The 288,358-nt window shown below is 40.2% G+C and overlaps 1 protein-coding gene and 1 non-coding gene across 4 annotated transcripts; both read left to right on the top strand.

Moving 5' to 3' along the window:
- The first annotated feature begins 77,988 nt into the window (after positions 1–77,988).
- Positions 77,989–204,093, top strand: LOC131230969 (probable transmembrane GTPase FZO-like, chloroplastic). Of its 3 annotated transcripts, XR_009164154.1 has the most exons (12): positions 77,989–78,662; positions 85,600–86,156; positions 86,265–86,333; positions 96,900–97,097; positions 119,384–119,515; positions 121,416–121,502; positions 121,775–122,215; positions 122,637–122,804; positions 155,521–155,751; positions 172,013–172,128; positions 172,548–172,648; positions 203,472–203,607. XR_009164154.1 is itself a non-coding variant. In XM_058227002.1 (11 exons), the coding sequence occupies exons 1-11, from the start codon at positions 78,179–78,181 to the stop codon at positions 203,752–203,754; spliced, it is 2,796 nt and encodes a 931-aa protein (XP_058082985.1). In that variant the 5' UTR covers positions 77,991–78,178; the 3' UTR covers positions 203,755–204,093. The 3 variants fall into 3 exon arrangements, 2 of the variants coding, with proteins under 2 accessions (XP_058082985.1, XP_058082986.1); XM_058227002.1 differs by lacking the exon at positions 172,548–172,648 and having other exon boundaries at positions 77,991–78,662; positions 203,442–204,093; XM_058227003.1 differs by lacking the exon at positions 172,548–172,648 and having other exon boundaries at positions 77,994–78,662; positions 203,472–204,093.
- Positions 204,094–215,174: 11,081 nt separating this feature from the next.
- Positions 215,175–215,281, top strand: LOC131232031 (small nucleolar RNA R71). The gene has a single exon (XR_009164638.1). It is a non-coding gene; the product is annotated as a small nucleolar RNA R71 (small nucleolar RNA).
- Positions 215,282–288,358: the final 73,077 nt, after the last annotated feature.

Raw genomic sequence — 288,358 nt, 5'->3', positions numbered from 1 at the left:
AATTCTATATCACTTTCAACAACTGAAGCTGCAGCTGGTAATGCATGTACACAGCTTGTTTGGATGCAACGAATGCTAAGTGATTATGGAATTAAACAGGATTCTATGTTATTATATTGTGATAATTCCAGTGCGATAAATATTTCAAAAAATCCTATTCAGCATTCTCGTACTAAGCATATTGACATTAGATTTCATTATATAAGGGAATTAGTAGAAGAAAAAGTTATATCTCTAGAATATATTCCTACTGAAGATCAACGTGCTGATATTTTCACAAAACCTCTTGATAAAAGCAGGTTCAAAAAGATGAAATTTGATCTTGGCATGTGCATTTTAAATTGATAATTTATGCCTTCTTGTATAATATTGTATATATTTGCTAGATTGAATTCCAATTTTTGTTTAAATTGCAAGAAAATTGAATTTTTGGGGTTTATTCGACCAGTCGTGAGTATACACGACCAGTCGTACTACGACCGGTCATAGATACCCACGACCAGTCGTGGAACACGGGTTTCACTTCAAATTGGAGATTTTTCACTTTCTTCCTCATATCTTCTTTCTTCTCCTTGGAGCCGAACTTCGACTCGTCGAACCCATCCTTCAATTCCTTCAAGGTTAGTGTTCCAAATTCATTTTTCTTGCATATTTGTGTCTAGATTGTTTCCTTTTCTCTCTTTAAGCTTTCTATTTTGAAAATCTTTGAGATTTGGGGTTTAGATTTTGAAAAATCTGTTTTGAGCAAACCCACTTCTCAATCCTTTGCAACTTCTTTATTCCTTTAAATCCTTGTTGCAAATGGCTTCTAGAGGTAGAAAAACTACTTCACGTGGTCCTTCTTCTTCCTCCAGATCGACCGCTATCTCTGAGCATCATCTTCTTGTTCCCAATGATGATCTATCATATGTTAGGGACATTAGATCACGTAATGTTATTGTTGAACATCCTGTTGATGTTAATCACATTGCACCTTTTTTCATCCTTCCTATGCTTGAAGCTGTAGGTTGGGTTAACTTATTGCATTGGGGTGGGCCTGCATACCGGTCCATTGCCCAATCCATGTTTACTTGTATTAGTGCATTTTCACAGGATAATTTAACTTTTCAAATTTCTACTAGAGAAGGGCCATTTGACGTTGATCGTCATTTAATTTCAGCCCTTATGGAAATTCCTGTGAATGATGAGGGTATTCCTATCCATAATTTAACCGATAAACCCTCAATGGCTGAAAAACGCATGCTCACTAGAGACTTGTGCAATATGGATGTTCAATGGACTCAAAAAGGGAATGTGCTCCCCGTAAGGTATTTGTTACCCAAATACAGAATTCTTCACAGAATCTTTGTGTCTAATCTGTATCCTCGTTCGGGTAATAAATCTGACTTGACTTCGTTTATGGTTCGTGTTATCCATGCTATCTCAAATGGTACTCAGATTTGTTTGCCATCCTTAATCTGTCATTTCATTCTTCAGTTTCGACTCCATCCTGGTCATAGTGACATTCCTTTTGCTTATTTTATGACTGTATTGGCTACTCATATGTTAGTCGATATGCCTGTTGATGAAGCACCTATCCATCATCTGATCTTCAACAATACTAATATCAATAAGATGAAGTTGGATCTGCTTCCTGAACAAGGTGGTGGTGGTGGTGGTGGTCCTGAAGAAGCTGGTGTTGACATTAATATGGATGACATTTTTGAGGAACTGGATTCTGATTCAGCTAATGATCCAGATTTTATACCATCTGATGTTGATGCACGTCTGAGTGCATTAGAGGTTAAAGTTGAGGATATTAATGTTAAGTTGGAAAACTTGTCTATTGCTCATGATTTGCAATTCAAATACATGCGCAAATATCTTAGACGCTTGAACAAAGGCATGCACCAACTTGATCCTTCTATTCCTGCTCCATCTTCAAGTTCTAGTTCTGACTAGTTTTTATGAGACTTCTGGTCTGTAATAACTTTATTACTTAGCACTTGTTTGCTTGAGTTTGAGTTGGATTTTATGCTGAATATTTGTTCTTGATGTAATGCTATCGTGAGTATCTCTATGACTCTTTTGCTATACTCTCTTTCTTCCTCATGTTTCCTCTCATGACTTCCTTTCTTTAGTTCTCCTTTGTCATATTGTGACAAAAAGGGGGAGAATGGTTTGTTCTTAATGTGATTATGGGAGGAGTAGCATTGTTTATGTTACTCAGGGAGAATGGTTTGTTCTTAATATGATTGATCTTGAGTACATGTTTGAGCTTGTTGCATGAAAATAGTTGAATGATGAAACTGGTTGAATATTGTTGAATATCTGTTTGCATATTGAATATCTGTTTGCAGGTATTAACCAGTTGTTTTACTTTTGTTTATCTTAGTTATGTGTTTTGTCACTAATTTGACAAAGGGGGAAATTGTAAGTGCTATAGTTTCTATCCCTGTTTGTTGTCAAATTTGTGGTGCCAAAATCACTATTATAATCTGTTATATATAACTTGCATAAGTGAAGCTCTCTCAAAGATCAACATTCATGAACAAGCTAAGCTCACAACAAGAACTGCTCACAAGACAAGACTCAAGCTGAATGCAAGACTCAAGCAGAAAAGAAAGTACAATGCAAGACTCAAGCTGAACTCAAGACTCTTTCAAGGTTGAGCTACATCAAGGTTTGATCTACATCAAGACTTCAAGGCTCATACTTCAAGGTCTCTTGTTCCTAATGTTTCAATATCCATACTTCATGGTTGAGGTTTGATTGACCATAGGTTGACCTTAGAAGTAGGTCATTTCGGATACATAAACCGAATGTTTATTTTACAAAGTGATTGGTCTGTTCTTCGACTAGTCCTAGACTTGCTTCGACCAGTCTAAGAAATTCCTCGACCAGTCGTGAGTTTGTTACAAATTCTGGATAAAATCTGTTAGCCTTCGACTAGTCCAGGAATCTGTTCGACCAGTCGTAGGAACAGTGTCGACTGATCTTCGACCAGTCGTACAATCTTCGACTCGAAGTCCAACGAATTTTATAGGTTCTTCGACCGATCGAAGGAAACCTACGACGATCGTAGGTACCTACGACCAATCGTAGGAGACCTTCGACCACTCGTAGAACGGTCAGAGCATATCCCGCCGAATTTTTCAAATATCTGTTGTTGCTTCGACTAGTCGAAGAGCACTCTAGACCAGTCGAAGACCCGATCTTCTCACTTATAAATAGTGCACGAATCTCAGAAGAAATTATCGAATTAATTAAAGTATTCAAGCCAATCTTCGTCGAACTTCTGAGAGATAATTCTGTGCTCCATCTAAGCTAAGTGTGCTTATTTAATATTCTCTTTCCTTAGCTTTATTTTAATTGATTTTGTTTCTGCTATTCCAATCCGATTTGATAAGAGGAATTATTATTCCCTTTCTTTGGAATCAAAATCAATTAAGGCAAGCCCTATTTGGTTTAATTTAAAATCTATTAGAATTAGAACCATTGTAATCGAGTACTGGACATTGAACTTGGACATTCAATCATCTACTTTGATTTGGTTCTACCGGGCTGCTACAATGAAGGAGATATTCAGGTATTTTACATATTGTAAATTCCTTTCTATTATTTTGGTTTCTTTCAAGATTTTCCAGAAAAATCTTGTTATATTGGTTATCTGAGGAAAGCTAGGAAAACTCAGAAGTGGGGTTTTTTTAATTGTGTAAGCCCACATACAAAGACACAATTGTAAGGGTTTTGGGTGAACCTGGGAAAACCTATTTTTAGTGAATGCTAATATCCCCTGTGTGAGGATATTAGGAGTGGAGTAGCTTTTTGTGTGGCTGTTGTTTAACAGTTGGTGAACACACAGGCGAACCACTATAAACCCTTGTGTTTGATTGATTTATTCTTCTAATTTTTAATTATTCTTTTGTGGGATGTATGTATGATGGTGAATGTTGTAATTATTTAATTCAAGCTTTGTGAGAATGTTGTAATAGCTTAGAATTTATTTTCTGCTATTCCTTTATCACTTGATTTTCAATTTCATTTGAAAGTTGTTCCAGCAAGGTTGCCCTGCCATTTTTATGGTGTATGGCTGTCCCTAGAACAATACATTTTTAATTACAAGTTATTTCAATTCAGTTTATATTTATTATTGTTTTCCTCTTCGGTTTGAGACTTGATACAAAGATCTTTCTAGAAATAAGGTTGTCCTACCATAAACTCTGTTTTTGGTGTAAGGTTGTCCTTAGAACAACGTTTGTATCAACCTCTCAAGATCTGAATTTTGAGGTTATTTTAATTTACTGCATTGTGATTTACTTTGGCTATCATATTAATTTTAATTCCGCTGTTATAAGTTTTTATTTGGCATTGTCCTATTCATCCCCCCTCTAGGACATATAGCTTGGCCTTTTCAATTCTGAGATTCGTGATCTATTTATAGGTGAGCAAATCATGCCTTCGACTGGTCTAAGAACCACTACGACTAGTCATATAACCAACAGATATTTGAAAATTTGGGTGCGATAAGATTTGGCAGTTTCATGACTGGTCGTAGGTTTCCTTCGACTGGTCGTCGGTCTCCTTCAACTGGTCGTAGGATCCCTTCGACTGGTCGTAGGTGGATGAATTTCAATGCTATTCTTTGAGTCGTAGGTCTACGACTAGTCGAAGATGCAGTCGACACTGTTCCTACGATTGGTCGAATAGTCCCCAGGACTAGTCGAAGCCTAACAGAAAATTTTTTATTTTTGTAACACACTTACGACTGATCCAGGAAATGTTTAGACAGGTCGAAGCAGTGCTAGGACTAGGCGAACAAAGTCCAAGACTAGTCTTAGAACAGACCAAACTCACTTATATAAAACATATAAATTATGTATCCAAAATGGCCTACTCTAAAGGTCAACCTAAGGTCAGTCATACATCAATAGTGAAGTACGGACATTGAAACTTTAGAGACGAGTGACCTTTGAAAGTAATGGAGCTTGAAGTCTTGATGTCGTTTAAACTTGAGAGCTTTTTGAGATCTTGAGATTGAACTTGAAAGCTTCTTGAGATCTTGAGGTTGAACTTGAAAGTTTCTTGAGATTCTTGACTTGTGAACAGTGCTTGTCAACCTAAGTTGATCTTGAGTAGAGCATTGTTCTTCACAAATGCAAGCTTCATAATAGTGTCTTTGGCACCACAAATTTGACAACACAAAGGGCTATAAACTATGGCACTTACACGTTGTTAAGACCCACCTTGATATATATGAGGCCCGTTGTTGAGGCCCACCTTGATGTGTATAAGGCCTGTTGTTGAGGCCCACCTTGATATATATGAGGCCCGTTGTTGAGGCCCACCTTGATGTGTATAAGGCTTGTTGTTGAGGCCCACCTTGATATATATGAGGCCCGTTATTGAGGCCCACCTTGATGTGTATAAGGCTCATTGTTGAGGCCCACCTTGATGTATATGAGGCCCATATGATCGGCCCATTTGATGTATCTAAGGCCCATGGGTTGAGGTCCAATGGGATGTACACAAGTCCATTGCAATGTGTGATTCTACCATGGTTTATGTAATGATGTTTATGGCGGGCCATGCCTTGGGAGCAATGATGGTTTGATGTCCACATTGTAAGAATAATGTTGGTTAAATGTCCGCATTACAACTCTCCCTAAGGCCCATTGATAGGCACATACTTATTGTGTAGGCCATCTAAGCCCATCTTCATTGTGAGGATAGTTCATCACCATATAACATGCTTAGTATAATTCCATGACTCATGCCCATGCGCATCATATGTATGCTTGATATGAGTAGTGACTGATCATAACATATGCCATTGGACAAATTATTTATGCGACTCATTAATAGGAGTTACCCACATGAGCGCGTGGTACGCGCAGGATTGTTGCATGACTGGATAGCGTAATTCATGCATCTCGCATATGTGTGACATGATCGTTGTACACTCTAGACATCAGGGCCATGGCTTCCACAAGCATGTCATGGATGGCCAGATGAGATACCGAAAATGTTTGGTTCGAGCATCTGGGCACTTTGGATGTCTGTGGGTGAAAGTTCATAAACCTCCGAGGCCAGGAGACGCTCCAACGTCTAGATCGAGTGGATACATGAGCGCCCGAGTGCCGAATACAAGTAGGTCACATCTCCTACTATGTCGTGGTTGGTTGGGAGGGGGTGTGGCCTTATCCGCCCGAGTGAGGGGGCTGTAAGCTAGGCTGAGTTTGACCAGCTCACAAATGGGTTAGCTATTGACGAGTCGGGTAGGTATTGGCAGACTACTGATCAGGCAGATAGTGTGGTTTATTCCGCTCGCTGGGCTGTACGGCTAAGGAGGCGACAGTTAATGTGAAGTGTACTAGACCCCAGTAATGATCTCAGAGAGGAACCGTACTAATATGTGGACTTATTGAGTAGGAATTGCATACTCATTCATTCATTCATTCACTATCCACTCAAGCTGGTGGTGCACAACTATTTGTTACGTGTACCTTCGCATGGTCAGGATTTTGGTTGGGTGCATGACTAACCTGAGATCAGGAGTTTACCACATTGAGTCTGACTATCCAAATTTAGGTATGGGACTGGTTTAGATAGAAGTCCCTTGTAATGGACCCCCTTAGCCTGTAATACTATGTACTGTCATCCCGACCTCACACTCCAGCTTGGTCATTTCATTCGCATCGCATATTGCATTCGCAGGCATATGGCATTTTGGGTTGTTATGTTTTCTATACTTATATGGCCTAGACGGACTTAGTAGGATTTACATATTGCAATGTACCCTCGGCATCTAGTATTTAGCTCTTTATGACTCCTCATTTGCATAGCTGATCTGTATTGCGTACTCTGATATTGTATGACTCATGGACTTGTCAGTATTTTCGCTTACTTTGTTATCGTATGATTCATTATCTTGCTAATATTTTTTACATTGTATTGCATTGAATACTTGGCACTTATCTTGTGGACACACTTTCACCACCCTCTAAGCTTTTTATAAGCTTATGCACAATAGATGCGTGCAGGTGGCGTTAGGTTGCAGCAGTATTGAGCATGGAGTGTGCAGCAGTCTTCTGGAGCTTTGATTTCGATATATGTATTTCCCTTTCAGCACTGTATTCAAATACTTATATTAGTGGACATGTGATGATGATGTTGCCTTTGTGATTTGGGTAAGCTTGTGGTTATACTTATTATGAGACAAATGTACGTTGGAAAATCCTCCTTGTAGGATCCCAGGATCGGAATCTGGCGTAAGCGCGCTGGGAACCGAGAATGGGGTACTACAGAGGCTGTCGGCATCGAATTCGATGATCGAAAATTTTGTGAGCCCGATTTTCAGGTTTGGGGCGTGACAGGAACTGCTTAGTTTCTTAGCATACCAAGAAACAGAGTTTTGTATCTCTTTCCACAGCTGAGGCTGAGTATATTCCAGCTGGTAATGCTTGTACCCAACTTGTGTGGATGAAGAGAATGTTAAGTGATTATGGATTTACGTAAGATACTATGGTTTTGTATTGTGACAATTCTAGCACAATTAACATTTCTAAAAATCCAATTCAGCATTCACGAATGAAGCATATTGACATTAGATATCATTATATTAGTGAATTAGTTGAAGAAGAGATTATTTCAGTGATTATATTTAGACTAAAAATCAACTTGCTGACATATTTACAAAGCCGCTTGACAGAAACAAGTTTGCTAAGTTGAAATTAGATATGGGTATGTGCAATATGAACTGAAATATTTATGTTTATTTGTACAATATTACATATTTTTATTTTATTTTATTTTTACAAATTTTTTAAATTTCAAAATGCGAAAATATGTTAAATTTTCGAGGTGCTCGAGTAGTCGTGGCACGACCAGTCGAGTATGTACTCGACCAGTCGACCCACTCAGGTTTGGGGGTTTTTATTACCTAAAAAGCATTTTCTTTTCATTTGCCTCATCTTTCCAACCAGCCCTAGCACGACTGGTCGAACCCACCTTCGATTCCTCTATGGTTAGTGCATCATTTTTAATTTCCTTGTAGATTTAAGTTCTTTGCACTTCCATTTCCTTGTTTGTATTATTTATTTCAAGGTTTATGGTGGTTTGGTGGGTTTTTTAGTTAAAAATCTTATTTACTTAAAACCCTTCTTTCCTCTTTTGCAATCCTTGTATTCCTTCTTTTTCTTATTGCAATAGAGAGTAGAAATAAGAAGAAAGGATCTTGTGGTCCCTCTTCTTCTCGTTCCGCTCCTATCACGGTGCGTCATCTTTGGTCACCCGAAGAAGATCCCGAGTATGTGCGGGATATTCACTTATGCAACGTGATAGTTGAATAGACAGTTAACACTGATCATTTGGCACCTTTTAGTATTATTCCACTCCTTCAATCTGTAGGATGGGATAACATTTTACATTGGGGCGGTCCTGCATACCGTTCCATTGCGCATGCCATGTATGCTTGCATTAGTGACTTCTCTACTGAGAATCTAACGTTTACCATTAAAACCAGAGAAGGTCCAATTGATGTGGACCGTCACTTAATTTCTGGATTAATGGACCTTCCAGTTAATGATGACGGTATTCCTATTTATACTCTTGTAGCAAAACCATCTGAATCTGAGAAAACAATGCTCACTAGAGTTTTATGCAACATGAATGCAGAATGGAGTTCTGGGAATGCGCTCGCTTCTAAGTTTATGTTACCCAGATATAGGGTTCTCCATCAAATTTTCATTTCTAATGTCTACCCTAGGTTTGGTAACAAGACTGAGCTCACTACTTTCATGGCTCGTATTCTTCATTCTATTGTTACTGGTGTCTCTGTTTATCTTTCATCTCTTATCTGTTACATCATTATTCAGTTCCATCTCCATCCAGGTCATAGTGATATACCTTTTGCCTATCTTATGATTGCACTAGCCACCCATAGTCTTGTGGTTATGCCTGTTGGAGAAGCTCCTATTAACCATCTACCATTCAACAACTTGAACATAAATAAGATGAATTTGAGGTTGGCTCCAGGCCAAGTTGATGTAGGTGCTGGAGGAGCAGCTGAAGCAACTGAAGAGGAGGATGTTTTGCCTCCGGATGATGTCAATATGGATGACATATTTGATGAGATTGAGTCTAACGTTGCAGCTGATCCTGATTATCAGCCTTCTGACTTTAATGCGCGTTTGCGAGCTCTTGAGGAGAAGGTAGAGGGTATGCATGTTTCCTAAGAAACTCAATTTAAATACATGCGCAAATATCTTAAGCGCATTAACAAGGGACTACATCAAATAGATCCTTCCATACCTGCTCCTTCATTTGGTTCAGATTAGTGTTGAATTTCTGATTAGTAATAACTTTTATACTTGGATTTCTCCTGACTCTATATGCTTGGACATGTTTTCTTATTTTTGTGGACATATTTTTAATGGTTATCTTAACAATGTTTATGTTATCTTGAACTTACTTCTTACTCTCATTACTCATAGCTCTTATTCTACTCTTATATTTCCATCATTTATATGCTCTTTCTTTTGTCATATTGTGACAAAAAGGGGGAGAATTTGTGTTGGTATGTCGATTTAATGATATTGGATCTATGGAGTGGAAGATGTGGAGAATATGTGGAGAAGTGGTTATTTTTTTTGGATTTGTATTTGTTTATATACAGGTACTGCAAGTAATTTCTTCCCTTCTCTTGGATTCTATGGAGTAATGTATTAAGGGGGAGTATTGATTTATGCTGACCAGTTTTTCACTGGTGCATGATTCTTTATTGATCTAACTGGTGCATGATTCTTTATTGATCTAACTGGTGCATGATTCTTTATTGATCTAACTAGTGCATGATTCTTTATTGATCCAACTGGTGCATAATTCTTTGGTCTTGGTTTGTTTTGTCACAAATTTGACAAGGGGGGAGATTGTAAATGCTATCTTATCTAGCTCCTAGGTTCGTTAAATTTTATAATGCCAAAACCTCTTGGAATCTGTATTGTGTTTAGCGGTTATTGTAAGACCAACTTCATGTCATCCTTGCCAATCTTGTCTACATTCAAGTACAAGATTAATAAGTTCAAGTACACCATCAAGAAGTTCAAGTACTAGATCAAGTCTTCAAGCTTCAACTACTTCAAGAGAATGATATGTGATGAATCAATCTCAAAAGTAACGTTTGTTCGACCCTAGATTGATCTTGGATAGGTCATACAATTTGCACTTATATCACACGTCATTTGATAATTTTATAGGTCATTTTTTGACCAGTTCTAGTCATGGTTCAACTAGTCCAGACACTGACTTGACGAGTCTAAGAATTTTCTCGACCATTCTAAGGTTTTTGTGGATTTTTTGAAATTTTCTGTTGGACCCTCAACCAGTCCTGGAGATTGCTCGACCAGTCGAGTGAATAGTGTTCGACCATTGAGCAGTCTCGACTCAAAGTCCAGCAACATTTCTGGGTCTCACTCGACCAGTCAAGTGCAGTGCTCAACCAGTCGAGTAGCGATCTTATTTTATCATGCCAGAAATTTTGAAATGTTGTTGGTCCTCCGACCAGTCGAGCTGACCACTAGGCTAGTCGAGTGAATAGTATTTTTGCCTATAAATTGAGAATGATTTTCAAAGTTTTTCAATTCATTCAAAGATATTCAAGTCACAACTCTAAGAAACTTGTCCCCACATTCGAGAAGCTAATTGGTTAGTATTTAAGATTCTTTTAATAGCTTTTTTGCATTTGATTTTGTGATCTCTATTCAATTCTATTTCTTTTGAAATGGGAATATTGATTTTACCCTTTTGATATCAAAATCAAATCAAGCTAGCCTAGGTTGATTTAATCTAAAAATCATTTAGACCTAAGAACCATTTCATATGTGAGATTGGACATTGACCATCTACTTTGAATTGGTTCTACCAAGCTTCATCAGAAGAAGAATCTTCAGATAAGTACATTTCAATTTTCTATATTTGGTTTGTAAGATTGCCAGAAAATCTTTCATTTTTTAGTTTTGACTGAGATAGCCAGAAAATCTCAGTGAGTGGGGTTTTTGACTGTGGTAGCCCTTTGAAAACACAATTGTGAGGTTTTTGGTTAACCTTGGAAAACCTATTTCATAGTGAAAGCCAATATCCCATGGGTGAGGATATTAGGAGTGGAGTAGTTGTGTGTCTGTTTTCTAACAGTTGGTGTACTCAAGAGCGAACCACTATAATTGTTGGAGTTGTAGTGAATGTTTATTATTGTGCATTGTGGTGAATAAATGTAATTTATTTTCTGCACATGTGGTGAATGTTGTAATAGCAGTAGATATTTATTTCTGTTTTGTTCTTTATTCCTCTGTATTGGTTTGGGACTTTGATACACAGACCGTTCTAGAAATCAAGTTGTTCTACCATAAGCCATTGGTTTTTGGTATAAGGTTGTCCTTAGAACAAAATCGGTATCAACCTCTCAATACTTATGCATTTGAGGTTACCAAAATTGTGGTAATGACCGCTTTAGTTGAAGTGGGAATATGCCAAGGTGTCATAGAGGGGGGTGAATAGGACTTTTTAAAATTTTATGATGATTTAAAACCTATCAACCATATCCTAAACTAATATGCAAATAGTAGGATTTTTTCAATGTAACTCTATTGGCTTCCAAGCCAAATAGAGGATCCAATCATAAGGCTATTCAAAACATAAACAAGAAGTATAACATAGTTCATGATGGATGTGGCTGTGTGAGATGTGATTCTAATTAGTTCTAGGTAATCATGTAAACATGCATTATGAGAACATTCAGAGAAATCACACAAGCAGAAAAAGTAAATAGCAATCCCAAACATAGTCATTTTTATAGTGGTTCGACTACGTGTCTACTCCACTTCTGGCAGACGCACTCAACCCTTGAGTGTACCGGATCTCACTAACGGAGGAGTTCACCTCAAACGAGTACAACCTACACTAGGCTGACTCTAGGACCTACACAAGGTACCTAACATGTTTATGCCCCACATAGGAGCAAGGGTCAACATACAGCACCCAGATTTTAGGCCACACAGACCAAGGATCCACACAAGGAACCTAAAGTTTATACCCTATACAAGAGCAAAGGTCAACACACAACACCTAGGTTTTAGGCCACACAGGTCAAGAATCCACACAAGGAGCCTAGAGTTTATGCCCTACACAAGAGCAAAGGTCAACACACAACACCTAGGTTTTAGGTCACACAGGCCAATGATTCACGCAATGAACCTCGAATTTATGCTCTCCAGGAGCAAGGGTCAACACACAGCACCCACACGTACTCTCCCGTCGGAGGCCTCCTATAAGGACTTGAAAGGGGTGGGAATCACCTGTGACCCAATCCTACATAAAGGAATGATCAGCAGGGTCTTTAAACTCTAATGACTTACAAATAAGTAGATGAGCCCCATTAAGCACGTTAATGAAGATCTCCTCCTTTGATGATGAAGAATCTTCAGCTCCCTTAAACCGCAACACAGTTGATGCTCCAATGTAAGGCTAAGGGTTGGGTCAAGGTTATGTTGGAATCCTACTCTATTAAATATTTTCCTATATTAGAGACGGAGTGATTCCAAGTATCTATACATTTAAGGTATCCTGGCTTAATGATTTGCCATTAAGGTGGTAGCTGGAGGATCCTTGAATGCGGAAGTTCATTCCCCAATCCACTCTATTGAATATCAATGATGAGGGTGGATTGGAGGATGAACTCTCATGAGAGAAAAAGGCTTAGGGTAGGTGATCTGAATTAAACACTCAAAAGCTCTATCTATTTTCTTTACTAACAACCTACGGCAAGCTCTCATTAAATAGGAAAAAAGTTTCAAAGGAAATAAAACAGTTATATTTTTTACAGAGTTCGATATCATCGAGCAGGCTTCGATATCATTGAGCGTATACTCTCGATAACGTCGAATGGCCGCTCGATGACACGAACTCAATCTATCAAACGCTTTTGAACCTTTTGACCAACTGGTCGAGGATATCGAACATGCTTCGATGTCATCGGATTTCGAACTCTAATTTTATCGACGTATGGTTCAATTCCTCGACATTTGAAAACATGATAGCAGACTTGCCTTTGAAACTTAATAGGTATTAATATGATCGAGCATCCCTCGATATCATCTGATTTTGAATGTCGATCATATCGATACCAGTTTTGATTCATTGATATTTTCAAGGAATTTTTCTATAAACTTGCTGGACAGTTTGTGTCCTATTTCGATGACATCGACCTAGTCTCGATATGATCGATATTTGAATATCGATATTATCGAGTGATCCTCGATACTTAAAAGATTTTACTTGAAAGCTTGCTGGTCAGATTTGTGTCCCAATCCGATATCATCGAAGGTCCATCGATATCATCGAACTTAGAATTTGGAAGATATCAAGACTCCCTTCGAGACATCGATAATCACATGATTTTCCTTAACTACTTTCTCGACACAAACTGACTAGATGTCGATTTTATCAAGCCTTCTCGATGGACTCTAGATTCGAAAGTCGATAATATCGATCATGTCATCGATTCATCGAGAATTCAACCCAAGATGCATTTTAGTTGTTGGACATCTGAAGTCCTTATTTGATATCATCGAGTGAGTTTCGAGGACATCGATAACAGAGTCCGATTTCATTGAAGAACTTATCAATAAATCGACAAAGGCTGAAAACTTAGAGATTTTTCTAATTTTGCAAAATAGTTTTCACACCTTAAACCCCTAAGATGTTCTATCCAATTTTAAGGGTTTTATATACCTGGTGTTTTGGGTCAAGGGATGTGAGGCTAAGTTTACCTTTAACGAGTTCGGGCACACATCCTGTTGAGGCAGACACTTAAATGATCTTCCTATGGGGCTCACTTATCTTGCTGACTCAACACACGCTAATTGACAAACTAGGGCTCCTTCAATCTCCCCCTTTGTCAATTACTGGACAAAACACCTGAAGTCCTAGAACAACATCTAGACCAACACCCTAAATTATGTGTACATAACTCTTTACACAATTTTACAATGCTACTGCAAGGTTAAACACACAAATATGCAACTGCTCCCCCTGTCTTCATGCAGCTGCTCCCCCTAACACCTGTACCACCATTCATACATAGATACATACAATTTTCTCCATGGTGGGGTTTGTTCTCCCCCTTTTTGTCAGTCATTGGCAAAGGACAATATCTCAATATTAGGTGACTGAAGTTATAGCATAAAGATATGGGAGAAACAATAGAGATCCAGATATTCCAATTCATAACACATAATGATATCGTTAAATGCATAATTAGGAAGAGACAGGAGTATAGCAGATAATGACATTTCTATACTCATGGAAACCATCAATGCATACCAGGTCAAAGGAGAGCCATGATTTCACAAAGAAATTAGCAGTATAAAGATAAGAAATCACAATCCAATTTGCAACCGTTAAGGAATATGCAGGAGAAAGCAATCACAGTTGATATCAGCATTCTATAAAGATTAGATAATCATGGCAGCAAATATATATATATGAACTAGCAAACAGCCATCAAAAATATCCCCAATAAAAACTGCCACAGCTTGGCAGTATTTCATCATCCAATCCAACAACAATCAAACCAAAATTTTGGCCCAACCATGGCCACATCAAAATACAAGTGTTTTCCTCATGTAGAGGATATCCATAAACCACACAAAAAAAATGTTAGACTTTTAATGTTAGGTAGCCATCACATACACTCATAAGATCGCAGGGCATTCAAAAAGATATTCATGCCCATACGACAGACGAGCATTTGGTGTATGTGACGGCACGAAGACTATCGATACTATGGTGGAGGGGCTGATAAAGACGGTGTTGTATCATCTCGTCGGCATGTTATCAGATCAACCAGTTGTTGCACCGACTGTTGCACCCCAGCCACCAATTTTTCTAGGACAGTGAACCGTTCATTCATCATTTCCTTTATCTGAGTGACTTCTCGTAACATCATGCTGATCCGATCTTGATGCAATTTGAATCTTTTGGCCAACATAGGGTCGGATGGAGGCGGAGCTTGCTGTGATTTGAGTGGGTCTCCTTCGGCCTGTGCTGCTCCTTCAACTTGTGTAGCTCCTTCACCCATTTCACCTTCTTCATGAATCCCCTCCTCGGGTTGATCTTTTGGATATTGAAAAAACTTTAAATCCATCTTTCTAATATTGATTTTGTTGAAATGTTGGAGAGGTAGCTCCCGATCATTTGTCAATGGAAGACCGATCTTATCACTTATCACGTGAATAATCCGAGAGAAGGGTAGATGGACGTCTCTAGAAGTGTGAATTGCGTATACCAGCTAGTGAATTATTGGAGTGGGAAGACATATCTTGATCCCAGTTGCCACACAATACACAATCATGACCATAAATCCTGTAACGTCAGCTCGATTTGTACCTCTCGGGTACACATTTATGGCGAACATGCCATGCAAAACTCGATACTTGGGTTCCATAAATTTTTCCTTTAATGCATTACCCTGGTACCAAGAAATATCCCTACCCTGGCATAGGAACGACGTGTTCATAGACCGAGTCATTGGATTTTCAAGATCCAGATCAGAGAGACCAACTAGAGATAGAGTGAGACCAAAAATACTTGCAATAGATTCAGGGGTAATTTCTACATCTATATCGCTAACAGAGACGGTGATGGAAGGAGGTTCTACGACAGGAGAATGGCTGGAAACAAAGAGGCTATAGGTTCTTTCATAATGACACGGGCCGCCAAAATCGAGCATAGGCGGCCAATTTATTACAACCAACAAAGGTTCCAGGTTGTAGGGTTTTAGGCAATCCCTGTCAATTTTTCGTTCATGGACCAACTTCCTTCCAGTATATTTCGCCAGAATAGGATCTACCGTAGCAGGAGGAGGAACAGGTGCAGAGTGTTGAGACCCACCACGTGATGTTTGTCTGGTACTTCGCTGGCGTGTTGGGGTCTTTTGATCAGACGCTTTTGCTCTTTATTTAGGTGCAAGGATTTTATGTCTGGAGGATCTTAAGGATTCCCCAGAAACAGGAGTTTTTCCTTTATCCTTCCCCATTGAACATTTACCACTTAGAATGGGATGACTAAGAGTGGGATCTGATAGAAGATTGAAGGATTTTGAAAATGAATTGATGATCTTCAAGACAGAACTTCTCTCTATAATCTAGAAATACCCAAAGACACAAGATGCAATCTTGAGAAATTAAGGGAATAGACAAGGAATTATCAGATTTTGGTGATCTTGGAAGGCTCACAGATGGAAAAACATGTAAAATGGCTGAGAAGGATGAGCAGCAGAGAGAAGAACGAGCTTCGCGTAAAGAAATGAAATTTTCCCGCTCGTTCGCCTTTTATCGGGCGATAACCTTCGATTTCATCGAACTTGGTTTCGATGATATCGATATACCCTAATCGATGTTATTAATTATGAGTTCGAGGGCAGACCAATCGACCCGACGTTTCAGATTCTTGAGAGGTCGTCGATGGGATCGATGCGGTTCCGATGATATCGACGACTCATTCGATTCAACGATTCACTTATCGAGAAGAAGGATGGGACAAGTTGTCTCCAGTTTTTGATAATCTTCCACATATATATATATATATATATATATATCTTCAAATATTTTCATGTTAGCTTCAATATACAGTCAAAATCTTTGCAAAAAGTTGTAATCATCAAACTTATAAACATTAATAATGTTTATGCACAAAAAGAAGTTCCTGAGGTATAGAAACCTCTGATATATCATGATAATCATCAAAAATGCATCATTTGCATGCATTCATCTAGACTTAGATGCTATAGCCTGAACATGTTTTCCATGCTCAATTGTTACTAAGCATATGGATCAAACTTTCCATTTCCTTTAATGACATAACAGTGGTCACTGGTGCGAAGATCCTCTATAATGGATTTTCCAGATAAGTCCAAAATCTTGCACTTTAGTTTGTCAAAGGTAACCACATATTTTTTTGTCGCATATTTGAAAGATGCTTAAGAGATTGTGAGTCAGTCCTTTTATGCAAAAAGCATTCTCATTTTCAAGCATTTCCATTCTTTCTATGGTTCCACACCCTACTACCTTAGCGGTGCTTCCATCACCATAAGTGACTATCCCATCATCAAGATTTGAGTAATTTGAGAGAAGGGATTTATCACCCGTGACATGCCTTGAGCACCCACTGTCTAGGTACCATTTAGTACTATTGCTTGTTGAATGATTTGAGTGAATAACAAGATAATTTTTCTTTTTCTTTCACTACCCATTTTGTGACTGGATTTCTTATTATGGTAGTTTTTGCTTCATTAAGAATTTTGGTAGGCATGTTGGGTAACTGAACCATGTTTCCTTGTTTCATATATTCATTTGTTTTCTAATTTAGTTCAGCCACCTGATTCAATAGCTCCTTCATTCTCTTGGTCATTCTGGGTGGAGATGGATGTGTTCCTTTTGCCATATTGTTTAGTGGACTCTTGGCATTCTGTATTGATTTTCCAGTTTGTCTGTATTTACCAGTATGATTTGGACCAAAATTAGATTAAGTCCACCTTGGAGCAATACATTCAAATTTGAAATGAGCAGAGTCTCCACATGAATGACAAATAGAAGTTGCTTTTGTTTTACTTCCTAATGCAGCTGATTTCTCAAACACTGGTACTGCATTTTTGGATTTTGATTTGAATTTGTCATATCCTAATCCACTCTTGTCTCTTCTAGGTCTTCCCATCCCTAAGAGTTTTTCTAATTTTCACTACTTTGGGAGAATTTGTAATTTAGTTCAACTGACTTCCTGGATTGTTCTACATCAAACCTAAGTGTGTGATTCTCATTCTTTAGATGCTCATTTTCATCTTTCAATAGATCAATCTGTTTAGTAAGTTTTAATGATTCAGATTTAAGAGAAGATTGATTCTTTCCAGCTTATCATTTTTAGAGTGGTATTGTTGTAGATCATTAATCAAGTGTGTATTGATTTCCAATGTTTTGTCTAGGTCAATTTGTAGCAATTTATTTTTGTTTTCATTTATCCCAAGTCTTTTTAGGATATTGATACTATGGATATAAAGTTGATTATAGGCATCTTACAGTTTATCCTTCTCTTCCTCTTCTTCTTCTTTCTCTATCTCCTCATCAACAGATGGAAATGATTCAGTGGCTTGAGGTTCTTTGATTTTCTCAGTTTCTATGGGAAAGTTGGAGGTTGTAGAGACCATAAGAATTTTCAGGGATTTTTGGTTTCCATCACTCTCTAAGACTCTACATTCTGAATTTAACTCATCAGTATCATCTCATGTGGCTGCCGTTGCCTTTTCTTTGGTTTTCCTATTTGGGCATTCAGTGGACAGGTGCCCAAACTTTCGACAAGTGTAACACTGTGGCTCTTTGGACTTTTTACCAGGTTACCTATATAATGTTTGTTGTCCAACTATTTTTCTTTAAATGGTTGGCCATGGTTTTTATGGAAGAATTTTCAGAACCATTGAGCCAACAGGGCCACTTCTTCATCTTCATTTTCCCTTTCACTTTCATCTTCCTCATTATTAGTGTTCTTTGAAGTTTTGAAGATAGTATTTTTGGGTTTAGGAGTTTACTTGAAGTGTAGTTTAAATGTTTGTAGGGAACCTACGAGTTCTTCTACTTTCATTTCATCCATTTTTCTACATTCTTCAATAGTTATAACTTTCAAGTTGAACCATTCCGGTAAGGATCTCAGAATTTTCCTATAGATTTTTGAAACCGGAACCTTTTCTCCTAATCCACCCGTGGAGTTGTAGATGATGTTTAGTTTTATGAAGAACTCCATGAAGCTCTCATGCTCTTTCATTCTGAGACTTTCAAACTGTGATATTAGGAGTTGTATCTTGGATCTTTTTACTGTGCTAGTTCCCACATGAGTTGTTTCCAACAAGTCCCATACTACTTTAGCTATTCCACACATACTAATTTGATTGAAGACTTCTTGGAACACAGCATAGTAGATAGCATTCATTGCTTTAGCTTCAGAGGTTTGTTTTTCTTTATCGAATGTTATCCACATTTCTTTAGATTTTGGTTTAATGGTAGTTGTGCCATTTTCAAGTACTATTTATTTGGTGGGTGGCACATATCCTTTTTCAATAATATCCCAAATGTCATGATCCAAAGATCTCATAAAGTAATGCATCTTACCCTTCCAGTATGCATAATTTCATCCATTAAATACTAGAGGTCTAGTTACAGATGAGCCTTCCCCTTTGGCAATATTACCAACTTCAGTCAAGATCACTCTCTAGGCAGTGAAGCACTAAAGAGAGACCCACTCTGATACCAATTGATGGTAATAACCACTTTGGTCAAAGTGGGAATATGCCAAGGTGTCATAGAGGGGGGTGAATAGGACTTTTTAAAATTTTATGATGATTTAAAACCTATCAACCGTATCCTGAACTAATATGCAAATAGCAGGATTTCTTCAATGTAACTCTATTGGCTTCCAAGCCAAATAGAGGATCCAATCATAAGGCTATTCAAAACATAAACAAGATGTATAATATAGTTCATGATGTAAGTAGCTGTGTGTGAGATGTGATTCTAATTAATTCTAGGTAATCATGTAAACATGCATTATGAGAACATTCAGAGAAATCACACAAGCAGTAAAAGTAAATAGCAATCCCAAACACAGTCATTTTTATAGTGGTCTGACTACCTGTCTACTCCACTTCCGGCGGACGCACTCAACCCTTAAGTGCATAGGATCTCACTAAGAGAGGTTTCAAATCAAGTTCACCTTAAACCAGTATAAACTACACTAGGCTGACTCTACGACCTACACAAAGTACCTAACATGTCTCCATGAGACACAAGTTTATGCCCCACACAGGAGCAAGGGTCAACACACAGCACCCAAATTTTAGGCTACACAAGCCAAGGATCCACACAAGGAACTTAGAGTTTATACCCTACACAAGAGCAAAGGTCAACACACAGCACCTAGGTTTTAGGCCACACAGGCCAAGGATCCACACAATGAACCTCGAGTTTATGCTCCCCAGGAGTAAGGGTCAACACACAGCACCCACACGTACTCTCCCGTCAGAGGCCTCCTATGAGGACTTGAAAGGGGTGGGAATCACATGTGACCCAATCCTACATAAAGGAATGATCAGCAGGGTCTCTGGACTCTAATGACTTATAGACAAGTAGATGAGCCCCATTAAGCAAGTTGATGAAGATCTCCTCCTTTGATGATGAAGAATCTTCAGCTCCCTTGAACCGCAACACGGATGATGCTCCAATGTAAGGCTACGGGTTAGGTCAAGGTTATGTTGGAGTCCTACTCTATTAAATGTTTTCATATTTGAGAGACGGAGTGATTCCAAGCATCTATACATTCAAGGTATCCCAGCTCAATGATTCGCCATTAAGGTGGTAACTGGAGGATCCTTCAATGCGGAAGTTCATTCCCCAATCCACTCTATTGAATATCAATGATGAGGGTGGATTGGAGGATGAACTCTCATGAGAGAAAAAGGCTTAGGTTAGGTGATCTAAATTAAACAGTCAAAAGCTCTATATATTTTCTCTACTAACAACCTAAGGCAAGCTCTCATTAAATAGGCAAAAAGTTCCAACGGAAATAAAACAGTTATTTTTTTTACAGAGTTCGATATCATCGAGCGGGCCTCGATATCATCGAGCGTATACTCTCAATAACATCAAATGGCCACTCGATGACACAAACTCAATCTGTCAAATGCTTTTAAACCTTATTGCCAACTGGTCGAGGATATTGAACATGTTTCGATGTCATCGGATTTCGAACTCTAATTTTATCGATGCATGGTTCGTTTCCTCGACATTTAAAAACACGAGAGCAGACTTGCCTTTAAAACTTAACTAGTATTGATATAATCCAGCATCCCTCGATATCATCTGATTTTGAATGTCGATGATATCAATACCAGTTTCGATTCATCAATATTTTTAAGGAATTTTCCTATAAACTTGCTGGACAGTTTGTGTCCTATTTCGATGACATCGACCTGGTCTCGATATGATTGATATTTGAATATCGATATCATCAAGTGATCCTCGATACCTAAAAGATTTTACCTGAAAGCTTACTGGTTAGATTCATGTCCCAATCTGATATCATCGAAGGTCCATCGATATCATCGAACTTTAAATTTTGAAGATATCGAGACTCCCTTCAAGACATCGATAATCACATGATTTTCCTTAACTGCTTTTTGGACATAATCTGACTAGATGTCAATTTTATCGAGCCTTCTCGATGGACTTGAGATTCGAAAGTCGATGATATCAATCCTGTCATCGATTCATCGAGAATTCAGCCCAAGATGCATTTTGGCTATTGGACATCTGAAGTCCTCATTCGATATCATCATGTGAGTTTCGAGGACATCGATAACAGAGTCTGATTTCATCGAAGAACTTATCGATAAATCGACAAAGGCTAAAAACTTAGAAATTTTCTTGATTTTGCAAAATAGTTTTCACACCTTAAACCCTAAGATGTTCTATCCATTTTTAAGGATTTTATATACCTGGTGTTTTGGGTCAAGGGTTGTGAGGCTAAGTTTACCTTTGACGAGTTTGGGCACACATCCTGTTGAGGCAGACACTTGAATGATCTTCCTATGGGGCTCACTTGTCTTGTTGACTCAACACTCACGCTAATGGACAAACCAGGGCACTTTCAGTTGCTATTTATTTTTGCTATTTGGGATTGAGCAGTGTTATCTTGTTCTAGTTCTTTCTTAATTCTAAATTTAAATTTTAATTTGGCATAGTCCTATTCACCCCCTCTCTAGGACTCTTAGCTCAGCCTTTTCACCCATCTAAGGTTGGATAGATTGTAATACTTTCATATTCCCATTTAAACATCCTCGCTGAAAATCCGGCAGCATCTCCCCATGCCTCTCCAAATAAGTTTATCTTACGTTACATTCCAATGCCAAATGTCTAAAATAATGTAAAGATATTTGGTATTGGATACTGAACGGAAGAAATATATCCAAAGAGAAACAAGGAGATGGACTGCGAATCAAGCATGAACATTTAAATAGATTATATAAAAGCATACTATCCATCTAATCTTGAACTGTCCAAAATGGGACAATTTGAGAGATTTCTATGCCACCAAAAACACACCAAATCTATGCATGGCTACATAGAAATCCTCAAACGGGTAACTAATTATCTAACTGACAAATCACAATCACAAGTCACAACTATAAACTAACAAGTCACAATAATAATTTTTTAAAAAAATGTAATACATATTAAGCATACTGCCCAAATTTGTATTTTCCTATTGTGACTCACGTGAGCACTGGATTTACATAAATTTTGATATGACCTTGCAATATAAGTCAACTCAATAAACATATAAAGCATACATCAAATGGTTATTATTATGATAAGTTTCACAAATCATTTGCCTCACAATATAAGTCAACTCAATAAACATACAAAGCATACATCATACGGTTTTCGAGTTTAGGTTTAGGTTTAGGTTAGGGTTATAGGTTTAAGCTTAGGTGTAGGTTTACGTTTAGGGATTTTAGTTTCGATTTAGGTTTAGGTTTAGGAATTCGGGTTCGGGTTCGAGATTAGGTTTAGGTTTAGGTTTTCAAGTTTAGGTTTAGGTTTAGGTTTAGGGATTTGAGAATATGTTTAGGTTTAGGCTTAGGCTTAGGGTTTAGGGATTCGGATTCAAGTTCAGGTTCAGGTTCGAGATCGGGTTTAGATTTAGATTTTCAAGTTTAGGTTTAGGTTTAGGTTAGGGAGTTGAGATTAGGATTAGGTGTTGGTTTAGGTTCAGGGATTTGAGTTTCAGTTTAGGTTTAGGTTTAGGAATTCGGGTTCGGGATCGGGCTTATCACCCATAAACATGGGCATGTCCAAATGGTCAGGCCACCCATATTGTTGTCCATAGGAAATGGACAGCTTCATCATGGTCATAACAGCGATTCCCACCTTCCAGGACTCCCGCTCAACATCCACATACATCCACAGAAATCAACCACGGATAGCTCCGACGCACATCCGGGTCTGCTATAACAATTCCAAATACATAAAAACATGAAAATGGAAGAATCATCAAAATCATGAATCAAGTCTAATCACTTGCCTAATTAGATGTTTGTAAACTTGAGAGACTATATTATGAACAATTAAGTGTGGGACCCACCATGATGTATTTTCCTTACATCCATGCCCGTTTCAACAGCTCATTGTAGGTCATGGTCCCAAAGAAAATGAAGCATATCTAAATCTTAGGTGGACCACACCACAGGAACTAGTGGTGATTGAAAACTCACCATTAAAAACTCCTTGGGGTCCACAAGATGTTTATTTACCATCTAACCTGTTGATACCTAGATGAAGGGACCAAACACATATCAGCTTGATCCAAAACTTTGGTGGCCCACGAGAAGTTTTTAATGGTCAATAACCTCTATTTTTTGTGGTATGGTACACTTCCTAAGATGTGGATTTGCTTAAGTTTTGGGACCATGACCTCGAATGATCTGTCAAAACGGATGGACGAATTCGGGTTGTTTTGGGCACCCCATCATGGCTCATGCCCTGTAATGAGATGGTAAAGTGGATGGAAGGTGTATAGCACATACATATTCCACTGAAGAGACAAGCAGACAATAATTTTTATTTTTATTTTGCATGTGATAATTTCTTCTGCATTTATGAAGTCTTCATGGAAATTCTTTTGATTAATGTGTAATTCTATGTTTTTTTTCTAGAGAAAATAAGTAAGAAAAATGAAGATCATCATCATTATCCCAAGCAATTGGATTCAATTACATGAATGTTGTTCAATCATTTCACTCTATCACAGATTTTATCCTCAATTAAACAAAAGGAAAAGAAAAGGAAACAATAATAATAAAGATAATTTCGATAGCATGGGAGGCTTTTGCACCCATCCTATTTGATGGCCCATTTTATTTTATTTTTGTTTTTTTTTTAACTTTTGATAACAAGGGATCACCCTTGACTTGGGTGAGGGAGTAGGGACTTGACTCAAAACCGAACGAGTTGGTCAGAGTCCCAAAGTCTTTTAACCATGATTACAATATGAGATTATTACTAGGGAAGGAAGCTGTGAATTTCATGGTTCCTTGACTTTTCTAAGCCGAATTTGATTTATTTATTTTCATATGGGTTAGGTCATTTTCTTCAATTTCGAGAGGCTTTCAGTCAATTAAGAAATTTCCATGTCATTTATATTCTACCTGCCCATCATGGCTAGGTGGAAAATGGGATAGGACATTTACATGTCAGGCCCATGGGCTAGAGAGAGAGCTATAAGGCATCTGTCTTGGGCACTAACGCACCCATACCTGCAAAGCTAGGTTCAGAGACATGAAAACGAAATCGCATTGTGTACTGACTAAGTAAACTCTATTTTGTCCACCGAGAATGCATGTGGTTTATCCATGTCATCCATTCGTTTTTCCAACTCATTTTAGGGGTTAAGCACAAAATTTAAACATATCCAAACCTCAAGTAGACCACACTGCATGAAACAGTGGGAATAAATATTTCCGTTATTAAAGCCTTCCTAGTGCCCACAATGATGTTTATTTTTCATCCAAACTGTTCCTAACATCACAAATACATGAATTAAAGAAAAAAAAACAAATATTAGCTTGATCCAAAACTTCTTTGGCCCCTAAGTATTTTTCAATGGCAGGCATTCAATTCACACTGTTTCCTCTGGGGTGGTCCATAAAATTATCTGGGAAAATGGATGGAAGGAGTGGTTAAAATATATGAATTACAGTGGGACCCGTAAAGTTACTCAAGCTGAATGGAAAACACAAATGTTGGCCTGAAATAAAATGTTTGTGCACCCCTAGAAGGTTATGGTAGTTGTTTAACCCCAACTGCTTATGGTGCCTCTCACCCTAGCATGAGCTGATCATGAAACTGATGGATAGGGCCGATGTTACTGAGAAGGCAGAGCTATATGTCCTAGAGGGGCGTGAATAGGAGAATGCCAAATTAAAAAATAACAGCAGAATTAAACAATAAGATAGCCAAACGAATTGCAAATAATCAAAGGAAGCAACAACCTCAAAATTCTAGTATTGAGAGGTTGATACAAATGTTGTTCTAAGGACAACCTTACACCATAAAAATCAAGGGTTTATGGTAGGACAACCTTACTAGAACAATTTGTGTATCAAAAACTCAAACTGAAGAGGAATATAAAGGAAATAGCAAGAAAGGAATTCTAAGCTATTATAACATTCCCCATAATGCTGAAATGTAAAGATTACAACATTCACATCCACAAATACATCCCACAATCTTGAACCAAAAAGAATAAAGAAAGGAAACTACAAAACCACAAAACACAAAGAATTATAGTGGTTCGCCTGTGTGTACACCAACTTTTAAACAACAACCACACAGCTGCTCCACTCTTAATATCCTCACACAGTGGATATCAGCGTTCACTATGAAAATAGGTTTTTTCAAGTTTACCTAAAACCCTCACAATTGTGTCTTTCAAGTGGGCTTACACAATTCAAAAAACCCCACACTCTGAGTTTTCTGGATTACCTCAGATAACCAAAATTGAGAGATTTTTCTAACTTAATCTCAAAGAAACCAAAATAAAGGAAATTACAAAACAGTAAAATACCTGGATATTCTCATTTAGATGCAGCCCGGAAGAACCAAGTCGGAGTAGAAGTTCAATGTCCAAACTCACTTATGAAATGGTTATAGGTTCTAAATTGATTTTAGATTTAAAGTACCTTGGGATAGCTTGATTTGATTTTGATTCCAAGAAATGGGAATACTTCAATTAAGATTGGAATGCGGAAATTCAAAATCAAATATAAAGAAAGCTAATAAAAGAGAATATTAAATGAGCATAATATAGCTTAAAATAATGACTAACTTATCTCTCAGAGTGACGTATTGATTTAGCTTGAATTCAATGAAAAACTCTGAAATTCATCGTCTATTTATAGGTGAAAAAATTACGTTCACGACTGGTCCTAAGGATACCACGACTGGTCGTAGGACCAACTGATTTTTGAAATTTTGAGCGCGATCGGATAAAGTGGTTCCACGACTGGTCGTAGGCCATCCACGACCAGTCGAGGGACCTCCATGATTGGTCGTGTGGAACCTGAAATAGTTGCTGGACTTTGAGTCATAACTGCAGGACTGGTCATGAAAGAGTCGAGTACTGTTCACACGACCAGTCGAGCAATCTCCAGGACTGGGCGTGGTTTAACAAAAAATTCTAAAAATCTGCAACAAACTTAGGACTGGTCGTGAAATTTCTTGGACTGGTCAAGCCAGTGCTAGGACTAGTCGAACAGAGTCCAGGACTAGTCGAGAAACAGACCATTCATTTATAAAATGAATCAATTGAATTATGTATTCAAAATGACCTACCCTAAGGTCAATCTAAGGTCATCCAAACCTTGTTAGTGATGAATGAACATTAAGTCTTCTTTATCTTCAGTTGATAGTCGATCTTTTAAAGTTCACGAAGTTTGTGATCATCACATGATGAAGCTTGAACTTGAAACCTTTTGAAGCTTTGATTTGAATCTTGAATTTATATCTTTAAGAAGCTTGAATTTGAAACCTCTTTAGTCTTGAGCTTGAGGTCTTGACTTGGAGCTTGATCTATGAATCTTGAACTTGTTGTTGTACTTGAACATGACCATGTAAACTTGCATTTCATGAAGTAATGATCCTTGTTCTAGAGTGATGCACAGTCTTCATTATATAGGAGTGCTATACAAGACACGGATTCCAAGAGAGGTTTTGGCACTACAAAATTTGACAATATAGGAGCTAGAAACCATAGCACTTACAATTACATACATTAAGGTGGGTCCACACTTGATCTTTAAATGTGGGCCAATCATACACTTATATTTGCAGTATAGTTAAAGTTATCTTGAGACATAATTTTCATGACTTTTTCTTCTTTAAACAAAAAAAAAAAAACACTTATCTCAACTGCATGTAATCTAAGTAGCCATAACCAATTTTTTCTTGACCTTCTCTTCTTATAATAAATAAATCCCCAAATCCCTAATTAAATCAGAAAAAGCCTAATACGGGGTCCACATTCAAATCTGTAAGCCCTAAAATCGCAAATCCCTAAATCAGGGTCCACATCAAATCAAAAATCCATAATTTACTAAATCCCCAAATTTCTAAATCTCCAAATCCCTAATTTGTAATATCAGAAAACCCCAATTCGGGGTCCACATTCAAATCCGTAAGCCCTAAAATTCACAAATTCCTAAATTAGGGTCCACATCAAATCAAAATTCCATAAATTACTAAATCCCCAAATTCCTAAATCGGCATTAAGATTGAGAGAGAGAGAGAGAGAAATACCTCACGTTCGACAAATAGTCTTCAACCGAGCTTCAGAGAGAGAGAGCGAGGGCATGTGTGGGTAGGCCATTCGTGGATCAAAGACACACAAGAAATCTTAGGGAGACAGAGAGAGAGAGAGAGAGAGAGAGAGAAAGAGAGACAGAGCGGGAAGAGAAATCGAGAGGAAGAGAGAGGAGGAAGTTCCTGTGCAAGGATGGGAGCTAGAGTCGGTTCGAATAAGGGCGTCGGGCGGGAGAGGGGGGTAAGGTAAGAAGAGGGAGAGAGAGAGAGAGAGAGAGAGAGAGAGAGAGAGATAGTGAGAGATGGGCGCTGGAGTCATTTCGATTTAAAACATAACATTATTACCGACAAACATTTTCGTCAGTGATAGTTTTAACAACTCGTCGGTAAAAAGATTCAAAAATATTGGGGCCCACCCATGCTCTATCAACCCCATCCACTCCATACATATATTTTTAAATATACTTATTAGCTATACCAAAAATAAAAATTACAAATCAACATCCATGATCAACCACACAAAGTGAAATAATATGTCCACCGTTCATTTTCTCCGACGATATATCTCGTTCATCACTAAAAGACCTTTTACCGACGATATTGTATAACGTTGGTAAAAATAGCCTCTCTATCATTGCAAAGGACACCAAGGGACTTTTTGCCGATGAACTATTTGGTTCGTTGGGAAAAATTACATTTATCAACGAAATAATCGTCGGGAAATATTATGTATCGTCGTTTTCACTGACGATACAAAATATCATCAGGAAAAGTTTTCAAGCCGTCATTGCAAATAGTGGCAGGAACATATTTGGTCATGGTGGTAATCTTTTTCCGATGAAATCATATTTCATCGAGGAAAGTTATGTTTACCGACGTAATTAATTTTGTCAGAAATAAGTTCGTCGGTAAAAGGCCAATTTCTTATAGTGAATTATGAAGGATAATCCAAAAATGGTAAATCATTCGGTTGTTTGCTTAGGACTTATGATTTATAAGTGGTTTGACACTTAGTTAGTTTATCCAAACTTAAGTTTTAAAAAGTGATTAGAGTGCCTGAATAGCTTAGAATGGATTGGAATTGTTTAAAATATTTGCTTAGTTAACTATTCACATGTCTTGGAGATGATTAAACTATCTAATGAGTTTATCTAGTATTTAACAAGATACTTGGTTAGTTTAATTTAAAAGCATGCCCTGGGTTTATATTATTAAAACTTGATTAGTCCGTTTGAGCATATGCGCTAGACTTGTCTAAGTTATTTAACTAGTTACTCAACATATGAACTATGTGTTTAACTTCCTTGAGTACATGCCTTAGAATTAGAAAATTTTGATTATGTGACTCTTGCACTATATGAGCACATGTATTCTATTTGGTTATTTAATCTTGTCTGGTTTCCATGCTATGCCTTTATATTATTGCATTGTTTGCAAAACACATACTATTGGAATCTCTCCATAGAAACCTCTACTTAAGGAGAGTCCGTGCTTAGGGTATAACTAGACTGGTTGTGATATAAGTAGACCCCCAACATGGAGGCTATGGTTGGTGGCATTTGATTATAGGGTTTACCATCTATGGAGAGATTACACTTACCTGACCACGAAATGAACCTTGCAACATTTATTATTATCGTTGTTTACTGGTATTTGAATCATACATATCGTCTTAATTTAATCGCCACATTTAACGATTTCAATGCTTCATTTCGAGTCAGTATATGGTGGTAGTCCCCTTACATTGAGAATTGATTAACCACGTGTTGGTGGGCTCTATACACACCCTAAGGCCTTAGTCTCATGGCCCAAGGATGGTGGTCATGGGACCCTATGCCCGAGCCATCAACCTACGTTGGGCTAGGAGCTCCCCATAGTGACCTTGAGCTTCATTAAACCTGTTGGTTATAAATGGATTAATAATGGTCTGGCAAATCATGTATACATAGCACTTGATCACATTGGTGGGTTTTGCACTACGCGCGTACTATGTACTTTCGATGGTGACCAACCATGTTGGTGAGTTCGCACTACACATGTACTATGTACTTTCACTGGTGATCGGCCATGTTGGTGAGTTCGCACTACGCATATACTATGTACTTTTGCTGGTGATTGGCCACATTGGTGAGTTTGCACTATGCATGTACTATATACTTTCGTTGGTGATCGGCCACGTTGGTGAGTTTGGCACTATGCATGTACTATGTACTTTCGCTGGTGACCGGCCGCATTACATGGGCTTTGCCTAAAAGCCAACTAGATGAGCATCCCCAGTTGATGTGCACTCATACGTTCATGCATTAATTGAGACTGCATCTTGCTCTGTTTTGTAAGCCATGTTGTTTTTATTTTACTTTTGGCCTAAGGCGGTGGTGTGAAATCTTGAGGGGAAATCATACTGAGTTGGCCACTCATTCATCAATATTCAACCGTGTAGAGGAGGCAGGTGCAGGAATGGATGACTATATCACGGACCTCGAGACTGTTACCCCCACAGTAGAGGAGGAGTCTTTTGAGGATGAGCCGTATCAAGAGGCAGCTACTTACTTTAGATTAAATTAGCAGACTATTTGCTTATGTTTATTTAAGTACACTTGAGAACTTAAGTTTTGTAATTGGGCCCTCACTGAGTGGCCCAGGATATAATTCTCATTTTGATTTCATTTATACTATGCTTGATTCCGTTAATCGCACTTTGATCTTGTTGATTATCATTTGGTTATTTGCTAACATCCGGGTTTTCAGGAAAGTGAGTTGTATACCCAGGTCCTGAAAACCGAGGTGTTACACATGTTTAGCCCTAGTTACTAGGGAGAGAAGGAAAGAAGATGAGGTAAGGAACGGGAGCCTTACAACAATCGGGTTGTAAGTAGGGGGCTATCTCGATCCAACTACATCTAAAAGGCTTGGCTAGACCTAAGTTAGGGCTGAGTTGATTTAAGCCAAATCAACTATGTGTGTTTTTCTCTCGAATCTTGCATTAGAGTTCTAATTAGAGTTTTGGTTGCCTAATATTATTTTTTATGTTTCACTTTGTTCGGGTGGAGAATGGGTCAAGTCAGGTCTATCTTGAGAAGATTTTAAGTGTGTGCATACCTCCTAGCGGCAATGTAGGCGATTCAAAACATAAGGCAATGATTTCTTCCCTTTGAGCTTTCCACTTTTCCATTAGTTTAAGTGATAGTTTCTGCTTTAATTTTAGTTGATAATTGATATCTCTATCTCATAATTATTTGTGCTAGTTGTTAGAATTGAATTCTAGATTATGTGCTCAATATTTATCTTGTGTGAATACTTCTATGTTTCACTTGTATATTTATCATGCTTGTGGATTGCTTGTAGAACTTGAATTGATACATTTATCAATGGAGAACCCCACTTACATATGTACATCCAAACTTAGGAAGTAACTTGATTGATTGTGATTATAATGGGCCTTCGACTTAGTGGTTACTTGAATAATGGGTTAAATAGAATATTAATATGGGTCTACCATCCATGGGTTGTTTTATTTACATGGTTTTTGAGGATGGTCTTTTTATTGCATCAATTTGGTGTTTGCCCTATGTGGCATTTGATTTGATATTTACCCTATGTAGCTTTGATTTGATATTTGCCCTATGTGGCTTAGTTTTGGTATTTACCCTATGTGAGTTTGATGTGTTATTTTTATACAACCATGCGATGGTAAGTTTCACATGATGAACTATGATTGGCCACTAGTCGATGAGGTTCCATTAAACATTCCAACATTAGAGTCTCATGAGTCAGAGATGGTGGTATGAGACACTATGCCTGAGCTGTCGGCCTACGCTGGGTGATGAGCCCCCTGTAGTGACCTTTGAACTTTCTTAAATTGGCTAATTGTAATCGGAATAATAATGGTTTGGCTAATCATACATTCATAGCATACAGGAGATAACGTGTGGCTAATTCTAGATGCTATAGCATATGCCCTTAGGCCTTAGTTGTGGTATCGTTTCACTAGCTCCAAGACCACCGCCTATTAACCCACTTTGATGAGTTTGGCACTATGCACGTATGGGATGTACTTTCACTGGTGACTGGCCACATATATGGGTTTCGCCCAAAAGCCAACTAGATGAGCTTCTCCAATTGATGTGCTTTAACGCATCCATGCATTTAATAAGACTTCATCGTGTATTATTTTGAATGCCTTTTTGTTTACAACTATGTTTAACTAATATAGTGGTGTGTAATCTTGAGGGAAATTCACACTGAGTTGGCCACTCATTCATCGAATATATAACCGTACAGGTAGCGCGGGTGATTTAAATAATATTCATGTCAAGATTGATGCAGAGCAGGGTACAATTATCAGGAATGCATGACTGTATCTGCCAAGAGAAGTTGTGTGATCTTGCTGCTCAAGCTTATATGCATTTTATTATTTCTCATGTATTAAATTGTATATTTCTTATATTTGTTAACATAGAGATATTGGTTTTTATAAGTCATTGTAGGTAGCTGCTCATATATTTTGAATGTGTATGAAAATTTCCTTTATGCTTGATTTGTTTCCCTTCCGCTAAACTGCTAACTTTGAAAAAGAAAAGAAAAGAAAAGAAAATATACGTGGAATTTAGCTATCTTTAAAAGTTAACACTCGAGTTTTGAGAAAATGAGTCACATACTTAGGTTTCGAAAACTCGGGGCATTACACGACCCCAACAATTCGAGCACTTCTCCTCTTCATTTTTGGCAGTTAATGGGTGAGATCCCACCGAGCATGCTAGAAAATTGTTTGTCGTTGTTTTCTACACTAGTGTGTGGGCATGCTAAAATTGGAATTATGGATCCAATTCGAAATGAACAATAATGACCCCGAGGGTTGAGGTAGGCAGACATGTAGTGCATGACTGAGGTCTGAGGAGATCGGTCACCTATTCAACCACTCGCCCGATGTGTAAATTGGATCAGGCAGTTTTCAAAGGGTGGGGTATGTCCTCTGATGATGGGTTACTCCTTTGCTTTCCGTACAAAAGGGCTTTTCAATACAGATAAAATCAAATGAGAAAGAAATCCTTATAGTCGGTCATGAAGAGAAATTACAAAACTCATTTTCGATAGATGGACTGAATCCAACACGTGGGCGTAAACTCAAATTACAGTTAAAGATTATTAGTTATTTGATTACCACTATGGATTACACTATAGAATGTAAACAACGGGCTAGAAAGTAAAAGATTATACTAAGAAATCTAATTTGCTTGACAAGAAAAGTAAAGGATTACACTATGAATATAAATTGACTGGTAATTGAAAGATAATTGAAAGATAGATTTGGTTTGGTATGAGACAAAATTTTCTTCTTAATTTTCTTTACTATTTATATCTATGATCCAAGAATTTTGAATCTTTCTCACATTCTAATGATTATAGTAACCGCTCTCCATTAATTGGATTCTAGATGCTTCCCACGTCCTACTTCCTTTACTTCTCTTTCTGCCACATGTCTTCCAACCGTGCGAACTCGATCTCTTCTCTTTGCAGCATGCAAACATTAAAATTTGGTCGTTCTTCCTCTTAACTGCTCCAGTGATTCACAACAATAACTGATAAGTTATGGCTTCACTTTCTGAGGCAACTCCATACATATATGCATGAAAATCCCTGAGCATTGTATGCATGCTCGTATAGATCACACAAAACCTACTTTGATTGATCATGACAGGACTCAGTCGAAACAGGTATGAACAATTGTATGATGAAATATGTAATAATGTCTTTTATGGATGGGTATTCTAGATATACTTAGATATGCATGGCCTCAGAAGATGAAGAAGCTACAACATTCCGAACAACTCTAGGAATATATTGTTATAAAGTCATACCATTCGGATTTAAAAATGCATGAGCAATGAACTAGAGAGCAATGCAAAACATCTTCCATGATATGGTGCATAAGCATATTGAATGTTATATTGATGATTTAATAGTGTAATCTTATGATCATGCAGAACATCAAGAACACTTGTTGTCTATCTTCCAAAGGCTCAAAAAGAAACAACTAAAAATGAATCCATTGAAATGTGCATTTGGAGTTTTGTCACGAGAGATCCTTGCATTTGTTGTTGGAACTCGGGGAATAGAAGTCGACTCGGGATCAGGTAATAAAATCCTTAAAAATGGTCTATCTTGCCCATAAACCATATTAGTAAACTCCTTGGCAAGCTTGTCTTGCAAAAATCTCAGCAGCAGATGGTCTTGAACAAATACATATAAAATCTATTGTTGTCGATGACATTGAACACGGTTCAATGGCATCAAACAATGATCGATGCAATCGAACTTTAAGTTTTGATGACATCAAATCTATGTTCGATGGCATTAGAAAATGTTTCCTCAGTCCAACAACCTGAGCCATATTTCTGAGAAATTCTCATGACATCAAACAGGGTTTGATGACATTGAACTCACAATCTCCATGACATCAAACCTATCTCGATGACATCAAAAAAGGAACATTTTTTGTCCAAGGAGTTCTAAAATATATCTCTTATAATTCTCGATGACATCGAATTTTGAATTTCAATGACATCAAACAAACATTCAATGTCATCGAAAATGTGAACCCTTCTCTCCAGCAAGCACCTTGCATTTTTTATGAAAATCCCGATGACATTGATCTAGCACTCGATGACATTAAAGGTCCTCTTTAATGACATCGAGCAGTTTAGTCCAGCACTTATTTAAAAACCTCAGTGCTAGGATTCGATGACATCGGAGGAGGTTTGATGACATTGAACGTGTGTTCAATGACATCGAATCTTGACCGTTTTCTGCCCGTTTTTTAACTGTTGGGATTTTTGTCTATATATCTGGAGTCTTTCTTATAGGGTTCTTTAGTGAGAAAACGAGAAAGTTTTGAGTGAGTTATTATAAGAGTTATTATCCACCCGAACACTGTCGCACCCCAAACCCAGAAATCAGATTCATAGGAATCCCGATTGCCGAATCCAGTGTCGACAGAAGTTGGTATCAAAGCATAACTTGTGAATACCTGAGGATAACATCACATATCCGTTGATAAATACCCTACACTCTATGATTGTTGAGAACTTAGAATGATTAGATCCTCGAGTTCGAATAACTTAGAGACTTTCTGATAAAGTTCACCATTGTGTGTATATTCGAGAGTATTTAAGGATAATAGGTGCCTTTGTTCCTTCTTATAAGACATGCCACCCAGGAGAACGACGCAAGCGACTCCCACTCCACCACTAGAGATCCCTGCCCCCCAGCCTGAGGATGATGTTCCTCCACCTGACACCGGTGTGGATCCGACCGTACTCGTGAGTGTCTCCCAGTTACAGCAGATGCTACAAGCTATGATGGCGGCCCTTCAGGAGCAGGGCAGGCACCCCGTTGTTTCGCCAACCCAGGCAGAGCAGGAGTGCGTGAGCACCCTTCTTGGGGAATTTCGACAGCTCGATCCCTCGCATTTCCAAGGCAAGCCAGATCCGATAGCAGCCGAGAAATGGTGCTCCAATGTGGAGAAGATTTTTGATACTATGGCATGTACGACCCAGCAACGAGTCCGGTTGGCAGTATTTCTTCTCTAGGGTGAGGCCGAGCACTAGTAGACCTCCGTCATCTGTGTTGCAGGTCCTGATTTTGTCTGGACATGGAAGGATTTTATTGATCGATTCGAACAACAGTACTTTCCCGACCACATTCATCATCAGAGAGCGTCAGAGTTCGAGACTCTGGTACAGGGGGACATGTCCGTGGCGCAGTAGGCGGCCTGTTTTGTAGCACAATCAATGTTCGCGCTGTATTTGGTTAATGATGAGGGGCGAAAGGCCCACTATTTCAAGAACGGCTTACATTATGGTCTCCAAGGCCGTGTTGTTGGGCATGAGCTCCTAACTTTCGAGAAGGTAGTACGGAGGGCCTAGATTTATGAGGACGAGTGGGTCAGTTTGTAGAGGGATCGTGACCAAAGAAGAGACCAGAAGAGGCAGGCCCCCTCTGGTAACTCCCAGCAACAACAGCATTAACGGCCGTAGAGGCATAGGAATCGCTCATCCATCCGAGCAACGGAAGCACCCCTAGCACCACCTCTGAGGCAGTTCACAAATGTCTGTCATGGGTGCGGCGAGACGAGACACCATTGGCAGGAGTGTCCACGCCTTCAGTACTAACAACAATGACAAAAACTCCTACCATCGGAACCCTAACAGTACCCGCGACAGTGACAACCACAGAGAAGACACACACCTCCCCAACAAGCACAGGACGGACTTTATGCGGCCCAACAGGACCCTCAATCGTCAGAAGGAGTTACCGATGATTCACGCGACCAGTTCATAGGACCGTCTTGTTATAGTAATCATTAATAAAATTCTGAGGTTGTGAGGTATCCTAGTTTCAATCATTTCTAATCCAGGATCTGAAATTCAGTAGGGGTCACCATTCGGTTGATGAGGCATCTTAGGAGCACGAGGTCGAGATTCGAAAGAGCTATCCCCATTTCTTTGATGATTGATTATATATTGTATCTTGTATACTGTCTCCGATTTTGTCACGCTCCAAACCCAGAAATCGGATTCACAGGAATCCCGATCACTGAATCCGGTGTCGACAGCCTCCACAGTGCCCCATTCTCAGCTCCCAGCGCCCATATGTCAGGTTCCGATCTTGGGATCCCACACGGAGGATTTTCCCAACATACATTTATCTCGTAAGAAGCATAACACAAGTATACCCAAATCACAAAGACAACATCGCCATCACATATCCACTAATATAAACTTGAATACAATGCTGAAAGGGAAAATACATATGTCAAAATAAAATCAAAGCTCTAGAAGTCAGCTACATGCTCCAAGCTCCACGCTGATGCAACCTAACATCACCTACATGCATCTATCATGCATAAGGGTGGTGAAAGTGTGTGCACAAGGTAAGTGCCAAGTAAGTAATATCCGAGTAATCAGAGTAAGCAGAAATACTGACAAGCCCATAAATCATACAACATTATAATTAATGTGAAAACATGCTGCTATGCCCATAAATATCATCAGTCATATCCAGGCTATGCGATGCAAAAATATAATAAAATAATATCATATACTGATGAAGCAATGTAGATCAGTTATGCAATGCGGAGACAGTAAGCTAAATATCAGATGTTGATGATGCAGTGCAATATGTGGTGCGAATGAAATGACCAAGCTGGAGTGAAGGCGGGATGACAGTACATAGTATCGTAGGCTATGGGGTCCATCACAAGGGACTTCTATCCAAACCAGTCCCATACCTAAATTTGGATAGCCAGACTCAATGTAGTAGACCCCTAATCTCTGGTTAGTCGCACGCCCAACCGAAATCCATGCCATTACGAAGGTACACAACAAATAGTTGCGCACCATCATCCCGAGTGGATAATGAATGAATGAATGAATGAGTATGCAACTCCTACTCAATAAGTCCACATATCAGTACGGTTCCTCTCTGGAAAAATCACCAGGGTCTATTACACTCCAAACCAGATTACCGCCCCATCACGCACAATAAGGTGAGTGGAAAAGACCTCACTATTCGCCTGCCAATATTGGGCCCGGCTCATTGATAGCAGACCCATTCCTCGAGCAGGTTAGACTCAACCTAGCATTGCCCCCTACTCTCAAGCAAGTAAGGTCATACCCCCTTCCAACCGACCACGATACAGTGGGAGACGTGGCCTATCGGTATGCGGCCCTCATACGCTCATGCATCAACTCGGTCTAGACGTTGGAGCAACCTCTGGAACCAAGAGGGTTCTGGGACTTTCACCTAAGGATATCTATAGCACCCCATGTAAAATAAATTTCCGGCGTCCCATCTGGCCATCCACAAAATACCTATGGAGGCTACGGCCCTGATGTCGCAAGGGCGTATGGTGGTCATGTCACACAAATACGAGATGCATGAGTCACACAGTTCAATCATGCATCAATCTTGGGCATGTCATGCTCTCATGTGGCGCAACTCCGCCTATCAGGGAATCCTATGAACAACCTGCCCTATGGCATATGCAATGGTCAATCACATCTCATAACAAACATGCAGATGATGCATATGGGCATGTATTATGATGTTATGCTATCACATACTCATAATCGGTATCAATAACCAGCATCAACAATTGGCCTCGACAATGTGGACATTTAACCAACATTGCCCCTAAGGAATGGCCACATAGAGTTAAACATATAATGGGCCCACGGCCTCACACAAAGGCCTAATATACAACACGATGGGTCTTCCTCAAGGGCCACATATATACAACAGGTGGACCCTGCTCATGGGTTTAATGCATATCACAATGGGCCTTGCCCATAGGCCATGGATACCTCACAATGGGCCTTGCCCATGTGCCATGAATACATCATAATGAGCCTTACCCATGGGCCATGAATACATCAAAATGGGCCTTGCCCATGGGCCTCAAATACATGACATGTGGGCCCTACACATGGGTCTTGAATACATCAAACAGGCCATGCATCATGGGCCTAATACGTGTCACAATGGGCCTCAACTACGGGTCGCATGTACATCATTTAGGTCACGAAAATCGACCTTGGCAATCAAAATCGGCCTCGACAATCGAGGTCGGCCTCAACAATCGAAATCGACACTCAGAATCAGCCTCAACAAAAAATCAGAATCGGCCTTGATACTCAGCCTCGACAATCGGAATCGATCAATAATCGGAATCGGCGAATCGGTCACGTTAATCGGAATGGGCAATCGGCCATGACAATTGGGATCGATCGATAATCAGAATCGACAAATCGGTCACGTCAATCGAAATCGGCAATCAATCATGATAATTGGCCTCGATCACTAATCGGCAATCAGTAAATCGGTCACGACAATCGAAATTAGCAAATCGGCCAAGGCAATCAGAATTAGCAATCGGCTTCGATCGCTAATTGACAATCGGTAAATTGGTCACGACAATCGGAATTGGCCTTGACAATCGGCACCAATGATTGGTATCGACAATCGGCACCGATAATCTGCATCGATAATCAGCACCGACAGTTAGAATCGGTAATCGACACCGACAACCAGCACATAAACAAGGCGGGGTCCACAGATGAACAGCCGATCAACCCTAATATAAAGATCGGCCCTCGGCCGTGGTTATATCAAATCGGTAGCACGGAGCCATTCGTCTATGGTGAATGGGGCCCACTGATTAGGGTTAACCCACAAGTGAATGATGAGAATGGGACTATCAAAGCCTAAGGGAAGGTCACGATGTGGACATTCAACCATCATTGCCCATCAACGTGGACGTCTAACCAACATTGCTCCCAAGGAGTGGCCCACATAGAGCCAAACGTATAGTGGACCCATGGCCTCACACAAAGGCCTAATATACATTGCAATGGGCCTCACTCAAGGGCCACATATACATCACAATGGGCCTCGCCAAATGGCCACCAAATTCATTACAACAGGTCACTAACCTGGGCTTATATATATCACAATGGGCCGCACTTATGGGCCGGGAATACATCACAATGGGCCTTGCTAATGGGCCATAAATACACAATAGATGGGCCCCATCACATAGGCCAAAAATATAACAGGTGGGCCGCATCAATGGGCCACACCAATGGGCCATCATATACATCAAGTAGGCCGCATCAATGGGTCGCACCAATGGGCTCTTAATCCATTTAGAGGTCAATCTAGTGCATTTCCAAAGGAATGAATCGTATCGAAAGATCATTTGGACCAAAACACAAATAGCAGTGGAGATAATGATTTTCACCGTTATAAAAATTCCAAGGCTCACCATCAAGTTCATTTCCCATCCAGTCTGCTAGTAAGGTCACAAAGAATTGGTTGGGAGGAAAAACAAATGTCAATTTAGTCCAAGACTGTCGTGGTCCAAAAGGACTTCAATGGTAGGCGTTCATCTCTCCACTGTTTTTTGTGGTGTGGTCCACCTGATAAATCTGCCTCATTTATAGTCTTAAGCCTAAGACTGGCTTGCCAATAGGATGGACGGTGTGGAACACCTAAAAGATGGACGGTTTGGATGGAACACAACCATCAAGTGGGGCCGTAAATGGCACCGTCCAAATGGGCGATGCAGATGAAATACATACACTGCGGTGGGTCCCACCAGAACTTGCTGACGTCAACTTCACAGCAGTGAGCTGTGTGAAGTACGCCAACTAAACCGTTCATCAGGTGGGTCCCACGTATGTGGCCCACCATATAGTATTATTAGTACAATAAATATTAGATAATATAATATTATATATTATATACTGCATAATGGCAGAAGGCTGCCCGAACTCACCATCCAGATTCATCTGGATGGTGCAAATAATATATATATATATATATTAAAGGTGGGTGCCACGTAGGAGTGGCCCACCATTCATTTATATTATATTATAAAATAATTATGTATCATATATGTATATTCATACACGTGTGTGTAAGGGAGGGTGAGAGTGATAGCATCCAGACGGACGGCTGGATTAGAATACATCCAGCAAGGTGGGCCCACCCCACACGTGCAGGGTGGGTCCCTAAAATGCCATAAAACGATCTCTTCAAGTGGCTGGACAGTATGGATGTAAGGTGGGTCCCATATGCATAAAACACGTACACATGAGGTGGGTCCACAAATGTGGACCCACAGCTTTGGAGGAGGCTGACATTTGTGGTTTCCAATGTCCAACAGCGGTGCATGTACAGCACCAGAAAATGGTGGGGCCCACCTCAATGGATGGCTTGGGTATACATACACATCACGTGGGTCCCACAGGACCTACTACATCAGTTGGCAGGTGGGACCCACCATCAAAACGGATGGTCAGCATGGTGAAACACATCCGCTAGTGGGGACCCACAGAACTTGTAAAACAAATATCATTTTGATTCAAAACTTCTCTGATCCAAGAGGGTTTCAATGGCAGATGTTAATCCTCACTATTCCCTGTGATGTGGGCCACCTTAGTACCACACACAGCTGATTTTTTTTAGGGGATGCCCCACGGCAAGGACGGGCCCATCAAATGCACGGCCTTGATGTTCACACACATCATGGTGGGGCCCACGGCTGGGACCCGTTCTCCCGTCCATGCGTAACCGCAGGATGCTGCTGCGTCCGCTTGTGTCAGTGGCAGTAGCAGGCGCTGCTGCCTAATAAACAATATAATTTTTAATTTTTTTTGGAAAAGGGGGTTTTTTCATGGTTTTTCCTATGTGGGGCCCTTATTAGGGGAATCCGACCCAGCCGTTGGTTCCCATGTCTTAATACAAACCCATCAAGCCCAATATTTGATGGGTTTTGGTGTTTAGAAATATCGGGGTGTAATTCAACGGTAAAAGTACTATTCTCCATGCTATGGCCCACCAGAAAGTTGGTTTAGCTTCATTTCTTGGCTCAATGCCTAAAATGAGCTGGGGAACGGGATAGACGATGTGGATTATATACATACATCAAGGTGGGGCCCGCATGAGCGGCCACCCCAAGCTTAGTACACCCCAACCTCAGTTCACACTTCACTGTTAGCCACACCCCATCTGAGTTCACACTTCTCTGTTGAGCCACGTCTAGCGTCTCTGGATGCTGGACGGTGTGGAATGACACAGGCATCATGGTGGGTCCCACATGGACGTGGCCCACATCTCATCAAGGTGGGTCCCACATGAACGTGGCCCACCTGCTTTGAATCAATCTGATACTTGTGTTTTTCCACCACCATAAGGTAGGGTCCACATGACTTGGATGGTTTGGATAATACATACATCAAAGTGGGGTCCATCTGAGTGGGCCACACATCACACAAAATGAGAAAGAGAGAGAGAGAGAAGCACCCACCTTCAAAACTACTCTTTCTTCCACATTAGGGTGATCTAGCTCCAAGGAGAAAGAATCAATGGTCGAGATTGGATTTTAGAGGTTGGATGATGGGATATGAAGCTTCATGGTGGGTGAAAAAATGAAAAAAAAGCTTGGACGTTAAGAGTTTTTTTTTTAGGATTGCTTGGAGAATGAGAGAGATGAGAGAGTGTGATGTAAGGGAAGTGATGGGAGAGGGAGGGATGGTGAGGTGATGGAAAGTTGACTTTTTAAGGTTGCTTTTGTACTTGGGAATGGGAAAAGTAATGGGTTGAGTGATGGATGTACTTTTGACAAGTGAGGTGAGTGATGTGATGGATTCTCTTGGGTCTAGCAACGCGCGGCGTTTTCCTCGAACTGAACGCGGGCCCACATCTCCTGGCTCGGGTATCGCCTCAAAGCGCGAGACGCGGCATCGGAACCACGGCTACAGCGCGGTCGCAAGGATACAAGTCTCAGGTCGAGCCGACTCTGGAATATGGGATTCGACTCAGGGTTACGTGCAAACGCTGATAACAGATCGCGGGTCATCGAAATTCAACTGGTAGGACCGCAGAAGCCTATAGAACGGTATGGGTTAGGATACGGGCCTTACAGATTTTATATGATGATGCTATGTTTCCTCTTCCTTATGAGTTTGTCTAATTGCGATGATTGTGTAAATTTTGCAGATGAAATTTTTATTTGGAGGGGAGAGTTGTAAGACCTGTATCCTAGTCTGTACCGTTCCTTAGGCTTCTGTGGTCCTCCCGGTCGAATTCCGGCAACCCTCGACCTGTATATGTCGTTTGCGTGCGATCCTAAGTCGAGTCCTGCATACCAAAGTCCGCTCGACCTGAAACTTGTACCCTAGCGACCACGCCGTCGCTGCTGTTCCAATGCCGCGACTCGCGCACCGATCCAATACTCGAGCCAGGAGATGTGGGCCTACGTTCATTTTGAAAAAACGTCGCGCATTGTGAATTCTGAGAGAATCTCTACGACCCGTCACATCAAATCAAGTCAAGTACACCACCACACCTCAATGCCACCTCACCTTATCCTAAGTACAAATGCCCACTCCCTCTTTTCCACAAGTCAACTCTCTCTCTCTCTCTCTCTCTCTCTCTCTCTCTCTCCCTACCCATCCCTCTTTTTCCAAATTTCAAACAAAACCTTACCTCTCCATCCCCTTCCTTACAACACCCATCCCATATCAATCCATCATTCCACTCTCTCTCTCTCATTCTCTAAGCAATTCCCAAATCCCATGAGAGCTTCCAACGTCCAAGCTCTCTCCCAAAAACTAAGTGTGGCCCACCTTCTCATCTCCCATCTCAACCACTCATTATCCATCAACCTCCATCAAAGTTGAAGGCAAGGAGCATACAGGTGCAAGGAGCTAAAGAAAGAGGTCGATAGGTGGGTGATCTACCGTCGATTTGCATTTGAGGGCCCACTTGTAGGTGGGACCCATTTTGATGTATGAGTTGTAATCATGAGGGGCCCATAGTGGCGGGGCCCCTCTCTCTCTCTCTCTCTCTCTCTCTCTCTCTCTCTCTCTCTCTCTCTCTCTCTCTCTCTCTCTTTCTATCCTCTCCAAACCACAAAAAGAAAAGAAAAGAAAAGAAAGAAAGACTGGTGATCTAACACCCATGCTCTCCGTCAATGAACACCCAGATCCATAGCTCAACTAGCAGACTGAGGGGAGATACCTCGTTTCAACACTTGAGGTCTTGGTATCGATCCTTAGCAAGGGTAACTAACATGGAGTGTGTGTACTAACGTTACCAAGCTGGTGTATGTGGGCCCCACCGTATGATGTATGTGTTACATCAAAACCGTCCATCTGTATCCAGCCGTCCGCCGTCCAGTTGTTTGGACGTGCTCTCGGGACCCACCAGGACGTCAATGTTCAACGTGTCATGTGGGGCCTACCCTGATGTATGCAATTACATCTAGACCGTCCATTAAACGGACGTCCACCCTCTGGATGCTAGATCTGTTTTTAAGAAAAAAAAGAGAAGAGAAGAAGAAGTAATGTAATACTAATATAATATAATATATATTTATATATATTTAAGGGAGAGGAATGGAGTGGGTGGCCCACCACGTAGGACCCACCCTGGGGTATGTATTGGATATCCCCTATATCCATCTATTGATCTAGACCGTTGGATGGTCTGGACATGGGGCACCACCACACGTGATGTATGGGTCTTATCCACACCCTCCAGTTGCAAGGACGGTGGGAACCCACCTTGTTGAGATTGTCCACACCGTCTGTCCATTTTGGTTGGACGTGTGGCCAACACGTAGCTGCTATACTCAGCAGTTTCGATGGCCCATCATGATATATGTGTTATGTCTTCACCGTCCATGTGATGATGGATGGTGGGGCCTGCTGCATGTGTGGCAGTCCACACCGTCCAGTCCACTGGACGTGAAACCCACCTAAATGTATATATTCTATATCCACCGTCCAAATGGGTAGGACAGTGGGGTCCACCTTAATGTATGTGTTTTAATGGGCCACACGTGTGGACCCCTTGATGTTTGTACTTTAATCCACACCGTCTAAACGGTGAGCCCTCCCAGATGTATGTGTTATATCCAAATCGTCCACCATTGAAAACCCCTTCGGTTATAGGGTTTTCGACCAATATGATATTTGTTTTTCCTCTTTATCCAGGTCCTTGTGACCTTGTGAACAGACAGGATGGAAATTAAATGTTATGGTGGGCCCACTGGAATTTGATAGTGGGAAATATTTATCACCACTATTACTTGTGGTATGGTCTAGATGATCCCTTTAGATATGATTTTTGAATAATGCTCTAAAATGATCTCTACAATGGATGAAGGGTGTAGTTGGTGCGGCCCAATAGTATGGCCATTTAACGTATTAAGGGCCCACTTGATGAGGCCCGATTTGATTTATTTGGGGACCCATTTGACTCGGCCCATTTGTATTGGCCCATTTGATCAACCCAATTGACTTGGCCCATTTGATTCAGCCCATTTGTATCGGCCCATTTGATCGATCCAATTGACTTGGCCCATTTGATTCGACACATTCACTCGACCCATTTATATCGGCCCATTTGATCGACCCAATTGACTTGGCGCATTTGATTCGGCTCATTGACTCGGCTCATTTGTATCGGCCCATTGACTCAGCCCAATTGATTTGGCCCATTTGTACTGGCCCATTTGATTCAACCTGTTGATACAGCCCGATATTATATACATCGGCCCATGAGTGAGGCCCAATGTGATGAGTATATGCCTCATAAGCGAGGCCCATGATGACGTGTATTAGACCCTTGTATGAGACTGTGGACCCATTATACGATTGACCCAATGAGTGTCATTCCATGGGAGTAATGTTGGTTAAAGGTCTACATTAATGGGCAATGATGGTTGGACACCCACATTGTGACCTTCCCTTAGGCCTTGTTAGGCCCTTCCTCATCATTCTCTCAAGGGTTAACCCTAATCTGTGGGCCCCATTCGCCTTAGATGGATGGTTTCGCGCTATCGGATTTGATATAACCATGGCCGAGGGCCAATCTTTATATTATAGTTCGATTGGCTGTTTATATATAGACCCCGCCTTGCTTATAGGCCGATTATCGGTGCCGATTATCGATGTTGATTATTGGTGCCGACTATCAAGGATGATTCTAATTATTATCAAGGCCAATTTTGATTATTGAGGCCGATTCCGATTGTCGAGGTCGATTCCGACTATCGAGGCTGATTCAGAGTATCGTGGCGAATTCCGATTGTTGAGGCCGATTCCGACTATCGAGGTCGATTTTGATTTTTGAGGCTAATTCCGATTATCGAGACCGATTCCAATTATTATTAAGGCCGATTCCGATTATTGAGGTCGATTCTGATTATCGAGGCCGACTTCGATTGTCGAGGCCGATTGTCGAGGCCGATTGCCGAGGCCCATTATGATGTATATGTGGCCCGTATTTGAGGCCCATTCTGATGAGCATTCAGCCTCGGCTTGATGCATTTGAGGCCAATGTAATGTATGTGAGGCCTATGTGATGAGACCCATTGTGGTGCATTTAAGGGCCAGGCGATGAAGCCCATTGTGATGTATGTTAGGCCCATGTGAAAGGCCCATCGTGATGTGTATTAAGCTCTTGAGTGAGGCCTATGGTGTTGTATATTTGGCCCTTGTGTGAGGCTATGGGCCCACTATATGTTTGGCTCTATGTGGGCCATTCCTTGGGGGCAATGTTAGTTAAATGTCTACATTGTCGAGGTCAATTGTCGATACCGGTTATTGATACTAATTATGAGTATGTGACAACATAGCATCATGATACATGCATATACGTATCATCTGCAGGTTTGTTATGAGATGTGGTTGACCATTGCATATGTCATTGGGCAGGTTGTTATGAGATGTAACGCCCTGAAATTCGGGGGTCGAGCATAACTCAACTCCCGAGTTTCAAAACATCACTTATGCAACATATGTAATGATGAATTTATGTTGTCTGTATTAGTGCATACAACATGAAGTAGATTAAGCAAAACTGCAAACATAATCCAGGGACAGGTGAAATATGCAAGCGAAAGACTGAAGAAATATATATATATAAGTCCCTGAGATATGTATGCTCTGCCAGGTCATAATTTCAAGTGTTTGTTTCAAAATACAAGCATCAAAATGAAATAAACCACTGCAACAATAACCCTGAATCCTCGTAGCTCAGGACACGGCTCACATGAACCCGCCTGAGAACTGCATAAGGGAGAACGCCTCCTCGTCATCCTCATACTCCTACTCTGCCTCATGGGTCACATCATTATCTGCATCTAAGATAGAGTCTGATTGGTGTTTAAACACCGTCCCATAACGTGGGAGTGAGTGATCAACTCAGTGGAACTATACAGTAAAAGTTAACATGTTATCAATTTAGTTAAGCAGTAATGATAAAGCAATACAATCAAATATATCCTAAGTACTCTTGTTAATGCAAGGATGTATGTAGAAATGATGCATGCCCTCGCCTGCACTCCCTCAGTGTCTTCATCTTACGATATGCATGACAACCTCCCGCAGTGCTCCACAACGTCAAGGCACATGCAATGCGGTGCATGAACATGATTACCAAGTTGTTATTAGTCCTTTTCAAACAGCAGGATTGGGAAGCTAAGGTACCTTCCTTATATCAAATCCCAAAAAGTGATCTATTCTAGGGTCGTCAGTCCTAGACAATCTCATACGATATTATGGTTTTAGGTCACTGCAAAGGGCTCGTCACCAATCAATGCATGCCTAATCATACCTTAGTTGCTATAATAAGGCTCGTCGCCTCAATGCAGTATCAAGGTATGCTCGAGGTCACTACAAAGGGCTCGTCACCAATCAATGTAGGCCGACACCACGAATATAGTGTCTCATACAACCATAATCGGCTCACGAGTCTGGATTACTCACTGGTCACTACGGGGAGGCTCGTCACCCCAGCGTAGGCCAATAGCTGGACCACGGTGACCCATATCACCATGCCCGGCTCATGAGTCTTAGCGGATCGAGGTACCATGGTTAACGGGATTGCACTGGTAAGTTTGGTACCCTATATTCAAACAGTAGCGTCCATACATGGTGAACATCCACCGGGACAATCGGGTTACTTGACGAGCTCGATTAGCACGAGCGCACGTTGAGTTGAACGACATGAAGTGCGCAAACACTCCATGTGGCCAAACCACTGCCGACAACCCTAATACGACTCGGGTTCGTCAAACACGTCCTACGTGACGAAAGCGACCTCAGCCACGAACTCAAAGTTTGTTGCCGATTGCCTAGACTATAACATGGCCCCATACACATTCAATCATAATAGCAAACATATTATAAAATGCAAGATAACGAGAATCCATTCATAAGTAAGGCGGTAAAATTAACAACTTGCATGAAGGAAATCAAACACATAGTTAACATGGATAGTTAGACTAAGAAATTCATGGAGAAAATAGTACATATAAGGAAGTAGTTGGGATTTTATATCTCAACTCCCTCATAATTCACACCTTAATACGAACTTATTCAGGCATTTTCACAAGCACTTAGACTACACTTGGCAACATACATCACATATGTCAGCCATATTACATAGTAGGGAAAATCCTTTTGATAAAGAGTTGTCACATAAATAACAATCATATTCCTACGACAATTAATCATGGCAATCACAACGCCAAATTCCAAATGCATACAAACATTTCAACAAACACATGAATCACACTACTTACAACATAGTATCTATATACGTAAAACGAAACAGATATCGCATTTAGCATGTGAAATGGCACCCACGTCAGTAATAAATCATTAACTGACATTGAAAGCTTTGAAAACCATAACCTATACAAATATAGTCCGCACCTTAAACCAGAAATTGCACAACGGATTCGATTTAGACGATAAGTCTTCGTCAACGGCGAATGGGTAACCTGAGGCATGAATTAGATTAGCTACATCAACACTTAAACTATTCTAAATTCCAAAACAGGTTAGGGTTTAATTGACTTACCCAAAAATGAGATTAGAATCGTCGGAATAACGATTCAGATGCAATGGATTAGGTACGCAGGGTAACTGGAAAGAATTCTAAGATGATTCACCAACTTCTCTCTCACTTTCTCTCTCTTTTCCTCTCTCTCTCTCTTAGCTAGGGTTTGAAAAATTCTTATGGAATTTGAGAGTAAGGGTTTAAGGTCTTTATATAGGCCTAAAATTGATGGAATTAGCACTAGGGCCAAGGTATACTTAGGTTATAACCAAATCGGGTCTATTTCGATTCAATGAAGCATTTCTGGAGGTCCTTTTTCTGAATGCGGTCGGACTTAAGCTCACTAATATTAGATCTTAAGCAAGTTAAGTTTTCAGTCCGATCGGGTTTCCAAATCGCTCATGGCAGACCAATTTCAATTCAACGGTCACCGAAACTCGATCAGGGCCACAAGCACTTTGACATGTGTGGGCCATCTTCCTTGATCCGAAGGTGAATTTGGGTCAGAATCCAACGGTCAGAATGCGTATAATCGACGCGCAAGCGACACGAATCAGATTACTTAAATTCATATTTAATTTCTAAATAAATTCACCTTTCTCACACTCTTCACTCCGGACTCATGCAAATTGTCTCAGGACATCATTTGGACTTGATTTTCGAGGTGATTGTCAAGCCCAACAAGGTGGTCATAATTGTCTAAGTTTATCGCTATCGGACTTTCGACGTGCAGTCCAGGTCCGATACAAAGTTTCCAAGTACTCTCGAGAGCAACTGGGTTTAGCGTTGAATACTAAATTTCAGGGTAACGTAGCACTAACGATTCTACAGGTTTTGGGTCTTACAGATCATATTTAACATGGTTGGTGCTAATTTTCACAAGTAATCAAGTTTAGCGTTAGTTAATTTACGTTTAATTTCTAAAGGATTGAGTCCTAAGAGAATTCTAGTTGAGGTGGTGCTCGGGTCTTTGTACGGAATTTTTCGGGATGTTACAATCTACCTCCCTTAAAGAAAAAATTTTGGCCCCGAAATTTATACCTTTTCATACTCCTCGAGGATCTGAGGGTAGTTCTTTCTGACCTCAACTTCAGTCTCCCAAGTAGCCTCTCCTTCATTGTGATGTGTCCACAATACTTTCACAAGTGGGATGACCTTGCTACGCAGTACTTGCTCCTTCCTATCCAGGATACATGCCGGTCGCAGTACATAGGTGGCATCCTCGCTCAACTGCACCTGCCGCCAACTGATAATATGTGAAGGATCAGGAATGTACTTCTTCAACATGGATACATGAAATACGTTATGCACGCCCGCGAGTGGTGTGGGCAATGCAAGGCGATAGGCTACTGCCCCCACTCGATTCAGTATTTGAAATTGACCAATAAATCTCGGCGTGAGCTTCCCCTTCTTACCAAACCGTAGGAATCCCTTCATGGGGAAAACCTTAAGAAATACATGGTCTCCAACCTCGAACTCAAGCGGTCGTCGCCTCGTATCAGCGTAACTCTTCTGCCTACTCTGGGGTGTCAGAAGTCGATGTCTAATAATGTCAATTTTCTCTGAAGTTGCCTGAACCAATCTGGGCCAATCAAACTACGCTCGCCAACCTCTGCCCAGCAATGCGGTGCTCTACACGGGTGACCATACAATGCCTCGTAGGGAGCCATGCCGATACTCACATAAAAGTTGTTGTTATACGCGAACTCTGCATAAGGGAGACAGTCATCCCAACTATCCTTGAAATCCAAAACACAAGCTCGCAACATGTCCTCCAAAATCTGATTCACACGTTTCGTCTGCCCGTCTATTTGCAGATGAAACACCGTACTGAACTTCAATTTCACACCCATCGCTTCCTGGATACGAGTCCAGAAAATAGATGTGAATCGTGTCTCTGTCAGACACGATCTCCAAGGAAACTTTGTGCAGACGTACATTCTCCTTAATGTACAACCTAGCCAATTCGTCTGCAGAGTTCGTAACTCAGATCGGTAAGAAATGAGCCAATTTCATCAATCGGTCGATGATCACCCACATGGAGTCATGTCCCTTCCTCATTTTCGGTAGCCCTGAAATAAAATCCATAGAGATAAAATCCCACTTCCATTCAGCTATGGGCATGGGCTGAAGCAGTCCAGGAGGTCGGCAATGCTCTACCTTGACCTGCTGGCACGTGAGACAACGGGATACGAACTCAGCAATGTGAACCTTCATGTTGTCCCACCAGTAGGATCTCCTCATTTCTTGATACATCTTCGTGCTACCTAGATCCATCGCAAGCTTCAAATTATAGGCTGACTCGAGAACCTCCCGTCTCAAGTCAGGAACGTCTGGGACACATAGGCGGCCATGATATCGTAGGCCCCCATCTGAACCAACACTCCACTCGGAGTCCTCATCTGTACGAACCCGCTCTCTCATCTTTGCCAGTAGCTCATCATCTGCCTGAGCTACAATGATCCTATCATCAATGAGGGGTTGTACTCGAATGTATGCGATAACCTCATACGGCTCTTCCACCGTGAGTTTCTGCTCAAAGTCTCGCACAAACTCTATCATGTCCCATTCTGCTATCTTTAGCGGAACCGCAAACTTTATAGTCTTCTTGCGACTCAACGCGTCTACCACAAGATTTGCCTTGCCCGGATGGTAGGAGACCTCGAACTTAAAGTCCTTCAAGATTTCCATCCATCGGCGTTGCCTCATATTCAAGTCACGCTGAGTGAATATATACTTAAGGCTCTTGTGGTCGCAAAAGAGCTCGAACTCCTCTCCGTAGAGGTAATGTCTCCAAAGCTTTAGTGCGAAAATGATAGTTGCCAACTCCAGGTCGTGTGTAGGGTAATTCTCTTCGTGTTTCCTCAACTGTCTCGAGACATATGCAATCACCCTGTCCTTCTGCATAAGGACACAACCCAGACCAATGCGAGAGGCGACAGTATTATCATATACTTAACCCCTTCCTCTGGCAATACTAGCACAGGGGCAAGACGTCAACTTGTCCTTCAGCTCCTGAAAAGCTGTTTCGGCCTTCTCATTCCAGGCAAACTTCAAGTCTTTCAGTGTCAACTGAGACAACGGTCTCGCTATCTTCGAGAAATCTCGTATGAAGCATCGATAATAGCTTGCTAGGCTTAGAAAGCTTCTCACCTCAGTAACCGAACCAGGCTGCTTCCAGTCCTGAACTGCAGCTACCTTAGCGAGGTCGACTGCTATCCCTTCCTTGGACACCACATGTCCTAGGAACTTGACTTCCTCTTTCCAGAAGTTACATTTCTTGTACTGCGTAAAAAGCTGATTATTCCTGAGTTCTTAGGTGCTCATCGTACTCTCCCCGACTCGTAGAGTATATCAAAATGTCATCAATAAAGACAATGACGAATCAGAACAAAAACGGCTGAAACACCCTGTTCATCAGATCCATGAACACGGTCGGTGCGTTCGTAAGACTGAACGACATCACAAGTAACTCGTAATGGCCGAAGCTAGTTCTGAATGCGGTCTTCTGCACGTCCTCATCCTTGACGCACAACTGATGATACCCTGACTGCAAATCTATCTTCGAAAAGTGTCATGCCCCCTTTAACTGATCAAACAGATCATCGATCCTGGGCAAGGGATACTTGTTCTTCACTGTCACCTGATTCAACCTGCGATAATCTATACATAATCGCAAGGAATCATCCTTCTTATTGGCAAATAGAACAGGTGCTCCCCAAGGGGACATACTAGGTCGAATAAAGCCCAAATTCAATAAGCCATCAATCTGCTTCCTCAATTCCTCCATTTCACTCGGAGGCATACGATAGGTGGGCAATGAAATAGGTGTCGCACGAGGCATGAGATCGATGGTAAAATCAATCTCGCGTCGAGGGGGTAATCCAGGAATCGTCTCGAATACATCCTCAAAATCCCAAACCACTGGCGTGTTTTCAAGCGCCGAACCAGCAATACTCTCCAACAGAGAAGTATAACAACCAAATCGGGAAGGGTAACTGACCTGAACAGGGAAAGTAAATGTCTCGCCCTCAAGTCCATGGGATGTCACCAGTCTAGCCTCACAATCAATCTCTGCTCGCATCTTCGTGAGCCAATCCATGCCCAAAATGACGTCGTAATGATATAGAGGTGCGACAAACAAGTCAACTAGAATCGATCTGCTCCCTAGATCTATCAAACAACCCATACAAACCCTGGTAATATTAGAAGAGATCCCTGTAGCAGTAGTGAGTGTCACTCCCTTCATAGTAACAGTGCCCAAACTCAGGCGCTTAACTGTCGTATACGATCTGATAGAGGTAGTGGACCCGGTATCCACCAACAAGAAGACGGGAATACCTTGGATGTGAGCTGAAACCTCAAAAGATCTCGGTGCTAAGTCAGCTCCATGCGCTTCAGCTGTAAGCGCGTGAACTCGAACCTACTGTGGGTGATCCGGCGGTGGTACCATAGGCCGTTGAGGTGGCCTGAAGCGAGGTACGAAAGGTTTGAAAGATAGGTGAGCTGGTGCTGAACGAAGGGGTGGAGTTGATATGACCTGAGGCATCGAACGGCTGATCCTCTGTGGCGGTGTAAATCCACTGTCCCACATTCGCGTGAAGCAATTACGATCCAAATGCTCAACTTTCCCACAGTATGTACAGCGCAAATCTGAACGCATCAGCTGAGCCGGCGACGCTGCACGTCTCGGAGGAGAATCTGCCCGTGGCCTCTTACCGAGAAATGGTCTACTCGAAAAGTCAGGTCGCGGTCTGGGAACCATAGGTGCTCGCATACGGGACAACCTGTCCCCATCCTGCTCAACTCGCAGGGACATGCTCACCAACTCAACATAAGAAGAGATGCTAGCACAGCACATATTCGATCGAATCTCAGGCCTCAACCCCTCAAAAAAACGTCACATCCGCAACGGCTGATCACCCAAAAGCAAAGGAGCATACCCACCGAGCTCCATAAACCGGTTCTCATACTCTGTCACCGACATCACTCCTTGACGGAGGTGAAGGAACTCACTCTCCTTCTCGTGTCGATAAGTGACCAGGAAATACTTTTCGTGGAAGCGAGTCTCAAACACCTCCCACGTCCACACGAAACCCTCCGCAACTGTGCGGAGAACACTGTCCCACCATAAACTGGCCTCCTTCTCAAACATGAAGGAGGCAAGTTCGACTTGCTCCACCTCAGAACAGTGAAGCGGCCTCAGCATCTTAGAGATGCGGTTAATCCCGTACTTGGCCTCCTCGGGTCTATGAGTACCCACAAATGTGGGAGGTCGTAAGCGTTGGAATCGCTCAAATGTGCCGCTAGCACTAGCGTTCCCAGATGGGTGCATAGGTGAAGCAGGTGGAGTCGCCCCCATAGACTGAGCAAAGATACCAGCCATGGTAGACAAAAACCGTTGCTGCTCGATCTGCTGCTACTGCATCAACAGCATCATCTGCTCTAGCCTATTAGGAGGCGGAGCGGACGGAGATGCATAAGGCGTCGACGCAGATGCACGATTCTGCTCAGGAACCGAAGGCGTGACTGGAGGAACCATAGATGGTGTCATAGGAGTCGACCCAGCAATGGGGCCAGTAGCTGGCTGAGAGTCCGGCCTAGCACCAAAATGAGACGGGCTCGACTGGGGGTCCTTCTGGCTATCGCCTAGTGGGGAGACCCCGTCAAGCGACTCGCCCAAAGAGAGACGGGCCGAAGTCCTCGAGCCTTTAAGAGGCATACCCTACATTTAACAGAGGGTGCAACCTATGAGATTTAACATCCACATAATCCACCCACACAGCATTCACATCACAACTTTAAAAAAATAACATGCATTTCATTTAACAAAATTGTCACAATATGTAACACCCCGACATTTCGGGACCCGAGTATACGACCCGTTTCCCAAAAACTCAAGTGTTAACTTATAAAGAGCCAAAGTCCACATATTTTATTTTATTTTTTTCCATTAGAGTAAGCAGATGAGCGTAGTATAGACAAATCAGACATAAAGAAAAATTTCATTTACATTTGGAATATATAAGAAGTTGCCCATAATGACTTATACAAACCAATGCCCACATTCTTACAATTACAAAATGAAATGATATTACATATGGAATAAAATAAATTACAACAATCTAGGGATGTGAAATCCTATAGCAATCTTGTGAACCGCATCGGCTCGCCCTATACCTGCATCAACTGTTATGGTTTGATAGCGTCAATGGCTATCGCAGTAAGGAGCACCCTCTAAGATTACGCACTCATCATTCATAATCCAATATAGATCACAAGTCATGAAGTTCGATACACTAAACAGGGCATTTCATACTCATACTCATACTTAAGAAAATCACCAATCAACGGAGTTTCGTTATAAGCAATATATAATGGCAGTCGCAATACAAGGAAACATGTCCAGATAACCAAACAATCAAACATACGATTTTCTATTGTGCCCGAAATTAAATTGTACGTGAACTCTGCAAGATGGCTAGAAAATCGAGAAGCAAACTTCGGCTCCACCCGAAAATCATGTTACAAGTGGAATTCACAAGGTGAATAGAAAAGCACCCTTTAAACCCCCACTTCATCCAGGAATTAGGTCATACGTGAACTCCGCAAGATGGCTAGAAAATTGAGAAGCGAACTTCAACTCCACCCGGAAATCATGATATGACTGATACCGCAGATGAAGAGACAAACAACATACAAACCCTAGACCACCCGAAAATCATGTCGTACGTGAACTCCACAAGATGGCTAGAAAATCGAGAAGCGAACTTCAACTCCACCCGGAAATCATGGTACGACTGAACTCCGCAAGATGGCTAGGAAACAACGGATGTGTAAATGTAACCAGTAAGCCACAAAGGGCACCAATGACACATCCAAGCCTCAAAGGGCAAATGTGGACCGCAAGATCATAAGTCCAAGGTGAGTTCCATTCAGTTCATCATTCAAGCACAAGTGGTAGCATATAAATAAATTAATACATATACAATAAAGGATAGCATGTTATCATCGAACCATTCATGCATATTGTAATTTAAAAGAAACATTTATCATCCAACACATGAATTAACTATACCACAAGTTAGCATATTCTATAGTAAAGTAAGAAACTCAGTCAAGAGAAATCATGCCATCATCTATATCTAGATTGATGAAATCAAGTGGGAATCTCAAAGGGCGAGTCCTCACCTTATGTTTGAACCGCCTGCACCCTCGCTACGAAATGCGTGCTTCCTTGGAATCAATTCCTACCATCAATTATAAGGTTGTACAATTAGACCTAAGCTTACACACTATTTAAGATTAGAGTCTTAACCTAAGGTTTTGATTTACCTAGGTTTAAGATTTTGAACCCTAGTTGGTGTGCCATTAATTATGATATAAATTTAATAATTACAAAGTAAGTATTAGTATTATTGTAATTATTTATATTGGCTAACGTAGTAATAACAATCGTTATGATGATAACTAATGTTATGACCTACTATTAATAATAACATTTGAGTGTGGCAAAACAAGGCACTAAGATTTAATAATGACATCATGATTATTATTATTATTATTATTATATTTCCATAATAACTATTATTAGGATAGATAATTGTTAATGGCCATGCACTTTATTATGAATGCTTGAGATTGTAAGGGCCCATAGACATGGAAATCGGGCCCACATCAAGGTGGTCAGGCCCATCAATTGTGGCCCAACAGGGTGGCCCGAACCGGGCCTAAAATTGCCCATTACTAAGGCCGGACTGGGCCTAGTTCGGCCCAGCCTGGTGGTCACGAGGGTGGCCCAAAGTTCGACCAGGCCCACCAGATTTATGGTGAAGCCCATAGCACCTTTAAATGAGGTGTGGCCCACATGTTTTGAGCATGGTACAGCCCACCCATTTTTGGATGTGCGGCTCACCAGATTTACATATGGTGCGGCCCATTTTTTTCGGGCTGATTCCCAGCCCAAAACACCATCCAATGCAAGGCTTATTTGAGGCCTGACCCTAGCCAACATCAAGGCCCATTATTGGCTGATTCTAGGCCCATTCCATATGTCATTTTTCTGGGTCATTTTAGGCCCTGATTCAGCCTGTTGTAGGGACAGCCGAAGGATATTTTCAACTGAGAACATGGCCCGTTTTTCACCTCGTTTCAAGGCCTATCTTAGGGCTGATTTCAGCTTAGAGTTATGGGCATTTTCAGCTTGATATTGACCCAACCAGCGGCCTGGTTTCATCCTAGTTTGGAGGCCCAACTGAAGGCCATTTTCAGCTTGAATCACCGCTCTTTTTGGAGGCCATTTTCAGTCCAAACAAAGGCCTTGCTGAGGGATGGTTTCAGCTTTGTTTGGGACCCAAGGAGATGGAGGCAAGGGATTACCTGACTCGGCCAGACTCAGGCTCAACCCGAGCTGAATCGTGTTGGTGCCGGATGACGTTAGTCGCCCCACTCTACTTCTTCCTTCTTCTTCTTTTCTTCTACTTCCTCTCTCCCTCTCCGAAGTCCAGCAACACTACTGGACTCGACCCAGTCACGACCCTACTGAGTCGGGCAGTAGCTTGGTGCGGCGTGACCCGAACTCAAACTCACGCTCCCTCCTTCTTCTCTTATTTCTCTCTTTTTCCTTCTTGTTTTCCTTCGTTGGATGGTGGTCATATGGGTTACACATTGACGGTTTCAAATCTGGAATTCACAGCCTCACAAGCACCAGTAGTGGTGCAGGTTCGACGAGGAAGATGGTCGAGCTTCAATGGCAGGTTCATATCAGGGATGCGTTTCTTGGATCCGCCTCTTCTGGGCAGTCCAGATGAACCCCATGGAGCTCCTCGATGCGTTAAAATGAATGTTGGAAATGGTTAGGTTGATGGGTTCGATGTTGGGAGAAACGACCATTTTTCTCTTTCCTTCTTGAGCGTGGCTGCAAGGAACGGAGAACCCTCTTGCTATATTGGATCCCCTTTCCTTTGAAACCCTAGACCTCTCAGCACCGTCAGATGAGGGACGGATGGTCTGGATTGAATCTATGGCAGAGAGAAACCGTTGGCGCAACAAAAACTGGCGTCGGTTTCCACTGACAGCCCTAGCCTGCGTGAAACGGACGGTCGGGACGAGCTCATTCCAATGGCTAGGATGAAGGGAGAGCTTTTGACAAGGATCCGTCTAGCTGGAAAGCAAGAAATCGGATTTCTTTCCGTTTTTGGAAATGAAACAAACACAAACAGCCTGTTTTCACCGGCATTTGTGCTCGCACGCGATCGAAATATGGGGTGAACCAAACATGGTTTTGGTCAGACCCTCAATGCACTCCAGATGGACGGATCAGATCGACTCTTTGGGTTGATCATGGTGGGCCACAACGGTTGCAAACGGTCGGTTATCCGACCGTTTCAAAAACGTATCTGGAGAGAGAAATTCCTTTTTTGGGAGATATCGGATCAACCCGATTTGACTGGGTCTCTTAGACCAGTGCAGCGTGGGTGTACACCCACTGTGTACACACACCACTCAAGGTGGGGTCCACCGTGATGCTTTATGGGAAATCTACTCCGTCCATCCTTCTAAGCAGTTCTTCCAAGGATCTTGGGTCATTGATCAGGCCGACCTAAGGTCTAGGTGGGGTCCACAACTCGATTTGGGTCATATTGGTGGATTCCCATCGATCTACTAGTCGGATCATTCCGAAATTGAATGTCAACGGTTAAAAGGGCCCTAAGAATTTATTTAGATGAATGGGACCCTGTTTTATGAATTTAGAACATTAAATACTATTTTTAGAATAATTTCGACATTTATTATTATTATTATTATTATTGTTGTTGTTGTTGTTGTTACTATTATCATTAATTTTGGATTTAAATTTGTAGGGCCTCATTTTAAGGTGGTCATGTAGACATGTGGGTTGCAAAAGGATTTAATTAAAACCCTCAATAGTTGATTTCACGTCTTTGAAATCCTATGGTCTGTTGACCCATATAAATCAAATGGTTGGATTGACCCTGATCTGACCATCAATGGTCCCAGGAGTTTCTAAATCATGTGACCACTTGGCGGATTCCATCTAATGATATGTTATGGGCCTAATGGGCAGATCGGATCTTCTTCTTGATTGATGAAAGTGTAACATGGGTGTGATGGACATGACGAACGGTGGATCTCGTGTCTTTGATCTCTAACTTACTTCATATGATTTATTTATACTAAATAGACGTATGCTGAAATATCCTCACGATCAGGGTTCTAAAATAAGATTCATATGAGTTTTCAAAATCTAAAATCGGATGTTTGAAGGGCCATTAGGGATCCAAGATAGATTGAACTTAGATCTTAGAGGTCTGGTTGTCATAGTCAAAGTCAACGGTTAAGATATATTGAGGGTGACTGTTCAAGTAAGCTAGGTTGGCTCTCATACTAAGTTAGGTTATACGGTAACACCCGAGTACAGAAAGTATGGGGTGTTACACAATACAAGAAGTGCAGCATTACATGGATCGCGACAGAGAAAGCATGCGAGCTAATACAACTTAAGCTTCAAACAACAAAACAACTTCCAAATTACTACGCCTATAACGGCTACACACAATAACAAGCAACAAAACAGGGCAAAGGACGACTACATATGCGACTACTTGTCGGAATCTGGTGATGGAGGAAGGGCACCCTTATCCTGCAGGCAACACATGATGGATTTCAGAGTGCGAGTCACCTTCTTGAACTTATGTTTCACGAGGCCCTGAAGATCCATAATGTAATGTCGTAGGACAGCCTAACCCTCCTCAAGTCGAGCTATATGGGCATCCCTGGTGGCCTGATCTGTGCCCTACTCCGATGCCGTAGGAGGAAAACTCTCACTCGTGTCCTGGGCCTCCACTTCTTCCTCGTCCTACTCTTCTTCTTCTTCTATTTCAGCTCCACCTTCTTCATTACTCTCTTCCTCTTTGCTCTTAGTCTCATCCTCACTTTCTTCAAGTAGAGCTTGTCGACGTCGTGGTCCAAGCCCGATGTCCATCTGATTAAGAGTCATCTCATTAATGTAACAGACAGGTACCGGCCTTTCCGCCCCAAGTCTGTAGCCAAACTCATATACAATCTTACATATGAGTCGGTCAAATGGGAGTGATTCAGTCCTTCTATTCGAACGTGCGATAATGACTATCTGTTGCAAGATGTACGTAGGCACACACAGCTTCTCTCCTTGCCCCACCTGATACAAGAAATCCACCATCAGGCATGTGCACTCACTGCGGTTGCTCCACCTAGAATAGACGTTGAATTGCAGATGTAGTGAAGCAAGCGGAAGTCGTCCGTTATGTTGGTCGCTAAGAGGCTTCTGTTAGGCTGTCATTCAACCAGACGACCACAAAGGAACCGCGTACGGCGATCCCTTTCACGCGCACTAAGATTTTTCTCACTTGCATGAAACTCGCCAAGCGGCACGTTCAGAAGTCGGGATATCAAAGCAACGTTGATTGTGGCCTCCCGATCTCTTCCACAAGGGATCTTGAACTGCAATGGCTCTAGCGAAGGTTCTCGAATGTGGGCATAAAAAGCTTGGACGGTACCCACATTTGCGCGGTATTCGCCCTCAAATAGCTGACCCCACCTGGCCTATTCCAAGCGCTCAAATAAGAGATATTCTCCAAATAGCAACGCATCTACATGAGCTTCAAAAAGGACCCTACGGCCCTCATAAACTCCATGAGATAGCTCCGCCAACAAAGTCCTTCCAACGAGAGCCTGGGGATCGAGTTCCCGTTTTGTCTAAAACTCTTGAGTGGCGGTTGTGCTCGCGGCGGCACCTCTTGGCCTCCTTAAACGGGTTGGGCGACTAGGCCCGACTTCATCAATGGGAGCTCTCTTCTTCCCCATGAAAGAGAGAATGGTGGAAATGAAAAATATGGCCGTAATAAGCTCGAATAGGGCCATGGAAAATGAAAGAAAAGAGGAAAATGGAAGGAATGATGGGGCTTCCATGAATTTGAGACTCAAAGTAGGGATTTAAGTGCTCAAATGGAAAGAAAAGAAAGGGAAATCCGCAATGGAGGTAGGTTTTGAGATGGGTAGAGTGAGGGTGCCCGAAAATGGAAGAAGAAAGGGTTTGGAGCGGGATTTTTTTTGTGGGGTTGTGAGAGAAATTTCAAGAAAAGGAAAGCTTAGAAGGGTGATTTGTGAAGGAAGGAGGGTTTGGGAGAGGTTATAAACATCCGACCGTAGAGGAGTGGGCCACACTAGGCCCTAGCTGCGTCGGCCCGAGCAGGCCCGCCCGGCCAGGCCTGCGGGGCGGCGAGGGCCTCGCAGGTCTCTGGAGTGTTTGGCGAGGGCTCGCCGTTTGGGCGAAGTCCTCCTGCCCCCAGGGTCAGAAAATGATGTGGGTCCCACCCTGGGTCCCCCTAGAAATGCCCCGATTGGGCCCCTAGTCCGTTTCGACTCATTTCGGGTCACTTTGAATAGAACCTGATACAGATTCAAGTTTACTGGATTTTTTAACGGTTGGGATGGGATGATACATGGTCTAAACCCGTCGATGGATGGTCTAGAAGTGATTTGGAGTCGTTGTGTGTGATCAAGAGTGTGCACGAACTCGATCTCGGCGATCGTTTTCAGTAAACTTTCGCCGATTGGTGCAACTGGGAATCCTGCATTGTTTCTAGATTTATCACGCACCCTCCTACGCTAAGGTGGTGTCAGCGTGCATTGTGTGACCATAACCCAGGTCCAGTTTAATCCAAATCATGCTCTGATATCAACTTTTAACGCCCTGAAATTCGAGGGTCGAGCATAACTCAGCTCCCGAGTTTCAAAACATCACTTATGCAACATATGTAATGATGAATGTATGTTATCTGTATTAGTGCATAAAACATGAAGTAGATTAAGCCAAACTGCAAACATAATCCAGGGACAGGTGAAATATGCAAGCGGAAGATTGAAGAAATATATATATATATATGTCCCTGAGATATGTATGCTCTGTCAGGTCACAATTTCAAGTGTTTGTTTCAAAATACAAGCATCAAAATGAAATAAACCACTGCAACAATAACCTTGAATCCCCGTAGCTCAGGACATGGCTCACATGAACCCGCCTGAGAACTGCATAAGGGAGAACGCCTCCTCGTCATCCTCATACTTCTGATCTGCCTCGTGGGTCGCATCATCATCTGCATCTAAGACAAAGTCTTGTTGGTGTTTAAACACCGTCCCAGAACGTGGGAGTGAGTGATCAACTCAGTGGAACTATACAGTAAAAGTTAACATGTTATCAATTTAGTCAAGCAGTAATGATAAAGCAATACAATCAAACATATCCTAAGTACTTTTGTTATTGCAAGGATGTATGTAGAAATGATGCATGCCCTCGCCTGCACTCCCTCAGCGTCTTCATCTTACAGTACGCATGATAACCTCCCGTAGTGCTCTACAACGCCAAGGCACATGCAATGCGGTGCATGAACATGATTACCAAGTTGTTATTGTCCTTTTCATACAGCAGGATTGGGAAGCTAAGGTACCTTCCTTATATCAATTCCCAAACGGTGATCCATTCTAGGGTCGTCAGTCCTAGACAATCTCATACGATATTATGGTTCTAGGTCGCTGCAAAGGGCTCGTCACCAGTCAATGTATGCCTAATCATACCTTAGTTGCTACAATAAGGCTCGTCGCCTCAATGCAGTATCAAGGTATGCTCGAGGTCACTACAAATGGCTCGTCACCAATCAATGTAGGCCGACAGCACGAATATAGTGTCTCATACCACCATAATCGGCTCACGAGTCTGGATTGCTCACTGGTCACTACGGAAAGGCTCGTCACCCTAGCGTAGGCCGACAACTCGACCACGGTATCCCATACCACCATGCCCGGCTCATGAGTCTTAGCGGATCGAGGTACCATGGTTAACGGGATTGCACTAGTAAGTTTGGTACCCTAGATTCAAACAGTAGCTTCCATACATGGTGAACATCCACCGGGACAATCGGGTTACTTGACGAGCTCGACTAGTACAAGTGCACATTGAGTTGAATGACATGAAGTGCGCAAACACTCCGTGTAGCCAAACCACTGCCGACAACCCTAATACGACTCGGGTTTGTCAAACACGTCCTACGTGACGTAAGCGACCTCAGCCACGAACTCAAAGCTTGTTACCAATTGCCTGGACTATAACGTGGCCCCATACACATTCAACCATAATAGCAAACATATTATAAAATGCAAGATAACGAGAATCCATTCATAAGTAAGGCGGTAAAATTAACAACTTGCATGAAGGAAATCAAACACATAGTTAACATGGATAGTTAGACTAAGAAATTCATGGAGGAAATAGTACATATAAGGAAGTAGTTGGGATTTTATATCTCAAGTCCCTCATAATTCACACCTTAATACGAACTTATTCAGGCAATTTCACAAGCACTTAGACTACACTCGGCAACATACATCACATATGTCAGCCATATTACATAGTAGGGCAAATCCTTTTGATAAAGAGTTAACGCATAAATAACAATCATATTCCTACGACAATTAATCATGGCAATTACAACGCCAAATTCCAAATGCATACAAACATTTCAACAAACACATGAATCACACTACTTACAACATAATATCTATATACGTAAAACGAAACAGATATCGCATTTGGCATGTGAAATGGCACCCACGTCAGTAATAAATCATTAACTGACATTGAAAGCTTTGAAAACCATAACCTACACGAATATAGTCCGCACCTTAAACCAGAAATTGCGCAACGAATTCGATTTAGATAATAAGTCTTCATCAACGGCAAATGGGTAACCTAAGGCATGAATTAGATTAGCTACATCAACACTTAAACTATTCTAAGTTCCAAAACAGGTTAGGGTTTAATTGACTTACCCAAAAATGAGATTAGAATCGCCGGAATAACGATTCAGATGCGATGGATTAGGTATGCAGGGTAATTGGAAAGAATTCCAAGGTGATTCACCAACTTCTCTCTCACTTTCTCTCTTTTCCTCTCTCTCTCTCTTAGCTAGGGTTTGGAAAATCCGTATGGAATTTGAGAGTGAGGGTTTAAGGTCTTTATATAGGCGTAAAATTGATGGAATTAGCACCAGGGCCAAGGTATACTTAGGTTATAACCAAATTGGGTCTATTTCGATTCAATGAAGCATTTCTGGAGGTCCTTTTTCTGAATGCGGTTGGACTTAAACTCACTAATATTGGATCTTAAGCAAGTTAAGTTTTCAGTCCGATCGGGTTTCCAGATCGCTCATGGCGGACCAATTTCAATTCAACGGTCACCGAAACTCGATCAGGGCCACAAGAACTTTGACATGTGTCGGCCATCTTCCTTGATTCGAGGGTGAATTTGGGTCAGAATCCAACGGTCAGAATGCTTATAAACGACGCACAAGCGACACGACTCAGATTACTTAAATTCATATTTAATTTCTAAATAAATTCACCTTTCTCACACTCTTCACTCCGGACTCATGCAAATTGTCTCAGGACATCATCTGGACTTGATTTTCGAGGTGATTGTCAAGCCCAACAAGGTGGTCATAATTGTCTAAGTTTTTGCTATCGGACTTTCGACGTGCGGTCCAGGTCCGATACAAAGTTTCCAAGTACTCCCGAGAGCAACTAGGTTTAGCGTTGAATACTAGATTTCAGGGTAACGTAGCACTAACGATTCTATAGGTTTTGAGTCTTACAGATCATATTTGACATGGTTGGTGCTAATTTTCACAAGTAATCGAGTTTAGCGCTAGTTAATTCACGTTTAATTTCTAAAGGATTGAGTCCTAAGAGAATTCTAGTTGAGGTGGTGCTCGGGTCTTTGTACGGAATTTTCCGGGATGTTACATGAGACTCCCTGATAGGCGGAGGATATCTCACATGAGCGTACGGTATGTGCAGGATTGATGCATATTTGAATTGTATGACTCATGCATCTTACATTGTGTTTTGTGGTTACTGTACGCCCTAGCGACATCAGGGTCGTAGCCTCCACAGGCACATCATGGATGGCTAGATGGGACATCGAAAATATATTTAGCATTGGACTGCCATAGATGGCCCTGGGTGAAAATCCTTAAACCCTCTTGGTACCAAAGGACACCCCAATGTCGAGACTGAGTGGATATATATGAGCACATGAGGGCCATATACTAGTAGGCCACGTCTCCCACTGTGTCGTGGTCAGTTGGGAGGGGATGTGGCCTTACTGGCCTGAGGGAGTAGGCATAGCTAGGCTGAGTTTAACCAGCTCGTGAATGGGTCCGCTATCAACGTGCCGTGTAGATATTGGCTGACTACTGGCCAGGTGGATAGTGAGGTCTTTTCCACTTACCCAGTTGTGCGCTTGATGGGGCGGTAAGCTGGTGTAAAGTGTACTAGACCTCGGTGATAATCCCAGAGATGAACAGTACTGATATGTGAACTTATTGGGCAGGAATTTCATATTCATTCATTCATTCACTATTCACTCGGGTTGGTGGTGTGCAACTATTTATTACGTGTGCCTTTGCAATGGCCAGGATGTGGGTTGGGGCGCGCGACTAACCTGAGATCAGGAGTTTACTACATTGAGTCTGACTATCTAAATTTAGGTATGAGACTGGTTTGAATAAAAGCCCCTTGTGATGGACCCCATAACCTGTGATACTACGTACTATAATCCTGACTTCACACGCCAGCATGGTCATTCCATTCGTACCATATATTGCATTACACCCACGGCATATGGTATTTTAGGTTACTATGTTTTTGCATTTATATGGTCTAGATACGGCATCTAATATTTAGTCTTTATGACTCCTCATTTGCATAGCTGATCTGTATTGCGTACTCTGATATTGTTTGACTCATGGACTTGTTAGTATTTTCGCTTACTCTGATGCCATATGATTCATGATCTTACCTGTATTTCCGACATTGTATGATTATGACGTTATATTTGTGTGCTTGGCACTTATCTCGTGCACACACTTTCACCACCCTCTAAGCTTTTTATAAGCTTATGCATGATAGATGCGTGCAGGTGATGTTAGGTTGCAGTAGCGTGGAGCTTAAAGCATGTAGCTGACTTCTGGAGTTTTAATTTTTAACATATGTATTTCCCTTTCAGCATTGTATTCAAATGTTTATATTAGTATATATGTGATGATGATGTTGCCTTTGTGATTTGGGTAAACTTGTGGTTATGCCTCTTACGAGATAAATGCATGTTGGAAAAATCCTCCTCGTAGGATCCCAGGATCAGAACCTGGCATATGGGCACTGGGAGCTGAGAATGGGACATTACGGAGGCTGTTGACATCGGATTCGGCAATCGGGATTCCTGTGAATCCGATTTCTGGGTTTGGGGCGTGACAAACACTATCTTTCCTCATAGGAGTTCATCATTCAATCCATTCTTAAATGCAACCATCCTGAAAGTTATTACTTGAATTGAATCATGAACTCATGCATTCATGAATGTTCCAACTACCACTTTTAATGACAAATCATTGTGCTGAGAACCTTTAATGCTAAGCCTTGGGAATCTTCTTTAAACCTTTCACATATATCATTATCTAGAGTAGATCGAACCAAACCTTAACCTAACAACCTTGTACCCTTGATTGGAATATCTGCTAGCGGTTGTAGTTCAAGGGAGCTGAAGACACTTCATAACAAGGAAGATCTTCAACAATATGTGTTGAAACGGGGCTCACTCACTTACAAGTAAGTTCTTAGAGTCCATTGAGTCTAAAGTTAGTTCCTTATGTAGGATTAGGATTCAGAGTTTGATTCTCAAACTCGCTAAGACCTTTCGTAGGCTTTTGATGGGAGAATACGTGTAGTGTCCTTATGTAGGACCTATTGCCTTGTAGGCATGTATATTTGCCTTCGGTAGGCACTTAGTTCATACCTTATGTAGGTTGCGAAGGTTTTATAGTTAACCTAATTTAAAGCATTGAATAGTGAAATCCGATTGACTCTAGGGTGGAGTGTGTCAGCCGGGAGTTAAGTAGGCATGTAGCTGAACCACTATATATTGTTGTATTTGTGATGATTGTTCTTGCTCATATGTATTTATTGTTGAAATGTTTACTTTATGCACAATACATGTTTGATAAAATGCAGCACTTATATTTCTCACTATCTTAGATTTTGAGTATGAATGGTTTCTTGATAATCCTGCTTAACTTGGTATAAATTGGTAGAATTTATCGTTTAGTAGGATTAAAGTTTTAAAAGTCCTATTCACCCATCTCTAGGATACTTAGACATACATCTGTACTTCAATAGCAGCAATCTTACCGTAATTTTAATTGTCAGCATGCTAAAGAGTTACCAGAAGGTTTTCTCAATATTGACATCAAACATGTACCTAGGCAAGAAAATGTAAAAGTCGATGCATTGGCTAGTTTAGCTGATGTGGTCCCTTACCCTTTCTGAAGCCCTCTTCGGGTAAAAATAGAAGAGTAGAGATTTTTTCCATTGTCCAAACTTGCCAGTGAGACTATCGTATCGCAACCAATATCATGCTTGGAAATCGTGAATGATGATTGGAGACAACCATTCATATATTATCTAAAATGTGGAATATTAATAGAAAAATCATCGTTAAATATGCAAATTAAGCAAGGGGAAAAAAGGTTTATGGTGCACAATGAGACGATATATAAAAAATATTATAATGAGATGTTGTTGTCATGCGTAAATGCAAAGGAGGCCAATTATGTATTATGAGAAGCCCATTCAGGAGAATGTGGAGCTCATCAGGTTGGTCGAAATCTGCTTCACTATATACATCGCATGGGGTATTATTGCCCTTTTATGTTTAAAGACACGATAGCTTTTACCAAATAGTGTCATGAATGCCAAATACATGGTGACATTATACATGTACCACCTAAAGACTTACATCAGTCGGCGGCTTCATGGCCATTTCCAGCCAGGGGATTGAATGTCATAGGCCCCATTAACCCGTCATCTTCACGAGGATGCCAATATATCTTGGCGGCAATGGATTATTTTTCTAAATGGATAGAAGTTGTTTCTTTGCGCAACATCAAAGAAAAAGATGTTACAAATTTTGTCTATCATGCAATCATATACCAACATGGGATCCCAAAGAAAAATATTACCGATAATGGTACTCCTTTCAAGAACAAGAATATGGATAATTTATACTGAAAGTTTGGAATTTAGCATTCCTTCTCGATGCCTTACTATTCGGTAGCAAACGGGTTGGCGGAAGCTTTTAACAAGACGATAGTTAAGACTTTGAAGAAAAGTGTTGTGAAAAAGAAGCGAGATAGTTATGGTAAGCCTTATGGGCCAATCAAATGACCCATCATACAACAATAAAAGATACTCCTTACTCATTGGGTTATGGAGTTGGGGTCGTTGTGCTTATGGAAGTGTAGTTCGCATCTCTGAGGGTGGTGGTACATGAATCAATCACAAAAGATGAAAATGCCATAATAAGATTGACAAAGTTAGATGCTCGGGATGGAAAGTGGCTAATAACGCAACAACATTTAGAGCTATATCAGGCCCAGATATCAATCACCTTTGACAAAAAGGTTAAACATCGTTCCTTCAAGAAATGGCACATGGTACTGATGTTGAAAAGGCACATTATGGTTATTGATAAAACCGGGGGAAAATATGATCCTAAATGTTATGGCCCATATGTTATCTCAGAGGTTTACTCTAATGGGGCTTATCGGGTCGTGAACCATAATGGACAAGGGATAAGAAAATCCGTCAACGCCTGTTGTCACGCCCCAAACTCGAAAAATCAGATTCACAGGAATCCCGATCGCCGAATCCGGTGCCGACAGCCTCCGTAGTACCCCATTCTCGGCTCCCAGCGTCCATACGCCAGATTCCGATCCTGGGATCCTACAAGGAGGATTTTTTTTTTTTAAAAAAAAAAAAAAAAAAAACTCGCAATAGGCATAGCCATAAGATTACCTAATTCACAAAGGCAACATCATCATCACATATCCACTAATATAATCAGTTAAGTACAATGCTAGAAGGAAATACATAAATAAAAACTAAGCTCCAGAAGACCGCCGCACGCTCCAAGCTCAACATTGCTACAACCTAACACACCTGCACGCATCTATCGTGCATAAGCTTATAGAAAGCTTAGAGGGTTGTGTAAGTGTGTGCACAAGATAAGTGTCAAGAATTCAATGCAATGCCATCATTATACGGTACTGGAAATACTTGTAATCCATAAATCGTACAATATCGGAGTAAACAACTATACGGACAAGATCATGAATTATCAGAGTAAGCAGAAATACTGACAAGATCATAAATCATATGATAACAGAGTAAATGAAAATACAGACAAGTCCATGAGTCAATTAATATCAGAATACGCAATATCAGACAACTATGCAAATAAGGAGTCATAAAGAGTTAAATGTCAGATGTCGAGGATGCGATGCAATATGTAATTCCTGATGAGTTCACGAATAGCATCAGCTGTACCGAGACCACATAATGCAGAAACACGGTAATCCAAAATGCTAAGTACTACAGATGCAATGTAATATGTGGTGCGAATGAAATGACCAAGCTGGAGTGAAGTCGGGATGGTAGTACGTAGTATCGCAGGCTATGGGGTCCATCACAAGGGACTTCTATCCAAACCAGTCCCATACCTAATTTGGATAGTTAGACTTAATGTGGTAAACTCCTGATCTCAGGTTAGTCGCGCGCCCCAACCGAAATCCTGGCCGTTGCGAGGGCACACGTAACAAATAGTTGCGCACCACCAACCCGAGTGGATAGTGAATGAATGAATGCATGAATGAGTATGCAACTCCTGCTCACTAAATCCACATATCGGTACAGTTCATCTCTAGGATCATCACCGGGGTTTAATACACTCCGAATGGCACTGCTGCTCTACCAGCCGCACAGTCTAAATGAGCGTAAGAAACCTCACTATCCGCCTGGCCAATACGTCGATAGGGACCCATTCACGAGCTGGTCAAACTCAGCCTAGTATTGCCCCCTACCCTCGGGCGGGTAAGGCCACACCCCCTCCTAACCGACTACGACACAGTGGGAGACGCGGCCTCCTGGTATTCGGCACTCGGGCGCTCATGTATCCACTCGGTCTCGATGTTGGAGCGTCTCCTGGTCACGGAGGTTTAGAAATTTTCACCTAGGGACATCTATGGCGCCGTATGCTAGAACCAAACATTTCTGGTGTCCCATCTAGCCATCCACGATATGTCTGTGGAGGCTACGACACTGATGTCGCTAGGGCGTACACAACACACAATGCAGGATGCATGAGCCATACAATCCAGTCATGCATCAATCTTATGCATACCGTGTGCTCATGTGAGATAACTTCCACCTATCGGGGAGTTTCATAACAACATGCTCAATGACATATGCAATGATCGACCACATCTCATAACAATCATGCGGATGATGCGTATGGGCATGTATCATGATGCTATGCTATCACATGCTCGTAACCAGTTGACAATCGGCATCGACAATCGACCTCGACAACGTGGATATTTAACCAACATTGCCCCCGAGGAATGGTCCACATAGAGCCAAATATGTAATGGGCCCACGGCCTCACACAAAGGCATGATATACATCACAGTGGGCCTTACTCAAGGGACACATATACACAACAGGCGAGCCCTGCTCATGGGCCTCAAATACATGACATGTGGGCCTTATACATGGGTCTTGAATACATCGAATGGGCCATGCATCATGGGCCATGAATACATCACAATGGGCCTTTCTCATGGGCCTAACAAGACCTAAGGGAAGGTTACAATGAGGACATCTAACCGTCATTGCCCATTAATGTGGATATTTAACCAACATTGCTCCCAAGTAGTGGCCCATGTAGAGTCAAACATAAGGTGGGTCCAAATATCCAACAGGTGGCCTCAAATAGTCATCACAGGTGGGCCTCACACATGCAGCGCGTGGGCCTACGCATCACGGTGGGTCGATACATTGGGCCGCACCATTAGCCTATTATGCACATCACGGTGGGTCGTACCATTGGGCCGCATCAATGGGCGTCACTCCAACAAGTGGGCCGTATCAATGAGCCGCACTAATGGGCCTTATACACATCAGGTGGGTTGCATCAATGAGCCGCACAAATGCGCAATAGGTGGGCCCTGCACATGCAGCAGATGGGCCCCACCAAATGGTTAGTGTGGATATAGAATGTATACATCTAGTGGGTCACACATCCCACGGACGGTGTGAATAAGACATACATCGAGGCTGGTCTTAATGACCTGAACGGTTAGGGTGGAACATATGAGGTGGGCTCTGCTCACGGGTTCCAAATACATTACAATGGGCCCTACCAAATGGGCTTAAATACATCTCAATGGGTCTCAACCCATGGTCCCTGATATATATCATAATGGGGTACCTGCCCTGGATGGCGTGGATAAAAATACATCATGGTGCATCCCATCCAAATAGTTGGACAGTATGGATATAAAAACATATATATATTATGTGGAATCCATGTGTACAACGGATGCATCAAGGTGGGCCTTACACAGATGGACTGCATGGAATGAATTCATATGTCACATGGGTTCCACATCCCACGGCCAGAGATTGGGCGGTAAGGATAAATAAATACATCATACTGGCCCACACTGCATATGGACGGTATGCTTATTCAACACATATAATAACATATAATAAGGAGGGCCCCACCGTCCAGTAGCTGTTGGACGATGTGAATATAGAGTGCATGCATCAAGGTGGGCACCTCGAATGGACCATAAAATACATCAAAGTGGGCCAGGCAAATGGGCCACAAAATACATCAAAGTGGGCCCGACAAATGGGCCACAAAATACATCAAAGTGGGCCCGACAAATGGGCCACAAAATACATCAAAGTGGGCTCGACAAATGGGCCACAAAATACATCAAAGTGGGCCCGACAAATGGGCCACAAAATACATCAAAGTGGGCCCGACAAATGGGCCACAAAATACATCAAAGTGGGCCCGACAAATGGGCCACAAAATACATCAAAGTGGGCTCGACAAATGGGCCACAAAATACATCAAAGTGGGCCTTCTCATATGGTCATTCATACATCAAATGGGCCGCACCAATGGCCCCCCATGTATATCTAATGGGCCGCACCCAAATAAAAGTGGTAATAATGATTTCCATCATTTGAGTTCCCAAGGCCCACCATAACATATGTTTCCCATCCAACATGTTCATAAATTAACGTAATGGTAGATGAAGTGGAACAAATATCAGCTTAATAGGAAACTCCCATGGCCCTTGGAAATTATGAACGGTGGGCGTCGTTGTCCACTACCTTAAATGGTGGGGTCCACTTGAACTTCAGATCTGACTTATTGTTAGTCTCAAGCCCGTTAAGACAAGCTTGCCAAATGGTTGGACGGTTTGGATGCAACACATGCATCAAGGGCGGGGTCCACATGAACTATGGATCTGACTCATTATTTATTTCACGCCATGAAATGAGCTTTCAAAATGGATGGACAGCTTAGATACGACACACGCACTATGGTGGGTCCCATGAAGGCCTACCATCATGTATATATTATATAATATAATATAAAACCTATATATATAATATATGTAATATATACAATATAATATATATATATATATATATATATATATATATATATATATATATATATATACATCAGCCCCACACGTGGGGTGGTCCCACCATCCAGGTGTGGACGGTGGCGAGAATAAACACATACGTCATTGGTGGGGTCCACTAGCCGTCACAGTCCCAGGTGGATTTCCACCATTTAGTGGAAGTAGGGACACAACTCATAGTGGGGTCCACAGAGTTGACGTCTCATAGCAGCTACAGTGATGTATGATCAAATTGGATGGCAAATAAATGCTATGGTGGACCACAGTGATGTACGTGGTATGATCCACGCCGTCCGCCTGTTGGAGTGCTGGGCAGCAACCCAGCAGCACAGAGCTGGTGTGCATGACGTCACCAAGAAGTGGGTCCCATGTGGGGCCACCATGTTGTTCATCAGCAATCCAAACCGTTGCTAAGGTCATGCAGACCCTGGATGAAGAGGAAAATAAATTTCGTAATGGTCCAAGGCTGCTGGGACACCAAAAAGGATTTCAATGGCAGACATCCCACTGCCCCATGTGGGTCTACCAAATGCACGGTGTGGATTTCCAAAACACCTCATGGTGGGGCCCCATCCTGCCGTCCGTCCGTCCGTCCATTTTTTTTGCCCGCCAGCAGTGCCTGCGCACGCTGCTGACAGCAGCAGCGCCTGCTGCAGCAGCGTGCCTTACATTTTATTTTTTTGATTTTTCGATGTTTTTCATATGTGGGGCCCGCATTAGGAAAATCCACACCAACTATTGGTCTCCCCGGATCATAACAGAACCAATGAGTCCAATATGTAATATTTTTGACACATGGAAACATCATGAGCCTTAACCATTTAAATCACTTAAAACCAGTGCTTCCTGCATTTATGGCCCGTAAGAGGTTTAGATAGGCTTCAAATTTCGGATCAACGCCTAAAATGAGATGAGAAAAAGGGTGGACGATGTGGATTGAATCCATACATTAAGGTGGGGCCTACATGAGCAACCCGTCCAAAAAGCATAAAGCAAGTATATATATTTTTTTGCTACTACACCCACTCTCTGCCCATCTCGCAACGTCCAGCGTCCAGGGTCGCTGGACATGAAAGTGTTGATCAAGGTGGGTCCCACGTGTGGGGACAAGGCTAGTGGGTCCCATAAGGACGGGGCCCACTTGATCAATAGATATTTCGTTTTCCCATCACCGTTAAATAGAGTCTACGTGGCTTGGACAATCGTGGGGTCTATTTGTTGGATGGTTTGGACATCACATACATTAAGGTGGGGTTTATTTGGGTGGGCCACACGACACATCATCATACAACAAAATGAAATAGAGAGGGAGTGAGAGAAAGAAACACCCACCTATCCTTCTTCTTCCTCCCTAGCCTTCCGATGCTCCAAAAATGCTCCTTCAACGGTGGATATGATAATCCAAGGGTGGAGATGGGAGATAGGGTGGTAGAGAGTGGGCCACACATGGTTCTTCTCATGGAGAGCTTGGACGATTCCTTTCCTTGGGAGTTGCTTGGAAGAGTGAGAAATGAGAGAGAGAGAGGAGTGGTGATGGAGTGGAAAGGGATGAGTCCTTTTGACTTTTTTGTAAGAAAAGAATGGGTTAAGCATGGGTTGCATGGACTTTGGGTAAGGAGAGGTATGGATGAGTGATGGCTTGTGATGGGATGCACTTGACTTATGATTGATGTGATTGATGGAACACATCGTAGAGATTCCATCGGAATTTGCAAAGTGCGGCGTTTTCCTCGAATTGAACACAGACGCACATCTCCTGGCTTGGGTATCGGTTCGGTGCGCGAGTCGCGACGTTAGAATCGCGGCGACGGCGCGGTCGCTAAAGTGCAAATTTCGGGTCAAGCCGACTTCGGTATACAGGACTCGGCTTAGGTACACGCGCAAACGTCGAATATAGGTCGAGAGTTGCCGGAAGCTTATCGGGTCGTGAACCATAATGGACAAGGGATAGGAAAATCCGTCAACGCCTGTTTCATAAAAAAAAAAAAGTATTATTCTTGAAAGAGGTGAAATTTTGATTGTCAAGACTATTCATGAAAATTCTACCCAATCAAAGGGGGGCAAGATGGGTACAAACACTGAAAGAACAGCCATGTAATAGCGCAAATGTAACAACACTATATGATGCCATGTAACATCATAATGTGATGCACAATGTGATGGTGAAAGAACAACCATGTATCATCAGTCTCCAATGAAGAGGGAGTGAAGGATAATTAATAAAAAGAAAATCCTATGAAAATATGATCTTCAAATGCTTCTTTAGAAAGATATGATCTCCATCTTTTTTCTTTTTTATTATAAGGATGGTAATTGTCGATCTTCCAAGACAATAATTGTTGATAATCCTTTTGTATAACGATCGGTCGAAACTATTAACTCAGTTTTTCAAAAAAATATGGACTCCAATGATTATTTGTAATAATCAAATATTACTGTCGATTATCTCCAATAATCAAAGGTTATTGCGGATTATCTCCAACTATCAAATGTTATCACCAATTATCTCCAATTATCAAAGATTATCGTCGATTACCTCCGATTGTCAAAGATGGTTCCAATCGATTCTCTTCCAAGGTCACCACAATAGAGGAATGTAGGAGCATAGACGACATGAAAATAGAAGAACTGTTAGGTTCCCTACAAACGTATGGACTACATTGCAAAACTCCTACAAAATCCAAAAACACAGTCCTAAAAGCCTCATAGAAAAGACATGAATTTGAGGATGTTAGTGATGATAACGAAGATGATAAAGATATGGCCTTATTGGCCAAAAGGTTTAGGATGTTTTTTTAATAAGAACCAAGGAAAAACCTTCTACAAAAAGGATAAGAATAATGACCCGAAACACCAAATAGGTAAATTTAGTCACCCAAACAGTCAAAAGATCCCAAATATCACAATTGTGGAGGGTATGGTCGTCTTTCTTCTGAATGCCCCACCAAAAACAAATTAAAAGGGAAGAGAATGGTTGCCACATGGGATGACTTTGAGGATTCAAACTCAGACTCATATGAATCTCAGATTGATGGAGACCAATTCTCCTTGAAAATAATCATAGCCTCCACCCACCCCAGACATTACTAGATCAAGGGACATTGGGAACAAAGATAAACATATGGAAGAAAACTCTAACTCTAAAGAAGAAAAATAAGAAGTTAGAACTGCCGGTCTACAAGAAGCCTACGACCAACTTTACACCTAAAGCTTAAAAGTTCTTTAAAAGCTTAATGAAGCTAAGGCCGAAAATAAGCAATTGAGCATGAAATTTGAAGAAACCAAGGTAAAAAATGAACAATTAGCTGATGAGATTAATGAATACATAAGAGACAATGCCAACTATGCCATGGAAAATGCCTCATATGAGAGAGACTTGGTTGACTTAATAAAGAAGAATGAAGACCTAGAAACAAAACTTAGCAAAATGAAAACAATCAACCAAGGTCTGAAATTAGAGTTAGTCAAATTCGAATCTCATGCCAACATAAGTCACGGGTTTACCCACATAAGTCATAGGTTTACCCACATAAGTCACGGGTTTACCCAAAGTGAGGAAAAACTAAAAAGATTTCTAGGAATAGGTAAGAGTTCAAGGGATAGGAGAGGGTTGGGATATGAAAGTAACAAAACAAGTCCGATTCATGTTCTCCCTGTGATTGGAAAATCAGTGACTTCAGGTAGTAAACCACAATCATTTCTATTCTATTATGCATGTGGTGACATGGGACATCTGAAATTCGAATGTCTAGCATTTAGACACTCCCAAACCACCCCAAGTATGATCTTTATAGGTAAATATATACCAATTGGGAAAATGCTGCAAACTATGAGAAGTCCACCTAGAAAGCCACCACAAAAGGAAAATAAGAGGAGGAAGTATCCCACTCCTCCTAGAATGGATAGGAAAAATGAAAGAACTGTTTATGCAAGTTGCTCAACTAAATAAAAAAACAAAGGAAACGATGATTCAAGTAAATCGTGGCAATGAATAGTCAGCTACAAAAATCCATTATCCTAAGAAAAACTCACATTTGAGAGATGAGTCCAAGAAAGACACACACACACACACACACACACACTCTCTCTCTCTCTCTCTCTCTCTCTCTCTCTCTCTCTCTCTCAAAAACCCAATACTGGCCCAAAGAAAGTTGTCTCCAAATGGGTTGTCAAAGACAAAGCAAACTACCTAGTAATACATACCGCTCTTAAAGTTGGCAATACTGTTAGATGGTATCTAGACAGCGGATGCTTGAGACACATGATGGCTGACCGGACCCACTTCTGCCATTATACCGATTTTGATGGTGGGTCAGTCACTTTTGGAGATAGGAGCACTGCTAGGGTGAGGAAAAATTGTTGGGCTAGAATTGCCCAAAAATGAGAATGTTCTCTGTGTGGAGGGATTGAAACATTACCTCTTAAGCATATCGCAAATTTGTGACAAATAATATTTAGTTAGGTTCTCCAAAGAAATGTGCGAGATCTCTAATTCAATAGGTAAACTAGTTATGAGAGGTCTTCACACTAGTGATAATTGTTATGTCATTGAAAGCAGTGGAGGATCTATATCTCCAATCATATGCCACATGGCTAGAGATAATGAGTCTGAACTTTGGCACCAAAGACTCAGCCATGTCCACTACAGAAATTTGTCTTGCCTAAGCTCTAAGAATCTGGTAAGATGGCTTCCTTAGATTGGGAAAAAGGCCAGAATTGTCTATGGCAATTGCCAAAAAGGAAAATATATTAAAGTCTCTCATAAAAAGACAATCTCTGTGGCTACTTCTAAGCCCCTTGAGCTCTTACACATGGACCTTGTCGGTCCTACCAGAGTTCGGAGTCAGGGTGAAAAAAAGATACTTTCTGATTGTAGTGGATGATTACTCCAGGTTCACTTGGGTCGCCTTCTTAAGCAAATACTTTTAATGAATTTAAAAAACTTTTAAAGTGACTCCAGAATGAAGAAAGGATATATGATAGAAAGGATTGAGAGTGATCATTGCGGAAATTTTGAGAATGACTGATTCTATATATTTTGTGATGAATTTAGAATTTTGCATGAATTCTCCACACCCAAAACCCCTCAGCAAAATGGAGTTGCTGAAAGAAAAAATAGGGTGCTACAAGAAATGTCCTCGGTAAAATAGTATTTAACTTTAGATCCAAAATCGCTTCGTATGTAGAAATCATATTTAATTAGATTGATTAAACGCTTAAATGAACGAGAAACTAATTCTTATGAGAGGATAAATATGTAATATTTAGGCATTATCATCTCTATAGTCATTGCAAAGATAGAGAGATAACAGAAAAGCAAAGATATACAAGTAATGCAAGAAGAAATGAAGGTTAAATATCCACGTAAGTTAGATTGAATAACAATGGCTGAATACCAGTCGATCATGGTTTGAATTTTAGAAGGATCGCCAATAGTTATAGCCAAAGTACGTGCGAAAGAAGGAAAATGTGGAGGATTAGGCTGATAAGATGTTAAAAAGTGGTCGAAGGGAAGGTTGTAATCATTCAACCTCTCCATTTCTAGCCATTCATGGATTAACCAATCAGGGAGTGACACGTTTTGTTGTACAAAGAAGGAATAGCATGTGGAAAGATCTCCAGAGATATTTGAAGCATTTTTTACGGAGGCATAGTTGGGGCTGAGCTGGATATTACATGTCATTTGATGATATGGCGCGCGAGAAGCCTAAAAGACAAAAGGCGGTTGACAGAAGAAGAATGGTTAGAAGAAGATCGACATGACAATGATTCAGCTGCCGTAATAGTTGAAGTAAAGAAATAAAAGTAAGTAGAATATTTGAGTAGCAAAGAAGTCTATAAATAGAAGGGGATATCAACAAAGAGAAGAGTTTTGTACCAATCAAACAAACTAATCAAAGTATCTTTCAATTATTTTGCAAGTTATCTTTCTTTATCATAGCTTAGCTCTTTCTTAAGTGTAGTCGTAATCAATTAACTGTAATGTCATTCTAGGCTCATATGCTATACAAGTAGTTCTTTATTTAGAAAGGCTTATTGTAGTTGTGACTCGACTGATTGTGAGTATTTTCTCTTTGTTGGACAACAGTTATATGCTAAAAAAGTCATTTCATACTGAAGACAAAGTAAAAACTATTTTCAGAGGATGTACCCGCCTTCTTATGAATATTCCCGTATTACTCTATAAAATAATTAGCAAGTGGCTGAATAGCCGACTGATCTACAGATATCTCAGTCATGTACAGTCGCTGTTGCTGTATCGTATTTACCTATATTGGTGATAGGGTTCAAGTTATTCGGTATAATTGATTAGGACATGCCCGCACGCACCACATGTGATAAGAACATCCAAGCCGAAAAACAACCGTGATCAGCGCAAGTGGAGTTACATGCTATACTATTCAGGTAAAAGGCCCGTAATTTCGTAGATTATAAGAATGCTCCTGGCGAGTAGGATTAAATCAGAACGGTTGCCGCGCGATTGGGCTCTCATTTCTTATCTTAAAGAAGAAAAAGGCGGGCTCCATCTAGATCGTTGCAACTTTCCAACGCTTCATATCCCACCGGCCTCTATCTTTCAGGCGTAGACCACGAGCAGATAAGGCTCTCTCTCTCTCAACAGCTCCCCATCTTCTCTTCCACTTCCTTCACATGGTCTCTCTTCTCTCTAACTCCACGGCATTCTGCCTCTCAAAATCCCCTCTTTTACCACTCCTCCAACATGTCCCGCGATCCACCCCCAGATTCCCTTCTCCGCGGTTCCACCCACCCTCTTCTATAAATGCCTCTGCCATGGACTTCTCCTCCAATTCCCAACCTCAGCAGCAGCCGCTCAGGACCCTATTTCCTGGTGGATTCAAGCGGCCCGAAATCAAGGTCCCGACTCTCGTGCTTCAGCTGGACTGCGAAGAGGTCCTCAGGAGGGATGATGTACTGGATTCCATCAATGTTGCTATCTCCAAGTGGGCTGGGATCGTCGTGCTCGGCTGCAGGGAGGAAAGCGGCGGTGGACAGTTATATGAGGCGGCATGTGTGTTGAAGTCCGTGATCAGGGACCGGGCATACCTTCTTGTTGTGGAGCGCGTTGATATTGCTGCTGCAGTTGGTGCCAGTGGCGTCGTTCTCTCGGATAAAGGTTGTTGTTTCTAGTTTCTATCTCCTATTGGGGCAATTTGGTCATACTCATTTTTCTTTTTTACTGGTTTTAATTATCTCTGTAAGGGGTTGTTTGGATGCCTGTAAATGGTTTAAGTTGTAAATGGTTTACAGGTGTAAATCATTTAGTGCCTACACTGTTTGGCTTTAAGCTGTAGGGGCCTGTTAGGATGCATGTAAGTTCTTTAAGTTGTGACTTACAGGTAGGTCAGTTACAGGTGAAAGTCACTTATAGGTCATTCTGTTTGGATGTAAGCCATAAGTCACTTATGGTAAGTTGGTTTTTGTGTTTGGATAACTTGTAAGTTACTTACAGGTAAGAAGCTATATGTGCACGCCGATCAGAGTTTAAAGTGGGGAATCATTCCAAAATGTTATTAGCACATAAGAAAGTTTAGCATAAAATATGTCATTTTATTAGGCCCATCTAGATAAATATTTAAGCCAATTCTTAGGCTAAACCAATCATTAAGTTAGCCATAAAAAGTGAGCCAACAGATTCAAAATACCTATAACGTGGAGCAATAACTCAAAATAAGCATTAGAAGGAAACTATAAGAAAATTTTAATTGGGCTCATTGAGAAATCTTTTTGTTGCAGTTAGATGATTTGGTTCTTTGCTAGATTTTCAACAAGAAAAACAACTATGAGAAAATAGTGCAATAAATTAAAGAAACATCCCACAAAGAGACTAGGAATTCTTTTGAGGCCATTAAAGACATTGGATCAGCCGGTACTCCAAATTCAGATGTGTAGATTGGTATAGATATTGAAAAAGAGAAGAGAAGAGAGAAGAGAAGAAAAGATGAAGGAAGAAATGAATAAGTTATGGTTTCACGTCCTCACCCCCTTTTCTCTTTTATTAAAGTAATAAAAAACAAATATGAAAAAATATCCCTGTACAATAAACTTTATGTCTAGTATATCCCAAGATTAAAAACACAAAGGGGCCTGTGGACCATGGCCCATACCAAAATCAAGAGGGCCACGGGCCCATACCCAACCGTTAACACTCCCCTTCAAGCTGGAGCATAGATGTCTTACATGTCCATCTTGGAAATGAGTTTGTTGAACTAGGATTTTCCAAGAGCCTTGGTGATAAAATTTGTGATTTTATTATGTGATCAAATATAAGGTGTGTGGATCTATCTCTGAGATATATTGTCTCGAATGAAATGACAATCAACTTCTATATGCTTCGTTCTCTTATGAAAAACAAGGTTATTGGCAATATTTATCGCAACTTGGTTGTCACAATGTAAAGACATCGGAATATGAACTTTGAAACTCAATTCTTCGACAAGAGTTTTTTTTTTTTTTTCAAAAGCAACGGGATGATATGTATAATAAAAAGGGGAGAGAATACAGAAAACAGAAAGGAAAAGCAAATCTGCTGAGGTAGCAGACAGCCACTAACAGCCTAAAAAACAAAGATCACAATCATTCAACCCCTTTACATTAACCGCCCATTCAAACAACAACCTTTTGGCCCCGGAACCGACTGCGTTTGCAGAAGAGGAGTTGTCATTGAAGCATTTATCATTTCTCTCTACCCATACGGACCACCAGATTGCTAATATGGCCATTCTCCAAATAAACGTTCTAATTTTTCCTAATTTGAACCCTTTCCATGTCGATAGGAGGTTGAGGGCCGAATTTGGAATGCACTAGCTAATCTTGAAACGTTGGCAGAAGTCGGCCCAGATTTGGGCAATAAAGGGACAGTGCACCAGAAGATGGTTCACTGATTCTGCTTCTTTCGTATAGCATAAGTAGACGTTGACGATCTGCATTCCCCTCTTTTTGACGTTGTCTATTGTTAAAATTCTATTACGACCCACCAACCAGCCGAAACATATGAATTTTGGGGGAGCAGGGTACCTCCAGATGAAGGGGGAAGCAGGGACAGACTGATGCGATTTTGGCATGATGTGGGAATAGAAGGACGTGACCGTGAATGAGCTAGTTTTGTCTAGCCTCCAGATAAGTTTGTCGAACGAGGATTGGAGCGGCGTAGCTTTGGAAATGCAATCGAGAAGTTCCATGTATTCAGATAGCTCCCAGTCGTGGAGGTTTCTTGAACATCTCACATCCTAAACTGTTTGGGCAGCTGAAATTGAGAAGTAGTCAGATATGAAAATGTTTTTGACTGGGGTGAGTCGGAAGATGCTTGGAAAGTGGGTTTGCAGCAATTCTTCACCCACCCATAGATCTTCCCAAAAACGGATGACAGATCCGTTGCCGAGCTCAAAACTTATATTCTAGATGACTCCCTACTTCGACCAAAGAATCCCTTTACATAAGTAGGAGGCCCTATAGGAAGAAGAATCTTTGGTCCACCAACCACCTGGGGAGGAGCCATGTTTACCTTTGATTATCGAGGTCCAAATGGCGTCGCCTTCAGCACCTAATCTCTAGGTCCACTTACCGAGAAGGGCTTGATTCATAATTTTCAGGTTTTTACATTTGCACACCTTCCATGAAGAGCTTGCAGACTTCTTTCCACTCAAGAAGATGGATCTTCCTCTGATTTTCCTTCTCGTACCACAGAGAGTCTCTTTTAAGGTTATCGATGGACTGAACACAGAAGCAGGGCATCTAAATAGGGACATGAAGTACAAAGGAAGATTGGAGAGGGCTGCCTTGATAAGAGTTAGCTGGCCTCCCAAGGATAAGTAGCGACATTTCCATCTTGCCAGGTATTTCTGGAACTTGCAGATAATCTTGTCCCACAGCGATTTAGGGGGAGGGCCTATGGAAAGAGGAAGACCTACAAACGAAGTGGGAAAAGAATCTGCTAGGCATCCAAGGGTACCGGCAAAGCTGTGGAGATCCTCTGTTTGCACGTTCACACCGAACAATTTCGACTTCGCCATATTTATTCTCAGCCCAGAAACTGCCTCGAAACATCGAAGGGCCGTGTGAAGATTTTCAATGTAGATCGCAGCTGCTTCGGAGAAGATGAGTGTATCATCGGTAAACTGAATGTGGGTAATGGGAGGAGACAACGCTGGCATAGATATTCCTCTTAGGATGCCTTCATCTTGACCTTTAGACAACATTTTGGAAAGGGCCTCTCCTATAATGAGAAAAAGGAGAGGGGATAGAGGATCCCCTTGGCGCAGCCCTCTCAAGCTCTTGAAGAAGCCCTTGGGAGAGCCGTTAAGAAGGATTGAAAAGTGAGCCGAGCCAATACAGGCTTCGATCCACCTTCTCCACTTGACCCCGAAGCCCATACGAGTGAGCATATAATGGAGAAAGTCCCAGTCGACGTGATCGTATGCCTTGTTGATGTCCAGTTTGCAGAAGATACCCTTAAGACTTGACTTCTGGCAGGAGTGGAGGACTTCGTTAGCGATCAGGGCATAGTCGATGATCTGTCTGCCCCTGATGAAGGCATTCTGGTTGGGTGAGGTTAACTTCCCGATGACTTCTGATAGACGAGTGGTGAGGACTTTGGCCAGGATTTTGTACGGACTCCCAATAAGGCTTATTGGTCTGAAGTCCAAAAAGGAGCTTGCACTGGCTACCTTGGGGATGAGGGTAATGAATGATGCTCGGAGACCTTTCGATAGTCTGCCTCTGCTGTGAAATTCATGGATGAAGAGTAATACATCCTGATGGACGACATCCCAGAAATGTTGGAAGAAGATGATTGGGAATCCGTCTGGCCCAGGGGATTTGTCTCCTCCCAGAGAGTCTACTGCCGCCTTGACCTCTTCTTCTGTGAATTGGGATTTGAGGAGCTCAGCTTCAATGGTTTCCAGTCTGTTGAAGTGGACTAAGTCAAGCCGCGGTCTGGCCCGGGTTTTAGAAGAAAGAAGGGCTTTGAAGTGATTGATGGATAGGTCCGCTATTACCTGTTTATCTTCGATGCAGGCTCCATTATCAGTGATACTGAAGATAACCTTGGATCGGGAATGCATGTTGGTAATACTGTGAAAGTATTTAGTGTTTTTGTCACCCTCGGCTATCCATTTGGCTCTTGATTTTAGCTTCCAGGTAGCTTCATCTTCCAATGCCCTGGCTGATAGGGATTGAATAATTTGGATTCGCCTGCCCAAGATATTTGTCGAAATTGGATTGCCTTCAGTCTCTGAATCAATACATTGGAGTTCCAAAAGGAGGGATTCCGATTCTGTCTCTCTCTTACGGAACTCATCCTGTAACCACTCCTTTAATTTAAGTTTGAGCTGTCTCTCTCTTCGAGAAGAGATTTTAACCACATAAGTTCACAAGTTGTATCTGCCATTAACTTATATTAAGATTCAACGCTTGATCTGACAACCACATTTTGTTTCTTACTCTTCCAAGTAGCCACATTAGCGCTTAGGAAGGTACAATAACCTATAGTTGACCTTTTATGATTATCATGTCTTGACCACCTGCATAATGCCATAATTGCATTTGAATAACCAGCTACCAGAACATGACCATGAGCTCGATATAGAATACCATTCCTAAGGGAACATTTTAAATACCTGAGGATCCTCATAAATGCTGCTAGGTGTGGTGTCCTCGGACTTTGCATGAACTGACTTATCATACTAATTGAAAAGGCAATATCAAGCGTGGTGATGGTCAAATAGATGAGTTTGCTAACAAGTCTCCTGTACATTCCAGGGTCTTCTAACAAATTAATACATAAGGGGGACCCACCGTCACGACTTCATTGAATCAAATTGGAGCCTGATTCAAAAGCAAGAAAAAAAGAAGCTTGTAACCCTACTGACCGTAGAGAGAGAGAGAGAGAGAGAGAGAGAGAGAGAGAGAGAGAGAGAGAGAGAGATTGGAGCCAGGCTCGGCCAGGTAAACAACCCAAAACTTCAGCCTTTTCTTTTTTTTCTTTTTCCGTTTTCTTCTTCTCCAACCCCCTGTAATTTCTTGGAAGATTTGCCTGTAAGTGACTTACAAGTGAATTTCACCCCCCAAACACTGCCTGTAAGTGACTTCCCTGTAAGTCACTTACATTTTACCAAACTTACAAGCATTGAAACATGCCCTGAATGATTTACAGGTAAATGATTGTCTGTGTTTGGATAGCTGTAAATTGTTAAAGTTCTATAAATGGGGAGCCAATCTTTCCATGTATAGCCATTAGGATATCTAGTGATTTATTATTATGTAGTTCTTTGATTAGTGATTATCCTTAGGATGTTTAAGATATTTTGGTGATGTGCCTAACATGAGAGTCAAGTTTACGAAGAACGTTCTGCCCATGGTGTACTGTAAAGGCCGTTACGTAAAGGTAACGGTGGCAGCCGTTACACATTACGGGGTCATAACAACCGTTGTGAAAAAAATGACCTGCAATTGCCGTTAATGGCCTGTTTCACACCCTGTAAAGGCTGTAACAACCCTGTAATGGTTTGTTACCAACGTAAATAAATGTTTTTCGGATGTTTTTTCAATGTTACAGGGCATATACATGTTTTTTGGCTTTTTTCTTTTTTTTATTTTTTATAAAAAGAAACCGTAACGGCTGTCATGGTGGCCATAATAGCCGTTACGACTCGTATCATAAAGGTGACGGTAGTGGCCGTTATGGCTACCGTTACCGTTATGGAATACCTTGGACTTCTGCTGATGCAGACATCAGTGGTGCATCATTTAGAGTGTATTAGAGGAGGAGACGTCACCGACAGAGCACTAGAGTGGAGGAGTTGATGTGGATGGACGTCGGGTCCATTGGACCCATTTTTTGACACGCTACGAGTGTAGGAGAAACATGACCGCCCATGGGGCGGATTTCACACCCTATCCCGCGGGTGTTTTAGTTTTTAGGCATTTTTTGTTATTTTCTTTGTTTTCAGAGGCTTTAGTGCACTTTTTTATTTTTTGTCTTTTTGTTATTTTTCTTGTTTTCAGGGGCTTTAGTACACTTTTACTTTTTCCATCGCTTATATATACATTGTGAGAAACCTTATTTTATTATTATTGAATGTATAGAAATTCGTATCTCTTCATCCTCTCTTATCAAGAAATTAGGGTTTCAGGATTAGCCCTTGGGTGTTGAGCATTCCACTCTGGTTTCAGGTTTCATTCTTCCCAGATCTTCGTGGTGCAGGAAAATGTAAGAAATCCACCTTCTTTTCTTTTGATGACAAAGGACCCGTAATTTCTTCATCCGAATCCTCCCTTTTTCATCCATTTCGTTCTTCTGGACATTCCCTTTTGATTTAAACAAAAAAGAGGGATGACTGGTCAGTAGAATCAGATCCTAACTTGACTGTGGATTGACTTATGCTAGATATTGGATATCGTCATATCCCTAGGTCCTCCCCATTTTACTGTTCATGTGGTTTTATACTAAGGGGCATAATCCTGACGGAATGATCTCATGTTTGTGTTATGATTTGCCTAATCCCTTTGATTAAAAAACAGTTGGTTGATTAATTTATTTACTTGAATCTCATCATCCATATGATACATGCATCTAGGGTTAGGCCATCACATGTCGCTACATCATTTGCCATCCATGGTTAAAATGAAACCCATTTCACTCGAAAGATACCTATTAAAAAAACACCAAAACTTCTCACTTCCTGTTTCTTGAACTCATTTCATACATTTGGGCAAGTACTAAGATGTTTCCTTCATTCATTTTTACATCATTTTCTAAATTTGTTTGTCTGGTTACTGTGGTTCCGACAACTGTATGTAATTTCAATTTCTGTAGGAACCTGAATTTAAGTCTAGGAATTGATCAATATAGAAAATCTTTTCACTAGTTAAACTTGAGCATGGTTGCTATGATGTTATTCTTTTCTTTTTAGAGGCATAATGGGTTTCTCCTTGAACTGTTTATGTTGAACAACTCACAAGCCCAGAAACAGCTCTACGCTTATTTGTGTTAATAAAATGGTTAACAGGAAAATTTTCCAACGCAATGGTAACATCTCTCTCTTTTAATGCAGGTCTTCCTACCATTGTTGCAAGAAATATGATGATGGAGTCCAAATCTGACTCTGTTATTCTCCCTTTAGTAGCAAGAATTGTGCAGACTGCAAACTCTGCTCTTAATGCATCTAGTTCCGAAGGTGCTGATTTTCTAATATTAGGTATTGATCGAGAAAAGCATGCTGAGGCATTGGTGAGCTCTGTATGTCAGCACGTAAAGGTACCAGTCTTCACCATGACTGACTTGATAGAAGAGGGCGTGCCTTCCGCTCTGGCATCAAAATTGCTCCAATCAGGTGCAAGTGGGATGGTTGTATGCTTGAAAGATATAAAGCTGTTAACTGATGATATTCTGAGCAAGATGTTTTCTATTGTATATGCCATGAATAGAAGAACACAAGATGAGTTTCAAAGCTCCAATGAAAGTGGCATAATGGATGTGGAGAGAGGACTTAATGGGAAAAGGGGGATGGCCGGATTTACGCAAGTTGAGGATAAAGAAAAACAATTCATAGAAGCCGAAAGGCTGGTTTTACGTGAAGCAATTTCTGTTATCTGTAAAGCTGCACCACAGGTGGATGATTTTCTAATTTTTAACATTAGGGAGTTGAAGATTCCATTAAGATAATATTTATTATTTGTAGTGGACAGTGAATATGCAAGTATTTGTGGTGACTGGCAGATGGAGGAAGTATCACTTCTTGTGGATGCAGTTTCCCGACTCGATGACCCTTTTTTGCTGGTTATAGTGGTAATTGTGTGTTGAACTTCAGCCAACTCTGGTTACGGGGATTATACATTGGTATTAGCTCTAAATTTCAAATTTGTTCTTTTGCAGATTGTATTATAAATTTTGTGCCGCGTGCTAAAGATTTTTGTTATTTGTTTGTTCTAATTGTTCTCACATCATGCAAAACACATATCATCAGTGTAAAATGCTACTTCCTGCCTGCACGGCTGCACCTACTAAATCTATGTACCACTAGTAATGTTTTATTTATTTATTTATTTTTTTTTAACGTATCTTGGCTGTCACAATTATTTCATTTACATATCAAGTGTTCCTTTTGGCTTTATTATAGTCTGCCTTGTTTTACTTATGAGGTGGCAAATGTTCTGGTTTACTTCTTGTACTCTATTTTGTATGTATGTGTGTATGAGGGTGTGCTCATGTATAGGGGAATGAGCATATTGAGTTTACTCCATGTGGAGTTGAGTTGTGTTTAGGGCCCAATGTGATGTGTGTTTGCCATCAATTGAGTTGTGTTTGGGGCCACTCTTATCTCTATATGGCGTCCAAACCATCATCAACTCTGCCCCACAATGAAGATTAGACACTCAAAAAGTCAAGACCGATCCAATCATATGCAGGACATCCACTCCAATCGTCACGTCCATCCTCCCATATTGGACTTGAAGCCCAAAAATTAGGCTGATCCAAACTTACGCTGGCTACACCATAGGGAACAGTTGGGATGGGGATGCTCACCATTAAAAAACCTTCCAGATTGCGCGTGGGGCACACTGTAGCGCGTACATGCCATCCCATCCATTCATGAAACACACCCCACCGTGATGATGGGACACCCCAAAAATCAGGCCATTGCAAAATTGAGGTTGGCCACACTAGATGAATTTAGAGGTTTTAGCCATAATTGTACATTGTTACCTATGGCGTGGCCCACCTGCATTTTGGATCGACCTGACTTTTGGTCTCTAGGGTGGACATAAGGGGGCGCACATGATGTAGAGTGGATGTTATGCACACATCACGGTCACAGCTCGGCACTATTGTATGTTATGGTAGTGTAGTGTCGACCCTATAGTATATTTCTCATATGTTTATGTATCTATGTATATGGAAAGCATGAAAATCTAATTATATTGAGTTGAATAAAATGATGAAGAGGTAATCAAAGGACGTATTCTCCTCTAGGCTAGAGCCTTGCATTTATAATGGGGTATGGAAGCACAAGTGTTGTACAACTACTACTAACTACTACTACAATACATTAGCTGTCACCACTACACTATACAATGTTCCCCAATATGGTAAAACTCACACCTTCACGAGCATTATCTCCGATGCTCCCCATCAAGCTGGCAGCTTTCTTAGAGAAGTGCATAATTTATTCCTACGAGCACATTTGTAAATATGTCAACCATTTGATTGTCAGTGGGGTGATAAGAGGTCATGATCTCCTTGACTTGCAATCTTCTTGCTTATAGAATGGCAATCTATCTCAATGTGTTTCGTTCTTTCATGTTGGATAGGATTGGAAACATATAAATGGCAATGTAGTTATCACAGAAAAGGGCCATGGTGGTGATAGGAGAGACCAATCTCTTATGAGAAGGGTCTCAAGGCCCTCAACATTATAATCTCAAATGCTGCTTGGGCATATATCCATACCGATCTTCAACACTAGAGGGTGTGACCATAGTTTGTCTCTCATCCAAGTAACAGGACCGCAGTAACATGATTTAGAATGCCCATCTGTAACTGATCTGGCCTAATTTGCATCATCATAAGCTGACATATGAGGATGGCTATGGTTGGAGAATGCAAGTTCATGTCTTGTAGATGACCTCGTGTACCTAAGAACATGATGAAAGATATTTGATTGTGGGGCTCCTGGTGCATGCATAAATTGGCAGACAATTCTAATGGCATAGGCTGTATTTGACCTTATGGTAGGAGATAAATTAATTTATTATATGATCTAGGATCATTGCAGAGATCACCTTATTTAGCATGCCAATGTTGATTTTGTTCCATACAAGTCTCGATAGATGTACACCAAGTTTTACCTGTCTCCTTAAGCAAGTCAAAGGCATACATGCAGTGAGAGATGTAGATACCACAATAAGACTGAGCTACTTCTATGTGAAATAAATACTGCATGGGCATGATATCTTTAATACCAAACTCCTGAGGCCTGACATAAATGTTGTTTGATGGTGGATATGGAATTAGCATTAAATTGCCAATGATGACCATGTCATCAATATATATACCAAAATACGAAAAGAACTATAACACTGACTTCACCCCAACTAACAAAATTGTATGATCATGATGGAAATATGTAGAATAGTAAGACTAAAGTCATTAGACTGTGTTTGTTTGTTTTCTTCTTCTTCTTCTTCTTCTTCTTCTTCTGTAAATAGCTTTCTGTAAAAAAAACAAAAAAAAAAGCTAACTAAACATTGCTCCCCTGAAGTTGAAACCATGCGGAAGGTCCGTATAAACTTCCTCTGTCAGGTCTTCATGGAGAAATGTATTCTTAACATCAAGCTGAAGCAAAGGTTAGGATCGATTTGCTGCAAGGAAGAGAAGCACCTAAATAGAGTTCAATATCGCAATTGGAGTGAATTTTTAAGTGCAATCACTCCCACACATTTGGGTAACTTCTTTTGCAATGAATCTGGCCTAGTACTGTTTGATCCAACCATCTGCCTTATTAATGTAGGAGCATTTTCACACCGGGCTCGAGTGGGGTAACCTGTGGGATGTAGGGACACACTTGGGGTGGGTGACCTGTGTGAGGTGGGCCCCACCCATTTGAGATGGTACCCACGTGATGTGGGGCCCATGAACGGGGTTTGGCCGAGGTCCTAACCCATGAGATATGGGGCTTGGGCTATGAGATAAAGGGATTAATTCGCCATGTTCTATCAGTTCAAGCTTTTAGAGCAAGTGACTAATTGTTCTGCGTCAAATTGGTATCAGAGCGGGAGGTCTCGTGTTCAAGATTCCTCACCGGGGGTGATTAATGCAGGGGCATTTTCATACCGGGCTCAAGTGGGGTAGCCCGTGGGATGCGGGGACACACTTGAGATGGGCGGCCCATGTGAGGTGGGTGGCTCGTGTGAGGCGGTACCCAGGCGGTACCCATGTGATGCGGGGCCCACAAGGGGGGTTCGGCCGAGGTCCTAACCCATGGAATGTGGGGTCTGAGCTATGAGATAAATGGATTAATTTGCTATGCTGTATCAGTTTGAGCTTTTAGAGCAAGTGGCTAATTGTTTTGCGTCACTTATGCTTCATAGGATAGGCCTACTTACATTTTACAACGCATTTCCATTTTGGTATGTTGAGAGATCCCAAGTCTTATTCTTTTCTTGAGCTTGCATCTCATCAACGATAGCCTGCTTCCACATAGGATGCCTAGGAGCTTCAGAAACATTTTTAGGGTCAAATGGGAAAGCTTTATGAGAAGATATAGGCTAAAATGAAACCAACTTTCCAATGTGTTTAATACAAAATCAGTGACGAGTGTGTCGAGCAATAGATCTAGGTCATCAACGTGAGTTGTGAGAATATATACCTAATAACAAACGCACAATTTGTGGTACAGTGCCAAGCGGCTCATCGTTCTCTTTTCTTCTGCCAAGTTTAAGTTTTTTTAGCATCTTGGATATTCCTTGACTTTCTTGAGATGTATTTTGATAGGTAACCTATACTTGAACCTGAGATGTTATGTTGGAACACAGTCTGTCTACCATTGAGCAATGGGAAAGTTTGGCATGTTTTCAAAGAATGTAACATAGATGGAGAGAGTTTTTGCGTTAGATCATAAAATCAAAGTTGTGCAAAGGAGTATGTAACAAACACATGTTTAATTTCCCATATCATCAAGTTTTTGACCGTGCAGAATCAAGTCATGAACAGAGCACAGTCCAAAACACACGAGGAAACAAAGGAAATAGAGATGTGTAGTGAAGAATCTGAAATGGAGATTTTCCATTCGAAACCTGTGAGGGAATATGATTTGTGAGATAACTAAATAGACTGATTAACGTTTTTTAGGTACATGCATTCCACAAAGTAGAGAGCAGTTGAGAAGATGACTATTCTTCCATTCAAGCACACTGTTTTTGTTTTGTTTTTTGTTTTTAATTTTTATTTTTGTTTTTGTTTTTTTGTTTTTATTTATTATTATTATTTTTTGTTTGTTTTTTTTTTTTGGGGTGGGGGTAGGGTATGGGCATTAAAACTGTGATGTCGTGAAATCATTTAATTAGTGCTATGTTGACATATTTTGAACATTTGGTAAACTTCATTATTTTTGGATTCATGATCGAAGTTATGGCATAAGTTTGACGGGAGGCTGCTAACTTGATACAACCTATATCCAGGCTTGGGACCGGCAATGAGAACACAAAATTTGGGGTGGGGGTAGGGTATGGGCATTAAAACTGTGATGTCGTGAAATCATTTAATTAGTGCTATGTTGACATATTTTGAACATTTGGTAAACTTCATTATTTTTGGATTCATGATCGAAGTTATGGCATAAGTTTGACGGGAGGCTGCTAACTTGATACAACCTATATCCAGGCTTGGGACTGGCAATGAGAACACAAAACTATCACAGGCACAATGTAATGGACTATTACATAGGTTGATGGTCTGTGGTCTAACTGAAGGTCTGGTCCTTGATAGAGTGGAATGATAGAACAAGATTCATACAGCCAAGCCCAGCTAATTGGAATAAGGCTTAGATGATGATGATGTAAACTTCATTTGTACATTTCAATTTTATTCATACAAAACCAATTGGCCTAGGAACAATTATCTGTAAAAGAAACGAAGTATTGAAAATCCAATGTGCAGTAAAAGAGGATCCCAAACATTAGAATGCTGATTGCTTTTATTCATTCATGAAGATAAACAATTCTAATATGTTTAGAAAATTGACATTTCTCACACTTCAAATGATAATTATTGGAGATAAACTAGCAACTAAAGTTTGTAATGTTGTTAAAGCGTCTTGACCCAACTAAGAGTGCCATAACAAGGCAATATCTTCATTGCATGGTAGTAGGAGAGAAACTATCAATTCTTGGTTATTCAGTAGGTACAATGCAATCCATTTTCGCAGTCCAAACTGGAAGTCTTCTTTGTCACTATGGTGTGATTAGTGGTTTAAATAGCATACGTTATATAATGTAGTGTAGTGTAGCCATTGTGCTATATAGCGTATAAAGATAGCGTAAATCCAGTGTAGTGCATGCTATTCTGGGTGTAGCTTATGTAGCATATAGTGTATATAGTGTACACTGCTTGGTATACTTGATTTTTATCTTAAAAGCTTTAGTTTAGAGGGCAGGTTATGTTACTTTAGCACCAATTTTAAAATGGTGTTTACTCATCCTCCACACATGTGGCACTGATATACAACTATCCAGACCATCAAAATGTGGGTCCCATTTTGGATGGAGCATATCTGTAAAATCTAATTGATCAAGCAATCCCAACCATCTGTACAATTACGCCAAGTGTATGGTTGAAATGCCACAATCATTTTCTAAATGGTGTAAAACTAACATAGGAGCCTAGCCTTTGTAAACATAAGGCTTTCAAAAATTTGAAGCCCTAAGACTCAACTGCATCATCGCCATCAGCCCAAAACTTGTGTCTTTTGGTTCTCTGAACCCACAAAACCATTAAAGACGAAATTTTAGCCATTTAAGTGCTTTCCATGTTTTATTCATCTCTATCACACCATTTATCGTGCCCTTGGGATATAGACATATCGGTATTGCATGGAAAATATCACATGTTTTGGTGTATGCATTGAAACATGAGGGAACATTGGGTACATGATGGAATGTTATAATGAAACTTGAGGAGATGTCAAAAACAAATGATTACACACTAAGAACTCAAAACCTTACAGAAACAACTATGCATAATAAGGTTTCTCTTGTATTGGGGTCCAAAGTATATGCTGTTAGACAAAGGTGATGCAATTATATCCAAAATGAGGTCACATCATTTTAAAGTTCTTGCCTCAAAATCCATGTCAATGCATGAAAATAATGTGTGAATATGGACTTGCAAATATTTTCTTTCTATTATGTACAAAAGACACTAATTTAAACATATTTAATCCAACTTTTCTCACCAAGTGGGTTCCAGTCCATGTCTACTTGTGAATTGTTTGTTCTTCACCATAATCATATTTTGATTGGAAATAAATCAAGTGGAGTTGTCAACAACACACACTTCCCCTAAACAATACGAAGAAACAGGGTTTCTTTCAATTTTTAAAAAACTTTTCAACGAAAAAAATCAACGTATTTCAACAAGATATACACTCATCTTACGCTTAAAAGAAATATCATAGATCCATAGCTAACTCTGGAGTTGGAGTACAAATTGGAGATCAAAGAAGAAACACTATCAAAGAAACCTAATGAAGCATTTTTTCCTGTATAAGTTTTTCTTTCTTTATTCTTTATTGTTTTTTTATGGTTGTACGAACGTGCTTTCTTGCAGATGGTTGTACGGATGTGTGGATTGTGCGTGCTTTGCTGGCTACGGCCATATGGACTGTCATCATCATCATCATCATCTTCTAAGCCTTATCCCAACTAATTGGGGTCAGCTACATGAATCTTGTTTCGCCAATCCACTCTATCACGTACTGCATCCTTAGTTGAATGATTGGTCCTTAAGTCTCTTCTTACTACTTTCACCCAAATACTTTTGGGCCTACCCCTTGCCCTTTTGGAGCTTTCAACTTGAACCGACTCACTCCTTACTAGTGATTTAAATACCGGTACCAATGCACCCTTGGGATGTGGAACATATCAGTATCTCATTGGAAATATTACAGTTATAAAGGAATGTGTCTCCATTTGAGGAAACATCGGGAAATGATGGAATTTTTCAATAAAGCTTTAGGATATGTTGAAAGAGACATGATTACACACTTAGAAGTTGTGACAGATAAGGTAATTACACTTGCACTACATGTCGTCAATGTTGTCAAAATCGTTATTGTTTCGCAAATCATAATAGGACTTGAATCATATTGAATCACAAATTGTATTGTAAATTGTAACATTTTTTCTGATTTTTTTTTTAAATATAAAAAAAATCTTGAAAATACAAATAAATAAGTAAAAAAGAACTCATCAATTGCCTATCAATGTGCACCAAGAGAAGTAATACATGTCATGATATTGGCAGTTGAGAACTTGTACAAGGTGAACATATCATGATAATGTTAAAGGATTCTTGTCTTTCATAATGTTTTGCGTTCAAGAGCTTTACCTTAGAAACTTAAAAGAGTCCTTTAATAATTTTACCTTTTTGAGTGTGAATCACTTTGGAAAAAGTGGCATTTAATTCTATTGACCAAAGAAAAAGATATTGACCAAAGAGTCGCCCACTTGTCAAATGAGCTAGTGGAGATAGTGTACTATGCGTGAGTGTGATCCAGGGTTCAATACCTAGTAGTGTTACCTTAAAAAATAGAAGAAGATAGTGTTGTCTTTGTTTTGGGTTTTTGAAAATTTTTTTCTTCGAAGATTGAGCTTATATATATATATATATATATAAAGGGAGCCAAAGGCAACCTAAGAAACAAAACAAGGCTGAAGCCAAAACAAACCAGCTATACAACATGAAACAAAAACAAAGGGAAATACAAAACAAAAGAAAACCTACAAAAGCAACTATACAACTCAAGACAGAAGAGACACCCAAAGTTAACAAAGCGAGCCAATACCACAACTAGCCATGAAGGGAAGAAATAATACAACGGTCTGAAAGCTAAGACTAAGAGACTAGTCTCCCATGTCCCCAAGAATTAAATCCAACACTCTAGATGACAGAGAGGAGATGTCTTAGAAGTATCGCCTATTCCCTTCTCTCCACAATGCCTAGAGAGTCACCAATACAACCAAACGCCAAAGAGATTTAAAATCTTTACCAATGCCACCTCCATGCTAGGCAAACAACATGCTGAAAACCGAGCTAAGCATTACCCAAGGAGAATGAAATCTGGCCAAGATAGAAGACCATACTTCATATGCAAAGGGGTAGTGAAGAAATAGATGGTTGATAGATAACACATTGCCAAGGCAGAGAAGACAAACGTTGAAGAGAATTATTCCGCGATGTTGCAAGTTGTCTACCATGAGAATTTTCCCTCTCACGAGAAGCCAAACGAAGGCTACAACTTTCTGTGGGTCTCCTAGATGAAGGAGGGGAAAACCAAATCCTGAGCTAGGGGTGGGCCACTGGGCCTCGAGCGAGTATAAGAAAGGACTTAGAAGAGAGCGGCCGGGATGAGGAATCGTCCACACACCCGGGGAAGGTCGAATCCCATTGAGCATCTTCGAGAGATTTAGGAATTCTTCTAACACGAGCTCTGACAAAGGTCTCCTGCAAGGCGGGCGCCATACCCCTAAACCATCATTTGAAAAACAATTTGCAATAGGTGAGGAGAGATTAGAGACAACCTTGGCTAGATTGGGGAAAGCAGAAGCAAGAGGATTGCCTGAAATCCATTGGTCTAGCCAGAATCTGATTTGACTCCCATCTTCAAGGCCAAAAGAGATCCATTTGAAAAAAAAGGCCTAATGCTAGTAATGGTTTTCCACATTGTTGAGGCTCTATAGAGGGAGGACTTAGAAAACCACCCTCCATCATTAGTACCATATTTGCAAGCTATAATTTCCCTCCACCATTTACCCACCTCTGTGCCAAACCTAGAGCCATTTGCTTAGGAGAGTTGAGTTAACATCTACTAGAACCCTGATACTTGCTCCCCCTTTCGAATATGGCTTGCAGACCTTAGACCAACTAAGAAGATGAAACTTGTGACTCTCAAAGTTTCCATTCCAAAGGAAATCTCTCCTAAGATTTTCAAGGCTACTTAAAATGAACTTCGTACAAAGAGAAAATAAGAGGGGAGATTAGACATACCTGTTTTGATAAGGGTAAGATGTCCCCCAAGGGACAATTAATGATTTTTCCAAGGGGATAATTCCACTTTACTCTCTCGAAGACCATATCCCAAAGATGTTTGGCTGGCTTGCGAATGCGTAGGAGAAGACCAAGATACGAAGACAAGAATGATCTGGCCTTACGACTGAACACCTTAGCTAGCCTAGAGAATTGAGAAGAGAGGTTAATGCTCAACATCACTTTTGAAGAAATTTATCTTGAGAGCTGAGATGGCATCGAAACAACGAAGAACTTTTTTCTCAAGTTTTCTTATCGACAACGACTTTAGAAGCTTCGCAGAAGAAAAGTGTATTGTCTGCAAATTGAATATGGGTGATAGGGGGGCTAGAATGAGCCACTTTAAAGTCACTAAATAGACTAATCGATTCTCCTTAACATTCAACTTAGACCTTCATAAGCAATAACGAAGAGGAAGGGTGAAAGCAGGTCTCCTTATTTGAGACCCTTGGATGAGGGAAAGAAACCTTCGGTTGAACCGTTGGCTAGCATAGAGAAGGAAGCTGAGGTGATGTAGGTCTGAATCCCACTATGCCATCTTAGACCAAAACCCAGACAACCCGAAAGATAATCTATATAATTCCAATCAAAATGATCAAAGGCTTTTTCTATGTCTAGCTTAAAGACCAAGCCACTCTTTCTTTCTCTATGAAGACAGTCAATTATTCATGAGCTAACAGAGCATAGTCGACGATGTTCCTATTAGCCAGAAGGTCCCTTGAGCTTCAGAGATAACATTAGAGAGAACTGACCTAAAGTCTGGAAGCTAGAACTTTTGTTAGAATCTTATTAGGGGCTCTTAGGAGGCTAATAGAACAAAAATCCTTGAGATCCGCTGCTCCTTCAACCTTGGCAACTAGGGCGATGAAAGAAGCTCCCATGGCATAGGAGAGAATGCTCTCAGTACAATTTTCAACTGAGAACCATAGATTTTTAACTATACAATGAGTAACAAGTACCATTGACAAACTCCTTAAAAAAAAAAAGTACCATTGACAAGCTGAGTGTCCCATGGATTGAAACACAAAGTATGGTTATATTTTGTCTTATATATATGAAATACAACATGAGGGGGCTGAAGCATATAATACATAACTATATTAACACTCACTGATCATCAATAGTTGTTCTTCTTTTCGAGTTCAGAGTTCAGTTTGTAACTATCTATAATGGGTCTCTTAGAATCATCGTTTTCTTTCTATGACAAGGTGTAACATTCTGATATGTAATTTTTTTTAAAAAAATTAATTTTCTTGAATAATCTTCTCATTTATGGAAACTATGATCGTAGCATAATATCACTTCAGTACAATTAATGTAGCTCACGGCTCAATATTAAATTGAATCCAAATATATTGCATGTTTATTTTCTGAGTTCTTTCTCATGTTCACTTTCTGCTACAATATTTCTTTTACTGACGGGTGTGTAACAGCAATAAATTTGTGACTCGTGTTGAGAGAATATGTTCATTGTTGCTAGTTTTATTTTCTTAAAATGGAGTCTGTTAGACATTTCCTTTCTTACCTAATACTTCTCTTGGATATCACTAGGGTGAATTTAATTCTGGTAAGTCTACTGTTATCAATGCCCTCCTTGGAAGAAGATACCTCAAAGAAGGAGTTATTCCGACAACCAATGAGATCACTTTCTTATGCTATTCTGAGATGGATTCTAGTGAGCAACAGCGCTGTGAGAGACATCCAGATGGTCAATTTATATGCTACTTACCTGCACCAATTCTTAAAGAAGTTAGTTCATCAGAACTTGCTGTTACGTGTATGCTTTAAGTTTCTGCTGTTGAAATATCGTTACTTATTAGTGATGACTCTATAATAACTGCACCAATTGTAATCACTACATTTCGTTTCATGGTTTGTTGAGCTGCCTTATTCCATGGTTTGTTTGCACAAGTCTTTATAGTTCTATTTCTCTTGTATTTATGTTATGCCTTTTATTGTATGTCCGGCTATTTCATTATTGGCGTTGTAATTGTATTTCATGCGAGTGCAGTTATAGGGAGCTCAGTTGTCCTTATGCTAGGGTGATAATTGATGAAAACTGTAGAGATAGGAGGAAGAACGTAGTTCTTAATTATAGATCTAGAGAAAGCATACAAGACAGTACCAAGAAAGGCTCACGGTGAGTGATTAGGAGGAAAAGGGTCCCAAGAGGGTATATGGACATCATTAAAGACATGTATGAGGATGCTGTTACAAGAGTTAAAATGGCTTACGGTGACAGTGTTGAGTTCTCAGTGGCAGATAGGTCTTATCAAGGTTTGCATTGAACCCTTTTTGCACCTTTTCATGGATGAATTAATTACTAGTGTACAGGTTGAGGTCCCTTGGAGTATGTTTCTTGCGGAAGATGCTTTGTTAGTTGTGATGACTAAAGAGGGGGCAAATGCTAAATTGGAGGTCTGGGAGAAAGCTTTGAAGGCTAGAAGCTTAAAAATTAGCATAACGAAGGTGGAGTATGTTGAATGCAACTATAGTAGTAACAATCATAGAGATGAGGTAGTTAAAATCGACGGTCAAGAGATCCATCAAACTGATCAGTTTCATTACCATGTCTCTGTTATTCAAAAGGATGGGGGACTGATGATGATACTTCCAATCAAGGATTAAATAATTGGCTTTGGGATGCGACTTATTTAGGTATTGGAATGAGTCATTTCTCCTATACTGATATGAGATGAGCTGCCTCACCATTATAGAAACAAATAAAAAAATAATTTAAAATGCAGAAAAATAATAAGAAAATAAAAAAGCAATAAAAAAAATAGAAAATGATGGAAGTACATGATGGAATGGCTTGATTTGCTAGGCACATGATCTAAATAGTGTGGCTGTCATTATTGAAAGCTCAGATCTCGCACATTTGTGCGGTCTTAGCACTGATTGTCTATGGATGTCTTTTTCTTCTTCTACCTTTTTATTCTTCCTTCTCTTCCTTTTTCTTCTTTTCGTCTTTCCTCTCTCCTCTTGGCCACCTTGTTTCTTCCCAATAAAGGTGCTTTGCCATGCATCCACGTATCATTCATCTACTTAAGTCCTATATTAGTTTAGCACCAAATAAAAAATGGTGAGACTCTTAAGTCTTAACCATCTGTTTCATAGTCATTAATTGAATGACTAGGCTTGCCTAATCAGAGTGATTTTAAAGATGTGCTCCATCCACGAAGAGAATCACAATTTGGATGTTTAGGATTCATGGAATCAGTGCCATGTGTGATGAGGATGACTTATCACCATTTCAAAATGGTGGTAAACTAACATATAGTCCTACTTTCAAGCTTTGTTATGCATTGAAATTCCACACGCGGCCTATGTATTGTTGGTTATTTTCTAAAGACATCAAAGTATAAAATTCAAAAAAGTTTTTAGAATCCCAATGTGGATCTTCCCGTGTAGATGTCATCAATTTCAAATAATACAAACCAATGATCAAGATTTTACTTTAGGTTTTTGTCTCTTGATTGTGAAAGAAGTCCAATGTCGGTTTGCTAAAGTAGGCCTCTCCTTGATCTACTCCAAATCAGGGATGCTTCAAAACCTGCCTTTAGTTCACACCTTAGGGATGTGGACTAGTGAAGATGAGTGCCGTCCAAGGGTGGACCACGCATGAAACATGTGGACAATGAGGAGAGTCAGTTAATTGTTCTCTCACTTCTCTTCCTTCTCTCCTTTCTCTTTTTTCTCTCTTGTTCTATAGCTTGGCATCCAAGGGGGTTGAAATCCAAGGCTTCCTTAGCAACGCCCTTTGGGATAGGATCTATCTATAAGGGCTTACGGTTTTAGAGGGATACACCAATCATGGTGCTCTTCACCCCCACAGGCTTTGGCATGTCCTACATTGGCAACAGCTTGCAATCTTGCCTATCCATGTACCTAAATCAACCAAATCCCTCCACTAATAGTGGCATCCATCCTTGGCCCATAAATCCCACGCAAGCCTAAGAGATGGATGCCAAGATCTCATCCATCTGATATCCATCAAGTTTAATAAAACATTTTTAATAGTGAAAACAAAAGATCAACAGTTAATAGCATTTAATGAATGTCTATAACCATTTGAGTTATGGGCCTAGCTAATAACAACTTGATGCAGAGTCTTATCAGTAAGATCTAACCCACCAAAATGTGCCGGGTGAACTAGTGGATCCTATATTGGAACATGTGAGCTTCAACCTCATTCTAAATGCATGTGCCCAACCCCACCCATATGTTAGTCACAATTGTAACCTCATAGAGGTGAGCACATAACATTAGGACCTTGAAATCGCCATATGTCATTGGGTCAAAGGATTAGTCAAGGCTAGTGCATGATCAAGTCAATACAATCTAGGCATGACGACCCTTCTGAATCAAATACTTGATTTGATTCTCCAATACAGTATCCGGTCGGGCCTAAACACAAGAACCCACAGACATGATGAACACCTTCACTCCCATGTGAGGCAGGCTGAGGCGCAAAACGCCTTAGTATCCATCATTCCTTGTCGTTTGTTCCCATCACACATGGTAACCACATAACATGATCATAGGTAGCCTAGACCTGTTAAAGTGCTCATGGATATTAGGGTCCTTGAGAACATGGACCACAACTCTCCCATGGCCAAGTTGCCATTGTGTGACTCTCTTCTTCCTCATGGATGCATAGTGGAATCCCTGTCTTTAACCCTTATGATAAGAAAATAGTTTAGTTCTCCACACATTAAATATGGCATTAGTAACATATTCCAAAGGTGGTCATAAAGATCCATGATCATGATCATCATTGGCTTTCTAAGGCACACAAGTACAATGATCTCTCATTTGCTCTAAAGCAAATTATGCTCGAGACATACACTTAAGCATATACATTTCCAATGAAGACTTCTTCTAGCAACTATATATAACGGAGGGTTTACTAGATAACCAGCGGGAGATCACAGACCTCTCATGCAAGTATTCAAGGTTCTCATATATGGTGGTGAACACTGTGTACATGAACTGCCCTTGCTACACTATTGTCACATAGAACAAGGGTGATTAGACCAATCACTAGGCAATCTTCTGATCCAAACTAATATCTGTGTCTATCAACCATGCAAAATACATGCAACTGGATAAAAAAATGATTACACAATGCATTGAAACACACTGATGAGTGATAGAACCATCAATTGAGAAAGGTACACCCGATAATCCTCTAACAAGAAAGTGTAATATACACAATGTGGATCATAGGACGTGGTATCCATGAGGCTTGTTTAACACGATTGTCCTCATACCAACGATCAGTTACATGATGGTTATGGTGCACCTTTCTTTCTCTCCACTACAGTAAGACATGCTAGGTCTTGTCTAGCATAATTTTATGGTACCTTTCACTTCCATATACACTAGTGGAGTGGACATAGAATACATAATATTTTTATCACGAGATAACATGCCTCTAAGGCGTTCTTCCCTTTTAGTGCAAATAGTAAAATGTATAGATGAGGCTACTTGATGGTAGCATCGAGAAAGATCTTTGATCCATTAATTTAATGGAAATTAGACAGATATACCAATACAAACATAATGCCCTTCACCACACTTGAAGAGTGGAAGAAAATCCCATTCTCTCATTGAACACGAACAAATATATGAATGGCATTAGGACTTACCACATAGTCTACAATCATTAACAACTACACTTGTTTTTCATAAGATCTCACTGGAAGTATAAACCAAGAACCATAGCGTTAGGAAACATACATCATATCCTATGATTCCACAGAGTGTCTTATGAAATGTTGGTGGAGTTTCTTAGATTCTATGCAATCTAGGATCATTTTATAATCAAACAAGATATATCATCATCTAGATTCCATGCTGATTTAACTAGGGTACATGACCTATATGCACAATATCATTGGTGTCTTCATCTTTAACCTAGAATAAGAATCTTTTCAAGAGAAATCCACTATTATTTCAATTTAACATCTCTAAACAACCATGAAGAGACATCCAACATATCTTTGTATCCTTATGGTCTGAGGACAGGTATCTATGATACATTTGGTAATAAATCCTAGGGGTTTTTTTATTATACCAAAATGGCCCCAACGTATGGTTAAACTACGTGTTTGGCCTCCCTTCAAAAAAGTTTTTTTTAACCTTCTGACAAAATTTCAGATTTTTTGGGATGAAAATGCCCCTCCTTGGAGCCCTGTGCCCGTTAGGAAATAAGTGCAAGAGGGAAGCGGATTGCATACTGACCCAAGCGTACTGAGTAAACCCTATGTGGCCCACCATGATTTATGGCTTTTATCCACACCATCCATCCATTTTACTAGCTCATTTTAGTGCAGCGTATCCAAAGCTCAAGCGGACCACACCACAAGAAACAGTGTGAATTGAACGCCTACCACTGAAAACTTCTTAGGGGGCTACAAAAGTTTGGATCAAGCTAATATTTGTGTTTTCCCTTCATCCATGTCTCTATGACCTTATGAACTGGTTGGATGACATATAAACATCACTATGGGCCATAGGAAGGTTTCAACGGTGGACATCATTACTTCCACTGTTTCTTGTGGTGTGGTGCACTTGAGCTTTGGATATGATTCAATTTTGCGATCATGCCCTAAAATGATATTTAAGAATAGATGTATGGAGTGGATAAGACACATACATCCATGGTGGGCCCCACAGAGTTTACTTAGTATGCTTAAGCGTACTAAGTAACACAACACACAATCTGCTTTCGTGCGGGAGAAGCTTCATTCGAAGCGGGTCACGATGCATGATGTGGCATCGCATGATGATTTAGCCCATCAGAAGGCAAATCCAATCCGTTGATTTTGTTTGTGGCCCATCATTTCTTTGGAAAAGTACTAACTCCATGCTGATACGACCTCTCTGTAGCTCACAATAATCAACAACCCCTAATGGTCGACGTTCACTACCAATTGTTTCCTAATGTTGTGGTCCATGTCATCTGCTAATTTGGTTGATTCTTCGGCCATGGCCTTTCATCAAATTTCGATTCTAATGGACGAAGTGGATTCGATACATGCCTCACAGTGGGCTCCATAGATGATGATCGAAGACCGTTTAGGTAGGGCTGAGGTTGTCATGTGTTAAGGGTCAAGGTTGTCATGTGTTAAGTGTCCTGGTTGTCATGTGTTAAGGGTCGAGGTTGTCATTTGTTGATGGTCCAGGTTGTCATGTGTTGAGGGTTGAGGTTGTCATGTGTTGAGGGGGCTAGGTTGTCATGTGTTAAGGGTTGAGGTTGTCATGCTTTAAGGGTTGAGGTTGCCATGTTTTAAGGGTTGAGGTTGCCATGTTTTAAGGGTCGAGGTTGCCACAACATGGGACTTGGATGCCGGAGAATCGAATGCCGGAAACCTACGTTGGAGATCAATGCCGGAGGGAGAGTGGTGGTGGAACCGATGGAGGAAGCTTCAAAGAAGATGAGTTATTAGACTAAACGACTTCATAAATCCTTCACTGCTTAAGGCTTGGATGTCGGAGAACCGAACGCCGGAGATCAACGTCGGAGGGAGAGTGGTGGCGGGTTTTACAAAGGAAGTTTTTAAGGAAGAAGAACTCTCCAAGAATGTGTGAAAGATTAGAATGGGGTCCTCGTATGACTTTGGACACCATCTGTGGGGCCCACCATGGGGTATGTGTTGAATCCATTCTGTCCGTTCTCATTGGAATTTCATGGAAGGCCATGGTCTGAAGAATGACCCACATATGCTGGTCATGTGAACCACACCACGAGGAAACAATTGACAATGAATGACCATTGTTACTTGTTGTTGGGTTTTGTGGGCCATAGAGAGCTCGTATCAACATATGGTTACTGCCTTTCTAAAGAAATGGTGGGGCACATGGAGGATGAATGGATTGAATCCACTTTCCAGGGCTGAATCACCAAGTGGTGGCCACAACATGCCTCGAGATCGAAGCTACAAAACTTCTCCCGCGCTCAAAAGGTTCATATGGGCACTGGGCTCCAAGCAGGGGTATTTTGGTCCACTGATTTTTCAAAAAAGTGGTTAGAAAGCTAAAAAAAAGCTTTTGTAAAGGGAGGTCAAAAACGTGGAAGGACCATAGGTTGGGGCCATTTTGGTAAAAGTCCCTAAATCCTCATGTTTCATATCTGTCTTGAATAGCTTTATCTCATAAGAGGGTAATGACTCAACCACCAGAGCTGAAGACTCACAAGCTAAGGTATCCCTGACCAAGTATTAGAAATATGATTGGTAGATATCAATGTCTGAGAATCTCAATGGGCTAGTGTGGCATAATGGTTGTCAGCTCAAGAGATAAATAAAGGAGGATTCATACGCCCTTCTCATCTCATTCTTAGAACTACATAGGGTATGAAACAAGCAGAGTAACAAAGATAGAACCATATGGAGGATTAGAAGAAACTAACTTCAACTATAATTACTCCAATAACCAATCCAAACCGTTTCAGTATATGAACAGTCAAGCACTACTAATGAAAGGGACAAAAACCCCAAACTCATCTCATAATCGCTACTCTCCACAATTGCTTTCCTCTATTGCATTCGGCATCCTCAGGTGCAACTCCTCATTTCTCCTCCAGTCATTTCTGACCTTTTGTATTAACACATGAATAGCTAAGTAGGCATCAACTCTATCATTCTAGTCAAACTGTTCATGAAATGATGTTAGAATAAGGAAGAGTCATCACATGTGGAATTGCTATTAGCTTGCTTGTTCTTGAGTGCGAAGCATTGACTGTTAAGTGACCAATTTTCTTATAGTATGATTGTATAAGCATGGTGCCTTTTTCTTCTTTTTAGGCTCACTTGCATTACCACGAGGGGTCTTGTGAATCCCTTCTTAATATAGGGGCATTTTCACACCGGGCTCGAGTGGGGTGGCCTGTGGGATGTAGGGGCACACTCGGGGTGGGCAGCTTGCGGAACCCATGGATTTGGGGCCCACGAGGGGGCGGAACCCATGGATTTGGGGCCTACGATGAGGGTTTGGCCGAGAACCTAACGCATGGATTTGGGGCCTGGACTATGAGATAAAGGGATTAATTCGCCATTCTCTATCAGTTCGAGCTCTTAGAGCAAGTGATTAATTGTCTTGCATCACTCCTGCTGCACCTTTAGGTTGTGTTTTCTAATCATATTTCTGACCACCCTTCTTATTACAATTATCTTGCACTTGGCACCAGAAGATCCTTCTGCCAAGTGAACAGCCATATCTTCTCGCTTTTATTGTTTGCCTCAAACACCACCAATTGGGTAAGCAACTTAGTCTGAAAGTAGATGAGCTTGCTCATGTTATAGTTTTATGAATGGCTTGAACGACGGTGGCAATGAAGTGAGAACTACGTTAACTATGGAGGGCTTATCTTGCTTTGCGTTAAGCGTTTCTAACTCATTAGTGAATTCAAATATTTTGAGCATGTGTTTACTAACACGAATGCTTGTCCATCTTGGCATTATACAATTGCTTTTCTAATGCTCGACTCTTGGTGATAGATTTTTTTATATCAAACATAGCCTTAAGGATCGCGAATAATGTGAACCACTTTGTGTACTAGAAGTACCAGTTCTATCTTTTGAGACCACTTTATATGGGTCTTGCCCACAAGTTTATCTGTTGAGGGATCTCGAAAAGAGGGTTAAAGTGGACATAGTTAAATGGTCTGCATGACTAGGGAATGCATGCCAATATTAATTAAAGAGTGGAAACCAGGTGCTTCATGCCTGAGCATGCATTCTGGATAATCTTGGCCCGGGGCCCATTGAATTGTACTCCCTTAAATACAATCAACTACTCCACTGCCTTATCGCAGTAAACATAAACATGATCTAAGCATACATGTGTGGTTGCATGGGATTATGTGCATCAATATGCAAGGTATTCTGTAACGGTAATGGTGGCCGTAACGGCCACCATTGTTACCTTTATGATACGGGCTGTAACGGCTGTTACGGCCCCCGCAATGGCTGTTACGGTCGCTTTTTTATTATTTATTTATTTTTTTCTATTGAAAAAAACTCGAAAAACCTGTATCGGCCCCCGTAATGGGCCGTTACGGGTCCATTACAACCTTTACGGGGGACGTAACGGGCTGTTACGAGGGCTATAACGGCCTTACGGGTCATTTTATCCGTAACGGCCGTTGCGACCCCATAACATGTAACGGTTGCCACCGTTACCTTTATGTATCAGCCTTTACGGCCCCGTAAGTCAAAATACATCATTGCATAAAATGAGGCATCACTTCATTACATGCACAGAATATGCACACTTTGGCTTATGTGCACCATCACAATCATATCCTACCAAAGCGTCATTGCATGCACAACTAATAACACACATAAGGTAATGCATATTTTGGCTTATGTGCACCATCCCATGCATTAGACCATGTAGATGCATATAATAATCTAGAACGTCCTTCAATCTCTATATACCGTTGGATGGACCCAAACATCATACGCAACATCCTAGGCACACCCCATCCAAACAAGGTCAAATTCGAAGAGTATATGGCATGGTTCTCATCATATTCACACCCATGGATAGATTGATTCAAACTCTCTGATTGAGTGATCCATCAATCCATATGAGCCGTTAGATGTGTTTAATACATTGATATTGAGCTATTGACAAAGTTTCACCCCAAGTGGATCATCAATGGTTGAGATCCATTAAAACAATCAAAGGCCCTGATCAAAACCGAACAGATCTGACAATCAAACATCAGATCCAATCCATCCATTAGTTAGATCACGTCACAAAGTACATGTACGTGAAATTTCAGGTAAATCCGAATTTTAATGGACAAGATATGACTCGGTCGAGTTTCATGCAATCACATACATAGACATGTGTTTCTTACTATCATAGTCGGTCCAGCATTTGATTGTACTCCAACTGCCTTGTTACTGCAGGATTGACCACAAAATGGTCTAAGGAGGGGCTTCCATCGATGATTGCTTTAATCGAGTGGGTCACATGTGGCTGACCCCACAAGATTTTGCATGCATTGCTGGACATGGGATGCACACACCCATGAAGAGTCCAGATGATGACATTTTTATTCAAGCACGGTGTTCCTTTAATCTCTATGCTCTTAAGAGTGATTGTCATTTAACAAGTTTTGAAAATAGCTTTTCCACATTTCATTGATCTCATTGTCCTTAACAAGCACCCTTTGATCATTGCTCTTAATGCATCTAACATGATTTAGGTCCCTACTTTTCCTCTCTCATTTTTGCAAGTTTGAAGTCATCTTTTTCACCTTCTTGTCCCCAATCTATTGTAAAGATCATTATAAATCTTATGTTTAGTCTCACTTACCAATCTTTTTGGCATTCGTATATTCTTCAAGATTTATTGGAAAACAATCATACGTGGGAAATAATTGAATTGCCCAAAAGGAGCTGCCTGGTTCGCTACAAATGGGTTTTCATTTTCAAGCATAATCCTAATAGAAGTATAGCTCACTATAAAGCTGGATTAATTGCAAAATGGTTGACCCATAGGTATTGATTATTTGGAACTTCTGCTCCCATTGCCAAAATCAACTCCACTGGAGTAGTTTTTTCATTGGCAGCCAATCTAAATCTGTTCAAACATCTCTGCTCGATCCACAAAATGTTTTCATTCATGGAGATCTATAGGAAGAAGTGTACATGTTCGGGTAGTCTTCTTCTTCTTCTTCTTCTTTTTTTTTTTTTTTTTTTTTTTTTTTTGGGAGATCTAGGTTGCAATGTATTGATACACATCTTGAGCCAAATCATAAAATTTTGCTAGAAGACTAAGATTTACTTCTGGATCCTCGATCATTGTAAGGTTGATTTATTTCTCTATAGCCAGACTTGACATTGTTCATGCTATAGTAAAAAATCAATTTATGTATGCACCTTGAACAACACATTTCAAGGCATCAAAACTGATCTTGCAATGCTCAATAGGATTGTTTTTTAGGGGTTGTTATCAATTTTGGGATATTCCGACATAGATTGGGTTGTTAATCTTGTTAATCCAAATGATAGAGGATTTACTTAAAGGTATTGTTACTCTTTTTTGTTGGGAAGTTAGATGCATGGGAAAAAAAAATGAATGTTGTTGTTTGATCTATTGTATAAGTTGAATATAGGGCCACGCCAGTTGCGAACAGTGTTTGAAGTATCAATATCGCTACAAGTTTTGCTAGGCAGCAATACAATAACAATATCGATATCGCTGATAATGTCACTGATAACTAGAAACGCGTGAAAACATGGGGAAAATGGTGGAATTTCTTAGTGAAACTTCAGGAGATGCTAAAATACACATATTTGCATATTTAGGAATAAAAAAATTGCAAAATGAATGCATACATAATAAGTTTCTATTTAATAGGGGGTGCTATTGTAAGAAACCAATCTAACCATCCCATCCATCTCATCTATCCATCCAACTATCCAACCTTCCATCCAAACATCCATTGATATTTCAGAATATCAGCAACACACTATTGTCAAGAAATGGGAAATGAAAGATTATGATCTCGATATCGCCCATGTTGTGATGACAATAACATCGCGATATGATCGATATTATTGCCGACAATTTGAATACTGCATACAACCATTTCCCCATAAAAAAATTGGAATGATTTTATTTATTTATTTATTTAATAAATAAATTTTTGGGAATATCGATGCATTGGCGATATTATTGAAATATTGCCAATACACTAGCGATACAAGCGACACTTGGAATTTACACAGTTGAAAATATTGACGAAATCTATACATTGGTGATACAAGAGACACTTGGAATTTACACAGTAAAAATTTTGTTTATACATTGGCCATACTTATCGATACGTCATCGATACCTGGAATTTTTGAGACTACTATTGTTATTGTTTTCGCTACCAGTGTTATTGGTATCATCAAGCTGGAGATATGGATAATATCGGGGATACACCGAACAATGCTTGCCAACTAATGTAGCTTAAGAAGCTATTGGGTGAATTGGGAGCTTTTGTTCAGGAAATATTGGAAATGAGATGTGGTAGTTAAGTGACGATACATATATCCCTGAATCAAGTGTTCCATGAATGGACTAAGCATGATGTAGTTGACTACCACTTCATTAAATAGAATTTGCTGCTAAATAATTATCCTTCCATACATTATATACAACGAATAGCTGACTGATGTGTTTAATATACCTCTTCTGGAAGCATAATTGATGAATATCATAGACAGGTTGGGCATGATAGACATCTAATGCTCCAGGGGAGTGTTAGTGAAATAGTATACGTGTGTACACTTGCTGAACACTGGTGGAGTACACTTTTTTGTATAACTTCTTGCAGCTCATAGTGTAAATACTAGCTTGTAAAATAGTCGAAAGAGGGATGGAATATAGAAGAAAAAAGAGAGAGGAGAATGTAGAGAGAAGAGAATGGGCTGAAGTCGAGGTTCACAGCCCTCTTCTTCTTTTATGTCATGAAAGTTTCATTATTATAGAAATGCCATTAATAATAAAAGCAAAAGTCCCCTCTATGTCCTAGATCAAAACAACCCATCTAAGTGGTCCTATGTAGGCCTATATGTAATGCCCCGAAAATTGAGGGTCGAGCAGATGCACAACTCCCGAGTTTCAACGCATCACTTATGCAACATAGATAATGATGATTAAATGTTGTCCGCATTAGTGCATTAAACATGAATGAGATTATACCAAAACAACATATCATACTCCAGATACAATTGGATTACGCAAGCGGAAGACTGTGATAAGTATATAAAGCATATAAGTGGTTGTAGGTCCCCAGAGTATGAACATGATACCAGGTTAAATAATTACATGTTTAGTTCCAAAATATACAAAATGATGAAGTGTAATGTCATCTAATCCATATCCCTGTAGCCCCGGTGACGCAACTCTAGGTCTACATAGACCCGCCAGAGAGTTGCAAGTAGGAGAACTCCTCGTTGTCGTAGAAGACCGGCTCCAACTCGTAAGCCTCGCCGTCATCTGAAACTACAACAGAGTCTGGTTGGTGTTTTAAAACACCGTCCTAGAGTGGGAGTGATCAACTTAGTGGAGCTATAAGGCAAAGGTTAACATGTTATCAATTCAGTCAAGCAGTAATGATAAAGCAGTACAACAATCATGCCCTAAGTACTCTTGTTAATGCAAGGATGGGATGCGATTATGATGTATGCTCCGCCTGCACTCCCTCTGCGACATCATCTCACGGTCACGCATGCAACATTCCCGCTGTGTTCAACTCCAACGCTAAAGGCACATGTATGCGGTGCATGTACGTGATTAGCCAAGTTCTTAATTAGACCTATTCATACAGCAAGTTTGGGAAGCTAAGGTACTTCCCTTTATAGCATTGACCCAAACAAAGATCCGTGTAGGGTCGTCAATCCTAGTTAATCACATATGGTAGGCAGTTCCAGGTCGCTACGGAGAGGCTCGTCACCTCAGCGCAGGCCTAGTTTATACTCGAGGTTACTACGGAAAGGCTCGTCACCTTAGCATATTTCTAGTGTATACTCGAGGTCACTACGAGAGGCTCGTCACCTGATCGTAGGCCGACAGCTTGAATACAGTGTTCCATGCCACCGTATTCAGCTCACGAGTTTGGTTTGCTCACTGGTCACTACGGGGAGGCTCGCCGACAGCTTGACCACGGTATCCCATACCACCATGCCCGGCTCATGAGTTTTAGCGGATCGTGGTACTAAGGTTAAATGGGCTTTGCACTGGTAAGTGGTACATTAGATTCAAGCAGTAGCGTCCATACATGGTGAACATACATTAGGCCAATCGGGTTACTTAACAAGCTCGACTGGTACGGGCGCACGTTGACTTAATCGCAATGGAGCTCGTAAGCACTCCGCGTGGCCTAACCACTGTCGACAAACAGTGTACGACTCGGATTCATCGAATGCGTCTTGTGTGGCGGAACGACCCCGGCCACTAATTCGGGAATCATTATCGATTGCCTGGACTACGCAGTGGTCCCAATCATATTCAAACACAATAGGCATTCATATGTGATAGTCAAACCGCATGTGACAGCCAATTCAAATATAAATCTCATTTGAGCATTTCCACAAACGCATAGTACACATATTGTTATACATAAGCATTTCATCCATAAAGCATATAGTAGTAAGATAGGTTATATGAAGGAAATTGTAACTATCGATAAGGGGATTGAGAATCATATCTCAACACCCTGATTAAATACATTTCAACAAGCATTTTCTCATTCAGGCATTTTATCAAACACTTAGACTACACATATCAACATACATGTAATAAAGTAGTTATAATAGGTATTATAGCAAATCCTTTCACAAAGGATTCGCCACACGTACAACAATCATGTATTCTCAATCGAAAATCATGGTAAGCACAAATCCTAATTCTATATTCATTCAAGCATTTCAACAAACACATGGAATGCATTAAAATCAACATAGTTTACATATATGTGTAATATACGGAAAACATCGTATCTAAGCACATGTGATAGCAATCAAGCCAGTCATAAATCATTAACTGACATTGAAAGCCTTGAAAACCATAACCTAAACGTTTATAGTCCACACCTTTCGTCGGTATACTCGTATCGAACTCAGTTTGAATCCTACGCCTTTGTTTACGGCACAACGACTACTTGAACCACGAAATAGGTTAGCTATTTCGCCGATTCTTCTACTTGGATACCTAAAATAGATTAGGGTTAGGATTTTTTACCCAAAAATGGATTTGGATTCGCCGGTGTAGCGATACAGGTAAGATGATTAGGCACGTGGAGTGGTGAGATCGAATCCTGGCAGCAAACCCCAACTCTCTCTCACTTCTCCTCACTTTCTCCTTCTCTTTTCTCTCTTCTCTCTCCTAGGGTTTGGTAATTCGTATGGAATGAGAGGGGTGGGTTAAGGCCCTTATATAGGCCCAGAACTGATGCCAATGGCCCCAGGGCCATGGTATACTTAGGTTATAGCCAAAGAGTGGCTGTTTCGGTCCAATGGGGCTCATCTGGAGGTCCATTTTTTGCATACAGTCCGGTGAAAGTTCCCTGACAATGGATCTATGTCAGGTTAAGGTTTCGGTCCGATCGGGTTTGTAGATCGACCGCGGAGGACCAGTTTCAGTTCAACAGTCATCGTCTCTCGATCAGGGCCACAAGTGCACTGACATGTGTATGGAAATTTACCTGATCCGAGGGTGTAGTTGGGTCAGAATCTGACGGTCTGAAACCTTAAATTTGGCTTGCAAGTGAACGACCCAATTCACTTAAGTTTGAGTTCATTTTCTAAAGATATTCACGTTTCTCACACACTTCGCTCCTGGCTTAAGTTGTGCATTTCTGGATACTATTGGGTCTTGATTTCTGAGATGGTTGTCAAGCCCAGTAAGGCGGTCACAATCGTATAGTTTCGCGGTAATCGGACTTTCGACGCGCGGCCCAGGTCCGATACGGAGTTTCAAGATGCTCCCGAGAGCAACTGTGTTTTGAGATTGACCTTAGGTTTTTAGGTAATGTAGAGTTAGCGATTCTACTGGTTTTGGGTCTTGCAGTTCGTATGGAAAGTGATTCGAGCTAATTCGCCGCTTAATTCAGTTTAGTACTTAATTAATTTTCGTCTAATTTCTAAAGAATTCAATCCTTAGTGATTTCTGTCTGAAGTGGTACTCAGGTCTTTGTACGGATTTTTCCGAGACGTTACACTATATCACATTCATCAACACACCCCCTCAAGCTAGAGCAAAGATACTATCTATGCTAAGCTTGGAATATATGTGTGTATGCATGCCTGAGTGGAACGAAGAGCCTTGGTGAGCACGTTAGTAAGTTGGTCCTGAGGTCAAACATATGGCGTAGAGATTACGCCATTGGAAATTTTCTCATGTATGAAGTGGCGGTCAACTTCTATGTGTATAGTTCTTACGTAATAGATCGGATTTGTTTGCTATATGTGAAGTAGTTTGATTGTCACAAAATAGTTGCATAGGTAGGTGCACTGTAAATCCGATTTTTTGCAACAATTTCCTGATCCACATAAACTCACATGAGGTATGAGCCATTTCTCTGTACTCTTCTTCATCACTTGATTGGGTCACCACACTACTTCTTGCTCTTTCAAGTGACTAGATTTTCCCCCACAAATGTACAATATTCAGTAGTGAATCGTGCATTTGCTGAGGAACATGCTAAAGTCGCATCTGAATATCTTATGACTCGAAAATGACCATTCCATTTATACAAAATTCCTTGACCCGGTACTCTTTTATGGTCATGCAAAATTCAAATAACCGCTTCTATGTGAGGTACTCTTGGAGAACTTATGAATTGGCTTACAATGCTCACTGCGTAGAATATGTCTGGTCGAGTAATAGTTAAGTAAAGAAGTTTTCCAACCAATATTCTATACCACCTGGATCCTCCATTGGATCTCCTTGATCACATACAAGCTTGTGATTAGGATTCATTGGAGTATCAACTGGCTTAGTTGCAAGAAGACCCGTCTCCATGAGTAAATAAGAACATATTTATGTTGAGATAGATTAACTCATTCTTTGGATCTTGCTACTTCTATACTAAAGCATGTATCGAAGATGGCCCAGATCTTTTGTGAGAAAATGTTGTTGAAGATACTTCTTTAGTTCTTCAATCCTCTTATGTTGCTTCTAGTGACAACAATATCATCTATATGTACAACAAGCAATTGAGACCTGAGATACCTTTTCGTACAAAAAACGGAATGATCAACATGACTTCAAACAAAGTCATAGTTTAATACAATCTTGTTAAACTTATAAAAAATGTTGTTGAATTGCATATGTGATAATGTGCGATCGCATATCCCTATGCGCATATGTGATCACACAATCGCATATGCGACCGTGTATATATATATATATATATTTGATTTTTTTTTTTTTTTTAAATCGAAAAATATGGTAAAATTTAAAAAAAGTAAAAAATATAAGAAATTAAGGAAAACTTTTCTAAGTTAATAGATAAGTAATTTTACATATTTAAAATAAAATCAAACAATGAATTAAACATCAAGTGCTTGAATCTTGATCTTTTAACTTCCAAGAGAGAGAGAGAGAGAGAGAGAGAGAGAGAGAGAGAGAGAGCACTTGGAAGTAGGAAATTTTAGAGAGAGAGAGATTAAGACTACTTGGAATTAAGAAATGTAAGAAAAGAAGAGAGTAAGAGAGTTTTGGGGTGAGAATATTGTAAATGGAGGAGGTTTGGAAGCCTTTTTATAGGAAAAAAGTTTTTTTTTTTTTTTTTGCAAAGAAAAAAAAATTAATGTGCCAACTGATGGCTAATATGTGATCACATATGTTGTATGCGATTGCATATTTTCACGTATGCCACATGCGATCGCATATGTGCCATGATTGCATATGCCACGATTGCGTATGGATTTGCACATATGCGGTCGCACATGACAACATCGCTTGTCAAACAATGCACATGGAGAATGTTTTAACGCATAAATTGCTTTTCACAATTTAGACTCTGTTAGACACATCTTGAGCAACAAATTTGGGAGGTTACTTCATGTAAACTTCCTCCGTAAGATCATTATGAATGAAAACATTTTTGACGTGAAGTTGGAAGAGGGGCCAACCATGATTAACAACTACAAATAGTGTGACCCGAATGGAATTCAACTTGGTCGCAAGAGAGAAGGTTTCATTGTTATCAACACCAAGTGTTTGAGTATACCCCTTATTGACTAGGCGAGCCTTCAACCGTTCAACCATACCATCAGAATGAAAGTTGATTGTGTAGGCCCATATGTAACCTACAACACATTTACCAGTTGGAAGAATGGTAAGTTCCCAGGTGTCATTCCAATGAAGTGCATCTATCTCTTCCTCCATAGCCTGCTTCCACCCCTTATGCAATAGGGACTTCCTCATATGACTTGGGAACAAAGTGAGAAGACAAGGACATGACAAAGTTGCATAAATTTGGAGATAAGCAATTAAAGGATATATATTTAGAGATGGGATGATCGGTACATGCACGCTTACTTTTTCTTAGGGTATTAGGAATATTAGATGTATTTGGAGACCTCATTGAACCACAAGTTTCTAAAGGATATATGTTGGATGGCACGTCATGATTAGCTATACCATTTGTCCTTTATTGTCGTGAGTAGACCTTTAGCTGAGGCATGGCCGAAATGGAAGAGGCAGTAGATGATGGAGGTTGAATGCTTTTGTTGACCGCAACAGGTATGGGAACAAGTTCTGTATTAAGAGATTTGCTATCTTTTGAGAAGAATGGGGTAGACTAAAAAAAAGTACTATCCGTAATGTCTTTGAAGTGTTACGTTGAGAGTTCATCTTCCGAGGGAGGAGCTTTTATCGTAGGCTAATGTATTTGGGTGTGGGGCGAGATCTTTTCCCTCCACGTACCCGGGGTTACCATTGTGCATTGGAAAGTTAGTGAAACATTTGTGGTGGAAAGGGTCGAAAGGAAGTTAGCCCGATGGTAGTGTTGGTTTTTATCCCCCACAAGCCATATTTCTATAATTAAAGCAACACTCTTAAATTTACCAATTTATTGTCTCCATTTTGTTGTTCGAAGTCGGTTTTTGAGAGGTTGGATAAATCGCTCATGATTTCCGTTGGCAAGGGGTGGAAGGGGTATTTAAATTCCATTTGCTTAAGTGGAAAAATGATGTGGACATCAGTGGTGCACCCTTTAGAGTGTATCAGAGGAGAAGGCGTCGCCGATAGAGTACCAGAGTGGAGGAGTTGATGTGGATGGACGTTGGGTCCATCGGACCCATTTTCTGATGCGCTACGAGTGCAGGAGCGGCATGACCGTACCCTGACCATAAATCCATGCGTCGGATTTCATACCCCACCACACTGGTGTTTTAGTTTTAGGCGTTTTTGTTCTTTTTTCTTGTTTCGAGGGCTTTATTGCACTTTCTTTGTTTTTTTTTCGTCTTTTTATTGTTTTTAGGGGCTTTAGTGCACTTTTCCCTTTTCCATAGCTTATATGTATGTTGTGAGAAACCCTATTTTCATTATTATTAAATGAATAGAAATTCGTCTCTTTTCTTCCTCCGTATTCAAGAGATTAGGGTTTTAGGATTGGTCCTTGGGTGTTGAGGATTCCACCCCGATTTCAAGTTCCTCATTTTTAGATTTTCGAGGTGTAGGAAAAGGTAAGAATCATCATCTTTCTTTTCTTTTGACGACAGAAGTGACTTGTACTTTCTTCATCTCGAGCCCTTCATTCTTCACCCCTTTTCGTTCCACTCTGGATACCCCCTTTCTAGTTTAAACGGAAAAGATGAATGGTTAGTCAGTAGAATTAGATCCAAACTTGACCGTGGATTGACTTATGCTAGATCTGGGATATCCTCATATTCATAGGTCCTCCCTTTTTACCGTTCACGTGATCTTATGCTAAGGGGCATGATCCTGATGGAATAACCTCATTTTTGTGTTGAGATTTACCTAAACCCTTTGATTGGAAACAGTTAGTTAATTGGTGTATTTATTTGAACATTCTTTAACCTGATTATATATGCATCTAGGGTTAGGTCATCACATGTCCCCGCATCAAAAAAGGTTTGCAAGTTGTATGATGAGGGAGGGCTAGAATCAATGATTTAGATGTTATGAATAGAATGCTTTTGAGCAAGTGGCTATGGAGGTTTGGGTCAAAAGAAGAAGCATTATTGAAGGCTATGATAGCTTCTAAATATGGTTGGGAGGTTGGAGGTTGGTGTACTAAAGAATCATCATCACATAGGGCTTTAGCAATCTTGAAAGGGATTTTTATGTCAAGGATAGTTTTTTTTTTTAAATTTATTTTTGGAAGGAGTTGGCTTTAGTTTGGGTAATTGGGAAAATATTTGATTTTGCGAGGATGTATGGGTGGGAGATGTGCCATTGCAAGAGTTGTTTCCAAATATTGCCCGGTTGTCCCCTAGTTACAATCTTATGGTTTTGCAGTATGTATTTGAAAAGGCCGAGCTTAAAGTCCGGGGGGGGGGGGGGGATAGGACTATGCCAAATTAAAAATAAATGCGGAATTACAACGATAAACAAAGATAGATAGCACAATTATAAGCAACCTCAAATGCACAAGTATTGAGAAGTTGATACAAATTGAGTTCTAAGGACAACCTTACACCAAAAACCAAGGTTTATGGTAGGACAACCTGATTTTTAGAACGTTTGTAAGTATCAAAAACTCAAACTTAGATGGAGGCAAAGGAAATAATCTAAATTATTACAACATTCACCACAAGTGCATAAAAGGAAATTACAACATTTAGCACCACGCATACAACACCATAAGCATCCACCAAACATCGAGAATTATAGTGGTTCGTGTGTGTACACCAACTGTTTGAAAAACAGCCACACAACTACTCCACTCCCAATATCCTCTCCCACGGGATATTGGCTTTCACTATCAAATAAGGTTTTCCAAGGTTCACCTTAAAACCTTCACAATTGTGTTTTTAGATGGGCTTACACAATTACAAAAACTCCACACTCTGAGATTTTCTGGCTTATCTCAGACAAAACCAAAAATGAGATTTTCATAGCAGAATCTCACAAACCACAAAAGATACACAAAATTAAATTGTACTTATCTGAAGATTCTCCTTTTGATGAAGCCCGGTAGAACCAATCCGATGTAGATGAAGATGTTCAATGTCCAGTCTCATAAATGAAAGGGTTTTAGGTCTAAACAATTTTTAGATTAAATCAACCTCGGCTAGCTTGATTTGATTTTGATCTCAAAGAGGGTAAAATCGCAATTTCCTTCTTTAATGAAATAGAGTTGAATGGAGATCACAAAATTAAATACAAAAAGCTATTTAAGAGAATCTAAAATGAACACAATATAGCTTAAGAAATGCAGGAACTTATCTCTCAGAGTGATGACTTGATTATACTTGGAATGAATGAAAAACTTTGAGATTTGTCCTCTATTTATAAGTGAAAATACTGTTCACTCGACTGGTCTAAGGGTCGGTTTGACCGGTTGAAGGACCAACCGCATTTCAAAATTTCTGGCGCGATAAGATAAGATCATTACTCGACTGGTCGAGTGGGACTAAAAAACCTTGCTGGACATTGAGTTGAGCTTGCACGACTGGTCGAGCACTGTTCACTCGACTGGTCGAGGGTCCAACAGAAAATTTCGAAAATTTACAACAAATCTTGGAGTGGTCGAGAAACTTCTTGGACTGGTCGAGCCAGTGCTTGGACTAGTCGAACAAAGACTAGGATTAGTCGAGGAAATGACCTATAAACTTATGTAATGACCTAAATAAAATATGCCATGAATATGACCTAACCTATGGTCAATCTAGGGTCATCCATTCCTTGTTTGTGAGTATGAACCATCGAAACATCAATCGCTTCGGTAATTCATTCTCTTGAAATACATGAAGCTTGTGTTCCAAATCTTGCACTTGAGCTTGAGTTAGGGCTTGAGTTCTTGATTCTTTAAAGTAGTAACAATGAGCTTTCAACTTGAACTTGAGCCTTGAACTTTTGTTCTTGCACTTGAACTTGTAATCCCTGAACTTCGACAACGTTCTTCAATTTGAATACGTAGAAAAGTTTGGCGATGACTCACAATGCATGAAGTTGATCTATCCATCTCATCAAAACAAGATACAGATTCTAAGTAGTTTGACACAACAAAATTTGACAACTCCGGGTGCTAGATTTACAAGATAGCATTTAAAGTATCGAGGTGTGGGAACACTATGGTGTGGTCCCCTTCGTGTCGATTATTTTTGTTGGATGAAGAGGTTATTGAATTGATTTCGCTTATGAATCTTATCCACTAGTTTCAGTTATCCAGTGGGGAAAAAGATCATATGATTTGGAAAAGAGATAAATCGAGAAAGTTCACAGTTCATTCCCCCCCCCCCCCCAAAGGTTGCAGCAGCTTTTGTTCGGCTAGTAGGTAGGGAAAGGGTCCTAACTGTTGATAATCTTCAAAAGAGATTTACCTACCGTTTGCTTGATGTGTGGCGTCAATCTTGAATTGGTTGACCACTTGTTCCCTGTTGCCCCTTTACCCTCAAGATGTGGTATGCGTTTCTCATGGATTTTGAGGTGCTTTAGTAATGTTGAGAGCGGCGGGGAGTTTCTTGATGGCTTGGCATGGTTTGGAGATTGGGAAGAAAAAGAAGCCTATGTGGCGGTTGTGCTTGACGGCGGGTCTTTGGTCTATCCGAGTGGAGAGAAATGGGAAATGGCTCCACAACATTAGCCATAGTCTTGAATGGGTGTTAATGCAGGCTAAGTGTCTTGTTTCGGAATGGGGAATGTGTAATGACAAGGAGAGCGAGTGATATTTTTTCTATGTATTTGTGTAGGAGGGGTGGGGAGGGGGAAGTTTGTTTGTTTTTTTGATGGTGAGGTTTTTTTGGTTGTGCTGTTGTTGTATTCTGTCACCTTTTTGGCACATAGTAAAATTTCAGTTACCTTTAAAATAAATGTCTTCGAAGTGAGGGACTATAACAACATTAACCCCTTTGTGTGCGAGAATATACAAGAAAAATGCATTTGATGAAATGAGTGTTAACGAATTACATCGGAAATAACATTGCTCTGATACAATGGAAAATAGTGGAAGGAGAGATGGAATAGAGAAGAAGAAAGAGAGAAGAGAATGGGCTGAAATTCTAGTTCACATTTGTCAGGCTTGCGATGTTTGGGTTCATATGAATGATTATTGTGAGACATTTTTGATGAAGAAAGTAGCCTCAGCTACTTGACTTGCAAGAAGTAATTGAAAAATTCCCCCTATAGCTGTGTAAAATTTCAACGTTTGCATCCATTTTCCATGGCCTTTGATAAACTTGAATTTATGCATTGGCCAATGTACTTCAGTTTACTTTTTTTTTTTTTTTCAAGTTACATTTGTTGTGCTAAAGTTTGATCTTAGCTTAAGCCTTATTTTTTATTACTTCCTTTAATGGGGTGTGGTTCTCTTGGCGAAGCAGATGAATCTTGTTGATACACCGGGAACAAATGTTATTCTTCAAAGGCAGCAGCGCCTTACTGAAGAGTTTGTGCCCCGTGCAGATTTGGTCCTTTTTGTTATTTCAGCAGATCGACCATTAACTGAAAGTGAGGTATGATGAACTGCACCCTGTACTCATTAACATTTAGTATCATGTTGCCTACTTCATACCCATTTTTGATAATGATGCTATTAACCAATGTGTTTGCTATTACTTTGAACAACAGTCCGTAAAGGCATATATTTAACATCATGATGGCTTTTCTTGACACTCCTGTTTTTGTTTTGTTACCCAGAATTTCTTTGCACCATTAGAGAATAGGAGATGAGATAATTATTTATTACATTTTCTTCTGTTAATTGTCAGCCACTCTCTCTCTCTCTCTCTCTCTCTCTCATTAGATAAGAGGAGATGAGATAATGGTTTATTACATTTTCTTCTGTTAACTCTCTCTCTCTCTCTCTCTCTCTCTCTCTCTCTCTCATTTCATATATACTATGCTAGTTAATAGAGCCTATAGTGTTGCTGCAATGCACATACATTGGCGACTATACTGTAACACTAATCTCTCTCTCTCTCTCTCTCTCTCTCTCTCTCTCTCTCTCATTTCTTGCATACTATGCTAGTTATTAGAGCCTATACTGTTACCGCAATGCACATACATTGGAGATTATACTGTAACACTACTATCTATCTCAATGTAAAATTCATTATAATGAAGGCATGATCCTCTGATATCTTTCAGGTCCAAAATCTATCAACTTTGTTGGAAAACAACGATATGCAAATGGAATTGAACGATTGTGTACCTTGTATCATATTTAATTCAAGTTCCAAGTTATTATAAATTCTTGTACTTTGCTTTTAACGCATGCAAGAAGTTCAGTGTATGAATCTCCACAATTTACGTGGCTCCAAAAACAGGCACCACATATGTCATCAGCTATATGACATGGCTAGATCTCACCAATCAGGTTGATTGGGTTTTGAAGGGAATTGATTTAAGAAGTTTTCCAATCATTGTTCTTTGGTGTTTAGAGAGGTTTTTATGGTAAAAATCAAATATTCAAAAAAAAAATAAAAATAAAAATAAAATGAAAGAAACTTCCTGATAATTTCAAAATGGTGGTTCTTTGAATTTTTATTGCCTCGGAGATTTTCTCTTGAAATGGCTTCTATAGGAGGGATCATAGGCTCATTGGAAGGGTTTAAAACAGTTCTATTTCTTTATTTTTGGCATTTTACTTTTTTTAAGCTTTTATTTTTGTTAGGATTTGATGAAAACAACAAATGCAGTGACATTTTTTTTTTTTTTTTGGGTCATGTCATCCAAGGCCACCACCAAATGAAGAATTAAAGCCAACTCTTCATGTCCCACTTATGCACTCAGTGGCCCAATTGAGTTCATAACTCGTAAACCATCTGTTTTGCCCCTCACTGGGCCATATATCGTGCGGAAGCCCCTCAATGACATAATATCATTTGAGAACATACCCCCATTCTGAACCTGAATCTGGATCAACCCAATTCCAGATCCAAACCCATAGGGAATCCTAATTCATGCTTAACTGGACCCTGTAGGACCCAATGGAATACCCAAATTTGAATGGATTTGGATCCAGTACCCCACATACGTACCCGTATCCAAACAGGACGAGAACTGAATTTTGTTATGTTAGTCGGATTCGGATGCTGATTGATCAGTGTCCAACATGAACCCGACCTGTTGATAGCTCTAATGTTCATTACTCTCAAGTAGAGGTTGCTAATAAGAGCTCAAGTTCTTCTCGCCTCATAAACGTATCTCATTCTTCCCTCCTGTTTACTTTTAAAATGTTAACTATCACTCTTTTCTTTTTATCCTTCTCCAATGCAATGAGATTTTCTTGCTAAGAGAAAGACCTCAGCCCTTGACATGATAACTTCCCAAGATTATATTATCTAGGCCTGATTATAAGGTTTATCCTTTTTCGTGGAAGTTAATTCCTGTTTCTTCTGCGGTGGGTTTCAGGTTGCTTTTCTTCGTTATATTCAGCAGTGGAAGAAGAAAGTCGTATTTGTTTTGAATAAGTCTGATCTTTATCAGAATATCAGTGAGGTTATACTCTACATTTATCACCATCGTGATTGTTTTTTATTTATTTATTTATATATATATAATTTTTATAATTTTTATAATTTTTAATTTTAATTTTAATTTTAAATTTTAAATTTTAATTTTAAATTTTTTCTTTTCTTTTCTGAGCAACTTCTCTTATTTTCAACTATTCTTTGTACTGTCATGAACATGACCAAAAAGACTCTTTTTTATGTGGCTTTCTAGCCAATTGCTATCGTTAATTCTGTTGTATTTTCCTGCCTTTGGTGTAGCTTGAGGAAGCCATTGCATTCATTAAAGAGAATACACGGAAGTTGCTGAATACAGAACATGTCACATTGTACCCAGTATCTGCACGATCTGCTCTTGAGGCAAAACTTTCAGCTTCATTAGATGTTGGAAAAGATTATGCAGAAGTTTTATCAAATGATCCTCGTTGGAAGAGTAGTAGCTTTTGTGAACTTGAAAATTTTTTGTTTAGCTTTTTAGATGGATCCACAGATACAGGCATTGAAAGAATGAGGCTTAAGCTTGAAACACCAATTGGAATCGCAGACCGACTACTCACTGCTTGTGAATCATTCGTGAAGCAAGAATGTGAATTTGCAACTCAAGATTTAATGTCAGTTGCGGAAATAATTGGCAGTGTGAAAGAGTTTTCTCTTAAGATGGAAAGCGAGAGCATTTCTTGGAGGAAACGGACCTTGTCACTGGTATCTTTCTAATCGAATCCACCTTTTTTAGGTCATGAAAATTTTCAATTTCATGAACAAGATTTTTTCCCCTCTCTGTGAACCATCATGCGCACATGCATCGGTGGATGTCTTTGCTATTTTTAGAACTCTTGGGAATCATCATAGCTATCATTGTCATAGCCTTGTCCCAACAATTTGGAGCAGCTTTCATGATTGCATGGCAATAATTTGGTGACCTGCTGCCTGCCTGACATCAATTCTCTGGTACCGAGGCTTGGAACTGTCTGGTGTGTCGCCACCAGTGGAGGTTTCTAGAATTCTTAGGGATAGATTTATTTATTTAGAAAAATAGGTTATTTAACTTATCCAGCACACACCCTTTAGTAAATAGCCTTGAACTTGTGTATGATTGAATGTCTATATTCATTATCATTTGCAGATTGAGACAACAAAAGCCCGTGCAGTGAAGCTTACAGAATCTACTCTTCAATTGTCAAATCTTGACCTTGTTGCCTCATACTTCATCATAGCGGAGAAAACCAGTTCAATGCCTGCTACCTCAAATGTTCAAAATGAAATTATTGGTCCTGCACTTTTGGATGCAGAAGTAAGTTTTTTTTTTTTTTTTTTTTCCTAACTTGACTGGGATCTGATAAATAATGCTTAAAATATAATTCTGTGAGGTTTGCTAATTCCATATGTGCAGGGAACCCTGTCAGTCTTCATGCGGGCACGCGTGCCAATATTGAACTCATGAGCAAGATCAGATCTTTCCATCATGTGGGCTATACTGCTTAAATCTTCTGCCTGAAAGTCAGGCCATTTCACAGCTTAGGTGGGCCACAGCATGCAAACTAAATGAATGGATGCAGAAGATTGTTTTAAAAGTCAGTTTACTTAGCACATTGTAGCCATCTGAGGAGCAAAACTGCCTGATTATTGAGGCTCAATATCTAAGAATTTTTTCAAACCTGATAAAGCTCAGTTCTTGCACACGTGTTCTAGATTGGCATGTGTCTACATATGAGGGGTAGGGCTCTGTAGGTGTCAAATTAGCAGACTCTACTTTACATCATGCTTTTTGATCTACCAATATTTTCTTTTTAATGGTAATTTGATGGCATGGAAAGTAACCTTGAACTTGCTTTAGAATGCAAATATCATACCCACCGAATCTACCAATATTTTCTTTTTAATGGTAATTTGATGGCATGGAAAGTAACCTTGAACTTGCTTTAGAATGCAATATCATTCCCACCGAAGCATCCATGTTGGAAATACAATGAATTGAGAATCATACCTAAACTCATAATGTTGTTGGTGAGTGTTACTTTTCATATGGAGAAGAAGAGATTTTTGAGAGAGAAGGGAGAAATGGTTGTGTAGAGAATGACATGTATCTCACACTGTCATGCATCGGAAATGGAGCCGAGGCCCCTGACTCTTCTCTTGGGTGTGACTTATGGAAGGATTTGGGTAATTAAAAAAAAAAAAAAAAATGTTTGGTAGTGTTTCCCTCAATTATGATATCTAATGAGATAAGAAAGAAACTCAGAGTTTTTATTCCATTATGTATCATTTACAATTACATCGAATACACAAGTTCGAAATACATAAATACACAGCAGGAAATCCAAAGGAATGAAACATCAAAATGTAGCCAATGTTGTCAAATCGCATATGCAATTGTGTGTGACCTATTTCAAGTGTAGGCATGCATATTCGGTAGGTGATGATTAAATGACTAGGGTGTGGAGAAACGAGGAGAAGAGTGAGAGAGAGAAGAAGAGAAAAGAAGAGAGTTTGGAAAATGTCGTGTTAACCAACATGCCCTAACATACAATGTTTTATTAGAATAAAACATATAATACACTGCAGGAGAAGAAGAAAGTATGCACATGCACTTACATTAAAAGATCCACTAAACACACACTACTAAACACCAAGGTGTCCCAAAACGGTTACGTAACGGTAACGGTGGTACCCGTTATGCGTTTCGGGGTCGTATTGGCCGAGTCCATATTCTGTACACGTAACGGCCGTTACGGGCCCGTTATGGGTGTAACGGCCGTTACTGACCCGTAACGGCCGTTACGGGCCTTTAAAAAAAAAAAAAAAAAAAAAACATACCTCTTTTCCTTCTTCTTCTTCCTCCTCTTCTTCTTCTTCTTCTTCTTCTGCGGCCCCGGCTGCGGCCTTCTTCCTCCTCTTCTTCTTCTTCTTCTTCTGCTTCTTCTCTCTCTCTCTCTCTATCTCTCTCTCTCTTCTTTCCCTCTTTCCCTCTTTTTTCTTCTCTCTTCTTTCCCTCTTTTCTTTTCGGTTTCCCTCTCTGGTTTTTTTTTTTTTTTTTAAGGCGTACCGCGCACCAGCTAGGGGTACGTGTCATGTAAAGACGAGCGCTGACACTCCCCCAGCTCCGAGTTGTACGAACGGTTCAAAGGAGATCAAAGTTATATGGGCTCCACAGTGATGTATTTATTACATCTACACCGTTCATCTATTTTCAGAGATCATTTTAGAGCAATACCCAAAAAATGAATTATATCCAAAGATCATCTGGATTGCACCAAAAATAGCAGCGGAGATAATATTTTCACCGTTAAACAATTCGTAGGGCCCATGGTAACGTTTATTTTCCATCCAATCTGATTTGATCAGACCCGAGTGGGCCCCACCATGATGTATATATTTTATCCATGTCGTCCATCCATTTTACCATGTCATTTTACGTCAGGATCTAAAAAATTAATAATATCCAAATCTCATGTGGACCACACCATAGGAAACAGTGGTTATAGAATGCTCACCATTAAAAATTTCTTAAGGTCCATTATAATGTTTATTTTCAATTTAACCTATTAATTGGGTCACACTGACGTGGATGAAGAGAAAACACACATGTCAGCTTGATCTAAAACTTTTGTAGCCCCCAATAAATTTTTAATGGTGAACGTTTAATTAGTGTTGTTTCTTATGGTGCAGTCCACCTGAGCTTTGGATGTGCCTCATTTTTGGGCTCATGCCCTAAAATTATTTGGCAAAATGGATGGACGGTGTGGATATAACACATTCATCACGGGTGGGGCCCAAAAAACTTTGACACGTGTGCTACACTTCACAATCCGAGTCCCGCCTAATTCGAGCCTTAAAAAATTGTACACGAGACATATATTAACTTAAAATTTAGCAATTAAATTATGAACTGCAATTGCTAACTCACAATGCCAAAATCAAATTGTTTGAATAGTTTTAATTGTTAATTTGTGGACTTTTATTTTTTAAAATAGGGTCTTTTGATTTTTTTCATGATTCACTATCCAATAAATGTCCACCAATTCATAAGTGGGATAATGACAATAAATTGCATGAATTTGAGGCTGATTTGGTGCATAGATTGGTCCTCCAAGTCAGCCCCAAATTGGCAACGCCATCTACCTGAATTTAATTTCATTTTTTTAAAGAACTATTGGGAGAAATGATATCAAGTTGTTAAGTATATAAATTAGATATTTAGAAAATTAAATATACAAATTTTGTAGTCAAATTCAGGTTATCTGGTTCATAAATTCATTAGACAGTCTGATAGAACTTCTCACCAAAGAGTGGACCGTTACACCACCATAAACATGTTCCAATTTATAAATGAATGCATATTTGGAATGCTCAGAATATTCCGGATTTAATCCATATTTTTTTGGCAAAAAAATATAAAATTTGCGCCGTTACGGCCCGTTACGCCCCCGTATTGCCGTTACGCCCCCATATCCGTATCGGTTTCGGAGGGCACCGTTACGCCAACCGATACCGATACGGGACACCTTGCTAAACACACGCACATGTGCGCGCACACACGCACACACACTATACACTAACAGTCTTTAAACTCCCCCTCAAGTTGCTTGGTGCTCTCATGGAAAACCAGATTATAAGCAATATGGATGACAACATGGTTGTCGCAATGAAGAGGAGTAGGTGCCGAAGGAGAATAACCAAGTTCTTTAAGAATGGTGTGAAGCCACACGAGCTCACATGTCACATGAGCCATAGCACGATATTCTTCTTTAATCGAGGACTGAGCAACAACCGGTTACTTCTTGATCTTGCATGTGACAAGATTGCCACCTAGGAAGGTACAAAAGCTGGACGTAGAGCGGTGATCATAGGTACAAGCTACATAATCGGCATCGGAATAACAAGAAATATGAGGATGACCATGAAACTGAAAGCGGAGGCCAAAGCCGGGGATTGATTTTAGATACCGAAGTATGCGGTATACAATCGTGAGATGCGAAGAATGGAGAGCTTGCATGAATTGGCTAACAACGCTCACCGCAAAGGAGAGATATGGGTGAGCAATAGTCAAGTACATGAACCGGCCTACAAGGCATTGATACATCTCAGGATCAGAAAGGAGAGCACCATCATCTGGTTGAAGCTTCTGCGAAGTATCCATGGGGGTGGTAGCAGGTTTGCATCTTAACATGCCGGTCTGCATGAGAAGATCAAGTGCATATTTTTGTTGGGACAAGACCACCCCGGATGAGAAGCGACCAACTTCAATTCCTACGAAGTAGCGAAGAGGATTAAGATCCTTGATCTCAAACTTGGTCTTTAAAAATTCTTTGACATCCCCCATTCCAACCGAATCACTGTTGGACAGAACAATATCATCCACATACACAATGAGAACCATGATGCCCGTTGATCGACTACATATAAAGAGGGAATGAAAGTTGGCATGTATAAATAACTTTGCTGCTGCCCTACCTAGCTTCTCAATGAAAGTTGTACTCCACATTTGTTTTATCTTCTTTTGTTTAGTTGATTCTTTCCTAAACGGAATTGGATCAATAGAGGGTCTCCCATGTTCATTTACTTCTTCGTCCAAATGTACAAGGGCGTCACGTGAAGATGCCTCCCATCAACTGCCAAACATATGTCGTAATCCATCAAACCTACCCCCACCCCCACTTGCAGGTGCAGTTCCCCCCTCCCCCCCCCCCCCCCCCTATCGTGTATAGACCCCCTCGCCCCAAACATGTGCCGACATTCTTCCTATTCATGAACAAAACGCAAGTTCTATCTCTTAACTATAGTTATTTCCCGATCTAAATCTTCGTCATAATCAATAATATCTTCATCACGAACGCCCATATATTTAGGACCAAACACCTTTTGTTGGGCCGCCTCCAAAATCTCATCTTTCATCTTCTACCCAGCAACACATTTACCCTTTGATTCATCCAAACTGGTTTTGCATTAATGTCACTTTAGGTGCTTTAGTACATTCCGCAACTTGAACCTTTCGATGTGCCAAATGTTGTTTAAGTCGCGTAATTCCACCAGGTATTAGTCTGTTTCAATAGTTGCACTTCATTTGGTGTTTGGTACCATCTACCCTCTGACAATATTGTCATCCAATATCCTCACTTCCTTGTTGGTCAGAGCCAAGCATTTTCTTAGGTAGATATGGCCTATGTGAGAGTCTACTCGATTCTCTAAGTTTAAATTCAGTTTTTATATGAGAATGAATTAATTAATTTAAATCTCGAAATTTAATGTAAATATATTAATAAAATAAAGTTTGAACTTTTGAATCTAATCAATAAAGAAGAAATTATGTTCTAAACCCTATGAAGCTCCAAAAGCTATCCAAAATAAGAAAATATAAACATAAAGTCACTAATTTGAATAAATAAATAAATATAAAATCAGTTGCATAATATGTTAAATGCACATTGATATGTTCTATTATGATTAACACATCATATTCAAACATTAAAATAGAAAAACATAGAAAAAAATGATTTTTTGTAATTTCTAAAAATCAGTTGAAAATAGTTCGAAAAAAATGAAATATAAAATCAATTGCATAATATGTTAAATGCACATTAATATGTTTTACTATGATTAACACATCATATTCAATCATTAAAACAGAAATACATTGAAAAAAATGTTTTTTTTTTTGTAATTTTTTAAAATTAGCCGAAAATAAAAAAAATATAAAATCAGTTGCATAATATATTAAATGCACATTGATATGTTCAACTATGATTAACACATCATATTTAACCATTAAAACAGAAAAACATTGAAAAACTGATTTTTCCTAATTTTTAAAAATTGGACGAAAATAGTATGAAAAAAAATAAAAATAAATCAGTTGCATAATCTATTAAATGCACATTGATATGTTCTACTATGATTAACACATCATATTCAACCATTAAAACAGAAATATATTGAAAAAAATGATTTTTCCAAATTTTAAAAAATTGGCCAAAAATAGTCCAAAAATAAAAAAGTAGAAAAAACATATAATCAATTGCATAATATGTTAAAATGCATATTAATATGTTCTACTATGATTAAAACATAATATTCAACCATTAAAATAGAAATACATCGAAAAAAAAAATTAGTTTTTGTAATTTTTAAAAATCGGTCGAAAGTAGTCCGAAAATAAAAAAATAAAAAAATGTAAAATCATTTGTATAATCTGTTAAATGCACATTGATATGTTCTACCATGATCAACACTTCATATTCAACAATAACAACAGAGATTAAAAAAAGGTATAAATACCTATTTTTGAAGATTTTCCAGAAAATGGTCCACGGAGCTTCGATTCATCAAAATCCTTGAAATAACTTGTTTCGATCCTCAAATTCAAGCTAAGAGTGGTCGAAATTTGCAGTAGAATGATTTAGGAAGAATTTGGAAGAGAAAAGTACCAAAAAATGAGAAAAATCGCAACCTAAAAAGGAAAAAAAGTGTCCGTTTTTTGTCCATTACGCCCTTACTATTATGGGGTAGTAACGGCCGTTACGCTCCCAAATCTAAGGGGTTCACCGTTATGGACCCGTAATGCATAACGGTACCGACCGTTACCGTTATGTATCGGCCGTTACGATCGATACATTACCGATTTTGCATACCTTGCTCCCAAGAACTCTTGTAAAGATTGCTTCCATTGAAGATAATTGTTACTATAAGGGATTCCAAGAAAGAAAAATTAACTCAAACAACACTCTCTCACTTAATCCTTTAAAGGAATGAGAAGTAAACCCCAAATAACCAACATTCCTCCAAAACAACAATAAAAGCAGTCAGATTTGGCTTAAACAAGTGAAAAACGGCTTGACCGCATGTCCATTTGGGGGTAAAAGCCACTCAAACACGAATCATAGCTAAAACATCCTCCATGCTTAGCTTGGGAGGAAGATTTTAGTCCATCTCGAGCAAAGAAACTAGAGAAAAACTTATCGATTTGAGATAGATTGAAGAAAATATGATTAGGGGGTTGGTTTTCACATCTCTATTTCAGCCAAAACACTATAAAATGTCTCAAAAATTAATAAAAATTATGAAAAATTGATGCAGACACCAGACCATTGAAAGTATATCAACGCAGGAGGTGTGTTGCCTGTGTCAATGTGGTTAGATGACGGGTACAGGTAGGGTCTCTAGAGTTTGAAGACCTTACACATGTGTTCGTGACATGTGTAAGTTGCTTAAAGGAGATGATCAGACCGTTGGATTGCGACGATGGTGTGATCAGATCGTTGGATCACCGCGGCCTACTTTCATTGTGCTATCATTGGTGCATTTGGGCATCTTGAATTTGAGTTTATATTATGAATATTTTATTTATTTGAGTTTTGAGACTGCGCACAATTTTTTTTTGCAAATTTCTTTTTTTCGAAACTTTTTTTAGTGGGGGTATTTTTGGTCATTTAGTGTAATTAAGAATTTATAAGGGTGTTTTGCCCTAAACTTAAAATGCTATGTTATGTTTGTGAAAAGAAAAAGAGCTTTTGCTTTTTCCAGACCAGACGATACCGTCATCGACTTCTAGTGATTGGGAGAGGGCGTGAGGCCCAGGGAAGTGATTTCTCATCTTTTTTTTTTTTTCTCATTCTTTCTTTTCTCAAGGTACTCTCTTCTTTAAACGTATTTTCTTCATTTTCTTCTAAATTCTCTAGATCTAGAAGCTGATTTTTTTCTTCTTCTTTTTAACCCGAATATTTAGATTTCAGAAGATTTTCACCCTTACATTTACATATTTTGATCTTCTTCAAATCTCATCACCCGAGGCCTTAGATTTGAAGAACCATCAAATTTATTTTTTGAAAATTTCAAATTTCCCAATCTAGAAAATTCTTATATCCTATATTAGAAAATCCACTTGTATCGTTAAACGGACCTATTGCAAGACGAAAGTCCTATCTTTCGCCGGATCCAACTAAATTCAAATTTTAAGGTTCAATACAACGTGTTTGTGATGGATGGCCATGATCATTGCTACGTTCTTCTTATTTCGTTGTGTTTATGATGTATAAGGCCGATTTATTTTTTATTTTTTTATTTGATTAAACTGCCACTTTCAAATACCACATTCACTTGGAGTTGGATTAGGCTGTACTACATTTTTTTTTTTTTTTGGGTATTAGAGCCAAGTTCTTGCATTGGGTCGTCTTAGATCGAGTTATCAAGAGTCTGGATTGTTATTTTGTAGGATTTCATGCATAGCATATAGAGTATAGATCTGAAAATTTCCACATTTGCATCATTCTAAAGGTTAAGATCATCGATGTCCATAGTCTTAGGTCAAAGTAGTCTCCTTGAGTCGTGTTTTAGGAAATCTAAGTTGAGTTTTATATTGTATGCCCACTCGGACTGGTAGAGGGTTTGGTCTACACCCAATCTTGAACATGGAGTGGTTGACTGAGATGATGAACACGATCAACTAACGTTTGGCCGCCATTGAGGCACAATCTAGGAACCAAGGTATCCCGTATCGGTATCGGTTGGCGTAACGGTGTCCTCCAAAACCGATACGGATACGGGGGCGTAACGGTGATACGGGGGCGTAACGGCGCAAAATTTTTTTTTTGCCAAAAAAATATGAAAAAATATGGATTAAATCCAGAATATTCTAAGCATTCCAAATATGCATTCATTTATAAATTGGAACATGTTTATGGTGGTGTAACGGTCCACTCTTTGGTGAGAAGTTGTATCGAACTGTCTGATGAATTTATGAACCAGATAACCTGAATTTGATCATATATTTAATTTTCTAACTATCTACTATCAATGATAGATATATTAGAATGAATGTAAAATGAAAATATCTTACATCAGGTGTTTGCAATTATTTTTGAGGAATTTCTCGAACATACCGGTGGTCCTGTGCAGTGTGGTGCACGTGACTGTGATAGTGTGATTCCTTTCTATGAAGTCAAGAATATTAAAAAAAAATAAAAATAAAAATTAGTAGTGTCTGATATACTCCCCTGCAACTTGATTAAGGATTACTTGATTGGTTGTCAGGGGAGCTATTTTAAATACAAGTTCGGCAGTGTCAAGTGTGTGCATGGCTTCTTGCAATAATACTGTTGTGAGCTGTCTGCTGCAACAAATACTTACCTTAACACAAATATATACTCACAAGTCACAATCACAAGTCACCACCAAAATGAAAATCTGCTTTTTTGTGGTTGCTCGACCTCCACATCATCGTCATCGTCACCATCAGGCTGAGGCTGTCCGATAGGTGTAGGTGCTACATATCCATAATATCCAGTGCCATAAGGAAATACTAGATCAACGAAACTAGAGGATGACTGATCCTGACTAGGCAACGACTCTGACCCGGAATAAGGATATCTACCAGTGCCCGTCGAATAGCCATACTGGTGCCCATACTCAGGCTGTTGAGAATCTTGAGATTGAGAGTGCGTCTGCTGTGATGAGTAACTTGGATTTGGATCTGGATATCTATAATCATATGGATATTGATCAGGAGGGCTACTCCAACATGAATGTGATGGAACAGGCTCAATATAACCATCATAATTCAATTCACCATAAGAATATCCATCATAATAAACCAAGACCATGAGCCTGCCGAGTTCCGAACCTCTCGGACCCGGTGCACCACTAGATGTACCCACCTCCTGCTGGCTGTATCGTGACTCGGTACACTCATAAGTCCGACCTCGTGTACCACCTCGTCGCTGTTCATCGACATCATGATCTGTAGACGGCTGTATAGGGCACTGAGCAACACCAGAAGTGCCAGCACCAGGGGCAGGGGGGTCATCGTCTTCATCCGACACGGTCACGCTACCACTGCTCGTACTCTTTTGTTGATCTTGAGCCGTACTCGTTCTTGGCATAAACGATGCCCCTCTTACTGGGTTCAACACATCTGCACGACTCTCTTGTTGCGCTCTATGTATTTCTGAGTCATCAATTTCCAATTCTTCACTATCCTCTTCAATTTGTTTTTCCCTTGTTTCTAGCCAAGGTAGAAGCGGGTCATCCTCATCATAAATATTGTTCAAGTTTATTGGACGGTAGTCTCCGTCATCGACAGCTGTAATGCTCCTATGATGTCGTCGCATTCTTAGTTTTATATTGTAGTGCATAAAGACAAGTCTATCTAATGTTCTAGTCTGCAATCTATTCCTATTCTTTGAATGAATAAGCGCAAAACAACTCCAATTCCTTTCGCAGCTAGATGAAGATGTTATCTGGCTTAAAACTTTTACTGCAATTTTTTGGAGAGCCTTCGTACTCTCTCCAAAATTAACCGGTTGCAACCTAGATACTGCATGCTGTGCAAGAGCATCTCCAAAGCTACCAAGGCGATTTCCAAATGTATCCAATTCATTCAACGCCTTTATTTGCATATCTAAGTCAGACTCTAATCTCTTTATCACATTTTTTAGCCCGACACGAACTTCATCATCCGCAACAAATGATTGGGCATATCTATACCTAGGATTTAGGTAGTAACTTGCTGCATGAAGATCGTGATGGAGTTGTTTTGTCCATCTCTTGTCGATCATCTTCCAATAAGTCTGCCAACTTCTACAATCACGTTGAATTGCAAGCTTTACCTTATCCATGGCATCATATATGAAGCCCATGGTAGGTGCTTCATCGGATTCAACAAGACGGAGTACCCTCATTAGTGGCTCCATCACCTTTAGGATCGCCTTGACCTTCTTCCAATATTTGTTGTCCCGTATGGTGTTCACAACTTCGACCGGTATTCCTGATGTCTTCTTCCCATGTTTTGTGTTGAGCCATTCTCGGGAAGCGAACATCTCACTCAACTCTTCTCTATGCTGGAATAAACTCTCTAATGCTATAAAGTTTGTTGCGAATCTAGTCGTCGCAGGCCTCAACAACTCTCGTCCTTTCGTGAACTTTCTCCTTATTGCGACTACTTGATTATGGTTGTAAATAAACGTTGTCACTTCTCTTGCCTTTTCGATCATTTCCTTAACATTCTTCTTCTTCCTAATATCTTCCAATATAAGATCAATACAATGAGCAGCACATGGTGACCAAAAAAGATGTTTTCTCTTATTCATCAACATATGTCCTGCAAGCTTATATGATGCTTCATTATCTGTCACAATCTACACTACATTCTCCTCTCCAATTTCATCCACAACTTTATCCATTAGTCCAGTAATATAATTAGAATTTTTGTTACCTCTAAGGTATCAATCGACTTGTGGTATCTAGTTCCTAAGTGGCAGTATACCATGATGTTGATCATGCTGTGTCTGGTTGGGCTAGTCCAACCATCACACATGATCGTGCATCCTCTGGCTTGCCATACAGGTTTAAAGGTAGTCACGTATGCTTTTACATCCGCATACTCTGCATCTGTCCATTTCCCCCTAATCTCCTTAGCCGTGGGAGCTTTTATTCCTTCACCTGCTTTTGCTGCTGCATCAATTACCACCTGCTAATATGGAGAATTGGCCGCATTAGGAGGTATGTTGGCATGTATAAATAACTTTGCTGCTGCTCTACCTAATTTCTCAACGGAAGTTCTACTCCACATTTGTTTTATCTTCTTTTGTTTAGTTGATTCTTTCCTAAACAGGATTGGATCAATAGAGGGTCTCTTAGGCTCATTTACTTTATCCAAACGTATAGGGGCATCATGTGAAGATGTCTGTCGTTGGCTCCCAAACACACGTCGTAACCCACCAAACCTACCCCCCAACCCCCACCTGCAGAAGCAGTTGCACTCCCACTCCCCCCCCCCCTCCGTATCACGCACTGACCCATGCGTGCCAAACATGCGGCGACGTTCTTCCTCTTCACGAGCTAGACGCAAGCTCTCTCTCCTAGCTATAGTAAGTTCTCGATCTGAATCTTCGTCAGAATCAATAATATCTTCATCACGAATGCCCATATATTCAGGACCAAACACTTCCTGTCGAGCTGCATCCAAAATATCATCTTTCTTCTTTTGTACAGCAGCACGTTTACCCTTCGACTCATCCAGACTAGCTTGCATTAAAAGCATTATCTCTTTCGGTACTCTACTACATGGCGCAACTTGACCCTTTCGATGTGCCAAATGTTGTTTGAGACGGGTAATTCCACCAGTCACTAGTCTCACAATACTTGCACTTCATTTGGTGCCTAGTACCACCAACCCTCTCACAATGTTGCCATCCAATATCATCACTTACTTGTTGTTGGCCAGATCCAGGCATTTCTTTAGGCTTAGGTAGACACTAGATAATTAGATTTGAGTATGAGTGTATCTGTGTATGACCTATGTTAATAAAGATGATTTTATATTCTAACTAAACCCTAAGAAGCTCCAAGGCAAAACCTGTCCAATATAAGCAAATAAAAACATAAAGTCACTAATTCGAAAATAGAAAAAAATTATAAAATGACACCCCAAATCTGTAAAATGCACATTAACATATTCTACCATGATTAACACATCATATGGCATGATTAAAACAGTAATACAACCATTAAAAATTGATTTTTCGAATTTTAAAAAAAGGGGCAAAATTCATGCGTAAATAGAAAAAAATATTTAAAAATATAAAATGTGACCCCAAATCTGTAAAATGCACATTAACATGTTCTACTATGATTAACACATCATATGGAGTGATTAAAACAGCAAAACAATCATTAAAAATTGATTTTTCGAATTTTAAAAAAAAGGGGCAAAATTCATGCGTAAATAGAAAAAAATATTTAAAAAATATAAAATGGGACCCCAAATCTGTAAAATGCATATTAACATGTTCTACTATGATTAACACATCATATGGAGTGATTAAAACAGCAAAACAATCATTAAAAATTGATTTTTCGAATTTTTAAAAAAAGGGGCAAAATTCATGCGTAAATAGAACAAAATATTTAAAAAATATAAAATGGGACCCCAAATCTGTAAAATGCACATTAACATGTTCTACTATGATTAACACATCATATGGAGTGATTAAAACAGCAAAACAATCTGTAAAAGTTGATTTTTTGAATTTAAAAAAGGGGCAAAATTCATGCGTAAATAGAAAAAAATATTTTAAAAATATAAAATGGGTCCCCAAATCTGTAAAATGCACATTAACATGTTCTACTATGATTAACACATCATATGGAGTGATTAAAACAGCAAAACAATCATTAAAAATTGATTTTTTGAATTTTAAAAAAAGGGGCAAAATTCATGCGTAAATAGAAAAAATATTAAAAAAATATTAAATGGCACCCCAAATCTGTAAAATGGATATTAACATGTTCTACTATGATTAACACATCATATGAGATAATTAAAACAGCAAAACATATTAAAAAAAGTATAAATACCTATTTTTGATAAATTTATGAAAAATGGCCCACCAAGCTTTGATTCAACAAAATCCGCCAATATAATGTGTTTTTTCCTCAAATATCCAGCCAAGGTTGGTCGAAATTAGCAGTAGAAGGAGTGAGAAGGAGTTTGGAAGCAAGAAGTTTCGAAAAAACATCGTATCGGCTGATACGGGTACAAAAATTGGTATCGGCCGATACGGCCCCGAATCGGGTAACGGTGCGTACCGTTACCGTTACGTATCGGCCGTATCGGCCGATACGTAACCGATTTGGCATTCCTTGCTAGGAACATAAATAAATACTCGTATGGATCAGATAGAAGTATCCCTAAGAGAAATCTCCAACATTGGAGGGGATGAACAATCTCATGTAGGGGGAGTAGTCGAGGAATGGGTAGGAAATTGTGGTAGAGGTCGTGGAGCACGTGGCCGAGGGGTAGGCCGTGAAGGGGCGTGAAATTCGCAGCCCGCAGTCGTGTATTAAGACTGTTATGATGCCAATGAGAGGATTTTAAAGAATGTTATGGTAGATGCTCCTAGTTTTGATGGGTGTCTTGAACCAAAGGCATTCCTTGATTGGTTTGCGACGATGTTTCAAATAGCGCCAGTAGCGTTGCATGGTCGTAGCGCTATGTAGCGTCCCAAATAGCGTAAATCCCCTGTAGTGTACGCTACAGGGGTTGTAGCGTACGCTACAGCTACGTTGCGTGTAGCGTCCGTAGCATAAGCTTCAATGTAATTTTTTTACTATTTTAGTTTTTTAGTATTTTTTTTTACGTTTTCTTTGTTTCTAATGTTGAGGAATGTGGCACTTGTATTTTTAACCTATGGGATTTTTATTTCTTTTCATAATTGTGACTTGTGATTTCAATTAGACATTATTAATTAAAGTGGTTTGCTTAGAAAGTTGTTGATGTGGTAATTATTTGATTTGGCTTATATATGTGGATTGACTTTTGATAAATGATAACTAATAACTTTTTTGAACATGCATATAATTGATAAAATGAATCATCTTTTAGGCATTTTTATATTTGTTTTTTTTTTTCACTATTTATTATATTTGTCCTATTTTTAAATTAAAAAATAGAAATATCATGTAGCTTAACACTACACGCTATAGAGGGTTGAGCGCTACGCATCACGCTACTGCTATTTAAAACATTGGTTTGCGGATAAGATCATTATTTCAAATGGTATGAGATGTTTGAGAACCGACAAGTGCGGTTTGCAAAGATGAAGCTCGTGGGTCAAGCTAAATTGTTTTGGACAAATACGTGGCGTAGGATTGAGAGATCAAGAGGTATCCCAGTCATGCATTAGGTAGAGATGGAGCTATTAAAGGAAAAATATCTTCCTCTATCTTACCGTCAAAAGCTCCTAGATCAATGACAAGCATTACGCCAAGGATATATTTCGGTTGCAGATTACGTCTCAAAATTTGAGGAGTGCATGATGCGGTGTGTTATTTAGGAGGATCCCTTAGTAACGCTGGAGCGTTTCAAGGCGGGTCTTCGTATGGATCTGCAGCGTGAGCTTTTGACCCATACAGTGGGTGACTTGGATCAGGCATACCAAGTTGTATAGGAGTTAGAGCATTACCTAAAGTCTTCTGTCACAAGATGCTTTGAGTCCCGATACTCTAATGTTAGATCTGGTTTTCAGGGAACCAAACCTAACGTTGGAAGTCAGCTTAGGGCGCAGGCTAGTGCACCGCCTAAGCCTAAGGATGATAAGGGCAAAGGTGTCCCTGGTGCCAATCCTGGTAGTGGTAGTCACTTGAGATGTTATGAGTGTCGAGGTACAGGTCATTTCGCATACCAGTGCACGGCAAAGACTCGCAGGAAAGCCTTAATCATAGGTGAGTCGAATGAAAATGCGGATGACATGGGTGATTATGAAGTTGAGGAATATCACCTAGAGATAGGTGCTAATGATTATGAAGAAGAAGAACCAGAGGTTGCACCTACACTACTAGCCGTAGTTAGATGTGCTTTAACATAGGCCAAGGAGATGATTGGCGCAGAAGCACAATTTTCTACACGTTTATCAAGAGCGGTGACAAAAAATGCAAAGTCATCGTGGATAATGATAGTTGCACTAAGGTGATCTCAGCTAGCACAGTCACTCGTTTGGGTTTGAAGCCCATCCCATACCCTCAACCCTACAAGGTTTCTTGGGTTGTAACGTCTTCAATGCTTGTGTTCCAGCAGTGTTTAATCCCCATCCAGATCGGTTCATATAAAAACATGTTGTGGTGTGATGTTTTACCTATGGATGTAGGCCACATCATTCTAGGGAGGCTGTGGTTATACGATAGAAATGTCACGATTTTTAGTCGCTCGAATGTGTGTACATTCATGCATGAGGGCAAGAAAATCAAGATTAATCCGTTGCCACCCAAGAGTCCCACGGACAAGGCTAGGGATGTGAAAACGAGTGAGTCAAGGAAAGAAGTGAGGAAATCCAATCCAAAGTCTCTACATATCATAAATGCAAAAGAATTTGAGAAAGAGACTGAGAATGATTCCATGGTGTACGCCCTAATGGCTAGAGAAGTTAACACCTGAGGTTCACGTAGATTTACCCCTTGAGGTGACCCTAGTTCTAGAGGAGTACAGTGGTGTATTCCCTGAGGATTTACCGGATTAGGTTCCACCTATGCGGGACATCCAACATGCCATTGATCTCGTCCCGGGGTCTACTTTACCGAACCTTCCTCATTACAAGATGAACCCTGCAGAGTATGCAGAGTGGAAAAAGCAGGTAGACGAGTTCCTGCGAAAGGGTTTCGTCTGGGAGAGCACGAGTCCGTGTGCCGTATAACGCTATTAACGCCTAAGAAAGATGGTACGTGGCGGATGTGTGTGGACAGTAGGGCCATTAATAAGATCACGATCAAGTATCAGTTTCCGATACTGAGGCTTGATGATATGTTAGACATGATGACTAGGTCCATTTTTTTCAAGATAGATCTCATGAGCGGGTATCACCAGATACGCATACGCCCAGGAGATGAGTGGAAGACAACCTTCAAGATGAAGGATGGGTTGTACGAGTGGTTGGTCATGCCCTTTGGCTTGACTAATGCACCCAGTACTTTTATGCGTGTGATGACCTAGGTTTTGAGACTCTTCATGGGGAAGTTCTTAGTGGTTTATTTTAATGACATACTCATATATGGTACCACCAAAGAACTGCATCTTGACCACTTAAGGCAGGTCTGTAGTGTCCTTAGGGCGGAGAGGTTATGTGCGAACCTTAAGAAATGTTTGTTAATGTCTGATAGGATTGTCTTCTTAGGATTCATTGTGTCGTCTGTAGGGATGCGAGCAGATCCAGAAAAAGTCAAGGCCATAGTTGACTGGCTTGAACCGCGGAACATACATGATGTGAGAAGCTTCATGGCTTAGCCACATTTTATCGTCGGTTCATTCGAGGATTTAACACTATTATGGCTCCCATTATTGATTGCATTAAAAAGGGGAATTCCTATGGTCTAAGGCCATAACTAAGGCATTCAAAGATATTTATTAAGGGCAAGATGATAGAGGCTCCCGTCATGCGTCTTCCATATTTTTCTAAAGTCTTTGACGTAGCGTGTGATGCTTCAGGCGTAGGTATAGGAGTACTGAGCCAAGAGGGTCAGCCAATTGCCTATTTCAGTGAGAAACTGAATGAGGCGAAACAAAGGTATTCTACCTATGACAGAATTTTATTCGGTAGTGCAGTCACTATGTCATTGGTGTCATTATCTTCTACCGCAAGAGTTTGTCTTATTTTCTAATCATGAGGCTTTGAGGTATTTAAATTCTCAAAAGAAGCTCAACCCAAGGCATGCCAAGTGGGTAGCGTTTCTTTAAGAATATTCATTTGTCCTGAAATATAAAGCTGAGATCGAGAACAAACCAGTTAATGCCCTTAGTAGGAAAGTGACATTGCTCAACTCCTTGAGTGTAGAAGTTGTCAGGTATGAGCAATTGAAAGACCAGTATCCCATGTGTCCAGATTTTGAGGGAACATACGTGTAACTCTTAAGTGACCTGCATAATTCGGGTGAGTTCATGCTCAAAGATGGCTTCCTTTTCAAAAGAGATCGACTTTGTATTCCCCACACTTCCCTTTGGGATTTCCTTGTTTGGGAGCTTCATATTGGAGGTATAGTTGGCCATTTTGGTCGAGATAAGACCATCGCCCTAGTGGAGGATAGATTTTATTGGCCAAGTCTCAAGCAAGACGTAGCCAAAATTTTAGGGCAATGTTGAACATGTCAACTAGCAAAACAGAAAAAACAGAATACTGGATTGTACACGCCATTGCCAGTGCCACATGCACTGTGGCAAGACATCATTATGGATTTTGTGCTTGGACTATTTCTAAAAAATGGCCCACTTTCTCCTGTGTTCAAAAACCTCAAATGCGTCCAACATAGCCAAGATTTTCTTTGAGGGGGTGGTTCAATTACATGGTTTTCCTAAGACCATAGTGTCTGACAGGGATATCCGGTTTACTAGTTATTTTTGGAAGATATTATGGCACATGATGGGCATGAGACTCCGGTTCTCGTCTGCCTACCATTCTCAAACTGATGGTCAAACTGAGGTTGTGAATCGAAGTCTCGAAAATCTACTACGCTGTTTAGTGAGTGAACACATTAAAACTTGGGACTTAGTCTTGCCAGTCGTCGAGTTTGCATATAACAGCTCAGTTAATAGGTCTACGGGTATAAGTCCTTTCGAGATTGTTTATGGTTACAAACCTAGACTATCCATAGATTTGTTACCTATGTTAGTCACCCAGAGGCCCTTAGAGTCAAGCCGATGCATTCTCCCATCACATTCATGAGTTACATGTAGAGATTAGGAGGCAGAAAAATGCTAGTAATGAGCAATACAAAATTTCAATTGACTTACATCATAGAATTCAAGAGTTTAATTAGGATGATTATGTAATGGTTAGAATGAAGCCAGAACGGTACCCACAAGGTACCGTTAAGAAGTTACAAGCACGCAGTGCTAGACCATTTAAGATTCTAAAAAAGATTGGGTCCAATGCATATGTGATAGATCTTCTACCTCGCATGGGGATTAGTTCAACATTCAACGTGGAGGATCTAATGCCTTGTTCAAGCCATCCCATAGACCCTAATTTTGTTCCAAACCATTGGCCAATTTCTGAATTTTCTTCCCAACCTACACATATGCCCACTATACCTGAGAAAAGAGAAGAAATTGAAGGAATTGTGGATGAGCAAATTGTTTTCACTTGAGACGGTGGATTTCAAAGGTACTTGGTGAAGTGGAAGAACAGACCATTATCTGACTGTACATGGTTGATGGAAGTGGAGTTGCAGAGGCTAGATCCAAATTTGTTAGAAAGGCACAAGAATTTATCTCGCTAGAGTTGAGCTCTTCTCAGCCGAGGGGAGTTGATGCGGACACCAGACCATTCAAAGTATATCAACGAGGAGGCGCTTGTTACCCATGTCAATGTGGTTAGATGACGGGTACGGGTCGGGTCTCTAGAGATTGAAGACCTTACATTTGTTTGTGACATATGTAAGTTGCTTAAAGGAGATGATCGGACCGTTGGATCATCGCGACCCACTTTCATTGCGCTATCATTGGGGCCCATTGGGCATCATGGATTTGAGTTTATCTTATGAATATTTTATTTATTTGAGTTTTGAGACTATGCGCACAATTTTTGTACAAAATTCTTTTTAAAAAAACCTTTTTTAGTAGGGGTATTTTGGTCATTTAGTGTAATTACAAATTTATAAGGGTGTTTTTTCCTAAACCTAATATGCCATGCTATGTTTGTGAAAAGAAAGAGAGCTTTTCCTTCTTCAAGAGCAGACGATCCCATCTTTGACTTTTAGTGATTGGGAGAGGGCGTGAGGCCTAGGGAAGTGATTTCTCATCTTCTTCTTTTTTATTATTTCTTTTCTCGAGGTACTCTCTTCTTTAAACATTTTTTTTTTTTCATTTTCTTATAAATTCTCTAGATCTAGAAGCCGATCTCTTTTCTTTTCAACCCAAATATTTAGATCTTAGAAGATTTTCATCCCCACATTTACATATTTTGACATTCTTCAAATCCCATCACCCGAGGCCTTAGATTTGAAGAACCATCAATTTTTATTTTTTATTTTTTTTAATTTTTTATTCTAAATTTTCTAGATTTCTTAATCCAGAAAATTTTTATTTCCTAGATTAGAAGATCCACTTGGATTGTCAAACGGACCTATTGCAAAACGAAAGTCCTATCTTTCGCCGGATCCGACTAAATTCAGATTTTAAGGTTCAATGCAATGTGTTTGTGATGGATGACCATGATCATTGCTGCAGTCTGCTTATTTCCATCTTGTGTTTATGATGTATAAAGCTGATTTATTTATTTATTTATTTTTTAATTTTAATTTGTTGTTAAAGATTAAATCTGCCACTCTCAAATACCGCATTCATTTAGGGTTGGATTAGGCCGTCCTACACCAAAAATCCTCTAAAATCAAGATCTATCAAACCCCTAAACTTTAAGCTCAAGTGGGGTCTATGCGTCCGTAAAACGTTGACGTCAACAAGCTGACGTGTCGCCTCTCAACTTGTATGTTGCGGAATGGCCTGATCTAGGCTCTGATACCAAGTAGGAGATGATTAGATGATTAGGGTGTGGAGAAAAGGGGAGAAGAGTTAGAGAGAGAAGAAGAGAAAAGAAGAGAAAAGAAGACAATTCGGAAAATGTTGTGTGTTAACCATCATGCCTTGACACAATGTTTTATTAGAATAGAACATAATAGTACATAGCAGGAGAAGAAGAAAGTGTGCACATGCACTTACATTAAAAGAGTCACTAAACACACACCACTAAACACACACACACACTATACACTTAACGCTCTATAGATAATCAACCTCTGCTTGAATCTTGTAGTTGTAACTTGTAGCTTATAGCCTACACTTGAAATAAAATATAAGAGAAAGATAGCGAAATGTAGATGTACGAATGATTGTTTTGAAGAGAGAGAGAGAGAGAGAGAGAGAGAGAGAGAGAGAATGCATGTAGAGAAATAATATGAATGAATGAAGAGAAATGGAATGTATGAATGTAGATTGTAGAGATGATTAGAGAAATAGAATGTAACTACTAAACTAAGTACTATGTAAGAGAGAGAAATGTAGAATGAAGAATGTATGTATGTAGATTCTAGAATCTAGAGAATGATTGTCTGAATGTAGAGAGAGAATGTAATGTAAGGGAAATAGAATGAGAGTGAATGTACAGAGAGAGAAATGTAGAATGAGAGCGCTTCTTCAATGTATTCTTGATCCTTTAATGTTGAATCCTTGATTGATCTTTGTAAACTTCTCTTCTTCATTGATCTTTGGAGAGGATTCGTAGAGAATAGGATTTAGACTTGGAAGTTGGAACTTGAAAGTAGGAAAGTAAGAGAGAGATTATAAGGATTGAGAGAGAGAGAGAGAGAGAGAGAGAGAGAGAGAGAGAGAGAGAGAGTTTGGATTTGTTCAATGTTGCAGATGGGGGATTTGAGTTCCTTTTATAAGCAAAAAGTGGAATTTTTGCAAAATTAATAATAATAATAATAATAAAAATAAAGTGGCAATGGTCAGATTTCTAATCGTTGGCAGATATACGATCGCATACATGGCATATGTGATTGCATATGCATTCTGATCTCATGGCATATGTGATCTGCTAACGCATTTGCGCACACGTGGTCACATTTGACAATAACGAATGCAACTAGTACAAAGTCCATACTAAGCTACTCTTGCTACCTGCCTTGCCTTGAAAAAATAGAATAAGGCATAAGCTAAAAACCCAGTGAGTAGATCTCTCGTGTGTGCAGTGCATCCTATGCCATGCCATGAAATTTACCAATACCTGTATATTAGAGTATGCCATGAATCCTGTATGCAATGCATTATGATGCAATGCCATATGATGCCGATAAACATGATGCAATGCAGCAAATGTAACCGCGTATGCCATGCCTCTAAGGTCAAGTATCCAACACATATAAGTACAAATAGAGTTACCATATGGAAAGCACCGAGAATAGAATTCTAATGTAGAAGAAATCTGTATAAGGGTAAGAGAGAAAGGGGAGAGACGGCTAGGGCAACTTGTGTTGTGTTGGGTTCATCTAAGACTAACCCATGCTCATATATATATATATATGTATAGGGAGCCGGTCTCCTACGAACTGTACCGCACGGAATTTATGTGAGAGCTTTCATGTACGCCGTAGGATGAGGAGAGCGGCTGGGATTCCACTTCGTTGATAGAGAGAGTCTTTCAAAAAAAGATTCTCCTCCACTCATGGACGTGAGAGACTCACGTTAAAGTCTTTCACATGAAGATCCTATGCAAGTATTCTTCGTGGAGCTTACTATGATGTTTGTGATAAATCTAACCCATTCATCCATTTTCTTAGATCATTTTAAGACATGCTATAGAAAATCAGATGGACACAAAAGTCAAGTGTGCCACACTAGAGGAAACATTTTTTATTCAGTCACCACCATTGAAATATTTTAAAGGCCATGAAAGTTTCTTATCGTGCTAATTTTTTATTGTTTTCACTTCATCCCAGTGGGAATGATCTTGTAAACCATTTGGATGGCGTAAACCGTTTGGATGGCATATAAAAATCATGGTGGAGCCTAGGAAAGTTTCAACAGTAGAAAACTCTTTCTCCAGTTTTCCCTCTTATATGGCCCACTTGACTTTTGAATCCATATAATTTTCGGTAGCATGTCATAAAATGAGCTTGGAAAACGGATGAACGGGATGGATTTATCAAAAACATCACGGTGGACCCTGCCTAGCATCCCAGCACTGGAACATCCTGTGAAGGCTTTAGCAGGAAATCCGCGTCCATCCGCGTCCCTCTTTGAAACGGAACGGAATTGGATTGGCTGGTGTAGCACACATCAGCTATATAGCTGTGGGTCCCATCATGAGGTGTGTTATATCCAAAACGTCCATCCATTTGGCAAGCTCGTCTTAATGCTTTAGCCGAAAGATAAGACAAATATAAAGATCAAGTGGACCACACTGCAAAAAGCAGTTGGGTATTGAACGTCTACCATTGAAACCCTTTTGGGGGTCACAGAAGTTTCTGATCAATATGAAATTTGTTTTTCCTCTAGATCTATGTATTTGTGATCTTATTAACAGATTAGATGGAAAATAAACGTAATAGTGGGCCCACCACAGAATACAAATTACACTTAGAATACGGATGCTCTGTTTGCATATTGTTGTAATTTAATTGGACCGTATGATTGTGTAATTGCATCTGTGATTGAGATGAACCAATCACTATTCAGCAAACTAGGAAAAAAGCATGAAAGTCGGGACGCTGTAGTGGACCCACCACAGAAAACAGTGGGGAAGTGATTCCCACGGTTGAAACTATCCTAATGCCCAACATAATGTTTATTTGAAATCTAAACCATTCAAAAGTTAAAAAATACGTGAAAGAAGGGAAAAAACAAATATCAACTTGATCTAAAACTTCTGTGGCCTTAAGAAGTTTTTAACGGTTGACATCACTGTCCCCACTCTTTTCTGTGTTGGGGTCCACTGGAGATTTGGATTTAACTTATTCTTTGAATATTACCCTAAAATGATCTCTCCAAATGGATGAAAAGTGTGGATACAAAACATACATCATGGATCATGGTGGGCCTACGGAAATTGGTGATGTCACTTAGTAGCAAGTCTCGCTTCTCAACCTTTCAGTATCTAATATGTAATTTGCGCTCGGAGAGTCGTGCTTTCGCAGACGATCCAGACTCCTGTGCTCAGCGTACTGAGTAAACTTCATGGGTCCACCATGATTTATGTATTTTTCCCTCTTCGTCCATTCATTTTACCAGGAAACAGTTGAATTGAACATCCACCTTTCGAAAAATTCTTGAGAGTAACATAAGTTTTGAATCAAGCTTATATTTGTGTTTTACCTTCATCCATGTTGTATAATCTTATGAATATGTTGGATGACAAATAAACATCACTATGGAGCCTATAAAGGGTATGATCCAATTGATCTGTGTATATGCTTCAATTATGGGCTCAACACCGTAAATTTCAATGGTGGTCACAAAATTCCCACTGTTTCCTCTCATGTGGCCCATTTAATTTTTGGAACCTCCTCATTCTTGGTCGCATAACCTAAAATGATTTCAAAAAATGGATGGACAGATTGGATTTATCACAAACATCATAATAGGCCCCACACAAAATCCTTTCGCATGATCTTCATGCAAAAGGCTTTCCCGAAAATCCTCTTGCAATTCCAAATTTCTCTCTGTGAGTGTAGGAGAGAGTCTTTTCTTCGAAGACTCTCTCTGCTAACGAAGTGGAATCCCAGCTGCTCTCCTCATCCTACGGTGTACATGAAGGCTCGCACAAAAATTCCATGCGGTACGGTTTGTAGGAGACCGGCTCCCTATATATATATATCATTGTTTTAAATAGCGGTAGCATGTTGCGTAGCGTTCAACCCTCCGTAGCGTGTAGCAAAATAGCGTAGTGTGTAGCGTAAGCTACACAATACTCCTATTTTTATATGTTAATATATATATATATATATATATATATATATATTAAATAGTAAGAAAAAAGCAAAAAATATAAATGTCACATTCTTCAAAATAAAAATCAACATACGCACACCACTTACACTCATACGCACACCACAGTGGGCCCACCGTAGAAAACAATGCAAATCCACCCCTTCACGCACCTTAGTGGGCCCCCACGTGGGCCACACCATAGAAAATAATGCACATCCACCCCTTCACGCACCTCAGTGGGCCCCCACGTGGGCCACACCATAGAAAATAATGCACATCCCACCCCTTCACGCACCTTAGTGGGGCCCACGTGCCCACATCGTAGAAAATAATGCACATCCCACCCCTTCACGCACCTCAGTGGGGCCCATGTGGGCCATACCACAGAAAAAAAGGTATAAAGAACAAAAAACCAACAGTAACCGGCATTTTAAAAGGGAAAAAATAAGGAAAAAATTGAAAATACCAAGTTATTTTCATTGTACATCGAATTTTTTTTTTTTAAAAAAGGAACGAGCATACCTATTTTTGTCTCAAGATGAGATTGAATCAGCGAAAACTGCAAATGTTGAAGCTCCAAAGCGAGCGGTTTGCGTTTGGAAGCAGTTTTTCCAACTCAAGATTGAAGAGTGGGGAGAGGAGCAATGTCAGCAGCGTCGATTTGCGCCTGACAGCAGATTTTCGACCTCAACATTGAAGGGTGGGGAGAGGAGCAGCGTTGGCAGCATCGGTTTGGGCCTGTAAGAAGATTTTCGATCTCCAGATGGAAGGGTGGGGAGAGGAGCTGCGTCGGCTGCGTCGGTTTGAGTCTGGAAGCCCTTTCGAATAGGGTTTTTTAATTTTTAATTTTTTAATTTTTTAAACTTTAATTGTGGCTTATGGTGTGAGTTCACAACTGTTTCATGTAGTGAAAAAAAATAAACACACCAGACAGGTAGCGCACGCTACCTGCGCTACACGCTATGTATTTGTAGCATATGCTATGACCCTTTTAGCGTGTGCTACAGGGGATAAACGCTATTTGCTACGCTACGAACGCTACTGAAAACACTGATATATATATATATATATATATTACAGACAAACACGCACATGCATAAAATTACATATATTTCCACACCGACGTCGATAACCAAATGCACCATGGTATATGGCTTCGCATTCCCGCCTTGTCGGTGGGGCCTAATGCACCATGGCCGATAAACTAATCCATCTGACAACCAGTAGCCAATTCTATTGCACTTCATCTTACCAGGCGGTCAACCTGAACCTATTTGACACATCCACCCGTGCCAGGCTAGTCAGACCTCTTCCGCCCGACCTCAATAGTGAGAGTCAAACACACCATGACTCATGTGTCCGCTCGGCCCAATTGTGAGGCACTCGATGGTACCAACGAGGTTTATGGAATTTCACCAACAGGGCTTAGTGTATTAATTCCCGCTATTAAACAACCATTTCGGTATTCTTGAACCACGAATACAATTGTGGTATTCAAACCATCATAAACCGTATCCATCGCATGGTGCCATGTATCATAAAGCGTCCATAATCCATGTGCATGTCACACAATGCACATCCAACAATGCAACAAACACCTCTTGATACATATGCATGCACCATGTGCCCAATCAACCAGGGCTATCATCCTCCATATAACATTTAACATAAACCGTGACCCCTCAATCCACATCTACCAATAGCAATCATGGTCCATAGGTCCATATAGATTCTACATCACAATAACCATGGCCCCTCAGTCCACGTATAGTCCACATCACAAATATTGTGACTCAAGTCCATGCAAATGATCATCCTGTGATTCATGATCATAAAGCCATGCATATGCTTTGCCACATGCTCCATATACACATGCTGTAAATTAAATCAACCGTGGTGTGTATGTATGCATGTCTAGTGTATCAAAATGCCATTGTGGAACATAAGTGTACTCGGGTAGCTCTACGGCAACTGTACAAAGTATGCATAATCATACAAGTTCATGCTCTCTACTTAGCACATCATCACATTTGGGAATCACATGATTTAATAGTTATTATATCCAAGTTAGTCCACACATTCTAGCATATTCAAGTATAGTGAAGCATCAAATATCACATGTCATGACCAGTGTTGTTGAATCACATATGCGATCATGTGCGATCGCACATACCTATGCACATATGCAATTGCACAATCGCATATGCGACCGTATATATATATATATATATATATATATATATATATATATATATTTGAAAATTTAAAAAAAAAATCAAAAAATAAAGAAAAATATAAAAAAGTAAAAAATATAAGAAACTAAGGGGAACTTTCTTAAGTTAATAAATAACTAATTTTACATATTTAAAATACATTTGAGAGAAATAAAATAAATTAAACCATGAATTAAACATCAAGTCATCAACATTCAACAATATAGTTAACAATTAAGAAGTAATAAAAAAAAATCAACAAGCTATTTATTTATTATTGTTGAAAATCAACAAGCTATCTACCTTGAAACTTGAAAGTGCTTGAATCTTGATCTTCCAACTTCCAAGAGAGGGAATGTAGGGAGAGAGAGAGAGAGAGAGAGAGAGAGAGAGAGAGAGAGAGAGAGAGAGAGCACTTGGAATTAAGAAATGTAAGAGAGTTTTGGGGTGAGAATATTGCAAATGGAGGAGGTTTGGAAGCCTTTTTATAGGATTATTATTATTATTATTATTTTTTTTTTTGCAAAAAATAAAAAATATAATGTGCCATGGCCAATATGCGATCGTATGCATTGCATATGTGATCACATATATATGCGCTTATGCGATTGCATATGTGGTCGCACATGACAACACCAGTCATGACATAGGAAATATTTATGTAAATTATGATGTACATGTTATAGAATGGGCAATTGTTGCCAGTGTTCGAATTTTCTCTGATATTATCGAATTATCTTTATTGATAACACTGGTAGCGATACCGATAACGTTGGCAGTATCGAAAATTCCAAGTATTAGCAATGTATAACTAAGTATCGCCAACGTATCAATATCGCTAATGTAATCATCAATATTTTCATCTATGTAAATTCTTAGAGTCACTTGTATTGCCAATGCATCAATATCGCCAATGTATCGTCAATATTTTTTACTATGTAAATACTAGGTAATGCTTATATCACAAGTGTATCGACGATATTTCAATAATATCACCAACGAATTGATATCATCTAAATTTTGTTTATTAGAAATTTTTTTATTTTAATATCTTTTATGGGCACATGGATGTATGTAGTATTTAATTTGTCATTAATAATATTGATAATATCTCGATATTATTGATATTGCAACATGCACGATATTGAGACCACAATCTTTCATTTCCTTTCCAATTGTTGATGATTTATTGGTGAAATATTATGTGTTGTTGATATTTTGCAATATCGATGGATGTTTGGATGGAGGGTCGGATGGCTAATTAGGTTGGATGGGATGGTTGGACTGATTTCTTACAACAACACATGCTTTTAAAGCCCCATTAAATGAAAACTTGTTATGTATGCATTCTTTTTTCAACTTTTTTATTTCTAAATATGCAAATATGTACATTTTAACATCTCCTAAAGTTTCGCTGAAAATTCCACCATTTTTCCCATGTTTCTTTGCATTTCCGATTATCAGCGATATTATTGACGATATCGATATTGTTTCCGTATCCCTGGCCAACGAAACTTGCAACGATACCAATACTTCGAATATTGATCGTTGTGAAGGTCGCAGTTCAATTTCCAATTATTTGTGCGGAGCTATAACGCTTGGGTGGTTGTATATTCTTTTCTGTTTTGTATATTCTGGCTTTGACCTCTCCTTTTTATAAAATTTAGTTATTATCATTCAAAATAAAATAAAATAAAGACACTCTCAAGCATTGCCATATTAAAAGGATTTGATTTTGGCATCATATAGGGTGAAAACCATCATGTGGAGTACCTTTATTATCATTGGAACCACCTCCTACTTCATCAGACAAACACATGTATAATGTGAATAATCATTGATAAAAGATAAAAAGAAAAATCCGTGAAACCAAATATAGAAACAATTGGGGCTTGCCCTCACACGTCAGAGTGAATGAGCTGAAATGGATGCTTGTTCTTTTTTGCTACTTAGAGGAAAGGAAGTCCCACAATGTTTTGATAGTTGACAAGTCTTACATTAAAAACTATTACAATTATTGATTTTTTCAGGAAACAATGAGATTAAATGGGTAAATTTCCTAGTTCAGTATGCCAAATAGTGACATGATCTTTATTGCTCACATCAAAATTTGAGATGAGCAGAACCATAGATTTAATTGTCAAGAAGATGAAGCCCTTGATCTTTATGACAACCACCAATCTTCTTCTTTGTTGTTGGATCTTGGATGATGAAATGAGATGGATAGAAAATGATGCAATAATTTAGTTGTTTGGTTAAGGCATAGATAAACACCAAAGTAGATGGCAAAGATGGTACATGAACAACTGAAGAAATATACGAGGAATTTGAAAGACGAAGGTCCCTTTACGAAGTGTGTTAGTGATGTAGGGCAACTAACCACTTGCTCTAAAAGCTCGGCTGAGCTCCTAACCCATGGGATGTGGGGCCTAGGCTATATGAGATAAAGGGATTGATTCGGCCGAACCGCCCTCGTGGGCCCCACATCACATGAGTTCCGCCTTACACAAGCCACCCGCATCACATGGGTGGGGCCCGCCGCCCGCCTCACATGAGCTGCCCGCCTCGAGTATGCCCCTGCATCCCACAAGCCACCCCACTCGAGCCCAGTGTGAAAATGCCGATGAGGAGTCTCAAACACGTGATCTCCCGCTCTGATACCACTTTGATGTGGGATAACTAACCACTTGCTTTAAAAGCTCGAACTGATAGAGCATGATGAATCAATCCCTCTATCTCATAGCCAAGATCCCACATCCCATGGATTTGGAGCTTGGCCAAACCCCCCTCGTGGGTCCCACATCACATGGGTTCCGCATCACACGAGCCACCCGCCTCACATGAGCCTCCTAACTCCCCTCATGGGCCCCTCATCACATGAATTCCACCTCGCGTAAGCCACTCACCTCACATGGGTGGGGCCTGCCTCACATGAGCACCCACTGCACATGGGCCGCCCACCCTAAGTGTGCCCCTGCATCCCACAGGCCACCCCACTCGAGCCTGGTGTGAAAATGCCCCTGCATTATTTAGAAAGGGACCCATTTACAAGTCTGATATCTTTAGAAGTAGGAGAGTAGAAATTGTAACTCTTATGTCATACCGTGATCTGATCCTCCTAAATCAATGCCCAATGAGGTCTGATATACATGGTTGGTGGTTGAAGATGTGCCTAATTACCATACTGGGTTAGCAATGGAAAGGGAGGCATGAATTGCTGCTACTTGTTGTTGGAGGTCTTTGAATGCTTCATCTCATGGGTTTGGGTTATTGCTAACTAAAGAGTTCCCCTCAATAATAGTTATATTGGCATGTGGTGTGATCAAAACTCTTTGTGCCGGAGACTTGGATTCAAAATCCAACAATGTTCCTCAGTATATCTTATCTTGCCACAATGGGCAGATTGAAATTTATCTTTTTTAATATTTCTTTGTCCAGTTCCTTGTCTCTTAACAAATTTGGAATTTGTTGTTAAGGCCAATTTCTTAGGATGAATGAAATTGGTAAAACTTGCAGTGGTGCTTCGAGAAGCCTCTCCTTCAAGATTCCAAAGAGGGTAAGGATTCTCTCCTAAGAATCTGTGCTGTTTGAGGTTAAAATCTAAATGAAGGTCAACAAGAACAATATTTTAAATAGTGGTAGCATGTTGCGTGGCATTCAACCCTTTGTAGCTTGTGGTGTAAATAGCGTAGCATGCAGTGTAAGCTACACGATACGTCTATTTTTTAATTTTAAAATATGATGAATACGTAAATCGAAAGGGGAATATATATATATATATATATATATAAATGCCTAAAAGATTATTCATTTTTCAAGTATAAGCATGTTTAAAAAAGTTATTAGTTATCATTTATCAAAAGCTATATATATATATAAAGTCATAAACCAAATAAAATAATTATTACATCAACCACTTTAATTAATAATGTCTAATTGAAAACCACAAGTCATAATTCACAAGTGTGAAAATAAATAAAATCCCACAGGTTAAAAGTGTTTGAAGTACAATACAAATGTTATCTATACAAAGAGGGGTTTTCGAAAACCCTTTTTCTTTTTAAGTTTAGTTTTAAATTTTTTTTAGCATTTGAGTTTCACACCAACTTTAACAAAGGACCACCACCATTTTAGGTGAAAGTAAATAAAGAAAGGTTTGGTTTAACTTTACATTTAAAGTTTTTTTTTAATTATTATTTTTTTAATTTACACAAATTTTAACAAACAAAACTTCAAAAAACAATAAAATTGTAGTGTACGCTACGAACGCTACACACTTTGTAGCTATAGCATACACACGACCCTTATTGTGTACGCTATAGGGGATTTATGCTATTTAACTACGCTATGCTATGTAGCATATGATACCACTATGCTACGAGCGCTATTTGAAACACCGAGTGAGAAATTTGAAGAGACAAAGTTGACGTATTTGTTTCTTCTTTTGTTTAGGTCCAGATTGTTGTTAACAATTATCTAATTCTTCCCACTTTTAATAAAGGCTTGCAAAATAATTTTCCATTGTTCTGTTGCCTTGTGGAGGTTAATCAAATCTTCTTTCTAGGAATACATTTTGTTAATTTTTTCCTAGACATGCTTGGGAATCATAAAGAAAGGATGACACTCTACTAATGTTAGGTTGCATTCAATTTAGGAGCTGAAACATGACGAGTTAGTGTTTGCTTATCAATCATCATAAGCATGATTGCCAACTTTGGGTGGTTTCTTAGTGCCGGTAATATGCCCTATCTTTTTTCATACACATGCATGCATCCATGCTGCTTCCGACCATTCTAAGTAATTATTTCCATAATGTTTCACAGAGGTGATGGATAACGTAGGTTTATCACTTTGTTCCTGGCAAACTTTGGGCCTTGTGATCATGCCCTAAGGGATTATCGATTGCAAAAGACCACAAGTTCTGATAATGAAGGAAAATGTCTGGATTTGGAGTTATAAATCTGAAAAATTTGAAGAAATCAAGTGTAAAAAGTGACAGAGATACTTTTGATGTCTTTAGGGCCATCAAATATGAAGTTTGACAGTTAGGGAGCGCTAAAGAGCCTTCCTTGAAGTCGTAGGATGAATAACAATGAATTTCGTCGTTATTGGAGTTGGAAGGGGCTTCTGATGGTGTTGGTGGGGTTAGAGGAAGCTTTTTGCATTGCTGGTGTTGTTAGAGGAAGCTTATGATGGTGTTGGGGCTACTAGAAGTGGATTTTGGTACTACTGGTGGTGTTAGGAGAGGCTATAATAGAAGAAGGGTATACTAGACTATGCAGAATAATACATGGAGAAGGCTATGATGGATCGGAGGTCTTTGATACCATGTGGAAAAAAAAGCGAGGAGGTAAAGAGAAGAAGAGGGGAGGGGCCTTAATACATTTTTGCACCATACACCCTAAGAGCTCTATTTATAATTCAATGTGTTTCAAGAGATAACTTAAAAATGGTATGAAGGAGATATACTTATTACTTAATCTCCCTAAAATACCTCCTAATCAACACAAAAGTATGTTATTTTGAAGTTGCACACACAATGTTATGTACACTCTCGCTATATTTCTCACATACACCAAGAGTACTTATACTCTACAATGTTTTAAATATCGTTATCGTGTAATGTATCACACCCTTGGGATATGGATACATATCGGTTATCGCATGGGTTATATCGATTGTATCGCATAATGTATCGTTGTTCTTGGGACACAAGGGAACATTGGGAAATTGGTCTTTTTCAATGAAACTTAAGGGATTGTTGAAAAAACATCAATACACTTAGAAATAAAAGCATTACAAAAAAAGGTGCACATTATAGGGGTTTACTTTGTATGGGGTCCTAATATATGCGCTCTCCAACTTAACTGATGCAAGTATATTCATATAATTTATAAACGTAAGAAGACATGTATGGAAACACAAGCAATGCATCCACAAGTATAAAAAATAATCACTAGATCAGGTTACATACATGTTTAAGTTTGTGTTTGGATACAAAGATTGCAACTGATTTGTGAGAAATTGAGAAATTTCGATTTTTCTCAATTTTCCGCAACTTGACCCATCTCCCCCAAATCTCGAAATCGAAGTTCCGAATCCATGATTTTTCATGGAAAACATAAAGATCATAGATTTGTAACCATTTGACACTAGTTTAATGTGATTTACAACAAAAACATGGATCGAAAATCGAAAATGCTCACTGGATCGAATATGTGGGATATATCGACACTATTTTTGCGTTTTGTATTGCACAGGAGGGATACAAGATATATCATGGGATATATCGGCTGATATTGTCGATATTTAGAACACTGATACTCTGACATTGTTTGCATTTGAACATTTGATACTCACGTACTTCAATTTTGATGTGATGTCTGTGTCTTGATCTTTAGTATTGTGTAGATCTCATATGTGACATGCCTATGCATTTATGAGCATCTTAAGCTGGAATGTCTCCGACCTCCAGTTTTTGCATAATACAATTTGTGATCTAGAACTGCAAATATTAGTGAGTCCCACGTGAAGAATTTGTGATGACCTGGCCCATCTATTTATGTTGACCATTTGTTTTCCGACTTTAATTAGACTATTTGCTTTGAACAAACTGTTAAATTTAAGCCTTTACATGCATTAAATAGCAAAGTTTTTTGTTTAGGTCCTCGTGAAATTTGGCAAGTTTCAGGTTTTCAATGGCTTCACTTTAGAAAATTTTTACTGTTTGATTTCAATACTTAACAAAGAATTTTTAGTGAAATCTCTTTAAAGCTAGTTTGATTTTTATTTGCAAAGATTATGTTTTTATTTTTAATGTTGATTTGGCGTTTCAGAGATTACTTGGGGAATATTTAACATGGTTACAATCTAGCAATGCACGTGAAGGGAGGCGTTACAAGGAATCTTTTGAAAAACGATGGCCTGCAGTTGTAAAGCCACAAGACTCGACACCTTCAGAAAGTTATGAATTGATGACAAAGAAAGAGGACATTAGCTTGCAAATAATAGAGAACTTCAGTCCTAGTGCTGCTGCAAAACTTCTTGATCAAGAACTACGTGAAGTGGTGAGTTTAATGTTGGTTATAAATGTGCAGTATAATTCTTTACGAACTATTCCTTTGGTGGTCTCCTCTCATTTGATGTTTTTTCTGCTCCTCTTGTTTGGTTGTTTTTATGGTTACCATAAATTTGTTGATCTACTCGTCCACTCGTCTATAATTGTCTATGGAATTCAGTATGTTAAATATATAATATAATCTCAAAGAAATTTACTCTGTAGCATTTGGTAATTGTTTGTAGGCTTTAAAAAAAATCTATACCATTAAAATAAATAAATTGAGCCTCAAAGGGGTTTCCCAAACTACAGTGATAGACCATTATTATTATGGTGCTTGCAACAGGTTATGATCACTTGACCACCGTCATCTAACTTGTGTTAGAATCATTGATGTCTCTATTTTCATTCACTAATTCTATTGTTTCTCCTACTACATAGATTTAGTTAAAGACAATCTTGTCTTTCTTGTGGACCTAGGTCATTGGCAATAAAACCTTATATCTTGAAGGAAGTGTGGACCCTACATTGGTAATGTTGAGTCTTGTGCTCTCTTCCCATTTCCTACAAATTTACTCACCTTGGTTTCCATCTTCACACCATAGGATATATTTTGACATGGACATTGTTTTGACGCTTAGCATGTGCAATGGTGTAAAGTTCCTTTTTTTTTTTTCCTGTGTTTTCATACCAAACATTTTATTATGGCCATAATTGTTAAAGACAAAACAAGATTCGTAGATCCAAACCCCAAGTATTTGGAGCAAGGCTATGATGATAATGTTGATGTTTATGGGTTTCCAAAGGCGCTAAGGTGGGTGCCTACTGATTGAAGTTGTCAATATTATGTTTACCAAACATAATGTGGTTTGAAATAACTATGTATAGTGCATGTAAATTAGTTTGTATCTATTCATTACATATGCAATACAGGTGTATAACTATACAATCAAACATTTTAATGTAAGGGATGTTAAATTCCCATGATGGGGAGGTTAGTAACATTCGCAAAGCTATAAATTGACAAGTGTGATGCCCAATCATTGATGCAAACTCTCTTTCTTCGCACTGAGAGAGAGGGAGGGAGGGCCCTTTCTCCAAGAGCTTTTTCTTTTCTTCTTCTTCTTCCGCCTCTTTCCTCTCCACTATTTGGGAGAATAAAAAAACACAAACTAGGGCTGGACGTTTAGCCCCCCTTCTTATTATTATTATTATTATTTTTTTGAATACACAGGGTGTCCCCACCTCTTTTTTGAAGTGAGACTAATCCTTGTGGATACACACAATCACCCACAACCATGTGTATCGGGTAAAGCCAAGGAGGGGAATCAAACCCTCACCTATAGGGAGCAAACCTACGGTGAAGACCATTCGCCCCCCTTCTTATTTATATTAAGCAGTGTTTTAAATAGCTATGCTACGTAGCGTAGCTTAGCCTTAACGCTACATAGTTCATGAAAATATCTTAAGTTGTGTGTAGCTTACGCTACATGATAATTCCATACTTGACACACTACATAGACTACGCTACACGCTACGTACCTCACATTACAACTCACAAGTTATTATTCATTAAAACATTAAATCAAATAATATTTTTAATGATTTGTTGCATTTTTCTATTTCCAATATTTGATGCTTTTAGTAAAAATAATATAAGTAATAGTATTAAATCCATTTTGTTGCTCTTTCTTTACCTTTATACTTAATGATTACCCTTTCCTATTACTTTAAGTTGCATTTGGTTGCACCAAATATCATGAAAATATGTTGAATTTCATTATTAATCAGTCTAATTTGGTGAATATCATGGAATTAGTGCAACCAAGCGCAACCTTGATTAAAAATCTAGAAGTAGCATGTAGCTTATGCTACACGCCATGTAGCTTACGCCTCATGCTTCAGAGGGGTGAACGTGAAATAGCATGTAGCTTTCGCTACATGCTATGTAGCTTACGCCTCATGCTTCAGAAAGGTGAACACTACGTTACTAACTATTCGCTATTTACAACGCTAATATTAAGCGTTGTCTTAAATTTCATAAAATACCCTTGGAACCAAGGATGAAGGAGGAAAAACAAAAGATAGAAAGATAATAAGAGCAATGAGAGGAAAATAAGAGACGACTCATGGTCCAGAGAGAGAGAGAAGGCCCACAGTCCAAAAATATACTTGTCTACTTGGACTAAAGGAGAAAGCCATATGTATTCTTATATGGGTCAAATCATTGCCTCCAGGAGTAGTGATGCTTTGTCGGATGGTTGTAGCCAATAAATTCCTTACTTTCAAACTTCTTCAACACTGACAGTGACTAATGGACATTTACCTTGAACGTTGATAAAAAGTGGCCCATGATTGTTTGACGTAGATCACTGACATGATGGGTTTCAATTTAGATAGAATCTCTCATATGTAAGATTCCAGCTAGTGATTAAACAAAAAAGATGATTAATGAAAAGAAAATACAATAATTGTTCACACTCGACTAAAAAGCCTGCCAAATATTCTATTGATAGGTAACAGATCATGGGATTTTTGTTGTTGGGCTGTTGAAAGTGATGCTTGCCACATCCCTAGGTTCGAACATCAAACCATGGCTCGTATTTGTACACATTGAAAAATCTAATGTACCACACAAACTCTCAACGCAAGCATTGTATAATGGAAGCATTGGTTGCTCCTTTGGTGTGCCCAATTTTCTGCACTTTCAACGGCCTTCTCCATACATTTTCTTTGTTGCATCACCTTCAATGATTTATCTTCTCCATACCAGAACATTTGATAAGATGTGTTCTCATTTGTGTTGTACTGGACTTGTTTTGTGCTAGGTGTTTTGGACCAAGCTCTTTTTGGTGCCAGTTGTTTTAGAGTGGACTCGTTTGTGTCAGGTGTATGGATTGGACCCTAATACCTCGTTGGCCTTGTGATTGTACTTGTTTTTTCTTTGTTGTCGGAACATCTAGGGCCATCATATAGTAATGGTTGAACTCCCAACCACTGAAAGTGTGTATCCATCGTAAGAGTAATCGGTGAAATCCCGATCATTGGACGTGTTGGTAGATCATTAGTCAATCGTTGGAAGCGCCAATCGTTCACTTCCTAGAAAACAAAAGTTCCTGCTCTCCTCATGCCACTCTTCGTTTCGTCGCCACATCACCATTGGAATCTTCTTTTGCTTTTGAATAAATGTAAATTGTATAGAGAGTGCAAGTGATGTATTTACAGTTATGTACTTTTATGTGCTTTTTGGTGTGTGCATGCACATTTTTGTGTACTCCTTTGGAGCATGTTTTTGTATCTCTATTATTATAATATAAGGTGCATGGGGGATTGTAACCCTAACACGCGTACAAGCGTATTCTTCAAGACTTCTCTTTTCTCTCTTTTAATCTCCTCTCCTTCATTTCTTTTATCTTCTTCCTTAAATCTTTGCAACCCGACTAATTGTACCTTTCAAACTCAAGTTACTTCTTTTATAGTACCTCGAGCTTGGGAGAGGTTGTTAGAGTAGATTAGGGTAATCTTCTTAAATTAGAAATCTTCTATATTTGTTTAGAGGTGTCTGTTGAGGTCTCTCCACAATATCAACAATTCTCCTATCTCTTTCGTATATTTCAGTTATTCTCAGTGAAATAAATAAGTTACAGTTTCCATAATGTAGTCTCTGGTAGTTTAATATTCTTCATGTGCATGGCTTCAAAGAAGGCAATTAAGCATCTTTTAGTTAATTGCAACTCGGCATGATTTGTTTCAGAATATTTTTTAAATTGTTCAAGGTCTCCTAGATGCCTCAAGGAACAATACCAGATGTATCAAAATTTGTAGTAGTTGCCTGTTCATGCTAGAGGGAAGAATCCTATGGCAATTACACCATTTGAAATGATAAACAACCAAAACTTCGTGAACGAGGATAAGATTTTTCATCAATCTCTTTGCTAAAATCAGAGGATGCCTTATTAATTGGGTTCTTGCGAATAATGAATCTAAACGTTTATTGCATTTGAGTATTTCGAATTGCCAAATGACAATTAATTTGGCTAAAGGCTGTAGGCTTTAGGCAACATAAATTTTGTTTGGTGGATCCATTGACAATTGTGTTGGAACTAATCTGTAGGGGGTACTTTGGTAATCCAGATATATCCAGGCCTAGATGTAGTCTTGAATATGTGAACTGTGTCTTCTATATCAACAACCCCCACCCCCGGGTAGAGGAGTCAATTGAAGCAAAGTTTAAAGCATTTATGGTGGTCTTTCAAGTATTTGTAGTGTCATATTCCGGTTTGCAATTAGAGGAAGACAACTCCGTGAACATCTCGTTTTGTACAACTCATGAACAAGCGGAAGGAGGTTTCCTTTTATCTTTGATGAAGAGACTTGGTCTTGAGATTCAACATATCATTATTGTTCGTTCCTAGGGATGCTATTATCGTGTTTGATGTAGGGTATCCCAAATCAGTTACATATCGGCCAATACGTAACGGTAACGGCGGTTACCGTTACACGATATGGGGATGAAACAAGGTCTAGAAAAATCGAACTGAAACGGCCGTTACGGGGTCGTAATGGCCGTTACAAGGCATACCAGCCGTTACAGGCCCGTAACAGTCATTACGAGCAGTAAACCTAAAAGAAAATAGAAAAAAAAAAGAAAGAAAAAACGAACTTGATTTTCTTCTCCTCCTTCCGCGCCTGGTGCGGCTCCCTCTCCGCTCTCTCTCTTTCTTGTTCCTTCTCGATTTCTCCTTCTCTCTTTTTCCCTCTCATTTTTTTTTTAAATTTTTCCTCCTCATTTCTCTCTCCTTCTCTCTCTATCTTGAAAAAAATGAACAGGTGGTGTGGCTGTTTTACAGCCACGCACTATATTTTGTCAAGTAGTTTGCGGAGCATGTCGCTTAGTGCACTTGCACTATTTTAGTGCATGCAGTCCACCTTGATTTATGTGTTGTACTTGTATATCCATTTTGCCCATCAGTTTTTCTTGATCATTTCAAGGCATGGTCCCTAAAATGAAGTAGATCCTCAAGTGACCACACGGTAGGATTGAATGCCCATTGTTAAAAACTTCTTATGGCCCACTATAATATTTATTTACCATTGAAACTGTTGATAAGGTCGCATGGACCTGGATCAAGGGAAAACACAAGTTGCAACTTATAAAAAAATAATAATAAATAATACTAATAATAGAAGTTTTAATTGTGGGAATTCAATCCCTACTGTGTGGTCCACCAAAGATTTGGATTTGCCTCATTTATTGGACCGTGCCCTAAAATGAGTTGACAAAAATGGCATGGATATAGAACAAATGCATCAAGGTGGGTCCTATGTTCACGGTGTCATTCACTAGTGGTCCACCTGAGGTTTAAATCTGCCTGATTTTTTGGTTCATTCCTTAAAATGAGTTGGCAAAATAGATTGACAGCATGGATATACAAATACATTAAGGTGGAGCCAATTTCAAGGCCTCACCCACTAATGGTCCACCTGAGATCTGGATCTACCTCATTTTAGGACCATGCCCTAAAATGAGTTGATGAAACAGATGGACGTCATGGTGGGCCCCATGCATATGGCCCTAAAAATTATCCATGAGGCATACATTAACTCAAAATTAATAAATTAAATAATGGCACTATTGTTGCCAAGTCACAATCCCAAAATTTAATTGTTTAAGCGATTTTCACTGTTAATTGCAAACACTTGTTTTTTTGAAATAGGATCATTTGATATTTTTCATTCTTCACTATTCAATAAATATCCACCAATCCATTAGTGAGATAAGTGCTAACAGATTCCATGATTTAATGTTGATTTGGGGTTTCGACTGGTCCACCAAATCAACTCTAAATCGACAACACTATTTACTTAAATATAATTTCAAAATTTTTTCTTAAGATTTATTGGGAAAATGATGTTAATTTGTTGGATATATAAATTACATAATTAGACACAAAAGTCCCTAGATTGTATGTTAAAATAAAATGTACACAAGTCACAAGGTATGTAATACACCAATACCTACAAATATTAGATATTTTGTTATTAGATTCATTCTAATGAATTCATATTGATATTATATAGTTAGATAATTAAATATAAAAGATCTCTAGCCAATACTAGGTTGTCAAATTCATAAATTCATCAAATAGCCCGATACTTCATTTTCACTGAAGATTGGACTGTTACTCTACCGTAAACATGCTGAAAATTATAAATGAATGCATATTTGGAATATTTATAATTTTCTGGATTTTGTGAATATTTTTTCAGAATTTTTGGAGCAAAAAAAAATTTGACCGTTATAGGCACCGTATCGGCCGTTATGGTTCCATATCAGCCGATACGGGCCGTATCTGTATCGGTAATGGTGGGGATTGTTACGCCCACCGTTACCGCAACTGTACACCTTGGTCTGATGCTCTGCTAAAGAGGGACGTTGGTGGGACATCTCATGTATCGGGAATCCATTCCCTCTAATCTAGTTCTCTTTTCTTTAATAATTTCTCATTATCCATCCAAAATAACTATTGCAATCCAGAGGTTCAAGTTTAAAAAGAGATAGGGTAGTTATTGTAGGGAGTCTAGGAGTTTCTGAAAACATATTTGAAAGGTTTTTTGACTTCCAATTTAGGAACTTAAAGTCTGGGATAATGTGCTTGAGTTTGGATTCTTTTGAAGATGGTGCAAATGCTGCATTTCACATTGTGACAGTGTGATATGTGCAAAATGGAATGTTAACACACACAAACACGTGGATGTCCATCATCAGATTTCCTCCTCTTAGAGATAGGTTTTATTCTATTTGTGGCCACCTGTGCTTCCAGTGTACATTTCATTCGAGAACATTGAAAAAAACACCTCTGGTTATCTATCAAGAGATTTCCTAGCTTAAAGATTACATGGCTGATAGCTAAAGCAAGCCATATGGTTAGGTCCAGTGTTTTAAATATCGACGATATTGGCCGATATATTCCACAATATATCTTGTATCCCACTAGTGCGATATGAAACACACAAGTAGTGTGATACATCTCACATGTTTGATCTGGCGAGCATTTTCGAATTTCAATCATTTTATTTTCTGTAAATAATGTTAAATTAGTGTCAAATTATTACAAATCCATGATTTTTCATGTTTTGCATGAACAATCATGGATTGGGAGCTTCGATTTCGAGATTTGGAGGAGATGGGCCGAGTTGCGGAAAATTGAAAAACATCTTCTTACATATATAAATTATGGTTCCATATCAGCCGAGATGGGCCGAGTTGGAGGAGATTTGGAGGAGATTTGGAGGAGATTTTTCTTTTGCTTTTGAATGTATCCCTTGTGTTTCCACACATCTTCTTACATATATAAATTATATGAATAGACATTGAATATACTTGCATTAATTCAGTTAGACAACACATAGATTAGGACCCCATACAAAGAAAACCTATTATGTGTACTTGTTTTTTTATAATGTTTTGATTTATAAGTGTGTATTGATGTCTTTTTTAACAATAACCGAAGTTTCACTTAAAAATTCAACCAATTTCCCATTGTTTCCCCATGTTTCCAACAACGACAATACATTACATGATAAACCGATATATCCCATGCGATAACGGATACGTATCCGTATCCCAAGAATGCGATGTGTAACACGATACTGATAAATGTTATGCATCATATTTGAATATAGTTGTTTTAGTTCAATTGGATAACGCATAGTTTAGGGCCCCTATACAAAGGAAACCTATTATGTGCACTTCTTTTTTGAGATTTTATGATTTAAAAGTGTATATTAAGGTCTTTTTTAATAATCCCTTAAGTTTCATTAAAAAATTCAACCATTTCCCCAATGTTTCCCCATGTTTGCCAAAAAGTGCGATAAATTACACGATACAAACGATATATCTCATTTGGTAACCGATACGTATCTCTATTCCAAGGGTGCGGTACATTGCGCGATAGCGATATTTCGAACAGTGGTCAATCTGATAGTTGATGCCCTATTTTAATGTGAAACAGCAGTAACTTTGATTTCAGTAGTCAATTCGTTCACTTTTGATGTTAGATATGAGCATCAAGAAGCGAAATAGCATCCAATGGTTGTAGCTGCAATTTCAACAATCAGATTGGGCACTTGGGAATTCATATCTGACCATCAACTGAACCAATATATGCCAAGGCCATGATTTTGATTTTAGTGTTGATATCAAAAGGTGTGTGGTCAGATCTGACAATCAGGAGGACTCGTGCGGTTAGATCTGATCACCAACATTCTGAATTGATGTTCAATGGCCATAAGTTCGATTTCAATGCCTGACATGACCATCATGAGGCTGAAAGATTTTAACAATCTAGCTTCGATTTCAGCAGTCAGATCTGGCATCAGAGTGACCAAATCTAATGATTAAGAGGCAAATAAATTTCCCACAGCTATAGCTTGGTTTCAGTGGTTAGACCGAGCACTTTTTCCATCAGCTATGACGTAAAGAGGCCAAATAGGTTCCCAGGGGCCATGACTTTGATTTTAATTGTCTGATTGAGCATTTGTGCAGTTAGATTTGTTCATCAAGATGCGGAAAAGATGTTTAACAACCATAACTTTGATTTCAACAGTCAAACTGAGCAGTTACATGTTCAGATCTGACCGTCAAGAGGGCATGATTTCCAACCGCCATAACTTTTATTTCAATTGTCAGATTGAGAACTTGTGTGTTTTGATTTGGCCTTTAAGAGACCGAATAATTTTTTAATGGCTATAAGTTCCACATTAAGGGTTGTGATAATTTGTACACCATCTCGTAGAGATGCTCTTGGGGTTCTGTCAAGCAGTGTTTTAAATAGAAAATAGAATGTAGCATAGCGTTCACCCCTCTGAAGGGCGAGGCCTAAGCTCCATAGTGTATGTACTGTAAGTTACATGTACGTTACACGCTATTCCTAAATTTTTAATAAAGGTTGCACTCAGTGTTTTAAATATCGACGATATCGACCGATATATCCCACGATATATCTTGTATCCCACCTGTGCGATACGAAACACACAAGTAGTGGGATATATGTAACGCCCTGAAAATCGGGGGTCGAGCAGAAGCTCAACTCCCGAGTTCTAACACATCACTTATGCAACATAGATGATGATGATTAAATGTTGTCCGTATTGGTGTATTAAACATGAGTGAGATTATACCAAATCAGCATATCATACTCCAAAGACAATTAGATTTCGCAAGCGGAAGACTGTGATATGTATATAAAACATATAAGTGATTGTAAGTCCCCAGAGTACGAACGTCACCAGGTTAAACAGTTACATGTGTAATTCCAAAATATGCAAAATGGTAAAGTGTAATGTCATCTATCCATATCCCTGTAGCCCTGATACGCAACTTCAGGTCTACATAGTCCCGCCAAAGAGTTGCATGTAAGAGAACTCCTCGTCATCATAGAAGACAGGCCCTATCTCGTAAGCCTCGTCATCACCTGAAACTACAACAGAGTCTGGTTGGTGTTTTAAAACACCGTCCCAGAGTGGGAGTGAGTGATCAACTCAGTGGAGCTATAAGGCAAAGGTTAACATGTTATCAATTCAGTTAAGCAGTAATGATAAAGCAATACAACAAGCATTTATAGGTACTCTGGTTAATGCAAGGATGATATGAGTTAATGATGCATGCCCTTGCCTACACTCCTTCTGCGACATCATCTCATGATCGCGGTATGCACCCCTTCCTCTGTGCTCGACTTTAACGCCAAAGGCACATGCAAATGCGGTGCATGTGCGTGATTAACCAAGTTCTTAATTAGACTCATTCATACAGCAGGTTTGAGAAGCTAAGGTATCTCTCTTTATATCATTAACCCAACAATGATCCATCTAGGGTCGTCAATCCTAGTTTATCACATACGATAGGCAAGTTCGCGAGTTTACACTATAGGTTGCTACGGGAGGCTCGTCACCTCAGCGTAGGCTTAATTCGCACTCGAGGTCACTACGAGGGGCTCATCATCTGATCGTAAGCCTATTTTATACTCGAGGTCACTAGGGGAAAGGCTCGTCACCTTAGCGTAGGCCTATTTCATACTTGAGGTCACTCCACCAATGCCCTACCAACCAGCAGTCTATTTTCGAAGGCTCGTCACCAACCCGACTGGGGACCACAGCCAGTCTGCGCCAGTTTAGGCCGACAACTCGAATACAGTGTTCCATACCACCGTATTCGGCTCACGAGTTTGGGTTGCTCACTGGTCACTACGGGGAGGCTCGTCGCCCCAGCATAGGCCGACAGTTCGACCACGGTGCCCCATACCACCATGCCCGGCTCATGAGTCTTAGCGGATCGTGGTACCAAGGTTAAACGGGCTTTACATTGATAAGTGGTACCTTAGATTCAAGCAGTAGCGTCTATACATGATAAACACACAATAGGCCAATCGGTTTATTAGACAAGTTTGACTGGTACGAGCGTACGCTGAATTAATCGACATGGTACCACTGTCGACAATCATCATACGACTCGGATTCATCGAACGCATCAAATGTGGCAAGACTAATTTAGCCACTAAACAGGAATTGTTACCGATTGCCTGGACTATGTAGTAGTCCTAATCATACTCAAACGCAGCATATGAATACACGTGATAATCATACAGTATTTAACAGTCGATTCAAACATAATTCTTATTTGAGCATTTCAACAAACATGTTGAGCATGTTATCATAAATATGCATTTCACCCATAATTCACGTAGTAGTAATATAGATTACATGAAGGGAACTATATGTATGGATAAGTTAGTTGAGAATCTTACCTAAACACCCTTATTAACTGACATTCATCAAACAATTTCTCGTTGAGACATTTTATCAAACACATAGAACATATCATTATACATAAATCACGTAGTAGCGAGATATATTACATGAAGGAGACTGTAACTATAGATACGGAAATTGAGAATCCTATCTCAAAGCCCTTATTAAGTACGTTTCAACAAGTAACTTATCATTCAGACATTTTATCAAACACTTAGACTACACATATCACATTCATGTAATAAATTAGTTAGAACACATATTATAGCAAATCCTTCCACATAGGAGATGCCACACGTACAACAATCATGTCTTCCCAACCATCAATCATAACAAGCACCAATCATAATTCCACATTCATTCAGACATTTCAACAAACACATAGAATGCATTATTTTCAACATAGTTCATATATATGTGTAATACGCGGAAACATCGTATTTAAGCATGTGTGATAGCAATCAAGTCAGTCATAAATCATTAACTGACATTGAAAGCCTTGAAAACCATAACCTAAACATTTATAGTCCGCACCTTTCGTCGGTAAACCCGCATCGAACTCGATTCGTACACGTCTCCGTCTACAAAACAATGGTTACCTAAATCACGATATAGGTTAGCTATTTCGTTTAATCCTCTATTTAGATTACTAAAACAAGATTAGGGTTAGTATTTCTTACCAAAATCGTAGTTGGAATGGTTCGTGTAGCGATGGTGGGGAGGTGAATTGAGGCGTGGAGTTGTGGGAGTGAATCCCAGCAACAATCTCCAGGAATCCCTCTTTTCTCCTCACTCTTTTTTCCTCTTTTCTCTCTTCTCTCTCCTAGGTTTAGAGAAATTCGTATGAACTTATATAGGCCCAAAACTGACGCAAATGGCCCCATGGCCATGGTATACTTAGGTTATAGCCAAAGGGCATCTGTTTCGAGCTAACGGAGCTCATCTGGGGGTCCATTACCTGCACACGGTCAGGGGCAAGTTCTCTTACAATGGATCTAAGCCAGGTTAAGATTTCGGTCCGATCGGTTTTGTGGATCGACCGTGAAGGACCCGTTTCAGTTCAACGGCTATCGTCACCCGATCAGGGCCACAAGTACACTGACCTGTGTAGGAAAATTTTCCTGATCCAAGGGTGTAGTTGGGTACGAATCTGACGGTCTGAAACCTTAAATTTAGCCCACAAGCGAACGGCCCAAATCACTTAAATCTAAGTTCATTTTCTAAAGATATTCGCATTTCCCACACACTTCACTCGGGGCTCAAGTTGTGTGTTTCTGGATACTATTTGGACTTGATTCCCACGATGCTTGTCAAGCCCTGTAAGGCGGTCATAACCGTATAGTTTCGCGGTCAGCGGACTTTCGACGCGCGGTCCAGGTCCGATACGGAGTTTCAATGTGCTCCCGAGAGCAACTAGGTTTTGAGATTGCTCATAGGTTTTTAAGTAATGTTGAGTTAGTGATTTTAAAGGTTTTGGGTCTTGTAGTTTGTATAAAAAGTGGTTCAAGCTAATTCTACTGATTATTCAGTTTAGTACTTAACTAAATTATGCCCTAATTACGACAGAATAAGGTCCTAGGGCAGTTCTACGCCCCTTTCTGGCACTTTTAATTAGTATATTATTTTAATTGTTTTTCTAGTGGTTCGTCATCAAGTCTACTTCATCTTTACCAAATTTTATTAGATTTCGTGTTGTAGAAAAATTCTAAAAATTCTAGAAGCAGCAACTGTCCAAACTAATGATTTTCGGACAGTTGTCACAACGACCTATATTTAACTATATTAAAATTTTTATTATATTTTTCACTTATTTTTATATGAAACTAGACTTATTGAGCTTCAATCTGGCTTTTGAATTACCTAAATCGGAGTTATATTGAGGGAGATATGACTTTCTGAAGTCGGGCTGAAAAACTGGAGAAAATGGGCTGCCTGGCCCGCTGGCCAACGAAGTATCCCTGATCCGGCGATGCCATCGCCGGTCCCTGTCCTGTCTGGTGGTGGTTTCGCCATCCGATATTTGAAACGGGTGTATTTTGCAAACCGGAATGAGTTATTTGACATGTAATATATGATTTTGGGGAAGGAGAAGCCGATCTATCCAAATAGCCTACTTAATTCGTGAGATTCCAAAAGGTTAATGGTCAAAAACCCATTTTATTTATTTATTTACTATTTATAGTAATTTTTAGTTTTAAGTATTGTTCTTCATCACCTAAACTTTAGGATTTGTGTTTAATATGAAAGTACTTAGAAAAATTTGAAGAATAAGGTGGTGAAATGTGAGATTTTGAAGGAAATGGGTTAAAAATGGATTTTAGACTTTGGGATTGAGTTCTGAGAAGTTAATAAGGTGTTATGATCAACCTAGTGCCTAAGGACGTCCATCGCCAAGTTGGGAAAAATCCGGGACGTTACAATATATCCCCCATGTTCGATCCGATGAGCATTTTTTTTTAAAAAAAAAAATCCTTTTTTCTATAAATCATGTTAAATCAATGTCAAATTATTACAAATCCATGAATTTTCATGTTTTGTATGAAAAATCATGGATTGAGAGCTTCAATTTCGAGATTTGGAGGAGAAGGATCGAGTTGTGGAAAATTGAAAAACAATCAAAATCAAACATGTATATAACCTAATCTAGTGATTCTTTATTTGCTTTTGAATGTATTGCTTGTGTTTCCACATGTCTTCTTACATTTATAAATTATATAAATAGACTTTTAATTTACTTGCATCAATTCAGTTAGACAACGCATAGATTAGGACCGCATACAAAGAAAACCTATCATGTGCACCTTTTTTTATTTTATTTTATTTTATTTTATTTTAATGTTTTGATTTGTAAGTGTGTATTGATGTCTTTTTTAACAATCATTGAAATTTCATTGAAAAAGTCAACCAATTTCTAATGTTTCCCCATGTTTTCAACAACAGTGATATATTACGCGATACAACCGATATATCCCATGCGATAACCGATACGTATCCGTATCCCAAGGGTGCGATATGTAACGCGATACCGATATTTCAAACACTGGTTGCACTTGGTTGCACCTATTTCATGATATTTTGCACCAAATTTATATGCATGCATGGATGGATGGATCCACCATTTTCCCCATGTTTCCCCAATGTTTCCTTGAGTCAACGATATATGCTTTTAGGCCCCATTAAAGGGAAACTTAATATTTGATTCCTAAATATACAAATATGCATCTTTTTCGGTATTATTTGATTCTTAAATATGCAAATATGTGTATTTTAGCATCTCCTAAAGTTTCATTGAGAAGTTCCACCATTTTATGTTTCCTCAATGTTTCCCTCAGTCAGCTATACATTTCTAGATATTATTGCGGGGATATTGATACATGTTTCTGACTGTACCCCAAGCCAACGTTACATAATACATGTGACGATACCGATACTAAGAAAAATACTTGAAGCACAATAAGAAGGCAATGGTATATTACCTAGCAAAAAGACAATGAAATATTGCAAACTCAACTACCAACACCTAATGAATTTGTAGATTTGGGTTTTGACAATTGTGGTCATTAGAAAACTGGACTGTTAACCGTACATTCCTAATTGTTAAACATAGAGATGGTGCACTTGGCATCTTTGATTCAAACATTCATTTGTTGTTGGATTTCATAGTACTGATTAGTTGGAGAGAGGGCTTGAGAAAATTTAAGTTGGTTGGTTCTGCAAGGTGCATACTTAGATCACTTCGTTTTTTAATTGAGAGTTGCAAGTTGCTTTTTTAACTCTTATTTATTTTTTAATCTCTCTCTCTCACTCTCTCTCTATCTCTTTTGGAAGTTCCACATTCTGTTTTTTCACTCATGGCCCTGAACATTTATAATGGTTTTTAACCGGAACACATTATATTAAGAATAGTGGAGCTTGAACCTAGCTTTTGTGGTTTGTTATATGAGGTTTGAGAACAAAGTTTAGACAATGTTTTTATGCAGTGTTGAACTTCTTGCAGTCTCTTCTTGTCTGCCTATTGAGCTCTACCTCATGGCAGGACTTGCTAAAAAATTTAAAGAGTTTTGGTGTTTTACCATAAGAAAAAAGGAAGCGGATTGAGTCCAACCCCTGCCCGGACAATAATCCATCCATATAGGGGCTCATGTGGGGCCCACTGTGATGTATTTGTTTATCCATGCTGTCCATCCATTTTCTCAGATCATCTTAAGGTATGAGCCCAAAAATGAGGTAGACCCAACATCAAGTGGACCACACTAGGGATGACTCTTGCATTTAATGCTTTGTGCATTTAATGCAACCCAAGCTCACTATTTGGTGTGGTCCACTTGACCGTTGGATCTGCCTCATTTTTGGGCATTTAAGGCAACTTGCATTTAATGCTTTGTGCATTTAATGCAACCCAAGCTCACTATTTGGTGTGGTCCACTTGAGCATTGGATCTGCCTTATTTTTGGGATCATACCTTAAAATGATCTGAGAAAATGGATGGACGGCGTGGATAATCAGATACATCACAGTGGGCCCACATGAGCCCCTATGTGGACAGATTATTGTTCGGGCAGGGGTTGGACGCAATCCACTTCCAAGAGAAAAGAGACAACTGGCAAATATAATTATGGCGAATGATTCCCGAGTATTTTGGCCATAAAATATTTTTTGCGAAATGTTGGATTTTCAAATTTTCAGGTGCATCATCACGTCCAATCAAATTATTACAAGGTTGGATTGTAGAAGGGTGCCTCATGGACTTTGTGATGACAATGGCATTAATCTTAAGATTCAGAGATTAAGGGATGCCATTTTTAAATATCGGGACCTAGAAGATAGAGATGGGCTTCAAGTCAGTTGATTGGGAAGAGCCATGTTTCAAATGGGTTAACTATTGGTGGCTATCATTCCATACCTTGGTAAAACTAGAAAGCCCTAGTCACGAAATTAAGATTTCAGTTATAGCAGTTTTTATAGACAAACTCAAATTGCTCTTCCAATATGTGATACCGATCTTTCTTCCTATGGTGTTGATGTCTTGTTTGATATTTGAAGCCTTCCAATACTTTCCAATCATATGATACCCATTTATCGATATAGACATGGATACAGGAAGGGGGAATGAGTCGAATGACTTACATTTCTCAAAAATGCAGGATAATGACATGGATAAGGGCTTCCCATTTATAACATGCTATTCATATTTAGTTTTATGATGTTTGTTATAATCATATGACCTATTATATGGCTTTCTAATTTTGTTAAACAAAGTAATGTTTGTTATTCTTTCCAGCATATTAATTCAAAAGTAATGAATCTAATACAACAGGATTTGGTTACAAAATATTTGACAGGCATCTATTTCATTTATTGGTATCTTGTTGTATTGTACATGACCATATACAAGTATCTTGGCATCATAGGTCTAATACTTTTTAATTTGTCATATATCCATCTTACCTGTTCTTTGTCAGGTTTTTGGAACTTTTGGAGGACTTGGGGCTGCAGGTTTGTCTGCTTCGCTTCTAACATCTGTGCTACCGACCACGTTGGAGGATCTTCTTGCTCTAGGCTTTTGTTCTGCTGGCGGGTAAAATATTTATTTCTTTATTGGCATTTCACATAATCATAATCTTCTTTCTCTACACATATATAATTCTTTCCTGAAACTGGCTGAGGCTCATCTTACTATTCTTTTAAGGTTCTAGCCTGACCAGTTTAGGGCGGCACTTGTGCATAATTCATAGTTATCTCCTACCACATATTCATATCATCCAACTTGAAAAGCATGGTTTGAGTATTATCTAGGATTTCTCCGCATGCTCATTATGGTTTGCAGTCCCTGAAAGATTGATATACAAAACCATATCATCCATTTTATTAAAAAGTTGACGTTTAGTTGACAGTGTAGCTATGATGATTCTCCTTGATGTGTGCATCGAAATCTCTGTATTGTAAGCATGGCAGTTGTGTACGGTGATTAGGACTGCTGATTTGTTGGGTCACCAGGTAGATGAACCATAGTGCAAAAGGCAAGGAATTCACCGTCAAGTCTAAGCAATGGTCGAAAAGGGAAAGTTCAAAATAGAGCACTGCACCACAATCAATGGGTAAATCTTACTGGATCATCCGAGTTATCCAATCGCTGTGATTTCTGTTTTATTGCCCATCCATGTGGTGGTCCACTAGGTCAACAGTATCTATCACTGCCAACGCATTATGTAATAGTATCGGCCAACATATTGGCTGATATGATATGGGACCACCTAGACCGATATGGCCCATGTAATGACCCTTTTTTAGGAAAAAATTCTTGGTAAAATTCTAAAAAATACGAGGGTTCCAAATAATTTGTTCCTTTTCTTTGCTTTGTAAATGTATCTGATGGTGTACCGGGCCATTCTTTGGTAGGAATGCTCTGTCGGCAAGAGACTGATTTATGCATAATGGGGTTGGTTGTTTCCTTTATGTATCTACCAATATGAAAGCTACGTAACCATTTTTAATGCCATGATCGTCATAGACATTTGCCAACTGTACAGAGAGGATGGCACTGCATAGAACTATAGTGCAGTGTCGTAGTTGCATTTCTTAGTTGACATTGAAGTATTTTTACTTTGAAGTTTGAATCACATGGTGATGCAATCTTCCTACAAATTTGGTTACTAGAAGTAATCTACATATGTTTTGTATCTATGGTAAAGATTTCATATGTACTTTTGCTGGGCATTGATTTATGCAATTTGATGGCCCAGATTTGGCCCAACACCCCCCGACACCCACCCACCCACACACACACGCAAAAAATAAAAAATAAAAAAAAATCAGGATTGAGCAAGACAATTACATGATGGACGGGATCGGGATTTGTAAAGGTTGGAAATATGCGGCCCACTCAAAACAACCATGAATTTGGAAGATGGGTCACAACACTCCCTTAATTCAGTGACAATGGCAATATGCCAACGTATATGGTTCAAGCTAGAACAGAACATTTGGCCTCTACCTCTATCTTCTCCCTCGTAGTTTTTTTCTCTTTTCTTTTGTTTATTTTCTTCATTCTTTCTTGACTCCATTCCTCATTTCTTTCTTTCCTTCCCTAATGCATATAATCACTGTCAGAGAGAGAGAGAGAGAGAGAGAGAGAGAGAGAGAGAGAGAGAGAGCAATGAAAAAAGACATAAGAAGTGTGAGTTGTGAGTAGTGGTGGGGAGGGGCCTTCCTAAGGGTTGCATGCATAGGTAATTGTGTGACAATGGCGGCATGTCCAAAATACTTTCAACACATTTGATCAAGACTATGTAGGACATGAGGATCAAGGGTGAGATTAGTCGGGATTCCACTATCTCTATACATAGTCAACTATTTGCCAAATGACCACCACACAAGCATACAACCTACCAACCTCTCAATACTCACATGACCTCGTAGAGAGGAGACGATCTGTGATGTCAGGCCGCTTAGCCCTATTCCATGCACTTATCAACTTATTAAGTTAATATCTTTCTTCATGAAACATTTTTGATACTTTCAAAAAGACATTTATTTACATATAATTTTGGAAATATAGTTCCAAACAAAGTGTTTCTCACAAAAACCTAATAATGCCATGAGGGAGAAATCCCAGCAGTGCATAGTCTTGGTTCTTGAAACCTGATATCACTATCGAGGTTTCCTCTCGCAATTTGGAATCGACTAAGCTGCTTTTCTAGCAATAAACCTCCGTTGTATCAAACATGAATTTTGTATTGTACACCAAAGTAGCGACACCCAACCTCATCCTCCTATACATAAAATTGAATAAGGGCATAATAGTCATGTACAAGATCGATCATTCACACATTCCACTTATTAGATCGAATTACGCATTTGTAGGTAAAGTGGTTCTAGAGCGGATTAACTCAACACTCTCTAGACACGTGGTTGCTTGTCCATGTCGTAAAGTAGAGAATAGACATACGTCCAGTCTAGAATGCGCATGTCTAGTCTACATTGCTCCAAGCACTTAGTTTACTAACTCTTAGCCTAGCTCCACACACAACTCTTTTCTAAAATGCGCCAATTAGTGATTTAGTTCAGTGACTCCTAACCTTGAACCTACTGCGAATGTCATTCGACTCTTAGAGTCGCATTGCCAGTCAACTCAAGCTGTCTCATGCAAAACTGCAACAAGCGGTAAGCACTCATATGTGCCAACCTCATCCTTAATGTACATTATATTTTATGTCAAGGATTAAGCCGTGATTAGTGTTCCAATATCTATGATATTATCGATAATATCGCTAATATTATCAGTATCGCCAAGTCAACGATACTAAAACTGTTGTAAGTATAAAAATTTCCAAATAATTCACTGATATTTCTGATATTAATAGGATACTTGGCAATATTATTTATATCAACAATATTTTGAGAATAATCCTTCATAAAAGTTCCCTAGCATTGGTAATACCATTTATAACATCCTCAATACTAGTGATAATATCTGCGATAATCGATTATATTCTCAATACTAGCTATAATATCCTCGATACCAGGGTAACATTTGTAAATAGGTTAAAAATTGATAGAAAATTGGAAAAATTTTCAGAACCCTAGAAAATATCACATTTTTTAGGAAATTTCTTTAGAATTTTGTTCCTAAGGTGATTTTGATCACTCTTGGTTTTTATTGAATAGAAGTTTGGATTTATGGAGAAATCTCAACTCGAAATGGAGACGAGCTAGAACTCGAAGGTGCAATAATTGATAGACACTTCATGTTTTTTTTTTTTTTTTCAAATGTTAGCATGGATTGCAATGAAAATCCATGTCTATGCATTGTTCTCATGCATTGACATGGATTTGTGGCGAAATCTCTGCACTATATATCCAGTCTCAGGATCAACTTGTTGATGTGTTTATCAAGGCCCTTCCTCATAGTCAATCTGCACACATATACTCCTAGCTTGGTGTAGACAACATCTATGCTCCAGTTTAAGAGGGAGCATTAACGCATGAGGATGTGGTCCATATAACTATATAACCCTCTTAATAGATGTGGATGTGGGCATTCCCATTGTATGGTCCCCCTAGCTTTAGAGCTATACACGTGTCGAGTTAACTCGGTCAGCTCACACGACTCGACTCGGAAAAGCTTGACTCGCCTCGGCTTGAAATTGGATTCGGATTGAGTCGAGTTGGTTTTTTGAGCTCAAAAAAATTTCGAGCCGAGTTCGAGCTTGCTCGACTCGATTCGAATCGAACCTTAACTCGAATTGACTCAGATCGAATAAGCTCGGTGTCTCGGTTATTTTGATATTGACGCTGCTTGCCGAGTGTTTGATGAAATGACTCAACGAAGTGTTGTTTTGGGTGCATACATTCTCCGCTAGATCGTGTCACGCCCCAAATTTGGAACTTGGGAAGTACCACTTCCCAAGTCCTGAACTCAGGTTAGAGAACTTCCTCGCCACTTACTGGACTTGGTGGACGATTAGCGAACTTACCGAACACGAAACCCATCTCATGGCGAAGATTTTATTATTATTATTATTTTTTGAACGGTTAATCTGTTTAGGCGGTTACACATTTTGTTCATGGTATTAATGCATATCGAAGAGACGAACCTGTTCGACATGTCACACATAATATGGTGCACCAGCTCAACAGTAATGAAGAAAACAATAGCAAACTCCAACAACTCTTGTATGCATCCTAAAAAAGTGTAAGTCATATGTATGAGCAAACCACAACTCGCGAGTCTACTGTGTGCTGGGAGTAAAACACGTCTTATCAGGACGCTCCCATAAAGACATCCAAAACAACCATATGCATGTTATCAACCAGTCATGTTATCATAGGTGAGTAGGTTATCAATCAATCATGTCGTACAACTATACAGGTTATCATGAACATGACATGAATAATAGGGATGTCACTCAACAAGCAACCATGAATCATTTAAATAGCCAATCATCATGAGCAAGATAATCAAATTCCATTTTCTATTATATGGCATACGATGGAAGGCAATGGCAGAGCTGTAGTAAGCCAAATGTCATACGCTGAGGATGCAATGCAATATGCAAATCCCGACGAGTCCACGAATACCATCAGCCTTATCTAGGCCATGCAATGCAGAAATATAGTAAACCAATTGTCATATGCCGAGGATGTAATGCAGTATACAATGCAAAAGAAATGACAAAGCTGGAGTGTGTAGTCGGGATGATAGTACGTGGTATCGCAAGCTGTGGGATTCATTAAAAGGGACTTCTATCCAGACCAGTCTCATACCTAAATTTGGATAGCTAGACTTAATGTGGTAAACTCCTGATCTCAGGTTGGTCACTTACCCAACCGAAATCATGGTCATGGCGAAGGTTCACATAATGATTTAGTTGCACACCACTAGCCCGAGTGGATAGTGAATGAATGAATGAATCAATCAAATGCTGAGTACGCAACTCCTACTCCGTAAGTCCACATATAACCACCACAGCGTTTTCGATGTGGGACAAGGTTCTGCCCCACTGTATGCATAGTAGCCTGCCAACCACTGGTAGCTCGCCCAGGCCCTTAGGCCCCGCCACATCAGCGTTCGCCCACGTGTGCTCGCCCATGTGTGCAACAGTGACGGGGCGTCACAATATCAATACCGTACATCTCTGGGATATCACTAGGGTCTAGTACATTGTACACCAAATTGTCGCCCCGTCGCACGCAACCAGGTGAGTGGAAGATACCTCACTATCCGCATGGCTAGTAGTCTGCCAATATCTACCCGGCTCGTCGATAGCGGACCCATTTCCCGAGCTGGTCAAACTCAACCTACCTATGCCTCCTTCACCCGAACGGGTAAGGTCACACCCCCTTCCAACCGACCACGACACAATGGGAGGCGGCTTATTGGTATTCCGCACTCGGGTGCTCATGTATCCACTTTGTTTAGATGTTGGAGCATCCCCTGACCACGGGGGTTTAAGGACTTTCACCCACGGACATCCAAAGTGCCCATATGCTGAATCCCAAACATTTTCGGTGTCCCATCTGACCATCCACGATAAGCCTGTGGATGCCACAACCCAAATGTCGTTAGGGCGCCGAATGATCATGTCACAAAATGCAAGATGCATGAGTCATACCATCCAGTTATGCATTAAACTTGCGCATACCGCGCGATCATGTGGGGCAACTCCGTCTCACAAGGAGTCTCATAAACATCTTAGCCCAATGGCATATGCTATAATCAATCTTCCCTCATAACAGGCATACCAATGATGCGTATGAGCATGTATCATGATGTTATACTAAGCATGTTCTCAGTGTGTTGATCATGTCATACAAAATGCGAGATGCATGAGTCATACCATCCAGTCATGCATCAAACTTGCGCGTATTGCGCGATCATGTGGAGGCAACTCCGTCTCGCAAGGAGTCCCATAAACATCTCAGCCCAATGGCATATGCTATAATCAATCATCCCTCATAACAGGCATACCAATGATGCGTATGAGCATGTATCATGTAATCATGTGCATAGAGTACATAACATGTAGGGATTCACATGCATCAAGTAAAATATGATTATCTTATCCACATTATCATTACGACAATCAATACGTGCATTATTATCACTTGGATATCAAGCATGGTAGTCAACTAGCATGTTTTGTCATCATATATATATATATTGCGGAATGCTCACCTGCGAACCAGTTCGCACGGACTACATACGAACTTTTTTGAGAACTCATCATATCTGATGAGTCTCGAAAATCTGAACGGTCCACATGAAGCAGAACCTCTTGAAACCCCTTGGTACCAATTTTTTCTTTGAACCAAAACTTTGGTGGGCCATGAAAAATGCGAACAGTTTCTTCCCTTGATTTGAATTTCTCTTTGCTATGGTCCACCAAAATCTTAGATCAGGGTGAAAATTCACCCCCTGAGGTTTCATGGGATTCTGCATCTTATGGACCGTTTGGATTCAACACCCATGACACGTGTGCAAAGGTGCACACATGCGTAGGTGAGCATGCCTATATATATATATATATATAATATCATCATTATTACCATGAGGATCATTTTCACTTCATGATTAACATAAACGATGTCATAAGTACTATAAATAATTACTCATCCATCATCAATGCATATGCTATAATTCACCATCCATTAAATCCTATCTATCATTTCAGCCAACAACTCACAATCATTATTAACATGTTACCATACATGTATCATCATCTCACTCATCGCTAGGTGCGTCCTAACTAGTGTGACTTCCACACTGGACTTGAACTACATGCAAGGCATGGGGTCGTATAAGTCAAGTGTGAGTCCCACTTGGTGAACCAATAGGCCAACCCAAGGGTATAAATGTCTAACCACACATGCCACTAACTAGAAACGATGCACAATCTCAAACGTAAATGACAACATGCTAATATCTTTCCTGTCATACATCATATTGGGCCCACTAGCCACATACACAACAAACCAAGAAAAGCCCAATTATTCAGTTTATGCAATGTAACATAGGCTCACTAAGTGTGGTCCACTTGACTAAAGGTAGTGTGCAAGGCACGCTGCCTGGTAGGCGATGAGCCTGCCCAACGGGCTCAAGGAAGGTCACCGTTGTGGGTTTCTCATTCCCCAACGATTTTTCTTAGTGTTGGGCCCGCTTGGGCCTTAGGTTTGCATCATTTAGATGGGCCCAAGGCCACCTATATCTTAAGAGCACGTTTGAACATCAAGATCTATCCACTAAATATTTTGCAAGTTATACAACACCCATTTACAAAACATGCCAAGTGGACCACATTACATGAAAGGTAAGGCCCATACAAGATATCCCATACTAGATGGCCCACTAAAGGTTTTTAAGCCCAACAATATCTGAGAGTTATTTTTCAGAGTTTACATGCTGCATTAAATGTTTTGGGAAGGTGGTGGACTATACTGACGTGGCCCCACATAAATTTCACATCCATCTGGTGAAAGGAAGGATCCATCTGGTAGCTCTATGTATAGGCTTTAAAAGGTATAAGGCGATCCTCATTGGTTTGGTGTATGCAATTTACGGTAATGTCCCAAATATGGGTACTTGAAGGAAATGTGCAGGAAACACAGTGCAGATTTAGTTTTGGCCCAATCTTGAGTGTGTCCCATAATCACAGGGGACCTCCTTTCAGTGTCCCATCAGGTGCCCTTGATTCTACTATATATGTACTTCAAAAACTATAAGCTGAGACCAACTGGTTGTGCACATGTAATATTTGGTATAGGGCCAAACATAGGTACTGTAATTTTCTGCACATAATTTTCTGTACAACCATGCCTGACCACATTTTGGGATCCACTCCCTGTTCATGTGGGGTCTGATTTAGCTCGAGTAAAATATTATTTATCTATTCATTGGTATAAGTTAAAGGTTCCAAGTGGTGGACTACTTATATCTCTAGCGTGTGGTCCATTATGGAGGCCCAAATTTGGTCCAAAACACAAATAATCAGACAATTTTCAGCAATGGGGTCTGTCACAAGTTAGGGCCCAATTTTCAAACACTTAGGGATCATTCCTGACAAAAAGGTGGGACATCCCAGCTCACTTATATAAGGATTAAACATCCCCCAAAGTGGGACCCTTAACTACAGAGTGTGGGGCCCACTACAAGGTGTCAAAGAGGCTTACATGCAATACAACTAAGTACTTAGAAAATTTCAGCAAACAGAAAGTGCCAAGGAAATGAAATAGATCTAACGGCAAGTGGGGCCCACATGCTAGCAAACCATAGATAAGAGAAACACAGCAATATACATGGGTTTTTAGATTGGATGAACTAATAAAATATATAAATCACAAGTGATCCCACACCCAAGTGGGTTAATAAGAGAATGAATGTTATGTACAACATATATCCAACATACACTTCAAGTAGCACGTGAAATGTATTGATTAGATTCTCCTTTTGGAAATCCGATCCAATGGATGGTTTTGGAACAAGTCATTTATACTATATATAGATCTCCAACCATACAGAGACTTGGATACATCTAGACCATACAAAACAATTCAAGATTTATCCTTACGAAAGTATCTTTTGATCCAGAATTTCTTAAATTATATCATGAAAGGGTTTGACCATAGGGACCGTATATATGATCAATAACTATCTTAAGAAAGTTTGAAAAATCTAATTGAAACTATATAAGAAGACGATAAAAAGTTATCTCCACCTTCTGATTCGGGAGAGGTGAACGAGTACGTATATGAAGATTTGGATGGCAGCTCGGGCTCGGCAGACGAACTACAGTAGTGTCTTCAGTTTGTATTTGATATTTTAATTTATGCTTTATTGTGTTATTCAATGTATGTAGTAAAATTATAATTTTAACTCGATACTTCCGATTTCCTAGTTTCGAGTTCCGACATCGTATAATCTCAAAAACTAAACTCGAACTCATATTCGAAAACTAAACAAAAAAATTAAACTCGAACTCGAACTCGAACTCGAACTCGGCTTGAAAGCTTGAGCTCGAACTCGGCTTGAAAGCTTGAGCTCGAACTCGGCTTGAACTGGTCTGATTGCTGATCGAGCTGAGCCGAGCTGGAGATGCCGGCTCGGTAACCGAGCCAAGCTGAGTTAGAGCTGGGTGTGCCTGGTGACCGAGTCGAGCCGAGTTGAGGCCAGCTCGACTCGGTTCGAATCGATGTACACCCCTATGTGTGGGTTTGTCTTCATTAACTGCGATGCAAGAGTACACATGACCTTCTATCGGAAGGTGTCTTTTCGTCATTAGGCCTTGTGACTATGCCACAATTGGGGAACTTTGGCCGACGTGCTCCCACTATATCTTGAATTATGGTAGTGGCATGATCATCATCATTGGGTGTGAGGCTCCCACTATTCTTAGTTGCTCTTGGTAGCTCATATAGCTTAATCTCTATTTTGTGCCTCTTTGTTCTTGAGTACTTCTAAAACATTCTAATCTTGGGATCTGACTTCAATCCATTTTTCTTGTTCCTCGTACACTTGTACGTATCTTGTATAGTGAATTGAATATTCGATGACAATCCATTCAATTGTCTCTCTCCAATTTGCTCAATGTGTTGTTGGAACAAAAACATGGTTTAGAGATCCCCACAAATGTAAATGACTTAGAAACGGTCTTCTACAAGTCCACAACTCACGGGTTTTAGAAAGAGTTTTTGAAGGTATTTAGTAGCTGAACTATTGTGACTAATGCATTTCCCAATAAGATTGTTGGTAGGTTTGCATGTCCATCATTGATCTTAGCATATTCAACAAAGTTTTGTACATTTTTTTTCACTACACCATTTCACTTAATGTATTCCTTATCAATAATGGTGGCCGTAACGGTCACCACCGTTATTGATATAGGAATCAGTCGTAACGGCCAACATGGGGGGCATAACGACTGTTATGACCCCCATAATGGTTCAATTTTATTTTATTTTTGCTCAAAAAATTATGGAAAAATATTTTAAAAATCTAAAATAAGATTCCAAATATGTATTTCTTTTTTTGTTCTTTCTAATTTTGAACATGTTCATGGTAGTGTAACGGTCCACTCTTTGATGAGTGTTGTATTGGGTTGCCTGGTGAATTTATGAGCATAGTTATGTGTATCTAATGTTTATACATCACAATCAAGCATTAAAATTAGAAATTGGAAAACATGAACATACCACTTTTTTCAATTTTTTGAAAAAATGAACTTTGTAGTTTCTATTCGCCCAAATCGCTTCAATGTACTATTTTCATCTTAAAAACTATAGTACAAGTGGTCGAAAACAGTTATAGAATGTTGTACAAAAGTTTTTAGAATGAGTAGAGTGGAAAGTTGAGAACAAATGGATTTACATTGATAAAAGAAGTGGTCGTTTTTTGAACGTGACGGGGGTAATAATCGTTATGCCCTGCAACGGCCAATACGGTCCTAAAAATACAATTGCCCCTTTTGAGCCTTATATTGCGTAATGGTCACAATAATTACCTTTATGTATCATGTCCAAGGTGTCCCGTATCGGTATCGGTTGGCGTAACGGTGACCTCCAAAACCGATATGGATACAGTGGCGTAACGGCGCAAAAATTTTTTTTGCCAAAAAAATATGGATTAAATCCGGAATATTTTAAGCATTCCAAATATGCATTCATTTATAAATTGGAACATGTTTATGGTTGTGTAACGGTCCACTTTTTGGTGAGAAGTTGTATCGGACTATCTGATGAATTTATGAACCAAATAACCTGAATTTGACTACAAAATTCATATATTTAATTTTCTAACTATCTACTATCAATGATAGATATATTAGAATGAATGTAATATGAAAATATCTTACATTTAGGTGTTTGCAGTTATTTTTGAGGGCCAAAATTCATGCGTAAATACAAAAAAATATATTAAAAAAATATAAAATGGCATCCCAAATATGTAAAATGCACATTAACATGTTCTACTATGATTAACACATCATATGACATCATTAAAACAGCAAAAGAATCATTAAAAAATGATTTTTCGAATTTTCAAAAAAAGGGCCGAAATAAATACGTAAATAGAAAAAAATATTAAAAAAAATATAAAATGGCACCCCAAATATGTAAAATGCACATTAACATGTTCTACTATGATTAACACATCATATGGCATCATTAAAACAGCAAAAGAATCATTAAAAAATAATTCTTCGAATTTTCAAAAAAAGGGCAGAAATAAATGCGTAAATAGAAAAAAATATTAAAAAAATATAAAATGGCACCCCAAATCTGTAAAATGCACATTAACATGTTCTACTATGATTAACACATCATATGGCATCATTAAAACAGAAAAAGAATCATTAAAAAATGTTTTTCGAATTTTCAAAAAAAGGGCCGAAATAAATGCGTAAATAGAAAAAAATATAAAATGGCACCCCAAATCTGTAAAATGCACATTAACATGTTCTACTATGATTAACACATCATATGACATCATTAAAACAGCAAAAGAATCATTAAAAAATGATTTTTCGAATTTTCAAAAAAAGGGCCAAAATAAATGCGTAAATAGAAAAAAATATTAAAAAAATTATAAAATGGCACCCCAAATCTGTAAAATGCACATTAACATGTTCTACTATGATTAACACATCAAATGGCATGATTAAAACAGCAAAACAACCATTAAAAATTGATTTTTCGAATTTTTAAAAAAAGGGCCAAAATTCATGCGTAAATAGAAAAAAATATAAAAAAATTATTAAATGGCACCCCAAATCTGTAAAATGCACATTAACATGTTCTACTATGATTAACACATCATATGACATGATTAAAACAACAAAAGATATTAAAAAAAGTATAAATACCTATTTTTGACGAATTTTTGAAAAATGGCCCACCGAGCTTTGATTCAAAAAAATATATAATATAATGTGTTTTTCTCTCAAATACCTAGCCAAGGTTGGTCGAAATTAGTAGTAAAAGGAGTGAGAAACAGTTTGGAAGCAAGAGGTTTCAAAAAAACAGCAAAAACAGAACTTAAAATGAAAAAAAAAAAGTTACCATTACGGGCCCGTAACGGCCCGTTACGGCCGTTACACCCCGTAACGGGCCTGTATCGGCCGATACGGGTACAAAATCGGGTATCGGCCAATACGACCCCGAAACGCGTAACGGTTCCCACCGTTACCGTTACGTATCGCCCGATACGTAACCGTTTTGGCACACCTTGATCATGTCGTGCCTCGAATATGGCACCCAACGCCCATAAACCAAATCCCGAGCTCAAAGCTTGACTATAAATTTTTGGGACCTTTTTTTTGGTCACTGATAGATATTAGGCATAAAGATTGATATTTCCAACATAAGCAAAATAACCAATTCTCACTATACGTTATAATTACAATACAATCGTTTCACAACGGTACATAATCATCAAAATGAGTCGGAAGCGTAGTGTACAAAAATCATGCGACATGCATCAACTCCTACTCCTATTTCTGGTACTATCTTGAAATATTATAAAAAAGAAGGCATGAACTTTAAAGCCTATTGAGTACACGTGTGTGCGGTGTGTCCTACAAGTAGGAAAGTAAGATAAGTATGCCATGAAGGAATCGTGTATGACGGAATGCATGTAATATGTGAGGTATGACGTTGATATCAATATAATGCAATGCAATGCATATGCATCATGATCATGCTCCAAACCAATGCTACCAAGCATCACCATGTCACCTCCTGGCATCACATGCCAAGGCCAACAAACTACCATACGACGATCCACAATCGTTGTCGCATCTGCACAACATTAAATGCCCAAGTCCATGTCAAATCATCACATCACTAGAAATCACCAGGGTTGTACCCATGCATCTAATGCTATGAGTAAGACCTTGCATACCCGCCATGTCGATGAGGTCGTAGGACACCCGTCGGGCACAACAGTAGTGTATCACATTCACACTTCTCCTCCCCGGTGGGTCAAACCGGTCCCTGTTCTTGCCTAAACCCTTACGTAGGTTGGACCCACCTCTTCTCACTTGACCTCGACAATGGGAGTCAAACAAACTATGACCCATGTTATCCACTCGGCCCCATAGTGAGGCATCCCCAAGTACCATCAGGGTTTATGGACTTTCAACCCAATGGATTTCTATCTACCCCACTATTTCGCACATTCGGTGTTCCACAACTTCATACACATCTGGGGTATTCAAAAAGACAAGCTATTGATGTCCTTAGGGGGGATGATAAGACAATGTCAAATATGGAATATAAAATCTCAATCGCCTAAGCATTGAAACTTTGATTCCAAATATTTCGTATGACAACCTTCACCTAAAATATTAGGCAGGACAACCTTATTTTACGAATGTCTTTAAAATCATTCATTCAAACGAGTAAGAGAAGATAAAATAAATAGAGTATTCACCACAAAGAATGAAATAAATAACATTCAACACCAAAAAGAAATAAGCATTCACTACAAGGCACAAGCGGTTGCAGTGGTTCTGTGCTTTAAAAAACCACACCTACTCCACTCCCAAAATTATTACCCTTGTAATTTTGGCTTTCAATATTTCAAGGTTTTCACAGGTTCACCTTAACAACCTTATACAGTTCCTTGTGATTTTCACGGGCGATCACAAACAAAAGCCCACTTTGTGATTTTCATGAGCTATCACAAACAAAACCCACTGAGATTTTCACAATCTATCTCAAAAAAATCTAAATGAAATAAAATAAATAGTGTACTTATCTTCAAATAAAGATTCGAAGATGCAGTCGAAGCTTGTAATAGGAGATCTTCTTTCTTGAATGTAGAGCAGGCGGTGTTCGCTCAACCAGAAAGAGTATAGGGTTCTAAAGTATTTTAGAAAATGCAAAACCCTATTGTTACAGGTTCAATTCTCTTAATTCTCAAGTGGAGTATAGAACACTTGCTAGAATATAATTGAGATTCGCTTGAGAAAGGGAATTGAATAAGCTTAAAATAAATATATAAATACCGCACAATCAGCTTGACGAGGGCTTGAGCTTCTCTCTCACTTGCAGAGGGTTTATAGTGATTTTTTGTTATGATTTAAAATGAGAGAAGGTCCCTATTTATAGCCAAAGGATTTGAAAATTCGGCTAAAGAATAGGTTCGGCTGGCCGAATTCCACCGAATTCGTTCTAACAACTATCGGATTGTGTGAGATAAATTTTATCCAAAATTCGACTAGCCCAAGGCGAAATTCAGTTGGCCGAATGTCCAATTCGGCCGACCAAATTCTCGCAAAAATTCAAGAATTGCATTGCTTGAATTTGACCCGAACTTCACTCGGGCTGGCCGAACTTCAAGTTTAGGCTAGCCGAACCTAAAGTTAGGCTAGCCGAATTTTCAATAGATTTTGATTTTTAGCCCGAACCCGAAGTTATGTTGACTGAAGAAGTTAGGCTTGCCGAACCTGAAATTAGGTTGATCGAACTCTAGAGCAAACACACCATAGATAACCCAAATTATACAATTTTTGAAAGCACCTAACCTAAGGTCTTTCGAGGGTCATATCACCTGTTGGTTAGCAAATACAGAGATCATCTAGTCTTGATAAACTTGAAACTGAGCGACATCGTCTTGAGATGAGAAGTCGATCTTGAGCTGATCTTCATGAAGTGTAGTTGCGATCTGACCGGTATCGCTGTGTATCTATCTTAAGAAAGTCGCTGTATATCTTTGTCTTACGAAATTTGACAACCTTATCTGTGCTAAACATTTAAGCACTTACTGTATCCAAATCATAGATCATAATCAGAACTGTAATATCCATCCCATGTGACTATGAGAATAGCTATGGTGCCCAAATCTGCATCTCCATATCTCGCCAATCTGTCCATGTGAATGCTAAGAGTATGCATAGCATTATCCATGTACAATGTATCACACACATCCAATGTATCATTCTTATGATGCATGCTCATGAGAGGATTCACAACCAAGTAGCCACTCGGCTTGACATGTTCATGTTTAGTCCTTGGTCATATAGACTGATGTAAGCCATCATTGGCTATCAAGTGGTTGCGGCTCGATGGTCCGTTTTATGCACATAAATAATCCATATTGTACACATGCACATGATTATGCCACGATCAATACCACACACATAGTATGCCACACTTCATGATGTATGCAAGAGCATGATCGCATCAACATGTCTAAGTAAAATTAGAATGCTAGGAAGTAGAACAATGTTACTCAAGGCATCGAATCACATGCCTCTATTAGTCCATAATTGTCAACACCATTATCATAATTTATAATTATCATCTATCATTATAATCACACATACCATTAACATATACAATCACACCTCATTTATCGCAAGACGAATATCCTTTAGTAGCTTCGGACAGGTTCAAGGCCCATGGGCCGATTTAATGGACTCCGCACATACCACTTGGGAATGGTCAAGGGTTTCTATAAGCACCATAATAAGCTCATTCTTGGGTTTATAACCATCTTTGGTACACCTTGGTCGGGTCATCTGAGCCCTACAATTAGAGTTGTACACAAGTCGAACTGAGTTGAGCTTGGCACAGCTCGGCTCGGCTTGGCTAGTATCCAACCCCAGCTCGAATTCGGCTCGGCTCGTTCCTTGAGTCTTACCGATCATCCTGGCTCGGTTCGGTTAGTAGCTCGGGCCAGCTCAAGCCGAGTTCGAGCTTGTCCGACATTTTCTCAAACACAAATTGCATCTTCAATTTTCCACACTTTGAATGCAAATCAGTAAGAGTGCTTTGCAGGAAATTCATCAAACACTCGGAGAGCAGCATTGAGATCAAGATATGAGGGCAGTCTAAGAAACAACACTTTGTTGAGGCATTTCATCAAACACTCGGTGAGCAACATGAAGATCAAAATGACTGACTCACCTAGTCGATTCAAGTTAGGGTTCAAGCCGAGTCGAGTCGAGCTCGGGCAAGCTTGAACTCGGCTCGAAATATTTTCTAGCTCCAAAATCAGCTTGACTTGGTTTGAATCCAATTTTGAGCCGAGGCGAGTCGAGTCGAGCGAGCTGATCGAGCTAACTCAACTCGTGTACAACTCTACCTATAATATACATCAAGTGGGCCTCCTGTGATGGTCGGCGATGATGTACAACATGTCAATTGGGTCGCATGATGGGCGGCATTGATATACAATACCCACTCAAAGTGGGCCGTTGCTAAGACTCATACATTATGGTGGGTCCCACTTCCAACTGGTCCCGCCGATAGATGGGTTCGTATGTAAACATTACGGTAGGTCCACAACAAGTGGACGACATGGATAACTCACATACATCAAGGTTGGCCAAAGATGGACGATATGGATACAAGGTACACATTAAGGCGGGGTCTACAGCGGGTCCCACAATTGGGTCTATTCAGTTGGCAAAGTAGTTGAACAGTTTGGATAAAACACATGCATTGCAGTGGGGTCCGAATGGACACCGTGGATTTACATACATCATGGTAGGGTCTACGGCGGGCTCTGTGTGTTGGACAGTCCAGATGTGTAGCCCACCTAGATTTATATCTACTTCATTCCTTTGGTCTCACACTCTAAAATGAGCTGGTGGGGGCAGTTGTGTGGGTGTGGGCCTTAAAAGGCCAGTGGGGTCCTGATGGGGACATCACGCGCACACGTGCACTCACGCCGCCCCCCTTACGCACGTACGTATGTAGATGGAGGACCCCACCATCGATCTGCCTCGATGACGACGTCCAGGGAGGGCCTCCCAGCTAGAAGTCAAGTTTTGGTTCAGAAAAGTGGCCCGATAGTCAAGAAAAGCCCACCATGGGATCTCATGATCGTGGCCCACTCGTCAGATTGGTTTTATATTTTAGGTTTTGCTTATTGTTATTATTTAGAACATCGTGAACGCTTTAGATTTCCTCGTTTGGTTTTTATTTTAGTTTACTTCATCGCCAAGTAATAGGTGTCGCACATGGTGCGAGTTTTTGGGTATAGGGTTCTCCCTATAAATAGGCACCCCTTGTAGTTCTTTTCATTCATTGAAGTTAATAAAAAAATTCCTGCTTTATTTTTCTGCTCTCTTCGTGAGTTGTGGAAGAATTCAAAAGTGGGTGCGAAGCCCTCCCTTTTCGAAGGGCTAACTACCGTGGTGCGAAGCCACATCGATCCCAATTCACCCCCATCTTCCATCATCTTTTTTTTCATCTTCCCCCACCATCCGTACTTCGAATTTGTCCTTTTGTTGCATCAGATTTCTTCATTGAAGCAGATTTCCAGAATCTTGCCCTGCAGGAGGGCTGAAAATTCGGCGGAGCACCATACACAAACCGTGCGTCGGATCGAGCTGAGAATTGGGGGTTTTAGAGTCCATCCCTGGCCGACCAGGGCTAAGTTGGCCTTTTTCTGAATAGTGAACCCTACACACGTGCGGCCAGGATCACATGCACGTGCGTCTAGGCCATTGCTGCTGTCCACACGCGGGATCATCTTTTGGCTCAGGTTTTTATCCTCTTTTATCCTCTCATAGCCGTTTTTTTCATGAATCCTAACCCTATATTACATGATCCCTAATTGATTTGCCCATTTTTATCACCTTAGGGTTCCTTGAATTGAAATTAGGGAATCCTTTGGATTAGGGACTGATTTTTATGCATGAGTAGTTGATTTTATTTCCCTTTGACATTGTTTGGTTTATAATTTTTATTGGTCCAGTCCTAGCCTGTGTCGGCTTGGACCCGCATAGATTCCCCTTTAATTGAATGTTTGGATTTTCATGTGGGATGTGGAATTTGTGTGATTGTTTCTGACTTGGTGTGATCTAAGCCTGCAATCTTGCATATCATATTTAATTTTCCATGTCCTGCATCAAATTTGGTATCAGAGCCTAGGGTTCTTATAGGGGAATTCACCACATATTTAGGGTTTAGTTTGTTTGAGTCCTTCATGCATTCAGTCCATCATATATAGCTGAATTTTAGTAACAGTGTGTAGTCTCCTTCATATAGAGTCTCGTAGGGTCATTTAGTTTTTAGACGCATATAGTTGTCATAGAAGGTCTTTAGGTTGAGCAAGTCAGTGTATGCCCACACGTACGGGTTGCGGTTTCGGTTTGCACCCTACACTAAACATGGAACAATTGCAAGAGTCACTAAACAAGATATCTCAGACGTTGGAGTCTATGATTAAGCGCTTGGAAATGGACCAATGTTGTGAACAGCTTGATGTACGCATTACCCGACTAAAGACCATCGCTAAGACAAACCCCACCATTGGAGTAGATGTCCAATCTCAAGCAGGTGGCCTGGAGGATACACCAATGAATGGAGTTAGTCAAGGAATCAATTATGGGTGTGCACCCAGACACCCACCCCATGAGAGATATAAAGACCACTATTTTGAGGGGTACAACATGTGTGGCCTTGTGGTTGGAGAGAGTGCACCAGCGGCTAGTGTAGAGTTATCCACTGAGGCCATTCCGGTAATGGATGAGTTACGTGATATCTTTCCTGATGATCTACCGGATGAGTCCCCTAGGAAGGATATAGAGCACACCAGAATATGGGACATCATAATACCTACAACCGAGTTCACGTTGAATAAGTTTGTCGATAGGTCCACAGGTCTAAGTCCTTGTGAAGTCGTTACTGATTATAAACCTAGGAAACTTATTGATCTTGTCCCTATGTCACTGTCCCATAGGCCGTCAGAGTCTGCAGAGTCTTTTGCGCATCACATTCATTCATGGCATCAAGAAATCAGGCAGAAGATCATGACTAATAATGAACATTGCACATTTTATACAGACCAGTATAAATGTTTCAAAGGATTCAATATTGGGGACTCTGTGATGGTCTGCATCAGGCCCGAGCGGTATCCTTCGAGGGCCGTTCGTAAGTTACACGCGTGTAGCGCTGGACCCGTCAAAATTATAAAACGAAACGGTCTCAATGTGTATGAGATAGATCTTCCACCTTCCATGGGAATTAGTTTCACATCCGATGTGGAGGATTTAGTTACTTTTCAGAGGACCACTGATACTTTGTCCGGCCCTTCGCCCACCCATCCTGATTCCTCATATTTATCCCTTAAACCATGGCCCATTCCCAACCCATTTTCCCAACCTCTACCTCCCATATCTACTTTTCCTAACCTTTCTTCCCAGCCTCTACCTCCCATACCTACCATTCTCGACCCATTTTTCCAGCCTCTACGTCCCATACCTACCCGTCCCAACCCATTTTCCCAGCCTCTACCTCCCATATCTATCCTTCCCAACCCATTTTTCCAGCCTCTACGTCCCATAGCTACCCGTCCCAACCTATGTTCCCAGCCTCTACCTCCCATACTTACCCATCCCTACCCATCTTCTCAGCCTCTACCTCCCATACCTATCATTCCCGACTCATTTTCCCAGCCTCTATCTCCCATACCTAACCTTCACACACCTAAAAAGGAAATAGAGGATATCCAGGACCATCAGATAGTTTCAACGTCGGACGGCGGGTTTCAGAAGTACGTGGTTAAATGGAAGTTACGCCCAGCTTCAGGCAGCACGTGGCTTACTGAAGAGGAGCTTCAGAGACTTGATCCTGACATCCTGAAGCGTTTCAGGAGTTTTATTTCTCCAGTGGCGAAATCTTTGCAGCCGGGGAGAATTGATGGGGACATCACGCGCACACGTGCACTCACGCCGCCCCCCTTACGCACGTACGTATGTAGATGGAGGACCCCACCATCGATCTGCCTCGATGACGACGTCCAGGGAGGGCCTCCCAGCTAGAAGTCAAGTTTTGGTTCAGAAAAGTGGCCCGATAGTCAAGAAAAGCCCACCATGGGATCTCATGATCGTGGCCCACTCGTCAGATTGGTTTTATATTTTAGGTTTTGCTTATTGTTATTATTTAGAACATCGTGAACGCTTTAGATTTCCTCGTTTGGTTTTTATTTTAGTTTACTTCATCGCCAAGTAATAGGTGTCGCACATGGTGCGAGTTTTTGGGTATAGGGTTCTCCCTATAAATAGGCACCCCTTGTAGTTCTTTTCATTCATTGAAGTTAATAAAAAATTCCTGCTTTATTTTTCTGCTCTCTTCGTGAGTTGTGGAAGAATTCAAAAGTGGGTGCGAAGCCCTCCCTTTTCGAAGGGCTAACTACCGTGGTGCGAAGCCACATCGATCCCAATTCACCCCCATCTTCCATCATCTTTTTTTTCATCTTCCCCCACCATCCGTACTTCGAATTTGTCCTTTTGTTGCATCAGATTTCTTCATTGAAGCAGGTTTCCAGATTTCGGCGAGCTGAAACTTCGGCGGAGCACCACGCACAAACCGTACATCGGATCGAGCTGAAATTTGGAGGTTTTGGAGTCCATCCCTGGCCGACCAGGGCCAAGGTGGCCTTTTTCTGAATAGTGGGCCCCATACACGTGCGGCCTAGATCACATGCACGTCCGTCTGGGCCATTGTTGCTGTCCACACGCGGGATCATCTTTTGGCTCAGGTTTTTATCCTCTTTTATCCTCTCATAGCCGTTTTTTTCATGAATCCTAACCTTATATTACATGATCCCTAATTGATTTGCCCATTTTTATCACCTTAGGGTTCCTTGAATTGAAATTAGGGAATCCTTTGGATTAGGGACTGATTTTTATGCATGAGTAGTTGATTTTATTTCCTTTTGACATTGTTTGGTTTATAATTTTTATTGGTCCAGTCCTAGCCTGTGTCGGCTTGGACCCGCATAGATTCCCCTTTAATTGAATGTTTGGATTTTCATGTGGGATGTGGAATTTGTGTGATTGTTTCTGACTTGGTGTGATCTAAGCCTGCAATCTTGCATATCGTATTTAATTTTCCATGTCCTGCATCAGGTCCACCTTGTGAACGGGTTGGATTGCAAATAAACATTACGGTGGGCCCACAATAGAGCCCATGATTCGGACCAACCTGAAATTTGTGTGGTCCCTTCCTCTAGGTTTAGGTGACCTTATGAACTGGTTGGATGGCTAATAAACATCATGGTGGGGCCCATGGTCAGTGGGTCCCACTTAAGATGTGGATCAAGCTAATTTTTGTCTCTTTCCTTCATTCATGTATGTGTGGCCCTATTAAAGGGTTGGATTGCAATTTGCAACTATATTCAAATTGAATGCATAATATTTAGAGGGTATGTGATGATCATTTCATCAAACACTCCTAAATACTTCGAAATTAGTCTCAAATGATAGCTAGTTGAAAGAAGATTTCGAAATTTTTTTTTAATATTTTAATAATTTATTATTATTATTAATTTTTAGTTAAAAATGATTTTTTATTTTTCAAAAATTGACAAGGACTTGACAAATAAGTAGATCAACCCTCATAAATGCTTGATTTCATGTTTTGAGTGCAACATTGCAAGTAATTTGGGAGAAATTGGGAAAATTTTGGAAAAAAATTTTCCCCAATTTTCCCCAAGTCGGACAACCTATACTCAAATTTCGAAATTAGAGTGTATGTGATGATCATTTTATCAAATACTCCCAAACTTCGAAATTAGTCTCAATTAATAGCTAGTTGAAGGAAATATTTGAAAAAAACATGAAGAACCAATGGATATCAAAATCAAAGCTTCAACTCCATGATTTTTCATGCAAAACATGAAGAACCAATGGATTTTTAACCATTTAACACTGATTTAACATAATTTCAACGAAAAAAAAAAGGATGGGAAATTTAAAATGCTCACCGGATCGTGTGGGATATATCGACATTACTTGTGCGTTTTGTATCGCACAGGTAGGATAGAAGATATATTGTGGGATATATCGGCCGATATCATCGATATTTAAAACATTTGGTTTCCATATCATTATTGCATAATGTCACCCTTAGGATATAGATACATATCGGTTAACGCATGGGATATATTGGTTGTATCGTGTTATGTATCGTCATTGTTGGGAAACATGAGGAAGCATTTAGAAATTGGTGGAATTTTTCAGTGAAACTTCAAGGATTGTTAAATAGGACACCCATACACACTTAGAAATCAAAACATCACAAAAAACAAGTGCACATAATAGGTTTCCTTTGTGTGGTGTCCTATGTTTGACTGAATTGATGTAAGTATATTCAAAGTCTGTTCATATAATTTTAAATGTAAGAAGACATGTATGAAAACACAAGCAAGACATTCAAAAGCAAAATAAGAAGTAAAAAACTAGAAATATATGTATGAAAAATGTGTGGTTGTGGCTTAGACCCGCATAGAGCTGCACCGTGGCTCAAAATGATCATCTCCATTTCGACAGGGCTGGGCATAGTACCGTTGCTCGACAAACCAACAATATTATGCCCAGGTCATAGTAGAATGATTCCGGTGAAGATACTCTCTAACATGATGCTAATGCTCATCCTCTTCGATTTGAGAAAATGTGGAGAAATATTCAATTTTCCCAAAATTTTGATGAATTAGCCCATCTTCCTCCAAATCCCAAAATTAGTGTATGTGATGATGATTTCATCAAAAACTTATGAATATTTCGAAACGGGAGCCAATTGATCATTGATTGAAATGGAATTTTGGAAAAAAATAAAATAATAATTTTTGACATTTTTAATTAAAAAATATATTTTCTGAAAAATTCCCAAATTACCAAGAATTTTCAATTCAGTAACAAAACTTTTCAGCCACTTAATTTCACAAATAGTATTTACCATAACATAATACACAACCTCAACACTGAGCTGAGTAACAACTATCTGTGTTTTAGTCTTCCAGTGTTTAAATTACCTTTGAAAAGAGTACAAAAGCCTATTGTAGAATGTCGATCATCTGGTGATCCTGCCCAATTGCATTAGAGTATCCTTCAATATCATGATTATTATGATGGCTAAATAGGATGTGACGTGTTGGAGAAAACTTACTATAGCATAAGATGTGACATACTGCTTCAAGGTGATCAAAAGGGGGAGCATGCTAGAATTGACTAACCAAACTCACTACACGAGATAGATCTATGCAAGTAATAGTCAAATATATCAACTGCCTAGCCAAGCACTTGTACATACGAGGATCATCAAAGAGTTCTCCATCATCTGCCAAAGCTTTTTATCAACTTCCAATGGAGAATCAATAACACTAAGATTACCCATAGAAATCAACAAATCAAGGGCATATTTACATTGTGACAAAACTATGTGCTTCTTAAAACGAGAGACATCAATTCCAAGAAAACACTTTAGCAACCCCAAATCTTTTATGACAAACACCTTGTTTAGATATAATTTTAACTTAGAAATACCATCAACATCATCACTTGTAACGAATATATCATCCACATAGAGACTCACAATAATGAGTCCTTGCACAATAACGAGTATGATCAGCTACAATGAGACATGATAACCAAAGCCCTAAAAAATAAAAGAAAATAAAAATTCCCGCAAACCCTAGCCAGTGTAAACTAATTTGTGAGAAAACCTAGAAGAAACCTTGAAGAAAATCTGTTTAAACCTGTGAATCTAGCGGACCCTATCTGCCGCAACAAGTTTCTTAAGAAAAATGCTCTGAAAATCTGATAAAAAAATGTAGAAAGCAACAACAGAGAGAGAGAGAGAGAGAGAGAGAGAGAGAGAGAGAGAGAGTCTAGATTTTTGTTCACATGCAAGCGCTGCATTTATGGTTGTACCAATACTTATTACCAACCATCGGTTTTTTCATTTTGTTGTTGAGACTGTTTAGATTTTTGTTCAACATCATCATCATCATGATCTAAGCCTTCTGCCAACTAACTGGTATAGGCCACAAGAATCTTGTTTAGCCATTCCACGACCATAACTTCAGTTAGACCATAAGATTATTGTTGTAATTCTGAGCCCACGAAAAACCCGGATTAGCCCTGTATATTAGAAATTCGGATCCAATACCAATGTCAATGCGCTTTGTGGAAGCATGTTCAGTCAAGATAGAACAATCAAACTAGAATAAACCTATCAAGCAATCACAAACACACGATTTTCCTTTTGGGAAAAACCCTGGCACAAAGCGAAAGAGATCTCCACTATAATAGAAACTTTCGAGTTACACCACTTCCCTTCTTCTATTACAGAAGCAATCCGATCTCCCCTTGCAATGCGCACACCTAGGAAAACCCCTAGCCCTTGAGAAAAATCTCTTCCCAAGCCCTTACAACTATAGAGAACCCTCTCACACTGTAAAACCCTTACCCTATGAGAGAAAACACTCGTCTCTTTTAAGCCCCAATTGAATGAGGGCTTAAATAGTCCCACTTACGCAAAACCGCGTAACAAAGTCGGCAACTTTCGGTCGAATTGACTCGTACCGACAAAGTCCTACTTTTCTCTTGATTGCTGACTGAGAAATCCTGTACTCTAGAGGTCGGATAGAACCCAGTTCGGTCTGATCGTCAGAGTCTTGCTTTATCTCCCAGACTGTGCAGAATTCAAGGCATCCGCATAATAATCTCCACCTTGACTTGTATTCTGCCAAGTCACCTTGATGATCTCCCGAGCTAGTCTCCACCTTGAGCGTAGATCTCTCCTTGCATCCTCCAACTTGAACGTAGCTCCATCTGCACCCGTGCAAGGGTGCCCAATCTCATCAATAGCTAGTGAGATTCATTAAGCCCAAGCAGTGCTTGAACTTTTCTGTGGTCGCTGGCTTCGTCAACATGTCTGCGATATTCTCGTTCGTGTGAATCTTCTGAAATCGAATCTCTCCCAAAGCAATGAGTTCCCATATCTTGTGGAACCTTATGTCGATGTGCTTGGTTCTTGCACTATACACTTGATTCAACTCTAGATGGATAGTGCTCTGATTATCGCAATGCAACTAAATCGCTTCCTACTTCAACCCAAGTTCTCCAATCATAACCTTCAACCATAATGCCTCCTTTGATGCGTCCATCACACCTACATATAAGCATAAATCTCCAAAATATTGGTATGCCTACTAATGTTAAAACATATTCCGTAGTGGACCTCTTATTGTCCAGATCTCCTGCATAATCCACATCCACGTGGCCTACAACTCCATTAAAGCTCCATGTCCCCCGAACATGGTCCTAGTGTCGACTGTGCCCCTGAGATACCTGAGAATCCTCTTGATTGCATTCCAATGCTCTTTTCTCGGATTCGCCATATATCTGTTGACCACGCTAACTACTTGTGAGATATCCAGCATCGTGCAAACCATCAAATACATGAGACTCCTCGCTGCACTCGCGTTCGGCATCCATGGCATGTTTGAAATTTCCTCTTCTGTGCTTGGACATGACTTGGCTGACAACTTAAAGCAACCTGCTAGAGGTGTGCTAACTGGCTTAGCACCTTCCATGTAAAACCTCTCTAGCACGTTCTACACATATCCCCTCTAGGACAACCATAGCTTCCCAGATTCCCTGTCTTTGTGAATTTCCATACTTAGGATCTTCTTTGTAGCACCCAAATCCTTCATATCAAACTCCTTGCTTAAAAAAGACTTAAGCAAGAGTATCTCCTTCTTGTCCTTCATAGCAATCAGCATATCATCAACACAGAGCATCAGTGGAATGTAGCACCCATTCTCAAGCACCATGTAACATCAGCAACAATCGTACTCACATCTGATATAGCCAATCTCTACCATGTAGGAATCGAACTGCTTGTACCACTGCCTTAGAGACTGCTTCAGCCAATACATTGATTTCTTCAGCCTACACACACGATCTTCCTTAGCAAGCTCCTCGAATCCTTCTAGCTGCTTCATGTAAATAACTTCCTCCAAGTTTTATGAAGGAAAGTTGTTTTCACATCAAGCTGCTCCAATTTCAAATTGGATTCCGCTACCATAGCCAGTAGCACCTTGATTGACGTATGTTTCACAACCAGAGAGAAAACTTCATTATAATCTTCTCATTCCCTCTGCAAGTACCCTTTTACTACAAGCCGTGCTGTTTTTTTCGCTCTCTTTTTCTGTTAGTGCCTCTGACCTTTTAGAAGTTCAACAAACTCCCATGTCTGATTCCTATGTAGAGATTCAATCTCCTCTGCCATGGCCGACATCCACTTGTCGCTATCCTTTCGAGACTTAGCCTCTTGAAAGTTGGACGGATCTCCACTCCCTATGAACAATGCAAAAGAAACCATGTCCTCGAACCCATTTCGAACCGAAGCTCTAATGGTTTGTCTTTCCTTGTTCGTGGCTATATTCTCCTGGGTATTGATGAGGACATCGTGCACACGCACGCCGCCTACACACGCATGCACACCACCACCCCTACGCATGTACGTATGCAGAAGGAGGACCCCACCATCGATCTGGCTTGATGACGACGTCCAGGGAGGGCCTCCTAGCTAGAAGACAAGTTTTAGTTCAAAAAAGTGGGCCCAATAGTCAAGAAAAGCCCATCATGGGATCTCATGATCGTGGCCCACTCGTAAGATTGATTTCATATTTTAGGTTTTGCTTATTGTTATTATTTATAACATTGTGAACGCTTTAGATTTATTTGTTTGGTTTTTATTTTAGTTTACTTCATCGCAAAGTAATAGGTTGCGCACATGGTGTGAGTTTTTAGGGTATAGGTTTTTTCCTATAAATAGGCGCCCCTTGTAGTTCTTTTCATTCATTCAAGCTTAATAAAAATTCGTGCTTTATTTTTCTGCTCTCTTAGTGAGTTGTGGAAGAATTCAAAAGTAGGTGCGAATCACTCCCTTTTCGAAGGGCTAACTACATGGTGTGAGGCCACATCTATCCCCATCCGTCCCTACCCTCTCCAATCCATATATCTCATCTTCTATCATCATTATTGCTTTGAATTTCCCAGCTTTTGCAGCGATTCATTCCCCTACAGCCAGTTTTCAAAATCTAGATCTGTAGGAGGGCTGAAACTTCGGCGAAGCACTACGCCTCGACCTTACGTGAAATCTTCATCAAACTTGGAGGGATTGGAGGTTTCCCCTAGCCGATCAAGGCTTAAGTGTCACTTTGGGGAGGCGGGCTTCCATCACACGTGCAACCAGCCCATCTGCCCACATGCGTCAGCCCCGGGTCACTATCTGTGCGCAGGAGCTTTCTCCGGGCCAGGTTTTCTTCTGGTTTTCCTCTTTTCATTCTTATTTCCTAAACCCTAGCCTTAGTTTGCATTAGCCCTAATTTATTTGCCCTTTTTTTTCACCATAGGGTTCCTTGAATTGAGATTGGGGAATCCCTTGGATTAGGGATTGATTGTCATGCATGTGTGGATGATTTCTATTTTGGTTCATAATTTTTATTGATCCAGCCCTAACGTGCGTAGGCCTGGACCCGCATAGATTCCCCTTTTAATTGAATGTTTGGATTTTCATGTGGGATGTGGAATTTGTGTAATTGTTACTGAATTGGTATGATCTAAGCCTGAATTCTTACATATTATATTTAAATTTCATGTCCTGCATCAGGTATCCCGTTGATTGTTTTGGTCAGTTTATTCCTCTTACTGAATTTCACCTTCAATAACCGGCCCAACTGACTCCACCTACACTGACAATCTCTCTGCCTCACCATGTGTTTCCAACTTCTCTGCAGCGTCTTTGTTGACCTTCAACATAAATGCCTTGTCGAAGATGACATCTCTGCTAATGACCATCTTTTGAGAAAATGTATCCCAAAGCTTATAATCCTTGACACATTTCTCATACCCAATAAAGATGTACTTTCTAGATTTGGGATCCAACTTTGTCCTTTGTCCACTCTGCACGTGGATGTATGTTGGACACCCGAAGGTCCTTAACCCTGAGTAATCAACGTCATTGCCTATCCAGACTTCCTCTGCAACTTTGAAGTCTAGCGTTGTAGATGGTGATCGATTCACAATAAAGCATGCCATGTTAATCGCTTTGTTCATAAGCCTTTAAGCAGCCCCACATGCAACCACATACTTCTCACCCTTTCCAATAGAGTTCTTTTCATCCTCTACCACCCCATTCTACTGTAAAGTCCTTGGAGTTGAGAAGTGCCTTGTGATGGAATTCCGCATCTCTATACTTTGTACTATTATCTGACCTAAGACATTTAACCTGTCTCCCGGTTTGTTTCTCTACTTCCGCATTCCGTTTCTTTAACTTGGTGAACACTTCCGACTTGCGCTTTAAGAAGTAGACCCAAAACTTTCTTGAGTAATCATTTATGAAGCTCACAAAGTATTATGCTTCTCCCTTAGACGGTACTGTTACTATCCCGTAGACATCAGAATGTATGTAATCGAGCACCCTGCTGCTTGTATGTGTAGCAATCTTGAACTTTACCCTGCACTGCTTCCCATAGATGCAATGTCGGAAAAACCCACCTTTCACACCTTAACTCCCTTCAACAGTTTTCGTTTATGGAGTTTCATCATGCCCCTCTCGCTCATATGCCCTCGCCACATATGTTACAAAGTAGTGTCATCTGTGTTGGATTTTGTGGGTGAGGTGGTAGCAACCTCACCTATAATGTGCTCCCAACCAACTTGTACATATTTGTCACTTTATGTCCCTTCATTAACACCATTACACCTCTGGTGACCTTGATTACACATCAGATACGGTGAATGTGCACCCATTCATATCTAGAATGCCTAAGGATATCAAGTTCTTCAGATCTGGGACATGCCTTACATCACCTAGAGTATATACGACTCTATTGAACATCCTTACCTTGATGGTCCCTATTCCGATGGCCTTGCATCCAACGCCGTTCCCCATCAAAACACTCTTGCCATTATATGACTTGTAGGTATTGAACCAAGTTCTATTTGGGCACATATAATACGAACATCCTAAATCGAGTATCCACGTATCTGTAAGATGACTCGTACCTGAGGACACCGAGAGGAGTTCTCATTCTGAGCTCTCTTGCACTACGCTAACCGATTTGCCTATGTTCTTTTTATTATTGCTTCTAGGTCATTCTTCTGTTTTTGGTAGTCTTTCTTGAAGTGCCCTTCATGCCACAATAGAAGCATCCGTCTGTTGAAGTGATAAAGTCCCTCAATATACATTGATACACCACACTCTGACAGTGTCAGAGTGTGGTGTATCAATGTATATTGAGGGACTTTATCACTTCAACACCGTCCTTATCCTTCAATGTCGATATAGACTTTTTCCTGTCAGATCGAGATCGCTTTACGGATCTCCCACGTCCCTGACCCCCTCTTGCAAGTAACCCCTTCGCCTGAGAAACCTCATCGCTTGATTTCTTCCTCATTCCGTTAAACACGAGAGCCGCAGTGACTTCCTCCATCTTCAGAATAATCTTTCCATATAACATAGTATTAACAAGATGGTCGTATGATGTGGGAAGTGATGCTAGAAGTAGCAATCATTTGTCTCCATCCTTAATCATCTCTCTAATCCTTAACAACTCGCTACATATCTTCGTAAATAAGTTCATATGTTACAGAAGATCGGATCCTTCCTTCATCCATAGCCCGTAAAGTTGTTTCTTTATAAACAACTTGTTAGTGACAGACTTCGCCATGTATAGATCTTCTAGTTTCCCCCACATATCCAAGGTTGATTCCTTGTCCAAAACGTTGTACATGATTTCATCCGATAGACACAAATTGATAATGGTCATAACCATCTCCATGAGTTCACTCCAGTCGTCTTCTGACATTTTCTCCATTTTTGTCTCCAACAATGCCTTGCTCAATCCTTGTGACACTAGAATATCTTTAACCTTTCGCTGCCACAAATTGAAATTGTTCTTCCCGTCGAATTTCTGTATATCAAACTTTAACCCTGACATCTTCGTTGAATTCTCAAACGTCCTTAACCTGACGCTCTAATCCCATTGTTGTAATTCTGAGCTCACAACAAGCCCAAATCAACCGTAGATATTAGAAATTTGGATCTAATACCACTATCAATCCCGCGCTTTGCGGAAGCACGTTCGGCGATGATAGAACAATCAAACTAGAATCAACCTATCAAGCAATCACAAACATGTAATTTTATGTGGAAAACCCTTTTGGGAAAAACCACGACGCAAAGCAGCAAAGATCTCCATTATAATAGAAACCTTTGAGTTACACCACTCCCCTTCTTCTATTACAAAAGCAATCCGATCTCCCTTTGCAATGCACATCCCTAGGAAAACCCCTGGCCCTTGAGAAAAATCCCTTCCCAAGCCCTTACAAGTGTAGAAAATCCTCTCACACTGTAAAAGTCTTATCCTATGAGAGAAAATGCTTCTCTCTTTTAAAGCCCTAGTCAAATCAGGACTTGAATATCCTGACTTATGTAAAACCGTGTAATAGAGTCAACAACTATCGATCAGAATGAACTCACCTTCGGTCGGACCGACTTGAACCGACAATGTCTTGCTCTATTCCTGACTTTTGACTGAGAAATCCTAGGTCGGATCAAACCTAGTTCGGTCGGACCAACAGAGCCCTGTTTTATCTCCCAGACTGTGCAGAATCCAAGGGATCCACACAACAATTATCAATTCTTTTCTTACCACCTCTACCCACGTCCTTTTAGGCCTTCCCCTTGCACTTCTAGAGCCTTCAAGATTCACCAACTCTCTCCGAACCAGTGCAGTTCTTGGTCTATGTTGCACATGACAAAACCATCTAAGTGTGTTATTTCTCTTGCAATAATTGACTGTCAGTAGGGGGTGAGTTTCCGCAAGTTAGAGAAACAACTAGATGGTGCACCAATAAAAGAAAATTTCGCTCGATGGCTTACAATATGGAATGAGTTCTGTTGTCTTAACTTGCTAATTTACATATGTATGATCTGTGGTACATGTGCTGATAAATGTATCGTTCCTGGTTATCTTTTGGGCATTTTAGTTGAGTTTGTAGAGAATTGGAAGGTAGCTTAGGAATTTACGTAGTTTCATAGGAGCTAGTTGCAGTAATTTGAGGTTTTGGATTTCTCCAAATATTAGCAGAATGGTGCTCAGCATGCTTGTTCAAATATGTGTGTGAAGTGGTAGAAGGATGTGAGATTATTGAATGTTGTGTTTACAATCATGCATATGAAAGGTTTTACATCATTGTCTCCAGCTTGAAGAATTCTCATGTGCTTTCCACTTGTTGATTATCTTTGAGAACCATTTACCTCCACTTGTCCCATACTAACCAATGGCCATCTGCCTACTTTCTATTCTCTTATCCTATGTCGACTTAACAATTACCCAGTGGCAGAAATAAGTCTCGTTGCCACCACCTCCAGTGTCTCACAAATTGGTTGCAACTCATGCAATTGCTCTTTTAACTCCATAGGCATCAATTCTCATTGCGTTTCTTATTCAATTACCAAATAAAAACTGGCCCATATGCTCACTTAACCTCGTTCTTGCTTTTATTTATTTATTTTTACGGCTGGGTAATGTAATGTTATTTACATTTTTTTCGTCAGTAATTCCCGAATTTCATCAATTAGAGAGCTGACAATCACATTATCTTTGAGTAGTTTACTGGCGATTTCAAGTTTCCCGAACCGTCGAAAAGAGGTGACAGATAAGGTGAAGAGGGCAGCAGATGCTTTGGCGCGCCAACTTGAGGAAGCCATGCTCAAGGATCTCTCACAGGCTCTAGGGAACCTTGAACGATGGGTCAAGTTCATCGGAAGGCCTTACCAGGATGCAGCTCAACATTCACTCGACCGTATGCTGGGAATTCAAGAGGAGTTATCAAACATAGGAAAAAAATTGCAAAGGCTACAAATAGAAATCCAAAACCTTCATGTTCGTTGAGATTTTCATTCAACAAAAGTCATTGAGAGAATCCTCCTCATCTACCTGCCTTATATCGTTTGTTGTCTTTATCTACTAAGTACAAATGCATTCTTTTGTGAGTGTTCTGTACCCATTTGTGTAGTTTAGGCCATGGTAGAGGAATAAATGGAGGATGCTAGCTGTCCTGGCATTTTTATTGTAATAAGAAAATATATAAAATGTATCATTCTCTTTTTGGTAGTAAGTGCCAAACTTGATCCAGCGGAGCCATAGCTGTTGACAGGATGTGTTGTAGTGAATATTGAATGGAAGCACTTGATATTGTTTGAATGAATAATTACATTCAGCATTTCTGTTCTTCTTATGGGTGCATTGAGTTGCAATATTGAATCGATTACCAGTAATTAGTAGTAATGGGCAAATTAATGAGTTTTGATTTCCTACTCTAGCATTGGCATTGAGAGGCTTCAAAATTACATTAGTTTCAATTTAGTCATGATGGGAGCATGACTTCAATTCACAGGCTACGGCTAACTCATTATGAAATAGATACCAGGAAATTATATTTCCATTTATTTTCCCACTTCCCTCTTGTTTAGTGAATGCTGAAAATTCAGTATTTAGTTGAACATTCAAACCCAAAGGCAGCCTAAAGAAGATCTAATTGATATCTTTTTCAGCATAGAGAATTGCAATTTGATAGCATGTGCAACTGTCATTTCATACATCGCCCTTCTACGGCCTTGATACATGTTTGTTTTTAATTTTATTTAATTTAATTTAATTTTATTTAATTTTAATTTTATTTATTTTTTATTTTTAAAGAATGCCTATAGCTTTAAAATCCCATCAATATGTGCATTGGGAATTGTAAGTTGGTACTAAATCAAGCTGTCGACCTCACTGCTTGGCCGGGAGAAATAGGAAGGATGACTCAGCCACGTGAGTTTGTGATGAGTAGCATACAAATTGTTTAGGGAGGGAAACAGCCATTGGGTGGATGGTATGTTTGCATGGTTTACTTGGGAAGATGCCTCTCTTTAAATAAACTAGTGGGGGAAATTGGAAGGGAAAGATGGTGGGCATAACATGGTAACAAAAAGAAAAAGAAAGAGTGCATTCATTTACATGCTTGTGTCCTTCATTTCAAATAAAATAAAATCCATGCTCGTGTAAGCCACAAAGTGGATTCCTCGTCTTTTTTTTTTAAAAATTAAAAAAATAATTAAAAAAATAATAATAAAAAAAGAAGAAGAAGAATATAAGCAAAAAGAAAATAATAGGGGTTGGGCTTCATGGGGTATAGGTACAGGAGTGAGGCACAATCTCACTTCTCTTAGTTAAGACAGTTCACTTTGCTTGGTATACAGAAAACAAAAAAGAGGACGTGTATTAGAGATTTGTTTTTAGTATTTCGTACTGGAAAGAATGTGTATTTAAGAACCACCAGCGGTTAAAGACCCCATCCTCTTTCATGGAGAATGCCCTTTTGAATCACCTACCGACTTTCCTTAGATACCCTACTGGTCTTTCTAATTCAACTATATGATAAGCCGTTGAAGTTCACCCTTGTATTTTACCTTGATCGTTTGCCTGGTCGTCCTCTCCATGTGTCATGACCGATGCTATCTAAAACATGAAACCCCTGCATTGAGCGATCTGGATGACCGCTCATTTGTGATACAGATGGCTAAATCATCTACCTGAAATTATGGATCTATATTTTTATTATTGATTAAGTTAATGCCAAGTAATACTTATATTATGGAGATTTATACTTGTATTTATTTAGTTATAATACAGCACTAAGCATGCCGGTCTATAATAATTACATTCACTATTTTCATATATAAATTGCAATATGAGTCTACATATAAGATCATACTGGATATACAATGTATGTAGTGTATCTATTGGAGTGATGTACATGATCCCATCATAATGCATACCCGTTCATGTACAATGTACCAAAGTGACCCCATTATCCACGTAACTTTGGTAATGACAAAAGCATTTTACGAAATTGCTGATCCTGAATGCTGATTTATGAACAGTGAATAAATAGTTTATTTATTTAAAGTTTGACTGATTCGTTGACTAGGATTATCCATTTGGGAAGTTTTTGGGGGCATGGCCAATCAATTCCGATGCTCCACTAGGTCAACAGTCTGGATCACAGAAATTGCAGTGTGCTATTTTAAGGAACAGAGGCTATGCATTGAAGAATGACATGTATGAGGAGTTGGTGAGGAAGTCTATGTTGGAAGAAAGGTAGTGACTAGAAATGGTGTTGTATTTGGGATACAGCTGAACCTTGCGCGTTATTTATGGAAATGATAAAAATAGAAGGTGCATGTGCTCCAACCCTCCAAATTCAATAAGATACATTAGCAACCACTGAACATGCTATTCTCCCCTTTCTTTCTCAATTCACTTTAACAGTAGGGTCTTGGTACAGTTCACCTGTAATTTTATGGGATGTGAAGGGAAAAAGAACAAAAGTCATCGGCCCCAAAACAGAAAAGATAAGCAGATTGTTACTCGGCCTTAGTATGATTATCCATACGCATGAACGCACAGCCATGATGGTTCAAATCCAAAATGTTCAAGCCTTTGGAACAACGCATCAAATTATCATAATCCAAAATTCATGCTGAAAGAATGATCCTAAACGTCTGAAAAGTTGCCATCAAATGGATGGTTGAAATGGTAAAATAGCGTACGCCTGCATGAGCATGGACTCTCTCTCTCTCTCTCTCTCTCTCTCTCAATGAATAAATAAAAGGAAATCTTCCACAGTGCTCTCTGTAAGTAAAAGAAGCAAATCAAAAGGGTTGGCGGTTCACAATGCTCTATTTGATATTACCTTGGGCCGGCTGTTTGTCTTTCTTTAGGATGTATGATTTTTTATTTTTTTATTTTTTATTTTTATTTTTATTTTTTAATTTTTTTAATTTTTTTTTTTAACACACGCACACACCCCGCACACACGCCATGGTGGGATTTCACCACATATAGGTACTCGAACCCTTGACCAGGCGTTGAAACTCTTGAGAGTCTACCACTGGAGCAAGAGTAAGGAACCAGGGTGTATGCTTTGAACAGAGAGAACTCAGCACATACAACTGAGACGAAAACCCACTCATCAGGCTGGCTACAGCTTTAAAATCAGTGCATGACCTATGGTTTAACTCTTAAGCATTCGTGTGGACCACCTGATGAGTTGATTGCTCTAAATTTTTTTCCTCCAGTTTATCTTACTGGTTTTTATCATCATTTTCACCGTTTGGATGTTTCGCTGAAGTGACCCATAAGCAGAAAATAAAAAGTTGTACATTAAGCTAACATGCAACATTGTACGTGATCGTTTTTCTTCTATAAAGTTGCTTTATTTAAAAGCACGGATTTCCCTATCAGCTACACGTAAAAGATCTGGGACCTACTATTTACACCCACCCTTTTTTGCTGCACACATTTGAGCATGAGGATGAGCTAAAATGGTGGTAAACTATCTGTTAACACTCGATTTAATGGTCTCAGATCGGACAACAGCGTAGATAATACCACGTGACAACAATATTTTGGTATAAAGGCAAATATAAATTTTCTATTATTTTAATAGCCCAATTCGACCGAAACACCAGTTGTCATAAGTAGCATGAAAAATGATAAATGCAGCTGACTACTACTGTTATAGGACATGTGTCACATAAAACAGTAAAGTCTGAGAGGCCACCGTAGGCTAACCACATTAGCATCACACGATGGATGGTCAATAAGGGCTGAATAGGGTCAAGCTAGTATAGACACCTTACCCACAGTGGGAATGAACTACTCTTTGACTTAAATAAGGCTATGATAAAAATCACTCCGTGGTATGATATCTGTCAGATGACCATACAAATTAGGAAGGATGCATTTCATTTAGATCCCGATGAGAACTAATGAACTAGACTGGCAGATTATGGGCTAGACCAATCCATTCTTGACCAAACTGTCGAAAACACCTTGGAGACTCGAAATACACACCTCTAATAAACTATATCTAGCTAATATATATATATATATATATATATATATATAAAGAGCCCTTGGCATGACCATAAATGATTAATGGGCCGATTAGCGGGCCCACAACTTGACATTATCAAATATCAATCGGTTGTTTAGGTTCTCAAGAAACTTCGGCGACACACAACTTTGATCAAATCATATTTTTCAAACTCCAAAGGCATTAAAAATCCAAAAGGGTCGGGTTGAAAGGATCCTCAGAACATTTTGAGAAAATCATCGGTCCGATTAACCAACACTAAATTTGGTAAAGCATAGATCGTGGCCACTCATCTTGATTCTTTGAAATCCTAGAATCCTTTGTGCGTAGTAACTGCAATGCAAAAAAAGAAAAAAAAAAGAAAAAAGAAGAAGAAGAAGAAGATAAAATAGACAATTGGTCCTTAAAGGGTTGTGTAAGTGCTTATATGTTTAGCACAAGGTTGTTAAATTTCGTAAGACGAAAGATACACAATGATACTGGTCAGATAGCAAGTACGGTCAAATCACAACTACACTTCATCTCTTGAAGATCAGCTCAAGGTATGCTTATCAACTCAAGAGGTTGCTTGATTTTAAGTTTATTAAGATTAGAAGATTTTTGTATTAGCCAACCAATATGTGATATAACCCTATAAAGACCTTAGGTTAGGTGCTTTCAAAAATTGTTTATTTTAAGTTATCTTATGATGTAATTTCTCTGGAGTTTAGCCTAATTTCAGGTTCAGCCAACATAATTTCTTCGACTAACCTAACTTCAGGTTTGGGCTAAAATTCAGATTTTAATATTTAAAAACTATGTTCCAAATTCGGCTAGCCTAACTTTAAGTTTGACTAGCCTAATATGAAGTTCGACTAGCCCGAGTGTAGTTCGGGTCAAATTCCAGCAATGAATTCTCAGATTTTTGAAGGAATTCACCCAACCGAATTGGATATTTGATTAGTCGAATTTTGTCTTGGGCCAACCGAATTTTGAATAAATCTTATCCTGCGTAATTCGATAGCCGTTAGAACGGATTCGTTGGAATCCAGCCAGTCGAACCTATTCTTGCGCTAGCCGAATTTTCAAATCCTTTGACTATAAATAGAGACCTTATCTTATTCTAAATTACAATGAAAAATCACTCAAAACCTTCTACGGGTGAGAGAGAAGTTCAGGTACTCGTCAAGCTAATTGTGTAGTATTTATAAATTTATTTAAGCTTATTCACTTCCCTTTCTCAAGCTAATTTCAATTAAATTTTAGAGAGTAGTCTATATCATTGATGACTCTTGCTCAACAAAACATTCATGCTACATGGTCCAAACAGATGAGATTGAACTATGGCATCAACGTCTTTAATATATAAATTATAGAGATCTATATAAATTGAGCAAAAGAGATCACTTACGTGGCTTATCCAAATTAAAAAGAATAGAAAATAAAGTATGTGGTGCCTGTCAGATAGGCAAGTAGATTAGGAGTAGTCACAAGAAAGTGAACTCCTTATCTACTACACGACCTCTTGAACTATTCCATATGGATTTACTTGGACCAACTAGAACAGAGAGTAGAGGCGAAATGAATTATTTTTTAGTTGTAGTTGATGACTATACTAGATATTTTTGGGTAACCTTTTTAAGAGAAAAATCAGATGCTTTTGACAAAGTCAAAAAACTTATAAAACGCATTCAGACTGAAAAATAACTATCTGTGATCCGAATAAGGAGTGATCATGGAATTGAATTCGAGAATAACAATTTTGAGAAATACTCCCATAACCATGGAATATTGCATGAATTTTTTTTCTCCTAAAACTCCTCAGCAAAATGGGGTTGCTGAAAGAAAAAATAGAGTTTTACAAGAAATAGCTAGTGTAATGCTAAATAGCATGAATTTGCTTAAATATTTTTGGGCTGAAGCTGTGAATACTGCATGTTATATAATTAATCGTGTCTACATTAGAATAGCTAAAAACAAAACAACTTATGAATTATAGTTTAACAAAAAGGCTATTGTTAAATATTTTCAAACTTTTGGAAGCTAAATGCTTTATTTTACGTGACTGTGAAAATTTGGGTAAATTTGAAGCTAAAAGTGATGAGGAAATATTTCTAGGTTATGCTTTAAATAGTCGAGCATATTGGGTTATAAACAAAAGAACCAGGGTTATACAAGAATTGATAAATGTTGTGATTGATGATCAACCGATCATACCCAGTCTTGATTAAGATGATGACGATAATGATAAAACTTGGTTAATCAACCTAAATCATCATCTAAATCATATAATACTAAGTTAAGATTAGTCAAAGACCATTCAACTGATCAAATACTTAATGACTCTCACATTGGTGTTCAGAGCAAAAGACAACTTGAAAATATATGCAATCATGTTTGCTTCACTTCCCAGATTGAACCGTCTAATGTAAATGAGGCGGCTAATGTAAATGAAGCACTAGCTGATGAAAGTTGGATCTTGGCCATGCAACAAGAATTAAATCAATTTGTAAGAAATGATGTATGATATTTGAAATTGTGGTAAAGACCGCTATAATGGAAGTAGGAATCGGTCAAAGTGTCCCGATGGGGTGAATAGGACTTTATAAACTTTTATGACAATTTAAAATCCTATTAACCTAATCTTGATTTAATGTGCAATTATCAAGATATACTCATTTTAACTCTGCAGGCTTCTAGGCCTAGTAGAAGATTCAATCACAAGACTACTTAGTATTTAAACAAGATATGGGACTTAGTCTATGATGAATGAAATATGTGAAAGTATGTGGGATGTGAGTCTTATCAGTTACAAATATTCATATTGTCATGCTTGCATGTGATCATTCAGAGTAAACACAATAAGAGAATATGTAAATATCAATCCCAAATATAGTCGTTTATAGTGGTTCAGATATGTGCCTACTCCACTCCCGGTGGATGCACTCATCCCTTGAGTGTACTGGATTTCACTAACGAAGGTTTCAAATCAGGTTTACCTTTAAATTTTACAACCTACATAAGGTCGACTTTAGGACCTACACAAGGTACCTAAACATGCCTACACAAGGCAAACGTTTATGCCCTATATAAGAGGAAAGGTCTTATACAAAGCACCTAGGTTTTATGCCCTACACAAGAGTAAATGTCACGCCCTAAACTCGAAAACCGGCCTCACAAAATTTTTGATCGCCAAATCCGGTGCCGACAGCCTCCGTAGTACCCCATTCTTGGCTCCCAGCGCCCATGCACCAGATTCTGATATTGGGACCTAATAAGGAGAATTTTTCAATGTACATTTAATTCGTAATAAGCATAACCACAAGTATACCTAAATAAAAAAGGCAACATCATCATCACATATCCACTAATATATACATTTGAATATAATGCTGAAAGGGAAATACATATGTATTAAAATCAAGCTCCAGAAGTCCGCTGCACGCTCCAAGTTCAACGCTCCTGCGACCTAATGCCACCTGCACGCATCTATCGTGCATAAATTTATAGAAAGCTTAGAGGGTAGTGAAAGTGTGTGTAAGGTAAGTGCCAAGTATACAATAAAACTCATAAATCATACATCATCGGAATAAGTGAAAATACCGACAAGATCATGAATCATACGATATCAGAGTAAGCGGAAATATACTGGTAAGTCCATGAGTCATATAATATCAGAGTACGCAATGCAGATCATAATAAGCTAAATATCATATACTGCAGATGCAATGTAATATGCAGATCCTACCAAGTCCATCTAAGCCATATAAGTGCAGAAATGTATTAATCCAAAATGTCGTACACCGCGGATGAAATGCAATATGCAATGCGAATGAAATGACCAAGCTGGAGTGAAGTCGGGATGATAGTACGTAGTATCGCAGGCTATGGGGTCCATCACAAGGGAATTCCATCAAAACCAGTCCCATACCTAAATTTGGATAGTCAAATATAATGTGGTAAACTCCTGATCTCAGGTTAGTTGTGCGCCTCAACCGAAATCCTTTCCATTGCGAAGGTACACGTAATAAATAGTTGCACACCACTAGCCCGAGTGGATAGTGAATGAATGAATGAATGAGTATGCAAATCCAGCTTAATAAGTCCATGTATCAATACTGTGCATCTCTGGGATCATCACCGAGGTCTAGTATACTCCACATTGATTGTCGCCTCCTTAGCTGCACAGCCCAGCGAGTGAGAGAGACCATACTATCCGTCTGACTAGTAGTTTGCTAATACCTACCCGACTTGTCGATAGTGGACTCATTTGCGAGCTGGTCAAACTCAGCCTAGCTTACAGTCCCCTCACTTGGGTGGATAAGGCCACACCCCCTCCTAACCAACCATGACACAGTGGAAGACGCGGCCTACTGGTATTCGACACTCGGGCGCTTATGTATCCACTCGGTCTAGACGTTGGGGTGTCTCCTGGCCTCAGAGGTTTAAGGACTTTCACCCACGGACATCCAAAGTGCCTAGATGCTCGAACCAAATATTTTCGGTGTCCCCTCTGACCATCCACGACATGCCTATGAAGGTCACATCCCTAATGTCGCTAGGGCGTACAGTAATCACGTCACACATATGCGAAATGCATGAGTCATACCCTCCAGTCATGCAACAATCTTGCGCGTACTGCGCGCTCATGTGGGTAACTCCTATCAGTGAGTCCCATAAATAGTTTGCCCAATGGCATATGCTATGATCAGTCACTACTCATATCAAGCATACATATGATGCATATGGGCATGAGTCATGGAGTTATACTAAGCATGTTATATGGTGATGAACTATCCTCACAACGAAGATGGGCCTAGACGGCCTACACACAACAAGTATGGGCCTATCAATGGGCCCTAGGGAGAGTTATAATGCGGATATTTAACCAACATTATTCTTACAATGTGGACGTTAAACCATCATTGCTCCAAGGCATGGCCCGCCATAAACATCATTACATAAACCATGGGGAATCACACATTGCAATGGACTTGATATATATCCCATTGGGCCTTGACCCATGGGCCTCAAATACATCAAATGGGCCTCATATATATCAAGGTGGGCCTCAATAATGGGCTTCATATATCACATTACGCCTAATCAAATGGGCCCCAAGTATATCACATCGAGCCTAATCAAATGGGTCGAATTAATGAACCGAATCAAATGGGCCAAGTCAAATGGGCTGAGTTGAATGGGCTAATTCAAATGGGATGAACACAATTCATCTATTTTTAGATATCAAGATAGAGTATTGTAAAAACGAATCATATCAAAAGATCAACTGGACCATATCATATCTAACTGTGGTGATAATGATTTCCACGGTTAAATTCTAGTGGGCCCCATCATAGGGTTTATTTCCCATCTAGCCTATTCATAAGGTCACAAAGACCTAGATTTAAAGGGAAAAAATATCATATAGGTCCAAACTTGGTAGCCCAAGGGATTTAATGGTGGACGTTCAAACCCACTGTTTTTAGTAATGTGGTCCACCTGATAACTGGATCTGCTTCATTTTTCTTTTAATCTCAAGCCTTAAAACAACCTCCCAAAATGGTTGGGTAGTATGGATACAACACATGCATCATGGTGGGTCCCATAGATGGATGACGTGGATGAAACAAGTGGGACCCACATAACTTGGTGACGCCACTCAGCAGCTATGTAGCTGGAGTGAGGTACATTAGCCGTCCCACTCCCATACGTGGGGACGGTGTGGGTTAAACACAACGTCAGTGGGTCCCACGTGGGGCCCACCATAACGTTAATCTTCCATCCAATCTGTGGATAAGGTCACACAGACTCGGATAAAGAGGAAAAAAAATTTCATAACGATTCAAAGCTTCTGTGAACCCAAACAGGGTTTCAATGGTAGACATTCAACCCACCATTGCTCCTTGTAGTGTGGACCACCTGAGTTCCACATACGGTTGATTTTTGGGGTGGCCCACAGCTAGAAGGGGGGCCCACCAAATGCACGGCTCTGATGTTCATCTCACACCACGACTGGGACCCATGTCCCTGCCCACTGCTCAATGCAGCAGGAAGCTACTACAGCGTCCTCTGGACGGCAGTAGCAGCAACACCCGTTGCCTAATTTTTTTTGTTTTTCTATGGTTTTTCGTAGGTGGGGCCTGCATCAGCAGAATCCAACCCAACCATTGGATTTTAGGACTCAAGACGGACCAAACAAGCCGAATATTCGACATGTTTTGGCATGTAGAAATATCAAAGTGGGTCCTAACAGATTTGGACGGTAGAAATCACAGTTTTCTATGCTATGGCCCACTTGATTATCGGATTGGCTTCATTTTTCGGCTCAATGCCTAAAATGGGCTGAGAAATAGGATGGATGGCATGGATCATATTCATACATCAAGGTGGGGCCTACATGAGCAGCCCACCCCAAGGCTTTGAAACAAGCTAATATTTTTGTTGTTTGGTGGTCAGTACACCACACCGTCAGTTCACACTTCACTACATGGCCACGTCCGGCGTCCCTGGACACTGGACGATTTGAATGCAACACTTATTTAAGGTGGGCCCCACCTATAGACGTGCTACTAGGTGGGCCACCAAATGGTTGTATAGTGTGGATAAGACATACATCAAGGTGGGGTACATCTGGGTGGGCCACACAGCCATATCATCACACCATAAATATGAGAGAGAGAGAGAGAGAGAGAGAGAGAGAGAGAGAGAGAGAGGGACACGTGCAATGGAGGGACCCCGACACTATGGGCCCTCCCTTCCATGCATTCAATCATACATCAAGTGGGTCCCAATACATGTGGGCCCACCAAATCAAAAATCGATGGTGGAGATTCCTTCTCCACCAAAATGAAAGGTCTAGATGACTCCTTTTAAACTACAAAGTAAACATCATGATAGAGTCCATGGAGAATGGCCCCATTATGGAATGATTATGAGAATCATAGTGAGCCATCGGCCACACCTAGGGTCCAAAGTGGGATCCATACCATCAATCGGTAGGCCTCACTTGGCCCCTCATTAAAAATACAAAAATCTAAGCCTACGGAACACCCACCGTTAGATCTCCCATTCCTTCTTCCGCCAATGCATGCTAGAGCTCCAATGGATGATATTCAACGGTGGAGATTGGTTTTGGATGGTTGGATTGGGTGGTGGAGGTGGGTCACACCTAGCTTTCTCATGGAGATACAATCCACCTTTCTCCTTAGATTGAGTCGGCTTAGACGTGGTGTTCGATTTTAGGTAATAATCCCATGATTGTGTTTTTTCAGCAAGACTATCGAGGTAATCCCATACCTCGTCGACATTTTTATTAATGAATTCTCTATTACACATTGTCTCGACCATTTGGCGCATGGAAGATGTCAGTCCATCGTAGAAAAAATTTGTGATGCGCCATGTTTCAAAGCTGTGTTGTGGGCATGAACTGACCAAATCCTTGAACCTTTCCCAATATTGGTAAAATGTTTCATCCTCCTTTTGGGTGAAGTTCATGATTGCTTTTCTAAGGGTAATCGTTTTATGATGTGGAAAAAATTTCTTTATAAATTTCCTCTGCATATCATTCCATGTGCCAATGGATCTAGGACGCAGTGAATGTAACTACTCTTAGCCTTCTCCTTCAAGGAAAAGGAAAGAGTTTTAGCCTGACTGTGTCCTCAGACACATTTTGAAAATATAAAGTGGCTATGATCTCATCAAACTCTTTCAAATGTAGATATGATTCTTCAGATTCAAGCCCATGGAACTTAAGAAGGAGTTGGATAACCCCTGGCTTGATGTCCATATGTCCTGTATTTTCAGGAAAAATCATGCATGAAGGTGTACTCACCCCCGCTGGTTGTAAATAATCTCGTAAAGTACGAGGTGGGGGTGCTTGATGCACCTTATTCTCATCCCGAATGTCCTCTACCTTAGGTTGGGGTAGAAGAGGTTGATTTTCATCCATCACTTCAATTAACTCAGGGGATTTCGAGTGGTGTTTGGTCCTGCGATGGATAGTTAACCCCTCAACCTATCCTCCTTCAGTCAAGAGACGTCGAGTGTTGTCACGGGCCCACTTGGGCATGAAACACTTACAGCCCTCAATCAAATTCGAAACCTAATCATAAGAAAGGAAAAGAAAATTTAGAAAGAAAGAGAGGGTTGAAAAGAAGTTACCAAATTGGAGTCCTTAAGTTAAAAACCTGTAAAAAAAACAAAACAAGTCAGTTTCTAAAGAGAATGTCTAAAATTAGAAAATCCTTAAAAAGAAAGATAGAAGTAAACTAGTTTCTAAAAGAAGAAATTCCTAAAGGAATGTGGAAATTTCTAAAATAAATTAGGAAAGTCCTAAACTAGAAAGTAAGTTACTAAAAGAGATCTAAAAAATAGAAAGTAGAGAAAGATCTTACCGAATTAGAAATTTCTATCTTAAAAGCCTATAAAATAGGAAAGTTAGTTTCTAAACAAAAAATCTACAAGTAGAAAATTTCTAAAAATAAGTTAGGAACCAAAGTTAGAGTCCAAAAGAGTTAGAATTAGAAAGTTACTAAAAATAAAAATAGAAAGTTAGTTTCTAAAAAAGGGAAAAATTTTTAAAACTAGAAAATAGAAAGTTACTTAAAAGAAGAATCTAAATCTAAAATTAGAAAAGTACAGAAAGTAAGAGGAGAAGTTAGAAAGATTGTACCAAATGAGAAGTTCCTATGTTAGGATCATGTAAAAGAAAACAAAAGAGATTAGTTTTTAAAATAGAAAGTCTAAAGTAGAAAGTTCCTACAATTGAAATAGAAAGTTAGGTTCTAACAAGGAAAGTTCCCTAAACCTAGCAGCTAAGTTAGTTTTTAAAAAGAAGACCCAGAATTAGAAAGTTGCTAAAAATAAAATAAAGGAAAGAGAAGTTAGTTTCTAAAATTAGAAAGAATTTCTAAAAAGGGAAATAACTAACCTAGTTTCTAAAAGCAAAAGAGGAAAGTTTCTAAAAATAAACTATTTCCTAAAAATAGAAAAATACTAGAATTAGAAAATTTCTAAAACTCAAACCCTAATTCTAAAAATAGAAAAAGTAGAGGAATTAGAAAGGGATTACTAATTTAGAAGTTTGTGTTAGGATCCTACAAAACAGAAAAACAGGTTAGTTTCTAGAAATCAGAAAAACCTAAACCTAAAGTTAGAAAAATTCTAATCTTAGACTAATCCTAAAACTAGTTAATTTTAGAAAACAAAACCGTCAATCCCCGGCAACAGCGCCAAAAACTTGTTCACTCCCCAAGTATAGGGTTGTGACGTAGTAATCAACTCGGTAAGACCGAGGTCGAATCCCAAGGGACTGAAACCTGTACGTTATCTGAAACTAACTAAAATTAGAACTAGACTAAGATGAAATCTAAATTGATTATAATTTGAGGAATAATGGTGAAATATTAATGTAAAACTTAAGAAATTTAGAGGTAGGAAACTAGGGATTCAAAGGATCCACTTGTAGAGATCAGGGAGATCTTATGCTTGTTTCAAGAACTCAACTGGACTTAGAGTCTCATCTTCATCCAGTTGAAGGGTGTAACCATGAAAATCAACTGAACTTCCTTTGATATAGTTTTCAAGAGATGAAAGGTATATGAATTAGAATGGATTCCATCACCAAACCATGCCCAGGAGACAAAGTAAACAATAGAATTAAACTAATTACCAACCAATCAACAATGCATGAAGGTTAGGAAGGGTACCGTCATCCGACCATGCCCAGGAGATGATGGTGAACAACAGGGCTTCCTGATGTCATAAACATCAAGAGGAGAAAGAAATACTTAAAGTTATCGCAGATCTATTGTAATTTCAGTCACAACAAACCATTAAAACTGAAAGTATTCCTATTAATCAAACTAAAATCAACATAAGTTCAGTCTAGCATAAATCAAAGCCATAGAGTCAGTCCCATCACGCCACAAGCTTCACCTCTTAGCCCTAGCTAAGAGGTTTAGCCCGACATGATTAGGCTAAACATAAAACGAACCAATAGAAATAAATAAAAATAAATATTACTCTCTCTCCCTCTTCTGTGCTCCACGGCTGCACACCTCCAAAGGCTTGGATAGAAATCCCCCGTTCCCCGGCAACGCATGTCTCCGTTTTATAAGCTGATCGAAGTCGGTGGCTGCGTGTAAAGAATGTAGTCGGTGAAGACTCCTCTCCACGACATGAGATTTGGAAATCTCTCTGCATAATCTGTTTTACGCAGCCACGTAGTCAGTCGGTGCAGAACTTTCTTTACGCAACAAAACACAATGCAGACCACCCCTTTTCCCCTGCTTTCCTTCTAAAAAATAAACATCCCCTGGGACAGTTTTTGATGGCCCACACAATGTACGGTTTAGATTTATCATACGGACCATGATGGTGGCCCACCTGGATCGTCAGATCCGGTTTGCGAAACAAGGCTTGCGCAATAGAGCTTGCGTAAGCATGCTCTGCTACGTTTGGTGGGACCTATGGTCAGTGTCACATAGAAAATCCAGTTCGTCCACTGGATTCCCCTCGAAAAACCAGTTGGATATGGGTGATTTAGATCCGTTTCGATGTGGCCCACATAACTTTTCTTCGCACCATTCGTCCTCCGTTTAGACGATTGAAAACCGATCTTCGTTGTTTCTTGAAATGTCGTCACTTAGGCTTGGATGATAGGGCCCATGGGCTCCTGATGGATGGTCCAGATTAGACCTTTGGTGTACGGTGGTGGCCCATAAAGGAAAACCGCAACCCCTGTTGCGAAACAGAGGCTACGCCACAGCTCTGTGATGGTTAGTGGACCATTGATTGATGTCAGGTGTAAAATCCACTCCGTCATTTGGCTTCAGGACAAAAAATAGTCCAGACTTGCTTGGTTTTGGATCCCAACCATGGTGGACACTGAGATCTTCATTCGGCCGTCCATCTCAAGTTTGAACACAGATTTCTTATGATAGGGTGCATGGGACCAAAACGTCACCATGATTGTGGTAGTACCCACCTTACAGACACAATGAGCGGTCCAGATCATACATATGTATGATAGGTGGGCCCCACCACTGCAAAACGGACGGTCAGCGTCCGTCCGCTGTCTTTCGCGTGAGTGGGATCGGGTCAACGCCCACTGACCAGGTGCTCTGGATGCAGTGCACCTTGAGTGCACTTGTGCACTGTGAAAAAGCACGGCTGGTGGGGTCCACATGTGATGTTTATGAAAAATCCTCACCGTCTATCCATTTTTTTGCTTCTTTTAAGGGGTTGAGACCAATTTTGGAGCATATCTGGATATCGAGTGGGCCCATGATTAATGATTTCTAGGCTGATCTGTCCGTTGGGACACTTTCACAAGGATCCAACGGATGAATTTTGATGTGTACGTTTAATTTATGATCTTTAGTCCATGTATGAATTTTCGAGCTCATGGGGTTACTTGCTTGAAAATAGGAAAAATGAGAGAGAGAGAGAGAGAGGATGGAATGTAAAGAGAGAGAGAGAGAGAGGGATGGGTGATGGAGTATGTGTACTTGACATGTAAGGGTGTGTAAGAGAGAGAGTTAACTTTGGGAATGGTGTTGTACTTGACATGATGTGGTGATTGATAGGATTGATTGATGGGACATGTTGTAGAAATTCTCTTGGGATTGTAAACGCGTGGCGTTTCCTCAAATTGAACGAGAGCCCACATCTCCTGGACCAGGTATCGCCTCGGCGCGTAATACGTAGTGTCGAAACCACAGTAACGGCGTGGTCGCAAGGGTATAAGTCACGGATTAAGCCAACTCAGATCTTCAGGATACAACTTAGGGTCATGCGTAAATGTCGATTATATGTTGCGGATTGCCAAAATTCGACGGTTTGGATCACAAGAGTTTACGAAATGGTACGGACTAGGATATGGGCCTTACAGTAAAGGATCCAGACAAGGAACCTAGGTTTTATGCCCTACACAAGAACAAATGATCCACACAAGGAACCTAAGTTTAGGCCACATAGGCCAATGGTCCACACAAGGAACCTATTTTAGATCACATAGGTCACGGATCCACACAAGAACCCTAGTTTAGGCAACACAGGCCAAGGATCCATACAACGAACCTAGTTTAGGCCACACAGGCTAATGACCTCCACAAAAGACCTAAGTTTATGCCCTTCACAAAGAGCAAAAGTTGTATAATAAGAATCTAAACGTACTCTCTTGTTGGAGGCCTCCTATGAGGGCTTGTAAGGGGTGAGATGCACCTGTGACCCAATCCTACATAAGGAATGATTAAGAGGGTCTTTGGACTCTAATGACTTACAAATAAGTAGATGAGCCCCGTTCTGTACGTTGATGAAGACGATCTCCCTTGATGACGGAGATTCTTCAGCTCCCTTGATCCGCAACACTGATGATGCTTCTAATGTAAGGCGACGGGTTGGGTTAATGTTATGTTGGAATCTACTCTAATGAATGTTACTCATTTGAGAGACGGAGAGATTCCAACCTCTTAAGCATTTAAGGGATCTCAGCTCAATGTTTTGCCATTAAGATGGTAGCTGGATCCTTAAATGAGGAAGTTCATTCACCAATCTACTCTATTAAATATCAATGTTGAGTATGGATTGAAGGATGAATTCTCATGAGAAAAGAAGGCTTAGGGTAGGTGGTATGCAATTACTCTTTCAAAGCTCTCTCTCTTTTTCTCAATATAGCAATCAAGAACAAGCTCTCCTTATAAAGGCAAAAAGCTCAACGAAAATAAAACTCTTAGTTTCTGACTGAGTTCGATGTCATCGAACCTGATTCGATGTTATTGAACGTATACTTTCAATGCCATCGAATATCGGTTCGATGATACGAACTCAACTGAAACACATTCTGAGACATTTTTTAATTTATTTATAGAAGATCGATGTCATCGAACCTGATTCGATGTCATCGAGATTTGAACTTCGATATCATTGAATCACAGTTCGATTTCTCGACATTATAAACACAAGAGCTTGTTGGACAAATTAAAGGCTAACTATGATGTCATCAAGCCTGATTCAATGTCTTCGAATTTTAAATTTCGATGTCATCAAACCCTAGTTCAATTCATCAATATTTTCAGAAGATATTCATTGAAAGCTCGCTGGACGCTTCTCTATCCTTTTTCAATGTCATCGAGGCTCCCACGATGTCATCGAAGTTTAAATTTCGATGACATCGAGAGTAGTTGATTCCTCGAACTTTTTAAATGATTTTCCTCTCAAGCTTGCTGGAGCAGTCGTGTCCAAATTTGATGTAATCGAACCTTGCTCGATGTCATTGAAATTTAAATTTCGATGACATCGAAGATCGTTCGATTACTCGAGCAATGTCAGAATATTTTCCAAGAAGATTTGCTGGTCAATGCTCTAAGTCCTTCGATCTCATTGACTAACCATCAATGTCATCGATTACTGATGTTTAATGTCATCAAAGGTTTGTTCGATTCATCAAATTTTCTCTCCAAATACTTTGTGGTTGCTGGACATAAAATGACCTCAATTCGATGTCATCAAGGCATATTCGATGTCATCGATCGTGAGTGCTCGATGCCATCGACACACGCTTGACATCATCGAACTAGGCTGAAAAACTAAGAAATTTCTCCTGTTTTTAAAAAAAGTTCTCAGACTATTAACTCCTATGTTGTTGTAAGGCTTGTAAGGATTTATTTACCTGGGTGTTTTGGGACATGGGATGTGAGGCTTAGTTTACCTTTGACAAACTCGGAGCACACATTTGGTTGAGGCAATGGCTTGAACGATCTTCATATGGGGCTCACTTGACTCACTGACTCAACCCTCATGCTAATTGACAAACCATGGCACTTTCAATCTCCCCCTTTGTCAATTACATGACAAAACACAAAAACACCTAGAACAATACCTACAACAACACCCTAAATTGTGTGTATATGAACTTTACACAATTTTACAGATAATCTATTGAGTTCACACACAACATTGAGTCTTCATATAGTTGCTCCCTCTATCTCCTTGCAGCTGCTCCCCCTATCACTTGTATCATCATGCATATAAACCATATACGCAATTGTTCTCATGGTGGGATTTGTTCTCCCCCTTTTTGTTAGTCATTGGCAAAGGTTAGTATATACCAATATCAGATCAATTGACTAAAGTTGAACTTGAAGAAACTGGGAGAATTAATGTAATAGGAGGGCCATGTAGGGATCATCCCATGGCAGGGAATCCTCATTCCATAAAGGAGATAATGTTCATTTCATAACATGTAGGCATATCTCCCAAATGCATAAGAAAGATAATAGTTCAATCAGCATTTCATAGATTACATCAGAGACATAGATATGCATTTGGATATAAAGCACTGAAATCATCATTCCACAACATAATTAAACACTTCCATGGGCATATAATAAACAGTAGTACGCCGATCACCATTTTACAGTTATCATTCACGCCATAAACTTTCAGTATTAAGCTCAGAAAGATTATCATTTATTTATAAAAGCACTCAAGGAAACTGCCCAAGCTTGGCAGTGAATACCTGTTTAAATCATCCAAAAGAAATCATCTAGCCCATCCATGGGCATATTTAACTAAAAAAAATTCAACTATTCTGCCCATTCATGGGCACAAAAGAAATGTCTCCACAGATGGACCAACTTAGCGCAAACACATCGACTAAGGTGCTCGAGTCTCACCATCTGTCAGCAAGTCAATAACTTGTTGTGTAGTTTGCTGTAATGTAGCGAGATTCTCCTCGATCCCAGTCAGATGCATCTCGTAGTTTCGAAGACGTTCATCAATGTCAGCTTGTCCATTCAATAGATGTTGGCCAAGTGTGTGCTGATTGGAACGTCGGTGATTGCTAAATGACTTCGGATTGTTGAGCGGCGTGCGATTAGAACCCCATGGCGTCAGCGGATTTGGGCGCTGACTGTCCTCTGCACCATGAGTCAGAGCAGGGGGACTGCCCGGTTGGTAGGAGGTAGTCAGGTACAAGTGCTGAAGCATATCATCATCAAACCATACCTCTGGTTGCATTGTATTAGACGTGGGTGGCAATCCCACAAAGTGTGCTAGCTTCCATATGAGAGACGGGAATGGGAGTGTTTCAAGATGCTCCCATTTGACTATACGAGTCAACTGCCCTAGAATGAGGGTCAGTAGGCACACGAGGATCTCTTGATAAATGTCATACAAGACGTTGAGCATAAAAGGAGAGAGATCATTTCCTGTTATGTCACAGGGATACACGTTTATACAAAAACTGTTGTGTAGAATCTTGAATGTGGTTTCAAGATATTTGTCATGAAGTACATTCCCCTCATTTCTAGGAATAGTGGTGTCTTTGAACAGTGCACGAGTTACTTCCCCCCATACTCCTAGAGCATTCAGATTTTGCTTAGTGACAGGCATCCGTGTAACCTCCACACCCAGGAGACGTCCAATCAACACTGGAGTGATGAGTTTGGTTTGATGCATAAACTCCAGGATGATACACGGTGGATCTTTACGGACGGTGTGACAACAATTGAAGAACTGGTGAATCAAATCATATTGGTACAGACCACCAAGGTTGAGTATATTTTGCCATCCAATTGTCTCCAACATGAGGTCCACCCCGTATGGATCAATAACACTATTGAGAACAACACGATCGGCTACTGTGACTTGCTCCCAATCTGGGCATTTGGGAGGAGAGCCACATGCCACGGGTTTGTCACTTATGGATTCCTTTTTTTTTAGAAGATTTAGCACAAAGTAGTTCCTTACCTTTACCCTTCACCATGCTTCCTTCCTTAGATGTGAAGTATCCTCGAGATAGAAGGATTGAAGGAAGTCAGAATCTAGAGAAGATGAGAAGAAATAGTTTTGGATTTTTTGTGCTCTCGCTGTCTTTTTATAATAGAGATCGTCGATGACATCGAATCTAATTCGTTGTCATCGAATACAGACTTGTAATGGCATCGAAGTTTGTTTCGATGACCATTGGAAAGAACCAACGGACATTTTCGAGATACAACATTTCATATTCCTGAGAGCCTTCGGTGACATCAAGTGGTTGCGATGTCATCGAAGCGTGTGTCTGAACGTTTCATGTTCCATAGCAACGGTTCACGTTCCAGATGACTTCGATGATATTTGTAAGTGCTATGGTCTCATGCTCCTTTGGTTGTCAAATTTTGTTGTGCCAAAATTCTATCTGTGTCTTGTGTTTGTATGTTGTTATATTATGTTCCAGACACTGCTTCATAAGTGCTTCAAGTTAAGTACAATGATCGACTTCAAGTCAAGTCAAGCCATGTACTATAAACATCAATGTTCAGAGCTACATCAATAAAGAGTACAAGACTCTAGTACATTTCAAGACTCAAGAGCATCTCAAGTTGAAGTTTGATGTCAAGCTTTCGAAGATCTCAAGATCAAGCTACATCAAGTAGAGATCTCAAGCTTTGTAAAGTTCAAAGGTCAATAATCATTTGATAGAATGGAGTTTCAATGTCCATACTTCATGTCCCAGGTATGATTGACCTTAGATTGACCTTAGGGTAGGTCATTTTGGATACATAATTTAAACTGTATGTTTATATATGAATTTGGTCTGTTCTAAGACTAGTCCTGGACCTTATTCGACTAGTCCTAGCACTGGTTCGACCAGTCCAAGAAATTCCACGACTAGTCCTAAGTTGTTGAAGATTTTTAAATTTTTTTGGCTAGCCCACGACCAGTCCTAGAGGTCCTTCGATCGGTCGTAAGTGTGTTCATGAATCGAACTTCGACCAGTCGTGGGTCCTCGACTCAAACTACAGTAACCTACTCACGTAGTCTATGACCAGTCCTGGATCATCTACGATCGGTCGTAGGTGGTCCACGACCAGTCATAGACACCCCACGATTAGTTGTAGAATGGTTTTCAAAGATCGTGCTTAAAAATTCAAAATGCTGTTGAAGCTACGACCGGTGAAAGTTTCCCTAAGACCAGTCGTAGATGTGATTTTTGCTTCTATAAATTGAGCACGAATCTCAGAATTTCATAAATCAATTCAAAGAAATTCAAGGCTCCGCTCTGAGATAAGTTAGTATTTATTTTAAGATACTTTGTGCATAATTAATATTTTCTTTTGTTAGCTTATTTTTATTTAATTTTGATCTACATTCAAATCTGATTTAAAAAGGAAAATTCTGTAATTCCTTCTTCTTGGAATCAAAATCAAATTGAGCTAGCCCATTTGATTTAATTTAAAATCAATTAGAACTTAGAAGCAAGAACCATTTTAAGTGAGTATTGGACATTAAACGTTGATTCGAACTTCTACTCCGATTGGTTCTTCCGGGCTGCTACGAAAGGAGAAATCCAGGTATTTTATGTTTATGTAAAATTTCTATTCTTTTGGTTTTTGTTTGAGATTCACCAGAAAAATCTCATTGTGTGGTTATCTGAGGAGAGCCAGAAAACTCAGAAAGTGTGGGTGTTTGGATTGTGTAAGCCCAAGTTAAAAAGACACAATTGTGAAGGTTTTAGGTGAACTTGTGAAACCTATTTTGTTAGTGAACGCTAATATCCCCTGTGTGAGGATATTAGGGGTGGAGTAGCATTCTGTGTGACTATTGTGAAACAGTTGGTGTACATACAGGCAAACCACTATAATTCTTTGTCTTGTGGTTTGAATGCTTGCTTAAGTTTTATATCTTTTATCATTCAAGTTTGTGAGATGTATGTGTGGATGTGAATGTTGTAAAATTTACATTTCAAGCAAGTGTGTGGAATGTTGTAATAATTTAGATTTAAATTTCTACAATTTATTTCAATTCCTTACTATTTATTTATTTATCTTCAGATTGAGTTTTTGATATAAAGGACATTCTAGAAATAAGGTTGTCCTGCCCTAAACCCTTGGTTTTTATGGTGTAAGGTTGTCCTTAGAACTGAATTCGTATCAAGCTCTTAATACTTGTTTATTGAGGTTGATTTTATTTCAGCATTGTGAATTGATTTATTTTATTTGGCTATCTTTTTATTTTATTCCGCTGTTATAATTATAATTTGGCATAGTCCTATTCACCCCCCCTTTAGGATATATAGCTAGGCCGTTTCAAGTGGTATTAAAGCCTAATAGCTCGCTCTTATTGCTTTTTATTTGGATTTATTTCTTGAGCTAATGATCTAAGCTATATAAAAGATGTCAAATTTTGATAGCCTATTAGTCACTAGGCCTTCACCTTATGATGGCTCCAACTATGCATATTAGAAAGCCAGGATGAGGATCTTCCTCAAATCAATGGATGAGAGTGTGTGGCAAGCCACAATGATTGAATGGAATTCTCCTACCACTGAAGTGACTGGAATTGATGGTTCAAAATCAATGAGAGTAACTCCTTATTTCTCTTGGACCACCCTTCAGAAAAATGAGAGTAGTGCCAATGCAAAAGCATTAAATGTAATCACTTGCGCACTATCACCAGATGAGTTCAAAAGAATCATATCCTGTGAAACTGCAAAGCAAGCCTGGGATATATTAGAAATGACACACGAGGGTACTACAATTGTCAAAAAATCTAAAGTCCAACTCCTCACAACCAAATTTGAAGAAATTCATATGGAGGAAAATGAAATGTTTATGGACTTTTACACAAGATTAAATGACATTGTAAACTTAATGTGGGGTCTTGGCGATAAAATCCCAAAAAGTAAAGTGTGTGCGAAGATACTACGCTCTCTTCCTGAATGGTTCAACTCTAAAGTAACTGCGATCCAGGAACTTCGTGATACGGACAATATGAGGGTAGAAGAACTAGTTGGGTCTTTATAAACCTATGAGTTAAACTTTAAAGCTCCTAAAAGTAAATCCATTGCTCTTAAATCTTCTAAAGGTATTTCTCAAGAAAACTTGGATTTAGAAAATTCTAAAGACGAAATGGCTCTTTTAGTAAAAAAGTTTTATAAGATTTTCAAAAGCAAGAAAAGGATAGATTTTCAAAAATCAAATGATAAGAAAAGATCTAAATCTAAATCTAAAAATTGAAAGTCTTTGAAAGATAGTCAATGTTACAACTGCTAAGAGTACGGGCACTTAGCAAACAAATGTCCTTAAAAGGATAAAACAAAAAGAAAGGGTATGTTGGCTACTTGGGATGAATCGTCTGATCCTGAAGCTTATTCTGAATTAGAAGATTCTGAAACTGAGTCGGGCAATGAAGTTAAAGCCCTTATGACTCTAGCCAAGTTTACCTTTTTAGATCATGATGATTCAACTAGTGAGGAAAATTTGAACAGTGAATGTGAAAATGAAGAGGATCTTCAAGATGCTTATAATGCCCTATACAGGGAAAGTTGTAAAATTACTGTCAAACTTAAACTTCAAAAAGAAATTTTTTAAACTCAAAGAATGTTTTGAATCACTTGTTTTAGAAAAATCCTAAATTATAGATTGTTTTGAAAAATCAAAATGCGATTTAGAATTCAAAACCTCCCTGATTGAAAATCTGAAATCTGAAAATGAGAAACTTAAAAATGAAGTATCTTCTCTTCTGAGTTTAAAGGACACATGGAAATATGCCCAAGGTGATCTAAAGTTAGAAAAACTATTATCCGGATCAAGAAAATATGACGATCAATTCGGGTTGGGCTATGATAAGAATATACCTCCTAAACAAAAGAATACTCCTCTTAAGTTTGTGAAAGGAGAGACCTCAAACTCAAAAGGGAAAAGTACTTATCAAGGCTTTTCTAAAAATACAAAAACTTTTTAAAAATCTAAAAGCAGCTATGTCAACTTTAAAAATCAGAACCGAAACCTACTAGCTGAAAAGATAGTAGATTTACTCAAGGAGCTCTTAAAATCTAACTCAGTAGGTCATTCTTACAACAACAGACAGAAGAAGACCAAGTATACTCCTAAACCCAAAACAGTTCTGAAATGGGTTCTTGAAGTTGCCTGCTTGGTTGCCCACACTACTTTCAAAGCAACAAGCCATTCAAAGTGGTACCTAGATAGTGGATGCTCCAGGCATATGATAGGTGACAAGGCTTTATTCACCGATCTAAAAGATATGACTGATGGGTCAGTCACATTTGGTGATGGTAGCAATTGCAAGATTATTGGCAAAGGTATGGTCCAACTCTATAACCTCCCTTTATTTAAAGATGTTTTATTTGTTGAGGGTCTAAAACACAACTTGTTAAGCATATCTCAAATATGTGATAACAACCATAGTGTGAAATTTTCCAATCAAGGTTGTAAAATAATAAACAAAAAAGGTTCTGTTATATTAACTGGTCGCAGAACTTCTGAAAACTGTCATATTGTAACAGATGGTAGCTCATCTAATCAATCGTGCTACATGGTCCATACCGAGGAGACAAATTTATGGCATAATCGCCTTGGACATGTACACTACCAAAATTTATATAGTTTGAGCAAAGGAGAACTAATTAGAGGTCTACTAAAGTTGCAAAAAGTAGGCAAAATATGTGGTGAATGCCAGTATGGTAAACAAACTAGGAGATCTCACAAAAAGGTGAACTCCAATGCCACATCAAGACCACTTGAGCTGCTCCACATGGATCTTGTAGGACCAACCAGAATGGAGAGTCTAGGTGGCAAAAAATACATCTTGGTTATCGTAGATGATTATACCAGATTCACTTAGGTAACATTTTTAAGGGACAAATCAGAAACCCTTGATGAAGTGAAAAAGATCATCAAACAAATCCAAATTGAAAAAGGTTCTCATGTCAGTAAGATCCGTAGTGATCATGGATCTGAATTTGAGAATAGTAGTTTTGAGAAATTCTGTAGCGATCAGGGAATATCGCATGAATTCTCTGTGCCTAAAACACCACAACAAAATGGAATTGTGGAAAGAAAAAATAGAGTGCTTCAAGAAATGAGAAACGTAATGTTAAATAGTATGAAGCTCCCTAGAAATCTTTAGGCTGAAGTAGTGAATACCGCCTGATATATTATTAACCGGGTTTATACTTATAAATCTAATAATAAAACGACTTACGAACTTTGGTTTGATAAGAAGCTTACTGTCAAATACTTTCAAATTTTTGGCAGCAAGTGCTATATTTTACGTGACCGTGAAAATTTGAAAAAGTTTGACACTAAGAGTGATGAAAGGATCTTTTTAGGATACTCTTTAAACAGTTGTGCATATCATGTACTGAACAACAGGACCGGTTGTAACGACCTTGGAATTTTTGTGCTAATCTTTCCTTAAGTAGTTGTTTTTGGGGTAATTAGCGCTATACTCGATTGCTTGTGAAATTCGCATCAATCACTTTAAATTGTATCTGCATGGCTCTAAACTTGTAGATTAGTTAGCGCTACGTTACTCTGAAACCTGGGATCCATCGCTAAATCCAGTTGTTCTGGAAAATTTTTGGAAGATCTGGATCGGACCTGGACCGCGCGTCGAAAGTCCGATGGCGATGATCTTAGGCTGTTGCGGTCACCGAGTTGGGCTTGACCATCACCTCGAAAATCAAGTCCATCTGATGTTCTGGGTCGATTTGCTTGAGCTCGGAGTGAAGAGTGTGAGAACGGTTGGAATTTAATAAGCTTTTATGAAATCTGAGTCGTGTCGCTTGCGCGACGATTTTAAGCTATCTGACCGTTGGATTCTGACCCAATTTCACCCTCTGATCAGGGTAGGTGGCCCAGGCATACCCTAGTGCTTGTGGACCTGATCGAGATCCCGTGACCGTTGAATTGAGTGTGGTCCGCCATGGCTGATCTGAAGAGCCGGTGGGTATGAAAACTCAGCTTGACCTAGATCCATGGTCAAGGAGCTTAAGTCCGACCTTTCGTGGTTATAGGCCCACCAGAAGTGCTTCGTTGGATCGAGAAAGGCTTACTTTGGTTATAACCTAAGTATACCTTGACCCTGGGGTTATTTTCATCAAGAATAGGCCTATTTATAGTCCTTAAACCCTAGCTCTCTTTTCCATACGATTTTTCTCTAACCCTAGCTTGGAAAGAGAGTGGAAAAGAGAGAGAAAGTGAGAGAGATAAGTTGGTGAATCATCTTGGATTCTTCTTTGTTCTTCTTCATCTTTGAACCTTCACTTTGAATCGTTCTTCTGACGGTTCTGAGTTCTTTTGGGGTAAGTTAATCTAACCCTAACCTGTATTAGAGCTTAGATTAGTTTTGGTGTTGTTGTATCTCATTCCTATCCTTGTTTTAGGGTATTTTATCGCCGTTGACGAAGACAACACGTCTAAATCAGTTCGGTGGTTCTTTCCTTGCTTAAGGTGCGGACTTTAAGTGTATAGGTTATGGTTTTCAAGGCTTTCAACGCCAGTTAGTGATTTATTCTTGTTATGGATGAGATTTCACATGCCAAATGTTGCGTTTACATTGCTTTCCTGATATGCATGTGCTATATTGAGATTTGTGTATTCTATGTGTATTTATAAAGTACCGTATACGTATAAAATATGCACTTGTGTTTGCCATGATTATTTGTCATATATGTATGCTAGATGCATATATGACAACTCCTTGGTAAAAGGAATTGTCTAAATGCATGTATTTCAACATACGTCATGTATGTTGTTCCATGTATGCTAAGTGTTTGTAGAAATGCATAAATGATCTAAAGTGTAACTTATTACACTAGTTGCGGGCGTTGAGAAGTGATTCTCAACACTCCTATTGATGCGCATATTTCCTTTATGCAAGTTACATTCCATGTTATTTAAATTCAAGCATTACCTATGCTTACATTTATGTTAAGTTGATATTCTTCAGATGAGTATGTACCATGATTTGAGTTGTTGTTCCAATACTATTTTACATTCCACATGAGTACCTTAGTAGTGTAATGTGTTTGGGACTATGCCTTAGTCCAGGAAATCGGTAATTGACCCTATATTCGTGGTTGAGATTGCTTTCGCCACGTAGGACGTATTAGACGAACCCGAGCCGTATTAGAGTTGGCGGCAGTGGTTTGGCCACACGGAGTGTTTGCGCACTCTATGTCGTTCAATTCAATGTGCGCTCGTGCTAGTCGAGTTTGTCAAGTAACCCGATTGTCCGATGTGTGTTCACCGTGTATGGACGCTATTGCTCGAATCTAGGGTACCGAACTCACCAGTGAAATCCTATTAACTATGGTACTTGATCCGCTAAGACTCATGAGTCGGGCATGGTGGTATGGGACACCGTGGTCGAGCTGTCGGCCTACGCTGGGGTGACGAGCCTTCCCGTAGTGACCAGTGAGCAACTAAACTCGTGAGCCGATTATGGTGGTATGGGACACTATATTCGTGCTGTCGGCCTACATTGATTGGTGACGAGCCCTTTGTAGTGACCTCGAGCATACCTGGATACCGCAAGGAGGTGACGAGCCGAACTGTGGTAGTAAGGGTATGAAAGGCGTGCATTGATTGGTGACGAGCCCTTTGCTACGACCTCAAACATATGATCGTATGAGATGTCTAGGATTGACGACCCTAGTATGGATCACTGTTTGGATGGTGATATGAGGAAGGTATCTTAGCTTCCCAATCCTGCTGTATGAAATGGACTAATAACAACTTGGTAATCATATCCATGCACCGCATTTGCATGTGCTTTGTAGATGTGGCGCACTTTGAGGCGATGTCATGCGTAACGTAAGATGAAGACGCTGAGGGTGTACGCGTGAGGGCACGCATCATATTGCATACATCCTTGCATTAACAAGAGTACTTAGGATTTATTTAATTGTTCTGCTTTATCTTTACTGTTTGATTGAACTGATAACATGTTAACCAGTGCCTTTTTGTTTCACTGAGTTGATCACTTACTCCCACGTTTCTGGGGCGATGTTAAACACCCACCAGACTCTGTCTTAGGCTCTGATGTTGCAGATGTGGATGCGACTTCTGAGGCAGAGCGGGAGCTGGATGATGATGAGGCTGCCTTCTCTTATATGCAGTTTTCAGACGGGTTCTAGCGAGCCTCGGTCTAATGTGCGGGATCATGGGATTATTTTTGGGATCTTAAATGATGTAACTTGATACTTATAATTTTGTTAAATAACACTTTCATACGATCTGGCTTGTATATGTAATTCAGGGGTTTACACTTGTACACATATTTTATTATAAGTCTTCCGCTTGCTTTATTCAGTTATCCCTGAATCATATCTGTGTTTTGGCTTAATCTATTCCATATTTTATGCACTAATACAGTCAACATACATCCTCCATTAAATATGTTGCATAAGTGATGTTTTGGAACTCGGGAGCTGAGTTATGCTTGACCCCCGAATTTCAGGGCGTTACAAGTTGGTATCAGAGCATGATCTGGATTAAACCGGACCTGGGTTATGGTCACACACCGCACGTTGTCGCCACTTTAGTGTATTGGGGTGCGTGTCTATCATAGATTTGGTGTTTGTGCTCCGTAGTTTCTATCGGCGAAAGTTTCTTGAAAACCTTCGCCGAGATCGAGTCTGTACTCCTACCTGATCACACACAGCGACCCGAAACCTTTCCTAGACCCTCTATTAAGGAGTTTAGACGGTCTATCTTCCATTTTTTCATCTTTAAACCTTCAAAAAATCTCTCTTTTAATCAGATTTCTGCCAGAATGACCCGATAGGCGTCAAACTATGCAAGGGGCCAATCGAGGCATTTTCTGTGGGACCTAGGGGGGGACCGCGTGTTTTGGACTAAGGGGGACCAGGAGGGCCTCGCCAAAACGGCGAGGCATCGCCGGGATGTCCAGAGACCGGCAATGCCATCGCCGGTCCGCAGGCCTGACCGGGCGGGCCGCAGCGGGCCGACGCTCCATAGGCCTTGTGTGGCCCACCCCTCCACGGTTTCACCTTTATATCTTTTTCTTTTACCTATTTCCTTTACAAAACCCACTCCCAAGCTCTCCTTTTCTTCAAAACCCTCTCCAAATCCTCTCAAATCTCTCCCAAATCTCCTTATTCTTCCATTTTTCGTGTAAACCCATCACCCCATCTTCAAATCCTCCCTCCCATTGCTGATTTCTCTTTCTTTCCTTCTCATTTGAGCTCTTACTTTCCCTTTTTGTCTCCTAGTTATGTGGAAGCTTCACCATCTTCCTATTTCTCTCTTTCTCTCATTTCTCATGGCCCTCTTTGAGATTGTGACGGCCATCTTTTCCATTTCTTCCCTTCTTTCCTTGATGGGGAAGAAGAGAGCGCCCGTGGATGAAGCCGGGCCGAGCCGCCCAACCCGTGCACAGAGGCCGAGAGGTGCTGCCGCTAGCACATCCGCCACGCGTGAATTCAAGACGAAGCGGGACCTTGATCCTCGAGCTCCCGTTAGTAGGACTTTGTTGGCGGAGTTGTTGCATGGAGTCTATGAAGGCCGTAGAGTCCTTTTTGAGGCTCATGTTGATCCGTGGCTCTTTGGTGAGTTTTTCTTATTGGAGCGCCTAGAAGGGGCTGGTTGGGGTCCCTTGTTCGAAGGCGAGTATCGCGTGAATGCTAGCACTGTTCGGACCTTTTATGCCAACATTCTGGAGCCTTCGCTGGAGCCTCTGTAGTTCAAGATTCCTTGTGGTAGCGGTCGTGTGGGTATCATCGATGTTGCTTTGATATCCCACCTCTTGAGAGTGCCACTTGGTGAAGTGCATGCCAGCGAGAAGAATGTGGACAGTGTGCGCGAGAGGGATCGTCGCACCCGATCCTTGTGTGGTCGTCTTGTCGAATGGCAGCCGAATAGGAGTCTTCTGGCTTCCTTCATGACGGACGACTTCCGTTTGCTTCACTACATCTTTACGTTCAATGTATATCCAAGGTGGAGCAACCGCAGCGAGTGTACGCACTTGATGGTGAATTTTCTGTATCAGGTGGGGCAGGAAGCGAAGTTGTGTGTGCCAACGTTCGTCCTGCCCCAGATTATTCTCATCGCTCGTTCGAGTAGAAGAACCGAGTCGCTCCCTTTTGGCCGCCTCATTTGCAGGATTGCACATGAGTTTGGCTATAGGCTTGGAGCTGAGAAGCCGGTTCCTATTTGTTATATCAATTTGAGGACTCTTAAGCTGATGGAGGTTGGTTCTGGTCGGCTTGCCTCAGAGGGTGAGGCTGAGTCTGAGAGCGGTGATGAAGAGAGTTATGCTGAGGTGGTGCGGAGTCTGAGGAAGAAACAGAGCAAGACGAGGAAGAGATTGAGGCACAGGATTCGAGTGATAGCTCTCCTCCCGTGACGCTATAGCAGGGCGCAGAACAGACTGCCAGAGATGCCCGTCTTTCATGGCTTGAAGAAGGGCAGGCTATTTTACGCCAGGATATGGTTGATCTTCGAGCCCTTGTTAAACATAAGTTTAAGAAGGTGTCTCAGACTCTGAAGTCTATCCTGTGTTGCTTGCAGGATAAGGGTTCTCCCCCTCCATCTCCTGATTCCGACGAGTAGCTGTCGTCGTGGCCGTCTTTTGCTTTGTTTGTGTTTTTCTTTCTGTGTGTAGCCATTGTTGGCTTGTAGTTGGAGTGTTGTAGTGTTGTAGTTGTGGTAGTTGTTTGTGGTTGTGGTAGTTGCTGTGGTTGTTTGAAGTTATAGATGTTGTTGTTTACATGCTTTCCTAGTAGTGATTCATGTATTGCTGCACTACTTGTATTGCGACGATTTTGATTAATGGAATGCATGTTATTTACCTTTGGAGTTGTGCTGTGTTGTTGTGTGGATGGATTATGTGACTTAGAATCTGACAGGTTGCATCCTCTTATTGAATATAGGGATGCCTCCTTAGGGTTCGAAGACTTCGGCCCGTCTCTCTTTGATTGAGTCGCTTGCTGGGGTTCCTCCCTTGAGCGATAGCCAGTCGGATCCGCAGGCGGGTCCATCTCGTGCCGGTGTTGGGTCGACACCGATGGCTCCTCCAGTCACACCCTCGGTTCCTGAGCCGAGCCGTGCACCTTCGTCTGCTTCGCCTACTGATAGGTTTGAGCAGATGATGTTGTTGATGCAGCAGCAGCAGCACCACCAGTAGTTTCAGCAGGAGCAGGAGTTCCTCTCTTCCATGGCTGGCATCTTTGCTCAGTCTGTGGGGGCGACTCCACCTGTTTTACCTATGCCTCCATCTGGGAGCGCCAGTGCCAGCGGCACATTCAAGCGATTCCAGCTCTTGCGACCTCCTACTTTTACGGGTTCTCATAGACCCGAGGAGGCCTAGTATTAGATAGACCGCATCTCTAAGATGCTGAGACCGCTGCACTGCTCTGAAGTCGAGCAGGTTAAGCTTGCCACCTTCATGTTTGAGAAGGAGGCCAGTTTGTGGTGGGACAGTGTGCTTCGCACTGTCGAGGAGGATTTTGTGTGGTCGTGGCAGGCGTTTGAGGCGCACTTCCACGAGAAGTATTTCCCGGTGACGTACTGACACGAGAAGGAGAGTGAGTTCCTTCGCCTCCGCCAGGGAGGGTTATCGGTTACGGAGTATGAGAACCGGTTTACTGAGTTGGGGCGGTATGTTCCTTTGATCCTGGGTGATCAGCCGATAAGGATGTGGCATTTCTCTAAGGGACTGAGACCTGAGATCCGATCGAAGATTTGCTGTGCTAGCATTTCTTCGTATGTGGAGCTGGTGAGCATGTCCTTGCGAGCAGAGCAGGATGGAGATAGAGCGTTCCGCATGCGAGCACCGATGGTTCCTAGGCCGCGACCGGACTTTCAGGATGCACCTTTCCTCAGCTAGAGGCTGCAAGCAGATTCTCCTCCGAGGCGTTCAGCGCCGCCCGCTCAGCAGATGAGAGCTGATCTTCGATGTTCCTATTGTGGGAAGGTGGGGCACTTGGACCATTTTTGCTTCTCCCGTATGCGAGCCGGTGGTTTTACTCCACTGCAGAGGGTTAACCGTCCGATCCTCAGGTTATTTCTCCTCCACCTCTTCGATCAGTGCCAGCTCATCCATCCTTCAGACCTGCAGTTCCTGGTTTCAGGCCACCTCAGCGGCCCATGGTTCCTCCACCAAATCATCAGTAGCAGGCTCGTGTTCATGCGCTTTCAGCTGAAGCGCCTATGTTTGACTTAGTGCCGAGGTCCTTTGAGGTGACAGCGCATATTGAAGGTATTCCCATTTCTGTGTTAGTGGATACAGGTCCACTACTTCTCTTATATCTTATGCGGCAGTTAGGCGTTTGGGTTTGAGATCTGTTCCTATGTAAGGAGTGACGCTTACTACCGCTATGGGGATGTCCTCTGCTTTGGGAAAGCATTGTTTGGATTGTTTGGTCGATCTAGGAAGTGGATCAATTTGTGTTGATTTGCTAGTCGCACCGCTTTATCACTACGATGTTATTATGGGTATGGATTGGCTCACGAGGATGCGGGCTGAGATTGATTGTGAAGCTAGATCAGTGACGATCCATGGACCTGAGGGCGAGACTGTTACTTTCCCAGTTCAGGTCAGTTACCCTCTTCGTATTGATTTTTATTCTTCTCTGTTGGAGAGTTCGGCCGAATCGGCGTTGGTTAGTACGCCGGTAGTTCAGGAGTTTGAAGATGTGTTTGAGTCGATTCCTGGATTACCTCCTCAGCGTGAGATTGATTTTGCTATCGATCTTATGCCTGGTGCGGTGCCCATTTTTTTACCCACCTATCGTATGCGTCTGAGTGAAATGGAAGAGTTGAGGAAGCAGATAGATGGTTTGCTAGAATTGGGTTTTATTCGGCCCAGTGTGTCTCCTTGGGGAGCACCTGTTTTGTTTGTGAAGAAGAAGGATGGTTCCTTACGATTGTGTATTGATTATCGCAGTTTTGGTAATCGTGAAGAATAAGTACCCTTTGCCCAGGATTAATGATCTGTTTGATCGATTGAAGGGGGCACGGTACTTTTCGAAGGTTGATCTGCGGTCAGGATATCATCATTTGCGCTCAAGGATGGACGTGCATAAGACCGCTTTCACGACCAGCTGCGGTCATTATGAGTTCCTTGTGATGTCGTTCGGTCGACGAACGCACCGGCCGTGTTCATGGATCGAATGAACAGGGTTTCGGCCATTTCTGTTCCGATTCGTCATTGTCTTTATCGATGACATATTGGTTTATTCGACGCGGGCAGAGCACGAGGAGCACTTAAGAGCGGTTTTGGATACTCTTAGGGAGCATCAGCTTTTCGCATAGTTCAAGAAGTGTGATTTCTGGAAAGAGGAAGTCAAGTTCCTCGGACATGTGGTGTCCAAGGAAGGAATAGCCTTCGACCTTGCAAAGGTAGCTGCAGTGCAGGACTGGAAGCAACCTGGTTCAGTTACTGAGGTGAGGAGTTTTCTGGGTCTTGCAGGCTATTATCGACGCTTTATTCAGGACTTCTCAAAGATTGCCAGACTGTTGTCGCAGCTGACATGGAAGGATTTAAAGTTTGCTTGGAATGAGCAGGCGGAGTTAGCTTTTCAGGAGTGAAGGACAAGTTGACGTCCGCCCTGTGCTAGTATTGCGAGCAAGGGGTTAAGTATATTATATATACTGACGCCTCTCACGTTGGCCTGGGTTGTGTCCTTATGCAGAAGGACAGGGTGATTGCTTATGCTTCGCGTCAGTTGAGGAAACACGAAGAGAATTACCCTACGCAGGACCTGGAATTAGCAGCTGTCATATTCGCATTAAAGCTTTGGAGACATTACCTCTATGGTGAGGAGTTCGAGCTCTTTTGCGACCACAAGAGCCTTAAGTATATTTTCACGTAGCGTGATTTGAATATGAGGCAGCGCAGATAGATGGAAACATTGAAGGACTTCAAGTTCGATGTTTCTTACCATCTGGGCAAGGCGAATCTTGTGGCAGATGCGTTGAGTCGCAAGAAGGCTATTGAGTTTGCAGCTCCGCTGATGATAGCAGAGTGGGATATGTTAGAGTTCGTGCGCGATTTTGAGCAAAAGCTTACGGTGGTTGAGCCGTATGGGGTTATCACACACATTCGTGTACAGCCCGTTATCGACGAGAGGATCGTTGTAGCTCAGGCAGATGATGAGCTTTTGGTGAAGATGAGGCAGCGGGTTGGTACAGATGAGAACTCCGACTGGAGTGTTAGTTCTAATGGGGGCCTACGCTTTCATGGCCGGTTATGTGTTCCTGACATCCCTGACTTGAGACGTGAGGTTCTCGAGTTAGCCTATAGTTCTAAACTTGCGATGCATCCAGGTAGCACGAAGATGTATCAGGATATGAAGAGGTCTTATTGGTGGGACAATATGAAGGTCCAGATTGCTGAATTTGTTTCTCGTTGTCTCACGTGCCAGTAGGTCAAGGCAGAGCATCGCCGACCTCCTGGGTTGTTGCAGCCCATGCCCATAGCTGAATGGAAGTGGGATTTCATCTCTATGGATTTTATTTCTGGGTTGTCGAGGACGAGAAAGGGATTTGACTCTATTTGGGTGATCATCGATCGATTAACGAAGTCGGCGCATTTCTTACCGATCAGAGTCACTTACTCTGCAGACGAGTTGGCTAGGTTGTATATCAAGGAGATAGTGCGTCTGCATGGAGTTTCCCTGGAGATTGTGTCTGATAGAGACACGCGTTTTACATCTATCTTCTCGACCGTATTCAGGAAGCAATGGGTGTGAAATCGAAGTTCAAGACCGCGTTTCATCCGCAAACAGATGGGCGGACGGAGCGCGTGAATCAAGTGCTGGCTGATATGTTGGAGCTTGTGTTTTGGATTTCAAGGACAGTTGGGATGATTGTCTTCAGTATGCAGAGTTCGCGTATAATAATAGTTTCCAGGCGAGTATCGGTATGGCTCCCTATGAGGCGTTGTATGGTCGCCCGTGCAGAGCACCACATTGCTGGGCAGAAATTGGTGAGCGTAGTTTGCTTGGCCCGGAGTTGGTGCAGGTGACTTCAGAGAAGGTTGACATCATTCGACGTCGACTTCTGACAGCGCAGAGTTAGAAGAGGTATGCTGATACGAGGCGTCGACCGCTTGAGTTTGAGGTGGGAGACCATGTTTTTCTGAAGGTCTCTCCTATGAAGGGAGTTCTGCGGTTCGGTAAGAAGGGGAAGCTGACGCCGAGATTTATTGGTCCATTTCAAGTTCTGGATCGAGTGGGAGCGGTAGCATACCGCCTTGCTTTGCCCACACCTCTTGCGGGCGTGCATAACGTATTTCATGTTTCTATGCTGAAGAAGTACGTTCCTGATCCTTCGTATATTATCAGTTGGGAGCAAGTGCAGTTGAGTGAGGATGCCACTTATGTCTGCGACCGACGCGTATTCTCGACAGGAAGGAGCAGGTATTGCGTAGCAAGGTTATCCCTCTTGTGAAGGTGCTATGGACGCATCATGGTGTGGAAGAGGCTACTTGGGAATCTGAAACTGAGGTCAGGAAGACCTACCCTCTGATCCTTGAGGATTATATGAAGGTATGAATTTCGAGGACGAAATTTTCTTTAAGGGGGGTAGATTGTAACAACCTTGGAATTTTTGTACTAATATTTTCTTAAGTAGTTGTTTTTGGGGTAATTAGCGCTATACTCGATTGCTTGTGAAATTCGCATCAATCACTTTAAATTGTATCTGCATGGCTCTAAGCTTGTAGATTAGGTAGCGCTACGTTACTCTGAAACCTGGGATCCATCGCTAAATTCAGTTGTTCTGGGGAAGTTTTGGAAGATCTGGATCGGACTCGGACCGCGTCGAAAGTCCGATGGCGATGATCTTAGCTTACGATCACCGAGTTGGGCTTGACCATCACCTCGAAAATCAAGTCCATCGATGTTCGGGTCGATTTGATTGAGCTCAGAGTGAAGAGTGTGAGAACGGTTGGAATTTAATAAGTCTTTATGAAATTTGAGTCGTGTGGCTGCGCGATGATTTTAAGCTATCTGACCGTTGGATTCTGACCCAATTTCACCCTCTGATCAGGGTAGGTGGCCCAGGCATACCCTAGTGCTTGTGGACCTGATCGAGATCCCGTGACCGTTGAATTGAGTGTGGTCCGCCACGGCTGATCTGAAGAGCCGGTCGGTATGAAAACTCAGCTTGACCTAGATCCATGGTCAAGGAGCTTAAGTCCGACCTTTCGTGGTTATAGGCCCACCAGAAGTGCTTCGTTGGATCGAGAAAGGCTTACTTTGGTTATAACCTAAGTATACCTTGACCCTGGGGTTATTTTCATCAAGAATAGGCCTATTTATAGTCCTTAAACCCTAGCTCTCTTTTCCATACGATTTTTCTCTAACCCTAGCTTGGAAAGAGAGTGGAAAAGAGAGAGAAAGTGAGAGAGATAAGTTGGTGAATCATCTTGGATTCTTCTTTGTTCTTCTTCATTTTTGAACCTTCACTTTGAATCGTTCTTCTGACGGTTCTGAGTTCTTTTGGGGTAAGTTAATCTAACCCTAACCTGTGTTAGAGCTTAGATTAGTTTTGGTGTTGTTGTATCTCATTCCTATCCTTGTTTTAGGGTATTCTATCGCCGTTGACGAAGACAACTCGTCTAAATCAGTTCGGTGGTTCTTTCCTTGCTTAAGGTGCGGACTTTAAGTGTATAGGTTATGGTTTTCAAGGCTTTCAATGCCAGTTAGTGATTTATTCTTGTTATGGATGAGATTTCACATGCCAAATGTTGCGTTTACATTGCTTTCCTGATATGTATGTGCTATATTGAGATTTGTGTATTCTATGTGTATTTATAAAGTACCGTATACGTATAAAATATGCACTTGTGTTTGCCATGATTATTTGTCATGTATGTATGCTAGATGCATGTATGACAACTCCTTGGTAAAAGGAATTGTCTAAATGCATGTATTTCAACATACGTCATGTATGTTGTTCCATGTATGCTAAGTGTTTGTAGAAATGCATGAATGATCTAAAGTGTAACTTATTACACTAGTTGCGGGCGTTGAGAAGTGATTCTCAACACTCCTATTGATGCGCATGATTTCCTTTATGCAAGTTACATTCCATGTTATTTAAATTCAAGCATTACCTATGCTTACATTTATGTTAAGTTGATATTCTTCAGATGAGTATGTACCATGATTTGAGTTGTTGTTCCATTACTATTTTACATTTCACATGAGTACCTGTAGTAGTGTAATGTGTTTGGGACTATGCCTTAGTCCAGGAAATCGGTAATTGACCCTATATTCGTGGTTGAGATTGCTTTCGCCACGTAGGACGTATTAGACGAACCCGAGCCGTATTAGAGTTGGCGGCAGTGGTTTGGCCACGCGGAGTGTTTGCGCACTCTATGTCATTCAATTCAACGTGCGCTCGTGCTAGTCGAGTTCGTCAAGTAACCCGATTGTCCGATGTGTGTTCACCGTGTATGGATGCTATTGCTCGAATCTAGGGTACCGAACTCACCAGTGAAATCCTATTAACTATGGTACTTGATCCGCTAAGACTCATGAGCCGGGCATGGTGGTATGGGACACCGTGGTCGAGCTGTCGGCCTACGCTGGGGTGATGAGCCTCCCCGTAGTGACCAGTGAGTAACTAAACTCGTGAGCCGATTATGGTGGTATGGGACACTATATTCGTGCTGTCGGCCTACATTAATTGGTGACGAGCCCTTTGTAGTGACCTCGAGCATACCTGGATACCGCAAAGAGGTGACAAGCCGAACTGTGGTAGTAAGGGCATGAAAGGCATGCATTGATTGGTGACGAGCCCTTTGCTACAACCTCAAACATATGATCGTATGAGATGTCTAGGATTGACGACCCTAGTATGGATCACTGTTTGGATGGTGATATGAGGAAGGTATCTTAGCTTCCCAATCCTGCTGTATGAAATGGACTAATAACAACTTGGTAATCATATCCATGTACCGCATTTGCATGTGCTTTGTAGATGTGGCGCACTTTGAGGCGATGTCATGTGTAACGTAAGATGAAGACACTGAGGGTGTACGCGTGAGGGCACGCATCATATTGCATACATCCTTGCATTAACAAGAGTACTTAGGATTTATTTAATTGTTCTGCTTTATCATTACTGTTTGATTGAACTGATAACATGTTAACCAGTGCCTTATTGTTCCACTGAGTTGATCACTCACTCCCACGTTTCTGGGGTGGTGTTAAACACCCACCAGACTCTGTCTTAGGCTCTGATGTTGCAGATGTGGATGCGACTTCTGAGGCAGAGCGGGAGCTGGATGATGATGAAGCTGCTTTCTCTTATATGCAGTTTTCAGACGGGTTCTAGAGAGCCTCGGTCTGATGTACGGGATCATGGGATTATTTTTGGGATCTTAAATGATGTAACTTGATACTTATAATTTTGTTAAATAACACTTTCATACGATCTAGTTTGTATATTTAATTCAGGGGTTTACACTTGTACACATATTTTACTATAAGTCTTCCGCTTGCTTTATTCACTTATCCCTGAATTATATCTGTGTTTTGGCTTAATCTATTCCATGTTTTATGCACTAATATAGTCAACATACATCCTCCATTAAATATGTTGCATAAGTGATGTTTTGGAACTCGGGAGCTGAGTTATGCTCGACCCCCGAATTTCAGGGCGTTACACCGGTGTGATTCAAGAGTCCATTAATGTGGTCATTGATGATCAATTGAATACACCTGCCCCTAGTTCAGATAATGATGAAGTTCTTTTAATTAACAAATCAAATAATTCATCAAATCCAGTTAATTCTGAATTAGAGACTATTAAAGATCATCCAACTACTCAGATTCTTAAAAACCCTCTCACTGGTGTGTGCACTCGTAGACAATTAGAAGACATATGTAATTATGTATGCTTTACATCCCAAATTGAATCGGCTAACGTAAAACAAGCTCTTTCTGACGAAAACTAGATAGTTGCCATGCAGGAAGAACTTAATCAATTTATTCGTAATGATGTCTGGTATCTCGTTCTTAGACCTAAAGATAAACATATTATCGGAACAAAGTGAATTTTTAAAAATAAGTCTGATGAACTTGGAAATATAATTCGAAACAAGGCAAGATTGGTTGTACAAGGGTACACTCAAATTGAATGCATTGATTACGATGAAACCTTTGTCCCAGTTGCTTGCCCTGAATCAAACAGACTTTTTATATCCATTGCATGCTATAGAAAATTTAAGATTTATCAAATGGATGTAAAGAGTGCCTTTTTGAATGGCGATTTTCATGAAGAGGTATATGTTGAACAACCTATAGGGTTTGAAGACCCTAAGTTAACTAATCATGTATACCGTCTTAGAAAGACTCTCTATGGTCTAAAACAAGCTCCCAGGGCATGGTATGAGAAATTAACTAAGTTTTTACTCAGTCATAATTTTCAAATGGTAGTTTCGATAAAACGCTTTTTGTTAAGAAACACAACAATGATATTTTAATGGTTCAGATCTATATTGATGATATTATTTATGTATCAACTTGTACTAACATGACTATTGAATTTGCAGATTTAATGAAATCTAAGTTTGAGATGAGCATGGTTGGGGAATTAAATTATTTCCTAGGGTTGCAAGTAAAACAACAACCTAATGAAATTTTTATTTCTTAAACCAAGTATGCTTTGAACTTGATTAAAAGGTTCAGATTTGAGAATGGTAAGAATTTTGATACTCCCATGAGTACAACTTTAAGACTCTCAAAAGACTTTACAGGTAAAGACGTAGATCCTAAATTGTATCGTAGCATGATTAGTAGTTTACTTTATTTAACTGCTAGTAGACCTGATATTGCTTTTAGTGTTGGTATTTGTGCTAGATATCAGTCTAATCCTAAAGAATCTCATTTAACTGCTGTTAAGCGAATTATGAGATACGTCACAAGTTATGCTAATTTGGGTCTTTGGTATCCATATGATACTAGTGTTCAGTTGGCTGGGTACTTAAATGCTGATTGGGCTGGTAATATAGATGACAGAAAATCAACTAGCGGTGGTTGTTTTTATATTAGAAATTGCTTGGTTTCTTGGTTTAGCAAGAAGCAAAGTTCTATATTGCTTTCCACTGCTGAGGCTGAATACATCGCAGTAGGAAATGCATGTACTCAGCTTGTTTGGATGAAACGTATGTTAAGCAATTATGGAATTGCACAGGACTCAATGGTTTTATATTGCGATAATTCCAGTGCAATAAATATTTCTAAAAATTCAATCCAGCATTCACGTACCAAGCACATTGAATTAGGTATCATTACATTCGTGAATTAGTGGAAGAAAAAACAATATCTGTGGAATACATTCCAACCGAGACTCAACTTGCTGACATTTTCACTAAACCACTCGACCAAAACAGGTTCAATAAATTAAATTTTAACCTTGGTATGTGCAATTTATATTGAATATTCTTGCATAATTGTAACATATTGTATATATGTTTATGTATTTTTGTGGTTAAAATTTTAAATTCGCTGAAAAATGTAATTTTTGGCCGGTACTCGACCAGTCGTGGTACGACCGGTCGTGTATTTCCCAAGACCGGTCATGGAGCACGCTGACCTCTTTAATTTGGAGAAATCTCTCTTCTTCCACATTTTCACTTTTCTCTCCAACAAGTCGAGCTACGACTAGTTGAACCCGAGTATTCAATTCAACCAGGTCAAAGCATTTTGTTTGTCTTTCTTGTAGATTCATGGTTTATTTTCTTCGATTTCTTCATTGGAGTAGTTGATTTTAAGTTTGCCTTGACCTTTTTGGGGTTTTCTTCTCCATTTGCTGATCTAGAAAAACCCATCTCTACTTCTTTAAGATTTCATATTTTTATTGAAGAATATGGACTCCAGAGGGAAAAAGAAAAATACTAGAGGTCCCTCGTCATCCAGATCAACTCTTATTACAAGACGCCATCTTCGGTCTCCCAAGATGATCCATCTTATGTGTGTGATTTGCGTCTGCGTAATGTCATTGTGGAAAAGCTGTTGATTTAGATCACATCACTCGTTTCGGTCTCCTTCCTCTTCTCCAATCTGTAGGTTGGGATAACATCCTACGTTGGGGCGGGGCGGCATACCAATCCATTGCGCAGAGCATGTTTGCATGCATATCTGAATTTTCTACTAAACAATTAACTTTCTCTATTGCTACTAGAGAAGGGCCTTTTCCTATTGATCGTCATTTAATTTCAGGCCTTATGGATATACTTGTTAATAATGATGGTATTCCACTTAGCACTCTAGATGAGAAAGTTTCTAAATTTGAAAAATGTATTTATACTAGAGCACTTTGTAACATGGATGCTCAATGGACTCAAAATGGAAATGCCCTCGCAACCAAATATTTGTTACCCAGATACCGAGTTTTGCATCGTATCTTTACTTCTAATCCATATCCTCGTTCTGGTAACAAAATAGAACTGACTGTATTCATGGTTTGTATCTTGTATTCTATCATCACTGGTGCAAATGTTTGTCTGCCCTCTTTGATATGTCATTCCATCATTCAGTTCCGTATCCATCCAGGTCATAGTGATCTTCCCTTTGCCTACTTAATGACTATGTTAGCTACTCACATGCTAGTCGTTATGCCTGTTGGAGAGGCTCCTATCCAACACCTCATTTTCAACAACTCCAACTTAAACAAAATGAATTTGCGATTAGCTGAGGGCCAAGTAGATGTTGGAGAAGGTGGAGCAATAGGTTTGAATGAAGAAGAGGGTGATAATCTTCCTCCAAACGATGTTAATATGGATGATATATTTGATGAAATAGAATCTGATTCTGGAAATGATCCTGAATTTGTGCCGTCTGGCTTTGATGAGAGATTGCGTTCCCTTGAGGAACAGGTGGCTGAAATACGTGTAACCCAAACTTCTTAATTTTCTTATATGTGCAAGTATATGCGGCACATTACTAAGGGTTTGCACAAAACTGATCTATCTATTCCTTCTCCTTCAGGATCTGACTGAATTTTTTTATTTGCTGATCTGTAATAACTCATATACTATTTCGCTTTATCTCAGTTTGTATGACTATTTTTATTTGTCTTTGGACTTGTCTGGTTTTTGATATATGGATGTATGGACTTTATTTCATCTCTTGCTTACTTTGCTCTCCTAATTATCATTATTATCATTGTGTTCTTCCTTTGTCATTTTGTGACAGAAAGGGAGAGAAGACTTTTTGAAGCTAATTGGTTATGGATTAAGTGGCATTTTTTTATTTTGAATATCTATATGTGCTACTCAGGGGGAGTACTAAGTATAGAGGAGTATAGAGGAGACTTGCCTCTAAATGAATGTGTGTGCTAGTTTATGATAACTGGTGCATGATTCTTTATTGAACATGTTGTGCTTCTCTTATTCTCTTTGAGAGTGTTTTGTCACAAATTTGACAAAGGGGGAGATTATAAGTGCTATGGTCTCATGCTCCTTTGGTTGTCAAATTTTGTTGTGCCAAAACTCTATTTGTGTCTTGTGTTTGTATGTTATTATATATGTTCCAGACATTGCTTCACAAGTGCTTCAAGTTAAGTACAATGATTGACTTCAAGCCAAGTCAAGCCATGTACTATAAACATCAATGTTTAGAGCTACATCAATAAAGAGTATAAGACTCCAGTACATTTCAAGACTCAAGAGCAACTCAAGTTGAAGTTTGATGTCAAGCTTTCGAAGATCTCAAGATCAAGCTACATCAAGTAGAGATCTCAAGCTTTGTAAAGTTCAAAGGTCAATAATCATTTGATAGAATGGAGTTTCAATGTCCATACTTCATGTCCCAAGTATGATTGACCTTAGATTGACCTTAGGGTAGGTCATTTCAGATACATAATTCAAACTGTATGTTTATATATGAATTTGGTCTGTTCTATGACTAGTCCTGGACCTTGTTCGACTAGTCCTAGCACTGGTTTGACCAATCCAAGAAATTCCACGACCAGTCCTAAGTTGTTGAAGATTTTCAGAATTTTTTGGTTAGCCCACGACCAGTCCTAGAGGTCCTTCGACCGGTCGTAAGTGTGTTCATGACTCGAACTTCGACCAGTCGTGGGTCCTCGACTCAAACTATAGCAACCTACTCATGCGGTCTACAACCAGTCTTGGGTCATCTACGACCGGTCGTAGGTGGTCCATGATCAGTCTTAGAATGGTTTTCAAAGATCGTGCTTAAAAATTCAAAATGCTGTTGAAGCTACGACCAGTCGAAGTTTTCCTAAGACCAGTCATAGACGTGATTTCTGCTTCTATAAATTGAGCATGAATCTCAGAATTTCATAACTCAATTCAAAGAAATTCAAGGCTCCACTCCGAGATAAGTTAGTGTTCATTTTAAGCTACTTTGTGCATAATTAATATTTCTTTTTGCTAGCTTATTTTTATTTGATTTTGATCTACATTCCAATCTGATTTGAAAAGGGAAAATTCTGTAATTCCTTCTTCTTGGAATCAAAATCAAATAGAGCTAGCTCATTTGATTTAATTTAAAATTAATTAGAACTTAGAACCATTTTAAGTGAGTATTGGACATTGAACGTTGATTCGAACTTCTACTCCGATTGGTTCTTCCAGGCTGCTACGAAAGGAGAAATCCAGGTATTTTATGTTTATGTAAAAATTTTATTCTTTTGGTTTTTGTTTGAGATTCGCCAGAAAAATCTCATTGTGTGGTTATTTGAGGAGAGCCAGAAAACTCAGAAAGTGTGGGTTTTTGGATTGTGTAAGCCCAAGTTAAAAAGACATAATTGTGAAGGTTTTAGGTGAACCTGTGAAACCTATTTTGTTAGTGAACACTAATTTCCCCTGTGTGAGGATATTAGGAGTGGAGTAGCATTCTGTGTGGCTGTTGTGAAGCTGTTGGTATACACATAGGCGAACCACTATAATTCTTTGTCTTGTGGTTTGAATGCTTGCTTAAGTTTTATATCTTTTATCATTCAAGTTTGTGGGATGTATGTCTGGAGGTGAATGTTGTAAAATTTACATTTCAAGCAAGTGTGTGGAATGTTGTAATAATTTAGATTTAAATTCCTGCAATTTATTTCAATTCCTTACTACTTATTTATTTCTCTTCAGATTGAGTTTTTGATACAAAGGATGTTTTAGAAATAAGGTTGTCTTGCCATAAACCCTTGGTTTTTATGGTGTAAGGTTGTCCTTAGAATTGAATTCCTATCAACCTCTCAATACTTATTTATTGAGGTTGATTTTATTTCAGCATTGTGAATTGATTTATTTTATTTGGCTATCTCTTTATTTTATTCCGCTGTTATAATTATAAGTTAGCATAGTCCTATTCACCCCCCCTCTAGGACGTATAGTTAGGCAGTTTCAATATTGAGAGTGACTCGATGTCATCGAATATGTCAATTTTTTTTAAAAAAAATAATTTGAATTTTGATCTTCTTTGACATATCAAGTGGGCATTGGTTAATACATAAACATATGCCAATTTTGCATATGTACATTTAACCAAGACTAGGGCAACTTCTATGTTTCCCTTTTTAAAAAAGGAAGACCTTAGTCCTCAAATGTTCCTATTTGGCTCATTTTGACTATGCATTTTATTAATTTGCCCATAATCCAATGGATTTTTGGAGATCACCAAATCTATTCGCATCATGAGGTTTTGTAAGGATATTAGTAAGTTGTCTTTCTGTAGACACATAATCTAGTACAATGATTTTGTCTTCAACAAGCTCTCGAATAAAATGGTGTCGGATGTCAATATGCTTAGTCCTTGAATGTTGAACTGGATTTTTTGAAATATTGATGGCACTTGTATTATCACAGAAAAGAGTTACCGTGGATTGCTCAATCCCCTAATCCAGCAACATTTGTTTCATCTAGAGGAGTTGTGCACAACAACTACTTACTGCAATGTATTCGGCCTCGGCATTGGATAGGGATATCGAGTTTTGTTTCTTGCTCTGCCAAGATACCAAACAATTTTCGATATAGAAACAGCTGTAACTGGTTGATTTGTGATCATCTAAATTTCCAACCCAATCAGCATCGGAGTATTCGGCAATGATGGTAGTTGTTTCGAATGGGTACCATAACCTGAAGATGGTTGTTCTAGCCACATATTTGATGATTCTTTTAACTGCTGATAGGTGTGATTCCTTTGGATCTGCCCGAGATCGTGCATATGCACCCATGCTAAATGATATATTTGGACGGCTGGCTGTGAGATATAGTAAGCTCCCTATCATGCTTCGGTACAGATGTTGATCCACACTCTTGCCATTTATATCTTTGGAAAGTTTGAGTGTAGTACTCATGGGGGTATGATAGGTATGGCCCGATTCAAGTCCAAATCTCTTTACTAATTTTTTTGCATACTTGTACTGACATATAAATATTCCATTGTGCATTTGCTTCACCTGTAGTCCCAAAAAGAAATTCAACTCACCGACCATACTCATTTCAAATTTAGATTTCATGAGTTCGGCAAAGCTATGAGCAGTATCTTCACATGTAGAGCCAAAGACTATATCATCCACATAGATCTGAGCAATAAGCAATGAATTCTCTGTATTTTGTGTGAATAGTGTTTTATCGACACTACCCCTACAAAACTTATGGTCCAAAAGAAATTCCGTTAAATGTTCATACTAAGCACGAGGTGCTTGTTTGAGGCCATAAAGTGCTTTGCTCAACCGATGGACATGCTGAGGATACTTAGGGTTTGAAAATCCCTTAGGTTTTTCTACATATACTTCTTCCTTAAGTATCCCGTTGAGAAATGTACTTTTGACATCCATTTGAAATAGTTTAAATTTTAATGCACATGCAATAGACATGAGAATCTTGATTGACTCGATGCGAGCTATAGGAGCAAAGGTTTCATCGAAGTCAATGCCCTCTATTTGTGAATATTCTTATACTACCAATCTTGCCTTATTTCTAATCACATTTCTTGATTCATCAGATTTATTTTTGAAGATCCATTTAGTTCCAATGATATTTATATCAAGTGGTCTAGGAACTAGTTGCCACACCTCATTTCTCCTAAATTGTTGAAGCTCTTCTTACATAGTATTGATCCAATATTCATCTTGAAGTGCTTTTATAATATTTTTGGGCTCAATCTTTGAGGTGAAGTAGAAATGGCTATAAATACTTTCTATCTGACGTCGAGTTCTTACAACATCATTAGGATCTCCAATGATTTGATTGGGGGGATGATCCTTAATAATGGGTATGTTAGTCGATGGTTGAGGTTCATTAGAGGAGGGGATTGTAAGCCTCGTATCCTAGACCGTACCGTTCCATAGGCTTTCGCGGTCTTTCCGGTCGAATTCCAGCAACCTTCGACCCTTAATCGGTATTTGCGCGCGACCTGAATTCTCGTGCCGTCAACCTGAGTCGACTCAACCCAGGACTCTTACCTTAGCGACCGCGTCGTCGCCGCGGTTCCGATGCCGCGACTCGCGCGCTGATGCGATGCTCTGGTCGGGAGTTATGGGCCAGCGTTCGGTGCAAGGAAACGCCGCGTATGCGAATCCCGAGAGAATCTCTACGAGGTGTCACATCAATCCATCAATCCCATCATGTCAAGTACACATCAACTTTCACCATTTCCCAAGCAACCCCCAAAGTCAAAAAGCTCTTACACCACCCATGCTTTTCTTACAACTTTTGCCAAAAAAGTCATAAAGTTCTTACACACCCATCCCTCTCTCTCCCATCCATCACTCCATCACCCATCACTCCCTCTCTCTCTCCCTTACAAGTCTCTCTCTCATTTCAAACTCTCCCATAGCAAAATCCATACGTATGAGTTCCCCATGGTGAGAAAATTTCATTTGTGAGGTCCACCTTTCCTACCCCTTCATCTCTCATCTCAACCATCCATTTCTCATCTTCCTCCATCAAAGAGAAGCACAAGGAGCTAAGGAAGCCAAGGGAGCAAGAAGATCAAGTGGTGGGTGTCTTGATAGGGTAGATTTTGATATTTTTAAGATGGGCCAAGTGAGGCCAACCGATCAATGGTTTGGATCTCGCTTTGGACCCTAAGATGTGGCCGATGGCCCACTTGGATCATCATGATCATTCCATGATGGGGCCATTCTCCATGGACCCCATCATGATGTTTATTTCCTTACATGCTTAGGGTCATCTAGACCGTTTATTTTAAGTGGAGAAGGGATCTCCACCGTTGGATTTCGATTTCATGGACCCACATGTAATGGGACCCACTTGATGTATGATTTAGTGCAAGGGAGGGCCCATAGTGCCGGGGTCCCTCCATCACACGGTCTCACTCTCTATCTCTCTCCCTTTTATCTTATTTATTTTATTTATTTTATTTTTGTAATAATGAGATTATGTGGCCCACTTGAATGGACCCCACCATGAGGTAGGTATTTTATCCAAATCATTTAAAAGTGGGGTCCACTTTATATGTGTAAGTACCCTGCCATCCATCCCCTGGTGGCCCACCTAAGCAGGGCCCACCTCCTACGTACATGGAAAGTCCAGCGTCCCTGGACGCTGGACGTTGCTGGAAAGAAACATAAATATCACCTTTTTTCCAAGCCTTGGGGTGGTCCACTCATGTAGGCCCCACCTTGATGTATGTATTAAATCCACACCATCCATTCCTTTCCCAAGCTCTTTTTAGGCGTTGACCTGAAAGATGGGATCCATCAGACCTTCAGGCGGGCCATACCATAGCAAATGGTGGTTTTCACCATTGAAAACTTCCTTGATTGGTTATACATTGAAATATGTCCAATATTGGACTTGTTTTGCTCGTGGTGAGCCATGGAAGAACATTGGACGGCGTAGATTCACTGGATATGGACCCCACCTGCAAAATCCCCTGAAAAATTAAAAAAATTAAAAAAAAATAAACAACACAGCAGCTGCTGCTGCTGTGTCAGAAGGCAGCAGCGCTGCCTGCGCGCCAGCGCCCAGCGGGCGGACGTACAGCCACCACGGCTGTAGCCGTGGGCCCCACCTTGATGTTCATTTGCCATCTAATCCGTTCATAGGGTGGGCCAACCCCTGACGTGGGCCCACCCCAAAAATCAGACTGATCCAAGACTCGGGTGGCCCACATCAAAGGAAACAGTGTGAATTGGACTCTACCGTTGGAACCCTTTCTGGGCCCACAGAAGTTTGGGATCAAGGTGAAATTTGTTTTCACCCTTCATTTGGGCCCATGTGACCTTATCAACGGTCTGGATGGATTATAAACATTATGGTGGGCCCCACATGGAGCCCACATAGATGTATGTGTTTCATTACGTGGAGCCCACTGTTATACGTGGAGCTCACTGTGTGGGTGGGTGCACGTGTGCGTGTGTGTGTGGGTGTGTGTGTGCATATATATATTTATATATATAATATTATATTATATATAATATTATATGTTATATGTGTATATACAATATTATATTATATATAATATTATATGTTACATATATATATATATATGTATATATATTATATTATATATAATTTATTGATGGTGGGAGGCCCATTTCAGTCCACTTGTGGGCCATGGTTGAGGCCCACTTTGATGTATATGCAAGGCCCACTTTGATATATATATAAGGCCCATTTGATGCATTAGGGGCCCATGGGTCGAGGCCCATTAAAACGTAATGGGGCCAATGGGTTGAGGCCCACTTGATGTACATATGGGGCCCAATTGGGGTGGCCCATTTGATACTCATAAGGCCCATGAGATTAGGCCCATTTAATGCATTCTAAGGCCCACGGGTTATGGCCCATTGCAATGCACATAGGGCCCATTGGTGCGGCCCAATGATGTGGCCCACTTGATGAATATAAGGGCCATATGATATGGCCCATTTGACGTATTTAAGGCCCAATGGGATGTACCTAAGGTCCATTGCAATGTACGATCCCAACATGATTTATGTAATGATGTTTACGTCAGGGCTATGCCTTGGGAGCAATGGTGGTTTGACGTCCACATTGCAAGTATAGTGTGGTTAAATGTCCGCATTATGACTTTCCCTAGGGCCCATTGTTAGGCTCATACGTCTGATGTGTAGGCCGTCTAGGCCCATCTTTGTTATGATTATCATCCATCCTATATAGCATGCTCAGTTCCATGATTCATGATCATATGCATCATACGTATGCTTGATATGAAAATGACTGATCATCGCATATGCCTTCGGGCAGATTGTTTAGGAGCTTCCGGATAGGGGGTGTTGCCCTACATGAGCGCACGATACGCGCAGGACTGCTGCATGACTGGATAGTGTGATTCATGCATTCGCATTGTGTGATATGGTACTGTACGCCCTAGCGACATCAGGGATTAGCCACAGACGTATCGTGGTTGGCGGGATTGGATACGAAATCTTGTTCTACATGGGGTGCGATAGATATTCCTGGGTGAAAGTCCCTAAACCCTTATGGTACCAGGAGGTTGCTCCAACGTCTAGACCGAGTGGGTGCATGAGCGCCGAGTGCCGATTACCAGCAGGCTACGCTCACTGTGTCGTGGTCGGTTGGAAGGGGGTGCGGCCTTACCCACCCGAGAGTAGGGGGCAATGCTAGGCTGAGTCTGACCAGCTCGAGGAATGGGTCCGCTATTGACGAGCCGAGCCCGATATTGGCAGGCGGATAGTGAGGTCTTTTCCACTCACCTTATTGCGCGCGATGGGGCGGCAATCTGGCTTGGAGTGTACTAGACCCCGGTGATATTCCAGATTTGAGCCGTATTGACATGTGGACTTAGATGAGGATTTGTATGCTTGAGTTGCATTTCGCATTGCATGGCCTTGGTATGGCCGACATCATTCTTTGCACCGCATGGCCTTGGTACGGCTAATGGGATTCTTGGCATTCATCAGCATGTTCCGCATTACTCTGATACTGCATAGCTGCATTACCACCTTGAGCATACACTTTCACCATCCTCTAAGCTTTCCATAAGCTTATGCACGACCGTTGCGTGCAGGATCGCAGCAGCGCTGAGGCTTGGGCGCGTAGCTGATCTTTTTGGAGCTTTTGGTCTATCATCATTGTATTTCCCTTATGCTCATTGTACTTGTAAAGTTTTTGATTATAGTGGAAATGTGATGGAGTTTTTGGTTGTTGTTTGTGGGTTATGCCTTTGGTTATGCTTATTACGAATCAAACTGAAGTTAAAAATCCTCCTTGTAGCATCCCAGGATCGGAACCTGGCGAATGGGCGCTGGGAGCCTAGAATGGGGTTCTATGGAGGCTGTCGGTGTCGGATTCGGCGATCGGGAATTTTGTGAGCCCGGTTTCCGAGTTTGGGGAGTGACAGGGATTTTGTTATCTGATTTCCCTAGAACACATGAATCCACATCATCCTCTAATTCATTTTAAGGACTTTCTTCTTCATGAGGTTGGTCATTAACAACCACATTAACAGATTCTTGAATGGTGAGAGTCCTTAGATTGTTTACTCTATAAGCACAACTAACTATTTAGGGCATACTCTAAAAAAATGCCATTGTCACTATTAGATTCAAATTTTCCTAGATGTTCTCTGTCTTTCAGGATATAACATTTATTGTTAAAGATACGGAAGTATTTCACACTAGGTTGTTTTCTGTACCATAGCTCATATGGCGTCTTGTTTAAACCTGCTCTCAGATATACTTTATTTATTATATAGCAGGTAGTATTGACTGGTTCGGCCCATAAGCTTTTGGCCATATCTTTTCCACTAAGCATAACTGATCCCATTTCCTACAGTACTCGATTCTTTCTTTCAACAACTCCATTTTGCTGTTGAGTTTTTGGGGCTAAGAATTCATGTCGAATTCCATTCTCATTATAGTATCTTTGAGACCGATCATTTTCAAACTCACCATCATGATCACTCCTGATACAATTTATGCAGTATCCTTTCTCATTTTAGAGTCATTTTACTATAACTACAGATTCATCAAAAGCATCAGATTTTTCTTAAAGGAAGGCAACCCATGTAAATCTGGAGTAATCATTTACTACCACCAAGAAATATCTTTTTCTACCATGCTTTTAACTTTGGTGGGCCCCACCAAGTCCATATGTAGCAAATCGAATGGCTTAAATGTTGCTATGGTGGTTGTCTTTTTGTGTCTACTTTTATCTGTTTACCTTTTAAACAGTCACCACACACAATCTTCTCTTTCTTTCTAATCTTGGGAAGTCCTCTCACCAAATTCCTTGAACTTAGCTTCGCTAAGTTTCGATAGTGGACATGTCCCAGCTTTTGGTGCCACAGTTTGGACTCACTCTTCATGGCCATATGGCATTTTGTGGATAGTACATTCTCCCCACTACTTTCAATAACGTAGCAGTTGTCACTCATGCATAGACCCTTCATAATAGGTTTTCTTGTATGATCTAAGATTCTACACACATCTTTTGAGAAAGTGACCAGGTGTTCTATGTCATAGATCTGAGAAATATTGAGAAGATTATATTTTAAACCTTCTACACAAAGAACATTTTTTATTCTGGGAAGACCTGGGCTGACTATTGTTCCATGCCCAATTATTTTGGCGGAGCTCCCATCTCCAAATGTGACTGACCCACCATTAAACTCTAAATACTCACAAAAGTGAGTTTGGTCACCGGTCATGTGTTTGGACACCCACTGTCAAGATACCACTTCGAACTATTGCCAGCCTTATGAATAGTATAAATCACTAGGAAATTGTTCTGACTGTTTCTACTTTTGATACTACCTAGTAGTTTAAGAGTTCCAGTGTACAGTTGGTTTTGGGTATTCGCAGTGTTATCTTTTACACACTCTAGTCCCACACTATTGGCCATAGTTTCACAACTTCAGTCAAGATCACTCTCTAGGCGGCTAAACCCTTAAGAGAGACCTGCTCTGATACCAATTGAAATTGCGGTAAAGACCATTATAGTGGAAGTAGGAATTAGTCAAAGTGTCCGAGAGAGAGGGGTGAATAGGACTTTATAAACTTTTATGACAATTTAAAATCCTATTAACTTAATCTTGATCTAATGTGCAATTATCAATATATACTCATTTTAACTCTATGAGATTCTAAGCCTAGTAGAGGATCTAATCATATGGCTACTCAGTATTTAAACAAAATATGGAACTTTGTCTGTGATGAATGAACTATGCGAAAGTGTATGGGATGTGAGTCTTATCAGTTATAGATATTCATATTGTCATGCTTTCATGTGATCATTTAGAGTAAACACAATAAGAGAATATACAAATATCAATCCCAAACACAGTCGTTTATAGTGATTCAGCTATGTGCCTACTTCACTCCCGGCGGACGCACTCATCCCTTGAGTGTACCGGATTTTACTAATGGAGGTTTCAAATCAGGTTCACTTCTAACCTTTACAACCTACATAAGGTCGACTCTAGGACTTACACAAGGTACCTAAATATGCCTACATAAGGCAAACGTTTATGCCCTACACAAGAGCAAAGGTCTCACACAAAGTACCTAGGTTTTATGCCCTACACAAGAGCAAAGGATCCACACAAGGAACCTAGGTTTTATGACACAGGCTAAGGGTCCACACAAGGAACATAGTTTAGACCATACAAGTAAAGGATCCACACAAGAACCCTAGTTTAGGCCATATAGGCCAAGGATCCACACAAGGACCGTAGTTTAGGCCATACAGGCCGAGGACGTACACAAAGGACCTAAGTCTATGCTTTATAGAAGAACAAAGGTCCTACACTCAGAACCTAAATGTACTCTCTCGTCAGAGGCCTCCTACGAGGGCTTGTAAGGAGTGAGATGCACCTGTGACCCGATCCTACACAAGGAATGATCAATAAGGTCTTCGGACTCTAATGACTTACAAATAAGTAGATGAGCCCCGTTCTGTACATTGATGAAGATGATTTCCCTTCATGACGGAGATTCTTCAGCTCCCTTAATCCACAACACTGATGATGCTTCCAATGTAAGGCGATGGGTTGGGTCAAGGTTATGTTGGAATCTACTCTAATGAATGTTACTCATTTGAGAGACGGAGAGATTCCAACCTCTTAAGCATTCAAGGGGTCCCAGCTCAATGTTTTGCCATTAAGATGGTAGGTGGATGATCCTTGAATGAGGAAATTCATTCACCGATCCACTCTATTGAATATCAATAATGAGGGTGGATTGAAGGATGGACTCCCATGAGAAAAGAAGGCTTAGGGTAGGTAGTATGCAATTACTCTTTCAAAGCTCTCTCTTTTTCTCAATACAGCAACCAAGAACAAGTTCTCCTTATAAAGGCAAAAAGCTCAACAGAAATAAAACTCTTAGTTTTTGACTGAGTTTGATGTCGTCGAATGTATACTTTTGATGCCATCGAATATCGGTTCGATGATACGATCTCAACTGAAACACATTCCGAGACCTTTTTGATAGAAGATCAATGTCAATGAACCTGATTCGATGTCATCGAGATTTAAACTTCGATGTCATTGAATCACAGTTCGATTCCTCGACATTATAAACACAAGAGCTTGCTGGACAAATTAAAGGTTAATTACGATGTCATCGAGCCTGATTCGATGTCATCGAATTTCAAAGTTTGATGTCATCGAACCCTAGTTCGATTCATCGATCTTTTCAGAAGATATTCCTTGAAAGCTCGCTGGACACTTCTTTGTTATTTTTCGATGTCATCGACGTTTGAATTTCGATGACATCGAGAGTAGTCACGATTCCTCGAACTTTTCAGATGATTTTCCTATTAAACTTACTAGACCAGTTGTGTCCAGATTCGATGTCATCGAACCTTGCTCGATGCCATCGAAATTTGAATTTTAATGACATTAAAGATCGTTAATTACTTGAGCAATGTCAGAATATTTTCCTAGAAGATTTGCTGGTCAATGCTCTAAGTCCTTCGATCTCATCGACTAACCTTCAATGTCATCGATTATTGATGTTCGATGTCATCGAAGGTTTGTTCTATTCATTGAATTTTTTGTCCAAATACTTTGTGGTTGCTGGACATAAAATGACCTCAATTCGATGTCATCGAGGCATGTTCGATGCCATCGATCGTGAGTGTTTGATGACATCGCACACGCTCGATATCATCGAACTAAGATGAAAAACTTAGAAAATTCTCCTTTAAAAAAAGATTTTTTAGACTATTAACTCCTATGTTGTTCAAAGACTTTTAAGAATTTATTACCTGGGTGTTTTGGGACATGGGATGTGAGGCTTAGTTTACTTTTGATGAGCTCAGAACACACATCCAGTTGAGGTAATGGCTTGAACGATCTTCATATGGGGCTTACTTGACTCACCGACTCAACCCTCATGCTAACTGACAAACTAGGGCACTTTTAATATCTTATTTCAAGACCAACTGATAAACATGTGATTGAAAAAAAAAAGGATTTTTAAAAATAAATCTGATGAAATGGGTAATATTATTAGAAATAAGGCATGATTGGTTGTGCAAGGTTATACATAGATTAAAGGTATTGATTATGATGAGACCTTTGCACCAGTTGCGTGACTTGAATCTATCAGATTATTTATTTTCATTGCTTATTATAAAAATTTTAAAATATATGAAATGGATGTAAAAAGTGCTTTTCTACATAGTGATTTAAATGGGAAAGTTTATGTTGAACAACCGAAGGGTTTTGAAGATCCTAAAATTTCAGATCATGTTTACCATCTTAAAAAAGTATTGTATGGTTTAAAGCAAGCCCCTAGGGCATGATACGAAAAATTAACTAAATTCTTACTTAGTTATAATTTTGTGGTGGGTAGTGTTGACAAAACTCTGTTTGTAAAAAAAATATAATGATGATATCTTAATTGTTCAAATTTATGTAGATAATATTATCTATAGATCTACTTGTGCTAATATTTCTACTAAGTTTATAGATCTTATGAAATCTAAATTTGAAATGATTATGGTCAGCAAGCTAAACTATTTCATTGGATTTCAAACAGCTCGAAGATGGAATATTCATCTCCCAAACCAAATATGCATTGAACATAGTAAATGGAGTTTTGTTTTGAGAATGGTAGGAATTTTAACACTCGTATGATTACAACTCTTAAATTGTCAAAAGATTAATTAGGTAAGAGTGTTGACTATCAACTTTATCGTAGCATGATTGGTAGTCTACTTTACTTAACTGCTAGTAGACATGATATTTCTTTCAGTGTCAACATTTGTTCTAAATATCAATTTGACCATAAGGAATCTCATTTATCCACTATTAAACGAATAATCAAATATGTTGCAAGCTCTGCTAACTTAGGCTTATGGTATCCACATGATGCGTCTGTATAAATCGCAGGATATACTGATGTAGACTGGACAAGTAATTTAGATGATAGACAATCTACAAGTGGTGGATGTTTTATATTGGAAATTGTCTAGTGTCGTGGCTGAGCAAGAAATAGAATTCAGTATCATTATCCACTGCAGAAGCCAAATACATTGCTGTAGGGAATGCTTGCACTCAACTTATATGGATGAAATGAATGTTAGTAGACTATGGAATTACGCAAAATATAATGAATTTATATTACGATAATATGAGTGCGATAAATATTTCAAAAAAATTCAATTCAACATTCTCGTATAAAACATATTGACATAAGACATCATTATATATGAGAATTAGTTGAAGATAAGATTATCATGTTGGATTACATTCAAACTGAGAAGCAGCTTGCAGACATTCTGACAAAGCTACTTGACATTATAAAAATTTCAAATTTGAAGCATGATATTGGATTATGTGTTGTTAAATAATTAGTTTATTTTAAAATTTCTTTTTACATTTGTTTCTCATTGCTTATTTATAAATAAGATATGCATGAAAAGAAAAAAAAACGATGAGAAAAATATTTTTTTTTTATATTGGGAATTTTGGCTAGGGATAGCTGTAGCTAATCGAGAAATTCGGCTAGCCGAGCACGACTTGGGCTAGCTGAACTGCATGTGAAATCTCAAAAAGGGGGAAAATCCCATTTGCTCTTATTCCACACTTCATCTTCTTCTGTCCGTCGGTGCTTCATTCAACCAACTCATCATCTCAACTCTCTTGTAAGTCAATTTTTATCATTTTTATTCTAGATTTAGGTTTTCATTTACTTGATTATCTAGTTTTTGTGATCTTTCTTGCATTTTGAAACCCTTTTCTTGGTGGGTTTCTTCCACAATCTGATATACACTATTCTTGAGATCTTTTTATGATTTTTTCTTATTCTATTACATGGAGCCAAGAGAAAGACATGGTGTATGCAAGGTACAAGCTGGTTCCTCTCCCGATCGGATCCTCGCGATGTGCAGACCTTATGCGCACCGGAGGATGACCCAAAAAATGTGTGGGATTTTCGAACTAACAGTATAATCATAGAAAGATTAGTCAATGTTGATCACATTTCTAGATCTGGTCTTTTTGATCTCCTTTCCGATGTTGGATGGATTTTTTTTCAATGAGGCGAGACGACATATCGGTCCGTTATGCAATGCATATATGAACTCTCTTTAGATGAATTATTATTTAAAGTGAAAATTTTAGAAGAGACTGTCACCATAATGCGTTCCACCATATTTGCCTTTATGAAAACTGAAATGGTGAAAGATGGAATACCAATTGTAACTCTTTCCAAAAAAATGACTGATTCTGTAAAATAAGCACTTACCCAAGCGTTAATGCAGATTTAATGTTAAATGGAAGTCCAGTAACACCTTACCCATGAACAAATTATTTCCTAAATACCACATCTAACATCACTTTCAATGTCTATCCTAGGGCAGGGAACAAAACATCATTGCTTTATTTGTGTTGATCGTCTCTTACTCTCTTTATGCTTCATGTTGTCCATATCGTTGCCACTGGTGTTCGCATTTGTCTGCCTTCTTGATGTGTTATGTAATGAAAGGACGAGCTATAAATGTCCTTGGGGGGGGGGGGGGTGAATAAGACAATATAAAATATTTTGATATAATGTGGAATAATAAAACAAATACTCTCAATTGCTTAGAGTATTGAAATCTTGATTCCAAATAGTTCGTATGACAACCTTCACCCAAAAGATTTAAGCAGGACAACCTTATTTCACAACATCTTTGAGATCAAAATATCAAACATAGCAAGAGACAATCAACATCTACTCCACTCCTAAAATTACTACCTTCGTAATTTTGGCTTTCATTTTTTCAAGGTTTTCATAGGATCACCTTAACAACCTGATATAGTTCTTGTAATTTTCACGGGCTCACCACAAAACAATCAGCTAAGATTTCTAAGTTATCTCAGAAAAACCCAAATAAAAAATGAATATACAATACTTATCTTCAGACGCTGAGTCGAAGACTTAACTCTGGCTTGATTGCAGGGATATTCTTTCATGTGAGATTAATGAAGCCGTATGTGTTCAACCTAAAAAGAATGTAGGGATCTAATGTATTTTTAATCTAATAAAAGAAAACCCTAATGCTACAAATTCAATTCTCTAAATTTCAAGTAGAGTATGGATTACTCTATTAAAAGTGATTAAAACTAACTTGAGAAAGAGAATAGAATAAGCTAATATAAATATTAGAATTACCTCACAAATAGCTTAAGGAGGCCTTGACTTTCTCTCTTAGCTTGATTAGATTAATCATTGATTTTCATGTTTTGAATGAATGAGAGAAGGCCTCTATTTATAGCCAAAGGATTTAGAAATTTGGCTGGCCATATTTTGGTTCAGCTGGACGAATTCCAAAGATTGCATTCTAATGGCTATCGGATTTCATGGGATTAGATCTTTCAAACATTCGACTGGCCAAATCTCCCTGAGATCTGAAATTTAAACATTGCTGGAAACTTGACCGAACAAATTCAGGTTGGCCGAACCCAAAGTTGGGTTGGGCGAACTTGTCATGGAAAAAGCTTATCTTGCTGTATACTTACTTGAATTATATTGGGTTGGCCGAAGGTAGTTAGCTTAGCTGAATTGGAAGTCAGACTGACCTAACTTCAGTGTATTTTACTTAGTATTGCATATTATAAAGTCAACACGTGAAATACACCTAACCTAGGGTCATTCTAAGGTTATACCACCTGATGGTTGACATATACAGAGTGCTTCAGTCTTTGAACCATGCATAACCTTTAAAACCTGAGATGTTGAGTCTTCCTTTAGATGTTGATCCAGTCTTTATGTGATCTTTATGAGTTGCCGAAGAACATCTTTGAGAATGCTTTGTGATCCAACCAGGACTACGAAATTTGATAATACTAAGTGTGCTTTAAATATAAGCACTTACTGTCTCCCCCTTTGTCAATTTCGTGAGAAAACATAATCATACACTACTCATCATACAATTTTACAACATCTTATAGATTCATCATACTATTATGAGTTCGAGTTCAGAAGAATATCTGTACACCACTTGTAATACATAACTTGAAGTTCTTACTTGAGGCTCTGCCTGAGCACATAGTAAAAAAAAATATATCCAATCAATCCAATTCTTTTTCACATGCAAATATATATATATATATATATATATATATATATATATATATATATATATATATATATATATATATATATATATATATGGCCCATATTCTAGTTCGTACCGTTCCTTAGATTCCCGCGATCCTTCCCATCAAATTTTGACAACCTGCGATCTGTAATTGGCATTTGCACGCGACCCTAAGTCGTATCCTGTAGATCTGAGTTGGCTCAACCCGAGACATGTACCCTAGCGACCACGTCGTCACCGCGATTCCAACACCGTGACTTGTGCACTGATGTGATACCTAGGCCAGGAGTTGTGGGCCAGCATATATCTTTAGGAAAACACTACACTTTGCAAATTCTGAGAGATTTCTAAGAATCTCTACCCATCCTTTCACATCATTTGTCAAGTACACAACCCATCACTCAACCCGTCACACCCATACCTCACATGTCACCTCTCTTACACACCCATCACTCAACCCATCACACCCATACCTCAAATGTCACCTCTCTTACACAACCCATACCTCTCTTACACAAGCTACCCCCAAAGTCAACATTTCTCTTACACAACCCATACCTCTCTTACACAACCATTCCTCTCATCCCATCCTTCTTACACACATCACTCCTCTCTCATTTCACTCTATTCCATCTCATTATCTACCATTTCCAAGCAACTAAGGAGAGAAAATCCTAAGGAGAGAAAGAACCCAAGATCAAAGCCCACTTCTTACTCCTAAATCTCACCATCCAACCTTTCAATCTTCATCATCCTTCATCAAAGAGTGAGCTTAGGAGCTTAGCATTCCAAGGAGCTAAAGAAGAGGACCATAGGTGGGTGATCTTAGGTGGAGATGATGATCTTTGTTCATGGGACAAGTGGGGCCTACCAGTCAATGGTAGGGATCCCACTTTAGACCCAAGGTCTGGCCTATGGCCCACCATGATATGCATGTGTTACCCATGAGGGGTCCATTCTCTATGGACCCCACCATGATGTTATTTGTGATCCATCTTGTATTAGATCATGTAGACCTTGAAATTTGTGGTGGAAATGGGATTTCCACCCTAGATTTTTTTATTTAGGGCCCACCTATTCTAGGACCCATCTTGATGTATGTATTGCAATATCTAGGGGAGCTCATAGTGATGGAGCTCCCCTGCCTCACGTCTCTCTCTCTCTCTCTCTCTCTCTCTCTCTCTCTCCCTCTCTCTATCTCTCTCTCCCTCTCTCCCCCTCTTTTTCCTTGTTTGATGGCCACCTTATCATATGTATTTTTATACAAACCGTCGATAAGATGGGCCCACCTTGTTGGATTGTCTAGTGGACAGGCTTGCTGCCTGTCCATTTGGACAGGCTTGTATGAAGGAGAACACACATTTCATTTTGATCCAAACCTTAGTGGGCCACTTATGTGGACCCCACCTTGATGTAGGATGCATCCACCCCGTTCATCCAGTCTCCTATATATGAGACAGATTTAAATCTAGGGTGAAGTACACCACTAGATAGCTTGCTGTTCAGTGTGTTCTCTAACGCTGTGGGGCCCACTGCAAGGTCCTATCGTGATATGTGTATGGTATCCACGCCATCCATCTGTGGGTCTCACCAGCCTTATAGCTGCTATATTGACGTCAGTAAGCTGTCACGCCCCAAGCTATATGTCCTAGAGGGGGGGTGAATAGGACAATGCCAAATAAAAACTAATAACAGCGGAAATAAAAAGAAAATGATAGCCAAAGTAAATCACAATGCAGTAAATTAAAATAACCTCAAAATTCAGATCTTGAGAGGTTGATACAAACGTTGTTCTAAGGACAACCTTACACCAAAAACAGAGTTTATGGTAGGACAACCTTATTCCTAGAAAGATCTTTGTATCAAGTCTCAAACCGAAGAGGAAAACAATAATAAATATAAACTGAATTGAAATAACTTGTAATTAAAAATGTATTATTCTAGGGACAGCCATACACCATAAAAATGGCAGGGCAACCTTGCTGGAACAACTTTCAAATGAAATTGAAAATCAAGCTGATAAAGGAATAGTAGAAAATAAATTCTAAACTATTACAACATTCTCACAAAGCTTGAATTAAATGATTACAACATTCACCACCATACATACATCCCACAAAAGAATAAAAAATTAGAAGAATAAAACAATCAACCACAACACAAGGGTTTATAGTGGTTCGCCTATGTGTTCACCAACTGTTATACAACAACCACACAAAATGCTACTCCACTCCTAATATCCTCACACAGGGGATATTAGCGTTCACTAAAAATAGGTTTTCCCAGGTTCACCCAAAACCCTTACAATTGTGTCTTTGTATGTGGGCTTACACAATTAAAAAAACCCCACTTCTGAGTTTTCCTGGCTTTCCTCAGATAACCAATATAACAAGATTTTTCTGGCAAATCTTGAAAGAAACCAAAATAATAGAAAGGAATTTACAATATGTAAAATACCTGAATATCTCCTTCGTTGTAGCAGCTTGGTAGAACCAAATCAAAGTAGATGATTGAATGTCCAAGTTCAATGTCCAGTACTCGATTACAATGGTTCTAATTCTAATAGATTTTAAATTAAACCAAATAGGGCTTGCCTTAATTGATTTTGATTCCAAAGAAAGGGAATAACAGTTCCTCTTATCAAATCAGATTGGAATAGCAGGAACAAAATCAATTAAAACAAAGCTAAGGAAAGAGAATATTAAATAAGCACACTTAGCTTAGATGTAGCACAGAATTATCTCTCAGAAGTTTGACGAAGATTGGCTTGAATGAATTAATTAAATCGATGATTTCTTCTGAGATTCGTGCACTATTTATAAGTGAGCAGATCGGGTCTTCGACTGGTCTAGAAAGGTCTTCGACTGGATATTTAGAAAATCTGGTGGGATATGCTCTGACCGTTCTACGACTGGTCGAAGCTCTCCTACGACTGGTCGTAGGTCACCTACGACTGGTCGTAGGTCTCCTTCGACTAGTCGTAGGTCCTGAAAATCTTCGCTGGACTTCGAGTCGAAGATTTTACGACTGGTCGAAGATCAGTCGACACTGTTCCTACGACTGGTCGAACAGATTCCTGGACTAATCGAAGGCTAACAGATTTCATCCGAAATTTGTAACAAACTCACGACTGGTCGAGGAATTTCTTAGACTAGTCGAAGCAAGTCTAGGACTAGTCGAAGAAGGCCTAGGACTAGTCGAAGAACAGATCAATCACATGTAAAATAAACATTCGGTTTATGTATCCGAAATGACCTACTTCTAAGGTCAACCCATGGTCAAGCAAACCTCAACCATGAAGTATGGACATTGAAACATTAGGAACAAGAGACCTTGAAGTATGAGCCTTGAAGTCTTGATGTAGATCAAACCTTGATGTAGCTCAATCTTGAAAGTATACAAACTGCCTTGAACTCTTCTTGAAGTCTTGCAGCTTGAGTCTTGTCTTGTGAGCAGTTCTTTCATTCATGATTGATCCTTGTACTTGTGAGCTTTGCTTGTTGTGAGCTTAGCTTGTTCATGAATGTTGATCCTTGAAAGAGCTTCACTTAAGCAAGTTATATATAACATAACAGTGATTTTGTCATCATAAATTTGACAACAGACAGGGATATAAACTATAGCACTTACAGGATGAAACAAATACATCATTGTGAGGTGTCCACCATCCAGACAATGGATGGTGTGGAATATCACATATATCATGGTGGTGTCCACAGGACTTGCAATGTCCCACATCAGCTATATAGCTGGTGTGAAATACACTAGCCAATCTGCTTCTTAGTAGTGGGTCCCCACATGGGGCCCACCAGATATTATGAATATATATCTAATAATAATAATAATATTATTATTATTATAAAGGGCTCCATCCAACATCCAGGAAGGGATGGACAGCTGGGAGAATGGGTCCCACTGATCTAGATGATGGGATAAAACCCGTACATCATGGCTAGTCCACACGTCCTACGTGTGGACGGCTTGGTTATAGCACATGCCTCAACGGTGGGTCCCACACAGATGGACCATGTGGATATAAAGAATACATCATGGTGACCCCACATGAGGACGGTGTGGATCCAAAACATACATCATGTGTGCCACGACAAACTGGATGGACGGTTTAGATATAACATGTACCTCGTGATCAAGGCTCACACTTGCTAATGTCATTCAACTGAGAGCTGCATGGGCCTCACAGAAATTGCTCACGTCAAGACCATAGCAGCTATATGTTACTATGTAGCTGTGGGACCCACAAAACTTGCTGATCATCAGCATAGCAGCTACTGCTGCATGGTGTGACCTACTGGCCCACCGTTCAGATGGACGACTGGGATATAATACATAAATCAAGGTGGCCCACGTGCTGGACAACACCTATCTCTGGTGGGTACCACCGTCCAGAGCATCTGGATGGTGTGGAATAACATATACATCATGGTGGTCCACATAGGTGGACAGTGTGAATCAACATCAAGGTGGGCCACAAAATAGGAGAGAGAGAGAGAGAGAGAGAGAGAGAGAGAGAGAGAGAGAGAAACGTGAGAAAGGGAGGGACCCCGCGACTATAGGCCCCTCTTTATACAATGCATACATCAAGATGGGTCGCACATATATGGGCTCTCAAATAATCAAAATCGAGATGATGAACACCCACCTATACATATTCTTAGACTCCCTAGCTCCAAAGCTTTGACTTTGATGGAGGATGATAGACATTGGACGGTTGGATGGTGGAGATGGGAGGTAGGAAGATGGCCATACCTAGCTTCTTTCATGAAAGCTTGGACGGTTCTCTCCCATGGGAGTTGCTTGGGAAATGGGTTTGAGAAAGAGAGAGAGAGAGAGAGAGAGAGAGAGAGAGAGAGAGAGAGAGAGAGGGATGATGTTGTAAGTGAGAGAGGGATGGGTGAGAGGTGATGGAGTGATGAGGAGTGATAGGTGAGTGATACGTGTGTACTTGAAATGTATGGGTGGAGAGAGAGAGTTGACTTTAGGGGTTACTTTTGGGGATGTGACATGTACTTTATTAATGGGATTGTGGGACATGTTCTCTCGGGTTTAGAAAATGTGCAGTGTTTTCTCGAACTGAACGTGGGCCCACATCTCCTGGCATGGGTATCGCATTGGTGTGTGAGACTTGGCATCGGAACTGCCGCGACGATGCAGTCACAATGGTACAAGTCTCGGGTCGAGCCGACTCAGATCTACAAGATGTGACTCAGGGTCACGTGCAAATACCGCTTATTGGTCGCAGGTTGCCAGAATTTGACCGGGAGGACCGCAGGGTCCCAAGGAACGGTACGGTCTAGGATACGGGCCTTACATAAGCTGTGGGTCCCACGCAGCTTATCAGCTGCTATATGGACGTTAGCAAGCTGTGGGGGTTCGATCATGAGATATGTGTTATATCCTAACCGTTTGTCCATCCATCTGGATGTGGACCCCACCTATCCACACCATCCGTCCAGTGGATAGGCCTGAGTGGAGGAAAAATTACAAATATCACCTTGGTCACTGGCTGCTAGGCTACCTATGTGTGGACCCCACCATGATTTTATGTATATCATCCACACCGTCCAGGCGCTAGACGGTGGGGCCCTTATCTGATGTAAGTATTGTATCCTCACCATCCATGTGGATGATGGGGTTTGCCATGATGTACGTGGATGTCCTCACCATCCATTGCTTGGACGATGGGACCACCTGATGTATATATTTCATCCATTCCGTCCAACTGTGTGGGGACCACCGACATGTATGTTTTTCAAATCCATGCCGTCTGTCCGTTTGTAGGGTCACCTGCTATACACGCAGGGTCCACTTGTCGTATGTACAGGGCCCACCTGATGTATAAGGCTGTGTGTGAGGCCCACTGTGATGTATGTGGCCCACTGTGATGCATATTAGGCCCGTGTGAGAGGCCCATTTTGATATATATGAGGCCCATTATGATGTGTTAGACGCCCAAGTGGTGAGGCCCATAGTGATGTATTTAAGGCCCATATTAGAGGCCCATTATGATGGATATGCGGCTCGTGTATGAGGCTTAACGTGAGGTATGTGGGCCCATTGCATTTGTATGAGGCTCGCCATGATGTAAGTGTTATATATGCCATCTATCCATTTTAGGCCATGGACCCCGCCGCCTTGTGTAGGCCCACCATATATGAGTGATGTGTACATGCAACCCATCCATTTCGTAGGTATTTGGAGGGCCCTATTACGATTTCGATTTCCAAATGGACCGCACCTAGACAATAGTGGTTAAAAGTCCACCATTGTAAACCTTCCTAGGGCCCACTGTAAGCCCACTTCCACCTTTACCCCATTGGGCTATCCCTAAGTGTTAGGCCCCCTCTAAGTTAGTAATACCCATTGGGCTAACCCAAACTGTTGGGCCCCCATTGATGATGGAGCTTTCCACCATGCCTTGTAGTAATTATCCTAACCTTGAGTCCACCTTATGTATAGATCGGGCCCATAGAAAGACTCGGTTCATTGCATGATTTAGGGTGAAGAAGCCCACTTGTTGTACCTAGTTTCACCCTCCCAATTACTCTTGCCATAGATGGAAGAATATTTAGTATCAGGTTGGTATTTCCACTACTTAGAGCCTATCTTAGTGGTTAGGCTAGATCCATCGTTCCTCTGTGAACCCCGCCATGTATTTAGGCTAGTAGGTCGCATCTCCTACTGTATCATGGTTGGTTTGATGGGGGTGTGGCTTTATCCACCCGAGTGAGGGGGTTATAAGCTAGGCTGAGTTTGACCAGCTCATAAATGGGTCTGCTATCGATGAGCTGAGTAGGTATTGGCAGACTACTGATGAAGTAGATAGTGTGGTCTCTTCCACTCACTGGGTCGTGTGGCAGGGAGGCTGCAGTTAATGTGGAGTTACTAGACCCCGGTGATATCCCAGAGAGGAAATGTGCTGATATATGCACTCGATTTGAGGACTGGCATGCTTACGTTGCATCTTGCAATGACATTGACTACGTAGGCCCTTCATCGCATAGCCTTGATATGGCTGATATTATTCATGAACTTATTGGCATTTTCTCTTACTCTGATATTGTATGCTTGGTACATGCATTATGCACACACGCACTCACCCTCTAAGCTTTTGTATGTTTATGCATAACCATTACATGTAGGTGACGTTGGATCGCAGCAGCACTGAGGCAGGAGTGTGTATCAGAACATTTTAGAGATTTTTGATCATCTCATGTTTCACTTTCCTCATTGTACTCAAATGTTTCATTATAGTGGATATGTGGTGATGTTGTTTTGTGACTTAGTTATGCTTGTGGTTATGCTCCATTATATAAAAAAATCATATTAAAAATCCTCCTTGTAGGATCTTAGGATCAGAATCTGGCATATGGCTGCCAGGAGACAAGAATGGGGCACTAAGGAGGTTATCGGCGCCGGATTCGACAATCAAGAATTCTGTGAGCCCGGTTTCTGAGTTTGGGGGGTGACAGAAGTTGGTATCAAAGCATAACTTGGGAATACCTGAGGATCACATCATATATGTGCTATGTACTTAGAATGAATAAGTCCTGAGTCCAAATAACTTAGCGATTTTCTGACATAGACCCTTAACGTGTGTGCCTTCGAGAGTTCTCAAGGCTGATAGACCCATGTTCCTTCTTGTTGGACATGCAACCTAGGAGAGTGACCCGAGCGACTCCCGCTCTCCCGTCTGAGACCAGCACTACCTCGATCGTATCAGTGAGTGTAGATCAGCTTCAGCAGATGCTACAAGCTATGACCACCCTTCTTCAGGGCCGGAGCAGGCATCCTATTGTTAAACCAGCCCAGGTAGAGTAGGAGCGCGCGAGCGCTCTTCTTCGAGACTTTCGATAGCACGATCCCCCATGCTTCCAAGGTGAGCCAGACCCGACTGCAGTAGAGCGATGACGCTCCAAGGTGGAGAAGATATTTGACCCAGCATCCCATTAGCTGTATTTCTTCTCCAGGGCAAGGCTGAGCACTGGTGGGCATTAATCACCCGAGCGGCAGCGGTCAATTTCGAGTGGACCTGGGAGGACTTTATAGACCGGTTCGACCGGAAGTTCTTTCCCGAGCATGTTCGACAATAGCGCATGTTAGAGTTTGAGACTCTGGTCCAGGGTGACATGTCCGTGTCACAGTATGAGGCTTGATTAGTTGCACTATCCAGATTTGTGACATATTTGATTGATGATGATGGGTGGAAGGCCCACCGTTTCGAGAATGGCTCACGCTTTGGCCTCAGGAGCCATATTATCGGACATATGCTCTTGATGTTTGAGTAGGTAGTGCAGAGGGCATAGGTTTACGACGTAAATTGGGCTGGCTCACAGAGGGTTCGTGAATGCAGAGGAGATCGGAAGAGGAAGGCGCCCTTCGGTAGCTCCGAACAGTAGCAACATCGTCTACAGCAGTGACGCACGACTCGCCCAGCATTCCAAGCACCAGTGGCACCCCCAGAACCACCTGCGGGACCATTCCCATGTGCTTTCTTTGGATGTGGTAGGATAGGACATCGTATGCACGAGTGTCCCTATCCGTAGCAGCGGTAGCCGAGGGCACCACAGCAGCCTCCACAGCAACAGCAGTGACCGTAACACCAACCTCTGAGACCTCCCTTGTAATAGCAGAGGCAGCAAATCAGGCCACCACAGTGGCAGCAGCAACAACAGGCACCTTCCCAGCTGGCTCAAGCCAGAATCTACATCACCCAGTAGGACCCTCAGTCATCTGGAGGGGTCGTCGAGGGTACCCTCCTTGTTTCTACATGCATTGCAAGTGTGTTATTTAACTATGGTGCATCACATTCCTTTGTGGTTGAGGATTTCTACCGATCGACTAGTTTGTCGTTAGAGTTTGCTTGTGTGGGGTTGACTGTATCGATGCCCTTGGGGAAGATTGCAGTGCTTAGCCGATTTTGCTCGTCTTACTCCATTCTGGTTGGGGATATCTTTTTGCCTGCTGATCTGTTCATGTTGCCGATGTTCAAGTTTGATGTCATCCTAGGCATGGATTGGCTCGCTGAGTATCACGCCACATTGGATTGCTCCGTGAGGACAGTCATGTTTTGTATACGCGGTGCGTCACAGTTCCAGTTTGTAGCCAAGCCCAGAGGAGAGCAACTTTCCTACCTATTGTCGTGTGCCGTTGAGGAGTCAGTTGCTTTGAGTATCGACCAGCTGCCAGTCGTTTATGGTTTTTCTGATGTGGTCTATGAGATTCTGGGGTTACCACCTCATAGGCACACCGACTTTCAGATTGACCTCGTGCCTGGTACCGTGCCTTTTTAAAAGGTGCCGTATCATATGACACTGTTGGAGATGCGGGAACTAAAGAAGTATTTGGATGAGTTGCACGAGCTAGGCTTTATTCGTTTGAGTAGTTCACCACGAGGAGCGCCGGTACTCTTCGTGAAGAAGAAGGCTGGCTTGCTGAGGCTTTGCGTGGATTACCGCGAGCTCAACAAGGTCACGATCAAGAACAAGTACCCGCTCCTGAGGATCGATAATTTGTTTGATCAGCTGTAGGAGGCACAGTTCTTTTCAAAGATAGGCTTGCGGTCTAGTTATCATCAGGTTCGAGTCTGAGAAGAGGATATCCCAAAGATAGCATTCACGACACGCTATGGTCATTTTGAGTTCTAGGTCATGTCCTTCGGACTGACTAATGTGCCCATAGTATTCATGCAGTTAATGAACAAGGTCTTCCGTCCGTATCTCAATCAGTTTGTTGTGGTGTTCATCGACAACATTCTAATATATTCGAGGACCCGTGAGGAGCATGAGCGACATCTAGAGATTATTTTGTAGATCCTCCGTACACACCACTTTATGTGAAGCTAGAGAAGTGCGAGTTCTGACAGGAGGAGGTGAAGTTCCTCAGTCATGTGGTGACGAGGCAGGATGTCATAGTGGACCCCTCGAAGATTGATGCCATGCGTTAGTGGGGCCAGCCCACAAACGCTTCCGAGATCCGCAGTTTCCTTGTTTTAGCGGGCTACTACCGACGTTTCATTGACGGATTCTCTCGTAATGTAACCCCGTTGATCAGGTTGACCCGGAAGGTCGCCGAGTTCGTTTGGAGTGACGCTTGTGAGTAGGCATTTGTGGAGTTGAAGTATTGCCTCACGTCCGCTCCTGTCCTCACTCTTCTCTCTGGGAGTGATGGATTTATTGTATTTACCGATGTCTCGCGAGTTGGCTTGGGTGCTGTCCTGATATAGCAAGGGAAGCCGGTGGCTTATACGTCTCGCCATCTCAAGGTCCATGAGCTGAACTACCCCATACATGATTTGGAGTTGGTAGTAGTTGTCTTCACACTAAAGGTGTGGAGGCACTATCTCTATGGGGTTAGGTTCGAGCTCTTCTTTGACCATAAGAGCTTGAAGTATCTATTCTCTCAGTCCGAGCTAAACATGAAGCAGAGGTGTTGGATGGAGCTCCTGAAGGACTATGATTTTGATCTTCAGTACCACCTGGGCAAGGCGAACGTTGTGGCGGATGCCCTCAGCCGTCAGCCATGAGGCCTGGAGGTGTATGTGATAATTCAGGAGTGGAAGATGCTTGAGGATGTGTTAGCATTCGACTTCAAGATCGGCTTGCAGTCTTCTATTGTGTAGTTATCGAACCTATCGATTTAACCCTCTCTTGTTGCAAGGGTGATCAAGGCTCAACAGGTAGATGAGTGTTGCAAAGTTATCGGGCAGAGGCGACATCTGAGAGTCAGTCAGATTAACAGATTGGTTTTGATGGTGGATTTTTCTTCAAAGGCTAATTATGTGTCCCGGATATTCATGAGTTGAGCAAAGATCTTATGACCAAGGCATATTGATCATAGTTTTCTATCCACCCTGGCTCGACGAAGATGTATCGTGATATGAGGCGTCAGTTTTTTTAGGCAGGGATAAAACACCAAATTACCAATTGTGGCCGAGTTGACACGTACCAGCGTGTTAAGGCCGATCATCAGAGACCCCCAGGTCCATTGCAGCCATTGAGCATCCTGTTGTGGAAGTGGGAGCACGTATCCACAGATTTCATTATAGGTTTGCTAAGGACTCAGCACGGTCACGACGTCATCTGGGTTGTTGTCGATTGTCTAATGAAGTCGGCACATTTTCTTGTGATTCGTGTAACTTGGCCTTTGGATCAGCTTGCGAGGTTATTCATCGAGGAGATTGTGAGACTGCATGATGTTCTAGTTTAGATCTTTTCTGACCGAGACCCAAGGTTCACCTCTCAGTTTTGGAGGAGTTTCCAGACGATGATGGGGTCTGTTTTGCAGCCCAGCTCATCCTCAGACCGAGGGGCAAACCGAGAGGGTCAACCAGATCCTTGAGGATATGCTTCAGGCTTGCGTGACTTACTTCTCCGGTAGCTGGGATGAGCACTTGCGATTGGCTGAGTTTGTGTATAACAATAGCTATCAGGCGATCATTGGTATGACTCCTTTTAAGGCATTATATAACAAACCATGCAGATCACTGAGTTGTTGGATCGAGGTTAGAAAGTAGCATCTCTTAGGTCCCGAGCTTGTGCAGCGGACATCAAAGGCCATCGATATCATCAGGTAGAGGTTGTGCACAACTCAGAGCTGGCAGAAGAGTTTTGCTCTTCGTCGGTGTCGTCCCTTGGAGTTTGCCGTTAGGGACCATGTGTATCTCAAGGTCTCACCCATGAAGGGTGTGGTTCATTTTGGAGCAAAGGGAAAAATTGCCTAGAGATTTATAGGACCTTTTGAGATCATTGGGCGAGTTAGCGTCGTGGCCTATCGGCTTGCCTTACCATCTCAGTTGTCTGGCGTCTACAACATTTTTCATACATCTATGTTGAGGAAGTATGGGTCATACATCGTTCCTGTTATTGATTGGCAGCCGTTGGAGGTTATGCTTCTTACATTAAACAACCAGTTCATATCATTGATCGGAAGGAGCAGGTCCTCCGGACCAAGGTCATTCCCTTGGTGAAGGTGCAGTGGGGTCATCATAGTGTAGACGAGGCATCTTGGGAGCGCAAGGCTGAGATTCGAGAGCGCTATCCCCATCTTTTTGATGATTGATTGTATGTTGTATGTTGTCTCTGAATATATATGATGCTATGTTTTCTCTTCCCTTATGAGTTATGTCTAGTTGCTTGATAGTTTAAATTTTGAGAATGAAATTTTTATTAGGAGGGGAGAGCTATAAGGCCCGTAGCCTAGTCCGTACCGTTCCTTAGATTCTCGCGATCCTTCTCGTCAAATTTTAGCAATCCACGACTTGTAATCAGTATTTGCACGTGACCCTAAGTCACATCCCGTAAATTTGAGTCGGCTCAACCCGAGACTTATATACCCTAGCGACTACACCGTCGCTGCGGTTCCAACATCACGACTTGTGCACCGATGCGGTACTTAGGCCAGAAGTTGTGGGCCCGCGTATATCTCAAGGAAAACACTACACTTTATAAATTCTAAGTGATTCCAAAGAATTTCTACCCTAGTCAAGTACACAACCAATCACACCCTTACCTCACATGTCACTTCTCTTACACAACCCATACCTCTCTTACACAAGCTAACCCCAAAGTCAACATTTCTCTTACACAACCCATACCTCTCTCACACAACCATCCCTCTCATCCCATCCTTCTTACACACATTACTCCTCTCTCATTTCATTCCATCCCATCTCATTCTCTACCATTTCCAAGCAACTAAGGAGAGAAAATTCTTAGGAGAGAAAGAACGCAAGATCAAGGCCCACTTCATGCCCCCAAATCTCACCATCCAACCCTTCAATCTTCATCATCCTCCATCAAAGAGTGAGCTTAGGAGCTTAGCATTCCAAGGAGCTAAAGAAGAGGACCATAGGTGGGTGATCTTAGGTGTAGATGATGATGTTTGTTCATGGGGCAAGTGGGGCCTACCGATTAATGGTAGGAATCCTATTTTGGACCCAAGGTGTGGCCTATGGCCCACCATAATATGAATGTGTTACCCATGAGGGGTCCATTCTCCATGGACCCCACCATGATGTTATTTGTTATCCATCTTGTATTAGGTCATGTAGACCTTGAATTTGTGGTGGAAATGGGATTTTCACCCTAGATTTTTGGTTTAGGGCCCACCTATTTTGGGACCCATCTTGATGTATGTATTGCAATATCTAGGGGAGCTCATAGTGGCGGAGCTCCCCCTCCTCACGTCTCTCTCTCTCTCTCTCTCTCTTTCTCTCTCCCTCTTTTTCCCTGTTTGATGGCCACCTTATCATATGTATTTTTATCCTAACCGCCCACAAGATGGGCCCACTTTGCTGGACTGTCCAGCGGACCAGCAACCTGTCCGTCTGGACAGGCTTGCATGAAGGAGAACAAAAAATTTAGTTTGATCCAAACCTTGACGGGCCACTTACGTAGACCCCACCTTGATGCAGGATGCATCCACACCGTCCACCCAGTCTCCTATATATGAGACAAATTCAAATCTCGTGTGGAGGACACTGCTGGACATCTTACTGTCCAGCGTGTTCTCTAACACTGTGAGGCCCAATGTAGGGTCCCATCGTGATGTGTGTACGATATCCACACCATCCATCTGTGGGTCCTACCAGCCTTATAACTGCTATTGACGTTAGGAAGCTGTGGGTCCCATGCAGCTAATAAGCTGCCGTATGGATGTCAGCAAGATGTGGGGGTCCAACATAAGATATGTGTTATATGCTAACTGTCTGTCCATCCATCTGGATGTGGACCCCACCTATCCATGCCATTCATCCAGTGGACAGGCTTGGGTGGAGGAAAAATACAAATATCACCTTAGTCCCTTGCTATTGGGCTACCCATGTGTGGACCCCACCATGATTTTATGTATATCATCCACACTGTCTAGGCCCTGGACGGTGGGGCCCCTACTTGATGTAAGTATTGTATCCTCACCGTCCACGTGGACGATGGGGCCTGCCATGATGTATGTGGATGTCCTCACCATCATTGCTTGGATGATGCGACCACCTGATGTATATATTTCATCCATACCGTCCATCTGTGTGGGGACCACCGGTATGTATGTGTTTTAAATCCACGCTGTCTGTCCATTTGCAGGGTCACCTACTATACATGTGAGGCCCACCTACTATACATGTAGGGCCCACCTAATGTATAAGGCCATGTGTGAGGCCCACTGTGATGTATGTGGCCCACCATGATGCGGCCTATTGTGATGCATATTAGGCCATTGTGAGAGGCCCATTATGATGTGTTTGAGGCCTAGGTGTTGAGGCCCATAGTGATGTTTTTAAGGCCCATGTTTGAGGCCCATTGTGATGTATATGCGGCTCGTGTATGAGGCCTAACGTTATGTATGTGGGCCCATTGTGATTGTATGAGGCCTGCCATGATGTAAGTGTTATATACGCCATCTATCGATTTTAGGCCTTGGACGCCGCTGTGTCACGGCCCGAACTCGGAAACCGGGCTCACAAAATTTTCGATCGCCGAATCCGGCTCCGACAGCCTTCGTAGAACCCCATTCTCGGCTCTCGGCACCCATTCACCAAGTTCCGATCCTGGGATACTACAAGGAGGATTTATAATCATCAGTCTGATTCATAATGAGCATAACCAAATGCATAACCCACGAACAATAACCACAAGAACACCACCACAAAATCCACTATGATAAAAAACTTTTGAGTATAATGCGTCTGAAAGGGAAAATACAATGTAACGAAAGTAACAAAACTCCAGAAGCTCGGCTACACGCTCCAACTATGGCGAGACTATGGTTGCGACTGCGTCCTGGCATCACCTGCACGCATCAATCGTGCATAAGCTTATAGAAAGCTTAGAGGGTGGTGTAAGTGTGTGCGCAATATAAGCGTGTTCAGAATGTAAGGTCAGAGTAATGCGGAATCATGGTGATGAGTACATGAATGCAATTAGCCGTACCAAGGCTATGCGGTGCAAGAGATGAATGCTATCGGCCATAACACAGCCATGTGATGCGAGATGCAACTCAAGCATGCCAATCCTCATCATATATCAGTATAGTTCTCATTCTAGATAATCACCGGGGTTTAGTACACTCCAAGAGGCACTGCCGCACAGTCCAAGTGAGCTTAAGAAACCTCACTATCCACCTGGCCAATAGTCTGCCAATACCTATCCGACACGTCGATAGTGGACCTATTCATGAGCTGGTTAAACTCAGCCTAGTATTGCCCCCGTCCCTCAGGCACGTAAGGCCACACCCCTTTCCAACTGACCATGACATAGTGGGAGACGCGGCCACCTGGTATTCGGCCCTCATGCGCTCATATATCCACTCGGTCTCGACGTTGGAGTCATCTTCGGTAATGACCCTAGAATTTTGTGCTAATCTTTCCTTAAGTAGTTATTTTTGGGGTAATTAGCGCTATACTCGATTGCTTGTGAAATTTGCATCAATAACTTTAAATTATATCTGCATGACTTAAAACCTATAGAATAGTTAGCGCTATGTTACTCTGAAATCTGGGATCCATCGCTAAATCCAGTTGTTCTGGGAAATTTTTGGAAGTTTTAGATCGGACCTGGACCGCGCGTCGAAAGTCCGATAGCGATGATCTTAGGCTGTTGCCGTCACCATGTTGGACTTGGTCATCACCTCAAAAATCAAGTCCATGTGATCTTCTGGGTCGATTTGATTGAGTTCGGAGTGAAGAGTGTGAGAACGGTTGGAAATTTATTAAGCTTTTATAAAATCTGAGTCGTGTCGCTTGCACAACGATTTTAAGCAATCTAACCGTTGGATTCTGACCCAATTTTACCCTCTGATCAGGGAAGGTGGCCCAGGCATGTCCTTGTCCTTGTGGACCTAATCGAGATTCTGTGACCGTTGATTTGAGTGTGGTCCGCCACGGCTGATCTGAAGATCCGGTTGGTACGAAAACTCAGCTTGACCTAGATCCATGGTCAGTGAGCTTAAGTCTGACCTTTCGTGGTAATAGGCCCACCGGAAGTGCTTCGTTGGATCGCGAGAGGCAGATTTTGGTTATACCCTAAGTATACCTAGGCCCTGGGGTTATTTTCATCAATGTTAAGCCTATTTATAGACCTTAAAACCCTAGCTCTCTTTTCCATACGAATTTTCTCTAACCCTAGCTAAGAAAGAGAGTGGAAAGAGAGAGAAAGTGAGAGAGAAGTTGGTGAATCATCTTAGATTCTTTCCTGTTCTTCTTCATCCTTGAACCTTCACTTTGAATCGTTATTCTGACGATTCTGAGTTCATCTTTGGGTAAGTTAACCTAACCCTAATCTCTGTTAGAGCTTAGAATAGTCTTGGTGTTATTGTATCTTATTTCTATCCTTGCTTTAGGGTATTCTGTCGTCGTTGACGAAGACAACTCGTCTGAAATCAATTCGGTGTTCTTGTCTGGCTTAAGGTGCGGACTTTAAGTGTATAGGTTATGGTTTTCAAGGCTTTCAATGCCAGTTAATGATTTATTCTTGTTATGGATGAGATTTCACATGCCAAATGTGATGTTTACTTTACGTTCCTGATATGCATGTGTTATATTGAGATTTGTGTATTCTATGTGTATGTATAAAGTACCGTATGCGTATAAAATATGCACTTGTGTTTGCCATGATTATTTGTCATGTATGTATGCTAGATGCATGTGTGACAACTCCTTGGTAAAAGGAATTGTCCAAATATGTGTATTTCAACATACATCATGTATGTTGTTTTATGTATTCTAAGTGTTTGTAGAAATGTCTGAATGATCTAAAGTGTGATGTTTCAACCTAGTATGGGCGTTGAGAAGCGATTCTCAACTCTCCCACTAGTGTGTATGATTTCCTTCTTACAAGTTATATTCCTTGTTGTTTAAGTTCAAGCATTATATATGCTTACATTCATGTTAAGTTGATATTCTTCAAGTGCTTATGTACCATGATTTGAGTTGTTGTTCCTTTACTGTTCTGCATTCAATCCGAATATCTGTTGTAGTGTAATGTGTGTGGGACTATGCATTAGTCCAGGAAATCGGTAATCGACCTTAAGATCGTGGCTGAGGTTGCTTTCGCCACGTAGGACGTATTAGAAGAACCCGAGTCGTATTAGAGTTGTCGGCAGTGGTTTGGCCACGCGGAGTGTTTGCGCACTCTATGTCATTCAACTCAACGTGCGATCGTGCTAGTCGAGTTCGTCAAGTAACCCGATTGTCCGATGTATGTTCACCATGTATGGACGCTAGTGTTTGAATCTAGGGTACCGAACTTACCAATGGAATCCTATTAACATGGTACCTTGATCCGCTAAGACTCATGAGCCGGACATGGTGGTATGGGACACCGTGGTCGTGCTGTCGGCCTACGCTGGGGTGACGAGCCTCCCCGTAGTGACCAGTGAGCAACTAAACTCATGAGCCGATTATGGTGGTATGGGACACTATATTCGTGCTGTCGGCCTACATTGATTGGTGATGAGCCCTTTGTAGTGACCTCGAGCATGCCTGGATACCACATTGAAGTGACAAGCCTTGGTGTAGTAACGAAGGTATGATAGGCGTACATTGATTGGTGATGAGCCCTTTGCTACGACCTGAAACCATATGATCGTATGAGATGTCTAGGATTGACGACCCTAGAATGGATCACTGTTTGGATGGTGACATGAGGAAGGTATCTCAGCTTCCCAATCCTGCTGTGTGAAAAGGACTAATAACAACTTGGTAATCATATCCATGCACCACATTTGCATGTGCTTTGTAGATGTGGCGCACTTTGAGGTGGTGTCATGCGTAACGTAAGATGAAGACGCTGAGGGTGTACACGTGAGGGCACACATCATTCTGCATGCATCCTTACATTAACAAGAGTACTTAGGACTTGTTAATTTATTTTGCTTTATCATTACTGCTTGATTAAACTGATAACATGTTAACCAGTGCCTTATTGTTCCATTGAGTTGATCACTCACTCCCACGTTCTGGGGTGGTGTTAAACACCCACCAGACTGTCTTAGGTTCTGATGTTGCAGATGTTGATGCGACTTCTGAGGCAGAGCGGGAGATGGATGATGATGAAGCTGCTTTCTTTTATATGCAGTTTTCAGACGGGTTCTAGCGAGCCTTGTTCTGATGCGCGGGATTCCGGGATTATTTTTGGGAATTAAATGATGTAACTTAACACTTGAAATTTTGATAAGTAACGCTTTCAATACGACCTGGTTTATATATGTATTTCAGGGATTTGCACTTGTACACATATATTTCTATAAGTCTTCCGCTTGCTTTCTTCACTTATCCCTGAATTATATTTGTGTTTTGGCTTAATCTATTCCATGTTTTATGCACTAATACAGTCAACATACATCCATCATTAAATATATTGCATAAGTGATGTTTTGGAACTCGGGAGCTGAGTTATGCTCAACCCCTGAATTTTAGGGCGTTACATCTTCTGGTACCATCGGGTTTAGGGATTTTCACCCAGGGACATCTATGGCACCAGTATACTAGAACCAAACATTTTTGGTATCCAATCCAGCCACCCACGATGTGTCTGTGGAGGCTATGACCCTGATGTCACTAGGGCATACAATGAGCACAATCACACGAATGCAAGTGCATGAATCATACCATCAGACATGCAACAATCCTATGCGTACCGCGCGCTCATGTAGGGCAACTCCGCCTATCAGGGAGTCCATAAACCATCTACCTGAAGGCATGTGCAATGATCAATCAATCCTCACATCAGGCATACATATGATGTGTATGATCATGAATCATGAATCTATACTAAGCATGTTATGTAGTGATAGGCTCTGATCAAAACAAATATGGGCCTAGACGGCCTACACACTGCAAGTATGCGCCTATTAATAGGCCCTAGGGAGAGTGACAATGCGGACATTTAACCGACATCATCCTTACAATGTGGGCCTCTAACCATCATTGCTCCCAAAGCATAGCCTGCTATAAGGGTCAACACATATACCCTGGTGGAATCACACTACAATGGGCCTTATGTACGTCCCATTGGGCCTTGACCCATGGGCCTCTAATACATCAAATGGCCTCACAACATGGGCCTTATATATATCTCAGTGGATGGGCCATAACTACATTAAGATGGGCTTAATCATATGGCCTCATATATGACCATATGTACATTGCAATGGGCCATAATCCCATGGGCTTTGCACACATCACAATGAGCCCTATACAAATCAAAGTGGGCCTCTTCGCATGGTCTTAAAATAATTTCCAAATGATTGGACGGGTTGGATGAAACACATGCATCATGGTGGGGCCCACACTAATGGAGGGTGTGGTTTACAATACATACATAAGTGGGTTCTAAGTAGGACTCGCCATAATGTTTATTTTCCACCCAACCTAGGGCCCAACATAATGTTTATTTTTCACCCAGCCTAGGGCCCAACATAATGTTTATTTTCCATCCAACCCATTGATAAGGTCACTTAGACCTAGGGCCCACAGTAATATTTATTTGCAATCCAATCCATTTATAAGGTCACGTGGACCAAGGTAGGGCCCACTGTAATATTTATTTGCCATTCAACCTGTTTATAAGGTCACGTGGACTTGGGGTAGGGCCCATTGGACTGGGGCCCACTGGAATGTTTATTTCCCACCCAAACTGTTTATAAGGTCACACGGTCAGGGGGAGGGCCCACCGTAATATTTATATATTATTATTATTATTATTATTATTATTATTATTATTATGATTTTTATCACGTGGACAGGGAGCCCACCGTGATGTGGTTCACAAATCCAGCCCACTCGTCATGTGTGTCCCACTTAGCTGAGGGTACAAACCAAGTTTCAGCCGCATCCAAATTTCAGGTAGGCTCCACAAGTGATTTATATGTTTTTGGCATGTCTTCACATGATTTTAGATGGTGTGGCCCACCTGAGTTCCGTATACGACTGATTTTTGGGGTGGCCACCTGGTTCGTGGGGACCCATCAAATGCATGGTGTTGATGGCCGAAATGCATCAAGGTGGGGCCCACAATTGGGGCCGTGAGCCTCAACCCAACCGTCCGCCAGCACGCAGCCGCAGGCAGCGCCTACGTCTTCTGACAGTAGCGTTGCTGCTATTGTTTTTTTTTATGTTTTTCTATGATTTTTAGTAGATGGGGCCCGCATCAGCAAGATCCACTCCAGCCATTGGTCCCTGTAGCTTGATACAAACCCATAGAGTCCAATATTGGGCTGTTTTTGATATACACGAGCATTAGGGAGTAAATCGAAGGTACGAACACTGTTTCCTATACCATGGCCCGCCAGGAAACTAGATCAACCTCATTTTTCGGTTCAATGCCTAAAATGATCTCAGGAAGAGGATGGATGGCTTGGATTTTATACATACATCCAGGTGGGGCCTACATGAGTGCCCATAAAAAAATATTTTATTTTATTATTTGTTTTTTTTAAAAGCTGGCTTGTGCACTAGCGTTAGTTCACGCTTCTCTGTTTACCACACCATGTCTAGCGTGCAAAGATGCTAGACGGTCTACATGTGGCACAAGCATTGTGGTGGGTCCCACTTGGACGTGGCCCACCTATATGTATACATATATATACACACACATATATATATATATATATTAATATAATATGACATATACCCTTAGTCTAGTGTCGGGATCTCCACATTCCCAAATAATGGATGGTGTGGACCACCACCTATAACAGGATGGGCCACACTGTTTGATGGACATCTATAACACACATTTGTGGGGCCCACTCCCATCATAATAACTAGAGAGAGAGAGAGAGAGAGACGTGAAGGGGAAGGGACCTCGCCACTAATGGGCCTTCCCTTGTATAATGCATACATCATGTGGGTCCCACAACACGTGGCCCTTAAAATTGAAAATAATGGTAAATCACCCACCTTTAGGCCTTCTCCTTACTAACTTAGGCTCCTACGCTCCTTGCCTTCAACTTTGATGGAGGTTGATGGGGTTCGAATGGTTGAGATGGAAGATGAGAAGGTGGACCACACTTGGGAGGGAGAGGGAAGCTTGGACGTATGGAGTGTCTTGGGTTGCTTGGGAGAGAGCTTAAGAAAATAGAATAAAGGAATAAAATAAGAAAAAGAATGGATGGTATGGGGTGGTTTGAAAAATGGGTAAAAGAGGGATGGTTTAGTTTAAAATTTTTTAAAGAAGGAATGGTGAGGGAGAGAGAGGTTTGACTTGTGAGAAAAGGAGTGGGGTGGTTGTACTTAGATAAGGGATGGATTTATGGTTGATTGATGAGACTTGTTGTAGAGATTCCCTCGAGATTCGCAACGCGCGGCGTTTCTTCTGAATAAACACAGACCGACATCTTCTAGCCTGGGTATTGGGTCGGTGTGTGAGTCACGGCATTGGAACCGCGGCGATGACGCGATCGTTAAGGTATATGTTTCGGTTCGAACCGACTTAGGTATGCGGGACCCAGTTTAGGATCGTGCGCAAACATCGGATACGGTGCGAAGGTTGCCGGAATTCGACCAGAAGGACTGAGGAAGCTAATGGAATGGTATGGACTAGGACACGGGTCTTACATGCTGCCTTATGTAGGCCCACCATATATGAGTGATGTGTACATGCGACCCATCCATTTCTTAGGTATTTGGATGGCCGAGGGCCCCGTTACGATTTTGATATACAAATAGACTGCACCTAGACAATAGTGGTTAAAAGTGCACTGTTATAAACCTCCTTAGGGCCCACTGTAAGCCCACTTCCACCTTTACCCCATTGGGCTATCCCTATCTATTGGGCCCCCACTAAATTAGTAATACCCATTGGGCTAACCCAAATCGTTGGGCCCCCATTGATGATGGAGCTTTCCACCATGCCTTGTAGTAATTATCCTAACCTTGAGTCCACCTTATGCACAGATCGGGCCTATAGAAAGGCTCGGTTCATTGCATGATTTGGGGTGAAGAAGCCCACTTGTTGTACCTAGTTTCACCCTCCTAATTACCCTTACTGTAGATGGAAGAATATATAGTATTAGGTTGATATTTCCATTGCTTAGAGCCTATCTTAGTGGTTGGGCCTCCCTCTATGGACCCCACCATGTATTTAGGCCGATTATTTTTTATATCTAATAACCATAACCATGCTAGTGTACTTAGTTTAGTAGAATACACTGAGAACATGCTTAGTATTACATCACGATACACGCCCATACGCATCATTTGTATGCTTGTTATAAGGAATGATTGATCATAGCATATGCCTTTGGGCTGAGACATTTATAGGACTCCTTATGAGATGGAGTGCCCCACATGATCGCGCAGTATGCACAGGACTGAAGCATGACTGGATGGTATCACTCATGCATCTCGCATTTTTATGACACAATCACTATACGCCCTAGCGACCTCAGGGTCGTGGCCTCCACAGGTGCATCATGAATGGCCAGATTGGATACTGGAAATATTGGTTCTAGTACTGTGGGCACATAGGATGTCCTTGGGTGAAAGTCTCAGAACATTTTTGGTACTAGGAGATGCTCAAATGTTTAGACCGAGTGGATACATGAGCGCATGAGTGCCAAATACTAATAGGTCACGTCTCCCACTATGTCGTGGTCGGTTAGAAGGAGGTGTGGCCTTATCCGCCTGAGTGAGGGGGTTGTAAGCTAGGCTGAGTTTGACTAGCTCGTAAATGGGTTTACTATTGACGAGTCAGGTAGGTATTGGCAGACTACTGGTCAAGCAGATAGTGTGGTCTCTTCCACTCACTAGGCCGTGTGGCTAGGGAAGCGTCAGTTAGTGTGTAGTTACTAGACCTCGGTGATATCCCAGAGAGGAACTGTACTGATATATGTACTCAATTTGAGGACTGGCATGCTTGCGTTGTATCTTGCACATGACGTTGGCTACGTAGGCCCTGCATCTCATCGCCCTGGAATGGCTGATGGCATTCATGGACTTACCAACATTTTCACTTACTCTAATATTGTATGCTTGGTATATGTATTGCACACACACGCACTCACCCTTTAAGCTTTTGTAAGCTTATGCACGACCGTTGCGTGCAAGTGACGTTCGATTGCAGCAGCGCTGAGCCATGAGCATGTATTAGATCATTTTGGAGATTTTTGATCATCTTGTATTTTTCTTTTCTCATTATACTCAAATGTTTCATTATAGTGGATATGTGGTGATGTTGTTTTATTACTTGGTTATGCATGTGGTTATGCTCTATTACAAAAAAAATCATATTAAAAATCTTCCTTGTACGATCCTAGGCTCGGAATCTGGCATATGGGTGCTGGGAGCCGAGAATGGGGCACTACGGAGGCTGTCTGTGCCGAATTCGGCGATCGAGAATTCTGTGAGCCCGATTTTCGAGTTTGGGGCGTGACTATATATATATCCAGATATCCATTTTCTCCCCCCTTTTTGTTAGACAAAGGAAGAAATAAATAAAAAATATACTTAATAGAAAGGATGAATATCAAGGATAAGAACATATAAAATAATGATTTAAACTCATCACAAGTTCATAAATATTAATATCCAAATATTCTAAGAGAATCCAAGCAAGTGTAAAAGTAATCAAAGAGAGATTTACAGATATTACGGGCTAAAATTGCAGTATAGACCGCTATGGTAGAAGTATGGAATAGGTCAAGGTGTCCTAGAGGGGGGTAAATAGGACTTTATAAAATTTATGTTGGAAGGTCCGTATCCTAGACCGTACTATTCCTTAGACTTTCGCGATCCTCCCCACCGAATTTCGATAACTTGCGACCTGTAGTCTGTATTTGCGCGCGACCCTAAGTTGCATCCTGTAGATTTGAGTTGACTCAACTTGAGACTTGTACCTTAGTGACCGCATCGTCGCCACGGTTCCAATGTTGTGTTTTACGCACCAATGCGATACCCAGGCTAAGAGTTGTGGGCCCTCGTGTCAAGCCCCAAACTCGAAAATTGGCTCACAAAATTTACGATCGCCGAATCCAGTGTTGACAGCCTCCGTAGTACCCCATTCTTGGCTCCCAACGTGCATACGCCAGATTCCGATCTTGGGATCCTACAAGGAGGATTTTTCAACGTACATTTGTCTCATAATAAGCATAACCACAAGTTTACCTAAATTACAAAGGCAACATCATCATCACATATCCACTAATATAAACAGTTGAATACAATGCTGAAAGGGAAATATATATATATATCAAAATCAAAGCTCCTGAAGTCAGCTGCACGCTCCAAGTTCAAGGTTGCTGTGACCTAATGCCACCTGCACGCATCTATCGTGCATAAGCTTATAGAAAGCTTTAGAGGGTGATGAAAGTGTGTATAAGGTAAGTGTCAAGTATACAATAAATTCCATAAATCATACATCATCGGAATAAGCGAAAATATTGACAAGATCATGAATCATACGATATCAGAGTAAGCGAAAATATACTAGTAAGTCCATGAGTCATATAATATTAGAGTATGCAATACAGATCATAATGAGCCAAATATCATGTACTGTGGATGCAATGTAATATGCAGATCCTGCCAAGTTCTTCTAAGCCATATAAGTGCAGAAACGTAACAATCCAAAATGTCATATGTCGCGGATGAAATGCAATATGCGATGTGAATGAAATGACCAAGCCGGAGTGAAGTCGGGATGATAGTACATGGTATCGTAGGCTATGGGGTCCATCACAAGGGAATTCTATCCAAACCAGTCCCATACCTAAATTTGGATAGTCAAACACAATGTGGCAAACTCCTGATCTCAAGTTAGTCACGTGCCTTAACTGAAATCTTGGCCATTACGAAGGTACACGCAATAAATAGTTGCGCACCACCAACCTGAGTTGATAGTGAATGGATGAATGAATGATTATGCAACTCCTGCTCAATAAGTCCATGTATCAGTATGGTTCCTCTCTGGGATCATCACCGGTGTCTAGTACACTCCACATTGACTGCCGCCTCCCTAGCAGCACAGCCAAGCGAGTGGAAGAGACCACACTATCCGCCTAACCAGTAGTCTGTCAATACCTACCCGGCTCGTCGATAGCGGACTCATTTGCGAGCTGGTCAAACTCAGCCTAGCTTACAGCCCCCTCACTCGGGCGGATAAGGCCACACTCATCCCAATCGACCATGACACAGTAGGAGACGCAGCCTACTGGTATTCAGCACTCGAGCGCTCATGTATCCACTCAGTCTAGATGTTGGGGCATCTCCTAGCCTCAGAGGTTTAGGGACTTTCACCCACAGACATCCAAAGTACCCAGATGCTTGAACTAAACATTTTCGGTGTCCCATCTAGCCTTCCATGATATGCCTGTGGAGGCCAGGACCCTGATGTCACTAGGGCGTACAATGATCATGTCGCACATATGCGAGATGCATGAGTCACACCCTCCAGTCATGCAACAATCTTGCACGTACCTCGCGCTCATGTAGGTAACTCCTATCAGTGAGTCCCATAAATAGTTTACCCAATGACATATGTTATGATCAGTTACTACTCATATTAAGCACATATATGATGCGTATGGGCATGAGTCATGGAGATATACTAAGCATGTTATATGGTGATGAACTATCCTTACAACAAGGATGGGCCTAGACAGCCTACACACAACAAGTATGGGCCTATTAATGGGCCCTAGGGAGAGTTATAATGCGGACATTTAACCAACATTATTCTTACAATGTGGACGTCAAACTATCATTGCTCTTAAGGCATGGCCTGCCATAAACATCATTGTACAAACCATAGTGGAATCACACATTGCAATGGGCCTTATGTACATACCATTGGGCCTCGACCCATGAGACTCAAATACATCAAATGGGCTGCATCACATGGGCCTCATATATATTAAGGTGGTCCTCAACAATGGGCCTCATACATTACATCAAGGTGGGCCTCAACAACGGGCCTCGTATAACACATTGGGCTTAATCAAATGGGCCAAGTCGAATGGGCCGAGCACAATTCATCTATTTTTAGAGATAAAAAATGAATCATATCAAAAGATCAACTGGACCATACCATATTGAACTGTGGTGATAATAAAATTTCACGGTAAAATTCTAGTGGACCCCATCATACGGTTTATTTCCCATCCGGTCTATTCATAAGGTCACAAAGACCTGGATTTAAGGGAAAAATAAATATCATAATGGTCCAAGCTTTGAAGCCCAAGGGTTTATGGTGGATGTTCAAACCCACTGCTTTCTATAATGTGGTCCACCTGATCCTAGATCTGTCTTATTTTTATTCTCTAGATGTAGGACAAGCTTGCCAAATGGTTGGATGGTATGGA

The sequence above is a fragment of the Magnolia sinica genome, chromosome 17, assembly GCF_029962835.1.
Source record: "Magnolia sinica isolate HGM2019 chromosome 17, MsV1, whole genome shotgun sequence".
In the NCBI taxonomy this organism is placed as follows: domain Eukaryota; kingdom Viridiplantae; phylum Streptophyta; class Magnoliopsida; order Magnoliales; family Magnoliaceae; genus Magnolia; species Magnolia sinica.
Note: the sequence above shows the minus strand (reverse complement) of the source record. Positions and strands in the feature narration are given on the sequence as shown.

Bases quoted from the DNA above. Each gene is read 5' to 3' on its own strand.
- LOC131230969 (XM_058227002.1), top strand. From the start codon at position 78,179: ATGGTCTCTCTTCTCTCTAACTCCACGGCATTCTGCCTCTCAAAATCC. The intron at 121,503-121,774 runs GTTATACTCTAC...CCTTTGGTGTAG, and splicing joins TTTATCAGAATATCAGTGAG to CTTGAGGAAGCCATTGCATT. The intron at 172,129-203,441 runs GTAAAATATTTA...TTCATCAATTAG, and splicing joins GGCTTTTGTTCTGCTGGCGG to AGAGCTGACAATCACATTAT.